This window comes from Salvelinus alpinus, chromosome 22 (genome assembly GCF_045679555.1).
Source record: "Salvelinus alpinus chromosome 22, SLU_Salpinus.1, whole genome shotgun sequence".
NCBI classification, from domain to species: domain Eukaryota; kingdom Metazoa; phylum Chordata; class Actinopteri; order Salmoniformes; family Salmonidae; genus Salvelinus; species Salvelinus alpinus.
In genome coordinates this window covers 15,092,271-15,380,628 of record NC_092107.1, presented here as the reverse complement: position 1 = coordinate 15,380,628, position 288,358 = coordinate 15,092,271, and the positions used below count along the sequence as shown (strand labels likewise).

Below are 288,358 nucleotides of genomic sequence, written 5' to 3'. Positions count from 1 at the left end.
TTTTTCTTTATTTTTACTATTGTCTACATTGTAGAATAATGGTGAAGACATAAACTATGAAATAACACATGGAATTATGTAGTAACCCAAAAAGTGTTAAATCATAATATATTTCTTCAAATAGCCACCCTTTGCCTTGATGACAGCTTTGCACACTCTTGGCATTCTCTCAACCAGCTTCATGAGGTAGTCACCTGAAATGCATTTCAATTAACAGGGGTGCCTTCTTAAAAGTTAATTTGTGGAATTGCTTTCCTTCTTAATGCGTTTGAGCCAAAATCAGCCATAATTCCCCTTGTGACAGGGGGATTGGAAGCTCTTTGTGTGCAACAGGGAGGGGCAATTGTGTGCAAGCTTCACCAAAAAAACATTGTAAAAAAATGTTGACACGCTATGCCCGACACGCTCTCTTTTCAACCACAAAACACCAGAAAATTGACAAAAAGAGTAGGACCAGCTCATCTGCTTTTACGCTATGATTAGACTATTATAGGTTTAATGTCCCGTTTGAAAAAGGAATAGTTTCAACGTATTAAAATAAGAGTTCAGTTCACATAACAGGGTTGACCTTAAAATGAGGGACAGTAAATGAATCACTAATCACATGAAATAAATAGTAATCTTCAGAAAGGACTTTGTCAAAGCAAAAACATGACTACCCACTGTGCACACACTTTGTTGAATGAACGTCGTTTCCATGTCATTTCAATGAAATTGTACTGAACCAACGTAGAATAGACGTTGAATTGATGTCTGTGCCCAATGGGTAATGTTTTACAATGATGGTGAAAACTTGAAGAAACGTTGGCGTTAAGTGGGCTAAAATCTTCCTTGATGTTGGAAAAACATGACGAGGAATATGTACAAATGCTGCTTTTTGGCACTTTAACAATTCTTTATTCATATAAAACATCTGACATTGAATTTCTACTTAAAATATCTACGGGAGGCAAAAATGTACTCTATTCTTTTGAACAACCAATGTGTCATATTAATGTTAGACGTAACAAGACCTCAAAGTAGCACAATTTCCACATAATTCCACAGTAGAGAAGTGCAAATTCCCAAGAGGCAATTTTGTTCAATTTTGACCACTTCTATTCTAAGCTGTGCACGTAGATCAAGTTCCAGCATAAATTAAACCAATAAACTAATATTTATGAAAAGCCATAGAGTAGAAAAAAAACTTCCTGGGATTTGTGTAGCTCGAGGCTACCACCCACATCCCAACACACACCGTGACCTATACACAAACCATGTGCTGTATGCAAACAGACACACACAAATGCACGCCGCATACACAATCTCAAACTCACTCATGCACAATTACCATCTGCATCATTAGCCCTATCAAGCCTGTTGCACATTGAAAATCTCCTCGAGCAAAATGCTGCTCAGTTCTCCCAGTTTGCGACAATAAAATCCCTGTTTCAACAGGAAGAGGAAGGAGAGATATGCTAAACTAATTAAAGCACTCACGTGGAACAGAAGACCGAGACCAGGGGGATAAAGAATAAAGCGTCTGTGCATACGAATAGTGGAGTGGGTGTGTGTACACCGTAGAGACACATGGAACTCCATGCTATGTACATTTGCTCACAGTTCAACTCACTTCATCTTCACCATACATAGTTCATCCACCTAGCTGGATCTGGAGTCATAGAGATCGCATTGGTCCAAGACGGCCAATAAAAGTTACCGTTGTTGCAGGGGCCTTTTTTTAGTCATGGGAGAAGTGAAACGTAATGTGAATGTAATTGACTTAATGGTATCATTACACAAAGAAATGTCAACGTGCCACTGCAATGCTAGTACTGATGCCTATCCTATCATATAGCCCATTGGCCTCCATCTTATCAATCAGATCAAAGGCCTGCTTTGCTCCACTGATTGTTAGCCATTTAATGATGGAGCCTGCAGCGATATAAGCTATATACAGTAGGATATCACAGGGTAATTCACTATTTCCACCACGGTCTTCATTAGCACATTTCCACGGCCCCAGGGAACGTGGCGTTTTACAGGCAGAGTACTGGGCAGGCCGGGGAAGCTCCCAGGCGTGAAACAGCCAGTGACTAAGATAACCAAGCTAGCTTTGATTGCTCAGGTTAATATCGAGAGATGGGGGAGGGTGTGTTTGGGTGATTATGATTATAGTTGGAGTCTAAGCTCATCAGAGTTACGTTAGAGGTTTGATAATAACATCTCTCTCATTTCCCTGGCCAGTGGTTACAGCTCTCCAATTCCCCTAGCTAACCCTAATCAACCCCCGGGGGGGCTATTCACACCATGCATGGGATTGTGGCAACCATGAGATTAGAGGTTCTTCCTCTCTAATTTCCAATTTTAGTCCAATGTCAGTCACATGTCACATCAAAAGGGGACTGGGATGTCTCTAGGCTTATATTTAGGTTTGGCTCTTAGGTTTTTAAAGCTGCAAAAACTTGATATCCATAGTGTGCCAGGCTGAGGCCCTCCCTATCTACACTGAGTGCACAAAACATTAGGAACACCTTTCTAATATTGACACCCTTTTGCCCTTAGAGTAGTCTCAATTTATCGGGGCATGGACCACAAGGCGTCAAAAGCGTTCCACAGGGATGCTGGCCCATGTTGACGCCAATGCTTCCCACAGTTGTGTCATGTTGGCTGGATGTCCTTTGGGTGTTAGACCATTCTTAGTACACATGGGAAACTGTTGAGCTTGAAAAACCCAGCAGCGTTGCAGTTCTTGACACACTGAAACCAGTGCGCCTGGCACCTACTACCATACCCCGTCCAATGGCACTTAAATATTTTGTCTTGCCCATTCAACCTCTGAATGGCACACATACACAATCCATGTCTCAATTGTCTCAAGGCTTAAAAATTATTCTTTAAGTTTCATCTACACTGATTGAAGTGGATTTAACATGTAACATCAATAAGGGATTGTAGTTGTCACCTGGATTCGCCTGGTCAGTCTGTCATGGAAAGAGTTCCTTATGTTTTGTACACTCAGTGTATTTGGACACACTCAGTGTCTAAGCATCTGAACAAGACTTAAAGGGAAACTATGAGAGGCCATGTGATTGTGGGCTGGGTTGAGACGGTATCTACCCGCTCCCCAACGCAGATTTCCCCATGCTGTATAGTTTCATGGGTATTTATCTTATATTAAATTATCTCCCTGCAATATGTATTTATCATTGTCATTTCTCTGAAGCCTAGGCATTCATTTACAGCCTAGTTTCACATTAAAGGAAAAATCCACTCAAAAAGTATTGATATTTTTATTTAATTAGGCCACTGTTGATACAGTCACAAAATGTTTTGCATGTCAGCAGTCAAGTTTTCAAGATATAGGATTTTCAAGAAGCAAAGTGTCACTTGCCACATCATCATAACGATACGTTTTGCTTCATAATGATACGTTTTGCGTTATATTATGTATTTTGCTTCATTGTGCAAAATGCATTATATCGACTCTGCCAAAAACATACAATAGACTAAAACAAATACAGTATTTCAGATTACTGTCTCACTTGTCATTACTGGTGAAACAGCCTCTTTATCAAGCATGAACAATTATACAATCAGAAAGAATACAATCAGAAATGTGTCCTTTGCCTCAATTAGTTTGTATATCTGTACCATTGCTGCCATCTAGTGGCTTTTTGAATATCCTTCACCTCCGCACATTTTCAAATTCTTCTCCTATTTCAAATTCCTTTGCACCAAATCAATGGTGTACATGCTACAGCTTCAGATTTTTTCAATACATTTTGGATATAGCCTGTCTGTCTCAGTCTGAACAAAGCTTGAACTGTTCTAATCATGAACTTTCATTGTTTACCTAAAACAACATTTGGTCTGCAAATAAATGTTTATCTTCTCATTAACGCTTCCTTTTCCACTCCTTATTTATTTTTATTTATTTATCTGTTATTTTACCAGGTAAGTTGACTGAGAACACATTCTCATTTACAGCGACGACCTGGGGAATAGTTACAGGGGAGAGGAGGTGGATGAATGAGCCAATTGTAAGCTGGGGATGATTAGGTAGCCATGATGGTTTGAGGGCCAGATTGGGAATTTAGCCAGGACGCCGGTGTTAACACCCGTACTCTTAACATAAAGTGCCATGGGATCTTTAATGACCTCAGAGAGTCAGGACACCCATTTAACATCCCATCCGAAAGACGGCACCCTACACAGGGCAGTGTCCCCAATCACTGCCCTGGGGCATTGGGATATTTTTTTAGACCAGAGGAACGAGTGCCTCCTACTGGCCCTCCAACACCACTTCCAGCAGCATCTGGTCTCCCATCCAGGGACTGACCAGGACCATATTACTTATTTCCTTATTTCTTTCAGGTAACAGAGCCAGTGAATATGCAGTACTGCCTATAGCCCTCCCCAGCTGCACAGGTGTTGGGTCCAGGAGGGACATGGAGGCATCCTTGGAATCATTGGGACAATGCTCCACCTTTTGGTGGTGGTGTTTGTGTATGTTTACACTCCAGTGCACCAAGCATCATGACAGAAAGAACTGCTGCCCTTAATTGCATAGATTGATTACTTATCCACACGCAAAGTCCACGCACAGGTAGCGGATACCTTGCTTCAATAGCTTATCACTGACATGTATCACGTCACATATTAATCAGGGGTTAAGCAATATAATATTTGTGATCACTGCAAGGCATGATAGTCTACATGTTGCAAATCATGAAGGTCCACAGAGATAGAAAACATATGATGGGGTGGCAGGTAGTATAGGGGTTAAGAGCATTGGGCCAGAAACCAAAAGGTTGCAGGTTTGAATCCCTGACCTGACTAGGTGAAAAATCTGTTGATGTGCCCTTGAGCAAAGCACTTAATGATTACATACTGTTTGACCCACTTTACATGCATATACTGTATTCTAGTCAAGGCTCATCCTATGTATGCCTAACTACTGATGTACACACTTTTTCTATTCATAGACTGTCCATAATGTCTATACACACCATCATATACATATTTATTTATATTCCAGACTGTGCCATTGCTTGTCCTGATATGTTTTAATTCCTTTCTTTTTATTTTTGGGATTTGTGTGTTTTGTATTGTTAGGTATTGCTACACTTTTGGAGGTAGAAACAGGAGCATTTCGCTGCACCTGCGATAACATCTGCAAAATATGTGTATGTGACCAATTACATTTTATTTTATTTTATCGTAATTGCTCCTGTAAATCGCTCTGGGTAAGAGAGTCTGCTAAATGACTAAAATGAATAAATCAATTGCTTATTGAATCTTATTGTAATTATTTGAGTGTGCTGTTGCAAATTGTATTATTGTCAAACGTCCTGCCTCGAGGATGCTGGTAGCCTAGATACAGGCAGACTCTTCTGTAGGCTGTAGTGGTCACCCCTCTATTGCACGGGTCCTACACATATCTGATTGGCTGTGCTGTTCTTATATTTTAGAACTCCTATCCAATTGGCTCAAAGTTTTTAAACCGAACTTTAAACCAGTTTATTTTCTATTTGAGAAGGAGATCATCTAGCCTATTAATTGCATTTGCAAAAACAGGCAAAACTAAGACATATGTGCTCTAATTTTATATGATTTTGTTTTGGCTCACCCATTGCATAAAATGTGTTGTATTTTTTAGTATCAACATTTTATTTTTGTTTAAAAAATTTCCTGGCAATTCCGTTGCTCTTGGATTATTTATAGGGTCGATGTGTAACGCAGAAGAGACCTCTAAAGATGTCAAGCAGGAGATATGCTAACTTATTCGTTCTTGGGGTGGCATTTATTTCATTTCTTACATTTTCGAAATTATCTGGGACACTAGTGAGGCGTTCAACACATAAAAGAGTGCACGAGACGCAGCGGAGAACTGCGGGCAGGTACCACCATACGACCGTTAATTATCAAGTTTATCACACTCAGTGGAGGATGCCAACGACTTCAAAACCCACATTAAAACAGAAACAGTTCCATTTGAATGGAAAGAAACACTGGAAATACGCAACTAATGTGACACTACAGTTAAACGGGTGAGTAGCCTAGTGATACATGTGTGATTTAAAAATGGTAGTACAGCCTACAACTCCGGACCACAACAGTCAAAAGCAGGTGGTTTACAATAGCTACATAATGTAGCCTATAATATACATAATTAGTCCATGTTTCCGTGTCCTTTGTCATTTGATAGCTTCATGAACATTTTGATTAAGACAGTAAACATTTGGGGGTTTATTATTTTGTCTAATAGCGTGTCAATTATTGTCCTATGGAAAATCATACTACAGAACAGATTTGCTTTGAAGTACATTCTTTTCCTGATGGGTAGCCTACTTAAAGCTATCTGTTTAAATTATCCATCAAAGTGGTAAACCACAATGTTTTGAATGTTTTTACATCCTAAAAATGTACACAGGTATGTATGCTTGCACTAGTCCCTCTTGGAATGTGTGAAATTATTCTATTTGACCAGAGTTATCAATGTATACGGTGACTTAACTGCACATTTGTTTCAAGTGCATGACAACAAGTGATAAATGGACCCAAAGTCAAATCACACCGGACTGGGAAATGGCACTTCATGCACAACAAACAGTTAATGGAGTTTGACACTTTCTGAACTTTGGCCAGATTAGAGACAACACATTTATCATCCGGTGAAGTATTCCCCTGACCTGCAGAGGAAATGTTGATCATTAAAGCTAGGGGAGGAATTTTGATTATCCCATTGCATTGGCACATTACAGTACTTCGGGTCATGAGCGTAGAACCGTGTACAAGCTCTCTAAGCAATGAATAGGGTGAAACATTACTTCCCTTTTTCCAGACCGCCTAATCTGGATTATTTGAATGCCTCAACTCATGTTTTCATTAAGTGAAAAAACATTTCACTAATTGAGGTAAATTAGTTGTGTGTACTAGTATCACCAACAGGCCATTTCTCTTTGTGGGCCACGACAGTCCCACTCTGCTCTACTTAGCCCCAATGCACAGAAGGAGCCTGAATGAATGTCCAAAATAAACACTCGTTGTTCCGCTCAGGGGGCTCTGGGGTGAGGGTGCAGGCTGGGCCCGAGGGGGTAAATGGGAGAACTTTCACAGTCACTGGAGGGTGGACGAGGGGAGTTTGCGTTCAGGTTAGTCACGCTAGCTGGCCACAGAGTGGCGGTTCAGCAGTTCAACCCAGGCTTAGGGGATTGAACGGAGCGACAGACCTTCCCCAGAAACTGGCATCGCTTCAAAGCCTCTTTGATGAGGATCTTTAGCAGCCCACGTCATGTTAAAGAGGGTCAAATATATTATTGATCTGCTCTAAGGGGGTGAAGTGAAGGGAAGTGGGAAGAAATTCCTGAACTCTGCTAGAACAAGAGCATGAATTGACTTGGCGGAGCTGCAGTGAGCCCATAGTGTGTGACTGTAACTAAGGCTCTCTTTGTGTGAGCCTTTTTTATTCACAGCCACAGAGCTCCTCTGAAACATTGCGGTATTATGAGGTGCTTGTACTGTACGGCAGGCTATAGGCACTAACACAGCACATGCCGCAATACAGAAGATCTCGGACTCTCTCGTGTTCAAGAACATTAGTCCCGCTCCAGAGCAGAGAGACCCTAGAACTAAGGAGTCATCATTCAGTCTGAGCCTTTTAGAATAACTCCTCGAAGATGAGAGGATAGAAAGCCCAAGTCTAAGAGTCAGGCACTTCAGAATCAGTGCTCAGTCACCAGAAGAAAACAGTCAAGATAGAAAGATGGATGGCCTGTGGCAGTGGACGGGAGCTGTGTGAGTATGCAGGCTCTTAATGGGGGTGGCTCCTCCACCCAGACGACAGGTCCCACTTAGTTCTGTAAACACAGGGCCTGGTGATTCTTCTACTGTATTAGAGCAGTGTCAGCACTGCATTAAGACCCGACTAGAGACAAAACAGGCAGTAATTTTCCATAATCACCACTGCTGACAACTCCCTATTTGGAATGAAAGCACCGCCCCTTGTCTCAGTGGTTTCTGTATTCAGGTGTCAGGAGGAGGCACTGACCACACTGAATGAACAACCCTCACCCCATCGCCTAGCTGACCCCTTCGTCATGTGACCCACACCCTATCTGTTGAGTGAGGCCATGTGCAAAAATTGACACATCCACTAGCTGGTATCTACATTTTAGTCATTGAGTAGATACTCTTATCCAGAGCGACTTACAGTAATGAGTGCATACATTTACATACTGTTCCCCCGTGGGAATCGAACCCACAACCCTGGCATTGCAAGCGCTATGCTCTACCACCTGAGCTGCACAGTAGGAGGACTAACACCCGTCTTCATAGTTGGAAAAACCCAGGTGGTGTACAGTTCAACACCGGCACTGAAGGGAACTGTCAGTCAGAGATGCTACGGCTATCACAGTCCTGTTTAGGTGTTTGGGTAGGAAGTTTGCACATATTTTGTTGAGATCAGATGTCGTTGGTCAATTAAAAAATCCTTCATGATGGTGTCCAAACTGAAAGATCAGCAATTTAGCGGTGATGTTTGAGTAATTCCGGCGCAACAATGGTCTGGTAAAGTCTGTTTTGGCAGTGACATCTGCTGAATTAGCCTCCAACTTGGCCCTGGGGTTAAAGGTTATTCCCAGTCTCCCAGACAGGCTCACCTTCCTCTGGGTCAGTTCACTGCTGGGTATGAATAGGGGCCCTACCTCTTCTCCTTTGCAGACCCCCAGTCAGCTGCTGTTGGAAGAGGCTCCTGGCCCACTATTTGCAAACACACAATAAAGCCAGGAAACTGTAACTAATTAGCAAATCCCACAAAGGCGGTCTAAGGGGAGCTCGGTGGCGCGGGTCGCGCTGAGCTGTCACTTTGAAGTGGGAGTCGTCACCCTTGCTTGTGTTGGCGTGCTAATTGCCTCTTCTCCCAGAAGCCCCCTGGATAAACAGGCGGGTGCCCCAGAAACGAGACGCTGCGGAGGACCCTTAATCCAGTTTTGTTTACCCAATCTGTGAAGGAGAGTGGCCAAGCGGCTGGCCCAGAGACAGACATATGGCCAGACCAGTGTGGGAACACAATATCTGTCATCCATTGTGCACGGGACGGACAGAGGCCCTTCTCACCCAGGGCAACCACACCATGGCCCCTCATTCATAGCTCCTGTTTTAAACACCCTGAATCGATTACGTCCAAAGGCAAGTGTAAAGACATGGAGGTGTTCATTGTTTCACACTGAAGCAACCGTACATTTCTGGGGGCTCAAGTAGTTTTTTTATGAATATCCAGGGAGTTGTGAAAATAGGACCGTGTTTAGATCCTTTTGTGATCAAATCAAGTGATTTATTTTGTATTCATGACCTTGAACTGTAATAAAGCAGTAGTGTCTGTGATTTTTGAGTATGTGGGGTTCCTGTCTTTAAGCATAATCTTAATTTATGACAGCCTAAACTATGTACTGTGATAACTGCTGCCAAGGGCGGACTTGCCATTGGCATTTCGGCAAATACCAGATGGGCTGGTCCATTTTTAGCCTAGTAGCTCTGTCTAACTTGGATTTTTTTTGCAAAATTATCATTATCTGGCTAATAATGGTGGCCTCAAGGAACAACATGGGCTGTTGTGGTGCCCTTGAGGGGGGAAAAGGTCCTGTTTGGGGGCCTTAAGGGAAAAATGATCAAGTGTTAGAAATGCCAGGGGACATTTTTGGTCCCAGTCCACCCCTGACTGCTGCAGTGATCTCATCCTGCTCAGATTCCTGTAGACTCAGCTATCTTTAACATGCTGTCTGTCTCCCATGCTCTCTGCAGGCCTAATGTATGTGGAAACAGGTGCTGCCACGGATGGACCGTTTCACCCAAGACTCAGAAATGCACCAAACGTAAGTTTTTCATCTTTCTCCAAACATAGCAGGACTATCCGCCCTTCCATTATGTGTAATGTTGTTCCACATTGTCGTGTAAATATGATATAAAGATCTTGTCATACCGTATCATGGAATATCATGAATAGCCAAGTCCATTTTATTTTGTATTTTTTACTTTAGTTTATTTCGTAAATATTTTCTTAACTCTATTTCTTGAACTGCATTGTTGGTTAAAGGCTTCTAAGTAAGCATTGCACGGTAAGGTTGTTGTATTGTACCTGTTGTATTCGGTGCATGTGACAAATAAAATTTGATGCATGAATCTGTTTTTTTTCTTGCAAGAAGCCGCCTTATACAGTAGGGATGGCTGTCCTTATACCACCATGACAACCAGAGGGGTCATGCCCATAGGGGGCACAGGGGCATGTGCCCCTGCAGATTTTTCCTGTTAAAAACATTATATATATATATAAATAACTCTGTAATACTACTAGCCACCTAGCAATTTTATGAAGTTGGCATTAGCTAGCCAAGATTGGGAACCTATCTCCCAACTTCATAACTAGCTACCAAGAAGCCATTTCAGGCTGTCAATCAAGTTAAAGTAGCTAGCTTGTCTATCACCATCTTAGCTTGCATGCCTGCTGGCAAGGTTGGTAGACTTTAGAAAAGCAAGCAATAACTAAATATACTGACTACCATTCATTATTTTACCCAGATTTTATCAGAGATGAAGAGAAGCATATTTTTGGGTTTCTTAAAAAAAAAAAAAAAAAAAAGAAAAGATAATGCAGGCCTAGCCCCCCTCCGGACCACCCCCCAGCCATCCTCATGTACTTTATGCCCCCTCAGATTTTTGGGCTTTATGACACCCGTGAAGACAGTCCCTATCATGGTACTTGTGAATAGTCTATTCCCAGTACTGTATATAGACGGCAAGCTGTTAATAGTTGGTTTAATAAGGAGCCAGAGAGCATCAATCATGCTCTATAGGACAATGGAATGTTCTCTCCACCCAGCTGGAAGTTGTAATGTCACATCCAACATCAGCAGAACCCAGTCCAACCTGTGTTTTCTCCCATTTCACTCAGTCAGACATCTGGAGCATGTATGATTTCATTGTATCATCATTTTCTGATTATGGTGGATGTGTGGATGGCAAATATGAATTCCGGTCAAGACCTACACAGTTTACAGATATATCTTAATTTGACCTTTTTAAACCTCAAATACACTACAATTTTCATTTCCCAACGGAAAATTCTCTGCAACAACAGATTGATCAAATTAAAATGGGACACCTGTAGGCTTGCAGGGTGTAGCAAAAAGTGTCCGGTATCGATGTGTTTCGATAGGTTATAAAAGTGAATATGTCATGTGTGTTGACAGTGTTGAGCACCTCTGGTCTTAGAGAGCCTGTCTTAGGCTGCATCGACACAGGCAGCCCAATTCTGATATTTGTTTTCCCTAATTGGTCTTTTGACCAATCAGATCAGCTCTGAAAAGATCTGATGTGATTGGTCAAAAGACCAATTAAGTGGGAAAAAATATCAGAAATTGGGCTGCCTGTGTAAACACAGCCATAGTGGTCTGTGATGGTGGCCAAACCTGGATTTGACCCTGGACCAGCAAGCCTTTAGCTAAACCCCTGACAGGCCTGGGCCAATATTCTTAAAGTGTCTCAGAGTAGGAGTGCTGATCTAGGATGTAGATACCCCCCTGTCCATTTAATCATGATCTAAAAGGCAGAACTGATTCTAGATCAGCAATGTAACTCTGAGACGGTTTATGAATACAGGCCCTACTTTGTCTACACACCATGCTGTACACTGAGAAGAGGTCAGGACCTTTGAAGAAAGGAAGAGCTCCTATTCATGTCCGTCTCCAACACATCTCTGTGGTGTTATCATTATACTTTACACCTCCATAAGCCTTGTTTACAGGGATTTGAACTCATTTACTTGATCCAACCACTTGACCCAGAGGATTTAAAGGGCCAGTGTCATGTCAAAACAACCTGGCTCAGCATTTCTGCATAGCTCTGCACTCTGTCAGGAAGCCCAAACTTACTGTGAATCTCACACAGTCACACACATTCATTCATGCACACACAAATAAACACCCATACTTCCTTTCCCCCTCTGAGGTTTAGTGATGCAAGATATAGCCACACTGAGAAGGAAACTCTGAATCTAGGCCTAAATCTGCTTCCACTTCAATCAGATCAAGCCTTAACCGCCGATAGCCGACACCCACATAGCTGATGTTTTGTCATTGTCGGAGGTGGAACTGCGTTGGAGCTGTCAAATCGGTGAGCAGCTGCTCTTCTGATCATCGTCATGAAACAACACCTGTCTAACTCGCGTTACAAGTTCAGAACGAGAAAGTGTAGGCCTAGTCTATATAGAAATATGAGTCTCAAATTGAAAATCATGAAACTAAATAATGAGGGTTTCTATCATCCTAATGGAGGTGTAGATACATCTCACATTCCAGTGTTCCATCTTGTAAACAAGACTGCATGGGATTTCTTTTAATGCGACTCAGTGCAGCCAATAGCAATGTCCGCATTAGGTATAACGCCAGGAGCCGCTTGTGCATTTGACAGCCCTTACGCAGTTCCACCTCTGGCACCGCCAAAACAACCGCTATGCGGATGTCGGCTAAAGCCGATCTGATTGAATATAGAGCCCTTAGTTTGAATTCAGTCCACTGTGCACTTGGAGTTTCACTTCTGTTTGAGCACATTGTGCTAGCCTTCATGCGAAAAAAATCCATGGAGAAAAAGTGGTTCCGTGCACAACTCCTGAAACAATGTCAGTAAGCGGTGCCCATCGCTGTTTATATTCATGGAGGCGGCCAGGAGATTTGTGGTAAGCTGCTGGGTTTGGGATACGTTGTTGTTGTCTGTGGCCAAATGGGCCATTACTGGAGCCCTCCAGGGGGTTCGACCCGGGCACAATGACGCCCAGCCAGGGATGATGGGAGAAATCAAGAGCTAGGGGCCAGGGGTGGGGGCCTGGAGGAGCACGGAGCCCATAAACTTTGCATCGTGTATGCATGAATGCCCCCTCCCTTTATCCAGGACCATGGCTCTCTCCCTCCTCTCCCCTTTTAATTTCTTCGTTTATTTCAGGGGAGTGAAATCTTGACATTCACCATTGGCTGTTTTCCTTGTTAAGTTACAATGCACATTAAGCTGTTTGTCCTACTGAGTTTTTACTGAGATTGTGCTGGTCAAACCAGTTATCCTCTTACGCTTGACTTTCTGCTCAGGTATCTTAGCCCTCTCAACCACAGTCCACTGTTCTGGTTTAATGAACATTCTCCTCCTCTCTCTCCTCTCACTTGAAGCAAGGTGCCTTCCACGCTGCCACAACGGAGCCGTGTGCAGGCAGCCCAACATCTGTGAATGCAGAACGGGCTTCTACGGGGCCCGCTGTGAGTTTGCAAGCGTGACGTACGGCCTCGTAGGCTTTCCCTGGGCCTTACTGCGCCCCACCAGCCCCATGGTCAGCACCACCACCACCTCAGCACCAAGCATCACCCTCCCACCTACCACCAGCCTCTCACCAACCATCACCCTCCCACCAACCACCGTCATCCCCACCACCACCACCCAAGTGCCCGCTGAGACCACAGCTGCATGGAGGACAGAGGGGACACCAGCCAGCACCACCAACCCAGAGACCAAGAAATATTACGCTGTGCGCTGGCAACCTCTTACGTGAGTTTCTGACTTCTCTTTACTGTGCACTGCCTTGATTTACTGCATCACCAGCTTGTGCCATTTAGTCCCTTCTCTACTCCTCCATTTCCTCTTCCTCTCAGTTTGCTGGCTTTGAAGTGCCAGTCTCCAGTCAGAGGCCTGGGTTAGCCCAGCATGTGGGCCACAGGTGCAGTGTGTCTGTGGCACTTAGTTTGGTCCACCTGATGCAGCGCAGGTGTTAGAATCAAGGCACCTTTCCAAATGATTGAGAGGGTTGGCTCAGTGCCAGCCCAGGGGTTTATATAGAGTACAGTTAAGCAATAAGTAATAATAATATAATTTACATTTACATTTAAGTCATTTAGCAGACGCTCTTATCCAGAGCGACTTACAAGTTGGTGCATTCACCTTATGATGTCCAGTGGAACAACCACTTTACAATAGTGCATCTAACTCTGAGGGGGGGGGGGGGGGGGGGGTTAGAAGGATTACTTTATCCTATCCTAGGTATTCCTTAAAGAGGTGGGGTTTCAGGTGTCTCCGGAAGGTGGTGATTGATTCCGCTGACCTGGCGTCGTGGGGGAGTTTGTTCCACCATTGGGGTGCCAGAGCAGCGAACAGTTTTGACTGGGCTGAGCGGGAACTGTACTTCCTCAGAGGTAGGGAGGCGAGCAGGCCAGAGGTGGATGAACGCAGTGCCCTTGTTTGGGTGTAGGGCCTGATCAGAGCCTGAAGGTACGGAGGTGCCGTTCCCCTCACAGCTCCGTAGGCAAGCACCATGGTCTTGTAGCGGATGCGAGCTTCAACTGGAAGCCAGTGGAGAGAGCGGAGGAGCGGGGTGACGTGAGAGAACTTGGGAAGGTTGAACACCAGACGGGCTGCGGCGTTCTGGATGAGTTGTAGGTGTTTAATCGCACAGGCAGGGAGCCCAGCCAACAGCGAGTTGCAGTAATCCAGACGGGAGATGACAAGTGCCTGGATTAGGACCTGCGCCGCTTCCTGTGTGAGGCAGGGTCGTACTCTGAGAATGTTGTAGAGCATGAACCTACAGGAACGGGTCACCGCCTTGATGTTGGATGTTGGTTTATAATAGCCTTACTGCTATTATAAACTGGTTACTAAAGTAATTAGAGCAGTAAAAATAAATGTTTTGTCATAGCCATGGTATACAGTCTCATATACCACGGCTGTCAGCCAATCAGCATTCAGGGCTGGAACCACCCAGTTTATAATATGAAATATAAGTTGACAAAAATATGAAGACTTTTTGTGCTGTAGACCAGATCATATTTTATTCATCATCAATATTTAATTTGGCAGCTAATTGAACCTTTAGTAAACAAATAAAAAGCCCACACTTAATCCAGTGGTGACAATATTTTGTAGCCTCAACTGATAGAGAGGTAACCCTTAAGTTTGCGGAATGTGAAAGCAGCCTTCTATTACAATTAACAGGTGGAGTTACCCATGATAGTCAGCAGGTGGAACTGTTCTCCAAATAAAATCTACTGTAAATCATAGTGGAACTAATACTGTACTGCAAATGGAGCGAGCAGCTGTGTGTGTGTGTGTGTGTGTGTGTGTGTGTGTGTGTGTGTGTGTGTGTGTGTGTGTGTGTGTGTGTGTGTGTGTGTGTGTGTGTGTGTGTGTGTGTGTGTGTGTGTGTGTGTGTGTGTGTTCTTGTTCATAGTAAAGAGATGTGGTTTCTACAAGTGGTCCTAGTATTTTTTTTCTCAAAACCGTTAATTATGCAGACAAAGGTCAAAATGAGTGATGGAAAGAGACCAAACAGCCCTTGAAGGCATGCAGGAGGATTGCCTGTGAAAGAAATACATCTTTATGCTCTGAAATGAAAAATAAAGCTTTTAGTCTCCATAAGTCTTTTGCCAAAATTAGAAAGTCATTGGTGGATGACTGCAGTTGGAAACTTTAATGTTCATCATTCATATAATAGTTCAGGGGTTCTTCAACTTTTTCAGCCTGGGACCCAAATGAAAAAAATCTGTGTTTTCCTGGGACCCATGCTCATGAAAACATGCCACCTTTTTTTTTTAGTGGCCCCCCTCTTGCCAGCATTTTGCAATGGGACGTAGAGGCAATATTGCAGTTTTAAAGCAAGTTCCATGAAATACTACAGATTTTTCCATGGGGCAGAAAGAAATCTTTGCAGATTTAAAGCTAATTTCCTGCAATTCAAATTGTACACATTTATGCCATGTTAATATGATATGAGTGAAAGTGACTAACAAAAATCTATGGCTAGACTAACTTAACATTCTAAACATTGTTAGCTGACAACGCTAATTGGAGTGACTGTCAGTGACTGACACAACCAAATGTCCGAAATTACACCTTGTGTATTCTACTATTCTAACTCTCAAAAGTAATTTACTCTGACATGTCACGACCCACTTTGGGTTCATGTGCCTCGTCAGAGTCGTCTTGTGGCGTTGTTGAAGTTGGTTAAAAAGACATCAATTCCCATGTTATTTTATGTATACCAATACTGCAATTTGAGTTATTTCATGTGTACACCATATTGCCTTGTGTAGTGATTCAATTACTGCACAAGTCAGGTTTTTATATATTTGAGGAGCATTGTCTAGCTGTGTACAGGCTACAGTACCAGTCAAACGTTTGGACACACCTACTCATTCCAGGGTTTATTTTTATTTTTACTATTTTCTACAATGTAGAATAATAGTGAAGACATCAAAACTATGAAATAACACATATGGAATCATGTAGTGTTAAACAAATCAAAATATATGTTATGTTTGAGATTCTTCAAAAGAAGCCACCCTTTGCCTTGATGACAGCTTTGCACACGCTTGGCATTCTCTCAACCAGCTGTTTTCCAACAGTCTTGAAGGAGTTCCCACATATCCTGAGCATTTGTTGGCTGCTTTTCCTTCACTCTGCGGTCCAACTCATCCCAAACCATCTCAATTCGGTTGAGGTCAGGGGATTGTGGAGGCCAGGTCATCTGATGTAGCACTCCATCATTCTCCTTCTTGGTCAAATAGCCCTTACACAACCTAGAGGTGTGTTTTGGGTCATTGTCCTGTTGAAAATAAATGATTGTCCCACTAAGCGCAAACCAGATCGCTTCTGTCTGTGTGGCGTATCGCTGCAGAATTCTGTGGTAGCCATGCTGGTTTAGTGTGCATTGAATTCAAAAAAAAAAATCACTGACAGTGTCACCAGAAAAGCACCATCCCACCACCTCCTCCATGCTTCACATTGGGAACCACACATGCGGAGATCATCCGTTCACCTACTCTGCATCTCACAAAGACACTGCGATTGGAACCAAAAATCTCAAATTTGGACTCAGACTAAGGACAGATTTCCACCAGTCTAATGTCCATTGATCGTGTTTCTTGGCCCAAGCAAGTCTCCTCTTATTATTGGTGTTTTTTAGTAGTGGTTTCTTTGCAGAAATTCAACCATGAAGGCCTGATTCACACAGCCTTCTCTGAACAGTTGATGTTGAGATGTGTCTGTTACTTGAACTCTGAAGCATTTATTTGGGCTGCAATCTGAGGTGCAGTTAACTCTAATGAACTTATCCTCTGCAGCAGAGGTAACTCTGGGTCTTCCTTTCCTGTGGTGGTCCTCATGAGAGCCAGTTTCATCATAGCGCTTGGTGGTTTTTGCGACGTTCTTGAAATGTCCCCGCATTGACTGACCTTCATGTCTTAAAGCAATGATGGACTGTCGTTTCTCTTTGCTTATGAGCTGTTCTTGCCATAATATGGACTTGATCTTTTACCACCCCTACCTTATCACAACACAACTGATTGCCTCAAACGCATTAAGAAGGAAAGAAATTCCACAAATTAACTTTTAACAAGGCACACCTGTTAATTGAAATGCATTCCAGGTGACTACGTCATGAAGCTGGTTGAGAGAATGCCAAGAGCGTGCAAAGTTGGCATCAAGTCAAAGGGTGGCTACTTTGAAGTATCTCAAATATAAAAAACATTTAGATTTGTTTCACACTTATTTTCTTACTACATGATTCCATATGTTATTTCATAGTTTTAATGTATTCACTATCATTATACAATGTAGAAAATAGTAAAAAATAAACTAAATCACTTGAATGAGTAGGTGTGTCCAAAATTTTGACTGGTACTGTATGTCTCCAATTAGGACTAATGAGGAAAACAGAGTTTCCCTTTACATCCCCCAGCATCCACTGCTACTCATTCACAAAAGCAGCAAAAACACTGTCTGCAAAATAGATATCCACTGGAGGCCTGAGGCCTCCAGCTCTGTGGGAATTTGGACCGAATCACCATAATCGTTTCTGATTATGTGTATAGTGAAATTGTATTGTTTCAGTGGCGACCTCAACATTGTTTTTTTTATACCAAGGCTGTTGACATTTACAACATAACAAATGTCTTCTTGATCACTACTTGATTTTGTGTCTTGTATTGTCGTGGCAAACCAACTTGCTGTTCCAGCCAAAGGTAGAGCATCACCACCCTATGTCACATGCATCACTACAAACAAAGCAACCTTTCAAAAGATTTAAGGGAGCTTTGTTTGATTTGAGCCTTGTGTTTGTGTCTGTGTACAATAAAATCATGTCTTCTTCAGATTAAAAAACACACAGTGGAGAAGTTAAACCCAGGAGTGATTTAAGGCATCTTGAAAAGGACGGAACGTCTTCTCTCGTCTTTGGCTCTGCTTCTCGTCTCATTCCTGAGTTCACATTTCACTAACCCAGCTTCCTCATCCATGTAAACAGTTTGATCTCTGCAGGCCTCAACGCCGCAGTATGTTGGATTTAAACTAAATCACACCTCTATGGTTGTGTCCCAAATGGCACCATATTCCACATGTAGTGCACTACTTTTGACGCCCCTTGGTAAAGAGTAGTGCACTACATAGGGGATAGGGTGACGTTTGGGACACAGCCCATGTGGGAGCGTTAATCCACTGCTTTGACTCAAACCACGGAATGGGAGCATGTTTGTTTACTGTGAACCAAAGCCAAAGCTGTCTGATGTACAGTATGTATGCATTACTATGGCCATTCTATAGGATTACATGCAATCTGCTAGACTGTGCTGCTGTAGGTCAGATTGATGGAATAGGTACAACCACTGACCATCCATCTCTGCTCTGTTTGCTGTCCAGTCTAAGTCAAGTGAAATGCCTCAGACCACCAGACCGGCTCCCTGTCATCACACACACACACACGTCTGAGTTTAGTCTGGTTCCGAGACAGTTAGACATAAGCTCTATTTGTTCTTAGGGTATGACCCTAGTGCCTCCTCATAGTTTGACTTCTCCTTATCTCTATTCTCTTGGCTTTTAATCATTCTGCCCAGCAACAACACCCAGGGATCAGGATATTGGATAGAATTTTTGCGACGTGTCCAAATAGTTTCATAATGTTTTTAGGTAAAACTAATTCCCTGCCCAAAGCTTTTAAACCTCTTTTGGTAGCAATTTGCTCCTGCTTGGTTTCAAGTTACTCTGAGTTGATTTAGGCAACCTTTTTGGAACACGCTAAAAGGGGTCCTACTCCAACTATACTCATTGTTTTGCATTCAACGATGCTAATACTAAACTGTAACTAAGTAAATATCTTGGGTCACTGATTCACTAGATCCATGGTACTCAACGGGTTTCCATAAGAAGGTAAATGTAGTATGTAATGTAGGTAAATAGTCCTAACACGCCCATGCAGTTCTGTACTAGTGGCTCGGCCACAGGTAGACTCTGTAAGATCACTCTGTCTGCAGGCACAGTGCATTCAGAATTCCACAGAATGACATAGGCATCTGAAACGAGGCAGAACCGCTGTCTGTCTGAAAAAAACAGTGCTGTAATCTGGGAACGGCATCGCGCGGACTGAAGTCTGCCCACACAGAGTGGGCTATGACACGACGGAGCGCTTACAACTAGGCAGAACGGAGCTGTGTGTGTGAAAGCAGTGCGGTAATCTAGGAGTGCCATCTTGCAGTGTTGACCTGGTTGCAGTGCACTGACTTCAGCCGGGGAAGGAAGAGGGTCGATCCTAGATAAACAGCATACACACAATAGACTATTGAAATGCCAGCACATTGCAGCCGGCAAAGTAGACTGACGTCCACCTCATGGACTAGTGACACACTAAATGTCAACATGCTTTTCACCCCGTTGTTGATTTATGTGTTGAGAGATTAGACTTAAAAAAAAATATTTCGACATAATTGAACCACATCCTGTTCTAGATGTAGAGCTCATTCCTAGAGGTTTTCCACAGTGGTGTGTTGTTAAGTAAACAGTGATCGCATTAAAACATAGGGATTTTGACAGTCCTTATTAATGACTATGGGAGGTTCATGTACAGTACTATCTTGGTATGGTGGAGCCTGTAACAGGGGTCTGTCACCCCAATGCTGATTTCTCAAGCTTGAATGAACTGGCCTCCCATTTGTTTGATTTTACATTCACCACACTCCTCACTAATGAAGAACACTGGCTTTATCCCTACTCCCACTATGCACCTCCGCTGAATCTGTTTGATGTTGGATGTTTGTTTCAAGTTCTGTTTCCCCCCCACACAAAAGTTATTGTCAGTCAAGTGCAGGTCAGGACTACATGTTCAGCTGGGGAATATCAAAATGATGCTATCACCAAAACATATCCAACTTCAAGGTTCAAGTGTCTCTCAACTACTGAGAGATTCATACATGGCTAACCAAACCAGCTCCGTGCTTGCGCCATCGTGCGCATGTTGATTTTGTTTACGTCTACCAGATGCGTTCATGACACGCAGTTTTAAATACCAAAACCAACTCTGAACCAACTATATTAATTTGAGCACAGGTCAAAACACACATGAAACATTCATGGACATTTAGCTAGCTTGCTGTTGCTAGCTAATTTGTTCTGGGAGATAAACATTGGGTTGTTATTTTACCTGAAATGCATATGGTCCTTTGTAGAATTCAAACCCATTTTTAGTCACACAAAATCATGTGTTCTCAACTCCGACAATTAATCTACAGATAAAAAGGGAAACATGGTTAGTTTTTAGGTATTTTTCTTTGATTCATCTTTCCTCATTTATTCTTCTTGTGTGAATTTGATATGGTGTTTGGTAACCAACTTTGAGGAGCATTACCGCCACCCACTGGACTGGAGTGTGGACCTCGTTCATCTTACAATCACCCACGTGCAGTTTGGATGAAATGATTGAATAACATGTATGTGTAAACTATTTCTTAGATGTTTTTCAATACATTTTAATATTTGTAGCTACTTTTTAAGTAAATACCTGCAGTCAACTTGTGCAATATGTTAGGAGATGAAGCAGATTGCATTCTTCATTTCACCTGTCACATTATTTTACATTGAGGCTTACCGTAGTTCCCCAGATCAGTTGAGATAGCTGTGTATTTGGTTTAACTTGCTAGTTAGCTAAGTAAGAGGCTAAATTAGTATGGAGACAGGGGATGATATAGTGTTAGCTTTCTGCCGTGTTTGAGAAGTCAAAGCTCTTTGTAGGAGTTATCTGTACAGCTGCCACTGCTATATTGATTTCCTTGAGGTTTTTTTTCTCTCCTTCTTGGCCCCTCATTCTGCTCCTCACCTATTCTCTGAGCAGAGCAGGCCGGTAGATCATTGTCCTAGCGACTCCAGACTCCACACAGACACATCTTGTACACATGCTGCTCCAGAGCCAGTGTTGTTCCTTCAAACAAGCATGCGTCAAAACTTTGTTCATTTGCACAATGCCTCTCTTTCACATTTGCTTATAAATGTCCAAACTCAACAACAAATGACATTTGGTAGCTACTACCTATATATGTATAACTTTATGAGCTGGATTTCCTGTCTTTGCAATTAGTTTATTTTCGTGTGTGCTCGTTAGCATATTTAGCTAGCAGCCTCTATGGAACTTCGCTATTACTTGTGCTAATTTTGTTAGCATTCTGGTAATAGACACATTTTGTGCTTTTAGTGCCCCCTTGTGTACTAAACCGCAAATACCGTAAATCCTGGGATGTGTGAAGGACGGTATGACGATATAAAAATCTAGATACAGCCCAACACTAGTAGAGAGTGAGACAAATATATCATTTTAGTAATGACTAATTTGATATAGTGCCTCTCTCAAATAACAACCATCCACGATTGCCCTACTTTTACACAGGCTTTCCATTACGTAAAACTATATTTCAAACATCCATCTCCTGCTTTAGTGCAGTAAAACACTATTTAAGGTGAATGTTTAAGGTGACTGTTTTTATGTTTGTGTTATATTCTACAGTACGTCAGACACATTGCTCTCATGGCTCACTTGAGACTCACTCATCCAGTGTGAAAAATATAAAGTCTGAGCAGACTTTTGGGGTGTGTTAGAAAAACAACTGCAGAGAAATACAAATAAAAACATCTAGGTTGCTGGCAATTCACGGTAATTGTAAGCACAAGGCGTACTAAAATGGTATTACTGTATGATTGAGTGGAAATAAGGTGGGTGAGGTTGTGTGTGTGTACTCTATTGAGAGTTCCGCAGGTACACTCGAATGCACTGTAAATACATGCTAGAAGGTTAACTTGGGCAATATCAAAAAAGTAATCCAGACCCTGCTTACAAAATTGGCTAAGCTCCTGCCCCTTTTTTCCCATGTTTTATCCATTTGCCATGGAAACCGTGAATTGCCAAACAACCCTGGGCCAAGAAGACGTTAGGGCTTGAGAAAGACATGGAGTCTGGCCGATAAGTCCCCGGCCTAGTCAGTGTGTCTGCCCCAACAAACTGATAAACTGATAACTGTTTATTAAAAAAACATGGATGAACATGTCATGGGTTTTCTTTCATTTCTTGGCAGATGCTGTAGGAGAGTTGGTGCTGATCAAATAAGTCTCTAATTGAATTAACTAGCTATAGTTGCTTGCATAATACACTACAATAGTGTATCTGATGTACCCCCATGTAAACAATACAGTGAGTAAATCTTTAGGCCAAGGAGTTTATCTAGCTGCCAATCTAGTGTTCTAAATTGCTGTCAGTAGTAACAGACGCACGGCAATGAGTTATACTATACACACTCTTAGTTACCGTACTTATTGACATTCTGTCTGTTGTCTCTCCTGCCCAGTCTGAAGGAGGCCCAGTCTGTTGACTGTCTGTAGTCGCCTCTGTCCAAACTGAAGGAGGCGCAGTCTGTTGACTGTGTGTTGTGTCTCCTGTTCAGTCTGCAGGAGGCCCAGTTACTGCTACTAAAGAAGTCATTGGCCCGTGGCGGCCGAGGCGACAAGATGACCACCATCCTGATGAAACACATCGAGACAGAGAGGAAGAAGCTCCAATCAGCCTCACAGTCAGACCTACAGGGCACTCAGACCACAAGTGTCAAGACCTTCCACACCCAGAAGGGCCAGTACACTGTCCACGTGAGCCCACCTGCAGGTGAGTACAGACAGGCCCTTCACTTAGACACCCAGCCTCTCTTACTTTGACCACACTATGTGCTGAAAACATAGGTTGTTGTGATGAGTAATATTATACTTGTCATGGCAGCAAATGATCAGATATCATATTGTGTTAGGTTGTGATTAACAGGGTGTTGATGTTGAATGCCTTGCTCCCAATGGACTGGTGGTGACAAAGTAATGCGTTTAGAATGGATATCGTGTGGGTACATCCATGAACATAGCATGGAATTTGCCACGAAAACTTTCCACATCAAAAATAAAACACGCTGACTTTATTTGAATGATTTAACCCATGTCCTAGTTGTTTACACTTTAGGAATAAGATAAGGTTATCGGTCAGACCGGTACGTACCCTCAAAACCCATTGTGACCAATTCCTGACATTGTTTTTCTTGGCCAACTGGCATAGGTACAGTAATGGCCCAGATGATGGACAATGTTTAACTAATGGGAACCCCCAAATCTCCTGCCAAAATGACCTCATGGCATGTGGGAACCAATCTAATCGAAAGGGTTAAACTGGCATATTTTTTACGAGGGTGGACATAATCTCCCACAATGAGATTCCAGTCCCTTTAGCTCAGATTTTAACTCCATAGTAGTGGAATCTAATAGGAGAAAATGACCTGTTTGCAACTGGCATTAGTTGGCCTGCCATAATATGGCGAACCATATTTTAGTTTATGTACTGCAAGTTCTCTGGTGTGGTATTCATTTTTATCTGCGACACATAGCTCTGACAACTTTACACTACTGATTTGTAGGGTAGTGTAATGTTTAGGCCTATCACTCAGCACTATTCAAGACATGATCTCACAGCTAAATAGCACATTAGTTGCACTTACCCAACACCACAAGCAAGAGCACTATATTTCTCTCAGCAACCTGGTTTGCCTAACAGTGTAAGGCCCATTCTAAGTATTGTACAGCTGTATCTACATACCACTGCTGTGCCCTACTTTCTTTTAATATCCAAATGGTGAAAGTCACTCGAACAGAGCATGTTGTCTCGCATGGAGAGAGAGTATGACTCTATAATGCTTGATTTTCCCCTCAAAAGCCAATTTAAATATCTGCTACAAAACGTTAATCCAAGTTTCCAAATCAGAGAAGTAAGGGTCAGTTTTTTAATTTTTTCTGATTTTTTTCCCAGAAGTGAGAAAGTGCTCAACATTTTCAAGGCAATCTGTCAACATTCCACAAGGGCTGATGGTCCTAGTTTTTTGTGTCCCCTAAGTACGCAAGCGCTTTGATGTTTTTTTTCCTGCAAATGTTTGTGTAAGAGGTCCTTCTCTAAATTCCTCCATCGGTTTAATCGTCCAGGGAGTCAGAGAGGGCTTCTCCTCTTTTGAGTGGCAAGCAGGAGCATTGTAGATGAACAGTTGCTGTGTATAAATAAAGTCTTTGTTAACACAAGATAAATACTTAATTTTCCCTCCCTTTGCAATCCCCTATGGGCTAAGATTAAACAGGGCCATTGGCCACTGACGTGATCATTATACTGTCATTTCTGTTTTCACACCTGTCAATCACACTTGGTAATCTCACTAAAGAAATGTAATTTTAAAACCAACAAAGAGTTAGCACACCCCGTTTAAGGGTCATAAACCAAAGTCTGCTATGTAATGTGGGGAGTTATTTCCAATCGTTCAATCTCTTCATAATGTTGATCTGCTGATTCGGAGAAGGCTGGAGAAAAACCCTGCAAACATAAAGGCCATCATGCAGACGCATACACACTCAACCTCCATGAAGATAAACAACACACACACACACATAGTTCCATTCTTGGTCCTTTACAGAGCCACTCGACTGATTCATAGTATTTTGGTAGCTGTTGCTTCCATGTGTGGAGGGGCAATCTGTTTTACATGGAGCAGAGCTTCCTGTTTGTAATTGGAATAATACTCCTATCTGGGGAACATGTGTGTGTGTGAGGAGGACTGGTCTGGACAACTGGCAGAGGGATTGAGTATACTGAGACAGAGACCCAGGCTGCACTAAATGTCCTGCACCTGCAGGACCTAAACATAAAGGACGTGCTTCCTCCAAGGTGAAACTTCACGTTCGGATTCATATCATTTACTGGTTAACTAACAGCAATTTACTATAGCTAATAATCCCCAACCTTGGAGCATTTTTAGGGCAGTATTTGAAAGGTTATAAGTGAATGCTAATTGGACTACAGTTTTTACATTGACTAATATCCCTAATAAAACACTTAAAAAGGAGGCAAAACAACCTGAACTGTGACCTCATTGACCCATACAAGAAAACATTGTGAACAACACCTGTCCTGAGCAGACACCAATACCTCCTCCTCCCCCAGCAAGACAGGAACCCACAGTCCAGACCCAGACGGCTCGTCCCAGCGGTAGCATGGTCATTTACTGTGTGTCCTAGCCTACGCCAAGGCCCTCCCCTCTCGCTCTCTTTCTGGCAGTATATCCCAACTCCCAGCCTCCCAGTCCTGGCTCATAATGACTCACCACTCTGGGCCGGGCCAGGTTGAGCTACAGGTGCGGGTCAGACCAGCGGTGCGATGCCAAAGGGCTGTTACACAAACAGGGGAGCAGGGTGACTGCCTCCACAGGTGGTTCAGACACTCCATATAAGTGATGACCACTGAGCAAAGTACCAGTATACCTGTAGTTCCTTTCAGAACCCAGGAGGAGCTGTTACAGAATCCAGTTCTCTCTAAGTTCTAGCTTGGTCTGTTCCTATGAACTATATTAGGTCATTCTCCCTAATTTGTTGATGACCCATAAGCTTCAAGTAAAACATAATTCTCTCAGCAAGTAACCTCACCTAGCCTTTGATGTGGTCTAGGGCCTTGGTGAAGTTGCCTAGCGTGTGCCTCACTCGCTCTCCTCCCATTCCTGTCTTCCAGGTTTTATACTGGTGAAACTGGAGATATTGCTGTCATGGGGCACCTGTGTTTGAGCCCAGTCCAACGCAGCTGTTTGTCTTCCAAACTGGACAAGGCATTTCTGCTCAGCTTTGCTTAGGGATTCTTTATTAGTGAATATAAAGAACAAGTCATGTTTGTAAATCTAACGACCATACAGTTTTAGCTCATAACGTTAGCATTACAATGAATCTCTTTGTAAATTGGTTTCTATATTTTCCATTCTTTACCATTCCTTTCCTAGCAAAATAATTGAGGTGTTTCCATCAACCTCCTTTTTTTCCGAATCGGGTTGGGATGTTTCTGGGGTTTATATGAATGACCATAAAAGGATTTTTTAACATTTGACTCCTATAGTTTTCTCATGTGATGTTTTAGTGAAAGTGATGTGATTTCACCCTAGTGGGCCTACAGGTCCAAGTGCTTACAGCGGTAAGACTGATGTGAGACAGTGCAACGTGGATGCAGCCCGTTTCTTTCCCCTGTTGCTCAGGAATGAGCTGGCTCGGTAAGGCAACAGGTTTAATGCACATTGTGTATGTCACAGAAGAGCCTGTGGGGCTTGTGAAATGACAGCTCTAAAAATGCGTAGAGAAAGGAAAATAACCCCCCCCCCCCCCTTCCCAGCTCCCTTATGAGCAGAACGAGAGAGAGAAAGATGACTTCACCACCACAGTTTACAGCGCCAGCGAGGACCTGAAACTCAAACCTTGCATCACCCACCCAACTCCCTCCTTGTGGTCTCTTCCTCAGATGACAGAACGGTCCATGTTATGAAACTAGAAGGGGGAGTGGGGAGTACAAGGAAAAGGGGGGGAAACAAAACAGATTACGATTACAGCATAGCGGCAGGGTACAGAGAGAGGGTCAGGGGCCGCAGTGAAGAGTTCCCAGTACAGTGGGATGGATTGGATCCCTTATAAACATTGTGTTTGGAGGCTCGCCCAGAGCATTCTCGCTATACTGCTTCCAATTAAGTGGACAGGCACTCTCTCTTAAGAAAGCTTTTTTTTGTTGTAGCACTCACACACACGGATGCTTCCCTCCTCAAAGTTCATAATTTCTTTGGTTGGTGTGTTTAGGGAAAAAAGAAGGGAAGCGTTGGGTCTGTTTTTCTTTTCCCCCCCCCTCTCTTCCTTCCCCTCCTCGTCCTGCGCCAGTTGCGAGAGAGTGTGAGAGAGAGAGAGAGAGAGAGAGAGAGTGTGATTGAAAGAAGCGTAAGAGTAAGCGTGGAATTCCCTGGTCTTCCCCTCACATCTCTTCCTGCCGTGCGTGGCAGCTCTTCTCGTGGATCTCTGTGGTGTCTCTTCTCCGTGGGATGCATCGTCAGTAAACGGACGGCACCATGCTCCAGCTCAGACCCAGACTCAGTCTCCTACCGCTGCTCTACCTCTGCTTCGTCTTCTTCCCCCTTCCAGCCAGCAACCAGACCGCCAGCCACCGAGGAGGAATGGCAGCAGGGGCAGGAAGGAGAGGAGCTGAGCGCATCAAGGTGCTCTTCACCCCGACCATCTGCAAGGTGCGCTGCACCCAGGGACGCTGCACCAACTTCTGCGAGCAGGGCAATGTGACCACCCTCTACAACAGTGAACAGGGGGGCCGGGCTGCGCTGGGACCGGGCTTCAGAGTCTGTAAGTTCTCTCACTTGTTATTTCTGTTTACCATCTCTCTCTGTAAGCATGTAGTATACTGTATTCTCTCCTAGCCATAAGTAGCCAGAGGACTCAACCCGGGCTTCATTTGCCCCACTGAGACCTCCCACTCTGGGGTCCAGACAGAGTGACATTACGGGTAAGCCACTGGGAATGATGAGCTGGAGGTGTGGTTGTAGCATCACTGTGATTTTAGGTCAGTGGTGGAGACAGGTTTGGGAGAATGGTAAGGGCTAGACCTTAAATGTGGACAGGTTGGAGGAATGAGAGAGTAGCCCCTTGGCTCTGCTGGCCTCCTTTACAGGTATTCACACCGTCTTGAGAGGCGACCATCCAGACGTGCACATATTTACCCAGGCTCAGAGCAACTGCGTTGGGACCATGCTTACATGAGATCCACTTCAAATAGTGTGTGCGTGTGCAAGTGTGTGTGAGAGAGAGAGACAGAAAGATTGTCTCCCTTCCAGCACCTTGAGGAATGTATGACCAAACATCAAGGTTCATGTACTCTTTGATGGATCCATTCTACATGCCAGGGAATCTCTATCTCCTATCAGACTGTGTGTGTGTGTAATGTGTGAGCTTATGACAGTGAATCATTTGTTCTTTGGATGTTCTTTCTGTCTGTTGCCATATTGATAGTGTTGCCATCTGTATGGGTGAGACCGACAGAGGGCTATCCGCTATCCGGTCTCAGACCATCCATGAAACATTATTATGTGTTTTCTTTCAAGATAATGGTCCATATTTCCATAGAAATGACACTGAACAAAAATATAAACTCAACGTGCAACAATTTCAAAGATTTGACTGAGTTACAGTTCATATATGGAAGTCAGTCAATTTAAATTCATTAGCTCCTAATCTATAGTTTTCACATGACTGGGAATACAGCTATGCATCTGTTGGTCACAGATACCTTCAAAGAAAAGTAGGGGCTTGGATCAGAAAACCAGTCATTATCTGGTGTGACCACCATTTGCCTCATGCCGAGCGACACATCTCTATTGCATAGAGTTGATCAGGCTGTTGATTGTGGCCTGTGGAATCCTTGTGACATGGGGCCGTGCATTGTCATGATGAATGGCACGACAATGGGCCTCAGGATCTTGTCACGGTATCTCTGTGCATTCAAATTTCCATCAGTAAAATGCAGTTGTGTTCATTGTCCGTAGCTTATGCCTGCCCATAGCTGTCCGGGTGGCTCGTCTCAGACGATCCCGCAGGTGAAGAAGCTGGATGTGGAGGTCCTGGGCTAGCGTGGCTACACCTGGTCTGAGGTTGGGACATACTGCCAAATTCTCTAAAATGACGTTGGAGGCGGATTATGGTAGAGAAATAAACATTCAATTATCTGGCAACAGCTCTGGTGGAAATTCCTGCAGTCAGCATTCCAATTGCATTCTCCATAAAAATTTGAGACATCTGTGGCCTTGTGTTGTGTGACAAAACTGCACATTTTAGAGTGGCCTTTTATTGTCCCCAGCACCCGTGTAATGATCATGCTGTTTAATCAGCTTCTTGATATGCCACACCTGTCAGGTGGATGGATTATCTTGGCAGAAGAAATGCTCACTAACAGGGATGTAAACTAATTTGTGCACCGAATTTGAGAGAAATTAGCATTTTTTGTGTATAGAAGAATTCTGAGATCTTATTTCAGCTCATGATACATGGGACCAACACTTTACATGTTGTGTTTATATTTTAGTTAATTCCATTTCTGACTTTCCCTTCAGGTCATTTTGACGGAAGTTATTCAAGTGTGGCTCTAGCGACCCACATTGAGACTCTAGGCATGCCAGAGAAGACATGAGGAGAAAAGTTTGAAATGTAGACCAGCTGGATTCAGCTGATTCTCTGTTTGTTATTCCTGAGTGTCAAGAAGATGCACAAGCCAAGTCTCCTACAGTATATCACTGGTCTCAGCATGCAGGTGCACAGAGGAGATATATCATGATGTCTTAAACCACATTTAGGGTTATATTCAATACAGGGTAGTAATAAAGTGGTATTTTTACCACCCTCCCCCTTCTCTATCTCTCTCGCTCTCTCTCTCCATCTTTCTTTATCCATCTCTCTCTCTCTCTTCATTTCTCTCTTTCTCTCTCTCTCTCTTCATTTCTCTCTCTCTCTCACCATCCCTCTCTCTCTTCATTTCTCTCTCTCTTCATTTCTCTCTCTCTCTTCATTTCTCTCTCTCTCTCTCTCTCTCTCTCTCTCTCTCTCTCTCTCTCTCTCTCTCTCTCTCTCTCTCTCTCTCTCTCTCTCACCATCCCTCTCTCTCTCTTCATTTCTCTCTCTCTTCATTTCTCTCTCTCTCTCTCTCTATTCATTTCTCTCTCTCTCTCTCTCTCTCTCTCTCTCTCTCTCTCTCTCTCTCTCTCTCTCTCTCTCTCTCTCTCTCTCTCACCATCCCTCTCTCTCTCTCTCCATCCCTCTCTCTCTCTCTCTTCATTTCTCTCCCTCTCCCTCTCTCTCTCACCATCTCTCTCACCCTTACACCTGTTGTTTCTTCACCCTTCCTCTTGATCTTGTTGCCCAGCTTGTTGTAATCTTGCGGTACTCGTTTCTATAATGCAGTCATTCGGAGTGCGACTTCTTTACACACTCGCTGCCTCCTAGACTGAGACATTAAGGCAGACCGACACAAGACTCCAAATCCGTCCAAGGATTAAGTGGAGATTAGCTCCATTTGTTCAGTAATAAAACTAAACGTCAGTGACCAGACCAACACTGCCTCGTGTCTGGCTAATCAGAGAGATTGTGTGTTTTTGTCTGTGTTTTGATACACCAGCCCAGAGTGATTGTACTTCCTCATAGTTTCTGAACAAGCCTTAGTTTTATGTTCTGAGCCAGAGTGCCTTGACCCTAGACCGGGGGATTTTTAGATGTTTGAGAGTTGAGATGAGAGGAGTTAGTTGCATAATGTTTGGAAATGATGGACGGACGCGACTAGGGCCGTTGCATATGAAGCTAATCACAGCCACGTGTTTCCTGTACTACCATCATGTCCATCAGCGCTGGCTTGTTACCATCATCACATCATTTATATCCAGGCTCCATAACAGCCTCTCTGGTTTATAGGGGGTGGTAAATGAATGCACAAGATGTGTTGCAATGTTTAAGACGACTGCCTTGAAGATGGCTCTTGAATTACCTAGATGATATAATGCGATAAAATGCTACACCCTAATTATTGCCACGAAGAACCATCTGTTTACTTGTGTAACAAATCAAATTGTATTGGTGTAGACTTTACTGTGAAATGCTTACTTGATATTTATTGGAAAGGATCATCACCTTGCACTTTCCTCACCCTGTGAAGTTAATAATAATGTATTTCATCTGTGGCCTAATAAACTGTTTAAAAGTGTGTGTGTGTGCGTGTGTGTGTGCGGGCGTGCGTGTGCGTGTGTGTGTGTGTACCGTCAATATGCATGTGTGTGAGCGTATGTAGTGTGTGGGTAGAATCTAGTGGGTGTGCATAGTGCCAGTGCAAGAGAGTCAGTGCAAAAAAATACAATAAATAATAAAGCGGGTCTGTAACGCTTGTCGTTGGAATGAGGTGAGGACCAAAGCGCAGCGTGGTAAGTGTCCATATTCAATTTAATAACTGGACACTAAGAATACAAAAATAACAACGTGAATGATACAAAACGAAAACGAAACAGTCCCGTATGGTGAAAACACAGACACAGGAAACAACCACCCACAAAACACAAAGGAAAACAGGCTACCTAAATATGGCTCCCAATCAGAGACAACGACTGACACCTGCCTCTGATTGGGAACCATACTAGGCCAAACACATAGAAATATAACCATAGAACAAAACATAGACAAACAACATAGAATGCCCACCCCAACTCACGCCCTGACCAAACTAAAATAAAGACATAACAAAGGAACTAAGGTCAGAACGTGACATTACCCCTCCCCCCAAAGGTGCGGACTCCGACCGCAAAACCTGAACTTATAGGGGAGGGTCTGGGTGGGCATTTACCGCGGTGGCGGCTCTGGAGCGGGACGAGGACCCCACTCCACCATAGTCTCGGCCCACTTCTGTGACACCTTAGGAGCGGCGACCCTCGTCACCGACCCTGGATTGAACACCCTAGTAAAGGGCACCACTGGACTGAAGGGCGGCTCCTGGCTGAAGGGCTGCCCAGGCGGCTCCTGACTGAAGAGCGGCTCAGGCGGCTCCTGACTGAAGGGCGGCTCAGGCGCCTCTGGACTGAAGGGCGGCTCAGGCGCCTCTGGACTGAAGGGCGGCTCAGGCGCCTCTGGACTGAAGGGCGGCTCAGGCGGCTCCTGACAGACGGGCGGCTAAGGCGGCTCCTGACAGACAGGCGGCTCCTGACAGACGGGCGGCTCAGGCGGCTCAGGACAGGCGGGCGGCTTAGGCGGGTCCGGACTGGAGGAACACACAGGAGACTTGGTTCTTAGAACAGGCACAGTACTCACCAGGCTGGAGAGATCTACTGGAGGCCTGGTCCTTGGAAGAGGAACAGGATAGATCGGTCCGTGGAGGCGGACTGGAGATCTCGAACTAAGGACCTGAACAACCCGTCCTGGCTGGATGTAGATTTTAGACCGGCACTTGCGGGATGCAGGCACAGGACGCACTGGGCTGTGCAGACCCACGGGAGACACAGTGCGTAAGGCTGGTGCCATATAACACGGACCGAGGAGACGCACTGGAGACCAGATGCGCTGAGCAGGCTTCATCGCACCTGGCTCGATGCCCACTCTAGCCCGGCCGATATGAGGAGCGGCAATGTAGCGCACCGGGCTATGCGTGCGCACTGGCGACATCGTGCGCTTCTCCGCATAACACGGTGCCTGCCCGGACCACCTCTCTCCACGGTAAGCACGGGGAGTTGGCTCAGGTCTCCTACTTGACTTAGCCACACTCCCCGTGTGCCCCCTCCCAAGAAATTTTTGGGGCTGCCTCTCGGGCTTCCAGCCGCGCTGCCATGCTGCCTCCTCATACCATCGGCTTTGGCTGCCTCCAGCTCTTCCCGGGGCCGGCGATATTCCCCAGCCTGTGTCCAGGGTCCTTCTCCGTCTAGAATCTCCTCCCATGTCCATGAGTCCGGAGATCGCTGCTGCCCGATACCACGCTGCTTGGTCCTTGGTTGGTGGGTGGTTCTGTAACGCTTGTCATTGGAATGAGGTGAGGACCAAAGCGCAGCGTGGTAAGTGTCCATATTCAATTTAATAACTGGACACTAAGAATACAAAAATAACAACATGAATGATACAAAACGAAAACGAAACAGTCCCGTATGGTACAGACACAGGAAACAACCACCCACAAAACACAAAGGAAAACAGGCTACCTAAATATGGCTCCCAATCAGAGACAATGACTGACACCTGCCTCTGATTGGGAACCATACTAGGCCAAACACATAGAAAAATAACCATAGAACAAAACATAGACAAACAACATAGAATGCCCACCCCAACTCACGCCCTGACCAAACTAAAATAAAGACATAACAAAGGAACTAAGGTCAGAACGTGACAGGGTCAGTAACCAGGTTAACCTCCAACCTTTTTATGTGAGTAAAGTACATGTCCGATTAAAAATGCCATGACAGGCCTGATGGAAACTTTTTTCGGTAAACTTTTCAAATGTCGACAAAACAAAATGCGCTAGATGGGATCTTTTTGTGTAGGTAAAATGTATTATGCGAGAAATGTTTGTAGAAATGCTTTTATGTGCATATACTGACATAATAACCATCATATCGAAGTAAACTCGGGAGTCACACGATGACATGTTGTGTGGTCCTCCCACTATGTCGGGAAAGCATGCAGTTTATTAGGCTACAGATTAAATCAATGTATTGTTAATTTAACAGTTTGGTGAAATTGCAAGGTGGTGATCCTTTCCAATCAATATCAAGGGTCTTATTCTGGTGACATGATAATAATGCTTGGCTGCCGTTTGACAAAAAAAATTATCTCGCTCTTTTGTTCGTAGTAATTTCAACATGTAGGTTATACGTGCACTCTAGCCAACAGTGCTCAGATAGCGCTGTTGGCTAGAGCACACGTGCCAATTCCAGAGTGGGCACACTCGCTATATAACGCAACATTCTTTGTGAGAAAACCATTCAGTAGAGTTGAAAATGCGATGGAAACCCATTTAACTTGTATTTTTATTTGGCACATGGGAATTTAACCGCAAAATTTATTTTTATGTGCACTACGTCATCACGTACAGCTTTTGATCTGCAAAAAGTACATTTGATGGGAACATCTCTGGTGGGAATATGTGCATATTGTTTTTATACAGATTTGAGAATATTAGCATTAAAATCTGTCGCCAATTGGATGAAAACCTAGCTAATGTAAATAGTCGGGTAGGCATTTGATTAACTGTTCAGCAGTCTTATGGCTTGGGGGTAGAAACTGTTCAGGGGTTTTTGGTCCCAGATTTGGTGTGCCGGTACCGCTTGCCATGCGGTAGCAGAGAGAACAGTCTATGACTTGTTTGGCTGGAGGCTTTGCCAATTTTTAGGACCTTCCTCTGACACCACCTGGTATAGAGGTCCTGGATGGCAGGGAGTTCGGCCCCGGTGATGTACTGGGCCGTACACACTACCCTCTGTAGCGCCTTGCGGTCAGATGCCGAGCAGTTGCCATACCAAGCGGTGATGCAGCCAGTCAAGATGCTCTCAATGGTGCCGCTGTAGTTCTTTTTGAGGATCTAAGGGCCGATGCTGTCACGAGAATTTTTATCCCAATGTTCTAACTGAACTATTTTATAGCTTTGACCAATTCCCAGAGGTTGTAAGGCTCTGGTTAATGAAGAATTAGACAAAGTCCCAGTCTGCAATAGATCAATACTTTATTCAGAGAGCGCTCTGACCCTCAAATGCAGAGCCAGTCTTTTTATACACATACACACACACAATTTCTTATCATAGGCTACTCCCTGCTTAGACAGGCAGTATTTATCTCACTACCCCCATGCATAGTTATCTCGTCTCACAGTTGCTCCCTGCTTGCATAGCTACAAAATACTACAATGCCCTAGTTATAATTCTAACCAAGCTACACACATCATCAGATTATATTCTTATGATTCTAACACATTTCACACAGTCATACAGTTTTAGGGTGGAATACTTTAGTCATTATCTTAAACATACAAATTCTTCTCTCAGATCCCAAACCTTTTCATCATCCTGAAGGGGAAGAGACATTGTCATGCCCTCTTCACGACTGTGTTGTTGTGTTTGGGTCATGATAGGTCCTTCGTGAACTTGAAGCTCTCGACCTGCTCTACTACAGCTGTGTCGATGTGACTGGGGGGCGCGTTCGGTCCCCCCCCCATTTGCTGTAGTCCACGATAAACTCCTTTATCTTGCTGATATTGAGGGAGAGGTTGTTGTCCTAGCACCACCCTGCCAGGCCCTTGACCTCCTCCCTATAGGCTGTCTCATCGTCGTTGGTGATCAGTCAGGCCTACCACCGTTGTGTCGTCGGCAAACTTAATGATAGTGTTGGGAGTCGTGTGTACTGTAGTCATGTTTCTCAATGTAGACCTATGTCTACAGTCAACTTTGAACATTTCATTAATTCATAATAACCCAGACTTGGTAAGCTTTAAAAATCTGCCAAGCCAGTTGTTTGTTTTCCTATGACCTGAGTAATGCCCCATACAGTACCTTGTATAAACAGGCTCAGGGAAAGTCCCCTCCCCTTTTGTCCGCTTAGCATACGTCTGGTTTATAGGCTTATTCCTAGACCAGGTCATTCAGATGATGTCAGCTCGAACTCAGACTTATGTACAAACAACCCCCCCCCCCCCCCCCCCAAATGCACACAGACCATGTCACTGGCCAGTCACATGTCCAGTGGGGTAGCATGAAACAGACAGACCAGTAACAATGGCTCATTATCCCCTAGCACCATGCATGTAACATTAGACACTACACAGTGCTCAACTGTGTACTAGTGTAAAATATACTTGTTTTGTCTTGCCATACTTACAGTATACAGTGCATTCGGAAGGTATTCAGACCCCTTGCCTTTTTCCACATTTTGTTACGTTACAGACTTATTCTAAAATGGATTAAATCGTTTTTCCCCCTCATCAATCTACACACAATACCCCATAATGACAAAGCAAAAACCGTTTTTTATAAATGTTTGCAAATGTATAAAAAGAAACCAACTGCAACATTACATTTACATAAGTATTCAGATCCTTTACTCAGTACTTTGTTGAAGCACCTTTGGCAGTGATTACAGCCTCGAGTCTTCTTGGGTATAACGCTACAAGCTTGGCACACCTGTATTTGGGGAGTTTCTCCATTCTTCTCTGCAGATCCTCTCAAGCTCTGTCAAGTTGGATGGGGAGCGTTGCAGCACGGCTATTTTCAGGTCTCTCCAGAGATGTTTGATCGGGTTCAAGTCTGGGCTCTGGGCCACTGAAGGACATTCAGAGACTTGTCCCGATGCCACTCCTGTGTTGTCTTGGCTGTGTACTCAGGGTCGTTGTCCTGTTCGAAGGTGAACCTTCGCCCCCAGTCTGAGGTCCTGAGTGCTCTTGAGCAGGTTTTCATCAAGGATCTCTCTGTACTTTGCTCCGTTCATCTTACCCTCGATCCTGACTGGTCTCCCAGTCCCTGTTGCTGAAAAACATCCCCACAGCATGATGCTGCCACCACTATGCTTCACAGTAGGGATGGTGCCAGGTTTCCTCCAGACGTGACACTTGGCCAAAGAGTTCAATCTTGGTAACATCAGACCAGAGAATCTGGTTTCTCATGGTCTGAGAGTCCTTGGCAAACTCCAAGTGGGCTGTCATGCATTTTACTGATGAGTGGCTTCCGTCTGGCCACTCTACCATAAAGGCCTGATTGGTGGAGTGCTACAGAGATGGTTGTCCTTCTGGAAGGTTCTCCCATCTCCACAGAGGAACTCTGGAGCTCTTTCAGAGTGATCATCAGGTTTTTGGTCACCTCCCTGACCAAGGCCCTTCTCCCCCGATTGCTCAGTTTGGCCGGGCGGCCAGCTCTAGGAAGAGTCTTAGTGGTTCCAAACTTCTTCCATTTAAGAATGATGGAGGCCACTGTGTTCTTGGGGACCTTCAATGCTGCAATTATTTGGTACCCTTCGCCAGATCTGGGGCTAATGCTGTCTCGGACCTCTACAGACAATTCCTTCGACCTCATGACTTGGTTTTTGCTCTGACATGGACTGTCAACTGTGGGATCTTATATAGACAGGTGTGTGCCTTTCCAAATCATGTCCAATCAATAGAATTTACCACAGGTGGACTCCAATCAAGTTGTAGAAACATCTCAAGGAAGATCAATGGAAACAGGAGGCACCTGAGCTAAATTTCGCGACTCATAGCGAAGGGTCTGAATACTTATGTAAATAAGGTATTTCTGTTCTTCTAAAAAACTGTTTTTGCTTTGTCATTATTGTGTGTAGATTGATGGTGGGAAAAAAGTAATTTAATCAATTTTACAATAAGGCTGTAATGTAACAAAATGTTGGAAAAGTCAAGGGGTCTGAATACTTTCCGAATACACTGTAGTGTCACTCTCTGGTCCTATTTTCTACGACCCAGTCGATGCCCTCTAGCATGGACTTGTGAAAAATGTCTGTCAGGCAGATGTGGTCAACAGAGCCCAAAATATCTCTGTAAATATCTCAGAGCATATTTGACCGTTCAAAGAGAGACCTAACTTTCCAACTATTCAAAGCGAGGAGGTGCTATGGCAAAGTTGATCTGGGATGGTTTGGATAACTGCCATTATGATTAGTTTTATTGCTGCAGTTGAACCTCATGACCTCATGCTGATTGCTAGTGTAACAGTGTTGCTTTCGTCTCTCTCCTCGCCCCTACCTGGGCTCGAACCAGGGACCCTCTGCACACATCAACAACTGCCTCCCACGAAGCATCATTACCCATCGCTCCACAAAAGCCGCAAAATCAGCTACTTCAAGGTCTCAGAGCGAGTGACTTCACTGATTGAAACATTATTAGCGCGCACCCCGCTAACTAGCTAGCCATTTCACAACGGTTACACTCACCCCCCTTTTGACCTCCTCCTTTTCCGCAGCAACCAGTGATCCGGGTCAACAGCATCAATGTAACAGTGTTGCTTCCGTCCCTCTCCTCGCCCCTACCTGAGCTCAAACCATGGACCCTCTGCACACATCAACACCCTCGAAGCATCGTTACCCATCGCTCCACAAAAGTCGCGGCCGTTGCAGAGCAAGGGGAACAACTACTTCAAGGTCTCGGAGCGAGTGACGTCACCGATTGAAACGCTATTAGCGTGCACCCCGCTAACTAGCTAGCCATTTCACACCGGTTACACTAGCTGCACTGAGGCAAACTAGATGAAACACTACAGTGAGTCTATTTGCAAGTAAGCATTTCATTGTACCGTGTACACTATGCTGTATCCTGTGCATATGATAAATCAGCTTTGATTTCATTTGATTCCAAATGCCAGCTGCTTTGTTTGAATCAAGTTGCATTGCTGGTATTAATAAAGCTTTCTTCTGTATTAATATCCTTCTCAGCCATATTGAGGAGTATTCAGGGTTGTCTTGCTAAAGGTACAGGCCGGGGGTGCATGAGGACATCATGGGTTAAGCATCTCTGTGCAAGCTGTGGAAACTATGGCCAGCTGAACCTTCCTTCTCCTGCATGCAAAGAGGGAGCCCAAATGGCATGTGTCTTTGATTTGCCTCAAAACATTTCCCTGTACACACACACACACACACACTTTTTGATTATTTCCAGGGAGGGCTAATGCTGTCAACCTTGAAGTACATACACACACACACGCCCAGAATGTTTGAGTGATGACACCCGTTTTTAAACCACCCTTTCGAGTGAAATCCTCTAAGGCCTAGCTGCAAAGCCTGGGGACACAGGAAGTGATGTCAGGGGGATCCACTGGTGTCCCTCCATCATTTAGACAGGTATTGTGCCACTAAATACCAATAAAGCAGCTTCTGGTGAAAACCAAAACTCTACATGGTGTGATGACCTGTTGTTCCATACTTGCATGAGAGATGTACTCCATTACCTGGATATGAGTGCAGTGAAAGACATGGGGAACTTCTCTGAGAAGAGAGGGCTAACGTTGTGTGTCTCATGGAGGGCCTGAGGAGAACTGGGCAGCTGCTCAGTGCCTCTCAACAGCTCAGCTGACATCACTGTTTTTCATGGGAGGCACCTGCACCCTTGCCTGGCTACCCATCCACATCGCTCGGGCCAAATGCCACGCCCACTAACGTTTCTTCTCCACGATGAATCTGGTTTGCTTCCTCCCCGACGACTTCTCGAATGCGAACACATTCAAACCGTTCTGATTGGTCCCAGAAACCGATGGGTTGGACCAGAGCTGGTCTACATGAATCAGCACAAACGACTTCTGGGATGGTAGGTTCAGACTCATGTATGGAGCGATTGATAGAGCAGCCAAATTAAATTCAGGATGAGTCGTCAGGCAACTTTCTCTCCCTCTCTCTGTCTTTCTGCTTCTCTCTTTTCCCATTCTGTCCCTCTCTCTGTCTCTCTCCCTCTTTTTCTCTCTCTATCTACCTAATTTCCCCTCTCCCTGTGTAAACTGGTGTGGATGGATCCGTTGCATCTGGAGAGACACACACGTCCGACTCGGAGCAAACAATTAGGTCACCTTCTCAGTTTGCACACTGTACATGACCTCATCACCACGGCTACGCCACAGCAGGGAGTACACACACTGATACACTGCATATGTTCCACACATGATTTCTCCACCGGAAACCTACTCCACACAGCGGAACGCTGCTGCTCTAACCCCGGGGGCCGGACACAGGCTCTCTGCGATAGGAACCTAGAAAACTCCGAAGCCACTGTACTGTAAATTCCTCTTGTAAAAGGCTTTTTCCTGACAAAACCACCAACCTTTTTCCTGTTCCTCACCGTGGCCTCTGGAACAATGGGCGAGAGCATGCCAGAAACTGAGAAAAGAGACCTGTACAGTAGTTACCCCGACGCTGACACGCTCACTGGAGCCCAGAGGACTTCGTATTCAGACGGAAAATCAATTCTGTGCCCCCCCTAGGGAAAGGAAGAACACTAAAAATGATGGATCAGTGTGTACTTTGGACAGCCTTCAGCTGCCGTCGTCTTTCCAAGTTCCGGGAAGGCTCGGGGAAAGGTGAAGGCCTATAATCAGTGTGACTGTCGGGACCTCGTACAGTCCAATAGTTGTGTTTTACAGTATCCTCTCCAAACCACTCTGATGAGAGGAAACAGGTTCAGCTGAACCCTCTTTCTTGATTGCAGGATCATTTGAGTGGTAAAATTACCACAGAACACAAACGCAAAGAGTGTTTAAGAGAGAGCAAGTTTATATTCTACCTAATTAAAATATGGATAGAAAGTCACACAAGCAAGTCCATCAGTACATCCATATTTTTCTTTCTTTCTTTCTTTCTCTCTCTCTCTCTCTCTCTCTCTCTCTCTCTCTCTCTCTCTCTCTCTCTCTCTCTCTCTCTCTCTCTCACCATCTCTCTCTCTCTCTCTCTCTCTCTCTCTCTCTCTCTCTCTCTCTCTCTCTCTCTCTCTCTCTCTCTCTCTCTCACCATCTCTCTCTCTCACCATCTCTCTCTTTCTCTCTCTCTCTCTCTCTCTCTCTCTCTCTCTCTCTCTCACCATCTCTCTCTCTCTCTCTTACCATCTCTCTCTCTCTCTCTCACCATCTCTCTCTCTCTCTCACCATCTCTCTCTCTCTCTCACCATCTCTCTCTCGCTCTCTCTCTCTCTCCATCTCTCTCTCTCTCTCTCTCTCTCTCTCTCTCTCTCTCTCTCTCTCTCTCTCTCTCTCTCTCTCTCTCTCTCTCTCTCTCTCTCTCTCTCTCTCTCTCTCTCTCTGCCTAGCTGCAGTGCTGTTGTAAAGTAATTTCCATGGACTTGGGCATGGGCCAGGGCCAAGCTTTCCAATGTTATTATTATTATGAGCATTAATACAACACAGCCATGTGATATGGAAAGCATGTGCTGGTGGGCATAATAAGCAGAGACATGGTTTTCGTCAGAGTGCTGCTTGTTTTCCATTCATTGTGGTAAAAAAGGGGGACACAATGTAAAGATTGTATTTGTGTGCTCTGTAACCAATCAGTGTTGTTTTGAATGGCATTGTTTACAGTGTGCCCAAACGGTCTATCAATTATCTCTGTCACAAGGACATGTGTTGGAGGTTTTCTCTTGTTGTCTTGGTTGGCTAGGTAGGCGTAAAATTGTTTGACTCTGCCCTTGGTTTTGTAGTCGGATTGTATCTGAATCGTGAGTTTGTGTTGTTACATTTGAACCGCAACAGGGAGGAACTCTTGGCCCTAATGGTACCTGAACCATAGAAATCACTACAGGACATAAAACGAGAGGGTTATAGTTTCTCGAAGCTCCAGAGTTCTATTTCAGTTGTTGATGTCTTGGACTCCGTGTTTCTCCCTCAATCTGGTCACAGTTAACAGAGCCATTCTGTTTGTCTCTCCCCCTCCCTCCCTCCCTCCCTCCTCTGTTTCTCCTCTAGTCCTGTGCCCCATGTTGTGTCAAAATGGAGGGGTCTGCATCCAGAAGGACCGCTGCCTCTGCCCGCCAACCTTCACCGGCAAGTTCTGCCACATCCCCGTGGCCACGCCCTCCACCAATGACATTGAGAAGCCTCCGCGCATCACCTCGGTGCTGGCCAGTCAGCAGCTGCTGACCCAGTCGGAGTACATTCTCCCCCTGCAGAGCCAGCAGCAGAGCCACAGTCAGCCCAGCGGTGGTAAGTGTGACAAGGCCAGCCTCATTTGTGGCAGCGGTGGGATCTGAATGGTGATGAATGAAACACAAGTTGCTCTTAAATTAATACATTAGACACAAATCTTTAAAGCAGAGACCAATGTCTCTAGTGAAGGATCCTCTCCTTGACAGTAAGACTGAGATTCATATCAAATAGAAGAAGGAAGAGCTCTTGAATGAGCACAACAACAGCTAATTCTCTGCATATTGAGGTGTGATTCTGACATGTTGATCAAATACATTTGACAATCATAGCTAACAGCATTTTTCCAAATTTTCAAATGAACCATCATTAATTGCCTAATAATGCATAAAAAAAGTATGCTTTCGTCTGACATTAGTCATCTGTGGTTTGGCTTTGAATGTGCAAAAATGGTCAACTAAGGTTCACACGTCACACAGTTACACACGTCTTTCCTGTAGATGAATTACATTCAAACTGCACCGTGTGTGCTGAGCTAAAGATGACAGTTATACATGACTGTTTTCCCTTGGCCAGGACTCAACACTTAAATTGTACCTCTCAGTGCCAATAGGTAATAAGCCTAGAAACACGGACAGGAATTCCTCTAGGTCTCTGAGACAATCACACATTTCCCATTGTTTTAACATCATTACAATGCGTATGAGAACACTCCGATTCGGCTACTTACGAATACTCTCACTGTCTTGCCAAATGTGAATTTTGGATGTTATGACAGCCAGATGTTTCTGACCAAATTGTATCAGTTGACATACACTCTCAGATGGTGAAGTATATTTGTACAACATGAAGAAAAGAAAAACACTGACGTTTCCCTGCATGGCGGTATTGAGGCCCTGGAAAATGTACGTCATCATATTCGCCAATCACTACTAACTACGCAGTCGGTGAAATCTGAAGCTTTAGCAGTTACCCTGCAGTTAGATGACACTTGTTTTAGGATGCAATATGGTTGGTAATCTTCTGCTGCCTTTAAAGATGTTATCATAAAAATGCAACTCTGAGCGCATGTGTATTTGTCCATGCTCTATAAAGCCCTACGACATCAGTGTGGCTTGTGATCGCTCCGAGGGGGGGGGGGGTTGGTGAAACACAACCAAAAGTTTATGACAGTGAAATCTAAACAATATGCTAAACTCATACTAACAAAAGAAATGTCGGGCTCAATTATGTTGACGCGCTGCTTCCAAAAGTCCACGCTCTGTTCCAGGGCTGGGAGAGTGTTTGGGAGTGGAGATCTGAGTGCTTACGCAACCTCACTGAGGAGACCTACGTTGATAGAGGGGTCTTAGACTTAGCTGGCCTGCCAATAGAGTACCACAGTATGAGTCATAATACCCATAAAGCCTAGCGGTCAAACAAGGAAACAGCAATCAATCAAACAGCAATCATTTTTCCACCATTCATTTTTCCCATAGGGGATTTTAGAAACACTTAAAATAAGGGCTCTGTTTCGTGTATGCTTACCCTGGTGTGACATTTTGATAACAGTGTAAATCTCTCTAGGACAAGGTGACTTTTATCAATATATTCGCCTGTATCTACTCCCCAAAAATGAAATGCTAATTAGCTGCTAATGTGACTATCATAAAGAACTACAAATGCCATGATTATATGGACGAGACTGCCGAATCGAGGCAAAGGTAAGAATCTCTGGATTAACTATCTAATGCTAGCTACATTTAGTAATGAATAAATTGGCAACATTTTTTTTAATTGAGAATTTTGTGAACTGTCTTGTGCAAGTTTTAAATTGACACAATATCTGTCAGCTAGAGGATCAGGTTTGAAGGTAAGACCCAGGTGCAGACAGTGTCGAAGTAACACAAGTTTATTAAATCGAACACGGGCAGGCAAAGGTACAGGACGGCAGGCAGGCTCAGGTCAGGCAGAGGTCGGTAATCCAGAGTAGTGGTGCAAACAAAAAGAAATGAACAAAACGAACTGGCAACAGATAAACAGAGAACACAGGTATAAATATACAGGGGATAATGGGGAAGATGGGTGAGACCTGGAGGGCGGTGGAGACAATCACAAAGACAGGTGAAACAGAACACAGCAGGGGCGTTGGTAAGGCCAAATGGCATGACCAAATACTCGTAGTGATCGCAGGCCATGTTGAAGGCGGTCTTCCACTTGTCCCCTTCCCGTATCCGCACCAGGTGGTAGGTGTTACGTAGATCCAGCTTGGAAAACACGGTGGCCCCCTGGAGCGGCTCGAATGCCGAGGAGATGAGGGGTAGCGGTTCTTCACCGTTATGTCATTGAGACCCCGGTAGTCGATGCATGGGCACAGGGTCTTGTCCTTTTTCTCCACAAAGAAGAACCCTGCGCCGGCAGGAGAAGAAGAAGGTCGGATGAATCCTACAGCTAGGGAGTCCCCAATGTAGGTTTCCATCGCCTTGGTCTCTGATCCCGACAGAGAGTACAGTCATCCCCGGGGTGGAGTCATGCTAGGGTGAAGGTCAATCCCGCAGTCATAAGGTCGGTGCGGCGGAAGCGAAGTGGCCCGGGCCTTGTTGAACACCTCCCGGAGGTCCTGATACTCCGCGGGAATGGCGGAGAGGTCCGTAACGACTTCCGAGCCCTCAGGAAGACATCCCGGGGCAGGTTGTGCTAACTTCAGGCAATGGGCGTGGCAGAACGGGCTCCAGCCCATGATGGCACCAGTAGACCAGTTAATGAGGGGATTGTGTCGCTGGAGCCAGGAGAATCCCAATACCACGGGAGTCTGAGGAGACTTAACGAGCAGGAACTGGATAGCCTCGCTGTGGTTCCCTGCCACACGTAAGTTGTATGGAGTGGTGTTGTGGGTGACCCGGGCTATAGAGCGCCTGTCCAGTGCTCTAACGTCCATGGGAATGGAGAGGGGCTGAGTGGGGATGCCCAGCTCGGAAGCCAGCGTAGAGTCCAAAAAGCTCTCATCGGCCCCAGAGTCGATGGGGACCCGGAGCGATCTCGACTGGTTCCCCCACAGCAAAATCGCATGAAAAGGGGTGCGAATAAGGGAAGAAGAAAAGTTCCCCATATGTCCCACCAGAGTACTCGCTCCTGCCAGTGAGCCTGGTTTTAGTGGACAGGTTGACTCAAATGATGACTCTTGGTTTTGAGCCTGTATAGCCGTTCAGCTGGAGACAACCCAGCTCTGCCTTGTTGCATAGGCTCGGGAAGAGGTGAATCGGCAGTCTTTGGCGACTCTCGGGGGAACTTGGGTAGCCTCGGGTTCTCTCGGCAACGGGGCCGTTGGGGACTTCCGAGATGCCTCGTAGGCGAGGTGGAATTCTTGGACGGGCGAGTGCAATCGAATCTCCTCTCCCTCCTTCGTTCCCGTAGTCGCCCATCAAGCCTGATGGTCAAGGCGATGAGGGAATCGCAATCCGTCTGTAGTTCCCAGGCTGCAAGCTCGTCCTTCAATTCTTCCGATACTCTGTGCAGGAACATGTCGAACAGCACTTCCGTGTTCCAGGCACTTTCCGCTGCCAACGTGCGGAAATCCACCGCATAATCTGCAACACCTCAGGATTCCTGCCGAAGCTGGAGTTCTTCCGGGCAGCCTCTCTCCCGGACAATGGGGCATCAAAAACCTTTTTGACCTCCACCACAAACTCCTCCAGACTGAAGCATATGGCCGGCTGTTGTTCCCATACTGCCGTAGCCCAGGCAAGAGCCCTCCCGGACATCAGCGTGATGAGGTTCGCTATCTTAGAGCGGTCCGAGGGGAAGGAGGAGCGCTGAAGCTCGATGATGAGTGCACACTGAGCGAGAAACGTCCGACAGGTGCCCGGCTCTCCATCGAAGCGTTCCGGGGGAGGTAAGCGAGGTTCCCGGGAAACCTGGGATGACCGGTGAGGCGGCGCTGCTGACAGCTGGGCTACTGAGGAGAGATGTGAGATTACCATCGTGGTAGGCTGTCTCTTCAACGCTTGGGCATGGCGTTCGGCAAAGGTCTGGACCCCTTCCACAAGGCCACAAAGCAACTCCTCATGCCTAGCAATGGTGGCTCCTTGTGAGGAGATGGCGTTGTGAAGCTGGTCCGAGTCTGCTGGGTCAGTCATGGCCAGTTCGTACTATCACGTTTGAAGGTAAGACCCAGGTGTAGACAGTGTCGAAGTAACAAAAGTTTATTAAATCGAACACGGGCAGGCAAAGGCACAGGACGGCAGGCAGGCTCAGGGTCAGGTCAGGCAAAGGTCGGTAATCCAGAGTAGTGGGGCAAAGGTACAGAATGACAGGCAGGCTCATGGTCAGGGCAGGCAGAAAGGTCAAAACCGGGAAAACTAGAAAACCAGGAACTATAGACAAGACAATAGCAAGGGGAAAACCGCTGGTAGGTTTGATGAACAAAACGAACTGGCAACAGACAAACAGAGAACACAGGTATAAATACACAGGGGATAATGGGGAAGATGGGCGACACCGGGAGGAAGGTGGAGACTATCACAAAGACAGGTGAAACAGATCAGGGTGTGACATAGAGATGATGTGCAGGAGCTTGCAGGGATATGTAATCTTTCCTGATGTCTACTTTGATGCTAATTAGCAGTTTCGAATCTGAGAGTAAATAGAGATGAATATATTGATAAAAATTGCCTTGTCTGTCTGAGAGAGATTTACACAGTTATCAAAACGTCACGCCAGGGTAAGCCTACACAAAACACAGCCCTTATGTTTCTAAAATTCCCCATGGAAAAACGATTGGAACCATTTCCCTGTTTGACCGCAAGGTTTTATGGGTATTGCGACACCTCCACTGTGGGGCTCTAATCTGTAGTGTTTATCATAAAACATCGTTGTCCATGCACATCTCACAAATCTACTTGTATCAGCAATATACTGTACCTCTTTCTAATGGCAAGTTTGCTACACTGATATTTTTCTAGCGCAGCCAGGACTCTTACACTCTATTTCCTTGGCAACTTGTGATGCAATTTAGCATCACAACCGCAGTTTGACATCCATCAATTGTACCACCCCTAAGGGGTATTCAGCCTGTGGTGAACATTTCCTCTCTTCACTTGAGGTGGAGTGTATTTAGGAGGGCTGATGCCTGCTCTGTTTTCATCTCCTTGTGACTAAACGGCAAACTTTTCATGCGTGTACCTTGTGAGGTCACCTTTATTTTTTATGCGTGCTAAACAAAGGACACCTCTGTTATGCTGTCAGAACAAGCTGTGAGGACGAGGTCGGCCATTACTGTAATACTGTGCTGTATGTCACGGCCAGACAGTGTGAAATAGTGAATTGGCAATTAAAAACATCTTGTCACAACTCAAGTGGGGTGTAGACCATCAGCGAGTAATTCCAAATGATCTCAGAGTTAGTCTATGAACAGTTATGGGAAATCCTGCAGGGGTAAGACAGTGGGATTGCTTGTTAACCACATAGAGCGAACACCTGAGACATGTTTGGTTCCAAAACACTGTCTCTGATATGGTGCCATTGTCTCCGCTTTTTATAATTGATGCAGCCGTGTTGTGGAGTTCAGCAAGTGAGCCTTGTAAAATCCATAGCACGATCATAGAACAAAAGACCCATTTGCACTCTCATTGTTTTGGGGCAAATGTAAAAAAAACTTTCCAAACTGCATCTGTAAATGAAACATTATGTTGGCTGCATATCTCCAGGGCCCCCGTGTAAACAGTTGCGTAAAGCCCTGAATAGTAAACCAGGTCCTATGGGTCTGATATTACGGATAGTTAGGAGGTAAAGAGTCCAAGGTCCTGGGTCTTGATTTTAATGAGCCTTGTTTTTCGCATTCTAATTTTTTCAACCTAGAACAAACTGTACACAACTGTTCCTTTAGTACAAACAGATCTGGGACATTCAGTCACCCAGAGTTAACTCATTATCTCCTTGCCTTTTTAGTCTGTAAATAAAGCCCAAGAAAAGGTTGAGATATGAGTCAGGGTCTGGCCTTCCGCTCAGTCTGGGCCTCTTGGCAGTGTAGTGGCTTCACCGTGGGGGAAACGTTGTGCCAACGTTTCCACTCCAGTCTTTAAACGATGAGAGGCTGCCATCATGACTCACAGTAATAGTATGTTTTAGGAGAACAACCACTCAATTTTCAGACATACAGGGGGGTGGATACCGCACACACACCCTCCTTTGATTCTTAAGATCTGCTATAGTAACAGGGCTTCACACTCGCTTCCTAACAAATGGACTGGCTAAAGACCGCCATTCAAAATGTAACTTTGAATTGAAACCACATCAAAGACTTTGTATCACGCACCAAAGGCACCTCACATACATGGCAGCTCCCATTCATATCCACTTCCTTAGTTAGCCGTCAGCACAAAAATGCAAAGTCAACCATTCAGCTGTTGGCAAATGTGAACCACCAGGACATAGTTCAAGTGAGAGGTCTGTCATAGGATGACCTCTGACCCCTGGAGGCACAACGGGTCAGGTCAGGCTCTGTGCAGAGACTGTATGGAGTCAGCAGTGTTTGCTAATGCTAACCCCCACTAGCTAACCCCTAAACCCCATTCCCGTCTCTCCCTCCCCCCAGCGTCTGGCTTATCCATGGTCAAGGTGCGGGTGCAGCACCCCCCAGAGGCAAGCGTGAAGATCCACCAGGTGCTGAAGGTGGGGTATGGGCCAGGCACAGTTAGGGAGCAGTCGGAGATGGTCACCTGGTCAGCAGGCCTCTCGGGGGCCAGGACCAGTGTTCTGCCAGGGGAGAGGGCCGAAGCCCCACCACCCAAACCCAGAGTCCAGGCCCAGACCCTCCACGGTGACTCCACCTACACAGAATCCTCCGGGTTCAAGTACTGCTTCAGGGAGGTCCGCAACGGCCAGGTGAGAACTCAAAATTACTTCTACTATTGATTCCTACAGATAACTGCCAAAATAAATGAAACACTTGAGTAAATTGAATCCAAGAATGGCGTAGCAGTCGGATGTGTCTTTGTCCTGTCTTGTCCCGTGTAAATAGTATTCGTATTTTTCGTATACATTTCGTATTTATTTTAATTTCACTTTCCATCTAGGAACTGAATATACATTCCTACATTCCGCCTCACCCAATGTGGTACGGACCTGCTATTTTTTATATACTTTTGAACCGTAACCCCAATCAGAAGCTAGCCAGATAACTAGCTACTAGCTAGTAGTCAGTTAGCCACTGCTGCGGTCTTCGCCCTTAACTCGGACACAGCCAGCTTCAATACCGGGCCGATACCTGCCAGTCTGCAAGCGCGATATCAACCCAGAGCATATAGGACTGCTTTTTCTCTACCACATCACCGGATTCCTGACGCAAGCTCTGGACAATTACACCGTATTATCACAGCTAGCTAGCTGCAACCGAGTGGCTACTACTGGCTAACACCTCTGTCCCGAAGCAAGCACCAGTTAGCCTTGAGCTAGCCTCGAGCTAGGCCCATCTGCCGGCTAGCTGCAGCGCGATATCAACCCAGAGCATATAGGACTGCTTTTTCTCTACCACATCACCGGATTCCTGACGCAAGCTCTGGACAATTACACCGTATCATCACAGCTAGCTAGCTGCAACCGAGTGGCTACTACTGGCTAACACCTCTGTCCCGAAGCAAGCACCAGTTAGCCTTGAGCTAGCCTCGAGCTAGGCCCATCTGCCGGCTAGCTGCAAGCGCGATATCAACCCAGAGCATATAGGACTGCTTTTTCTCTACCACATCACCGGATTCCTGACGCAAGCTCTGGACAATTACACCGTATCATCACAGCTAGCTAGCTGCAACCGAGTGGCTACTACTGGCTAACACCTCTGTCCCGAAGCAAGCACCAGTTAGCCTTGAGCTAGCCTCGAGCTAGGCCCATCTGCCGGCTAGCTGAAGAGCTAGTGCCACTGCCACGAAGCTAGCACCAGTTAGCAAACACTATTCTACAATTCACAACCTCTCTTTCGCCATCGCCATCTGGCTTGGATTCTCTGTCGACACAACCACGTCTGAGCAGACCCCCTCCGTCTGAGCAGACCACCCCCCGGGCTACTAACTTTACACGCCGCGTGCTAGCTTAGTGGAGGCCTCCTCTGCTCCATCTACGGCTGCCCCCTGGACACTATGATCACTTGGCTACATAGCTGATGCATGCTTGACTGTCCATTAATTCACGGTACTCCATTCTGTTTATTTGTGTCTTATCTGTCGGCTCTGTGCTTTAACTCAGGATCTGTGTGTAGTTAATCCGACCCTCTCTGCCTAGTCATCGCCATTTTTTACCTGTTGTTGCTGTGTCAGACTAGCACCCTGTTATTGCTGCTGTTATCTTACCTGTTGTTTTAGCTAGCTCTCCCAATCAAGACCTGCAATCACTTTATGCCTTATTGTATGTCTCTCTCAAATATCAATATGCCTTGCATACTGTTGTTCAGGCTAGTTTTCATTGTCATTGTTTTGGTTTGCAATGGACCCTGTAGTTCCACTCTCCGTACCTCTGATACCCCCTTTGTCCCACCCCCCACACATGCGGTGACCTCACCCATTGAGACCAGCATGTCCAGAGATACAACCTCTCTTATCATCACCCAGTGCCTGGGCTTGCCTCCGCTGTACCCGCGCCCCTCCATACCCCTGTCTGCACATTATGCCCAGACTCTATTCTACCACGCCCATAAATCTGCTCCTTTTATTCTTTGTCCCCAACGCTCTAGGCGACCAGTTTTGATAGCCTTTAGCCGCACCCTCATCCTACTACTCCTCTGTTCCTCGGGTGATGTGGAGGTAAACCCAGGCCCTGCATGTCCCCAGTCACCCTCATTTGTTGACTTCTGCGATCGAAAAAGCCTTGGCCTCATGCATGTCAACATCAGAAGCCTCCTCCCTAAGTTTGCCTTACTCACCGCTTTAGCACACTCTGCCAATCCTGATGTCCTTGCCGTGTCCGAATCCTGGCTTAGGAAGGCCACCAAAAATTCTGAGATTTCCATACCCAACTATAACACTTTCCGTCAAGATAGAACTGCCAAAGGGGGAGGAGTTGCAATCTACTGCAGAGATAGCCTGCAAAGTTCTGTCATACTTTCCAGGTCTATGCCCAAACAGTTCGAACTTCTAATTTTAAAAATTAATCTCTCCAGAAATAAGTCTCTCACTGTTGCCGCCTGCTACCGACCCCCCTCAGCTCCCAGCTGTGCCCTGGACACCATCTGTGAATTGATCGCTCCCCATCTAGCTTCAGAGTTTGTTCTGTTAGGTGACCTAAACTGGGATATGCTTAACACCCCGGCAGTCCTACAATCCAAGCTTGATGCCCTCAATCTCACACAAATCATCAAGGAACCCACCAGGTACAACCCTAAATCCGTAAACATGGGCACCCTAATAGACATTATCCTGACCAACCTGCCCTCCAAATACACCTCTGCTGTCTTCAATCAAGATCTCAGCGATCACTGCCTCATTGCCTGTATCCGCCACGGGTCTGCGGTCAAACGACCACCCCTCATCACTGTCAAACGCTCCCTAAAACACTTCTGCGAGCAGGCCTTTCTAATCGACCTGGCCCGGGTACCCTGGAAGGATATTGACCTCATCCCGTCAGTTGAGGATGCCTGGTCATTCTTTAAATGTTACTTCCTCACCATATTAGACAAGCATGCTCCGTTCAAAAAATGCAGAACCAAGAACAGATATAGCCCTTGGTTCACTCCAGACCTGACTGCCCTCGACCAGCACAAAAACATCCTGTGGCGAACTGCAATAGCATCGAAGAGCCCCCGCGATATGCAACTGTTCAGGGAAGTCAGGAACCAATACACGCAGTCAGTCAGGAAAGCAAAGGCCAGCTTTTTCAAGCAGAAATTCGCATCCTGTAGCTCTAACTCCAAAAAGTTCTGGGATACTGTAAAGTCCATGGAGAACAAGAGCACCTCCTCCCAGCTGCCCACTGCACTGAGGCTAGGTAACACGGTCACCACCGATAAATCCGTGATAATCGAAGACTTCAACAAGCATTTCTCAATGGCTGGCCATGCCTTCTTCCTGGCGACTCCAACCTTGGCCAACAGCCCCGCCCCCCCCGCTGCTACTCGCCCAAGCCTCCCCAGCTTCTCCTTTACCCAAATCCAGATAGCAGATGTTCTGAAAGAGCTGGAAAACCTGGACCCATACAAATCAGCTGGGCTTGACAATCTGGACCCCCTATTTCTGAAACTGTCCGCCGCCATTGTCGCACCCCCTATTACCAGCCTGTTCAACCTCTCCTTCGTATCATCTGAGATCCCCAAGGATTGGAAAGCTGCCGCGGTCATCCCCCTCTTCAAAGGGGGAGACACCCTGGACCCAAACTGTTACAGACCTATATCCATCCTGCCCTGCCTATCTAAGGTCTTCGAAAGCCAAGTCAACAAACAGATCACTGACCATCTCGAATCCCACCGTACCTTCTCCGCTGTGCAATCCGGTTTCCGAGCCGGTCACGGGTGCACCTCAGCCACGCTCAAGGTACTAAACGACATCATAACCGCCATCGATAAAAGACATTACTGTGCAGCCGTCTTCATCGACCTGGCCAAGGCTTTCGACTCTGTCAATCACCATATTCTTATCGGCAGACTCAGTAGCCTCGGTTTTTCTAATGACTGCCTTGCCTGGTTCACCAACTACTTTGCAGACAGAGTTCAGTGTGTCAAATCGGAGGGCATGTTGTCCGGTCCTCTGGCAGTCTCTATGGGGGTACCACAGGGTTCAATTCTCGGGCCGACTCTTTTCTCTGTATACATCAATGATGTTGCTCTTGCTGCGGGCGATTCCCTGATCCACCTCTACGCAGACGACACCATTCTATATACTTCCGGCCCTTCCTTGGACACTGTGCTATCTAACCTCCAAACGAGCTTCAATGCCATACAACACTCCTTCCGTGGCCTCCAACTGCTCTTAAACGCTAGTAAAACCAAATGCATGCTTTTCAACCGTTCGCTGCCTGCACCCGCACGCCCGACTAGCATCACCACCCTGGACGGTTCCGACCTAGAATATGTGGACATCTATAAGTACCTAGGTGTCTGGCTAGACTGCAAACTCTCCTTCCAGACTCATATCAAACATCTCCAATCCAAAATCAAATCAAGAATCGGCTTTCTATTCCGCAACAAAGCCTCCTTCACTCACGCCGCCAAACTTACCCTAGTAAAACTGACTATCCTGCCGATCCTCGACTTCGGCGATGTCATCTACAAAATAGCTTCCAACACTCTACTCAGCAAACTGGATGCAGTTTATCACAGTGCCATTCGTTTTGTTACTAAAGCACCTTATACGACCCACCACTGCGACCTGTATGCCCTAGTCGGCTGGCCCTCGCTACATGTTCGTCGTCAGACCCACTGGCTCCAGGTCATCTACAAGGCTATGCTAGGTAAAGTGCCGCCTTATCTCAGTTCACTGGTCACGATGGCTACACCCACCCGCAGCACGCGCTCCAGCAGGTGTATCTCACTGATCATCCCTAAAGCTAAAACCTCATTTGGACGCCTTTCCTTCCAGTTCTCTGCTGCCTGCGACTGGAACGAATTGCAAAAATCTCTGAAGTTGGAGACTTTTATCTCCCTCAACAACTTTAAAAATCTGCTATCCGAGCAGCTAACCGATCGCTGCAGCTGTACATAGTCCATCTGTAAACTACCCACCCAATTTACCTACCTCACCCCCCATACTGCTTTTATTTATTTACTTTTCTGCTCTTTTGCACACCAGTACCAATATCTCTTCTTGCACATGATTATCTGATGATTTATCACTCCAGTGTTAATCTGCTAAATTGTAATTATTCGATTTATTGCCTACCTCATGCCTTTTGCACACATTGTATATAGATTCTCTTTTTTTCTACCATGTTATTGACTTGTTTATTGTTTACTCCATGTGTAACTCTGTGTTGTCTGTTCACACTGCTATGCTTTATCTTGGCCAGGTCGCAGTTGCAAATGAGAACTTGTTCTCAACTAGCCTACCTGGTTAAATAAAGGTGAAATAAAAAATAAAAAATAAAAAATGAGGGATACAAAGTATATTGGAAGCAGGTGCTTCCACACAGGTGTGGAATTAACATCCCATCATGCTTAGGGTCATGTATAAAAATGCTGAGCAGACCCAGTTGCCCATTATTTTGGCTACCATGGCTAGAAGGTGCATTGAAGCTGTTCTGGTGCCTCGTGGTGGCCCAACACCCTATTAAGACACTTTATGTTGGTGTTTCCTTTATTTTGGCAGTTACCTGTATATATGTAATATGCATTAAATGATGTAGCTAAGTCTTAAGCAAGCCAATAGAAATAGGTGGCATTTCTCATTGTGGTTGTGCCAGTTTAAATCCAATGCTCTTCCTTCTCCTATACCCCTCAGTGCAGCTCACCTCTCCCAGGACTCAGGAGTCAGGACACCTGCTGCCGAGGGATTGGACTGGCCTGGGGCATCAACGAGTGTGTCCTATGTCCCCCTAACACAGGTAAAACCCCCCCTCTGGTAGTCACCGACCTGACTTCTACAGTGTGCCCTGTCCCAGTTCTCCTTTAAAGTGAAGCTTGGCCTTTTGTCCGTATCTCTCTTTTCTTTTTTTACAAGGTTTTTGAATTGAACCTTTATTTAACTAGGCAAGTACACTTGTCCTCTCCTTTCAGTCTTTCTATCACAAAACTGGTTAATCCTTTTTATCCCCCCACCTTCTGTCCCCTTTGTGTACCTATCCCTCCTCTCATCTCAAAACCAATCATTGTATACCAGAAACAAATGGGGAGGTCACTGCTGATTAGTAATCCCAGGTGCAACAATCAACAAATAGTAACACTTGTTGTACACTATGATCATATGCACTTTGTTTTTTGTTTATGTATACATGTGTAGATTAAGTAATGTATTGTAGATGACAGCTATGCCATGTTTGACTATGATTGTTTTTAGTGTCTCAAAACTTAATTTGAGTGGTCCATAATACATTTTTTGTATTATTGTGTGACACTTAAATACATTTTTTTAATGGTATGTCCCATGCTACAGTATAGTGGCTAGCCTAACAGCTTCTTCTTGTTAATCTCCTCTTCACTACCTTATTGACATTGACTTTGGTTTTTCGAAAGACAGGAGTGCTTCAGATTGGAGTGGAATTCCTTTTAGAAACCTTAAACCAGATGGCCTTGCTCTGTTGTCTGAAATTAAATAAGAACTTACGTATTACAGTATCAAATTATTAACTAGTTATAAACAGTACATACAGTTGTTGACATGTTTTACTCCAGACCTGACTAACCTGAATGGAATGTACTTTTCTCTTGGCCATATTTGTCATTAAGTTGGCTTTGCCCTCTCCCCTCCTAGACCATATCAACATCATGTCAAAAAGTAGTGAGCTAATGTTCTGTTTTCAACTTCTTTCATCACCACTATTCATTTGAACAGGAATCCAGACAGTCCTGAGAATGTTTTAGGTAACTCTCCTAAAGCCATCCCGGTAAAAGAAAAATGACTTGTTTTAGATAGCAATGCCCAGAAATCAACATGGTCTTGTTTGTATCTGTTCCTGTTAACTAACAGGGAATTCATACTATTCCACATTATTATTGCTGTTATCAGTAATGGACATATTATGTAACAGATTGACTCCACGCTTAGCCAGAGCCCGTAAGAAATACAGAACATTATGTCGCCTGCTCTGTAGGGTCACTGATAAATACAAACACGTGGAAGTAAATCACCAAACAAGGCGTTTTTTCTTTCTGTTCAACAACCGGGAAGATATGCATGGTTTTCCTCATTTTGATTTAGACTACGAATGAAACCTCCTCAATTGCAATTTCTCCCTCCGTGCAAACAATTCTCCAAACATTACCATAAATAAATGGTTAATACCGAACAATAGAGGCCTTGTCCAAAACTCTGGCCTGGGATCACAGTCGTTTGAAACACTAAGTACTTTCTCCTTTCCATTTCCTTTGAGGAATGTCCTTTGAATCTTTACTCTGCAACCTCAAGTTACTTCACAACTTCCCACTTGTCTCCCAAGACTGCAAAAGTCCTCCAAATAGAGCTTTGTTTGATGTGAGAGGAGAGACAGCTGGGAGGGAGATTGTTAGCAGACAGGTGACCAATATTGTGTGATTTAGGCTGCCAACAGTCCAGCAAACAATTGGGAGTAACATAGCTCGCTGGAGATGGGGTTGATAGCCAATGTTAGATAAGAGTGTATTTTCCACTCTAGACTGACGGTGAGTCATCATGCTCGTATGGTAAAAAAAAACTTTATTTGCTTTGCTTGATTTAGTTGACCCAGAGCACTCCGGTGTATCCCATGGCTCCTGTACGCTTGGCTCTCTCTCTGTGGCGCTACATGCTGCTCGTCTTCCATGGTGGGATCAGGAACTGTACAGTACACACAGATTGACCACTAAAAGTATCTGAAATCTCGTGCAGGCTCTGCAGGAGAAAGAAGGTCTAGAAAAGATTGACCCAGTGAATTGTACTGTAGACACAGCTATTGGCACTACATGACTAGGTATCCCCTTTCCCTTTACAACATTAGCGCTCACACAGGGTCTCCCAAGTATTGCTATTTAAACATCATTATGTGAATTGCCATTTCAGGAAACGGAGTCGATGGGAGCTGTCCGGCTGGATTTGAGAGGATCAACGGCACCCAGTGTGTTGGTGAGTACCATCAGTCCCTCTGAGTACACCTGAGTACACCTGACTATACCACTTACTGTAGAATGATGGTGGTCTTCTACAATCTTAGAAAAAAAGGGCTCCAAAAGGGTTTTTCTACTGTCCCCATACCTTTTTGTTTCCAGGTGGAACTCTTTTGGGTTCCATGTAGAACCCTCTGTGGAAAGGGTTCTAAATGGAACTCAAAAGGGTTCTACCTGGAAACAAAAAGGTTATAACTCGAACCAAAAAGGGTTCTTCAAAGGGTTTTCCTATGGGGACAGCCAAAGAACACTTTTTGGAACAGGAGAACTGACAGGAAAAGATGTGTGTTGAAATGTTATGAAATTATATTTGACAGTATTTATTTTTAAACAAATACCAGGTGAAATAGGGGTGGAAAAGAGAAGCATTGCAATGGTCTATCTTCATAATATGACCTCTCTCATTTTCATTTGATGTTTTGAGTGTAACAATGTATGATATCACTTCATCGAGTCAGCAGCTGTCTCCTTAGCTTGTCACACTGTATTCCATATAGGCTCAGCTCAAACACACACATAGAAAAGCTCTTTGAAGCAGCTCGTTATTCAACCCAGTCTTGTCACTTGGCCCAGAGATCTACTGTCGAACGCTGAAGAGTCTGAGGTGATAAGCTCTGAAACCACGAGCCATGCCTTGATTATCTGCCACTATGGAATGGCTGCTTCATCTGTCTCTGTAGAGCCTAATAAGATATGAGAGGGAACGGAGAAAACAGAGCACAAGTCTCCGCTGATGGTAACATGCAAATGCTATCATGCTGGCTATGAATCACTCAGGCTCGTCCAAACACATGGGATAGCGCTCAGATGGGGACATACTAATGTGGTTGTGCTCATTCATGGTGAATCTGCTATTGATCTGAGAGGTGCACATACCCAAGGGCAGGCCACAGTGACACCATGCCACTCATCCGTATGATGACATGCATGTAGTTTTAGTTGATAAATTACATATTGCAAAAACATCACCTGCGATTCTTCAGAATAGCATTGAGGCTCGTGGTATTATATTGTACATGCACATTAGTTAGCAGCTGATATAAATGGAGAGAAAAAAAACGACATTGATCTGTAAGTTAAATTCAAGAACTTAAAGGAGCATACTGTATTCACCTCACTAACATGCCTCAATGGATATAGTATATATATTACTGTTATTTGGCAGGAGAAACTTTTTCACTCCTGCATCTATATAGAAAGATTTAACATAGTAACTCAAATGGATTAGGTTCTGACAGATAATGATATAAACCATATTTGCAACGCTGCCTTTAAATGTCTATTTGTAGCAAGAAGGTCTACAGTGAATTGGTGATGAGTTCAGCTCACTCCAATAACCCAACAGATGCAGCGTATGTTAGGCCAGTTGGTTGTATAACCTGACTGCTGGAAAACCATTTCTCCAGGAAGAGCCAGATAGTGTGAGAAGTAATGACTACACCAGGCCCTGTTGCATCACTCACTCAATCTCCCTAACTCCCTGAGAGTTACAGTACATCTCGTGTCGTAAGCTGCTACGATATTGATGAGGACGGGGTTGGATAAACACTGATATGTTTATGTTATGGTTTTCGTTTACACTCACGTTGGATGTCGCCAGACTTTTTAGTTGAGTGTTTCCAAGATTATGAGTTCAGGTTGGGGCTAGTTTTTCCAAGGTCTCAGCTACAACTACAGTTTATAAAAATGTATTTGTTTCACATAGAATTAACTCTGAGCACAAATGTTTGTCATGTCTAACCATCCTCATTGGGTTTCAAGTCAGTCACTATTAATATCCCCAGAATATTAATGTCCTCTGTGACCAGGGTCTCCCCCTGCAGGTACAGTATATCAGTGGGGAGCCCTATTATCCCCCTGGCCTTCAGGAAGAGGGTTCATGACTATTTCCTGTTTGTGGATCCTATGGGTGGATGGGGTTAGGGAATAGGGATGTGACCGTAGTGTTTCCCTTCCTAGATGTTAATGAGTGTTTGCAGCCAGGCTTCTGTGAGAACGGCAACTGTGTGAACACTCGGGGGAGCTATAGTTGTGTCTGCAGGCAAGGATACATACTGGACGCCTCTCACGGGATCTGTATCTGTAAGTAGCCTACAGGGCACCCTGCTCAAAGGAGAGGAAGAGAATGCTGCGCTGCTATGCCGCGGTGTCTGGAATGAGCAGGAATAACGCATGGCCGAGGTGCTATGGAGCTGAACTGTACAAAACATTACACACAACCTCCCATATAAAAACAAGTTGAGTAAAGAGATAGAGGAAAATTGAATGTGTTTAGGATGTGTTGGATATTAGCAGTGTTTCCCCAAGGATTTTCCTCCAGCAGCGGTGGCAAAGGTGGGGGGTGGGGGGGTAGTGGGCATGGCCAATGGCGCAAACCGACCCCAAACATTTTGTTTTACAGGTATTTTCCTGTAATTCTACATATTTTGCCATTTGTGAAGTTTTTTTTTTTTTACAGTTTTAAAGCTAGTTTCTTGCAATTCTACATATTTTGTCATGGGGCTGAGAGAATAAATTGCAGTTTTAAAGCTAGTTTCCTGCAATTCTACACATTTTGTCATGGCTTATGCCGTGTTCTTATGCTATCTGAGTGACTCAAACATTAGAACAAAATCAATGGGATACAAAAAGCAAAATCAATCATTATATTTTTATTTATTTTTTGATTCTCTCTAACTGTCTAGTTTTTATTTTGGTGATTCTTAGTTCTCAAAGGTGGTCTTATTTTTAAAAAGATATAACTCCATTATCTTTTCTTCATACTTTATATCAGGTTTTCGTCATTTAACTTTACACTGAAAACGTTTTACCTACCAAAAAAAGTGTTCTATCTTTTGGAGTGGCGGCAACAGTTTAGCAGCTGCGGCTGGGGAAACACTGTGTAGGACAGGTAAACTACCTCATGTAATAAAAATGTCCATTATCTTTACTCATGCTCATCCCAAAAATGAGTTCAACTTTCACACACTTTTAGATTGAACATTATTCAGTAGTACTTTACATTAACTGTGCTGTATTATAAAACATACATTACACATCTATACGCACATCACAAACATCACATTACAGCGCCTGAAGTTCTGTGACACTCGGCCTGCTTATTCTAACTGGCATTTTACGATTGTCAGTGCTTCTGAAATGCTGGTTGGCCTGTGTGTTGCCTTTGGATCTGACGCAGTTTGCATCTGCTTGTCTGGGGCCACCCTCTCTATCCAGTCCGCCCCAGCTCTTGGCTCTAACTGTTGGAAGCTGTTTGTTTTGTGCATCGTTGACTCTGAGCGGTCATCTTTAAATAATGTGTTGCCAAAAAGTTCATGCGAATGCTTTCAGCTTTTCTGTTTTCTTGCTCTCTGAAGCGAGGGTTTAACAGCGATACATTTCTTGTTGGCCAATTTCTTGTTTTTTCTGACGTGTGGTACTTCTGCAACTCATTGTCTGTCTTCAGTTGAATATTTCTGTTTCTTAACCCGACTAAAGCAACAGAATGCCTACCAGAAGTGACACAAATTGTGATACAAAAAGCAAAGACGAAGAGTACACCAGCATTATATTTCAAGATAATGTGTGAATCAACAATCAGCATGTGTTGAGCCTGCATGTTGGGTTTGGTGTCTTCTTTTGCTTGAGGCCTTTTGGGACATGAAGCTGTTTCAGTATGGCTATAATACCGCTATTTTCTCTCCACCATTCTCCCATTGGCATGTCCTCATCCTATCTTCCTCTTGCAGCCCGTAAGGTGATCTCGGAGGATAAGGGCCAGTGCTATCGTATCCTAAACTCTGGCTCTGGCCGTGGTAGCTGCTCCGTGCCCATCCTCAGGAACATCACCAAGCAGATCTGCTGCTGCAGCCGTGTGGGCAAGGCCTGGGGCAAGAACTGTGAGAGGTGTCCCTACTTTGGATCAGGTGAGCATCCCTATTCTGATTCAAACCTCCACATCATACTGGTCCGGCATTGGATAATCATAATGCAGCTAGTGCCCAGTGTTAACATCTGCCTAAGTCACAGTATGTACACTGAACAAAAATATAAACGCAACATGTAAAGTGTTGGTCCCATGTTTCATGAGCTGAAATAAAAGATCCCAGAACATTTCCATACGCACAAAAAAGCTTATTTCTTTCAAATGTTGTGCACAAATTTGTTTAAATCCCTGTTAGTGAGCATTTCTCCTTTACCAAGATATTCCATCCACATGACAGGTGTTGCATATCAATCATATTCATTACACAGGTGCACCTTGTGCTGGGGGCAACTGGCATGCTGACTGTAGGAATGTGCACCAGAGCTGTTGACAGAGAATTGAATGTTAATCTCTCTACCATAAGCCGCCTCCAACGTCATTGTAGAGAATTTGGCAGTACGTTCAACCGGCCTCACAACCGCAGACCACGTGTATGGCGTTGTGTGGGCGAGCGGTTTGCTTATGTCATGGTTGTGAACAGAGTGCCCCATGGTGGCGGTGCAGGTATGGTTAGGCATAAGCTACGGACAATGAACACAATTTCATTTTATCGATGGCAATTTGAATATACAGAGATTTTTTATTTTATTTTTATTTCACCTTTATTTAACCAGGTAGGCTAGTTGAGAACAAGTTCTCATTTGCAACTGCGACCTGGCCAAGATAAAGCATAGCAGTGTGAACAGACAACACAGAGTTACACATGGAGTAAACAATAAACAAGTCAATAACATGGTAGAAAAAAAAGAGAATCTATATACAATGTGTGCAAAAGGCATGAGGTAGGCAATAAATCGAATAATTACAATTTAGCAGATTAACACTGTAGTGATAAATCATCAGATGATCATGTGCAAGAAGAGATACTGGTGTGCAAAAGAGCAGAAAAGTAAATAAATAAAAGCAGTATGGGGGGTGAGGTAGGTAAATTGGGTGGGTAGTTTACAGATGGACTATGTACAGCTGCAGCGATCGGTTAGCTGCTCGGATAGCAGATTTTTAAAGTTGTTGAGGGAGATAAAAGTCTCCAACTTCAGAGATTTTTGCAATTCGTTCCAGTCGCAGGCAGCAGGGAATCGCCCGCAGCAAGAGCAACATCATTGATGTATACAGAGAAAAGAGTCGGCCCGAGAATTGAACCCTGTGGTACCCCCATAGAGACTGCCAGAGGACCGGACAACATGCCCTCCGATTTGACACACTGAACTCTGTCTGCAAAGTAGTTGGTGAACCAGGCAAGGCAGTCATTAGAAAAACCGAGGCTACTGAGTCTGCCGATAAGAATATGGTGATTGACAGAGTCGAAAGCCTTGGCCAGGTCGATGAAGACGGCTGCACAGTAATGTCTTTTATCGATGGCGGTTATGATATCGTTTAGTACCTTGAGCGTGGCTGAGGTGCACCCGTGACCGGCTCGGAAACCGGATTGCACAGCGGAGAAGGTACGGTGGGATTCGAGATGGTCAGTGATCTGTTTGTTGACTTGGCTTTCGAAGACCTTAGATAGGCAGGGCAGGATGGATATAGGTCTGTAACAGTTTGGGTCCAGGGTGTCTCCCCCTTTGAAGAGGGGGATGACCGCGGCAGCTTTCCAATCCTTGGGGATCTCAGATGATACGAAGGAGAGGTTGAACAGGCTGGTAATAGGGGGTGCGACAATGGCGGCGGACAGTTTCAGAAATAGGGGGTCCAGATTGTCAAGCCCAGCTGATTTGTATGGGTCCAGGTTTTCCAGCTCTTTCAGAACATCTGCTATCTGGATATGGGTAAAGGAGAAGCTGGGGAGGCTTGGGCGAGTAGCAGCGGGGGGGGCGGGGCTGTTGGCCAAGGTTGGAGTCGCCAGGAGGAAGGCATGGCCAGCCATTGAGAAATGTTTGTTGAAGTTTTCGATTATCACGGACTTATCAGTGGTGACCGTGTTACCTAGCCTCAGTGCAGTGGGCAGCTGGGAGGAGGTGCTCTTGTTTTCCATGGACTTTACAGTATCCCAGAACTTTTTGGAGTTAGAGCTACAGGATGCAAATTTCTGCTTGAAAAAGCTGGCCTTTGCTTTCCTGACTGACTGCGTGTATTGGTTCCTGACTTCCCTGAACAGTTGCATATCGCGGGGGCTCTTCGATGCTATTGCAGTTCGCCACAGGATGTTTTTGTGCTGGTCGAGGGCAGTCAGGTCTGGAGTGAACCAAGGGCTATATCTGTTCTTGGTTCTGCATTTTTTGAACGGAGCATGCTTGTCTAATATGGTGAGGAAGTAACTTTTAAAGAATGACCAGGCATCCTCAACTGACGGGATGAGGTCAATATCCTTCCAGGGTACCCGGGCCAGGTCGATTAGAAAGGCCTGCTCGCAGAAGTGTTTTAGGGAGCGTTTGACAGTGATGAGGGGTGGTCGTTTGACCGCGGACCCGTGGCGGATACAGGCAATGAGGCAGTGATCGCTGAGATCTTGATTGAAGACAGCAGAGGTGTATTTGGAGGGCAGGTTGGTCAGGATAATGTCTATTAGGGTGCCCATGTTTACGGATTTAGGGTTGTACCTGGTGGGTTCCTTGATGATTTGTGTGAGATTGAGGGCATCAAGCTTGGATTGTAGGACTGCCGGGGTGTTAAGCATATCCCAGTTTAGGTCACCTAACAGAACAAACTCTGAAGCTAGATGGGGAGCGATCAATTCACAGATGGTGTCCAGGGCACAGCTGGGAGCTGAGGGGGGTCGGTAGCAGGCGGCAACAGTGAGAGACTTATTTCTGGAGAGATTAATTTTTAAAATTAGAAGTTCGAACTGTTTGGGCATAGACCTGGAAAGTATGACAGAACTTTGCAGGCTATCTCTGCAGTAGATTGCAACTCCTCCCCCTTTGGCAGTTCTATCTTGACGGAAAGTGTTATAGTTGGGTATGGAAATCCCAGAATTTTTGGTGGCCTTCCTAAGCCAGGATTCGGACACGGCAAGGACATCAGGGTTGGCAGAGTGTGCTAAAGCGGTGAGTAAGGCAAACTTAGGGAGGAGGCTTCTGATGTTGACATGCATGAGGCCAAGGCTTTTTCGATCACAGAAGTCAACAAATGAGGGTGACTGGGGACATGCAGGGCCTGGGTTTACCTCCACATCACCCGAGGAACAGAGGAGTAGTAGGATGAGGGTGCGGCTAAAGGCTATCAAAACTGGTCGCCTAGAGCGTTGGGGACAAAGAATAAAAGGAGCAGATTTATGGGCGTGGTAGAATAGATTCTGGGCATAATGTGCAGACAGGGGTATGGTGGGGCACGGGTACAGCGGAGGCAAGCCCAGGCACTGGGTGATGATAAGAGAGGTTGTATCTCTGGACATGCTGGTCTCAATGGGTGAGGTCACCGCATGTGTGGGGGGTGGGACAAAGGAGGTATCAGAGGTACGGAGAGTGGAACTACGGGGTCCATTGCAAACCAAAACAATGATAATGATAACTAGCCTGAACAACAGTATGCAAGGCATATTGATATTTGAGAGAGACATACAATAAGGCATAAAGTGATTGCAGGTCTTGATTGGGAGAGCTAGCTAAAACAACAGGTAAGATAACAGCAGCAATAACAGGGTGCTAGTCTAACACAGCAACAACAGGTAAAAATGGCGACGACTAGGCAGAGAGGGTCGGATTAACTACACACAGATCCTGAGTTAAAGCACAGAGCCGACAGATAAAACACAAATAAACAGAATGGAGTACCGTGAATTAATGGACAGTCAAGCAGGCATCAGCTATGTAGCCAAGTGATCATAGTGTCCAGGGGGCAGCCGTAGATGGAGCAGGGAGGCCTCCACTAAGCTAGCACGCAGCGTTTAAAGTTAGTAGCCCGGGGGGTGGTCTGCTCAGACGGAGGGGGTCTGCTCAGACGTGGTCGTGTCGACAGAGAATCCAAGCCGGATGGCGATGGCGAAAGAGAGGTTGTGAATTGTAGAATTGTGTTTGCTAACTGGTGCTAGCTTCGTGGCAGTGGCGCTAGCTGTGCTAGCTGCAAGCTAGCTGTGAGGATCAGAAGTAGTGGCTCAGGGATTACGGCAGGAATCCGGCGTTGTTGTCGAGAGACAGTCCGATGCTGGTAAATTGGTGAGTAATATCCAGGCTAATAACAGGGCTGGTGTCTGTGCAGAAGGTAAAAGCTGCTAGCAGCGGCAAAAAATTGCTAAATTAGCTTGTAGCTGATTTAGACCAGTTGTGATGGATTGGCAGGGCTCTGTGTCGGCAAAAAAAGGTCCAGGCCAATTGGCAAAATATGTATTGTAGCACAAGAATTAGCTGGAGGACCTCTTCGGCTAGCCGGGAGATTGGCCTAGCTCGAGGCTAGCTCAAGGCTAACTGTTGCTTGCTTCGGGACAGAGACGTTAGCCAGGAGTAGCCACTCAGATTGCAGCTAGCTATCTGATCCGGTGTAAAGGTCCAGAGCTTGCGGTAGTAATCTGGAGATTTGGTAGAGAAAAAGCAGTCCGATATTCTCTGGGTTGATATCGCGCTGTGCAGACTGGCATGTATTGACCAAGCTGAGGCTGGCTGGTGTCCGAGTTAACGGTAAAGACCACTAGCAGTGACTAACTGATAACTAGCTAGTAGTTAGTTAGCTGGCTAGCTTCTGATGGGGGTTCCGGTTCTAAAGTATAAAAATAGCAGATCCGTACCACATTGGGTGTTGGGGGTTGCAGGAGAGTATATTCAGTCCGTAGATGGAAAGTGAGATTAAAATATAAACGGAAAAAACGAGGAAAACGATTATTTACACGGGACACGACAAAACACACGTCCGACTGCTACGCCATCTTGGATGCGTGACCAAGGTGATCAGAAGGTGACCAAGAACCCGATGGTCATTCTGATAGTGCTCCAGAGTTCCTCTGTGGAGGAGATGTGAGAAAACAGGTTTTTATCACATGTACATAAGTATTCAGACGCTTTACTCAGTACTTTGTTGAAGGACCTTTGGCAGCGATTACAGCCTCTAGTCTTCTTGGGTATGACGCTACAAGCTTGGCACACCTGTATTTGGGGAGCTTCTCCTATTCTCTGCAGATCCTCTCAAGCTCTGTCAGGTTGGATGGGGAGCGTCACTGCACAGCTATTTTCAGGTCTCTCCAGAGATGTTCGAGTGGGTTCAAGTCCGAGCTTTGGCTGGGCAACTCAAGGACATTCAGACACTTGTCCCAAAGCCACTCCTGCGTTGTCGTGTGTAGATTTATAAGTGGAAAAAACGATTTAATAAATTTTACAATAACGCTGTAATGTAACAAAATGTGTAAAAAGTCAATGGGTCTGAATACTTTCCGAATGCACTGTATATGGGTATGAAACACACTAACCAATTGAATCCTGCTTGTGGCGTTCTCTGTTTGCTCCTGACAGTTGCTTTCAAGGAGATCTGCCCAGCAGGGCCTGGCTACCACTACTCTGCCTCTGCCATCAAGTTCAACCAGAGGGTGGTGGAGCAGCACGGGACTGGAGGTCCCCCTGTCATATCCCAGAGCACCCCACAGACCAGGCCACAACAACCAGCCCAAACTAGTCCCCAACAATCTTTAAGCTCAGGCTCTCTCCCTCCCCAAACCAGGCCTCAACAACCAGGTAGCACTACTCTGCTCACCACTCTGACGAGACCTCAGCAACCATCAAGCTCAGGCCCTTACAATCCGCAAATTGGATCCCAACAACCTTCAAGCAGTGGTGCACTGACTCCCCAAACTAGACCCCAACAGCCAGATGGTAGAGCTCTCACACCTCAGACCAGACCCCAGCAGCCATCGAGTGGAGGCTCCCTGTCCCCCCAGGGCAGACCACACATCCCAGCCATCTCTGTTACAGCAGGACCCACCCGGGTGGTGACAGGTGAGTAGAGAATAACTCATAGCAACCTTAAGGAGATTCCTCATCGTACAGTGAAGAGTTTCATTCCAAAACGCGATATAACCATTTTCAGAACTGTTTGTAAATTAACATGAATTAAAAACACATCTTATGTAGGGCTGTTATGGTGACCGTATTACCGCCACACCGACCGCAGTCAAATTCCCCCTTCCCCTGTTCCGAGACAGGTGCATGATAACGGTCGATTTAAAATCAAAAATAATTTCACAGATATATTATTTAGTATATGTAAAGACAAGATTAAATCAAGAATAGTCTGATGGGTGACAATATTAGCCTATCACTTGAGTGATAAGTGATATATATATATATATATATTGTGATATATTATCACTTGTAAATGATATACTATCATATATTACCGCACCTGTGTGCGGTAAGGCAAGAAAACGTACATGCCAAATCATGGTCACACACCTCATGTAGCCTAGCCCACAGGCCTATATGTTTTGATAAGGTTTGTATCGTAACTAAAGTGGACAAATAACTACTTAAAATGAAGCACATTAATCCGCTTTACAACCGGTGTAGAGCCTAACTGGCATACATAGGCTGCTCTTGAGTTTCAAGTTTGGGGAAGATAATTTTCACCATAAAAATAAAGCGTTACATGCGTAATTTGCGGTCACTTTTGAGAATGGTGTTTTCCCTTGAATTGATTGCATTTTGGAACATTGGAGCTTATAGCCTAGTGTCCTGTGCGCATTGCCGCTTATAATGTAAAGAAATAGCCTAATTGTTTATCAACATTTTAAGCTAAACGTTCTGATCTGTTGCATCAGCCTCATTGCTTTTAAAAGGTTTTTTGATGCGAGTTGTTGTATTAATTTGGGAATCTATCGCATCCCACAACTGCCCCAGACTATGTTTGGAATATTTATTTCTCACACAGAAGGACAAGTTGACCAATATAATAGATCAACTTTTTTATTATGGGGGATAGTAGATTGACATAGGCTAGTGCTTTTGCTTTTCGTTAGGCCTACTCATCTTGTTGGCTGACAAAGTAAATGTGGACAGTTCTTCAATATGTGCCTCGGGATTTGATAAGGACGTACGCAGTTGCGTCCCTGATGTGTCTGTCTTCACCTGTAGCCTACTTCGGAGCTGAGATAGATGCCTGTGAGAAGAACCCAATCACATGACTGGCATTGGCTAATAAGAATTGAGATATCTGAGAGAACCATGTGAGTGAGAGGTGCTTCGGAAACACGCAGCCAGGGGAAAGGAATTATAATTATTATATTCAGCCCAAGGGCAAAATGGCCCCTGGCCGCAAAAGACATGGATTTTTTAGTGTGCATTACGGCCACCCTAGGGGGATGCCGCCTGGAAATAGGAGGCATTATCAAGTGCTTGTCAAATTGTGAATGAGAGACTGATGTAGCGTGTGCAGCCTGTGCAAGAAACAAAGCAGAGCTCATGTCTTTCATGTGACTTTTTTCAAATCATCATTATTTGCATCATCCAGCCTTAGAATGTATTAAAAATCTAAACATATAGCCCACGGTTGTATCACAACTAAAGTTGCATAAATATCTCTAGATTAAGCATATACTGTAGGAGTACCTGTTTCTTTGTTAACCACTCAACACTGAATAGCGCATTTGCGCACTGCCTCAGAAATCGTTTGGAGAAAACATCCTTTCTATTTTATTCAGTTACAGTTGAAGTCAGAAGTTTACATACGCCTTACCCAAATAGATTTAACCTCAGTTTTTCACAATTCCTGACATTTCATCCTAGTAAAAATTCCCTGTCTTATGTCAGTTAGGATCATCACTTTATTTTAAGAATATGAAATGTCAGAATAATAGTAGAGAGAATGATTTATTTCAGCTTTTATTTCTTTCATCACATTCCCAGTGGGTCAGAAGTTTACATACACTCAATTAGTATTTGGTAGCATTGCCTTTAAATTGTTTAACTTGGGTCAAACGTTTCGGGTAGCCTTCCACAAGCTTCCCACAATAAGTTGGGTGAATTTTGGCCCATTCCTCCTGACAGAGCTGGTGTAACGGAGTCAGGTTTGTAGGCCTCCTTGCTCGCACACACTTTTTCAGTTCTGCCCACAAATGTTCTATAGGATTAAGGTCATGGCTTTGTGATGGCCACTTGTCACGAGAATTATGTTCTCAGTGTTCATAAACCCAATTGAATTGATTACTCAGCCTGAAACCCAGAATTTGTAGGAAACTGGTTGGAATGAATCAGATGGAGGCCCAGCTACAAAGTCATGAATGTTTATTTAGAGAGCTCTTTTTATCATTTCCTGTACATTGGTTTATATACCTCACATTTCGTCATAAATGTCCCTCAATATAGTTTACAAGTCTTCTCCTATGCATACATTGCTTATCACATCCTGCAACATGTTACACAATCTACTACAAGCCCAAGGTCTCTCCCCTCCCTGGGTGGGGAGACTTCCTTCCCTGTTATCAGTTTCACAGTGGTCACAAGTTGTTTGCCAAGTTTCTTGCCTGCTAACAGTCCCTCTTTCTTATGGACAAACATTCTTCATCAGACAGGATATAATTCTGTTAGTTATATTTCTATGTTAAATGTATACATCATTTAGTCATTATTCATAAAAATCCCATAACACCACTCCAATACCTTGACTTTGTTGTCCTTAAGCCATTTTGCCACAACTTTGGAAGTATGCTTAGAGTCATTGTCCATTTGGAAGACCCATTTGCGACCAAGCTTTAACTTCCTGACTGATGTCTTGAGATGTTGCTTCAATATATCCACATAATTTTCCTCCTCATGATGCCATCTATTTTGTGAAGTGCACCAGCCCCTCCTGCAGCAAAGCACCCCCACAACATGATGCTGACACCCCCGTGCTTCACGGTTGGGATGGTGTTCTTTGGCTTGCAAGCGTCCCCCTTTTTCCTCCAAACATATCGATGGTCATTATGGCCTAACAGTTCTATTTTTGTTCTATTTTTGTTTGTTTTCAGACCAGAGGACATTTCTCCAAAAAGTATGATATTTCTCCCCATGTGCAGTTGCAAACCGTAGTCTGGCTTTTTTACTAGGCGCTTTTTGTCTGCTAAATTAACTAGTGTAGCCGATCAGGGCCTAACATAAGGACAACTCAGAGTATGCTATTCTGTTCTTCTGAAATATACTACATCTTCTTCATATCATGTTTCTTTAGACCTGTCTAAAATAAATCATAGAGTTATTGTGATAGTGTAGGCTATATTAAATTGATTTTTCAAATGTAGATGTTCCAAAGGTCTGCATCAGTGGCTTGTGTGGAAGCCAGGAGATGCTAAATGTGTTTATGTTAATTAACAGTCAATAACCGTGAGATCGGAAGTTATTTGCTTGACAATAACCTGCTGACAAGATTTCATGACCGCCACAGCCCTAGTCTTATGAAAGAGATCTATTATTTTTTCATCTTACCATGACATGGTTAGTGAAAAGACATGATTCTGTTTGAAATATGTTGCAAGGTCATTTTCTTTTAGAGAGACAAATAATCATGTTTCGTGGCAAAACGCTATGTCCTTTCTTGCCCAGGGGTTCCGCTAGCGGAACACCCACAACATTCCGCTGAAAAGGCAGCGCGCGAAATTCAAAAATATTTTTTTGAAATATTTAACTTTCACACATTAACAAGTCCAATACAGCAAATGAAAGATAAACATCTTGTGAATCCAGCCAACGTGTCCGATTTTTAAAATGTTTTACAGCGAAAACACAACATATATTTATGTTAGCTCACCACCAAATCCAAAAAAGCACAGACATTTTTTCACAGCAAATATAGCTTTCCCAAAACCCACAAATAGAGATCAAATTAATCAATAACCTTTGAACATCTTCATCAGATGAGTCATATGACATCATGTTACACAATACATTTATGTTTTGTTCGATAATGTGCATATATATATATAAATCTCAGTTTACATTGGCGTGTTACGTGCAGTAATGTTTTGATTCCAAAACATCCGGTGATTTTGCAGAAATACTCATAATAAACATTGATAAAAGATGCAAGTGTTATTCACAAAATTAAAGATAAACTTATCCTCTATGCAACCGCTGTGTCAGATTTCAAAATAAACTTTACGGAAAAATAATAATCTGAGAACGGCGCTCAGAGCACAATCCAGCCAAAGAAATAGTCGCCATTTTGGCGTCAACAGAAGCTACAAAAACACTATAAATATGCACTTACCTTCGAATAACTTCATCAGAAGGCACTCCCAGGATTCCCAGTTCGACAATAAATGACTGAAAAGTTCCATAAAGCCCATCATTTAGCCACTTGTTGTTAGCATGTTCAGCCCACGAATCCATTTTCATGACGCACGAGCAATCCCTCCAGACAAAAACTCAAAACGCTCCGTTACAGGTCGTAGAAACAAGTCAAATGATGTATGCCATCCATATTTAGGATGTGTTTAACATTAATCATCAATAAGGATCCAACCGGAGAATTTCATTGTCTGAAGAAAGAGCATTGTCTCTCGCTCGCGCGCAAAATGAGACTGAGATTTCTGAAAACCACTCAGTAAAATAGCTCCTATGAGCCCCTCCTTTATAGTAGAATCATATAACCAAAATCTAAAGACGGTGACATCTAGTGGAAGCCCTAGGAAGTGTTTGCTTATCCATAACTATATGGGATATCATTTGGCACTGTTTTGAAAATCGAGTTCTCACTTCCTGTTTGGAAGTCTTCTCAGGTTTTTGTCTGCCAAATGAGTTATGTTATACTTACAGACATAATTCAAACAGTTTTAGAAACTTCAGAGTGTTTTCTATACAATAGTAATAATAATATGCATGTATTACCTTCTGGGGCAGAGTAGGAGGAAATTCCGTTTGGGTACGCAATTCGTTCAAAGTGGAAACACTGCCCCCTGTCCTTAACAGGTTTTAAATCCGCCCCAGACAGAACTCCAATAGAAAAGGTTTCCCGATTGGGTTTTAAACAGTTACATAATTAGGTATAGATACACAAATAAATACATATTAAAATAATCTATTTGTTTCAACTAAATTTTGCAAATATCATATAGCCGATGTATTGTATCCAGAGGGTGAACAGTGTACTGTAGTGTATGCAGTGTGTTTTCTTTTTGGACATTTAAGCAACTTTTGTAACAATTTTGGGGGGTTTTAAAGTTTTTTTCATTCATTAGGATAAATCTAGGCAAGCTTTATGAGTTTGATTATATAAACTTTAGGGAAGGATCCATAATCAAAAGGTCCGTGACACTCAAGAGCTAGCGTAACGCTCGGTAGCAACTAGCCAGCGCGCGAACAGCTGAGTGACAGCTGTCTATCACCGCATCTAGCTGACTAAGCCAGGGGTTAGCCTAAATGGATAAGATAAGTTTCTGATTACGTTCCTAGGTGTTGGAAAAATATTTAGCGAAACCTAATTTACGATTAAGCAGACAAATATCATGCAAATGACTCACTTTGCACCAGTGGCAAAAAAAAGCATATGGATTGTTTCAGCCATCTGTACAGTGGATATAACCAGATCAATATATTTAAAGAGTTGGACAAACTTTTTGAATTTTGAATTTTGTTCTAATTCTATACATTCAGTTACATATAAAAAAAATTATATTCCACATGTAGCCTAATGTTAACTGGAGCTAACATGGCTGCCATAGAATGTTGTAGTGACATGTAAATGTGTCATACTGCAGAAATCTCAATGGCCCAACTCTCTAAACACATGGTTCTGGATATAGCACGTTTTGGTATGAAACAATACGGATATTGCGTTTTGCAAAAAAATAAACATTCTAATGTACATCTAAAGTAAATGTTTTAAAAGTATGAGAACAGCCATAATTTATACACAGAAGAAAATGCAAATGTGAAAAATGAGCACTTATCACGTTTTGGAATCAAACCCTTCACATGCTCTTGTCATTTCCACATAGCAACATCAACTATTGAGACAGAATTGCAATGTTTAGTATTTTTATGTTTATGTCCAGAAGGCTGTGAGAAAGACAATTCACATCAAGCTGCATCTTCTCAACAAGCGAAAGCTCTAATGCATCTAGACATTCTCAGTAAATGTTTATGTCCTGTTTTGGTTTCTCCAGCTCGACCCCCCACTCAGACCCAACGGCCTCCAGTTGACCGACGGCCAGTATCTCCAGTGAGACCCGCCCAGCCCCTCCCATCTCCGGTCACGCCCCGCCCACCCATCCCCAGGCCAGGTACTGTAAACCATATACCACAGCCACAAAGTGTTTCATCTTGATACAGTAATGGCTCCAAGATTAGGTCAAATTCTGATAAACGCTGGTTCAACTTTCTGGCTTCTCACACTGCCAACTCCATGTCATTTCCTATTAGAACTTTTAACTATTGTACTCCACAACTGACTCAAGAACAAAGAAGCATATAGTTTGGAGTCTGTATTGTGGAGTGAGAAAAAGTTCAAAGTTCTCCATTGAAGTATGACAACTGGTCATCCTGTGTCTGTTCCGCTCTCATTTGATGTGACAGCACTTGAAAGCATGAGTTCACATTTCAAATGGACCAGAATAATGAGTGCTTAAGAATCCCAGGTAGGTGGAGTTGAATGTTCTGATGGCGTTGATTTTTACTGGCGGTTTTAGCCACCTTCAAATACATGTTTTATTTAACCTGTATTTAACTTAGACATCAGATGTGTTTCTGGCTCTGGCCTTTTCTGTCTCCACTAGAGTACTTAGTCAACCCTGTCCCTCACACACACACACACACACACACACACACACACACACACACACACACACACACACACACACACACACACACACACACACATTTACATTTACATTTAAGTCATTTAGCAGACGCTCTTATCCAGAGCGACTTACAAATTGGTGCATTCACCTTATGACATCCAGTGGAACAGCCACTTTACAATAGTGCATCTAAATCTTTTAAGGGGGGGGGGGGGGGGGGTGAGAAGGATTACTTTATCCTATCCTAGGTATTCCTTAAAGAGGTGGGGTTTCAGGTGTCTCCGGAAGGTGGTGATTGATTCCGCTGTCCTGGCGTCGTGAGGGAGTTTGTTCCACCATTGGGGGGCCAGAGCAGCGAACAGTTTTGACTGGGCTGAGCGGGAACTGTACTTCCTCAGTGGTAGGGAGGCGAGCACACGAACACACACATGAACACACACACCTCAACTTCAAAGCCTCAGTCGATAAAAGGCGTTTTACATTCTTTAATGCACTTCTTTGCAATACAAAGAGAGATTCAAAGAGGGAATAACTTCACACAGACCGAGCCAGGAGCTCTGGCTCAAGATATAAGCAGTAACCAGATGGGTACAATGCTCTGTTTGTGCCGCAAAACTTTGCCTAATGTGAGCCAACTGTTCACCACCGGACTGTTCGTTTATCACGTTGTCAGGTTTGAATCTCAAGGCGGGGCCGTCAACGAGCTGCTAACTTTTAGCTCGTGAGGGAGGTGTCAGGTTTGTGCTGTAACCTAGAATTGAACACTATTATGCCCACAGCCTTGAACCTTTTAAAGAACCCTTTTTGGTTCCAGGTAGAACCCTTTTGAGTTCCATTTTAGAACCCTTTCCACAGAGTTCTGCATGAAACCCAAAAGAGATCTATGTGGAACCAAAAAGGGTTCTCCTATGGTGACAGCCGAACAACCCTTTTGGAACCCTTTTTTCAAAGTGTGAAATGGGATGAGTGTATGCCAGAGCTTCCTTGTTCAGCTCTCCAATGTAAGCAGAGATCAGGCACCCAGATGAGATCAGATCCTCCTCACACCATTCTCCGTGGCTGTGTTATCCCTTCTCACGTCCTCAGACGACTGATATGGATGACATGACAACTAAGATCCCACTTTGGAATCGTTTTTTGAAACGGTGACAGACAAGCTAACTAAATGTGCATATCTGTCTACGTGTGCGTGCATGCGTGTGTACGTGCGTCTACGGCCATCTGATTGGGCGTCCAGTGCGGGGTGTGTGTGAGACCATGCCCCAGGTGTGTGGACAGGGCCGCTGTGTGGACCAGCCCGGAGGGAGACATACCTGCATCTGTAACGAGGGATACCAACACAACACTCAGCAGACTCATTGTCAAGGTGAATGTTGTTTTGTTAGGGCACTGTTGCTCGTTAAACTACGTAACTACTATTAGGAAGCATCAAACACACACATACACATACACATCCCAATGTTGGCTGTTCCTGATACTATACTGGCCCTCAGCTGTATTTATAGTGTGCGGTCGTTGAACATGATGATAGTCTTTATGGATGAGTCAGTTTCAGACTGGTTAGGTACCGCAAGCATCTCACTACAATCCCATCCCCTGAGAGGCAGCTTGATTACTGTAGGCTTGGTCATGCTCCTCTTGACCTCTTTAACCCCACTCATACCCCTTTCCTTTCAGACATAGACGAGTGCAGGACGTCTACCCCGCCCTGCGGCGGCGGCCGCTGCCAGAACACAGAAGGGGGCTACAGGTGCAGCTGCCCCTCTGGATACCAGCCGGGACCACGCGGCACCAGCTGTATAGGTACAGCCCTCCCCCCACTGTACACGCCACTCACACACACATAGTCGCTAGCCACAGCAGCTGTGCACTGGACGTTTATTCAGACAACAGCTACTCTGTCTCGTTGGGTATAGAGAAAGACCTTCTGGCGTTCCCCTGGAATGCTCTGTGTTCTACTTGGAAGTCAAGGATTAGGAAATCGTGTCTGGTACTCTGGCCACTGTTCTTTGAGAATCCCTCACGTTGTTTTTTTCTCATCTGTATCTCTAGATGTCAATGAGTGCATCCAGGCTCCCAGTCCCTGTTCTGTTGGGGAGTGTGAGAATACACCAGGCCGCTACAGATGTGTGTGTCCTGCTGGCTTCAGAGCCAACTTCCAACAGACACAGTGTCAAGGTAAGAGGGGACACGTACTCAACATAGTATTCCAACATCAGCAGTCAATAAGCACTATTGACATGATTGTGATTATTATAAGGAATATTATGTCGATTATGATAGCTGTGCAGAAGTCCTTGTGATCATTCTAGAAGAAACTAGATAACTGTTAACTGTCAAGTCTTTGAGTAAAGGACAAACTTTTTTTGTGGCACAGATATTGACGAGTGTCGTCAGGTTCCGAACCCCTGTAACAACGGCCGCTGTGAGAATAGCCCTGGTATTTTCAAGTGTGTCTGCCGCACTGGGTACAAGCTAGAGGGCAACACGTGTAAAGGTAAGGAAGCTATCTCTGCATCTAGTCAACATTGTTTCACTACCGAAGCGACTGTACTGTATATACTGCAATCTTCACTCACGAAAGATTGTGTGATGTTTGTGAAATTATACTATTGGTCAGTCGGATATATTAAACTTCCTGTCTATCATTCTCCCTTTCCCCAGATGTGGATGAGTGTGAGGACCCCTTGAAGTGTCCTGGTCAGGCCTGTGTCAACTCTCCAGGATCATACAAGTGTGTGTCTTGCCCACCAGGGTTTGGGCTGCTCAACGGACAATGCCGAGGTAACACTCCTTGTCCGGAAGCAGTTGTACACAAAACCAAATAATAACCTTTCTTCTGAAAATGTTGAGGTAATGACCAATGTTATAGGGAGTTTAAGTAGAATTCTCCACAGGCTGTTTGATAGAGAGCGCTAACGGTCTGTGTCGCCCCCCTGTTGTAGATGTTGACGAGTGCCGTCAGACCCCCAGCCTTTGCACCAATGGTCGTTGTGAGAACACTCCCGGGAGCTACAGGTGTGTTTGCCACACGGGATACAAACTACAAGGCAAGACCTGCGCAGGTACGAGCGATGACTGTATTTACCTACATTCCCTCTTTTGAACCTGTCAGCGAAAGGAACCTTCAATCTATGGAAAACAAATTCTGCCGGACTTTTAATGTTCTGGCTCTATTTCAGATGTGGATGAGTGTGAGGACCCTTTGAGGTGTCCTGGTCAGGCCTGTGTCAACTCTCAGGGTTCTTACAACTGTGTGTCTTGCAAGCCAGGCTTCAGCATGATCGATGGACAATGCTCAGGTAAAATGACATTGTCTCTGTGTGTGCTGAGGTATACCTGTGTGTCTGTGATTCTTTTTTAAATCCATCCATCCATTAATACATACATTTATAGTGTATTTCAAATTGGCATCTACCTTTCAGCAATCTCTTGTATCTCCTCTCCATTCCTACAGATATAGATGAGTGTCGTCAATTCCCCGGCCCATGCACCAACGGTCACTGCGAGAACACCCAGGGTAGCTACAGCTGTGCGTGTCTCACTGGCTACAGACTACACAGTGATACCTGTACAGACACGGATGAATGCGCAGACCCGTCCCAGTGCCCTGGCCAGGAGTGTGTCAACTCCCAGGGCTCATACAAGTGTGTGTCCTGCAAGCCAGGCTTTGGGCTGGTCAACAGACGCTGCGCAGGTAGGACACAACATGGTCTTTATCAACACCAGTACATTGGAGCGATTGCGGACAGTTCTTCTCCTTCTTTTCTTTGCAGATGTTGACGAGTGCCTCCAAAGCCCCACTCGCTGTGCTAACGGTCGTTGTGAGAATACGGCTGGAAGCTACAAGTGTGCGTGCCCATCTGGCTTCAGGCTACAGGGCAACACCTGCACAGGTAAGACTGCGCCCTGAACGTACACATTACTTTTACACATTACACGTTACCAGCCGATAAAGAGCAGTCAAATGTATGACTTTCTTTAGCACAGAATAGTGTAAAATACAGCCAGAAATGGTCTTTGTTCTGTCAACTTTATTATGGGATTGTAAAGAATATCCTCTGTTGGCTTCTTCAGATGTCAATGAGTGTGAGAACGCTCTGCAGTGTCCTGGTCAGGAGTGTATCAACTCTGAGGGCTCCTTCAAATGTGTGGCCTGTAGCCCAGGCTTTGATGCTGGAAATGGACAGTGTACAGGTGAACAACCTTCTCAACCACACACACACACAGAGACAAACACACACACACACCCATTTTGTATTCGATATTGATAATTGTATCAATACTGATATTGATACTTTCACACAGATATTGATGAGTGTCGCCAGACCTCCAACCTATGTACCAACGGCCTCTGTGAAAACACTCTCGGTAGCTACCGGTGCGCTTGTCGCCCCGGGTTCAAACTACAGGACAGCATCTGTATTGGTGAGGCTGCATATGTCGGACTTTTGCATCTCTTTACATGATGGTTCAAGGTCCATATCACTGTTTGATGTGTAACCTCCACTTGCTTCATTTTAGACGTTGATGAATGCGAAGACCCCTCACAGTGTCCTGGGCAACGGTGTGTGAATTCTGAAGGCTCCTACAAGTGTATCGCCTGCAAAGCTGGCCACAGTATGCAAGATGGGTTATGCGCAGGTAAGACTAGCTGTCTATTAGGCAGTGCATCAAGTCAATTCAAGGCATTCTGTCCATGTAGTCGACATGTTTTTCCAAGGCGTTTTGTTGCTCTCACACTTGCCTGCCGCATTTGTTTCTGGGAAGGAATGTCATGGCTCTTTTACGGCCAAGGAGAGGAGGGGATTTATGAACAACTGCACATTTCTGTCTAATGAGGAAACACATTTTTAAAGAGTTGAATTGTGTCAATGTTGCGGAATGTGACGCGAGACCGAAATTAGCACCCCAGCTCTTTTTCACACGCCTTCCACTTGAGATTGTATTCCGTTCATACTGCTTTACGGAATCAGACAATCACATCGCTAACACTGTTGGTGTTATTGGTGAGGCAGCTTGACTAAGACCGTCACCACGCTAAAGTTTGCTGAAGAATCAAGCTGTTACAACAGCTGTTTATATAAACTGCACAGGGCAGTGTGACCGGGCCGATTTTCATCATCTTACAGTAGGCGATGAGTGAGCAGAGGGGGTGGCCCTCTAGCCCCAGTTCCATACTGCAGTCAGGGCTCTCCTCTGCATTCCTCTCCTCTGCTCTCCTCACTTCACCTTTTCTGGCTTCTGTTACTTCTCTTACTCACTACCAAGCAGTTTTTTTCTGTGGGGCACACAAATAATCAACCCGAGTATCATTAAAGGACACTGTGCTCCATCCCACCTGGGTGCATTGCCTCTACCTCAACAAAAAACACAGAGACCCCATAAACAATTCATATGAATGTACCGTTTCTTTCCCAGTTCACTGTCAGTCAGCACTTTACCCATGCTGCGATATCCAGAGCACATGAAAATCATCCGAGGTATCCAACGGATGTCTGGCTGTTGAACTGGTGCTGATGTGAACCAACAGAGTTTGCAGCAGATGTTTAGACTTCAAAGGGGATAGCGTGTAAATCAGAGACACCTTAGAAATGGATGTAACACTTGGGAATGGATGGATGTCTCGTTGGAGTGGTTTCACTGTCAAAAAGTTATATCCACAAGGGACTGAACCCATTTGTGCTGTGTTGATTTAAGAGAAACACTTGGAAGCTGTTTAACCTATTTTAGGGGGAACAGAAAGACCCTATACATGAAGCAGAGGTACCAATGAGCATTCCCCTCTCCCTTCCTCAGATGTGGATGAATGCCAGAGCCCTGACACCTGTGGTGCAGCGAGGCTGTGTGTGAACACGGACGGCTCCTACCGCTGTGACTGTCAACCAGGCTACAGAACCACTGGCCTTGGACGCCAATGTAGAGGTCAGTATCGATGACGGTGATAATGATGGTGATGAATGCCACAATGTTGGTGATTTCTTTTGATGACGTGTATATACATATTGGTGTTCTTTTCTGTCATATTTTAACGTGGTTGTCTTGTCTTTTCACAGATGTCAACGAGTGTCTAGAGGGGGAGTACTGCTTCCCCAAGGGAGAGTGTGTGAACACAGAGGGCTCCTACCGCTGTGTGTGTTCCCAGGGTTACACCACCAGCAGCGACGGCAGCTCCTGCCTAGGTGAAGCCTCACGACCATCTCTCTCACACACACACACCTCATACACACACCCAAGTCCCACTGGCCTTTCTGTAGGCTACTCTTAAACCTGCAGAATGGAGAAGTCTCTACTCATTACATATATTTACTGTTTACTCTGCAGTTTAAACTGCACAGCCCATTAACTTGGACAACTCTAATCCCTTATACAAATAATCCCTTATAGGCTACTTTACACAGACTATATTACTCATAGCCTCTCACACAGTGAGATTGCTTTGCTTGGCGATAGGCACCGCGGGGTTGTCTGTGGTGATGTAATGGCGTGTTGTCATTGCGTGCCCAGATGTGGATGAGTGTGCCAGGTCAGGCCCGGGGGCGTGCCAGGATGGGCACTGTGTCAACACAGAGGGCTCCTACCAGTGCCAGTGCCAAGTGGGATTCACCACCAACCCAGAGAAGACAGCCTGTCTGGGTAACTCAACACCTCAACTACTCTGCACTGTTCATCATCCACCGTAGACAGACCATTGAAACCGTGTGTCCCTTTTATGTAACACGCACAGCTTTCGAGACTGCGCTATGGGGATGCTGACGTTTTTGTGTGTGTGCACGCGCTTCTGTGTGTGTGTGTGTAATCCCCACTCTCTCTCTCCCAGATGTAGATGAGTGCTCAGAGGGAGCAGTGTGTCGGTCACAACGTTGTGAGAACACCATTGGCTCCTACCGCTGTATCACCTCCTGTGAGCCGGGCTACCGGGTCACCCGCACAGGAGAGTGCGTCGGTCAGTTCCATCTCTTCATCAAACTCATCGACTTCATCCTTTACTAAATCTAGTTCACACATAAGAATCTACTTTTTATTATTCTCGTATTTATTAATCCACTTTGATTTATTTTTCAATGATCTGATTCTATGCTACAATCGAGATTGAATGCCGTTCTCACTATACTGTCATACAGTTTAGCCATGATAGTTTATGTAGGAATGTTTGGCAGATTGGACACAGATGTGGGATCCAGGCTGAGGGCGGGGCGTAAGGGTTTGGTCGTCATGGCAGCTGTGTTTGATTGATGTGTCAGGTTGGAGGCTTTCACCTCGCAGATGCTCAGTCTCAAGAATGCCATTCGCCTTTCCTTGCCAAGATATGCGTCTGTAACACGCAGACACACACAGACGTTGTGGAAAAGAGATAGGGATATATCTCACTGTACTGTCTTCACTGACTATTGCTTTATACCTTTAAATAATCTAATCAAGTTTATCCATCTAAATATAATGATGACAGTGACCATACTTGAGACCATACTTCAGAATCATTCAGGAGTGATGTCATCTCTCTCCACTTCTGTTTCTTCATCTCGCTCACAGATATCAATGAGTGTGCCAATGAGACCGTATGCGGGGAGCATGCGTTCTGCCAGAACCAAATTGGAACATACCAGTGCATGTGTGACCAGGGCTACACAGCCACCAGCGATGGGAAGGGATGTGTGGGTACGTCTCAACTCAGATGCACGAGTCTCTGATAAGTGTACAAACGCTACCATTCTGCTGTCCTGTCATTTGTCTTTGCTTGATTTAGCCTACATGGTTATAACTTTTCACCCCATATTTCTCTTTCTTTCTTTCTCTCTCGCGCTCACGCTCTCTCTCACTCTCTTTCTCCTCTCTCTATTCCTCTATCTCTTTATTTCTCTCTTTCTCTATCTCTCTGTCTCTCTCTTTCTCTCTATCTCTCTCTAGATGAAAACGAGTGTGAGACTATGCAGGGCGTGTGTGGCGCGGCGCGCTGTGAGAATGTGGATGGCTCCTTCATGTGTGAGTGTCCAGGAGAGGGGGAGGAGTTTGATACGCGCTCAGGACAGTGCCTCAGCACGCCCCGACCAGGTACTGTACAGTGTCCAACATTATTGTGCTTTTCGAGGATTATCTAGATAAGCTTGTTTTTCCCCGTATGAAAATAAACATTTCTATTCCCTTATGGGAATAACACTTTCCCTGCTTCAAATGTTCATTCCTACACCATTTTAATGCCATTTAACACCAGTTTGTGCATGGTGAGTTTGGTGAGACCTCTTCGACAGGTTCCCATTCAAACAGCTTGGTGTTGCTGCCCCCTGCTGTTCATCAGGGAACAACACTATGTTGTCTTGGTGGTCAGCAGCGCAGCCATAACCACACACGCCTCAACCCTCAAACATCACGTCCATAGGTCTTCCAGTGTTCCCTGGCGGCTCCTCCTCGTCTTCCTCCACCACCGGCCTCGGTCCCCAGCGTCGGCCCGATGCGTCCCAGCTGCCTCCTGCCCGGCCTGGCGAGTTGAGGGAGTGTTACTACAACACCGAGGAGCAGAGCTCGTGCAGCGTCCTGGCCCGTAACACCACTCAGCAGGAGTGCTGCTGCACCGTGGGCCAGGGCTGGGGCATGGGCTGCCAGTATGACCCCTGTCCTCAGCTAGGCACAGGTAGGGACCAGTGATCAACACTGATGTGAAGAGTATGTCTATGGTATGACTATATTGAGCATGTATCTAGCACAGGAGGTTGGTGGCACCGAAAAGGGGAGAAGGGGCTCGTGGTAATGGCTGGAGCGTAGTCGGTGGAATGGAATCAAATACATCAATCGCATGGTTCCCATGTGTTTGATGCCATTCCATTTGCTCCGTTTCGGCCATTATAATGAGCTGTTCTCCCGTCAGCAGCGTCCTGTGGTTTCCATGGGACATATGTATATGACTAAAGAGAGTATGTATGTCTATGGTAGACTCCTGGAGTCAGCTCCACCTATCAACCCACTCAGAAAAAGTTATCTCTGATGTCGTGAAGTGTTCCTCTCTGATATGTCCTGTTGTTGTTTCCTGTGGTCGCTGTTCAGCCGAGCACCAGGCGTTGTGCCCCAGCGGACGAGGATATGTGACTGGGCCAGGAGCGTTTAGCTACAAAGGTAACAGCTGTCTCACATACACACGCGGCAGGTAGCCTAGCGGTTAGAGCGTTGGGCCAGTAACCGAAAGGTTGCTAGTTCAAATCCCTGAGCTGACTAAATGAGCAAAGCACTTAACCCTAATTGTTCCAGGGTTGCTGTCGATAATGGCTGACCCCTGGCTGTGACCCCTCTCTCTGAGGGCAAAAAACACATTTTCATTTCACATTTGTACATCTGTGAAACAGGACAAATATAAGCACCCCTATTTGACCTTCTTTTGACACGCATGGTTTGTAGTCGTGCTTATTGCTTATACTGTACTGTACCTGTAATCCCGGCCTTTATCTGCTCTCACAGATGTGGATGAGTGTAAACTGTTCCACCCTGAGGTGTGTAAGAGCGGTGTATGTGTCAACAACATCCCTGGCTACTCCTGCTACTGCACCAGTGGCTACTACTACGACAACGTGTTTCTGGAGTGCATCGGTTAGTGGCTTATCTTTATCAGTGATATTGGGCCGTTTTGACCCAGTCTTCATAATTGTGGTTGAATTAGATGGATGTATATAATGGGTAGGTTCCTAAAATCTCATCTCTCTCTCTGTCTCTGTCCTCTCCTGGTAGATGTTGATGAGTGTGAGGCAGGGGAGGACAGCTGTCCAGGGGGAATCTGCGTCAACACATTAGGCTCACACTTCTGTACCTGCGTGCCTCCTCTTGTGTTGGACGACACTCAGCGCAGCTGTGTCAATTCCACTGGCCTCGCCGTGGGTAAGACTACACACACTGGGAGACGGGAGTGCCCAATCACTCACCTTATGAGTCCTCACTACTCATTTTTTACTTATTAGCTCAAACTGTGAGCTCTCTCTCTCACCGTCTGTTTTCAATCTCTCGCTCCTGCTATCTTTCCCTCGTTTTTCCCACCTCCCTTTCTCCATCTTTCTTCGCCTCTCTTTCCATCTCACCCTTCCCCTCCTCATTCCTGTCCTCTCCCTCCTGTCTCCAGATGAGAACCTGTCCTTCTGCTGGCAGTATGTCACACCAGACCTGGTGTGTCAGAGCCCCCTGCTGGGCGGACAGGTCACCTTCACTGAGTGCTGCTGTCTGTATGGAGAGGGCTGGGGACTGCAGTGTGCTCTGTGTCCTGCCAGAGACTCAGGTATTACTAGACTGACCGCACACTCACTGATAAGCTACTATGGCCACGCTGATTGTGGATGAGTATTTACATTGAACATTCCGCTGTGTTAGCATTTTGTCACGAGATACAAGCAAAATGTAGCTCTGTTGCGGAAGAGTTGTGTTTATGGTGTCATTTTTGGTCTACGCCTCTTTTCCTTCTCTCTCTCTGTCAGAGGACTATGAGGCTCGATGTAACGTCTTCCTGAGGCCCCCAGAGTTTCCTCCCCCCTTCCCTGACCGCTACGGTCCGGACCCAGGGCCAGGTAGAGGAGGAGGGGGGGGGTATCGCCTGCCATATAGACCGGACTCCTTCCCAGACCCCATCCCCCGCAGGCCTGAGTACCCCCGGCCTGACTATGACGACTACACACCACCAGGGGGGAGCAGGTCTGGCTTCAGAGGCAGAACGCCCAGCACCTTCAGGGTCCCAGAGAGCCCATACAGACGGCCCTCAGGATACATGTAACACACTGCCCTATTCACTACACTCACTCATTCACATATATCATCACAAGACGCAACATATGTTCTCGACAAACATGTTGGATTTCTCCCTCCCAGTCCTGAGCGGTACTATGACGAGGACGACTACGGCCCGCCTGACGCGCCTCCGAGATCTCCCTTCCGCACCCTCCCAGACCCTCGTTCTGAGCTTGCCTTTGGGGCGAGGCCCCCTCTTCCCATCCCCGAGGGCCTCCCTCTGAGTCTGGCCCCCCTCCCGGACAGTGACCCCTACAGTGAGGAGGAGGAGGTGCCAGAACCCTGGCATGTGGAACCCCCGTTCCCTGACAGACGGGGGCCAGGTGGTGGAGGCGGAGGCCCAAGGAGAGTCTATGAGAGTAAGCCCTCTCTTTCTGTGCATTACTGCATTTACTGCATTACTGGCCTTTTGTCAATGCTGCTGCATTACCCAAAATATTTCACATTTATTTTATTTTAACTTAGCCTAGGCCCTGTGGGAAAATGTGTGTTTGATTAGCTATCTGTTCTTACTTCTGACCATCTCCTCCTCTCCCCGCTCCAGGACGATATGAGCCGTATGCAGGCCTGGGCACAGAGGACTGTGGGATACTGCATGGCTGTGAGAACGGCAGGTGTATCCGTGTGGCGGAGGGATACACGTGTGACTGCTACGAGGGATACGAGCTGGACATGACCTCCATGGCCTGCATAGGTAGGTATCCATCCTGACACAATCCACAAGACAAACCTAATCGCAGTTGTCTATATGCAAAACTCCCTGCCTTTCACTAGTCCTTTGAACCTTATGCCTTTCAATCTACATACTGTATGCATCACATAGCAAGAGCCATTCTCTTATTCTCAGATTGACATTTATGTTACAGTAAAATCTGTAGATTTACCAGTGCAATAGAGAATCTAGACATTTCCAGGGAAATGTATACATTTACCGATTTACACATCTACCGGAACATACAGTACCAGTCAAAAGTTTGGACACCTACTCATTCAAGGGTTTTTCTTTATTTTTGACTATTTTCTACATTGTAGAATAATTGTGAAGACATCAAAACTATGACATAACTGTAGTATGTAGTAACCAAAAAAAGAGTTAAACAAATCAAAATGTATTTTATATTTGAGATTCTTCAAAGTAGCCACCTTTTGCCTTGATGACAGCTTTGCACACTCTTGGCATTCTCTCAACCAGCTTCATGAGGTAGTCACCTGGAATGCATTTCAATTAACAGGTGTGCCTTGTTAAAAGTGAATTTGGGGATTTTTTTCCCTTAATGCATTTGAGCCAATCAGTTGTGTTGTGACACTGGTTGGTATACAGAACATAGCCCTATTTGGTAAAAGACCAAGTCGATATTATGGCAAGAACAGTGCAAATAAGCAAAGAGAAACGACAGTCCATCATTACTTTAAGACATGAAGGTCAGTCAATCCGGAAAATGTCAAGAACTTTGAAAGTTTCTTCAAGTGCAGTCGCAAAAACCATCAAGCGCTATGAGGGAACTGGCTCTCGTGAGGACCGCCACAGGAAAGGAAGATCCAGAGTTACCTCTGCTGCAGAGGATAAGTTCATTAGAGTTAACTGCACCTCAGATTGCAGCCCTATTAAATGCTTCACAGAGTTCAAGTAACAGACACATCACATCAACTGTTCAGAGGAGACTGTGTGAATCGGGCCTTCATGGTCGAATTCCTTCAAATAAACCACTACTAAAGGACACCAATAAGAAGAAGGGACTTGCTTGGGCCAAGAAACACGAGCAATGGATATTAGACCGGTGGAAATCTATCCTTTGGTCTGATGAGTCCAAATTTGAGATTTTTGGTTCCAACAGCCGTGTCCTGGTGAGATGCAGAGTAAGTGAACGGATGATCTCTGCATATGTGGTTCCCACCATGAAGCATGGAGGAGGTGTTGTGATGGTGTGGGGGTGCTTTGCTGGTGACACTGCCTGTGATTTATTTAGAATTCAAGGCACACTTAACCAGATTGGCTACCACAGCATTCTGCAGCGTTACGCCATCCCATCTGGTTTACGCTTAGTGGGACAATCATTTTGTTTTTCAACAGGACAATGACCCAAAACACACCTCCAGGCTGTGGAAGGGCTATTTGACCAAAGAGAGTGATGGAGTGCTGCATCAGATGACCTGGCCTCCACAAAAATGGTATGGGATGTTGGACCGCAGAGTGAATGAAAAGCAGCCAACAAGTGCTCAGCATATGTGGGAACTCCAAGACTGTTGGAAAAGCATTCCTCGTGAAACTAGTTGAAGGAATGCCAAGAGTGTGCAATGCTGTGATCAAGGCAAAGGGTGGCTACTTTGAAGAATCTCAAATATAAAATACATTTTGATTTGTTTAACTCTTGTTTGGTTACTACATGATTCCACGTGTCATTTTATAGTTTTGATGTCTTCACTATTATTCTTTAATGTAGAAAATAGTCCAAAATAAAGAAAAACCCTTGAATGAGTAGGTGTGTCCAAACTTTTGACTGGTACTGTATATACATTTGGATGTTCACTGATTCACATGTATGTGTTTTCACTTGTTTCCTTGTTCTGCTTCTATGCCCAGACATCAATGAATGTGAGGATCCCGACAACGTGTGTGCGAGCGGCCGATGCATCAACACAGACGGCTCCTATCGCTGTGTGTGTCACCGAGGCTACGTCATGTCCCGTCGGCCCAACCACTGTGTGGCAGCATAGCACAGCTACTACTTTGAACATTGTCTTCCCCCACTCAACAGTCACATCTGCTACTGGGGAAGTGCCAGGGGCCCACTAAAATACCTGTCCAAAAAAGCTGAGAGGGTTGTTCTCGGAAGAAAACGTCAACATACTGACGTATCGTGTCTGAGAGAGATTTGAGTCCGTAGAACTCTGATATTAATACAGTTTGAGTCTTATACAGCACGCACAACTCATTATACATACACATGAGCTCAACTACCCACACACACACTTGAGACTGATATTTTAAAGCAGGTAAATAAGTATGTCCTTTAGCCAACCTTTCCTTTGAAGTTGAAATGCATAGTGGGGAAAAAGAGGTTAATGTACATTGTCCAGAATCCTAACTATACGAACACGTATTTAAAGGTAGTATTCGGCCCATTGAGATTGCTCACTTTGAGCTCGATCACGATCAACACACCGTGTTCTATGTCTAGACCTGAGGCAGACGGGAACCATTAAATGGGGCCAGTGTAGTCTCCAAGACAAAGATGACACGCTACTGCTACAGACGAGCAGAGCCTTTGTCTAAGACAGAATCTCTGTCTGTGGATGTTTTGTTAACGAACGCTCTCTTCAGCTGGACTGTACAAAAAGCACAGCAACATCACGACATCGCTGAACCAAATTTGTATTCCTCTAAAATGTCAGTGACTTGTATTCTCTCCATTTGTTGATTTTACAACCCCACTGATGTTTTACGATTGCTTCTTGTATTAATTTATGCTGTTCAAAGTTAAATGACTCTTTATGTAATAATAACTTTTATTATTTTATAGAAATGTATATGCGGAAGAGGAAGCTACACATCACTGACATGTTTGTACATTTATTTCTTTAGACTTTTTTCTTTTTTTTTTACATGAGAATCGAATGTACCTTAAAACTGATATAAGATTCACATTCACATCAATTGTATTCACAATTTGAAATGTTGTTTGTGTGATCAATACACAATCAGTGATAAAATACCATGTACATATTTACAATTGAGAAATAACTTTTTTTACCAAATGATATCTGTTTCAGTGAGTAGAACCATTTCTGTAAATGTTCCTTCCTGGTGTAGTTTACAAGCTGAAACAAACCCGAAAGCATTTCCACCTTTCAGCACCTAAAGATGTATAACACTATGCACTGTATTCGTGGACGACGTAGCCGTTGTGTACTTTTTAAACAATATTTTTTTGTTGTAATTTTTTGTATTTGTTTCTGGTTAATTGTTTTGTCAGTGATTTTTTTTTAAATCTTTATTGCTATGAAAACTATTTGAAAATATATTTGCACACTTTCCATTCCAAGTGACTTTTGGATCTCATTCTTTGTTACAGAATCACATTTATCGAATACACTTTTACTCTACAAGGTTGTTGTTATAAAGTAGTAACATATTGGAAGCTAGTTCAGTATACATTAGGAGTAAACCAGACGGCTCAAACTAAATTCTTCCGCTGCACTGTCGTTCGCTACATACTTAGTGTTGACGAGGGGCACAAGGGGCGTTGTACAAAACAAAGTCATCAGCGATTGGATCATCTCTAACCAATCAGTGTATCAAAGCCAATCACGAATGTCCAAACCACTACATTACCCATGTGTGTTCTAGCTTTGGCTCAACCTATTGGTTTCTGGACCAATCAGACGCCCCCGGATGTGTTTGCATTGGGTGAAGGGTTGCAGAGGTACTCAGATCCACACTCATTGCGGAGAAGAAACTAACGTCTGTGGGCGTGGTGTAGCGTTTGGCTGGAGAAAGGAGTGTGGGTAGCCAGGCAAATTTTGATTAGTATCATCACTGTCCCTATCTTACACGGTCATAACAGCAGTTTCCACCTCTCTCACACATGCTCTATGTGGCCAGGCCTCTAATCCATTTACCTGCTACTCTAACCCTAATTCCCAGTAGTGTTTATAAAGATCCCATGTCTAATCTCTTTTATTGGCCACTCCTTCTCCACCACACACTACAAAGCTGATTAAAGAGGTTCACTTCATACTTAATTATCTCTTGCGGATTGCAAGGGCTAGCCAAATATCAATTTTTTCTGTTGGACTGTACAATCTCTGTTTTCTCTCCTCATGAACTATCCTGAATCTGGGCCAAATGACTGGAAGACCGGTGTTAACACTTACCACTTGCTGGCGAATACGATAAGTGGCAGCTTCAGAGTAATTGTAATGCCTCATTATTACTGTGTTCACCAATAACCAGCAACAACTACATTTGCTGTTCTTTTGTTTATTGCAAATATAGCCCACTTGAGTGGGTCTACAATTACATTATACCAAACATTAGGAACACCTTCCTAATATTGAGCTGCACCCCCAATTCAGCCTCAATTCGTTGGGGCATGGACTCTACAAGGTGTCGAAAGCGTTCCACAGGGATGCTGGCACATGTTGATTCCAATGCCCACAGTTGTGTCAAGTTGGCTGGATGTCCTTTGGGAGGTGGACCATTCTTGATACACACGGGAAAACCCAACAGTGTTGCAGTTCTTGACACAAACCGGTATTTTATTGTCTTGCCCATTCACCCTCTAAACGGCACACACACATTTACATTACATTTAAGTCATTTAGCTGACGCTCTTATCCAGAGCGACTTACAAATTGGAAAGTTCATACATATTCATCATACATATTCATCCTGGTCCCCCCGTGGGGAATGAACCCACAACCCTGGCGTTGCAAGCGCCATGCTCTACCAACTGAGCCACACGGGACCGTGAGACACGGGATCCATGTCTCAATTGTCTCAAGGATTAAAAATCCTTATTGAACCTGTCTCCTCTCCTCCATCTACACAGATCTGAAGTGGATTTAACAAGTGACATCAATAAGGGATCATAGCTTTCACCTGGATTCACCTGGTCAGTCTATGTCCTGGAAAGAACATGTGTTCTTAATGTTTTGTATACTCAGTGTATAACACTCAGCCTTAAAACATGTAGTGACTGTGGAGTTTTTATAAAATGATCATTAAAGTGGTAAGATTACCTTAAAAACAGGCATTAGTATTATTATAGTTTTGTAAGCGGACTTTCAGCCTGTTACAATGTAATGATATGGGATCAGGACAAGGCACACGATGGGCTAATAGTAGGGTCCTGCTCCACTGGCTCCATCACATTGAGGGAGAGAGTTCAGTCCTGTCTGTACCATTGACCTGCACTGTAACAGAGCATGAAAACTGGACCCAGGCTGACCCGCGCCTCAGTACACACCCAGGGAGCTATAGAATCACTTGATTTCACCCATTAGCCCTGATGGTGCTGTTTGTGTTAACAAGGTCAACTGAGGCTCTCTCTCTCTGTGCGTGTGTGAGTGTCTGTGTGAGTGTGTGGGGGGGGGGGGGGGGGGGATATCTTGCTGATGTAGCTGTTGTTGGATTAGGGCTGAGGAGGAATGAGAAGTGTCAAGTAGTGTCAAGTAGTGTCAGACTAGACAGTAATCCTATCTCCCTGTACTGGGGGCCTACCCTGGTCAGAAACGGGTCAGTGTGCTGCTGTGCTGTGCTGTGCTGTAATACATTTCACAGCTGGGGGATGACAAGGGCAGGGAATGTGTTCCAATAGAGAAGAGGCATCGGGTCCACTGTGGGAACCTTTCATCCCAAATAATTTTCATATGGTAGAATACCATACCATACCACCGTATCAGGGAACTAGCCAAAATCATATTTGTTTGGAATATCCACAATTTAGAAGAAAAAAAGGAATCATAATGTATTGGTTATACAGAGCATTCGGGAAAGTATTCAGACCCCTTGACCTTTTCCACATTTTGTTACGTTACAGCCTTATTCTCAAATTAATTCAACAAAATGTTTTCCTCATCAATCTACACACAATACCCCATAATGACAAAGTGTAAACAGGTTTTTAGACATATTTGCAAATGTATTAAAAATAAAAAACAGAAATACCCTTTGCTATGAGACTCGAAATTGAGCTCAGGTGTGTGTCCATTGATCATCCTTGACAACTTTATTGGAGTCCATCTGTGGTAAATTCAATTGATTGGACATGATTTGGAAAGGCACACACCTGTCTATATAAGGTCCCACAGTTGACAGTGAAGTTCAGAGAAGAAAAACAAGTCAAAGGAATTGTCCGTAGAGCTCCGAGACAGGATTGTGTCGAGGCATAGATCTGTGGAAGGGTACCCAAAAAATTCTGCAGCATTGAAGGTCCCCAAGAACACAGTGACCGCCATCATTCTTAAATGGAAGAAGTTTGGAACCACCAAGACTCTTCCTAGAGCTGGCCGCCTGGCCAAACTGAGCAATCGAGTGAGAAAGGCCTTGGTCAGGGAGGTGACCAAGAAGTTGATGGTCACTCTGACAGAGCTCCAGAGTTCCTCTGTGGAGATGGGAGAACCTTCCAGATGGACAACCATCTCTGCAGCACTCCACCAATCAGGCCTTTATGGTAGCGTGGCCAGACAGAAGCCACTCCTCAGTCAAATGCACATGACAGCCCACTTGGAGTTTGCTAAAAGGCACCTAAAGGACTCTCAGACCATGGGAAACAAGATTCTCTGGTCTGATGGAACCAAGATTTAACTATTTGGCCTGAATGCCAAGCGTCACATCTGGAGGAAACCTGGCACCATCCCTACGGTGAAGTATGGTAATGCCAGCATCATGCTGTGGGGATGTTTTTCAGCGTCAGATACTGGGAGACTAGTCAGGATCGAGGGAAAGATGAACGGAGCAAAGTACAGAGAGATCCTTGATGAAAACCTTCTCCAGAGCACTCAGGACCTCAGACTGGGGCGAAGGTTTACCTTCCAACAGGACAACGATTCTAAGCACACAGCCAAGTGGCATGGGGACAAGTCTCTGAATGTCATTGAGTGGTCCAGCCAGAGCTCTGACTTGAACCCGATCTAACATCTCTGGAGAGACCTGAAAATAGCTGTGCAGCCCCATCCAACCTGACAGAGCTTGAGAGGATCTGCAGAAAAGAATGGGAGAAACTCCCCAAATACAGGTGTGCCAAGCTTGTAGCGTCATACCCAAGAAGACTCTAGGCTGTAATTGCTGCCAAAGGTGCTTCAACAAAATACTGAGTAAAGTGTCTGAATACTTATGTAAATGTGATATTTCTGTTTTTATTTTTAATACATTTGCATAAATTTCTAATAAACGTTTTTTGCTTTGTCATTATGGGTTATTGTGTGTAGATTGATGAGGGGGGACAAAACGATTTAATCCATTTTAGAACAAGGCTGTAACATAACGAAATGTGGAAAAGTCAAGGGGTCTGAATACTTTCCAATTGCACTGTATAATATGCCAAATGGATTGATTCATTTTTGTTGGATAATCTATTTTGAAACTTATTGGGATCCAGCTAATACCAGTAACTCAAGTGAAGCAGGTATCTAGAACAGCATTTATACCTGGTTCTAACTTCCGTCTTTTGTCCTGATCTTGTTCGCATTCTGATCGTGCCGATATTTTTGGACAGGTGTAGACATCAAAAGATTGTGATCAGATCATCCTGCCCACCTCCGGAGGTAGTCAGACACACATTGTGTGTGGATATCTTACAAGTGTAGACAGATATGGACAGAGAAACCACTTAAATCGTCATCATTCCGCCCTCTAAAATCATTGACAGGTGGCACCATTGAATGATTATATCAATATGTGTCTTACAAAAAATAAATACATATTATTTTTGAAAGAATAGCTGTGAAATAATTTGCATAAAAGAAGGGACCAGGAAATGTGGTCACAATGCAGACACAGTAGATGGATAACCGACACATTTGAATACCGTGTGTGTAGACACATTTCTGGAAATGTGCGCACAATCAGAATGCAGACAAGATCAGGACAAAGGACCCATGTCAGCGCCAGGTATAAACTTGGCTAAGGTGTCTGGTGGCTGGATTTGGATGTTCTCGCTCCTCACAGGGTTTTCACACATCAGGGTTGTCCAAAACTGCTGCTTCAGCACCCCTGCCAACACACTGGCACCGGATGGCTCCTAATCCTCACCCTCCAGCCACCCTAACCCTCCTAACTCATCACCACCTTCCCTTTCATCAGATGTAAGCCCTGTACTGTACACGTGTACCTGACCTACTGACCAGTTCCAAGTAAGAATCCCCTCTCTCTTTCCACTACCTCCCTCCCCTCCCTTTCTCTAGTCTAATTCTATCCATTGGTTTTCCGGTCTGTTCTAATTCCCCCTGCCTGCCTCTCACTTTCTCTCAAGCTCACCTTACTTGACTTTCAAAGATTAACCATGAAAACACACTTCAAAGAGAAAGGCCTATGTGAGACTGGACAATCTTAATTCAAATACTTCAGGAATAGTGATGCATTTTGGTTCAGGAACTAGAATAGTACTGTCCCCAATATGCAATTTATAGCTTTTAAAAGTGAGACATTGTTATGAGGAACAACAAATACCTGGAAGCAAAGGGGATGCCGTGTCCGTGAGTCTGTTCTGAGTGCTTTCTCTGTTTACACCAAACAGTATAAGAGAGAAATCCTGGTCCAACAATTACAGAGATGAGGGAGGGCAGAGTCTGTAAAAAAAGAATAGCAAAATGCATTTAATGACGGACATAGTGCATGGTGCTCCATCGTAAGCAATAGCGTTTCATGTTTTCACCTCGCTTTGATAACACTTTGTCAATAAGAGGTACCAGTGAAAATCCTCTTTAACAAATCTTGTTCATACTTTGACTAGTGTATCATGTATAAATGTTGCCTTCTGTGTAGTATGTAAATATGTAAATATGCATGTTGTATGCTCAACACAATGGAAGTGAGAAGAGAATGAAACCATCAACAAACGTTTAGTGCTTGTCAGGATTAGTCCTCCAGGCCCCGCCCCTTTGCAATGACACAAGTCTTCAGCTAAATAAACCTGCAACTATAACTGTGGCCCTTGTCTCAGTGTCCTCGCTCTGTCACTATTTCTCTACCTTTAGCTCCCAAACCAGAATACTAGAATACTACTACTGCCTTGACAACTATATTTCTCATTTCATCTCCTTTCTTCCTGGATATGGATCTAAAGGATTTTTGCCTGAGTGAAAATGTCCACTTCCTCAGCCAGCACAACCAGTAAGAATTACTGAGATTTATGTTTTTTTTTTACATTCATATTTGGTATGAAAGTAGTGAACAATTTAATGTGATCATAGATACATTTTATTGGTCGTTAATCTGATTGCCACCAATTGTGTGCTATTGATGTGTGTTTATTTCAATTTAAGCATGAGATAAGGCTTAATTTAGTTGGAGAAAAAAAGTTATTATTAATTGTCTGCAGAATAAATGCAAAAGTTGGTTTCCTCCATAGGGAACATGAATAGATGTGTTGGTCCTTGAGGTGGTCCACCCAACAGGCAGACTATATTGTGGTCAGCATGCCACACTGTTATCGTAGCAGTTCTATAAATAATAGGGTATTATTTCAGTGGGACTATACTGTTGGCATGATCATTTCAATTGTGCCATCAGCCTGTTGGACTCCTCAAACACCGACGACGCTCCTTCACTAGATGATACATGTATCAAGACGGATCCCTCCAGCCCTACCTTCGCCCTGGACAGAACCACAGCATTCAGTCCCAGCTCGGACAGCAGTGGATACAGTTTATTCTCACCGGGTCACTCGCTGGACCCGGAATCCCCGAGTTCGAGCAGCAGCGGCAGCGGTGTCAGCGCAGCACCGGACTGTAGCAGCGCATCTCAGTTTTGCTCAGACCGCAGTTTGGCGCTCTCTGCGCACGTTGATTCTATCCTCAAATGTGACTACTTATCGTCGCTGGGCTCTGCACCTAAAAGGCTGTGTCTAGTTTGTGGCGACTTTGCATCGGGATATCACTACGGAGTAGCGTCGTGTGAGGCATGCAAGGCTTTCTTCAAGAGGACAATTCAAGGTAAACAAAAGTGTATATGTTTTTTGCAAAAACCTGATAGAACATCAAATCAAGCAGTCTGTGATGGTGTGTGTTGCGTGCACTGTGTGCGAGCGTGCACGTGTGATACATTTAGGACAAGGCAAAGTTCTGGGCTAGATCTTAATTAATAATATAATCAATAATCTATTAGAGGGGGAAGCGCAATTGAGGCTGATTGCAGCATACACAGATTTCCAATAGTTCTGTCAGCCGCAGACTCAGCTATGGGATTGATTTTCGTGTGAAGACTCAATGTGCTTCATATTGGTTGATGGCCCCAGAAATGCTTTATTGTCCCCCAAGATGAAATCGGGGAGGGGACTGTGGATCTATCTCGGTCCGTTCTTACGTTCGTTACACGCGATAGCAGATTGGCCTATCTCAGACAGCACTGGGCCGATTTTGATGCGTCTTGCCTTTGAGATCCGGCATTTACAATGTTACACTGATTGGCTTGAGAGCTATAGCCTAGTAGTTAATATAAGGGGGGACGACAACGACATGTTTATTGTTGCCTTGTTTCTAAATGGGGAAAATTGCTTCTGTATATTCTTTGGTTTTGATTTCTTAATATAATCGTGAATATTGGATTTTTGCAGTCTGAAACTAGAGAGGATTATTCTCTGCTACAAATGTTCCAAAAGAACTGACGCATGATATTGATCTAGGGACGCTTGATGCGTTAACGAATGATTTTCAACATTATTTGACTATGCGCCTAATTTCAAGTATGCTTGAAGTTGAATGAAAATACTTGTTTTATTCTCATTTATCAAAAGTGGATTTTCATCGTTCTTTTAGCAACAGTGCCCATCTCAAAGTATGAAACTGCAGCTTAAAAATGTGTTATTGTACCTATAACACCACACAACACATTTTAGTTTCTTGTGAATGGCACTCTGAAGAGGTGCCAATCTCCTGTTAAAAGCTTGGAGCTGTAACTTGGATGCCCTAATCTCAGAGCCTCTTGTCCAGGGAACGGGAGTTTAGGGGTGAGCTCATTGATCGAGGGCCCTTGGCCCCTAGATCACCCCCAGATCCAGACCCGTTTGTCTGGGTATAGATGGGTGGGAGAAATTAATCAATACTCTATTAAATCCCCTTTTTGTCTTGTGTGAGCCCATTCGTTGTAACACTTGTTGTGGTCATTAGGCTCAGTGTGAAAAAGCCAATCAATATCTGTATTTTGTCTGAGCTTCTATTGATTGCTGTGTGAAAGCTCAGGGTGCCAGTGAACACAGAGGCAAATGACTTCTGTCATAGTGCCACAGACAGTGAAACTCAGTAAACCACCAGATGGCAAGGGTTAGCCATGGTGGCACACCCCCTAAAAACACACTTTGTTTTACAGCATGGCAATTTGACCTTTAGGCTTTCTGAAAAGTTAAGCATCAAGAATGCACTGTGAGAAAGATACTGTAAAATACAGCGTCACCATTTGGACTGCATTTTTGCGTCATTGGCTTTTCTGACTGGTAACCTCGAGTATAGAGGGCGGGGTGTAAACAGAGCTGTGCTTTCTGTGTTTCCAGGTAACATTGAGTACGGCTGCCCTTTGGTGAACAATTGTGAGATCACCAAGCGTCGTAGGAAGTCGTGCCAAGCGTGCCGCTTCCGGAAGTGCCTGCATGCCGGCATGATGAAGGAAGGTGAGACTTGGTGACCAACTCAACAACTCATCTCAGTGCCGTGGGCTCAATAAACAGACATGCTTATGTGTACAGGCTGCTTATGTGTACAGGCCTGTAGAACACATACAGCCTGACTTAGAGTTTTTAATTACTCAACCTCTATTTTCAATCCCCATTAGCTGTTGCCAATATTACATTTCATAACATTACATTTCATAACACCTTTCACAACACATTAAGTGTGTTCCCTTAGGTCACTACTCTTCTACCACATACACTACCGTTCAGAAGTTTGGGGTCACTTAGAAATGTATTTTCATCTCTTTAAAAAAATTGATTCTACTGCTCGCATCAGTTACCTGATGTGGAATAGAGTTCAATGGCGCCACGACTCTATGTAGTACTGTGCACCTCCCATAGTCTGTTCTTGACTTGGGGATTGGGGATCAATCAATGAGCAAAGATGATGATCACTGACAATCATGTTTGTGTCACCACAGGTGTTCGCATGGACCGAGTAAGAGGAGGACGTCAGAAGTACAAGAGAAGGGGGGACTCTGGCCTCTCTCTTTATATGAAGGCCCCAGACACACACCTCGTCAAGGCCAACGGTGAGTACCCTCTGTCGTGCAGCACTTACACACTCCAATAAGAGCCTTGTCAGTCACAAACGGGGAGTACACTAGAGTACATTACTAATATATCTGTTTGACCTCTTTCAGGAAACAAAGTGATCTCCCAGCTCCTCTTGACAGAGTCAGCCCCCCTGTGTGCCACGCCGGACAACTCAACCAATGATGACAACCTTAAAGCCCTGCTGACGCTTTGTGACCTCCTAAACAGGGAACTCCTGGTCATGATTGGCTGGGCAAAGCATATCCCAGGTACCCACTCCCATTGCTCTTGTAGGTCATGTTAAATAAGCGTGACTCCCTGCTTAAAAATTAAAAATACTATGCCATTTTACACTGGTACAAAGGAACAAAGTTGACTTTTTATACTGTGAGAACTTATGGAGTATTACATTTCCATATTTGCCCTTCCAGGCTTCTCTGCCCTTTCATTGGTGGACCAGATGGCCCTGCTGCAGAGTGGTTGGATGGAGACGCTGGTCCTGTCAGTGGTGTCTCAGTCTCTGGGCTATGGGGAGGAACTGGTGTTTGCTGGGAACTTGCATCTGGACCAGGCCCAGTGCAGAGCGGCCGGACTCTCTGACCTCTACACTGCCCTGAGACAGCTGACCACCAAGTACAGGCAGATGAACCTGAGCCGAGAGGAAGTGGTCACTCTCAAGGCCATGGCCCTCGCCAACTCAGGTACTAACTACATGGCCGCCACTGGCTATCTGTTATCAGTAGTTCAGTGTTGTCAGCTGTTTATTTATTGTTTTATTTAACCTTTATTTAACTAGGCAAGTCAGTTAATAACAAATTCTTATTTACAATGACGGCCTACCACGGCCAAACCCTCCCCTAACCCGTACGACGCTGGGCCAATTGTGCGCAGCCCTATGGGACTCCTGATCACGGCCGGGTCTGTAGTGACGCCTCTAGCACTGCAGTGTCTTAGACCGCTGCGCCACTCAGGATCCTGTAACTGTGACAGAGCAAACTCAAGAGACCTAGCTGTACCCTTGTACAATCCCTCTTAGAAAGCATTATAAGAATGACAGAACTACCAAAAAGAGATACTACCATCTAATCTGCCTGGCTATTGCTTACAATAAATAATTGTGTTAAATTCAGCTTTGCAATACACTGGCTTGGTACAAAATCGACTGCGCCGTCTTCAGGCAGCCCTACATACAGCCACTCCTTCAGGACTGTGGAGAGTCAGGGCTCTATTCAATCCGTATCGTGGAAGTTCAGCGTTGCAGCGTGATTGAAATGTAAAGGCCATGTTACCGCGTTAGCGGAGACTGTAGTTACGTAAACGCTGCAGATGTCGGCTCGATCGGAAATGACCTTTACATGTTCATCTTGCATTCTGTAACGCTTTAGCAATACAGATTGATTCAAGCCCCTAAGTGTGATCCACAGTGCCTTTCCCTCAGGATGTGTCTTTGAATACACTTTTGCTCCAGGGTCAGGTTCCCTAGCAGGGCAAGGCTGTTAAATGATGGTCAATACCTTGAAAAGCTACTAGCTGTCAGGGACGGAATGAGTGGCTAGACCCCTCATATTGTCAAACGTCCCTCACAGGTCTCGTATTTTAGTAATGGGATTCTCTCAGCATTACCCCTGTCACTATCAGCCCTCCACTTTTTTTTTTAACTACCATTAATAATTTGATATAATGACTAACATGTTGTATTTAGTTGATTGGATTCATAAATAAAGCGGTCATTATGTGAACGGTATTACCGATGCGATACTACATACTTGTGTGCTCCCAAAAATGTGTTGATGAATCATTTTTCAATCACCTCTGTACAAACTGCCAGTCTTCAGACCACCATGACAGAGAGTGGGGAGGTCTAGACGTCTGCCAAATCTGTTCTCCAACACCCACTTCTCTCACCCTTCCCTCCCCTCCCTTCCGGCTCCCGCTGTTATTCCCCAGGCCACAGCAAGTGGAAACTGATCAATATCCTAGCAGTGAGAAGGCTGCTTCTGCCCTGAGCCCTGATCAATAAATCCATCTGCCTCCCAGCGCCCTGCAAATTATCACAGGAATTCAGAAATCCATTAGGCGAGTCTGGCTGCGTTAGCCTGACACTCCGGGGCAGTCACACCGCCTGAGGTGGCTAGAAGGATCAGAGGAGGGAGCCTTTGTTTTTACATTTACAGTCCTTTCAGGAAAAATGAGGGTCGGCTGCATGCAACTTAACCTTGGTCCGTCCATTAGCCCTCAATGGCGAAACAAATGAGGTGGACAATGGGATCTGACACGCTGTCGTGCCGAAACAAGGGGAGGTTTATCACACAATTCCACCCACACCCAAACACCCACAGGCCTCCCTTGACCTTGTCTCTACCCACTCAGACACAGAGAACCTGGAGAGTGTGGAGGCAGTGCAGCGGTTCCAGGACGGACTCCATGAAGCCCTGCAGGAGTACGAGAGCGCCCAGAACCCAGCAGAGCTCCACCGGGCAGGCAAACTGCTCATGACCCTGCCCCTGCTCCGGCAGTCTGCCAACCGTGCCGTGGACACCTTCTGCCGGCTCCACCTGGAGGGCCACGTGCCCATGCACAAACTCTTCCTGGAGATGCTGGACGCCAAAATATGACTGTTCTACACCTAACCTCCAATTGGCCCCTCACAAACCCTAACCAGGTGCCCCATTGTTGTGGGGTCAGAAGTTCAGGGTTTGGTGGGTCACAGTTTTATGACAAGTCATGGTGTCATGGAACGAGCCTGATAACTGCGTACTGTAGAACAACATATACAAGTGATAGATCCTGTTTCTCATTAGGGTAAAAGCCAAGGGCTCTATTCAATCCGTATCGCGGAAGTTCAGCGTTACAGTGTCATTGAAATTCAAAGGCAATGTTCTTGCGTTAGCGGAGACTGCATTCACGGTAAACACTAGCTTATGTCGGCTCAATCAGAAATGACCTTTACATTGCTATCGCGCAATCTGGAACGCTTCAGCGATACAGTTTGAATAGAGTTCCAAGTCTAGTAGATTCAAATATTTTGGTACTTTTTCCAGAGGAGAGTATGTACAGTACATTGTTGTTTTTTTATATCGTGGGGATTTTCCAGCCATTATATTCAGTCAATATGAAAGGATGTCACTCATGATGAAAACATAATAGCACTTATTGACGATGCATTCTGTTAGCTAGATATCACATAGCCGAAGGCCTCTGCAAGCTGTTAGCCAGGCTGAACCAAACTATTAGTACTGCTATCATTACAAACAGAACATTATTTTGGACTTACCTGCCTTATAATGTACTAAGAAGGTGCATTGCCATGACATTTGTATTTTATTTATTTATTACATGATCGCTGTACAAAGACATGAACTGCTTTCCTACTAGTTTGTATGCGTTTGAATAAAATGCTTTTGGAATGAAATGCGTTTCGAGTGTGACAGACATTACATTTACATTTTACATTTAAGTCATTTAGCAGACGCTCTTATCCAGAGCGACTTACAAATTGGAGCGTGAACATTGTGTTTCATGTTGAACCACAAAGTAGGCTCACTGTAATTAGTTAATAGTTTTATTCGATTTATGAAGATCAGATTAGAAAAGTACAGTCATAAAAGCGAGAAACTCGAGGGTACTGTATATGAAATGCACTCACAGCATCCTTGGCTAACATTCTGCTACTGACAAAGCAATCCCACTGTTGCCAAAATAATAATTATTAGTTCATGGACAGACAGATGTACTTTGTACAGACAAACACAGAACATTCAATGTTACATGTCCACTTAAGATATTTGTTACATAGATATATATACAGTATATATATATATATGCATACATACATACAGGCTGATATATATATATATATACACACTGCTCAAAAAAATAAAGGGAACACTAAAATAACACATCCTAGATCTGAATGAATGAAATATTCTTATTAAATACTTTTTTCTTTACATAGTTGAATGTGCTGACAACAAAATCACACAAAAATTATCAATGGAAATCAAATTTATCAACCCATGGATGTCTGGATTTGGAGTCACACTCAAAATTAAAGTGGAAAAGCACACTACAGGCTGATCCAACTTTGATGTAATGTCCTTAAAACAAGTCAAAATGAGGATCACAGTTGGGATGGTGTTCTTGGGGTTGTACTCATCCTTCTTCTTCCTCCAAACACGGCGAGTGGAGTTTAGACCAAAAAGCTCTATTTTTGTCTCATCAGACTGGCTTGAGCAGGGGGACCTTGCGTGCGCTGCAGGATTTTAATCCATGACGGCGTAGTGTGTTACTAATGGTTTTCTTTGAGAATGTGGTCCCAGCTCTCTTCAGGTCATTGACCAGGTCCTGCCGTGTAGTTCTGGGCTGATCCCTCACCTTCCTCATGATCATTGATGCTCCATGAGGTGAGATCTTGCATGGAGCCCAAGACCGAGGGTGATTGACCGTCATCTTGAACTTCTTCCATTTTCTAATAATTGCGCCAACAGTTGTTGCCTTCTCACCAAGCTGCTTGCTTATTGTCCTGTAGCCCATCCCAGCCTTGTGCAGGTCTACAATTTTATCCCTGATGTCGTTACACAGCTCTCTGGTCTTGGCCATTGTGGAGAGGTTGGAGTCTGTTTGATTGAGTGTGTGGACAGGTGTCTTTTATACAGGTAACGAGTTCAAACAGGTGCAGTTAATACAGGTAATGAGTGGAGAACAGGAGGGCTTATTAAAGAAAAGCTAACAGGTCTGTGAGAGCCGGAATTCTTACTGGTTGGTAGGTGATCAAATACTTATGTCATGCAATAAAATGAAAATTAATTACTTAAAAATCATACAATGTGATTTTCTGGATTTTTTTTAGATTCCGTCTCTCACAGTTGAAGTGTACCTATGATCAAAATTACAGACCTCTACATGCTTTGTAAGTAGGAAAACCTGCAAAATTGGCAGTGTATCAAATACTTGTTCTCCCCACTGTATATACAGTTGAAGTCAGAAGTTTACATACACCTTAGCCAAATACATTTAAACTCAGTTTTTCACAATTCCTGACATTTAATCATCGTAAAAATCCCCTGTCTTAGGTCAGTTAGGATCACCACTTTATTTTAAGAATGTGAAATGTCAGAATAATAGTAGAGATTTATTTCAGCTTTTATTAATTTCATCACATTCCCAGTGGGTCAGAAGTTTACATACACTTAATTAGTATTTTGTAGCATTGCCTTTAAATTGTTTAACTTACGTCAAATGTTTCGGGTAGCCTTCCACAATCTTTCCACAAGAAGTTGGGTAAATTTTGGCCCATTCCCCTGACAGAGCTGGTGTAACTGAATCAGGTTTGTAGGCCTCCTTGCTCGCACACGCTTTTTCAGTTCTGCCCACAAATTTTCTATGGAATTGAGGTCAGGGCTTTGTGATGGCCACTCCAATACCTTGACTTTGTTGTCCTTAGGCCATTTTGCCACAACTTTGGAAGTATGCTTGGGGTCATTGTCCATTTGGAAGACCCATTTGCGACCAAGCTTTAACTTCCTGACTGATGTCTTGAGATGTTGCTTCAATATATCCACATAATTTTCCTCTCATGATGCCATCTATTTTGTGAAGTGCACCAGTCCCTCCTGCAGAAAAGCACCCCCACAACATGATGCTACCATCCCCTTGCTTCACGGTTGGGATGGTGTTCTTCGGCTTGCAAGCGTCCCCCTTTTTCCTCCAAACATAACGATGGTCATTATGGCCAAACAGTTCTATTTTTGTTTCATCAGACCAGAGGACATTTCTCCAAAAAATCCAATCTTTGTCCCCATGTGCAGTTGCAAACCGTAGTCTGGCTTTTTTATGGCGCTTTTGGAGCAGTGGCTTCTTCCTTGCTGAGCGGCCTTTCAGGTTATGTCGATATAGGACTCGTTTTACTGTGGATATAGATACTTTTGTACCTGTTTCCTCCAGCATCTTCACAAGGTCCTTTGTTTTTGTTCTGGGATTGATTTGCACTTTTTGCACCAAAGTACGTTCATCTCTAGAAGACAGAACGCGTCTCCTTCCTGAGTGGTATGATGGCTGCGTGGTCCCATGGTGTTTATACTTGCGTACTATTGTTTGTACAGATGAACGTGGTACCTTCAGGCATTTGGAAATTGCTCCCAAGGATGAACCAGACTTGTGGAGGTGTACAAATTTTTTTCTGACGTCTTGGCTGAGTTTTTTTGATTTTCCCATGATGTCAAGCAAAGAGGCACTGAGTTTGAAGGTAGGCCTTGAAATGCATCCAAAGGTACACCTTCAATTGACTCAAATTATGTCAATTACCCTATCAGAAGCTTCTAAAGCCATGACATCATTTTCTGGAATTTTCCAAACTGTTTAAAGGCACAGTCAACTTAGTGTATGTAAACTTCTGACCCACTGGAATTGTGATACAGTGAAATAATCTGTCTGTAAACAATTGTTGGAAAAATTACTTGTGTCATGCACAAAGTAGATGCACAAAGTTTTAATGACTCCAACCTAAGTGTATGTAAACTTCCGACTTCAACTGTATGTATATACACACACACACACAGTACTAGTCAAAAGTTGACACACCTACACACTCCAGGGTTTTTCTTTATTTTTACTATTTTGTACATTGTTGAATAATAGTGAAGACATCAAAACTATGAAATAACACATATGGAATCACGTAGAGTAACCAAAAAAAGTGTTAATCAAATCAAAATATATTTTATATTTGAGATTCTTCAAAGTAGCCACCATTTGCCTTGATGACAGCTTTGATCAGGCTTGGCATTTTCTCAACCAGCTTCATAAGGTTCTCACGTGGGATGCATTTCAATGAACAGGTATGCCTTGTTAAAAGTTCATTTGTGGAACTTCTTTCCTTCTTAAAGCGTGTGTTGGGTAATTGTCCTGTTGAAAAACAAATGATAGTGGGACCAACCAGCTGGGATGGCGTCTCACTGTAGAATGCTGTACTAGCCATGCCAGTTAAGTGTGCCTTGAATTCTATATAAATCACAGACAGCGTCACCAGCAATGTTCTTGAAATTTTCCGTATTGACTGGCCTTCATGTCAAAGTAATGATGGACTGTCATTTCTCTTTGCTTATTTGAGCTGTTCTTCACATAATATGGACTTGGTATTTAACCAAATAGGGCTATCGTCTGTATACCACCCATACCTTTTCACAACACATTAAGGAAAGAAATTAATCAAATTAACTTAACAAGGCACACCTGTTAATTGAAATGCATTCTAGATGAATACCTCGAAGCTGGTTGAGAAAATACCAGGCGTGATCAAAGCTGTCATCAAGGCAAAGGGTGGCTATTTTGAAGAATCTCACATATAAAAAAACACATCTTACTTTTTTGGTTACTACGTGATTCCAGGTGTTATTTCATAGTGTTAATGTCTTCACTATTATTCTACAAATGTAGAAAATAGTACAAATAAAGAAAAACCCTTGAATGAGTTGGTGTGTCCAAACTTGACTGTTACTGTATATATAGTCAGTCAGAAAATGGCATTTAAAACATAAGATATTGGGTTAAAAGCCTACCTTTGAGTTTCTTACAATTCCACAAAACATTCAAGGTGCTGCCAGTTTAACCAATGACACGAACATACACATAAATGGAAGAGTTTGATTAATAGTATGACTTTCTGCTTCATTTATGTGACACAACATGGAATTGCAGAGGAAAAACAAACGCTACCAAAGTGAAAGACAAAAAAAGAAAAAGAAAAGAGTGACAAGTATTAGACAAGACAGTAAACAGAGACAAATTTGAACACGCCTCTTCATCTGAGCTATTGGTACAACAGAAAATACTGCTGAACTACATTGTTGTCAGTGACATAGCATTTAACCCAGTTAACATTGCGACAGAAACCACTAAATACAAACAGGTTTATATTTTGTAAATATAGTAATCAAATGGTTCAGAAAAAGCACAGAGATAGACCTCTACCTACGTTTGGTAGAATCACTCCACAATCAAGTTGCTTGTCCTTGCAACAAAGTTTGGGTAAAATGGTAATAACCCATTAAAAAAAAAGATAAAACACAGGTAAGTGAGGCACTGGGTTGTGATCTGGAGGAAGACTTGAAAAATAATTATCCAAAATGGCAGTAAGTTAGTCAGACGTAACTAAACATATGAATGATAAAAAGTCTTATTCATCTATAGATTCGACATCGGTTTCTTCTTCAACAATCATCACTACTGCGTGTGCAGTAGGCTTGTTGATTCATTTAAGGTACAGAAAGCCAACCGTAGTGCAAAGCAGGAAGACTGAAAGAGAAATCTGTAGAGGATATCAGAAACGTTTAGAGGTGTAGGCCTATACGTCACTTCAGCACCTCAAGCCCATGATGGTGGATCCCAGCGTGGGGTAAAGACTATTACATGTATTTTTACAGTTCTCTTAAAAGAGCAACTTCACTTCTCAAAATCATTTTCATTATCTCCAGCACAAATCCAGGTTCAGCATATGAAAACTGCACATTTCTTAGTTTAGAAAAAAAAAAAAAAGTTAAAAGGTTTAAAATTGCATTTATTTAACCCTTATTTTACTAGGTAAGTTGGCTGATGATTCTCATTTACAGCAACGACCTGGGGAATAGTTACAGGGGGAGGAAGGGGGATGAATGAGCCAATTGGAAGCTGGGGATGATTAGGTGGCCATGATGGTTTTATTTATTTATTTAAACTAGGCAAGCCAGTTAAGAACAAATTTTTATTTACAATTACGGCCTATCGGGGAACAGTGCCTTGTTCAGGGGCAGAATGACAGATTTCTTTACCTTGTCAGCTCTGGGATTCGATCCAGCAACCTGGTACGAGGACCAGATTGGGAATTTAGCCAGGACACCGGTATTAAAACGTCCCTATTCTTACGAGAAGTTCCATGGGATCTTTAGTGACCAGAGAATCAGGCCACCCGTTCCATCTGAAAGTTCTACACGATGGCATCATCAGAACAGTGATTTTCAGACACTATGACATTCCGGGTGACGTGGGGAGCAAGAACACACCCTCCTTTGGGCTAAAAACTCATTGCAGGTTTGGAAAGTCACTATTCTTTTCTTTAATCATAAACTTGACGTCACAGAAGCATTTTTTTAGGACCTTTCTTATCTTTTTAACTACATAATAATAGAGAACGCGCGGTTTTCACATATGTAGACACTGGTTTGGTGCTGAAAATGATGGAAATTGCCCTTTAAATTCAAATAACCATGATAAATATGTAATTTTTTGTAAAGCTGAACGTTATTGGCATGCTGACAGCAGGAATGTCCACCAGAATTGTTGCCAGATCATTGAATGCTCATTTATCAACTATAAGCCACGTCCAACGTCATTTTAGAGATTTTGGCAGTACGTCCAAACTGGCCTCACAACCGCAGACGACGTGTAACCACGCCAGCCCAGGTCCTCCACATCTGGCTTCTTCATCTGTGGGATCGTCTGAGACCAGCCACCTGGACAGCTGACGAAACTGGGGTTTTGCACAACCAAATAATAGTTTCTGCCGAAATTGTATCGGAAACTGTCTCAGGGAAGCTCATCTGCGTGCTCATCCTAACCAGGGTGAAAACGACTTCAGTGGGCAAATGCTCACTTTTGATGGCCACACTGGAGAAGTGTGCTCTTAACGGATTAATCCTGGTTTCAACTGCACCGGGCAGATAGGGTGTAGGGCGTTGTGGGCTGGTGGGAGTAGCTATAGGAGGACGGACGCATTGTAATGGCTAGAATGGAAGAAATGGAACGGAGTCAAACATGTGGTTTCCATATATTTGATATATACACAGTTCCATTTATTCCATTCCAGCCATTACAATGAGCCCACCAGCCTCCACAGAGATACCGTGACGAGATCCTGAGGCCCATTGTCGTGCCATTCATCTGCCGCGCCATTCATCTGCCGCCATCACCTCGTGTTTCAGCATGATAATACACTGACCCATGTGGCGAGGAGCTGTACACAAAATGTCCCAGTTCTTCCATGGCTTGCATTCTCAGACATGTCACTCATTGAGCATGTTTCGGATACTCTGGATCGATTTTGTACAACAGCGTGTTCCAGTTCCTGCCAATAGCCAGCGACTTCGCACAGCCATTGAAGCGGAGTGGGACAACATTCCACAATCAACAGCCTGATCAACTCTATGCGAAGGATATGTGTCGTGCTGCATAAGGCAAATGGTGGTCACACCATATACTCCCTTGTTTTCTGACCACACTATAAAAATGTTTAAGGTATCTGTGACAAACAGATGCATATCTGTATTCCCAGCTATGTGAAATACATAGGCCCTAATCTAATGATTTCATTTCAATTGACTGATTTCCTTATATGAACTGTAACGCAGTAAAATCTTTGAAATTGTTGCATTTAGATTTTTGTTCAGTGTAATTTAATGAAATGGACTGCTCTACCAAACGCAACCGAACAACAGTATACATGGCTAGATCTGCAACGTGTATCATCAACACATTGACAGTTTGGATATGTTGTATAAGAATCTTGCCTACATCACAGCTGGCCCTTTTGAAAACAGACGAATGACATTTGATATGTGTCCCTGATGCTAAACAAGGAAATGTCCATAAATGTGACAATAGGTGCCGTCACTAAACCACACATGCTCAGAAACACCAAAAGTGTCCATTGTTAGTCCACTCACTCATACATCACCGAGCCAGTCAGAAGCTGGTCTCATTCATAGGGGGTTTAGGACTGGTGGGGGGAACAGGGGAGGAGCTCTCTGGAGTGGCTGCTGCAGCCTCAGGGGGCGGGACTTCTGTAGTAGGGGAGGTGTCAGCTCGACGAGGCGACACGGGGGTCTGGGAGCGGGTTGGACTGACGATTGTAGCAGGGGCAGGGCTGGGTGAGGTGGGCTGCGGCCGGCGCGGCGATGAAGATGGGGAGGCTGCAGGGGGGCTGGAGAAAGAAGCGGGGGTCCGTAGGCCCAGTCTAGCCTCCAACTCCGAGCATACAGCCAGGCTGCGCCGCGTGCCCCCCTCCGCCCCTCCTGCAGAGTCCGAGACCTTGGCAAGCTCCTGACAACGCTCAACAAAACTACCCCTGCGCAGAGACCCCATGCCACCATCCCGGTCTCTGTCCTGGGGGACGGTGCGGCTGGGCCGGGGGCTGCCACTGCTGCTGAGGGAGGCCTGGCTCAGACCCAGGTGGTGGGGCTGGATGCCCAACCCCGCCATGGAGAGAGCCATGTCCCGGGGCTTGGTGAGGGGCACCGGAGGGGCCTGGCGGGGCAGGCTACCAGAGAAGGGACCCGAGCTGCTCACACCTCCTCTGGTCCCACGCTCTCTGGAGCTCTCACTCAGCTGGGACTGCAAACTGCAGAGACAAGAAACAGAGAGAATATGATCATGGCCTAAAATGTACTTTTTGTTCCACCAGCCACTGTGGCAGGTAGATTTTCTTTTAAATTACCACTCAGATTTTTTTTTTTACCAGCCCAAAAACATTTGCCATAATTACATGCTCTGGAATTTTTCTAAAACAAAAAATGTATTACTAAGAAGTAATGTGGTATATTGCTTAATTTCATTTTTTCTTATAACCAAAATATCAGATGAGACAATGTTCAGCTGCCCCTTTAAGGGCGGAAGGTTACCGTGGTAACGAGGCTACTTGAGTTATGTCATGTGTCTGTAAGATTTGGGATGTGACTAGTAGTAGACACCGTCTACAGCGTCTCTTCACTATCAGTTGAAGCAGCAAATTCAAACAAACATTGAAAAACAACCGCGCTTGCGAACCTAACAATGTAAATAGCCAAGAAACACGAGGACAAAGTCTCACTTTTCTGACTTGAGTAAATTAGACCAACTTTTATGCCTGTGCCAGCGCCTCCAAAAAATGAATCAGGGGTTCACTTACATTGCACAAAGCTGTTCCTGTGTGAGGTGGGATTTGTATTCCTTTGTGCAATTAGAAACACTATACTTTGAAGGCACCTACTTCAGCATTTTTCACACATATTCTCATACTTTACTTTTGATTCTATTTTATTCACAAATACGAATGCAATGCTCACACTAGAGCCCTGCAAATTGACCACCCCCCAAACTAAAGCTACCTGCATTCGGTGGGTGTTAATTTTATGCCCTGAATATGTACACTTGCAAAAAGGATAGCATCAGTGGTTAATATACGCAGCTGTATGGGTGATGTAGCAGGTGCGTGATTACGTGGGAAGTCGGCAATGGTGGCTGGTGTACCTGGAGGTTGAGGCTCGGGGGGTGGAGGAGTGGGTGAAGGAGGCAGCGGGACTCATGTCAGGTGTACGGGTCAGAGCCAGGTCACACTGGTCTAACAGCTCCAGGAGCTCCTCTTCCGTAGGGCCGCCCAGCGCTGAGGGACAACCAGACAGAGACGGTCAGAGATCCAACTCAATGTCTAGGACACAGAAAACCAGTCGACACAAAAAGCCACGTGTAGAGCGGAGGGTGTCTTACCCCTGATGTCCACTTTCCCTGCAATCTCCATGGCGGTGGTCAGGTCCCACATCTGGATGCTACCGTTGGCGTGGCCACTGAAGAGGTAGCGGCGGGGACGTGAGCCGATGCGGCTGGACCCCTCGCACTCGTGCACCATGAAGGAGGTGATGGAGGTGCCGTCCACAGAGCGCACCTCACACACCCTCTTCCCATTGGACGAGAGACGCACGTAGAGTTTGTCTGTGTCAGGAACGACCCTCTGGATAAATACCTGCTGGTCGTCTCGCTCACCATAGGGACCTGTTAGAGAGGAACACGTACCCTTACAGTACGTACCCTTACAGTCCTTTCCCATTGCATCTCTAAAATGTTAACAAACCAGTGTCCACTTTTGACCCCTGACCTCTGTCTGCTTACCTATCTCAGTGCCGGCAGCACAGCCCCCGTGGCCGTCGATGTCCTCCAGGGAGAGGATCTTGAAGGAGGTGAGGGGGGTGGAGCCTGGCTGGGTGGAGATCATGCCCCTGAAGCGAGTCACCGTCCAGGTCCGCACGTGGTTGTTGTCTGCACACACTGACGACACAACAGGGTTAGCCCAAAGACATCTGCATGATAGGGCCCATCTTCTGCACTAAACTTGGTGGACCAACGTTTCTCTGTCAGCAACATCAATGTTTAACGTATCGCCATGTCAGCTGACATCCGAAAAGACAAAAATCAAATAACCCCAATGGGAAATGTAGCTAAATTAAATATTAGCATAACATCCAACAGCTTACAAGCGGAGACGGTAGAATAAACAGCAAAGTAACGATCATCCCTAAAACACGGAGGCTCCTGGCCAACCATTCTCACCTGATATGAGGTGCTTCTCAGAGAGCATGATCTTGGTGACGGGGCTGCGGTGGACTGAGAAGGTCTGGAAGAGCTGGGGCCCAGAGCCCACGGTCTCCGGGTGCTGCACTATGACCCGCACCGTGCCCGAGCTGGTCCCGTAGGCAATCTCGATCCAGTTGCCACTGTCGCCTGATGACACATTGGGGACTTTTATCCCATACACTATTTTAGCCACAACGCATGCTGTGTTATGTACCGTGCATATCAAGAAATGGAAGTGGATAGTCAGCCGGTAGACCCAAAAAGGTTAAGGTATTAGGATCGAAATTGGTTCAAGTTAGTATTCATGTTAGGGACGTGAGGTTAGGGTAAAGGTCAAGATTAGTTTAAAGGTTAAATTTAGGTAAAGAGTTAGCGAAACGCCACCGGGAACCATTCAAAATCTGCCAGCTGCCTATAAAATGACCATCGCTGACCATAAATGAAGTAACATGGCAAACAAGTTTTTCAGAAAATGATTGTTTTGCACCATGTATCTATTAAGTTTGTATTTCCAATAACCACGATTGACCAATTGATACTTGCTAATCCTTAAAAACATGCAGAAAAAAAGCTATTAATTTCAGTGAAGGTAAAAATGGAAACGGGCAGACATACTTGTTTTGGGCGTGAGGTAGACACTGAGAGCCGTGACGGCGTCCTCCGTGGGGTCGCGGTACAACTCTGTCACTAGGAGGTCATTGTCCTTCATCCTCAATGGAAACTTCTGAACATCTGTTGACAAGAACACATCCACGAGAGGTCTATATTTTGCTACTGTATTCATACACTGAATGATGTACTACAAAAACACCTTGTGACTGCATTCTTCGACACAGAAAAAACATTTCAATAGTTTTCCATTATTGCGTCATAGGTAGAAAAGATGACTTCCCTTACCTATATAATATATGGACCCATTGTTACAGCCTAGAATGAGGAAGGAGCCGGCAGTATCATAGCTATTAATGGGAGCCACGTCTTGATTCTGAGAAGGGAAAGACAAAGGAAAACATGAAATGGTGTACAACACATATAATATATGCCATTTAGCCAACACAACTTACAGTCCTGTGTGCATACATTTTACATATGGTGGCCCCGGGAATCGAACACACAATCCTGGCGTTGTAGCTGAGCCACACAGGACCACATATATTATTAATACACATAATATGCTCTTTTGACGTGACATTCTTACAGAACGTACGGACACAACTTTACCTGCCAATGTTTGGTCACTGCATTCCATACTCCCACTTTCCCTGTGTGGCTGGTGGCAATCAGCTGGTTCCCCACAAAGAAGAGAGCCTCCACGGGGACATTCAGACTGAACACACCTGGAGGGAAGCAGGTACAATGGAGACCTATTAGCACGGCCCTTACAATAAGCACCCACAACTACCCATGAAGTGGTCTCTTAAAATACTAAACGACAAGTCAACAAATAAACATTTTGAGCGATTAAAAACTATATCGCAGCTGTAATATTTGTTTTAACACTGTGCGTTCATTCGTTTGCAGACTGACCTATCTCGTTGCCGTTGCCGTCGGGACAGATAGTCCAGAGGATGATCTCTGTGCCCGAGGCCACGGCCACCATCTTGTCGTTGTCTCCCAGGGAGCCGCCCATCACCTTGGCGTTGAGCGCCACCCTGTCAATCACCCAGTCCAGACGGGGACTGGTGAACACCTGCTGCCAGCCTGTAGACTCCTTCACTCTGATGGAAGAGGACAGCACAGTTTAACACCCTCTACGGTCCTTACCAAAAAGACTGCTTCATATGACGCTGTGATATCGTACATGGAAGTCCTGTGTTCTTACCTGTAGCAAACAACAAACTGGGCATAAGCCACAGCGATCCAGTTGTGGTGGCCACAGATGATGCGGACCATGCCTGGGTCTGCAAGCTGAGCTGTGTAGGAAGGGAAAGATGAACAGGTGTGGGTGAAGGTGAACCCTCCGGTTGATAATATTCCCTTAACAAATAAATGGCTCCAGGTTAGAGCTTTTACTTTCAATCCATTGCAACCAGACAAAACATATTGATTGAAGCTAAATATAATAAATATATATATTGAAGCTAAATATAATGTAAAAATACTGTCCCGAAAGATCGTCAAGGTCTCGAGTCACGGGCGGTTCACTCTAACCCTAGCGGTCTCCTTACACAGACCTGCACCTTGAGAATATCTGCACCTTAGAGACTGTTTGCACTGACTCCCCACACATCCAACCCCTTATACATAAACAGTCCCGCACGGTCAGTTTTTTGGAGCCACACTCACCCCGCGCCAGCCATATCAATTCCGAGCACCACCCAATATCCAACAACAGGACAGATTTTTCTCTGCAACCCCACCCACATATAATTATTAAGAGGGCTGATCCGTGACCCGCCAAATAACATCAATTTAGTTCATTGTTTTTATGACTCCAGAGGCTACTAGGCCACTCCCCTTCCCTGCATGAATGAATTTGTCTGCATCTCTATTCAACATTAGAATAAAAGGAAACCATGCCATGAATTAAGAACGATAGGCCTATCTTCTTATTTACACAATGACAACCCAAATTGCTTTGAAAAAGAGCCTTCAAATTACCTAATGAAAGCCTATAGCCGACATAACAAAATGCCATTATATTAAATATTGTTTAGATAACCAAATAGTTTAATTGAAACTCAGATAAACAATTCCCAAAATCAAATTGGCTATAGGCTGCAAAAATAGCCTGTATTCATTTAGTAGGCTATTGGCTACTCAAACCTTTACCAGCCGCAGGCGTTTAAACTTTATATAGCCTGCATACGGTCAAAATGAACGAAAGCCTGAATTCATTTAGCCTAATACTGAATGTTAGGAGTAGATTCCTAGAGGAAGAAGTATTTTCTATCTACTAAACGTCTTGGTAAGTCACGGTATTTAAAAAAACTTTAAAGTACTTCTTTAGGAGAGTGGTCTGCTCGATTATTTGATTGACAGTTCTGGTCGCCTAGCGATGGACGTTAGTCCCGCTTCAAAAAAATCGGCATTCCTTTACAGACCAGTAAAATGCCCATTCAGTGGCTCTTCGAAACTATCTCCAGAGAAGGTTGTGTCGGCAAAGCCGTAGTGTACCCAGACATACAAACATGCCGTAGCCAATGCGCTTTCAAGGGTACAGTGGCAAGAAAAAGTATGTGAACCCTTTGGAAATACCTGGATTTCTGCATAAATTGGTCATAAAATTTGATCTGATCTTCATCTAGGTCACAACAAGACAAACAGTCTGCTTAAACTAATAACACACAAACAATTATACGTTTTCATGTCTTTATTGAACACCCCATGTAAACATTCACAGTGCAGGGTGGAAAAAGTATGTGAACCCTTGGATTCAATAACTGGTTGACCCTCCTTTGGCAGCAATAACCTCAACCAAACATTTTTTTGTAGTTGTGGATCAGACCTGCACAACTGTCAGGAGGAATTTTGGACCATTCCTCTTACAAAACTGTTTCAGCTCAGCAATACTCTTGGGATGTCTGGTGTGAACCGCTCGAGGTCATGCCACAGCATCTCAAATCGTGTTTAGGTCAGGACTCTGACTGGGCCACTCCAGAAGGCGTATTTTCTTCTGTTATAGCCATTCTGTTGTTGATTTACTTCTCTGTTTTGGGTTGTTGTCCTGTTGTATCACCCAACTTCTGTTGAGCTTCAATTGGCGGACAGATAGCCTACATTCTCCTGCAAAATGTCTTGATAAACTTTGAAATTCATTTTTCTGTCGATGATAGCAAGCTGTCCAGGCCCTGAGGCAGCTCCAAACCATGATGCTCCCGCCACCATACTTTACAGTTGGGTTGAGGGTTTTGATGTTGGTGTGCTGTGCCTTTTTTTCTCCACAGTGTTGTGTGTTCCTTCCAAACAACTCAACTGTAGTTTCATCTATCCACAGAATATTTAGCCAGTAGCGCTGTGGAACATCCAGGTATACTTCTGCAAACTTCAGACTTGCAGCAATGTTTGTTTTGGACATCAGTGGCTTCTTGTTCAGTGTTTTACGTTTCGTAGACTTGTCAACAGAGATGTTAGCGTGTTCCAGAGATTTCTGTAAGTCTTTAACTGACACTCTAGGATTCTTCTTAAACATCATTGAGCATTCTGTGCCTAGCTCTTGCAGTCATCTTTGCAGGATGACCACTCCGAGGGAAAGTAGCAACAGTGCTGAACTTTCTCAATTTATAGACATTTTGACTTACTGTGGACTGATGAACATCAAGGCTTTTAGAGATACTTTTCTAACCTTGTGCAAGTCAACAATTCTTAATCTTAGGTCTTCTGAGATCGCTTTTGTTCGAGGCATGGCTCACATAAGGCAAAGCTTCTTGTGAACAGCAAACTCAAATTTTGTGAGTGTTTTTTATAGGGCAAGGCAGCTCTAACCAACATCTCCAATCTCGTCTCAATGGTTGTACTCCGGGTTAGCTGACTCCTGACTCCAATTAGCTTCTGGAGAAGTCATTAGCCTAGAGGTTCACATACTTTTTCCAAACTACACTGTGAATGTTTAAATGATGTATTCAATATAGACAAGAAAAATACAATAATTTCTATGTTATTAGTTTAAGCACAGTATGTTTGTCTATTGTTGTGACTTAGATTAAGATCAGATCAAATTTGATGACCAATTTATGTAGAAATCCAGGTACTGTAATTCCAAACGGTTCACATACTTTTTTTGCCACTGTATATGACTGCGGGAGATGAAACTTCATTGACCAGTCCTAGTTGTCATGCAGAATAATGTTCCTATTACATATGCATTGTAAATTGACGTGGAATTTTGGGATTAAAAAAAAATCAACAGTAACGCCCCCCCCCCCCCCCCCCCCAAAAAAAGGTTGAAACATTTGTCACATCCCTAATGCATACTACCTCTTCTATTAGTTATTTTTTACTTGACTCTTTCATTGTTATTGCTGATGTTGATTGTACTGCACTATTGAGGAAACTACCACATAAGCATTTTGCTGCACCTTTTCAAATGACATTTTATTGGTCACATACACATATTTAACAGATAATATTGCAGGTGTAGAGAAATGCTTGTAAAATGTGTATGCGTATGTTAAATGTGTATGTGATTCTGAGGCCTTACCACCACTTATCCTCTCCTCAATCGTTGCTTTACCCAGTATGCCCGCGTTGCCCAGGTTGGGTGGCATGGTGTTGCTGCGTCTCACTGGAGCCCTCTCCATGGGCAAGGCACAGCCAGCCATATACTGAGGCCCCGCCACACTGTGGCGATTTCTCCGCTTCGCCGGGTACACTGGTGAACAAGAGGAGACGATCAGGAAACCAAACTTAACACACTTTGCCTGTCCTTGAAGTGAAGTCAAATCTACCTGGAGGTGGCAGATAGCCATTGAAGAGCACGTTTCCACAGGAGGATCGGTCCAGTTCGTCACAAAGCTGCAGCTTACGCACTGAGGAAGAGAAAAAAGTAACCAAGGTACAGACACTAATACATACAAATAAAGACAGCCTCTCATTCACAGCTGTATTTGACTAGCTACTGGCTACTTTCTTACCCAACGGAGTGATTCCATAGAACTCCGCTTCATGCATGAGCAGGTGCACATTTATAGACCTAAAAAGAAAGATTAAGAAATCTAATTTGGAAAACAACCTGCCATCAAGGCTGAATAGATTATTTATTTTTTTACTCATTAATTGTAAACAAATGTAAAGAAAGGAATCAGCACCTGGGAAACAACTCTTTGGTACGCAGGAAGTTCAGTATGGGAGTAAAGAGAGATGGGTCTCGATCTATGAAGATCTGTGGGAGATAAAGGTCAGCAGCACATTACAAATATGTTATAAGTAGGCCTAAGTGGTTGCCAATATCAAATAGGTTTATATACACATAGCCTAGGTTTTTCCATCGATTTCAGACAACTTACCGCTCCAGTTTCATCCTTCAAAGTTGAGATCCTCCCACTTAGAAGACTGGCAGAGACAACACATCTCACTAGTTAGACCGTACTGAGCTACAGCAAATGACCACATGCCATCACTATGGTCGGTAATTAATGAGTTGGAGTGAGTCATTATGAAGACACTTGTGAATTTAATAAAGGCATTGGTCTACAAAATAAAGAGTTACCTACCTTGAGAAAAAGGAGTCTGGGACCCATGTCAATGTCTGTCTGGAGGTGCTGAACCTGAAACAACATGATCACTCAAATGAGCATACACACCAACTCAAGTTTGATCAAGTTCAAAACCATTGAAAAGCTAGCAAGCTAGCTTTGCACCTTCCGGCTGCACTGTGAAGTCAGTAGTTGCTAACGTTACTGTCTGAGACATAAGGTTTAGCTAGAAAATCTCTAACTAACAGTAGTTAGTTTGCTAACTTAAGACAATGTTACTAACGTTATTTGATTACTAAAAATAGCTGGTATCTAGTTAGCTAGCCAGCCAGCAACTTTTACATAGTTAGTTAGCATCCACCCAACAACAATAGCTAGCAGGCGGTAGCTAACTATTCAAAGTAATGCCAGTCCTCACCTTTTTCCTCCAACGTTTAAATGGATAATGTCTCCGGTCCTTGCTATATTAGCCATATTGTAAGCTGTGTGAATGTTCATGCATTGCCCACAAAGGAAACGTTTGAATTAATCATCACAAAAAGTATTTAGCCAACGACAACGTTAGCCACATAATTATTCCTGCTACAACTTCCTGAAACAGAACCTTCTTCTTCTGTGGTGTCTGACAGTCAACAACCAAATGTTCATCGTCGCCGCGCCACAAGGCGTTCTGGAGTGTTGTAGGCTACAAGTTTTTACTGTAGGCTACAAGCAACGTCTGACATAATACATGTGATCTGGTCAGTAAACACACTAAATGACCAAAGGTATGTGGACACCTGCTCGTCGAACATCCCATTCCAAAAGTATGGATTAATATGGAGTTGCTATAACAGCCTCCACTCTCTGGGAAGGCTTTCCACTAGATGTTGGAACATTGCTGCAGGGACTTACTTCCATTCAGCCACAAGGCACTGATGTTGGGCGATTAGGCCTGGCTCGCAGTCGGCGTTCCAATTCATCCCAAAGGAGTTCAATGGGTTTGAGGTCAGGGCTCTGTGCAGGACAGTCAAGTTCTTCCACACCAATCTCGACAAACCATTTCTGTATGGACCTTGCTTTAGAATCATCTAGAATGTCATTGTATGCTGTAGCGTTAAGATTTCCCTTCACTGGAACTAAGGGGCCTTGTCAGAACCATGAAAAACAGCCACCGGACCATTATTCCTCCTCCAGCAAACTTTACAGTCGGCACTATGCATTGGGGCAGGTAGCGTTCTCCTGGCATCCACCAAATCCAGATTTGTTCGTCGGACTACCAGATGGTGGCGCGTAAAGCATCACTCCAGAGAACGCCTTTCCACTGCTCCAGAGTCCAATTGCGAAGAACTTTACATCACTCCAGCCGACGCTTGGCATTGCGCACATTGCGCACAGTGATCTTAGGCTTGTGTGCAGCTGCACAGCCATAGAAACTTGTTTCCTGAAGCTCCCGACGAACAGTTCTTGTGCTGACGTTGCTTCCAGCGGCAGTTTGGAACTTGGTCGTGAGTGTTGCAACCGAGGACAGACGATTTTTACACGCTACACACTTCAGCATGCGGCGGTCCCGTTCTCCTGTGGCCTACCACTTTGCGGCTAAGTCATTGTTGTTCCTAGATGTTTGCACTTCACAATAACAGCACTTACAGTTGGCAGGGGCAGCTCTAGCAGGGCAGCAATTTGACAACCTGCCTTGTTGGAAAGGTGGTATCCTATGACGGTGCCACGTTAAAAGTCACTGAGCTCTTAAGTAAGGCCATTCTACTGACAATGTTTGTCTATGGAGATTGCATGGCAGTGTGCTCATTTTATACACCTGTCAGCAACGGGTGTGGCTGAAATTGCCGAATCCACTAATTTGAAGGGGTGTCTACATATGTTTGTCTACTCAGGGTGTAGGTGACAATGACATAACAGACAGAAAGTAGAAACAGAAAGTTGGGGCTCCAAGTTGCTAGGTACATTGTTCAGCATGTCTGTAAACCATTATCACAATTAATCAAAGCATTATTCATTCAATACATGTACAACTGTGTGAACAGATAAGATGTTTGAAGGTCTGTAGTTGTTAGCTTCTATAATGTTATGAGAACTCGCTGCTATTTTGTCCCTAACTGTTGTAGCAGTGATACATTCGTGTATGGTTTTATGCATGAGCAGTGTTAATACTAAAACATGTTGTATCAAATACAGGAAATACTGGACATATTTTTTAATTATGCAAAGAAGAGTGAATGTAACTGGAATTAGTATTGGTCCAGCATGGCCTTTTGGCCTGCATATATTTGAAGAGCCAATTGACAAGACATTGGCATTGAACTTCACATGCAATCAAAATGAACAACACAGTGTTTTTTTCAATATCACAATTTGTATTTATCAATTCAAAGAAACGACTGTACACAGTCAATGATTTTAAGTTGGATCTGTTTTATACATTATTATTCATTCATTCACCTTTTCCATGTAAGCAAGTGTGTCACCCCATTATTGTACAGTGGTTGGCGGAATGAGACTTCAAAACATGCAGAGCAGTATCATAATAGGGACTATGTAATTCATGCAACTTCTTTGTCCTGATATTGTGATGTTTTCTGTTGATGTTGTACCAATGAACCATTTTCTCTATGAATATTTAAATTTGTTGAACACCCCCCCCCCCCAAAAAAATCTCCCTTTCACAGCAGAACAGAAAAAAACGTAATTCTTTCTTTACAGAAAATACTTTAAGCAATTACATTTTGTACAGGTCATCAAGCTGTTGAACTTTGCAAAACATCCATTCAGTAGTTCCCTAAAAACAGTGGTGCTCTAGGGTCAAAGGTCAGGAAATGAATGGTAGGTGTTGAGCATTGACTTGTCAACAAATAGCAGTGGAACATCTTGGATGAAAACGGCAATGTAATTATTATTCCCTGAAATGAAACGTATTCTAGAAAATATGGATTTGAGTTTATAATGGCGTTAGACTATTGATTTGTAACGGTTGAGGTGTGAATGCTTTCATGAAGGAAGCACTCCAGAACTTAACGCACATCACACACAACTGAAAAATCATGACTGCACGGCTAATACAGAGGCATTGTATCAATAATGGGATTCCTTTCCCAAGTCTCCCTATGACAACTTAATGCTTGTGTGTATATCAACTGTAGGTTATAAAATTGTGCTTTCTAGGTATTAACAACATTCCGCTGGTTTGTAATTTGAAAGTCTATAAACTCAAATTACCCTCTGTGAAACAGAAAAGATAACATGGATCGGGCCTTGGCCATGACAACAGACTTGCTGGCCCACATTTGGAAAATGACTACTGGTAATTTATACAGATAGCTACTGAATGAAACCTTAGCAGGACTAAATGGATGAAATATTGTATAGGCATGTTTGGTTTTAGGATGTGATAGATTTGTGAAACTTGTACTTCATGCACTGTAGCTGGAATACCAGCTGTTTGTAATGTGTAACAAGCAAGAGAAGCATGAAAAACTGCAATGTGAAATATCTCATATCATGGTTGAACATGATACTCTCATACTTTTCAGGCTAGTGTACTTAATGTTCATTCATGAAGATAATTCAAACCTCATTCTCCAGTAAGCAAATAAACACATTTCCCTCTCGGACCCTTAAGCTCCACTGCTCCTCAATAGCACTGCGCAATGGGGGAACGTTTAAGTGCAAAGGATAAGTTGCATAAATTCTCTATTCGCATTCCTGTCAACCTCCCTAAGCCACCATAATACTTTGACTGCATACAATCTGTTTAGAGTGAGACTATGGCATATAAATAGGATATCTGTGACATCTGTACACAGATAGAGTACAATGGTAAGCAGCATTTCCAAACAAAGATACCATTCAGAGACATCCAAATTAGTGTTAAATCAGAACTAACACAATTACGTACATCAATTTGAAACCAACTCGTTTTTATTGAGCATATTGTTTTTGGAATGAGACATCCTCCATATGAGCTGCCCAGGCAAGATAAGTCTACTCTAAACAATAGATAGTAGTGAATGCACAGTGATACTCCTGAATGCAAGAATTCAGCAAACTAGCACTTTATTGCTAGTATCCTCCAACTACACTATGATAATTGTACTGTATGCCACTCAGTAAAGTGTGTCATACGAATCTAAGAATTCACCATAGAATCTCACAGATGTCCACAGTGCCCTATCTGAGTGTGTCCTATGTCATATATTGTACTGTATTTCACATTCCATGTGATAGTTATGTTCATTCAAAAATAAGTTCTGCTGATCCTTGCCTTGTTGTGTCCAACATGCGTTATGGATTGCATTGATTTGGAATTCAACGCCTATATAGATGCATAAAATGTGTTTAAAAAACAAGGTAGAAAAAGCTACTCAGGAAAGATTTCATGATATTTGCACTGTACTATCTCGTTGTCGTCCCTCCTCACCTCTGTACAAATCTCTGATGTAAGGAACAGGCAAAGGATTTGTCCACTAGCTTCCATAATGTAAGACTTCCCGTTACCAGATATGGCTTTGCAGTGCTATGACAAACAGATCATTTTATTGTATGATGCGTGGAGAGGAACAAACGTGAACATCGTCGCTGATAGCTACATACTGTGAGAGGAACATATGATCGGACTGCTATGCAAAGCCTATCAACAAGAGATTTATCTCAAGCAAGTCATGCATGTGTTTCATTCATCCAGAAGCTAGGAAGCTTTTGTATACATCCATCTGACATCGACTTGCACTCCTGAGGCCTTGGAGTGACCAATCGGCACCGTGTCATTTCTGTGTGGCCCCTGATTCTTGCTGTGTCCTCATCAACTCCTGTGGTTAGTTGAGCTGTTAAGAAACCTGGCCTGTGGAATGGCAGTGCCTGGAAGACTGAGGGAGAACTGAGGACGCAGATGTGAACAAAAAAACCTGAGCTATGAAAACCCTGGGAGTGGTGAGAAGCTGAACAGACACACACATCCGCACACACATGCTCAGACACACACACAACTTAATTTATCTTTTTTGACTGTCTATAAAAAGCATTGTGATATTTTCTGAATGGACAAAAATAATGTTTACTGGGTATGTGGAGTGCAGTTACCACCATCTGATGGTCTTTGAGAAGGAAGGAGGTTTGAGGTCTTGCTAGATGGCTTCCAGTCCTGTCCCTCTGATGCTGGGTGGCTATGGCTGCTGGGTCCCTGGGGGCCTCTCGGGGGCCCCAGATGAAGGCATAGCTGAGTATGGCCATGGGGGCCAGCCTCCAGGTAAAGGTTCCAGCTCATCCATCCAAAAGCCAGAACAAGCTCTGTGAAGGCTGATGTTCTCTACCTCTTCTTTTTGTCCTCTGGCTCAATGTTGAATTGTACAAATTCAATTTGGATGAGTTTGATGACATTACAGTTTTGTACTGAAGAAAATCCAAAAAGTGAGAAAAGCGAGCCCAGAAAGGAATGAAGGCAAAGTGAATGAGCAGAAATACAAAAAGGAAACAACATAAAATAATTGTTCTCCAAAAAGAGGCCAGTTGTGAAAAACATTTAGGCATATTTCATTCTCTTTTGTTTGGGAGTATAAGATTGGATGTTCAATACATACAATACATAAATAGACAGACAAGAGTTACATACAGATACAGCTCGTCTCTTACAAAAAAATTAACTTAAAACGTTATGAGCTACTTTTTCATACCACCAGTGATAACAACCCTCTTGTTCCATGTGTCCATCTCTCTCACACTGCTGCCCTGACTAGGAGCATCTGCTTTCTGCAGTGCACCAATGTCACCACCAGAGGGCAGAGGTGGAACAAGCCGGCAATAAGTGTTAGTGCCCAGGTCTGACACCCTCAGAGCAACAGAGATAAAGAGAGAGAGCAACGAGGAGGGGCACACTGATATTCGTGCTTCAAATCCCTCACGTCAGGTCACCAGGGTGATTTTCCTGTATTTTTCGACACTAAACAGAACTGAAGCAGGTGGATGAGCTGAAATGGATGGGTCTTGACTGGGAGTCTTGTAAACCTCTCTCCCTTTCACCCACCCAGCGCACATCAAACTCATTTCTTCCTGCTGGACTTTTCTGAACGTTTGGTGTCCGATTTGGTCTCACCCTTATCCGACCTCTCAGAGCGCTCGGCCCTCTCCGGCCTTTCCCCCCGGTCTGACTTTTCTCCCCGCTCTGACTTGTTATCGGCCTTGCTGCCGTCGCGGCGCGTGCCCTCGTCCGTGGATGAGGTAGTAGGCTGGGGCTGACCCCATTTGGCAATCTCCTCATGCTCTGCGATGCTCTTGTTGATGTTGGTGGTCCAGGCCTTTAGATCATCCTGTGACTCGGAGAGAGAAAGGGAAATGAGAGAGAGCATGGAACAGGACGAATGATAAAGAACGAGAAAGGGAAGGAGAGAGGGCGAGAGACAGAAAGAAAGTTATTTGGCACATGGGCAAACATTGCAGAATCACATCGCTATTATATGACTGTATTTCCATGAAAGAGCAGTCAACTTTCGAACGCCTTTTACCTCATCCTTTGCATGGAACAGAAATTCACTTCCGTCTTTCGTTCTGAAACAGAAGGACAGAGAAGTTGAGGCTAACACACAAAATGGTAGTCAATACAACATGTCCTCGATTGAAGGCAGAGTACTAACTTAAGTGTAAAGACGTTTTTCTTCTTCTTGTATCCAAGGGTGACGTCGCAGTGGCAGTGGCCGAGGTTGAGCATGGGCTCGTTGTTGTAAGGTGTGGTGGTGTTCTTAGCGTCCTTATAGAAGCCTATCTCTCCTTTGTTCAGCACACAGTACAGGTTGACCCAGGATCTGCTGTAGTGGGGGGGAAAACGGGGCGCGTTCAGCCAAAACCAACCACAGGCTTAATGCCACCTAACCTCACTCACCTGGGGGCGTTCAAGATGACTGGCCGCAGTGGGCCGAGGGAGAACAAACTGCCGAACAAACAAATGAACCGCCGACCGTAGCGTGCATAGGTGCATACACGTGGCTTACCTTTGTGGAGAGGTAGGAAGAACAGCCAGCAGCAAGGAGCAACAGGAGAGAGAAAAAAACAGAGACTTTGGTTAAATGACAGTATTGGTATTCGTGAACTTTCATCTATCCTCTTAAGACGATTGAGTGTAACACATAAAAAGCTAGCCTTTACCTTGGCATGTACATAGCATTACATGTACATCAGAAACATTCATCCAATTGGTGAGTGAGCAGTGGGACTCATTTGTGGGATGAGTCTGTTGCGTTGCGTGTCAGCCATGGCCTCCAGGGGGCAGTGCAGCAGCGAGAGGCGGACGGTTCAGTCTCCGGGGCCAGAGACCCATGGTAGGCCACCAAGCATGACCGACTGAACGAAACGTCTCTCGGGAGGAAGCGGAGTGATGTGTGGCCACTGCAGGGACCTGTGCGGGTAGCCTGGCTATGGCTGCATATCGTACTGGCTATGGGCCAGGCCAGAACCAGCACCAGGTTCGACCTAAGGCTCAGCAACAACATCCATCAACCAGACTGCTCTCCGTCAGGGCCAGTGTTGGTTAGGCACCATGCATGTTGCAAGCAGTGGAATGGCTGGTGGCTATCTCTTGGTTGAACTCTCATTCTGATACACTTCTGATCAGAAGCTAAACAAAGATCTGAAGTTTCAATAAAATGCTAGAAGAGCATATGTTAAAGCAAATAGCTATTTTCAAATAGGATGCTAGAACATATGTCAACCCAGAATTCTATTGTCAATAGGTTACAAGAACATATGTCAACTCGGGTCGTAAGCTCCAATAGGAATGTCTGAACACAGTATGTCAGACCAGCGCTAAAGCTCCAATAGGATGCTGGAGTATACGTCGACCGAGACCTACGGCACCAATCAGATGCTGGAACATATGTTAATGCCAGTGACATGCACCAATTGAACATTTCGTAGGTCAGTTGTTTTGTTAGCTTAGCATGCTCATAAGATCATGCCTGGTTGTAATATCATCATACTCCCCCGTTAGGAACCTGGATGCCCACCTGTTAGAGCTCTTCCTCATGGTCTCGATGTCCAGCTTGCGGAAGAGGAAGCCCTCGTGGTGGGCTGTGTGGCTGGGCGGCTGGGGTACTGAGGGGCTCACACTCTGGGCCATCCCTGGCTCTGGCGCCGAGCGTGACCGCCGGGTGGTGGCCTCTCCTGCAGAGTGGTCCTTGGGCCTGGGTCTCCGCCGGGGCTTAGGGCGGTCCCGTGCTCGCGGCCGGTCTGGACGTCCGGAAGACTTCTCTGGCACGCCGTTCGGCACTTTAGAGACCTCCCCTCGGGCCTGAGGAGAGAAGAGAGAGGGCAGAGCTTAGACTGTAAATACAACGTGTAGCCGTGAAACACCCTCATTAATAGCATTTATGTATAGATAACTCTATCTGTGTAATAAAGGCGGCATAGCTGGTGAACAGAAGACTCACCGTTGCTGCCTCTCTCTCTTTTAGCTGCTCCACTATGTCAAACAAGGTCTGGCCGCCTGACCTTTTCTCCCTGTAATCAACCAAGATAAAAAGTGATACACCTTTGTGCAAACAGTGTCGTGGAAATTCGAACCAAAAGGAGAGAGACTGTAGATTCTTCAAACAACGTAATTATAAGATTTGCAAATCTGGAAAAGTTAGCAATCCCCTCAACAGTGCAGAGTTAAGAGCCCAACGAACAGAGTTGGCTCTCCGCTTTTATAGAAAGTACAACCTCTTTGTCTTCGTGGCAGTTCAGCAGGTGTGTGAGATCTTGGTGGGAACATAGTTTACAAACACGAGATAATGCCAGTTTTGTTACTATCTAGCTGCTGCTGCTCAAGCTAGCTTCTGTTCTCTTCATATCTCCACACAGCTGTGCCCTTGAAAGATACCAAAATAACAGGATGGACTCAAACTGTGGTCACTCTCATATGGCCCTTTGTCTTCGGTCGCGTGACCAAGTTACACAAAGACAAGAGTGGAAGAACACTATCTTCTTCTTAAATGAGAGAAATAGACAGTGGGAAAATAGAGGTTTAAGACGAATTCAGCGCATATGCATAACAGAGTTTGTAATTTTCCCACCATAACAGCACTTAACGACTCCAAGGCACAATGTAGTACTCACGTAGAACGTCTGTCTGACTGCTCCTTGGCTGTGTCGTGTTCACTGGACTCTTGTCTCTCCGTCCGGTGGCGGTCTTTCCTCCGGCCTTCGTGTCCGTGGCCCTCCTGCTCACTGGACGTCTGCCTCTCCAGCTTCCTCTCTTTGCGCTCGGCCCGTTCCCGCCACACCTCCTGGGGCAGCTCATCCCGCCGCGCCTGGATCATCAGCACCTCACTGGAGTGCTGGCGCTCCAGCCTGGCTTCCCTGTGACTGTCCCTACTGTCCCTACTGTCTCTGTCCCTGTCTCTCTGCTGGGGCTCCGACCGGCTGCTCCCCGCCCGGTGGTCTCTGCTGCTGGGCTCGCTATTCAGCCTCTCCCTGCCCATCCCTTCCCTCCCCATCTCCTGGAGCACCACCTCGGCCATCACCGGCATGACCGGCGCTGGCTCCATTAACACAATATCTCTCTCCCTCTCTCTCTGCTCCCTCTCTCTCGCCTCCTTCTCCCTCACCTCTTTCTCTCTCACCTTCTCCAGCCTACAGGCCACCAGCATGGGCGTCACCATGTCGTCCATGTGTTTGATCTTAGGCTGCCGGAGGTACTGTGAGGCTTTCACCTCCACTGCTGCGGCTGCACCAGTCACCAAGCTTGCAGCTATCCCTTTGGCCTCGACCGCGGGGGTGACCAATCCTACTGCCAACCCCCTGGCTTCCGAGGCGGCAGTCCCCAACCCTGTTGCCACCCCTCGGACCTCCATGGCGGTTGTGGTCCCTAAATTTGTTGCTACCCCTCTGGCCTCCATGGCGGTTGTTCCCAGGCCGGCTGCCACCCCCACTACACCTCCAACCACTCCCCCCATCCCGGGGATGGCCCAGGCCTCCAGGCTGCTGCGGTAGCCACTAGAGCCGTTCATGATGGGGGTGTAGTTGGCCACGGTGGATCCCAAGCGGCGGGCCACGGAGGAGGGCAAGGGTTCCTGGGAGGGCCTTTCAGCTCTGTGCTCGGCCTGCTCGTAAATGATCCGTCTCATCAGGGGGGAGCCCTGGCTCCGGGCAGGGGACGTCTCCTGGGGGTCCAGGAACACCTTTCGACCCAACAGGGGGGTGGGAGGGAGCTTACTCTGCTCTGCTTTCATCTTCTCCACCTGGAACCAAATCGAGGTTAACTAAACATCAGCACGTCATAGTAGAATCTCCTCCACAACAAAATTAAGCATACCGTAAACATGAAGCCAATTGACAAGTCACTTCAAACAAGCTGTGCTCTACAACCTCTTGTAAGCAACCAGAAGAAAGACGGCATCAGCTAAGGGGAGTGTTAGTTAGCTAGGGATAGTGACGGACCGTGGTGAGGCGTCGTAATGAGCTGAAGCGCTCCTCCCAGGTGGCGGCGGCCTTGCGGAAGGCCTCGTGGCGGCGGATGAGCTGCTCCACCTCGTCCACGCTGGCGCCCAGCTCCATGCTGTTGATGAAGGGCTCCTGGGCCGTGAGCCAGGCCTCAGCCACCACCGCTTCCTGCGCAAACTGGTGCACCTCCAGCACTGAGGCAGAGGAGAAAGAGGAACTCAGTGTCTGAGAACAATTGGAATCACATCCCTCACACTGTTGCTCAGTTGTAGCTTACTGTGGTTCCAAATGATGGAATGGCTTGGGATAATATCAAACAGAGACTTGAGGTGCCAGGTACTAGAGTAAGTTACATTCAAGTAAAGTCAGGGGGGACTCACTGTGCTGCAGGACCTCCCAGTGTTTGTCCCATTTCTCAGACAGCTCGTACTGCTTGGCCACCACCTTATCCAGCTTCTCCTTGATCTAAAAATACATTTCCATTGAGTTGAATCCAAACTAGTGACTGTAAATGTAATCTAAACTACAGTACCATCCTCTATGTTCTATGGCAGAACCCTGTCAACAGTGCTGTCACCTCCTCAGCAGCAGGGTTGCGCGCGGCCAGCAGCGTCTTGCCCATCTCGATGCACTGCAGCACACTCTTACTGCGCGCCTCCACCTCGCTCTTCAAGCTCTGGTGGTAGTTCATCAGTACCTCCACTGAGGACACATCCCTGAAAGGACCAGAGAGTCCAGAGCCCGTTATATCGCTGTGGGGAATGCTGACAGTGAGGAAGAAGAGCACAGGGTTACACACCCCGGAAGACAAGGGCCAGGTCAGCCCCATATACACCACCAGGCAGCCATTTTGAAAATAACACTGTTTATTGCTATATTAAAACATGCTTGCAGTGCATTGCTTGAAATGTGTTCATTATAACCGTTGCTCTCTGTGTGGTCTGTGCTCTCTCTGCATCTCTCTGTGTGGTCTGTGCTCTCTATGCATCTCTCTGTGTGGTCTGTGCTCTCTCTGCATCTCTCTGTGTGGTCTGTGCTCTCTCTGCATCTCTCTGTGCAGCTCTCCATATTTGGCCTTTTCGTAACGTAAATAAATTCCCTTATTTACTTAATGCCACAAAATCAAAACAGGCCTCTGAACTTGCAGATCAATCGCATCTGGTAGATGATAGATGAGACGGAGCAGTATGAGATACACCATACATACAAACTGTAAATATAGATAAGGCCATACACACTTAATTGAATGTTTAACGGATGCCCCCTTCACATTTAAAAAATACAATCTCCCAGGAAAGAGATACACAACTTCCTTCTGGATTATAGCTGAACTATCCGTCTTTCAGCCTATCCTAGGTCGCTAGGTGTTGAACTAACGTTGCTAGGCCTATAGTATTTTAACAAAAGAGTTCACTTTTTTCTCTTGCTCGCCTCACTTTCATAAAATGTGTATGGCCTAAACCATAAAAATACAATTGTAACCATGTCCACTCATATACCTTGGATTGTCCCCTGTGCCGATCTGAGAGATGATGCTGTCCATCCACATGATCTGGTCTCGCACCACCCCGAAGAACCGCAGCTTGTCTGTTGCCGTGGTGATCTGCACTCGGCACTCCTCACAGGACGTCAAGAGCTCCTTCCAGCAATGCATCACTTCCTGTTCCCGGCCGGCGATGGCCTCAGCCTTCTGCCCGGCGTAGATGGTCCGGAGCTGACCTGCACTCTCCTGGAGCTGCCTTACCTGGACACAGACAGACAGGGACGGGTGGTAAATAACATAGGAATAACTAAAAGTACTGTGGAAAAGTACTTCCTGAACAAGTATGAGAGAAACTTCACGTGAAGTGTTACCACATTGACCTCTTGTTTTGTTCTGTCTTCCTTTTTAGTCTCATGTGCTCATAAAATAAAGTGATAGTGGGGGGGGCTCACCTGAGTGACGAGCAGCTGGATGTCGTGCTCGAAGCTGTGCATGAGCCTCTGCAGGGTGCTGGTGTTGGCAGTGCCACCCTGGCGCGCCCGTACCTCTGGCAGCCTCCGCTGCTTATCATCGATTTGGGCCAAGATCTGCAACACAAGGCGATAACAGACAATCAGAGAAACATCAAAACACGACACAGACCTATATCCCGTAGCACTTCTTATGGTAGAAATGCTACCTCGCGGCAGTCGGTGAAGAACTTGTGGAGCTGGTGCGAGGCGGCCAGCATCTGTGCCCGGGTCTCCATGAGCTCCAGGAGGTCGGCCCAGGCCTCGTTCACGCCGTCCTTCCACTCGGCGATGGTGGCGGCCTCGGCGTGGCCGTAGTCGATCAGCTCGTCCACCATCTGGTTAACCGCTGTCACACGCTCCTGACCCAGACTGCCCGTCTCCGACGCAAACTCTGTGAACTTCTCCTGCAGGATCTGAAGGGAGGAGGAGGAGAGAGGAGAGGAATGAAGGGATGATCAATATCTATTTAGCCAAGCTAAGCACTGTTGCTAAAGCAGTAATAGGCTACTTATCAAAACTGCGTTGAAATACATACTACTTCCTTACTAAGCAATAATACAGTGTACTGTATGCCATTCTTTGAGCCATATTAACCCCCTTCCCAACAGGTTTTAGACAAACACTATATGCCATTTAGCAGACGCTTTTATCCAAAGCAACATACAGTCATGATCAAATACATTTACGTATGGGTGGTCCCAGGAATCAAACCCACTATCCTGGCGTTGTAAGTGCCATGCTGTACCAACTGAGCTACAGAGGACCACCAGCCCTCATATATTGTTGAAGCCTTTGTCCATTCAGGCTCTGAGAGGGGTCCCACTGACCGTGACGTGTTCAAAGTCCTGTCCCAGTTCTGGCGAGCTGGCCACCACCTCCCTCTCAGCGATCCACTGCTCCAGCTCGTCCACCTCATGGTTGAGCTGGTAGAGCCAGTACTGCTGCTCCAGACGAGACTTCCTCTCCTCCACCAGGTCCTTCAGAGACACGTACAGCCGGTCCATCTGACACTGACACTTACTGATCTGCTCACTGAGACACATACACACACACAGGCAGGTAGGCACGCAGACACACACACCAGAGACAGGGTTTGAGACACATAGTAAACACAGGGTGACATTGAGGGGGAATGTGTGGGAGCTGAGTGAAACACATTTTGACATGAAAAACCATGAGCTGGTTTTACGCGGTTGAGTTCGCAGGAGGAGTAAATGTGAGGAGAAGGCTTACAAAGCAAACTGAACAACATGAGACAAACATGGGCAAGCCATAAAAACATCCATACCCTACTAGTGCAGAGACGCCGGCGTCGGCTAACAGCTAAGAGCTAAGATGATAGAGCCGTTAGCGTTAGCTCTGACACCAGAGACAGAGTAGTATTACAGACCCAGTGCTGACCCTGCTGTCACCATGATTCACTCTGCTGCCATAACAGAGCAACAGGAGTCCATGACTGGCCAACTTTACTGGACTACCTTCTCTACAGGGGTTATGTCGTTCAAGCCATTTACTACCGGGTTCCTCCTCAGCACCCAGAAGGCAAAGACTGTAGAGGCCCTTGATCCTCTTCAATCAAGTCACAAACTGAGATCCTTGGTTCTCACTTTCGATCCCACGAAAGCCTTGGTAATAGTGTGGTGACAGGTTTGTGGGGCACCAACACTTACCTGTCTGGATGTCCCATCTCCAGTAGCTGTCTGCACTGCTGGGAGAGAAGGCCTATCGTCTCAGCGTAGTCCTCTATCGTCTGCTCCAGTACCAGGTGCTTCTTCAGTAGCTGCAGGGTGCTGGGCTCATCCTGAGGGGGAGGCCACAACACACTTACAGTCCATTCTCACAAACCTTGACATGCTAACGATTCAAGTGCGTGCAGTGTTCATCACAGGAGGTTGGTGGCACCTTAATTGGGGAGGACGGGCTCGTGGTAACGGCTGGAGCGGAATCAGTGGAATGTTATCAAACACGTGGTTTCCATGGTTTCCATGTGTTTGATGCCATTCCATTTACTCTGTTCCGGCCATTATTATGAGCCGTCCTCCCCTCAGCAGCCTCCACTTGTGTTCAAACACAGTTGCTGATATCTGGAGGGACACAATCACATTGCATTACACCTATGCAGATACAACCTTTTCCTCTTCTAAAAAGCCAATCATCTCTTACTGTAAAATGGTAACTGGGCAGATTAAGTACATCCGCGCTTGGTGATTGGCTCCTAGCCGCCTACCTTGCCCTTTTCCTCGTTCATCATGTGCAGCTCCTGTTCGCTGAGCCAGGCCTCCACCTCGGCCGTGTCAAAGTAGTACTGCTGGGCCTGGTACATGGCATCCAGCACTAGCTGTCTTCTCTCTGTCTCGGCCCACAGCAGACCCCACAGCCCGCTGAGCTGCTCCAGGCCCGCCCGCACACAGTCAGCCTCGGGGCTGCGGATGGAGGCGATGACATTAGCTCGTTCCAGGACGTCCTCCACCCTCGCCCGATGGCCCTGCAGCTCCCTCTGCAGAGTCTGAGGGGGGACAGAAAGACGATGTCCAGTCAGATATGATACAGTATGATAGACATGTACTGTAATGACGTGGTTAGCCTCAGCTAGCTGCCACTCACCTGGTTTTTCTTCATGAGGTGCTGCACAGCCTGTAGACTGGAGCCGTGCTCCTGAGACGTGGCGGCAGGCAGCCGCTCCTGCACCCACAGCTGCAAACACATCACAAGTGGAACTAGCAAAGGAGCACTTGCGAACACTGGTAACTTTTCGATGGTTATCACCAGCATGGTATTGCATCCGTTTAGTGTTACATACATCTTTTATCAAGATAACGTCTTTCACAAACAAAAAAGGGGGTTAGTGACCAACTTAAGCAACCCTTTTACCCTTGCCGATGACACTTGTAAGTCACATGTCTCTAAGTGTCTGTAAGTGTGCGTGGTGTGTGTGGGTATAACCGGAGGAGGATCACGACGGCCACTCACTATCTCGTCCTCCAGGTCCCGGCCCACTTGGTGAACCTCCTTGGAGGCCAGAAGGATACGCCGGCGCTCCTTGAGCGGCTCGATGAGGCGGACGATGCGCGTCTCCACGGCGGCCTGGCGCTCGCCGACCGTGTCCATGACCTGGCCCTGCTGGGGGATGGAGGCTGCCGCCACCTGCAGCTCCCCCACCTCCTTATACCACTCCTCCATCTGACACTCCATCGTCTGGAGAGAGGGAGCGAGGGAATGGACAGGGGGTGAGAGAGGAGATAGAATGGAAGCAAAGGGGGATGGAATTCGAGCGTTTGAGGAGGGGTGAGTGAAGGAAGGAGGGAGGGAGGGAGGACGAATAGGTTAGGAACTAAAAAGAGGGAGGAAGTCCATGGGACAGCGAGAGGCCTAGTGAGTATGGAGAGGATACATTGGTCCCTGTATCAATCACCTCTCACCAAAATATCCTGGCAACATCCAACTCAGGAGTCGGCCACCTAGGAAATCCATGGCTTTCCTAGGTGTACATGATAAGTTGCTCTATCTGTCAGTCTGTCATAACAATGTATGAGAAGTGTTTGGATGATAGCTGTTAGATCTACTGCAATTGACTACAAGGCAATTACTCCTCCAGAGTGGCCATATAGCTGTCAGGTAATTCAGAGGGGGATGGTGATTCTCACTAAGTCGGTGAAACTCATTTTGGGACAGAAACATCAGGTTAAGATCACCAGGGTGGTGGAGTAGTGTCACTGAGGCTAACTAATTTGAAAAGTGGGCCAGATGCAAAGAGCTGTTGTATGAGTGCCATGGTAAAGTGAATTAGAGTAGGAGGCAGAATGAGGCAGAATGAGGCCGATCAATCCCTTACGAATTCACATGATGATTTGACTTCTTAGGAATTGTGAGGAAAAGAGCCTTTGGGATGGCTGCCTCAATACCTCTATCTGGTTAAATGAATCCCCTGACATTCTCAGAGAACCATATCAGAGACTAGCATGAGAATAAGCACACTCTCTATTTGCTTATATACAAATGTTACCCCAACACATATGCATTGAATCCCCACTTTAGAGAAATAAAAGAAAACATGGGACTTGAACATTATTTCTAACTTTGACAGAAATGGTCCTTGAATTAATAGACAGGACAATTTCGCACAGTCGAGTGGAGATTTTCATACATTTCCATATGAAGCGAAAGGTTAGATTTTCAAAGATGAGACAGTGATTCTGCTCACACCATAGACCACAGAATGATCAGCAGGACAGGATGAGGTAGTGGATGGAAGGAAGCGGAAAGAAAGAAAAAAAGATCAAAACTAGAGTACGAAAGGGATAAAGAAAGAAATTAAGAGAGAAAGAAGGAAAGGACAGGTAGGTTAAAGAAAGGAAAGAAAAGATAGGAAAGGAAAGGAAAATAAATCAAAGGAAAGGAAATCAAAGGAAATTAAAGGAAATTAAAGGAAAGGAAAGGAAAGGAAAGGAAAGGAAAGGAAAGGAAAGGAGAAGATCAAAGTACCCATGAGAGAAATGAACTGAAGTGAAAAGGTTACTGTACCCCTGAATGGAGGTTGGGTGATGGAGCGTACTGTACACAAAGCACAATGGCAGGCTGAAAAGGAACTGTAAGCAGCCCTTAGCGGCAGCATGCTGTTGGAGAGGAGAATGAGAGATGCATGATGAAATTATAAGCTGTGAGATGGACCCAGTAGTAGTGACAGAACAGGGGTAGAGCATCCCGGAAAGGAAAAAACATGAACCTCCTCCTACTGTATCGGTTGTTGGCTAGCATCAACATTAGTGTTTATTAACATGTAGCATAGGCTACATTTTGTCTATAAGTAATTGTCCAGTGAAAATCTCATATTCATATCCATATTCTGTTAACTAATAACCAGATAATGTTGTTGACTCATCCTATACTCATATTCATATTCATATTCATATTCTGTTAACTAATAACCAGATAATGTTGTTGACTCATCCTATACTCATATTCATATTCATATTCATATTCTGTTAACTAATAACCAGATAATGTTGTTGACTCATCCTATACTCATATTCATATCCATATTCTGTTAACTAATAACCAGATAATGTTGTTGACTCATCCTATACTCATATTCATATTCATATTCATATTCATATTCTGTTAACTAATAACCAGATAATGTTGTTGACTCATCCTATACTCATATTCATATTCATATTCATATTCATATTCTGTTAACTAATAACCAGATAATGTTGTTGACTCATCCTATACTCATATTCATATTCATATTCATATTCTGTTAACTAATAACCAGATAATGTTGTTGACTCATCCTATACTCATATTCATATCCATATTCTGTTAACTAATAACCAGATAATGTTGTTGACTCATCCTATACTCATATTCATATCCATATTCTGTTAACTAATAACCAGATAATGTTGTTGACTCATCCTATACTCATATTCATATTCATATCCATATTCATATTCTGTTAACTAATAACCAGATAATGTTGTTGACTCATCCTATACTCATATTCATATTCATATCCATATTCATATTCTGTTAACTAATAACCAGATAATGTTGTTGACTCATCCTATACTCATATTTGTGGCCAAAGAATAAAATAACATTTTTAAAATATATATTTTTTTTTAACACCTCAAACTTGTATCTCAAACAGACCGTTTATAAAATGCTTGCTATTTCCTGAGGAGGATGAGCTGGCCAATCAGCGGTCTACTAGCATGAATATTCTTTAGGACCGGTATACGCCCACACCCTTCTGTTGTTGGGGTACACCCACACTATTCCAACACAGAAAAGCTGCTTTTTTAAATACACAATTATTTTACTCATATTGTAATTAATTATAGGTCAGATTTTATAGAAGTCTGGAAACACTGGACAGTTACTTTAACCCAGTATGTATTGTAGAGCCATGCTTTTGGTGAAATGGTCTGACTCTCCAATGACAGCACATTGGAGTGCAGGCCAAGCTTACTGGTGACGCGTTGAGTGCCAATTGCTCTTGTTAAACAAAAGCCTATGGCAGCCTGGCTCATTTAAGGCACGTAAATGAAGAGAAAACAGCAAGGCATTCAGAGAAAATGGATGATAAAGGATTAGTCATTCACACAGAACAACCCTAGGTTTTTATATATAGAGATACACTGCGATATTCAACAGCTTAAACCTAACTAAGATACCATAGCAACACCATACCCAACGATATTCCCAACTATTCTAAACTGGTCACAAAAAACTAAAACTGTAACAGTAGTTGGATCATATAATGAATAGGAAGAGACCTGGAGCTTCTTGAGCTGCTTGTTGACGCTGGTCAGGTCCTGACCCTGGTCCACGTAGCACAGTTGTCCCTCAAGCTGGTGCAGCCGATGGTCAAGGCTGGTGTAGCTCTGCACCAGCAGGTCGGCCCGGTTGGCTTCAAACAGCTGGCGGGCCTTGGCCTGGGTGGTGCTCTCCAGGTCCTGCCAACACTCCCGGATCTCCCCCAGCTTCCTCCGCACCACCGGGCTCAGCTCAGGCTTCTCCTGGATCAACTGCTGGCCCTCCTGGAGGATGGAGAGGGAGGGTGGTGGGGGGTGGAGAGGGCAGTGGATAGGAAGAAGACATTGAGAGAGAGAGAGATGTAGAATGGGGGGTTGAAGGTTAGAGTAAGGGAGAGGGAACATGAGGAGGGGAGCATGAGGAGGGGAGCAGAGAGATAAAGGGAGAGGGGGGAAATAAATTAGAGTGATTAGACATTGATGAGTGGAAATTATAATAACTTGAAAATAAAGTCATATTTATATCACTTATGGAACATGGGGTCATAAACAATCTACTGCCACAAATATTGGATTTTTTCCATTGAAATCATTCTGTAAATAGTTAATAGCCAGCAACAATTTGTGATTACCACGTTGGCAGTTTACCATATCGGAACATACATTTAAGCACTTTGTGACACGTGCTGATGTAAATTTGATTGATATGGAGTTGGCTATGGTTTCCCTATATCCTTAATCTGGCAGGTAAATAAAATGGATTCTAAGCAACCACATTAAATGACAAAGAAATTGCTCTATTTGTCTTCCATCGTTAGCTTGTAAGTATGAGCTGTGATTCAGTGGTACACCTTAAAGAGGCCTGAGTGCTACAGCCTGGGCTCCAGATCAGCTGCTCTTGACTCTGGCCCATCAGTGCACATCAAATTGGGTTAAAGGGCTGGCTCGGCCCTGGCAGCCCAGAAAACCACTTCAACTTTAGAGGTCAGGGCTCACAGATAAAATGCGCTTCTCTTATCATCATTTTACATCCTGATAGAATAATCTGGTACGAATCTCTCCTTTGTCTGTCTTCATCGGTTTGGTTTGGAGGATTTCAGGTTTGACTCATCTCTTGTTGATTTCATTCATTACACTCTCAGGTAATTTCAGAATAGATACAGACTCTTTCCAGTAAGCCCAACGTCATCGCATAACAACCGCAACCCCAGAGACTCAGCCAGCAAATGAGAGGAGAGCACACTGAGTTGCTGCCTGCCGTGACACACCATCAGACTCAGAGAGGGGAGAGGCAGGCAGACATACACTTGCTCCCTTTCTCTGCAGCACTCTGCCCCCCCCCCCACCCCCCCCACGCTCTCTCTCTCTTTCTCTCTCCCAACATGTGTGCTTTATTCCTTCCTCTATCTTCCCATCCCTCCACCTCTCTCCAGCTGTCCTGTGCGCCTGAGTGCACGCAAGTGTTCCCGAGCACTGGGGGTTGTAAACTACGCAATCATATTCGCCGCCAGGGAGACACATCAGCCAATGACGACCAAAGAGGAGATTTAACCTACCCATGATCAAACACCCCCTCCCCCCATTGTAATTCACTCTCTGTCACCGTTTCCCCAAGGCACCATAAAGAGCCTATAGGACCGGTCGGGGAAAAAAACAAATCTATTTGCATTTTAAGCCCCTTTAATGTAATTCACTGATTGGAGATAAGTGTGCATTTCATGCGGAATGATTGAAACGCTAGTTAGTTAATTCACTTTGTGCTCAGCTAAAAACATCAACGTCTCGTTCCTCTGAAACACATAACTGTTTCTGCTTAAGGCTCAGAACAAGAAAGCGTTGAAATATCTCTATTGCATATTCCAGTTGGGAGGACATTTGCTTTGCTACTGTGCTTAACGGCCGCACCATCAGTGGCGCTTCCTCTTCCCTCTGATCCCTCTCTGTCGGCCTTCTCATGATCTGCACAAAGGATGTCCTCATTTGGAGACCACACCACAGCAGCACTGTGAAGGGACACACTCCCAACAGTGCCAAAATAGTGCCGCATTCATATGTTGCTTTTTTGATCTCCAAATGAGTGGGGCAGCAAGGGTACTCTACCCAACTCGTAGATGTTGGCAGTATAATGTTCAAACCAAAGGACAGGGAAAAAGGAGAATTACCATAACGACCACAAAAATAACAGATGGCAACGAAAAAAAGAATCCTCACTATGAGATCACGTACGCAATACCAATCTGTTATTGAATGATAATGACATAATGTGTGGCCATTGCATTTGGCTGGTTGTGTCCATGGAAGCTATTGTGTCAATACTACTACATGTGTGAAGGCCTGGAGGCATAAATCTGCCTGGGAGGACCAGACAGTCACGTGATTCGGCTGGGGGGTGCAATGGCCAGCAGGCACCAAGAGGAGCCAACATGTATCAATGAGTGTTTTGAAGGAAATGTCAAGCTTTGTGAAGATTGTCCTACGTCTTTCGTCACTTGATCTAAAGCCATGCCTTATAATGAAGCCAGACAATTGTCTATGAAACTGATTCTGGGAAGCACATTTATTCATGGAATATTTATGTGTGGATAGTGATGTCCTTTTGATGGTTGATCACCTGGGGAAGTAAAGAAACATGTTAGAGATTGTGGTCGATCGCCGACAATTGGTTGAGCGTGCAAACCTGTCGTTGTGCGTCGCCCAGGCCTTTGGGCTCTATATTCGGCTGGCGTTAAGGGTGTCAAACACACGCTCTTTGGCAATATCGACTTGTAAAAGCCTGCACTCTTCTATTTTCCAACCCTAGCGGCCGAGTTGGTCATTTACCTGTCTAATATCAGCTTTCTTGCGCTGAGGTGGGAGGGGTGGAAATATTTGAGGCGTGAGCCTAAAAACGTGCGCCAATGTGCCAATTTCGAGCAGCGCTCCTGGTGATACTTAAGACTCACCAAAAGCTGGTCTTAGCAGTACCGCAATTGGTTTTGACATCGATTTTGCCAGCGGAGGCGCACAGTAGCGTAATCAGTAGCCTATAACCAATGTATTATGAATATATCAAGAGCAGCAAAACAGTCAGGCATCCTTCTGCCTAAGAGCCCTTAGGCCTACTGTACGTGTGCACATATTGCCTTATGCTCACGGAACGACAGATGCGATTCATGATATCATCACCGTCCACGGGTTAATGGTGAGAACGTCCATGGCTCAAATGCAATGCAATTTTGTCTGCTATTTCTGGAGATGTGTAAATATGATCTGTAAGATGGTTCCATGATGTTTATAAAACATGACATTTGCGAGCAGTAAAACGGTGTGTGGACATTCCACCTTTTCTCTTTATATTGGATCTTTATCCAGCTCCTGTCAAAGGTTTGGGTGTCCGTAAAACCCTCCATAGTCTAAGTTGCCTTGTCTGTATTATACAACCGCGGGGAGAAATTATAGTGACTGTAACTATATTTAGAGATAGCCTATTTAAAATAAGTTGTTTCGTTTAATTAGAATTTGATTAGAATTATACACTGTCTTTTTAGGCCTAGTGAATTTAATCTTACTTACTGACTACGTTTGGCATGTCCATGTCCAGACTGCAATTTACAGTAGTCCTAGCCCCTATATCAGCGCAAATGCCTATTAAAAACAAAACAATATGTTTTATGTGAGAAGTAGGCATTGGTCTGAAGCCGAAAAATCTATGAAATTCACATGAGCACCACGATGAGTATTTCACCCATGCTCTAACAAGGTTATCCAGCACACAGCGTTGACCTACTACAGAAGCTACAGTGCATTCAGAAAGTATTCACACCATTTGATCTAGTCCACATTTTGTTGTGTTACAGCCAGAATTCAAAACTAATTCATTTTATTAATTTGGGGGGTATTTCTTTGCAAATGTATTGAAAATGAAATACTGAAATATCTAAATTACAGTGCATTCGGAAAGTATTCAGACCCATTGACTTTTTCCACATTTTGTTACATCCTTATTCAAAAATGTATTAAATCGTTTTTTCCCCCTCATCAATCTACACACAATACCCGATAATGACAAACCAAATACAGGTTTTTATACATTTTTGCAAATGTATAAAAAAACAACAACTGAAATATCACATTTATATAACTATTCAGACCCTTTACTCAGTACTTTGTTGAAGCACCTTTGGCAGCGATTACAGCCTGAAGTCTTCTTGGGTATGACGCTACCAGCTTAACACACCTGTATTTGGGAAGTTTCTCCCATTATTCTCTGCAGATCCTCTTAAGCTTTGTCAGGTTGGATAGGGAGCGTCGCTGCACAGCTATTTTCAGGTCTCACCAGAGATGTTCTATCGGGTTCAAGTTTGGAATCTGGCTGGGCCACTGAAGGACATTCAGAGACTTGTCCCGAAACCATCCCTGCATTGTCTTGGCAGTGTGCTTAGGGTCATTGTCCTGTTGGAAGGTGAACCTTCGCCCCAGTCTGAGGTCTTGAGCGCTCCGGAGCAGATTTTCATCAAGGATCTCTCTGTACTTTCCTCCATTCATCTTTCCCTCGATTCTGACTAATCTCCCAGTCCCTGCCGCTGAAAAACATCCCCACAGCATGATGCTGCCACCACCATGCTTCACCGTAGGGATGGTGCCAGTTTTCATCCAGACCTGACGCTGAGCATTCCGGCCAAAGAGCTCAATCTTGGTTTAATCAGACCAGAGAATCTTGTTTCTCATGGTCTGAGTCCTTTAGGTGCCTTTTAGCAAACACCAAGTGGGCTGTCATGTGCATTTTACTGAGGAGTGGCTTCTGTCTGGCCACTCTACCATAAAGGCCAGATTGGTGAAGTGCTGCAGAGATGGTTGTCCTTCTGGACGGCTCTCCCATCTCCACAGAGGAACTCTGGAGCTCTGTCAGAGTGACAATCGGGTTCTTGGTCACCTCCCTGACCAAGGCCCTTCTCCCCCGATTTCTCAGTTTGGCCAAGCGGCCAGCTCTAGGAAGAGTCTTGGTGGTTCCAAACTTCTCCATTTAAGAATGATGGAAGCCACTACGTTCTTGGGGACCTTCAATGCTACAGAATTTTTAAAGTACCCCCAGATCTGTGCCTCAACACAATCCTTTCTCAGAGCTCCAAGGACAATTCCTTCGACCTCATGGCTTGGTTTTTGCTCTGACATGCACTGTCAACTGTGGGACCTTATATAGACAGGTGTGTGCCTTTCCAAATCATGTCCAATCAATTGAATTTACCACAAGTGGACTCCAATCAAGTTATAGAAACATCGCAAGGATGAGCAATGGAAACAGGATGCACCTGAGCTCAATTTCAAGTCTCATAGCAAAGGGTCTGAATACTTATGTAAATAAGGTATTTCTGTTTTTAATTTTTAATACATTGCAGAAAATTATAAAACACTTTTTTTGTTTTTACATTATGGGGTATTGTGTGTAGATTGATGAGGGGGAAATAAAAAATAAAAAATTAGAATAAGGATATAACGTAACAAAATCTGGAAAAAGGGAAGGGGTCTGAATACTTTACGAATGAACTGTACATATAGTAAGTATTCACACCACTGAGCCAATACATATTAGAATCACTTTTGGCAACAATTACAGATGTGAGTCTTTGTGGGTAAGTCTTTGCACACCTAGATTTCGCAATATTTGTCAATTATTCATTTTTAATATTCTTCAAGTTCTGTCAAGTTGGTTGTTAATCATTTCTAGACAGCAAGTCTTGTCATAGATTTCTATTCCGATTTAAGTCAAAACTGTAACTATAGGCCACTCAATGTAATCTTGGTAAGCAACTCCAGTGTATATTTGGCCTTGGGTTTTAGGTTATTGTCCTGTTAAAGGTGAATTTGTCTCCCAGTGTCTGATGGAAAACAGACTGAACAAGGTTTTCCTCTAGGATTTTACCTGTGCTTAGCTCTATTCTGTTTATTTTTATCCTAAAAAACTCCCTAGTCCTTGCCGATGACAAGAATAACCATAACACGATGTAGCCACCACCATACATGAAAATATGAAGAGTGGTACTTAGTGATGGGTTGTGTTGGATTTGTCTTAAACATAACACTTTGCATTCAGAACGTAAAGTTCATTCCTTTGCCACATTTTTGGCAGTTGTACTTTGGCAGTTGTACAGGATGCATGTTTTGGAATATTCCTTCCTCTTCGGCAACTGAGTTAACAAAGGGGTTGAACACTTATTGACCCAAGACATTTCAGCTTTTCATTTTTAATTCATGTTTAAAAATGTCTAAAAACATCATTCCACTTTGACATTATGGGGTATTGTGTCTAGAGCCAGTGACACAAAATTTATATTTAATCCATTTTAAATTCAGGCTGTAACACAACAAAATGTGGAAAAAGTCAAGGGGTGAGAATACTTTCTGAATGGACTGTATGTTGGTCTATTGTACTTCCAACAATGTGTACCTTCCTTTTCCTTCTCATCTAACCAGTGTTAGATAGCTAGCTACAGCTGCTAACCTTATACCAGCTAGATGCTACTGTTTCGCAGCAACCGAGTTGCACCCGGTTTTAGAACTCTGAGATTTGGCTGAAAAGATAGTCAGAAATGCTACAAAAAGGTAGCACATCATTGGTTTTATATTGGGCAGAAATGTGCACGTGAGAGCGGTAAATTGTGAATTGAATCAAAACTGTTAAACCTAAAAACGTATTCAGTCAAATGAATCTAAGTCTAATGGTCACCTTATGGACGATGTATTGGCGTACACATGATGGTTGGGAGATTTGAATTTAACCTTGAGATTCAACAATGTTTGCGGAACTATAATGTTTTACAATGTATTTCCATATTGAAGCACTGCAATTAGAATAATGTAGACTGCAAACATGTTAAAAAATATTTAGCAAATATGGGGCAGGGTATTTAACGGAATAGGCTATAACGGTCTAATATTCAAATTGGAGTTGATGACAACGCTCTGATTGGCCAGTGAAGGGCCAAGCTTCGACGAACCCACAACTTGATTATTCATTAAAACCCAACCCTTTCACGCCACCGCCAGCTACTGCGCCCATAATTCTGGTTGTGAAAATGGCACAAATATTTCTGACACCCCGAACCTATAACGCTACCGCCAGCGCTAAGATTTACCATTGCTTTAGGTTTGTCAAAATAGATCCCTCTATGTTCACGTATTTATCGATCATAAAGTAGAACTACAATGTGAGCATGTTTGACAAATTAAACGTTAAGGTTCATCTAAATGTAAATGATTACATTGATTTTTCTTGTTGATTGAAGAGGGTTCTGTTCATTTCCTGGTCTGAGAATTAATGGGCAAATGGGCGCGTTCCAGCGCATGGTTAAAGATACGGTTAATGCAGTAGTAGCTTATTCCGGGGGGACGTACATGTCTATATCCCAGATTGTGTTTCTGCTCTAAAGCATGGAATAGCACCTGTATTGAAGTGTGTGCTCGGAGAATACTTAGACGTTTGTTAACTGAACATGTTTGGTATTTCATGCCAACCGGTAATTGATCATGATGTCAATTAGGTTGCTCTCATTAGTTAAATGCATTATGGGTAGTGTTATTTAAACCCTGTAATTTCCTTGTTAGAGAGAGAGAGAAAGGGTAAAGCCGGCATACCTCTGGGTTTGCAGAAATCTGGGTTTTTGGTTTTGAGCTCTATTTGGATTTATGTTCCATGTGTTGCAACGTCCAGTTTATTCTTTTTGTTTGTGTTGTACAGTCGCTGGCTAAGTCTTGCAAATAAAAAGCCTCAATCTGGCAAGAAAAATCTGATCTGTATTACTGTCTCCTCACTGTGTCACGCCCTGGCCGTAGAGATCCTTTTTATGTCTCTATTTTGGTTGGTCAGGGCGTGAGTTTGGGTGGGCATTCTATGTCTGGTGTTCTATGTTGTCCTTGTTTTGTATTTCTACGTGTTTGGCCTGGTATGGTTCCCAATCAGATGCAGCTGTCTATCGTTGTCTCTGATTGAGAACCATACTTAGGTAGCCTGTTCCCACCTGTGTTTGTGGGTGGTTGTTTTCTGTTTTTTGTGTCATCACCTTACAGGACTGTTCGTTGGTCGTTTTTGTTGTTTCGTCAAGTGTTTCGTATTTTATTAAAGGTAATATGAACACTTACCACGCTGCACCTTGGTCTTGGTCCTCTTCTCCTTCTCCCGACGACGTTCGTTACACACTGTTAAAATCCTACCACTGGTTCAACTTCACAAGCCTACATAATAAACTTGGCTTTCCGTAATATTGTAGCACAGTATCCTGTATTAAGAAAAGCAAAATTGTAGCCAATATATTGTTTAGAATTGGTGCTACAGCGTTACAGCAATGTTCCACTAACCGTTATGAGGACACTGTGATAGCTGGGTATTAGCAATGTCCTGAAAGTGTTGGAACATGGAGCTGTATGACATAATTGTCTATCTGCCTCCCTCTACCTCCCTGCTATGTGCTGTAGTCGAGGAGGCTCTGACTGTTCTCCCTCTCTGCCTGCTCTCTTCTCACTCTCCATCTCGGCTCACACGCCCTTTATATTGCAGCGCCGGCAAAAACACATGGGTCAAACTCCACTCCCAAAGGGGTTAAGAAAAGAGGGTGAGTGTGTGTAGGATGCTAGTTGTGGGACGCCAGGGACCTAAACAGATGGAATTGCAATTATAAAATGCAGTGCTTATGTTGTTGTTATGGTATCCCTAATAATGTAGTGTCAGGGTAGCTACTGGTAATGATGACTGCTTTCCATCATACATAATCCCGAACACACACACGCATGCAGGCATGCTCAATGCACACACCACACACACACCGAAACAAAAGAGAGAGAGTCACTTTTGCAACTTGTCCCGGAGGTCCCTTGTAAAATAGTAAGGGGCCAATGAACTAACTGAGAAACGAGGGGAAAGGGAAGAGGAAATAAGAGCCCATTGGGCTTTGGGTAGCAATAGCTTTGAGAGAAACAGTGGCAGGCCCCATTTATAAAAAGTTATACACTGCAGGGACAAGCACTAGATCCCCCCCCCCCTTTAAGCATCTTCAATTCTGCACTTCCAAAATTAGGTTAGACACCCACAGACACCGGTTGTTCTCACATCCAGTCTTCTCACCTGCAGCTGATCCGTGTAATTAACACCTCTATTTATATGATATTTTCTCACATTTTAGTCATTTAGCAGATGCTCTTTCCGGGAACATTTTCATACTTTTTCGTACTTTATCTGTACAGTCATACATTTTCTGATACTCTTCACGGTAGCCCTTTAATATGTCACTTCCTGCTGGTTTCACTTCCTGGTTTCAGAGATATGGGATAGAAGCAAGACAAATGACCTTCATACATGAGGTACGCTGGGAGGGGACAGGCTGTTGCCTGGCAACCACTGCAAGCGCGGGCACATATCCGTCCACTTGGCAAAGTTGCACCTTCCAACAGCTGCCGGGCATGTGACGTCAGGGAGAAAATCCACCACGTAAAAATGTAAATCACCTGACAGTTACAGGGTAAGAGGGTCACCTGCATCAAAAGGCTGGGGCGTTCAGTAACACCAGAGATTCTAGCTGCTATAAAGGCCTATACTTTAGCTACTCAAAACCTTGGAGACAGTCCTAGACCCTTTTATACAGTCGGAAATTTACATACACTTAGGTTGGAGACATTAAAACTTGCTTTTCAACCACTCCACAAATTTCTTGTTAACAAACTATAGTTTTGGCAAGTCGGTTAGGACATCTACTTTGTGCATGACACAAGTCATTTTTCCAGCAATTGTTTACAGACAGATTATTTCACTTATAATTCACTGTATCACAATTCCAGTGGGTCAGAAGTTTACATACACTAAGTTGACTGTGCCTTTAAACAGCTTGGAAAATTCCAGAAAATGATGTCATGGCTTTAGAAGATTCTGATAGGCTAATTGACATCATTTGAGTCAATTGGAGGTGTACCTGTGGATGCATTTCAAGGCCTACCTTCAAACTCAGTGCCTCTTTGCTTGACATCATGGGAAAATCAAAAGAAATCAGCCAAGACCTCAGAAAAAAAATTGTAGACCTCCACAAGTCTGGTTCATCCTTGGGAGCAATTTCCAAACACCTGAAGGTACCACTTTCATCTGTACAAACAATAGTATGCAAGTATAAACACCATGGGACCACGCAACCATCATACCGCTCAGGAAGGAGACGCGTTCTATCTCCTAGAGATGAACGTGATTTGGTGCGAAAAGTGCAAATCAATCCCAGAACAACAGCTAAGGACCTTGTGAAGGTGCTGGAGGAAGTAGGTACAAAAGTATCTATATCCACTGTAAAATGAGTCCTATATCGACATAACCTGAAAGGCCGCTCAGCAAGGAAGAAGCCACTGCTCCAAAACCGCCATAAAAAAAAGTACTTTTGGAGAAATGTCCTCTGATCTGATGAAGCAAAAATATAACTGTTTGGCCATAATGACCATCGTTATGTTTGAAGGAAAAAGGGGGACGCTTGCAAGCCAAAGAACACCATCCCAACCGTGAAACACGGGGGTGGCAGCATCATGTTGTGGGGGTGCTTTGCTGTAGGAGGTACTGGTGCACTTCACAAAATAGACGGCATCATGAGGACGGAAAATTATGTGGATATATTGAAGCAACATCTCAAGACATCAGTCAGGAAGTTAAAGCTTGGTCGCAAATGGGTCTTCCAATTGGACAATGACTCCAAGCATACTTCCAAAGTTGTGGCAAAATGGCTTAAGGACAACAAAGTCAAGGTATTGGAGTGGCCATCACAAAGCCCTGACCTCATGGAAAATTTGTGGGCAGAACTGAAAAAGCGTGTGCGAGCAAGGAGACCTACAAACCTGACTCAGTTACACCAGTTCTGTCAGGAGGAATGGGCCAAAATTCACCCAACTTATTGTGGGAAGATTGTGGAAGGCTACCTAAAACGTTTGACCCAAGTTAAACAATTTAAAGCCAATGCTACCAAATACTAATTGAGTGTATGTAAACTTCTGACCCACTGGGAATGTGATGAAAGAAATAAAAGCTGAAATATATAATTCTCTCTACTATTATTCTTACATTTCACATTCTTATAATAAAGTGTTTATCGTAACTGACCTAAGACAGGGAATTTTTACTAGGATTAAATGTCAGGAATTGTGAAAAACGGAGTTTAAATGTATTTGGCTAAGGTGTATGTAAACCTCCGACTTCAACTGTATATAACCAATTTGCTTTGGGTAAATTGTTCGATAGAGAACACAGCTCTTGAGAATCCAGGAGGGGGGAAATAATGTTTCCCAGGACCACCCTAACTCAAACCAATATGGTTGTAACACTAGCGCCGACCCAACAGATTTATCACAGCTACAGCTTGCTAGGGCTGTCCCCTCAGGAAATCTTTGGGTAGTCTTATCTATACATTGGCTCTATGAAATAGTCTTGAACTCACATAAGACCACCAACTTGCCCTTTACAGAGGGCTACGTTCACCTACGGCGATCTCAGAGTGTTGCCGTTACTGAGGGAAATCTATTGTCAGGTCAGAGTGTACCAACACAAATGAGAAAATATATGAGACAGAATACCAGCGAAAACAGCCAGTATTACAAACAATTCTGATTTTATAGAAAAATGTAAGCTGTTTAAGTACAATAGAACGTTTTCATCCATGAAAAAAATTATAAATGCCAAATGTGAAACCTCTCCACTGTTATTCAATATTATGGTACAGCCTACATTATTAATATAAGCCATGCAGTGTAGGTTTAAATATTCAGAGCAAAGGCTACTCTTTCTAAAATACTCTGATCTTTCAAAGGCATATCCGATATTCATTTCTCAACCTGAGAACAAAACCATGGTCATTATCCTGAATCGTTGGTCTGAGTTTGAAATTGTCAAGCAAAGATAGTGTATATTCATGAACCACTATGGTTCTAAACATGAACGGATTCCGACCTAGATTCATCCATAATATAAATATTAGATTTTTAATTAGATTATTCAGATATCAGGCATTCCAACCCCCAGACTCGCTCACACACAGAGCAGGTCACCAGTTGGCATGGCTTCAAATGAGACACACACACACACACACACACAGTGCAGCTGTGTTACAGTGCATTTAGGGTGCCTGTCGCTCCGCGTTTCATTTGTTTTCCCACCAACGCTATGACAGAGCCCCGGGGGAGAAAACGGTGTTTCTGTTTGGGTACACAGCATCGCTGGGAGACGTGGCTAATCATACTGTACCTATAAATACTTTACTGTAAGAGGAGCTATATACAGATAACATGCTGCCAATTATTCTACTGAGATCATAGGCATGCCAATGGGTGTGCCTCCAAGCGACCGTTCCCTTGTACAGCAGCTGCAGTAAGCACCTTCCAATAACACTCCAGTATCTATCTATGCAGATGACCTGAATTTGAATCCAAAATGGATCGTACCACTTAGACTCAGCCTCGATGACGTCACTGCATTACAGTGGAGGCTGCTGAGGGGCTTATAATAATGGCTGGAATGGAGTCAATGGAATGACATCAAACACATCAAAGATGTGGTTTCCATGTGGTTGACACCATTCCATTGACTCCATTCCAGCCATTATTATGAGCCGTCCTCCCCTCAGCAGCCTCCACTGCTACATTACACTTCTGGATATACTTAGGCCTAATGGCAACCATGTTCCCAAATCCATTTGCACAGTGTACAAATGCACAGTGTACGAACGTTCGGTGAAAACGTTTGCTTTTCCACGTCATGTGCATCTAGTGCAGCCCTGTCCCGATTAGGGGGAATAGGATTGATATCACAGGGTATAATGAGCCACATCCGAGCCAGTGGTTGTACTTGTACTACTTGCCTAAAGCAATTATCCCACTGATGTTACAGTTTGTATCAATCTGATAGGGCAGGCAGGGCCCACAGATATGATGTGGTGATGTGACCAGTGGATATTTCAGGCAAAACTGTTCGTGCTCATAGGCACATCAGGGTATCTCTGGGTTCATCAGAGCTCTTAGAGACTATTCACTGACACGCTCAACCATCAACTCTCAGTGCCTGTGATTGTCCTTTAATTCAACGAATGGTAAACCAAATGGCAATTCTCGTCAAGTTTATGCTTGTTTGCTGTGTCGCACTCGAAACAGGCTTAGAAATAATAATTTGCAAAATAAATCATTTAAGAGCATATCAAATCATTACGAACCACAAATATTGCAGATAATATTGTTATTTGATTACATACAGTATAAACGCTGGTCTGATCACATTGTAACAAGGAACTTTGTATTTTTTCATTCTACAAACAAAACAAATGACATAGCAACAATGAGTTGACACTAACTTTCCCCCCATCCCCAACCAGCACACACCCAAAACTCTGACGACACCACCACCACCAACAGAGCAGCCAGCTCAGTCTCCCCTTCCCCATTCCTGTGCATCAGCCCATGGTAGATACCCACCCCCGCCTCTGTGTAGAGTCCCAGCGGTACTGTACTCACCCTCTCGATCTTCTCCAGCCACTCTTTGTTCTGGGCCAGCTCGGCCATGAAGGCCTGGTGCTTCAGCCACTTCTTGTGCAGCTTCTGCGTCTCATCGCGGGACGTGTCGCGAGCCATGAGCATCTTCTCTGCCACCCAGTCTCCAAGCTGAGGGACAAGGGAGCTGTCAGTACAGGATGATCATGCCACTCAATGCATTTGTACTGTCATCTAGGTGGACAATATAGGCTACTAACAGACGCATGCAGAGTAGCATAGATGCCCACATACATAGAGACACACACACACATGCAGGCACGTGTCTGTACACACACACACACACACACGCACACACACACACAATACCTGTACAAGCACACACAGAGATGTATTCAGGCTGACCAGTCATTTGAAAAACGAAAAGATCAATGTAAACAATGGGTCAAAAATAAACACACAGAGAAAGAATAGAAAAGCAATCATCCATACACATGAACACAGAGACACACACAAGGTCAAGCACATGCATGTTAAACACATACAGCAGACACATGTATGCAGACACGTGTGTTGTACCACACAAGCATACACACGGTAACAGGAATTCATACACACGGTAACAGGACATGTACACAGAACACGCAAAAGCACACCTCTACACAAGCACATAATCCATTGGCACATTTGGTACAAAAGTAAGCTGACCATTACATTCAAGGCCAAACATACAAAATAACTTATATCCCTGCCCATTCAACATCATCAGTACAAGCAATATAAAAAGAACAATATCTCTCTATCTCCTGCCTGCCTCCCACATATTTCCACCCCCATCTTCTGGACTAGGCTCTCCCGTCCTTGACTGCTACTCCCCTGACATCTAACGGGAAATCTGTTTAATTTACCGGCAGGCAGCGTTAACAGGAACGGCCCATAGGGTTGTGACGGGTGGCCGTACGTATCCACATCCTCGACCTGCCCGTCCAGGTAGGAATAAGGCACAAATCCTCCACAGTAAGAGAGGGAGATGCTGGAGGAATTAAAACAAACAAGCAGCAAGGCAAAGCTGCTCCTAAAAAAAAAACGGAGATAAGATGATGCAGAGGCTACACTAGCCTCTCTGCTGCTCCGTTGCCGTGTTGCCGTGGCGCGTTGCCGTGTTGCCGTGGCGCGTTGCCGTGGCTGGCATGTTCAATCCAGAGAAAGGGATAAGGATGAGGAGGAGGCGGACCAGTGACGAGAGCGAGAGAATGAGAAATGGAGAAATGAAAAATCTCCCCAAAACAATAAAATGGCAGGCTCCAGAAGCAGGTTTGCCCCTCCCCATGAACCCTCTCCTCTCCCCCTCATTCAGCCCCCACCTACAGCGAGCAGGCTGGTGGAGGACGGGCTGGGATTCGGAAGCATCAGCGATGGCCTGGAGGCTCAGTGGTTGTGGTTAGTGATGCTGTGAGGAGAGGGAGGGAGGGATGGGATATGGGAGGAGGGGGCTGGCGTTTGATAGTGTCAAGGAGGGAGGATGGTGGAGAGATTCTGCTCCTCTGGCTCCAAAGAAATCCAGACACGCTCATCGCTCTTCAGAGCACCTCACGACTCCTCTATCACATTCATATTGTCTTTCTTCTCCACCCCCAATCCCCAACCCTTTTCCTTTTGCCTGCCTGCCTCTCTCTCTCTCTCGTTTGGTTTGTCCCTCTGCTGCAGTCCTTGCCTATTCCAGCTGCACAGGGCTGTATTCCGGGCTGTAACAAGCCCCAGTTTCCCCAACCCTGCTGCTGCTGCAGTGGCTGAGCAGAGCGAGGTAATAGAAAGCTTGCACTGGATCGAGCCAGCGAGGGAGAGCCAGAGAGGGAGAGCCAGAGAGGGAGAGCCAGAGAGGGAGAGCCAGAGAGGGAGAGCCAGAGAGGGAGAGCCAGAGAGGGAGAGCCAGAGAGGGAGAGCCAGCGAGGGAGAGAGGAGGGGCGAAAGGAAGGGAGGGGGAGTGGATGAGCAGCATAGAGAGAGCGAGAAAGAGAGAGGGAGAGATACTACGCTGCTGTGAGGCGTCACCAGGGGGAATGCTCTGCACTTGAACATACATCACTGAGTGGGGGGGGGGGGGGTAAAGGGGATAAGGAGACAGAGAAAGACGGAGGTAGGGAGGGAGAGATGATATATTTGTGGTTTGATAGATTTACTGCTCTGCTTTCGTGTAAAGGGTCCATTGCATATTTCTCCTCAACCTCTCACCCCTGGATGCTGCCCTCCTGACCAGAGGAGCTCAGTGGGGATCACAGGCAGAAAGCACCCCTGGGACGCCAAGTGGGCCCATGTGCAGACTGGGAGGCAGCAGCTTATGGAAATATAGGAATGGCGCTCATCAAATGGACTCCAGTGGTACCACTGCTATTAGAGACGATGACCCTCTGCCTCCAGTCCACAGTCAGGTCAATGTGATGTCCCTACATGGGGGTCATCACCAGGGTGACCAGGCCTCCTCCTCCTCATGGCTCCATCTTACCATCTCACTCAAAGAACAGGACAGATAGAGCTAAACAGGGCCATCTCATATCTATAGGGAAACTATTCCCTTTAAAGTGTTTATTGCACTACGTTTTTGGGACGCTACCAATAGACAAGTGAACTAGCAAAGTCTAGAATTCTGCTAGAACTGTGGTTCAGAATGGAGCATGGTAAAAACCAGCCGCTGGATGTGCATCAACCCTTTGTTCCCAAGCCAGTACAGCTGTATAGAAAGCGTAAAAGTTAAGAACACACTACTGACTTGGTTCTGCACGTTCTTACAAACTGTCGCAGTGTGTGTCCCTCTCATACAGTAGCCCACACATGGGCAGGGAAGCCTTCTCACCCAGATACACTCCCTTTCCCCTGAACAAATGACGAAGGGAGGTGGTGGTGAATTATTCAATGCAGGGCGGGCAGAGAGAAAGTTGCAGAAACGGAATAAAGCTCTGGGTTAGGTAGGGTAGCTCTGGGGCACACTATAATACCCTTTCATTTAAAACATTTTATTAAAATAAGCAAGTCAGTTAAGAACAAATTCTTATTTACTACCCCGACCAAACCCTAACCCGGACGATGCTGGGCCAATTGTGCGCCACCCTATGGGACTCCGAATCACGGCCGCTTGCGATACAGCCCGGAATCGAACCAGGGTCTGTAGCGACGCTGCGCCACTCGGGAACCCCTGATACAGCTGATGCATCCAGGTTGGGCACTGGACACTGAATATGGCTGTCCTGACTCACAGACACACAGCACAGCTTAAACATGGCAGTCAAAGTCCTGTCACAGCAAAGCATCATCTTCCTTTGCAACCAAATGACAACCGTATGACAAGTATCCACCGACTATCAACTAGGTCAGCCTCTCTCAACGGGTTCGCCAGAAGTTGACTGTCCTGTCAGAAAGATCCAGCAACATCCAATCACGTCTAAACTTCAGATGAGTCAAGTTCGTCTGTCACTCACATCCCCAAGTTAAGCATCTAACACAGCAGCCGGCTGGCTCAAATCCTTCAACTTACATAGAAAAAAATATACATTTTTGTCACCCCTGATATAAAGATTGAGGAAGAACAGGAACCCACTCCAGGTCTTTCAGATTTCATTCAATTTCAGCGAAGCAGAGTTTCAGTATATCCCTGAAGGATCCCGCAATATGATATTCACCTGGAGGTTTAAGCCTGACCCCCTGTGGTCCCAGGCAGAGACATGTACAGTACAGTATAGCTCTGAACCCAAGCCCTTTTTTGAACCCATACTACCTCCCATTGGTGATTCCATTGATATGCCAGTGTTGGTTATGACACTATTTGTGTTTCGTCCTACCTCGTGGCAGTCCTGTAGTAACCTCTGGAGCCCCCACTGGCCGTTGAGCCTCTCCAGCCACTGTTGGGCCAATTCCCGGTTCTGGTTGCCTCTGTGGAGGAGAGAAACATAAAGCCATTCATTCACACACTGCTCAATTCATTCACACACTGCATCAATCACTCTACTGGTATCTGCAACTGTAACTCTATGATGTAGATGGCTTTGGTGCAGCACACCGAGCAACAATGAACAACAGTCCATTGTAAAGACATGAGTCGGCCAACGGTCTCATCTAAATATCTCCCTAACATGTGGTCGCCCCATGCTATTGTTGGGGTGGAGAGTTGAATACGGGGTAACTAGGCCCCTCCTTGCCTCACCCATCAGTATGAATGTCATGCTCTGCTGTTAAAGAAAGTATCAACGAGGGGAGTTTCTTTTCGGTCGCTTATGCTTTGTCTCCTCTGTGTACCATTGTGTTTGTGAAGCCCACCTGCTACTAAGACCACTTCGTTATCACTATAGTATAACTAACTCATATTTGAACAGTATTTTATATTTCAATATCCATAGTGCATTCATATAATGTACCAGTCAAAAGTTTGGACACACCCACTCATTCAAGGGTTTTTCTTTATTTTCACTATTTTCAACATTGTAGAATAATAGTGACGACATCAAAACTATGAAACTACGAATTATGTAGTAACCAACAAAAAGTGTTAAACTGTCACGCCCTGACCATAGAGAGCTTTTTATTCTCTATGTTGGTTAGGTCGGGGTGTGACTAGGGTGGATCATCTAGGTGATTTATATTTCTATGTTGGCCTGGTATGGTTCCCAATCAGAGGTAGCTGTTTTTCGTTGTCTCTGATTGGGGATCATATTTAGGCAGCCATTTCCCCTTTGTGCTTTGTGGGATCTCGACTATGTATAGTTGCCTGTGAGCACAATTGTAGCGTCACGTTTCGTTTTGTGATTTATTGTTTCACTACCTAATAAAGAGGATGGAACCATACCACGCTGCATCTTGGTCCACTCATTCTAACGTTCGTGACATAAACAAATCAAAATAAGTTTTCTAATTTAGAAATTCCCCAAATTAACTTTTAACAAGGCACACCTGTTAATTGAAAGGCATTTCAGGTGACTACCTCATGAAGCTGGTTGAGAGAAAAGCGTGCAAAGCTGTCATCAAGGCAAATGGTGGCTACTTTGAAGAATCTAAAATACAAAATATATTTTGATTTTTTAAACACTTTTCTGGTTGCTACACGATTCCATATGTGTTATTGCATAGTTTTGATATTTTCACTATTATTCAACAATGTAGAAAATAGTCAAAAATAAAGAAAAACCCTGGAAAGAGTAGGTGAGTCCAAACTTTCAACTGGTACTGTACAGTATTGTGCCTCTGCTAAGTGACAAGTGATACCTCTACCTTTACCTCATGCGTTTCAGACTTTACCACAGCACCCTCCCCTGTATAAATAAGGACAGGTGAATATTCAGTCATGCTGCTATATGAATCGGACTAAGCTCACATTTCATTTTCATGCCTCCGTGCTCTTCTATGTATAGTCAAAGATGTTTAAGAAAGATTGTACATGGCTTTGACATACAATAGCATTGTCAGACAAGAACAATCCTATGTCGCCACCCACCTGTTAGCGAGGGTGTCCACACGCTCCTTGATGCGGTCCGAGTAGATGTTGCTCTGGCTAATGAGGCTCTCTCCGGCCTCGATGACAGCCTTGATGCGATGCAGGTTGAGCTCCATGGTGGTGGTAAAGTCCTTGTGTTTCTTGATGGCAGCCTCCACCGTCTCCACAGTGGTGGGGAGCTCAACATGGGCCAAGGCTGACTCCTGGAGGGGGACAGGGAGAATGGACAGAGTCAGAACCCCACGTCAGTGAAGAGTTTATAAATGTACAAGAGAGTAGAGGGAATATAAGTAAAACTGAGAGAGAAAATGGGAATATTACTGTAGTAAGCTCTTATGTAGTATGTGGGGGAAAACCTTGCTCACAGACATGGGTATCATCTCATGGCATTTTATCAATAACTACATTAGCGTGTTTAGTACATGCAAAAGGTGCAGATTCTATTTTGCTGAATGACAAATAAACGGATCTCTAAGGACTATAATGAGGTCAGGTTTCAGTCATTATTGGCAAGGAACCTGACAATGTTTTCCTGATCAATGAATGGCATGAAAACAGCAACCCTCGCAGGCTCTATTTCATACTACAAAGCTCTGCCAAGATGTCTGAAAGCTGAATTGTTGTGTTCAACACAATGACATGTAAAGTAAAGCGATAGTGTAAGGACATTCCTACATGTATGGTACACAGGTTGAGATAAACATGGGTCGAAAGACCAAAAACAAGTCCACGGCACCCTGTTTGACAATTATTCAAAAAGAAATCCGTTGGCCTGTAGTTCTGTGCCTGTGGGGTCTAAAGGGAGAACTGGGTCTGTGGTAAAGGTCTGTTAGCAAACCAGAACAGACATGCTCTGACACACGGACAGAGAAGTCAGGGGAAATGCATGCCTTTTGACATTTCAACTGGAATCTTCTGCATGCAAAGACCCTGCAATGGAGTGCACTGTATAAAGTATGTATATATTCCAGCATGCAGAGCATAGCCTATAGATTATACTGTACATAGTCGCACACATGACACAATAAAGGTAGAAATACTGTGCATGAATATAAATGCAAAACAATGTACCAAAAATGTTAAATTTTGTACCTTTTAACATTATCAATTGTACTGTATAAACACCCACATACAGACACTCAAGCCTGTGAACCCTTAATAGGCACAGTGAAGACCAAATTGCCAAAGCTTTGCCTCCCTCACAATAGTGTGCAAGAAGATAGCTACTAGTTTTGCTGCAGGTCTTCAATGTTGCAGGTTTACGACTGGTCGTTGGTTGTGCTGTCATATCCAATAGCACATCTTGCTGGGATTTCCTGCTATAGAGCCACCTATAAATTCTACATCTAGGCTAGGGATCACAGGCATACTGTATACTGTGCTGTGTGTATAAATATCCCTCTGATCATTTCAACAATGCCCTTTCCCACAACCTTTTTGATTCCAGGTAGAACCCTTTTTGGTTCCAGTTAGAACTCTGTTGTGTTCCATGTAGAACCCTCTGTGTAAAGGGCTCTAAATGGAACTCAAAAGGGATCTACTTGGAACAAAAAATAATGATTCAAAGGGTTCTCCTATGGGGACAGCCGAAGAACCCATTTAGGTTCTAGATAGCACCTTGTTTTCTAAGATTGCATTCCTGGGGATTTCCCTGCCAGCAAAACATCTATAGAATGCTGGCCACTCACTGTAATAGCACTGACCCTCACTGTAATAGCACTGACCCCCACTGTAACAGCACTGATCCTCACTGTAATAGCACTGACCCCCACTGTAACAGCACTGATCCTCACTGTAATAGCACTGACCCTCACTGTAATAGCACTGATCCTCACTGTAATAGCACTGACCCTCACTGTAATAGCACTGATCCTCACTGTAATAGCACTGATCCGCACTGTAATAGCACTGATCCTCACTGTAATAGCACTGACCCCCACTGTAACAGCACTGATCCTCACTGTAATAGCACTGACCCTCACTGTAATAGCACTGATCCTCACTGTAATAGCACTGATCCGCACTGTAATAGCACTGACCCTCACTGTAACAGCACTGACCCTCCCTGTAATAGCACTGACCCTCACTGTAACAGCACTGATCCTCGCTGTAATAGCACTGACCCTCACTGTAATAGCACTGACCCTCACTGTAATAGCACTGACCCTCACTGTAATAGCACTGACCCTCACTGCAATAGCACTGATCCTCACTGTAATAGCACTGACCCTCACTGTAATAGCACTGACCCTCACTGTAATAGCACTGATCCTCCCTGTAATAGCACTGATCCTCCCTGTAATAGCACTGATCCTCACTGTAATACAGTGGCCCTCACTGTAATAGCACTGATCCTCACTGTAATAGCACTGACCCTCACTGTAATAGCACTGACCCTCACTGTAATAGCACTGACCCCCACTGTAACAGCACTGATCCTCACTGTAATAGCACTGACCCTCACTGTAATAGCACTGATCCTCACTGTAATAGCACTGATCCGCACTGTAATAGCACTGACCCTCACTGTAACAGCACTGACCATCCCTGTAATAGCACTGACCCTCACTGTAACAGCACTGATCCTCGCTGTAATAGCACTGATCCTCACTGTAATAGCACTGACCCTCACTGTAATAGCACTGATCCTCACTGTAATAGCACTGATCCTCACTGTAATAGCACTGATCCTCACTGCAATAACACTGCGCTTCCACAGCATCCATATCTAGTACAGTCAGAAGTCATATTGTACAGTCTTTAGCTATTCATGTTTAATAAGAACTACTGACTAATAACACAGATTAGCTAAAGATGATTTGGGATGAATTGACTCAGCACATAACACTCGGCACTTTTCTCAGCACATAACATACAGTATGTAGGCCTAACTACTAGATATTGCTGATATATATATTGGTGTTGGGATGTCCAACAAGAGGTTAACTGACCTGGTTGTTGAGGAAGGCCTCGGCCTGCTTGACGTCCCTCAGGAAGAGGTGGAAGATGTGCGCCTGCACCAGCACCTCCCTCCGGCTCTCCCACATCTCCAGCAGCTTGTTCCAGCCCACATCCAGCTTCTGGAGCCACTGCTGCAGCGCCGCATATGGCAGCGGAGCCTCCTCGGCCTCCAGCAGCTCGTTGACCGCCTGCAGCCGCTCGTAGTCCTCCTCGTACCTCCCGATCTCCTCCTTCAGTGCTGCGTGGCGGTTGATCAGCCTCTCGGCCTCCTCCAGCGCGTTGGGCAGCTCGTCGCTAGCTGCCGCCGTCTGCGTCTGCACTAGCCACGTCAGGAAGGAGTCCAGGTCCTGGATGAACTGCTGCAGCCGCCCCGCCACCATCAGAGAGTCCTCGCAGCCTTGCAGCGTGTGCTTCAGCTCCTCCCACTCCACACTAATGCCCTCGAAGTGCTCCAGGACCTCCATGGCCTTGGCCGGGTGCGAGATAGCCAGCTCCTCTGCCTCCTGCTGCAGGTGAAGCAGCTTGGGCTCCAGCACGGCCAGGGCCCCCTCCATGGTGGAGAGTCGGCGCTGCAGGGCCAGGACCCCGCCCAGGTCACTGCCCACGTACTGAGTGGCGTCGATGGCCTTGCGCTTCTCCTGGATCTGGGACTTGATCTCAGCACACTCCAGCAGGTAGTTCTGGAGACGGAGGACAGAGTCCAGGTGATCCTTTTTCTGCTCCACCATCTCCACGATGCGGTTCCATCTAGAGGGGACAGACAGGGGGCACAGGGGTGGGGAGGTCAGGCAGGGGCACATAAGTGGGGAGGGGGAGGGGAAAGACAAGGCCACAGGGGTGGGGAGGGGGACGTAACAGACAGGGGGCACAGGGGTGGGGAGGTCAGACAAGGCCACAGGGGTGGGGAGGGGGACGTAACAGACAGGGGCACAGTGGTGGGGAGTGGGCAGACAGGGGCCCAGGGGTGGGGGTGGGGGTGGGGGGTTAATAGGACGGGGCACAGTGGGGGGGAGAGGGGGGGACAGACAGGGGCGCAGGGGTGGGGAAGGGGCCTGGGTCAGTCTGCATCTGTTTGAAGCTTTTAATTCACATATAATTCAGTCAGTATACTAAAACATACACTAAGTATTAACTATTGTTACAATTGTCACAATTCATGTTTGAAAAATATATAGACTATTAAAATATATATTATTTTCATTTACCAACAGAGCCCAAGAGGATGGAATCAATAGTGCAATTGATCGAATGCATTAATAAGCGACATTGGTTTTGTTTGTTAGTTGTCATTTGCATCTCAAAGGGTTTTGTCTTTGTCTTGACACAGGCTGTGTCTAGCTTGTTTCCACTCCAAGTAATATGGTCCCCATGCAAAAGAACAGGCATGAATTATACTCATTCAGCAAAGCATATCCAACATGACGTCATGCCAAAACCCCCAAGCTAGAGGCTTCAAAGGGTAGCAATATTATATAGGACCATTGACCAGATATGATCGAAACATGAAGCAAACCTGAACAAGAGAGGACAAAGTCTACCGAAACTATGTCATAGAGATGTACAATATCCATGAATGCTATACTTAGTCATAACTAAAACCATAACAGTTTGAGACTGAGGGAGAATATAGTAAAGCCAAAGAGAACACATTTTGGGCATGTTGGTCTTGCACCCGGTGTGGTAGGCAGTCGACACAGATGGTCACCCTGAGATAGGCTCTGTATGCCAAGGTCAGGAGGAACTGGGCCACTGTAGCATTTCACCAAAACCATCCTCCACTACCCTGGCCCTGGCCTCAGATCTGTCTGCCTGTGTCACCAAGGTGTCACTAGGGTCTCTGGTCCCCTTCCAGTTCTATCAGCAGAGAGCATGTGATCATCATGGCTTCTGTTGCTCCCGATCTGTACCCCCCCCCCCCTCCCCCCCTTCCCTTATTTGGCAGGAAATTAGCTAACAATGAGGTAACTGGGACACTTTGAAAAAAAAAAAAAAATGCACTACGCACCATGTGCTGTACATGGATTGACAGATGTGTTTCTATGGCTGCGTTTACACCGGCATCCCAATTCTGATCTTTTTTTTTTTTTTTTTACTAATTGGTCTTTTGACCAATCAGTTCAGCTATTTTAAGAATTGGGCTGCCTGTATAAACACAGCATATGTAGTGTTTAGTTTTGTAATAAATTACCTGTGTTGATGAATCTCTATCCAACTAAACATAATTCCCATGTTATTTCGCAACGCAGATAAATCACGTTTTCATCACATATTGTCTTGTTGTGGAATAGACCTGGGGTGCATTCTTTGCTGCACACCATAGCAAACTGTAACAAAACATTCTTGTTGGTAAAGTTCAGTTTAGTCCTTCCCCGTTTTGACCTTTTTCTTCTGTTTGGTTCCTAGTGAAATACACCCCAGAGTTGGTCAGTCAGAGAACAGTGGGGTGGGTTACCTGCTGTTGAGGTGGTCCTGACAGCCTCTGACCTCTGTAGAGCTGGGGTGACCATTGTCCAGGAGCTGCTGCACTATCTGGTTAACGTCCAGGATCCTTCCCATCAGGCTGTTCATCTCCTGGTCCAGGCTCTCAAACCTAAAGAGTGTGAGATAAGAGGATGGAGAATGTGTGTTTTAAACGCAATAGAGCCATCAGCTAGATATGACTGATTATGACATTGCTATGACAGTGTTATGTCGCCCTTAGGAGGGTTCAAGCAACGGATTCCCGAAAAACACATGACTAACTTTAGAACTAAAAGCATGACTTAAATCTAACATTCTCCCTATGATCTCCACCCCAGACGGGAGCTGTACCTATGGGCTATGACCTCTACGTCCTCCAGCCTCTCTGGAACCTCCATCTTGTTGAGCCACTGCTCCTTCTCGTCGATCCACACCTCGCAGGCGTTGACCTCGCTGAACATGAGGTAGACGGCCAGCGCGTCGTGCAGCCACTGCTGCCTCAGGACGGCCACCTCGGCCACCTCGGCGTACAGCTGCTCCGCCTCGCCCATCCTCGACTGCACCTCGTCCAGCTCCCGGTAGTGCAGTGGCAGCGCCACCATGTGTTTGCGCAGAGTTACCACGTGCATCCGGTGCTTGTCCACGGCCTCGCACACACCCCGGTGCTTCTTGAGCAGTGACTGGGTGGAGTACTCATCGTGGCCAAAGTCCTCGCTGGAAACCAGGCGGTATGCGTCCTGCAGCCAGGCCAGCAGGTCGTCCGTCTCCGTGCTGAACTGGAAGAAATTGAGTGCCTCCTGCAGGTGGCCCAGTCTCTGCGCCGCCTGGTCCTCCAGCCTCTTCCACTCCCCTTTCACCTCCATGATGCGCTCCTGGATGCCCCCCGTGCCGAAACTCTTCTCCATCAGGATCTGCTTGCCCTTCTTCATGGTCTGTTGGAGGAGGGAGCGGTGGGCCAGCAGCTCCCCAGCCAGGGTCTTGTGTTTCTGAAGCAGCCGCAGCACGCTGCTCAGGTCCTTGCCGCAGGTCTGGGCAACCAGGATGGAGCTCTTCTCGCGGATCCAGGCCTCGGACTCCTCCACCTCCTGGAAGAAGGCCCAGAGGTGCTGAGACTCCTCCAGCTCCGAGCACCGCTTGGCCGCCAGCTGCTTGAGCTCCTCCAGGCAGGTGCTGACATGGTTGACCCGGTTGCAGATCACCTGGGGGTCACAGGGCTGGTAGCCTGGGAAGGAGAGAGAATAGGGGACAGGGGACAGCACTCAATATACATGTCTGTATTAGAGATGTATATGGCGGACTGTCTCTAAACACTCAATGAACTTTGCATGTAAACAAAACCCTATTACTGATATAAAACGAGCATAAAGTTTTCCAAAATAACGATGTAATATCCACAAAATGTAAATACTTTTGTATTGTAAATGGATCTTCAGAAAATATGTTGTGGAAACTCATGCTTGCCCTCTTGTGGGTCTCTCTGGAAGTGCCATGGCCAACTTCACCACTCAATGTACAGTAAACTATACTCCTACACACTCTTAATACAAAACATTTGTTTTTTTTAACTGTGCATTTTTCCAGGACCAAGGGATACATAACAGCACAGTCAGTATTTCTAATCCTATCAAATCCAAATATTTCATCCCTCAAAATCACCAAGTTGTTATCAAATTACATTCCACTTCTCACTAAAGCTGATCTGTGAACATAGCCATCTGATGTCTTACCTTCAATGGTGGTGAATTTGAGAGCGGCTGAGTTAAGGGCCTGCACCCTATCTGCCTGCGCTGTGATGTCAGCTTCCTGGAGGCTGTGTTTCTGCAGCAGGTCGTCCACCTCCAGCAGATGCTTGCCGAAGTCTTTGGACAGGAGCTGGACCTGTGGTGAGAGGGAGCTTGGTCACCTTCCTGACACTCCACTGACCAGCCTGCCTGTACTAAAACTTAAAAGTCAACGTCTCAAGGATTTCTCACTGTTTTTTCATGTACTGTATCTCCACATTATCATTTCATGTGCACACAAATGTCAACCCACAACCCATGCTGTTGAGTCGACACAACTTAGAGACAGTATAGTGTTCATGTAACGTAAAATGCATGACAAAATACTTGTCTCACCTGCATGTCCTCCATCCAGTCGATCATGTAGACCATGTCCTGGAAGGTCTTCTGCAGAGCCAGGTTCTTCTCCAACCGGGCCTTCCTCCCCACCACCAGCTCCTTCAGCAGGCTCCACTGGCCCAGGATGTTCTCCTTGCGGGCCGAGATGCGCCGGATGTCGTAGTAGCCCTCCGTCTCCATCTCCCCAGCCAGCTCCACCACCACCCCGATGCGCTCCTCGTACGACGAGATGTCTGCCTCAATGGCCTCGTGCTTCTTCATGGCGGCTTCCACCGCTGGCAGGTCGTAGCCAAAGTTATCCTGGTGGGACGGGACATTCAGTCAGGCAGAGGATCACTTAACTACAGGCAGGTGATTGTGGAAGGGTTTACTCAGTCAGGGCAATGCAGTCATATGAAAATAAATCTTAATATACCACTGTCCATTAAAAAGTAATTCATGTTATACAATACTTTGCCATTGGTTCTTAAAAGACATTCTAAAGACATTTCATTCTCAATCCACAGCTACATTATAAAACTATTGCTATAAGACTGTTAGGATATGGCCCCTGTCTGATATGTTAGAGACACTAGTCACTGTGGCCCTGTGGTCCCTACCTGAGACACGAGGCGCTGGTTCTCGTTGAGCCACGCCTGTCTCATGGTGGTCTTGTGGTCAAACCGCTGGGCCAGCAGCTCCAGCTTCTCCTGGCGAATCAGCTCCTGACGTAGGGCCACGCCTTTCTCATGCTCCGCCTTCTCCAGCCTCTCCCACGCCTAGCCAAATGAAAAACAGAGGAAAGTGTACCCATAAAGCAGCATAATGCAGTTTGCATAATGCAAACATAAAGAGGAGTAATTTGCACTGATTTGCTACATTAAAAAAAAACTGATACTGATAAAGAAGGATTTTATATTTGCCAAGACATGTCCAGCTATTGCATTATCTGTTCAGGCATTTGAGACACTCCTTATTCCCACTTATTCATTACCTTATTGATATCAGAGATGAGTTTCCCTTCATGAGGCACGTATGGTTTCTGGTTGTTAGCTCTGAGCTTGCTTTGGATAGTAAAGAGGAGCACTTCCAGGTTCCCCTTCTCCTGGAACCTAGCACAAGACAGAAAGTGTGTTTCACAAATATCCTGATACACAGTACTTTGCACAAGGTGGGATCCATTTGAAATGTAAAATCACAGGTGTCATATCCTAGATCCTGTACCTTAAAATAACCATCTGCTCAAAAACTGATAAAATACATGCATTGTTTCCTATTATTACGTTACTAGGATTGTGACAGTCATGGGATTTTGGATGGCGGTTATTGGTCAGCCAAATGACCGCGGTCACCGTTATAATCGTTTGAATAGCAAAAATGTTCTCCTTTCCTCCTGCCCTGACTGCATGTGCTGCTGCAGGGAGGGGCCGTTGCCTAGGCAACCAAAGACTTGTTTGCTACAACGCCTCGCTCGTTTCAGCAAGGAGCAACACAGTTACATCACGTTGTAAAGAGTCCACGTTACCGCGGAAACGGACACAACTGCACGAATGCCCGGCCGCCCCATCTTCGGTCAGCTGTTCGTTCCACACCAAAAAAACGGTTATGCCGGTTATTTTCTTCTCATGACGGTCTTCATCCATAATCGTCGGTTACACAATCATACAGTCATTGTGCCAGCCCTGTAAGTTACCCTACTCATCCATATATTCTCTGTGACACTGCCTGCAGGCTTGACCTTCACTGCAAAGGCATTCATTATTACATGTGGCCTAGCTCCACACACTGTATAATTGTAACCTAATTCTAAATAATAAGTGGTCATCACTGAGAAGACTTCAGAGTCATATGATGACCACCTCTGGCCATCGAGGGCTGCCAGGGCAACTAGGCTGGGTGAGAAGCCGGGTAAGGCCTCAGAGTTACTAGTCACCAGAGGAGATGTCTATCCTCTAGCCACAGAGAGAAAGGGTCTGGAGACACATTTGGGTGTCACATCACTTAGATCCAGTCCCTTTTGGTCAAATAGGTCATGAGTCACATGGCACGTCTAACTGGGTGCTTAGTTACGCCAGACATGCCAGCTTGGGGCCTCATGCTGGGCCTCATGCTAGTGCTACTGTGCCCACACCCATCAATGTGTAGGTTTTAGTTGAATACTGCAACAGTTATGGTATATTCCACACATCAAATGGGAATCAGACCAATCAAAAGCATTTGTCTGGGGGCATTCTCTGAGAAAATAACATCAAACTATAAGCTATAAGAACTATAAAAGGCTGCAACTATTGACTCAACCTAAATCCTGTCCTAAAACTAAAGCAACCAAAATGATTTAGTGATAATTTGTATAAAACAAAAGTTTTAAGTTTAAAAACCTCTGGTGTATGAATAGGACCACTATAGAATGAAAAAGAATTGATGCAATATAATTCATGCTTTTATGTTTCATTGCACAGTGTTGACTTACTTGATGGGCTTCTCGATGGTGCAGTAGGTGGTGAAGGCTTGAAGCTGTTGCTGGACACCCGTTAAGGAGTTGGCAAACTTCTGGTTGCTGATGATGCCTATGGTCTTCTCGATCCACTCCAGGAGCTCCGAGGCCAGAGCCTCATATCGATCAATCATCTTCTGGCCCTCGATGGCATTGTCCAACACCTGTATAACACGTCAACATTTAGCATTGATGGATATTACGTGGGAGTGATTTAATTCATAACTTTTGTTTATTAGCATTTGATAATGGATTGAATCGTTATCGGTTTGTTTTCACCTACACAACTATACTCATGTGTGCAAAACATAAAGTATGATATACACTAACGTTCAAAAGTTTGGGGTCACTTAGAAATATCCTTGTTTTTGAAAGAAAACCAACATTTTTTGTCCATTAAAATAACATCAAATTGATCAGAAATGTAGTGTAGACATTGTTAATGTTGTAAATGGCTATTGTAGCTTGAAACAGCTACAACAGAGGCACATTATCAGCAACCATCACTCCTGTGTTCCAATGGCACGTTGTGTTAGCTAATCCAAGTTTATCATTTTAAAGGGCTGTTGTGCTGATTAAAGAAGCAATAAAACTGGCCTTCTTTAGACTAGTTGAGTATCTGGAGCATCAGCATTTGTGGGTTTGATTACAGGCTCAAAATGCCTAGAAACAAATAACTTTCTTCTGAAACTCGTCAGTCTATTCTTGTTCTGAGAAATTAAGGCTATTCCATGCGAATAATTGCCAAGAAACGGAAGATCTCGTACAACGCTGTGTACTACTTCCTTCACAGAACAGAACAGCGCAAACTGGCTCTAACCAGAATAGAAAGAGGAGTGGGAGGCCCCGGTGCACAACTGAGCAAGAGGACAAGTATATTAGAGTGTCTTGTTTGAGGAAGTGTGTCAGCATCCTCCTACCTTTCCCACTCTCTTGCCCTCTACTCGAAGGGCTTTCATCTTGGAGAAGTAATGGTAGTAGGACACAACATAGGTTATTATCGACTTCTCGTCTGGGTTCTCCGTATTCACGTCTGCAGAGTCACACAGGAAGGACAACAATACACAAACACTTACAGCACACACATACAATATAACATAATCACACCTTGACATGAAATCATTTCAGTAGTGTAAAATATAAACTACGGTCACTGTCGCTGAAAGTCTGTGAAGGTTTGCAAGTCTGAGATACATGTAACCAAATGTCCATGAACTGTTGAGGAGGTTGTCTAGTCGCTATTCTCTGTGCGATCTTACCTTCAGGGTCCAGGAGTTTGGTGAGCCCCAGGTTCTGCTCAGCAATGTTGAAGGCTTGCTGGAGGTTGTGTGTGGCATTGGACCGGATCAGCTTATGGAATTCAATCAAATCAGGCCTGTAGTAATGCAACGTAGGTCATTTAGTTCACTTTCTATATGGTCACATAAATACATGTTTTAAAGCGTAAATACTTGATTGTTTAGCCAATGCTGACCTGTGTCGGTGAATGAGAGCGTTGAAGGCGAGACCATCTCTCCAGCAGGTGGTGAAGTTCTGGATGTGGACCTCAGAGTACCTGTGGGACAGTTGACACAGAACACACTCACTATTGGTCCAATACATATATGCTATCCAACTAAAGACATTGCATGTAACAACAGTAGTAAAACAACAGTCAACATCCTTTAAGACGTGTACGGAAAGTGGAAACTGTTCACAAAGTTTGACGTTCAATTTTGGCTTTTGGTTAAATGAAGACATTCACCCAGCAGTTTTCATCTGGCACCAGAGTAGCAGGGCATCCTTTGCCGACCGCGTCTCCCTGTTGTCGTCACACTCAATCTTAATCACCTGGATCTGTATGCACAGGGAGCGAGACCAGACGACAAACAACCTTGGTCAAGGAAACCAGCCTCAAAACTGTCCTCAGTTCAGTAAGATCACCAGATTACTATGAGGTTGAGAAGAAAACAGTTAGGAAACACGCCCATGTTGCTGATCAGTTTCAAACACACTGAACACAAAACCCGGTTCCATTCAACAGCCACACCAGGAGTGTATTCATTACACCGATTCTGTTGCAAACAGTTTGGGCTGTTTCAAAACGCTTTGCAACAGAAACCGTTTACTCTAAACGGAAAACGTTTTGCAACGAAAACAAGAGTTTCTAATGGACATATTCAAGTAGGTTCCTCCCTCCCCATTTCGTTACATTTGCTCTGTTTGGTTCTTAAATAGTAAACAGTTTCTGTTGCAAGACGTAATGAATACACCGCAATAGTCACACAACTGCATTGCATGTCTCGTCACTAACTTGCACACAGACATGTGCCTGTCATGTTGGGAGGAAGGCCACAGAATCATGACAAGATCAATGTGCGCCCACATCTATGACAGCCATTGGCCCAATCATGTCACGGTGACATGATACATATTAATGGGAGGGTTGACACCCTAGTATCTGCTAGACCACCCATGTCAACAAATCGCACCTCATCCACACACATACATGCTCACTCACACTGGAAAGCAACTGGAGGCTTATAGGACTCTACTGCATGTATACGCGGTTTAGTCTCCACCTACAGGGAACGGTTATCTGTGATTCAATTATGGTAGGATAACACTACTAATTACAAGGAGAAGTGGAGTCATTATCTAACTGAACAACTGTAGTTCAAATGAACTGCTTCCCAGAACCAAACTGACTTTTCACAAGAGCCAATGAGGACATTCCATCTCTAAAATGTACCTTATCTGCTCATACTTCAGATCAGGCAGATTTGAAATAGCCTTGATCGCAGTGCATATCATCCAACAGTAAACAAGATGCTTGAGAGATACAAACCGTCTGGCAGTGACAGAGAGGCATACATCACGCAGGTCACAATTAGGTAGCATGAACACAACGACACTGAGCGAAGCAACTAGAAAGGATAGTGAAGTTACTAATTGTAATTGAGGTGTCAAGTGTTTATTCGAGTCTTAAAATCGGCTCTTGGTGAACATTTACCTCCTGGAGGCCTCTATTCCTCCTTTCCTTTCCTCTCTTTCCCCCCTTTCTCTCGCTGTGTCTGCTGCCTGCTGCAGTGGCTAGGCCTTACCTGCTGACTGGGCAAAGTCACCTGAAACAGTCCAAGGGTAGGGGAGGGGTGGAAGAGAGGGAGAGAGAAAGGAATAGAGAGAAAGAAAGAGAGAGGAAAACAGAAAGGGAGGAGAGACGTAGTAAACTAAAAGAGGAGTGTGAGGAGAGAGGGATGAGACAACCACAGACGGTGGCAGAATCGGTGACAGAGAAGGAAGGAGGAGTGGCAGAGAGAGAAGAGGGGGAAGGTGAGGGAGGAGAATAGGTGCTGACTGCATCTTGCCCTGCCCGGAGCCCCACCCCTTGCTCCCAAAAGCACAATCAGTTTCCAATAACGCGCTCCTCCTCTTTCACTGCATGCAAAATTTAAGAGGCCATCGACTCACTGGCTCCACAGTCGGTGCAGTAGAATGGGATGCCGGCCAAAAGTGCCCCAGCTAACCTGTAATCACTGTTAGAAGGCAGAGCGATAAGCTATGCCATGCTAGCCTCTCCTCTCCTCCATAGGCACCACTAGCCTACGTCCCTGAATCATATTTACAGAGTGACGCTGATTTGAATAATGCAAGACATGCGTTTATGCTGAGACCACCACTGTCCTGAAGCGACAACAAAAGCCAAACGATTTTGTGCTACTTACATGCCTGTCACTTGTCTGTGGTATCGCGTCCTGTAAGGCCTTGTGCCCACTGTATGCGTATGTCTCTGAGGCGGATGTCAGACAGTATGTCCTTGTTTGAGATCCAACTACGATCGGGACCAGAGTGACATTGCTCGTAACGTCACACAGTGATGATGCGGCATGTTTCAAGGCTTCTCCATACAGTCTTTTGGCCCGTCTATAAATCAGTCTGATTTCTGCCCCTACTCTCCTAAATTAAGACAGTGCTGAAACCAGCATGCCTGTTGTGTCAAAATCATGACAATAATATACACAGAATGTTGGCCTACTTCTGTTTACCGCTGGGACACAAGAAGTGGATACCTTTATCCAACAGTGCTAAATCTGTCTTAGCTCAAAGACTGATGAAAAAGAGTGACAAAAAGTAGGATAAGACTTTGTTCTTGTGTTTGAAGGTGTATTACAACCAATCATCCACCAGGCTATTGCGCACAGCGCATATAAGCCTGGGCTATCAACGATTCAAAGTTGGCGTTAGTGCAGCGTTTCCCAAATTAGGGGTCGCACCTGATTTTAAAATGGGTTCGCGAGAGAAACTCCGATTTTTTTTTATTTTTATGTGCTTGGTTCATAGAACCGGGGTTACGTCAGTAACCTCCGATAGCTGCTAGATGCGGTTGTAGTAAACCAAGCGGTTTCTGTTTTCTTCGTACAAATGTGGCTCTATCGTTTGAACCGTTTAAGCCCACCAAGCCGCGCAGGACTCATTAGAACAGAGTGGACAAGACCAGGCACTAATTCAATGATGGTGTTCTTTTCTACACAGAAGATCATACGCAATTATTGCCTGATGATCTTCTGAACTTCCCAATACCTTTCTGAGGGTTTTCAGTCACTTCAAACCATACTTCCTTCAGAAATACTGTCAAAAGTACTGTCAGACTGATTTTTAATAGACTATCATAGCCCCAATTAAAAAAGCAAACATTGGCAGTTGATTACATCCCTTTTTTTACATATTTAAAAAAAAATAATGATTGAACCTTTATTTAACTAGGCAAGTCAGTTAAGAACAAATTCTTATTTACAATGACGGCCTACCCCGGCCAGATGACGCTGGGCCAATTGTGTGCCGCCATATGGGACTCCCAATCACGGCCGGATGTGATGCAGCCTGGATTCAATCCAGGGACTGCAGTGATGCCTCTTGCACTGAGATGCAGTGCCTTAGACCGTTGTGCCACTTGGTGCCCCCACCATGGGGTCGCACATTTTTTTAAATATCAAAATAGGGTCACGAGCCAAATCAAGTTTGGGGACCCCTGCCTTAGTAGGAGTGCCCATAGAATTCTATGGGAGTGACCTACTGAGTAAAGTACTTGTCATCATTTAATTTTAGCGAATCACACGACTGCGAGGCATGGGGAGGGTTAGGGGGAAGGTGTAGTGGGAGACTAAGCTAATGCCTATGCGCCGGGAGTTTCTCCCGGTCATTCTGTATTGGCTAAAGAAGGCCAACTTTAATCCATTGATCCACCAGACTCTTCCTGACTATTTGGGCGGATGTGTCTGGGGACGAAATTAGATGTATTAGAACTGCAGCAGATTGGCTATGATGACATGCACCAGTCAGAAACAAGAGTTTGTAGAAACAATGATGCACACCCACGTAAGCTTCATCATCCACATGCTGACTGAGTTCAAAAGTACCCCAGAGGGACAAAGACGGAATAGAGCTACACAGCACTAGAACATACCGTCCCCAACATGAGACACACACAGGCCTGCAGGAACTGGAAGCCAAAAATACCTAAGCTAGCAGCAGGTCTTAAGGACAATCCCAACAGGGGACAGGAACGTCCCCACAGGAGTTGGCTGCATGACAAAATACAACCACATACAACCACACAACAACCACAACAGAAGCCACAGAGACAGACAACACCATTCACCAGGACGGGTGGGCTAGGTCACTACCTGGAAGCGAAGGATGATGGTCCAGATGAGGCCAAGGGTGAGGCGGTGGTTGCCGTCGACGATGTCGTGAGAGCCAACGTTCTCCAGGTGGACCCTCTGCTCCTTGAGGAACTGCAGGGCCTTGTCCACGTTCTCCAGGCAGTGGATACGCATGCGACCCCGCGTGGGCCTCGGCTAGGGGAGGGAGGGATGGGGGAGGGAATGAGGGAGGGAGAGAAGGGTGAGAGGACAGCGAGGTAAGGAGTTAGAGGGAATGAGAGAGGGAACAAGAGTGGAATGGTGAGAGGAGTAATTGATTGGTCAAAGCAATCTGCAGGGGAAATATAGGCTTTGATCTCAATGCCTTTATATTAAAACAATACTATTCTCATTAAAAACACAATGGCGTGCAAATGCTGTTCCCATCCAATTGTCAAACCCCATTATGCTGACTACTATTCTCATACGATTACACGTGACATATAGCTGCAGTGCTGACAACATTCATGAAACATTTAGACATGAATGAATAATATTTGGTACAAAAATAACTACAATGCAGAACTCTTTGTTGAATAGTTTGCGCTTGTTCTCCTAGCATCTACTGACTGAAAGGTAGACTGAGGTTGGGAACCAGAGAATGGGTTGACCAACCAGCATCTCCCCAGACAGGACCTCCAGCAGCCTGGTGAGCATGTAGCCGTCCCGGAGGTCGTTGTAGAGGTCAGCGATTCGACAGGACACTCTTGCCAGGTGGGAGTTCACCCACTTAGTGAAGGTCTTCTTCTGGACAGCATCTCTCTCTTCTGCAGGAGAGATGAGATAAACACAGGGCTTACAGATGTAGGATCTTAATTTGAGCCAGTTTGCTACAGCAGGAAAATAAAATTGCAGCAAGCGGAAATGTGAATTATTATGTGGAATTTAATGGACATTTTTGTAGGAGTCTGACATTTTAAAGTTGAAATTACAAACTTTTTAAACCTGGAATACACTACAAGTTTGCATTTCCTGCTCTGCAGGAAAATTCTCAGAAACAAAAGAGTGATCAAATGAAGATCCTACATTTGTAGTTCATCAGGATAGAGCTCTGATCAGTGATGTAGTTACTAAACCTCACATCTGAGTTATTTCCCCAGTCACTACTGGTCCACTCAGAGTCCAAGTCCAAGTCTGAGTCACCGCTGGTCCAGTCCGAGTCCTGGACTCAAGTAATATAGCACTGGCTCTGATATATCAACCATACCCCCTTGTCAGTAGCCCCTGTATGATAGATCATGAATCAAGTCCTTCTACAACTTTGAACCTCCATCAGGTATACAGGGAGGTCTATAAAGCTTGTGTCTTTTGTGAGTGATGGAGTTGTGACTGAGGCAGGTGAAGGTGCTCTTGTTCCTCTAGTCCAGTATAGTCTCTCTATCCACCCACCTGCCAAGGCCTTGATGCGGGAACACTCAAACAGCTTGGAGCTGGTGACCTCGGTTTCCCAGTGTCCGGAGCTGCCGGCCAGACGGGTGTTGTTGTTGTTGAGCTGGCGTTGGGCCTCCGCGTTGTCCAGGTCTGTGGAGGCATTGGCCATTGCGCCTGTTTCCCTGAGCGACCCTACAGACACACAGTGGGAGAGTTAGGTAGAGTACAGTACATTTAGGATGTGGATCACATGCACCCTTTATCACCCCCATAGAAACAAATGATACTATACAAAGGTAAATACATCATCTCGAACACCATGCAGGAAATCTGAATCACAACAGCTGTGTTTAAGGGCAAAGCGCATGCATGTTTTGATAGAGCTCCAGTCCACACCAGAGAGTTAGTAATCCAGGGAGGGCTATGAACAGCCATAGATATCTACGATTTCTGAAGCACAAATCACGCATTGAATCAAACCCATTTGCTAATGTTAATGATAATTCCTCATTCACGACTCATCCGTTTACTTATCAAAAACATTTGTGATTCTTATGAATCATTTATCATTCATTGCTAATTTGCATAACATACATTAAATAGAGGGAGTTTGGCACAGTCTTCTTCTCTGATCATGTCTTATAAAAATAACTTTATTGAAACAACTGGCTCATATTGCGTCTCTTTCACATCAAGTGAGATGAGATCAGAGCAGTGCCGTCAGTACTCAGCACAATGCATCAACCAGAGAGCTGCTGCCCTTATCCCCCATCCCTCTGGCTCTTTGTCATGTTACACTCATGTCAGTATGAATATGGACATGTAAAAGTATAAATGTGCAGGGAATCTGTGAGGGGAAAAATTGACTTTCTTTGCAATGGGAGACTGAGCGAGGTTGAACTCTTTCCTGTTACAACACCAGCTATTGTCCTCGAGGCACTTCACAAAGCACAAAGCTTTAAAAGCAGTCAAGACATGAAAGGCAGGAGTAAACACTAAATACATGCTCAGCACTCTTAAAGGTTGAAATATTCTAGTCTGGCTGGAAATCACATTTTCAGAGGATTATGGAATTAAGATCATCATTCAATATGAAGCTGCGAGGGGTCTGTGTTACTGAAACTGTAAGTCTTGGGATCACGGCCGAGTGTGAATTATACAGTAACATTCGGGGGTCTCTATTTATTTCACAGGACTTCCTATGTTATGGGCCGAATATGACCTATAGCCGGGCACATTTTGGACTTCTAACCCCTTTTAAAACATTGTGTGTTTGAAAGGTCTGTGTGATTACAAGGTCTGTGTGATTAACGGGGGCTGAGCTAGACTGGTCTTTTATGTTAAAAAAAAAATCTGTAGAGTCAGAATAGTTTGAGCTATCTATGTAAAGCTATCTATGAAAAGTTGAGAATCTCACGAACATGGACATGTAACATGCTGTGCTCTATGGCGCTCACAAGCGACACAAAAGTCGTTAGAAGGTAAGGGGTTCTTCTACATAGCAATGGAAATCCCAGGACATGGTGTCTATAATACTGTAATAAGCTCACATAGTTGCTGTCACAAACTCCACACATTTGTCACTGACTAGTTGGATATTTATTTCCCAGTCAGCAAACCATTTCTGTATGTACAGAATTCATATAAATTCATTTTACCAGGTTTTTGCTTTGGCAGACCTTTTTTTATGACATTCAGTAAAACTCAGGAATGCAACTCTTTATTTCATATAGTTTTGTGTTCTATTTGTAGCCCTGGTTGTCCTGAAAATATTATGGTAAAACAATTCACAATTCATTGTGAGGCTGAACATAAGGGCTAGACATGCAGATAAATAAAACAGATAAATGAAACGCCAATGTCTCCTGGGATCTCAGGACTGATAGGGTTACGCTAAATATGGTAAACATGTACTAGCTTTTAAGGGGGCATGAACACAACCAGTAATGTTTAATCTGATTGTCAAACAAATCACTTCAGAAAGTAAGCTACCTGGGCATTTTCATCCACTGCAAAATAATTCCAGCATCCAAACAGCGTACTGTGTACTCACCATTTAATGAATGGAAAGAGACATCCGTTACAAAACACTTGCCGATTGTCATTATCAGGCCTACACTCTTCTAGCCTGAATTAAAGACCCCAATGCAGTCTTTTAATTGTATTTTTCAAACCTCACAATATTTTTCATCATTTATTTCCCTGAGCCTCCTTGGGCCACTGAAATGCTCAGTCTGACTGTGTGGGTGTGGGCATACAAATTTGAATGTATTTACATACTGCCCTGATTGGCTGATAGAATCATCTGGAGCCCACCCCTTACCCATTCAAAAACAACAACAAAAAGGGCACATGGTAATAAACCTGTCAGTTGGAGCTGGAGTTGGACCCTGAAAGTGACATACTTCCACAGGTGTGTTATGCTACTTTGTTAAGTCATGAAAACAAAAGGCATACATCACACACGTTAATTTGCCATATCATTGTTGTACTGTTTTCAATAGGTCACCAAAAGACGCAGAAGATGCAGAACCAGAACATCCTGTTTGCATGGTGGGCTCTGGTACAGTAATTGACATCACCTAACACCTCAATCTCTACACCAGAGAAGAATTCCCAGGCAACAAGCCAGGTGCTCCAGTAGCGCTCTGTCTGTGACCTTCTCGCTTCCTTCTTCCTGTCAGAGAGAAGCAGAGGTCCTTTGACACGCTATAGAAACCATTGCAGAAATGTCACGAACTGCCCTTTATTTAAGATGTATGGAAATGAAGAATTATTTTAGGGATCTCTTGCTAAATAATCCAAGTAAACATATTTCTCTTCCTGAAAATCACCCTCAAGCTTAAGTACACGATCAAATGAACACATCTTGACAATCGTCAAAGTGAAGCAGTTCGGTTTTGTTGTCAATAATTTCAACTCCAGGAATAGATACGAGAGTGACACCCTGACCCCAAGCTCTCTTCCTTGTGTGAGGAGTTAGTGGCCAATACCCTATCGGCCTTCTATTCATTGCAGAATGCCATGATTATCTACAGGGCAGACTATAGACCTCAGCGTCTCAGAGGCAGAACACCGTAAGTAATACTTAGTATACAGTTGAAGAATGTGTGCAAGTCCGCTAGTGGGCTGAACCTAGTTGATAATGTTGCAAGTTCGTTAGCGAGAGCTCAAGACAGACAGAGGGAGAGGGAACAACCATTCATTTTCATATTTACCACTGTAGCAGGACAAAACTGCATTTAAAAAACTGCTTTCCCACCTGTAATTCGCACACTGGCTGAGGGTCATGATCCATTGGAGTGTAATTATCGCTCTCTTTTCTCTCTCTTTTCTCCCTCTCTCTATATATATATATATATAGATATACTGTATATATATATATATATCTCGCAAGTGTTGTTGTACACAGCCATTCACAACCATCTAATACAGCAAGAAATAAAGGTTGAGTCAGAAAAAAATTGCAACAAATATTGGACAACTAAGCAGCCATATGAGACATACAAAAGAAAATGTCAAAAAAGCCTCACAGACATTTACATGTCACCAGAGGGACCTCCACTATCAGCTTCTATAGAAGTATGAGCCCAACATACAGACATTCTGAAAAATATGAACGCAACACACCAATCAGGAGAGTATTCTCAATTCCAGAAACGAGGTCATCAATAAATAAAAAATATAATATTTCAGGAAACAATTGGAAATGTACAGTAAATACATATCATACTGAGATCATACTGTGGTAGATAGGTAGCCTCGTGGTTAGAGCGTTGGACTAGTAACCGAAAGGTTGCAAGATTGAATCCCTGAGCTGACAAGGTCAAAATCTGTTGTTCTTCCCCTGAACAAGGCAGTTAACCCACTAATCCTAGGCTGTAGTTGAAAATAAGAATTTGTTCTTAACTGACTTGCCTAGTTAAATAAAGGTAACATTTAAAAAATACTGAGCTCATACTTACACATCTTTCTACATGATCTTAATGTGTATCAGATTGGGTCAAAGTATCGATGCAATGCTCAGTGAAATTCATATTTAGAGAAAGATACTGTAACAATCACACCACTGATGTGTGTGTGTGTGTGTGTGTGTGTGTGTGTGCTTGCGCGTGCGTGCGTGCACACCCACCTATGTGTGGGTGTGCGGGAGACGCAGAGGAGGGTGTGGTGAAGCATGAGTCTGATGTGTCACAGCTCAACGTGTTCCAGTTGGTTGTCTCATTCCCCAGCAGAATGTCCCCTGGATACCCAAAATGCCTCCTACAGCAGCTCCAAAGACTGCACCCGGAGGCGTCAGCAGTACATCTCCATCATGACCGCTCAAGAAGCTGGTGTGTCCTACAATCACATACTACCAGATACTACTAGCCTCTTGAGCCACGAAACGGGTGGTACTGTGTGTCACATACTTACTGAACAACATCACCTTTATACAGAAAGACCCCACATGTCACAAAAATGAACACACAACCCACTTCCTTTTCAAGGGACCGCACGCACATTATAATTCCAAGGTCATGTACAGTATAGTGAAGGATGTCACATTGACAGAAGGCCACCATACAGCCACAATGGTCGCCAATGCATTAAGGCTCCATCCAAACTGTCAACACTGTCATATATGTCAAACGTACTGGCCTGTGCTGTTGTCAGCTCTAGGTCGCCCCGGCAGGCCTTTCCTAGACCCACCACCTGGGGTCCCTCTAATAAGACAGTCTTTTAGCTTAAGGATCCCACTGACTGACGTGATGTGGTTCTTCCTGGTAAACAAACACAGCTGTCAGTGTCTCCGCGTACCAGAGGCCCCTCTCACATATCCAAGACGCTCTGCACTGAAACAACAACAATGTTGCTCTCCAGCAATAATCCAGCCCACATATGCTTCTGCTGCTACGGGGACAATTCACTGACAATTCACTGACGAATCTCATCTATCCGGGGTGCCTGACTGTTTCTACCGTAAACAACAGCAGCCTACATAGCCTACATCTAGCTGGGTAACAGCTAGCGTGGTGATCAGGCTAGCCCTCAACAGAGAATCCAATGACGATCAGACTTGTAACGATACTCTAAATCCTCCTCCTCCTCAGACGAGGAGAGGAGAGAGGGATCTGAAGACCAATGTGCAGCGAGGTATGATGACATGATTTATTTAAGACACGACAAAACAACGAAGACAGAAAACGAACTATACTTGAATAAACTACAAAACAAATAAACGATGAAAACAGACCTGGACACGAACTTACATATAACGTGAAGAACGCACGAACAGGTACACGACTACAAACAAACGCTACAGTCCCGTGTGGCACGAACATACATACAGACACAGGAGACAACCACCCACAACGAACACTGTGAAACAACCTACCTAAATATGACTCTCAATTAGAGGAACGCCAAACACCTGCCTCTAATTGAGAGCCATACCAGGCAACCCTTAAACCAACATAGAAACAGACAACATAGAATGCCCACCCAAACTCACGTCCTGACCAACTAACACATACAACAAACTAACAGAAATAGGTCAGGAACGTGACAAGACTAAAATGGAGCAAAAACAGATTCTGGCAAACAAGGGACGACACAGGGTCCCATACATGTCCATGACACCTCCACAAGAGACACGACAAGGCAACATGCCTAAGCCCTTTGATCCCTCTGGTGCTGGGAGAAGGTCAGAGACAGTCGACTGCACCTTTTGACAACACAACCACCATGGTGTAACCATTGAAGTTTAGTAAACACGGAGTCCTTACTGTTTCTTGCTACACCTTGTGCATAGTACAGGGCGGGAGAAGTCATGCTGTGGCCACAATTCAGACCACAAGAGTTTGAACATACATTCAGGATTCTCTTTATGGGTCAGTCTTGCCCTGATCATTTTCTGTGTCGCTGTGTTCTGCTGCTTCTGTTCTTTACAGACCGCCTCATCCCTTTATAGCTCAAATCAATTGTAGATACTGCAATACTCTATAGTGACATAGGCACAATTCAGATAGGCCATCTTTGTTTTCGCCAGTTTGTTTCTGGCTCTTGTTCAGCATTCTCCTCCAAAGCACTCAACATTATTATTGCTCTTTGGCTACACCGTGTCACCCGGCTACAACTATAAATCTCCAGCCGGCATGGAGTAAGACTCAGGCTGTATCCCCCCACCCATCCCCTTTTCCCACTGCCCCAAACATGCTTCTGGAAAGGAGGGCTCTGGTACAGTAATAAACAACACCTAACACCACCTCAATCTCCTCACCAGAGAATTCCCAGGCAACAAGCCAGGTGCTCCAGTAGCGCTCTGTCTGTGACCTTCTCACTTCCTACTTCCTGTCAGAGAGAAGCAGAGGTCCTTTGAGGAGCTATGAAAACCATTGCAGAAATGTCACGAACTGCCCTTTATTTAAGATGTTTGTAAATGCAGAATTATTTTATGGATCTCTTTCAGCTGCATTAAATCTGATTGGGTTTATTCTATCCTGAGTAGCCCCTCTTTGCAAAAATATGTCATTGGTCTTGATTACATTTGTGTCCCCTTTGCAAACATTGATACTGTAAAAGATACAGAACATTTAAAAACCTAAATGTATCATAGTAGTGCTGCTAAATATTGTGAACATATTTCTCTTCCTGAAAATCCGCCTCCAGTACACGATCAAATGAACACATCTTGACAATCATCAAAGTGAAGCAGTTCGGTTTTGTTGTCAATAATTTCAGCTCCAGGAATAGATACGAGAGTGACACCCTGACCCCAAGCTCTCTTCGCTGTGTGAGGAGTTAGTGGGCTAAAGAAACTAAGCCACTATGGGAAGGAGAGGATAGAAGAGGAGAAGAGAGGGAGAAGTTCCTGTGAGGATAGACAGATGCCACACCACATTACACACCACAGAATTGAGGACCTTTAATTCTGTCCCCCTCAGGCTGGGGACTGGTCTTACTGGTTCCCCCTGCTTTTTCATTCAGTTTGTCATCAATCTTTTACACAGATTTGTGTATCAGAGGACATTTTTTACTTTGACCTTTACTTTCCACATGATATTGCGGTCAATTGTCGTACATTTGAGAAAACGGGGAGTATTGGCTATATGGCTAGGTCATTTTCTGAAGGCACACTTCTGTAGTATCAGTAGAGACCCAGGTCTTTTATTGTGTTTAAATGTAAAGACAATAGGTCATCTACTGTGTTCAAGGGACAGAAGACCCAGAACACACAAAAAACAAACACCAGTTCCCGTAAGCCCTTTATCTGAAACAACTTCACTTTAGCTTATCAGATGTTATACTGCATCACATTTCCAGAAGTAGGCCAATTGGCTATATCAATGGCGTGTATCACTGTCTCACCACAGGGAAATGTAGCCTTCAGTAGTGTCCGTTTGGATGGCTAGCAGAGGCCCACTACAACAGTAGGCCTTGTTAAACGATTATTTTCAGTCATGCAACATTGGCCTATAAGACTGGATGTCAAAATATGCTAATGTTAAACCATAAATTCTCATTTGCATTCAGAATAAATTAGTTCTTGACATCCTTTTTGCCTTTGCACACAAACTTTGCTGAAGTGTCTGAATTTGACATTTTTGCGTACAATGGACATCCGGTAGTAGCGTGACGTCACAGCACGCCACTGTGTTGCAACTAATCGCTCTAGTCATGTCACAATTTAAACAGCTGTGTGTGACCAACTGTAACAACACTGACATCCGTAGAACAGGCTACGCCCAGCTCTACGGTCGACAAAAAAATATATATAGTTCAGTGAACAGAATTTAGGCATGATCCACACAAACGCTCTGCACATTAGATAAATATTTCTCATTTCAAAGCTGCATGATTAGGCTATCATTAATAATTGTGCCTGGTGGTGGTTATCCATGGTGATGATGAGGTGGGCTACTACAGTGTCGACGCAATTGTCTGTGCATGCCTATGTGTAAGAAGGCAGGGCAAACGAGAATATCAATGACAGATATTTTGTTATGGAATATGCGTGGAAAGGTAAAAATGTTGTCGGGCTGCTTAATAACTCCCTATTGTGCTATCGCTTTTAACCTTAAAATTATACATGCGACGTGCATCCCTACCACCACCGTCTCTTTGGTCCAATCCGCACGCAGGCTATGATCACCGTCCCCTGCACCATCCCATATCAAGTGCATGGTGCGTTTCTTTGGATTAACACTTTTTTTTAAGCAAGAAAGTGGCTACATTAAGATTACATAGTCTATGCTATAATTGTCATATGGCTAATCTGCTGCTGGATCAAATAGCTTTTACATTGTAACTACTTTTAATGTAGTTGCGGTCCAATAACGTAGTGTAGGCTCCATATGGCTATAGACTACTATATGTACATGTTATTTAGTGCTCTCTTGGGCTACTTCTTTCAAGAATAAGGCTTCATTGTGAGATTCAATGAATTCTCTAAAAGTGTCATGCAAATGTGATACACTTATGTGCGTTTAATGATCAGGAACATGCGCGGACCAATACTAAATAATTCAACATTGTATAAGGCCTATCCTAACCGGTCCACATTTGCTATTCAAAGCCCATGCACAAATAGTAGCCTAACTAGTATGTATGGCAAACTGCGATCTAAACAAAAGCATATGCCTAATATCCAGAAAAATAAAATGAAACAGCATAAAATACGGCCCTATAGAATCACTGCAGTAGCCTTAGCCAATGCAGGCCGGTGTTGCTGCATCTCCCACGAAAACAGGCACCTCGAATTGTTCATGCTCAATTACATTGGAAATGTTATTTTTATATACATATAGACATGCAGCATATGCTACAACGACCTTACCTTAACCCCAATTCCAGGTATGGGTTTGTTTTTCACCGATATAGACGTAAAATCAGTCGATGAGGTGCCTGTATCAATGAACCAGTGGGCAAATTATGAACAGAGCCTCGCGACGCCGTGTTTCTTCGCTGGCATAGTAGTCAAGTAGCCTATACAAATATATATACAACGGACTGTGGGATCAGTATAAAGATCTGGCTAATAAAGCCATTTAATGCGATAATACATGTAAATTCCCTGCTCTGGCTAGTGGGACCACGAGACTGCCATGAAAGGTGTCTTGCAACCAGGCAAAGATGCTTGATCAAATAATCCAAGCCGGTGGGCTCCGATATCCTGTCCACTTGATATCCTACGCGCTCGCACTCCCTCTCCCGCCACTCGTGATACTGCTAGAGAGATTTCGGCATTAGTGCGGCGAAGGAACTCACCTCCGTATAGCGAGAGAGAAAGAGAGAGAGAAGTATTATCTACTTCACTTGCTTTGGCAATGTTAACACATGTTTCCCATGTCAATAAAAATTGAAATTTTAATTGAATTGAGAGAGAGACAGAAAGGGGGGGGGGACTTTACCCGTTATAAATGGTGCCAGGGGTTTACAGATAGAAATAGAGATGCCCTATGATTATTTTCCTTAGAAATAGAGATGCATTATAATTATTTTCCTATCTCTATGAAATTGTTTGAATGTGTTAGATGCCCCCTTCCATTCCCCGTGGACATATTTCATTTGAGAACATGTAGTTTGCAACTGTTGGAAGGTAGTTTATGTCATACCGGGATTTTTTGTTGTTGTAATTGTTGAATTTAATTTTTTATTATTAGTTTATTTTTATTTAACCAATATTTAACTAGGCAAGTCAGTTAAGAACAAATCATTATTTACAATGCGCTGGGCCAATTGTGTGCCGCCCTATGGGACTCCCAATCACGGCCGGATGTGATACCACCTGGATTCGAACCAGGGACTGTAGTGACGCCTCTTGCACGAGATGCAGTGCCACTGCGCCACTCCGGAAGTGGAATTATTGGCAAGTAGGCATATTATTAAAAGTGAATTCACATAAACTCATTGTATTACTGGTATATAAACGGATAATAAACAGTTAACTACAGAGCGGGAAGTAGGAGGGCTAAGGGTGCTGCAGCACCCCATGAAAATCTGAATTAAAAAACAATATACATTTTTAAAAAGCACACCCACCTATGGATACATCTATGGATAACTAAATAAAAGATTTGTACCTGAAGTGACATTAAAATGAATCTACTTCAACCTACAGTAATTGTTCTCTCCTCATCTATTAATAACATGAATGTCACCTAACGAAGAGCCTTTCATACAGGGAGCATCTTATGGAATGCATCTATTAAGGAAAAGTGGGCCTATGTTATGTAACAGAGGTGGTTCTCTGAACCGTCTCTTCCCCCAGCAACTGTATCGCCATGAGTCTGACGAGGGAAGACTATGTGAACCATTCACAACCTTGCCAGAGACCTGAAGATGTGTGATAGTGAAAAGGACATCAGTGTGCTGCTAACAGTTTAGCTTTCTCCACTGTTCCTGTCCCCATATCAGACTCAAACTAGTGATTCTCTGCTTCCCAACACACATGAGCTAAACAAACGGTACCAATTGGATAGCTTCATCGGCGACATCTCATGCTAGATGTGGAGTGAGTTTACGGCATGTTCTTAACTCCGTTACAATAGCACCTCCCCAAACTAATTCCTGCAGGATTTAGGTTAGTGGGCTACCACATTCTTGTAGCTCACAATGTGGAACACAGGAGGCAGTTCGAATCCTTGTCAGTCACATTGGTGCCTTAACCGGATGGATGTCGCGAGGTGGGGTTGGTTGAAGTGCAATGAAGGTGATTTGGCAAGAGGTAACTAGGACTAGGCTTGCAATTTGATCTCCTTATCATGACACAAGGCGAGACCCAAATACAGACACAGGAGGCAGATGGTTGGAGTCTTACAATGTTTATTAATCCAAAAGGAGTAGGCAAGAGAATGGTCGTGGACAGGCAAAAGGTCAAATCCAGATCAGAGTCCAGGAGGTACAGAGTGGCAGACAAAGTCCAGAAACAGGCAAGGGTCAAAACCAGGAGGACTAGAAAAAGGAGAAATGCAAAAAGCAGGAGAATGGGAAAACCGCTTGTTGTCTTGGAAACATACAAGACAAACTGGCACAGAGAGACAGGAAACACAGGAATAAATACACTGGGGAAAATAAGCGACACCTGGAGGGGGTGGAGACAATCACAGGGACAGGTGAAACAGATCAGGGCATGACACTCTTGACATATTTTTGGGAAATGCCAACCTTTCAGAACTTTGGATCTCCAGACAGAGAACGAAAACAGAATACATGACTTGAAATTCTCTAAAAGGAATATATCTTGCCATGAAAATCAACCGTGCGCTATGGTTGATCTGGATAGATCAACTGACAATAACGTTTTGAAATTCACACAAAAAGCAGGACTCCTGCACAATGTAGCCCTGTTGTGACTGTGTGCGTTTTCCTTTAATTGATGGGGCTGGGAGGATCTTTTGCGGAAGTGAGCATTTTTTGTTTATCTAAAAGGGGCGTTCCCCAAAGTGTCAAAGAGGTTCATTCTGCATGTGTGCTTTCGGATATTGTTGCACACGATCAACGAAGCAAGAAATTGTAACATTCTTCTGTGACCAGTGATATTTTCTCAATCTGTTATTATGTCAGAATCGATCAAGAATGTTGCAATATTTGGGGCCACGGGAATGACCGGACTGGTGACCTTACCACTGGCTGTTGCAGCGGGTAGGCAACGTTTCTAAATGACATCATTTACAAATGATTGTAGGAGATGATTAATGATATGAGTGATATGATATGATTAGGTTAATGATATGTTATTTACACAATCCCTCATATAGCATTTGCTGTGTAGACTGGTCCAAAGGTGATCGGAGTGTTTTGCAATGTTTCTAAACTAGCAGACATCTGTCATTAACATATGCTATGCTAGTGTAATTGGAAGTATCAACGGTCAGCTGAGCTATTTGCGACAGCCTTCCTCTGGGAAAAAACAGGTCTTCTATATTGTGCTGTTATTTTATATTCTATTCCAATCTGAACTATGCTATTAATTACACAGTTTCAAATTAATATAAACATTTATATAAAATGCACACTCAATCACATGTGACAAACGTGCTAAAATAAGCAGATATAATTTGGCTTATTTGATTCCCAAGCGTTTTCGTTTCCTTGTTCTGAGATCACGAGACAAAGGTGTTGAGTCATGCAAGTCGTTATAGGGTTCTGCTGACACATGATTGTGATGAGTGCATAGCAGATACGTGATAAAGTCCGCTGTCTGCTTATCGCGCTTATCCAGAACACTGGATAACATCAATTCGATCCATGGCCGTGCTCTAGAATTGAGATCGATTCGTCAAAAATGAACCAGTTGCCTGCATTACATATTCCACTCATCTTCAGATTCCCATCAGACTCAAATTCTTCTGGATCAGTGGTAGATGATAAGATGAGTCAATAAATTCACAAATCTTCTTTGTTCATCATTGTCCACAGGTTACAATGTGACAGTGCTGGTGAGGGACCCTGCCAGGCTGCCTGCAGAACACAAAGCCTGCAGGGTGGTGGTGGGAGATGTCCTCAATAAGGAGGATGTGAAGAAGACCATAGAGGGTCAGGATGTTGTTATCATCGTTCTAGGCACCAGGAGTGACCTCAGTAAGTTTAGGCAATCTTTCATTAGTAAGTTATAGGAATGTTAAGTTAGTAAAAACATATGTGCAGTTGTGTGAATAAAACCAAGTTAGAACAGATATGTTATAGGGGTTGGGTTAAATGCAGAAGACACGTTTCAGTTGAAGGCATTCAGTTGTACAACTGACTAGGTATCCCCCTTTCCCTTTATACTGAAATCAATCTTGAAGTGAAAATCAAAATGTGTTCAGGAGTCTCATTAAAACATGTTTTCTCCTCTGAGGTAAAAATATGTTTTGTAATAATATTCAGGGTGAGTTGCAGTAACTAACTGCACTAGTGGTTGCTTAGGCCAGGATAATGGTCAGTATGTTCATGTTTAAGTTGTAATCCACAGGTCCCACAACAATGATGTCAGAAGGAACCAGAAACATCCTAGACGCCATGAAGGCTCGGGGGATCCGCAAAGTAGTTGGCTGCATGTCGGGTACAGAGGAATCTTGGACAGTCAGGGTTACAGAATCTTTCCAACTTCCAATAAACCACCATAAAGAAACCATATCCTTATATCGTCCCCCTCTCTGCTTCACAGCCTTCCTTCTATGGGACCGGTCTAAAGTGCCACCCAGGCTCCTGCCGGTCACGGAGGACCATGATAGGATGTACATGGTGTTGAAGGAGTCAGGGCTGGATTTTGTGGCTGTCATGCCCCCTCACATCGACGGTTAGTCATCGCCCTTCCTCATTTCCTGAATCAGTAGAAATGTAATACTGTACTACCATTACTGTAAGTGATTCCAGTAATGACATGATAGGCCTATCATCCTTCCTCACACTCTAACCCACTGGGCACAGATTCAACATCTATTCCACATTGGTTCAATGTAATTTTATTGAAATTATGTGGGAAAAATGTTGATTCAAAGTGTGTGCCCAGTGGGTATGTACTGGATGGATTAGTGTTATTCAACTGATATTAAAATAAAGTCGCACACTCAATATTTTTTTTTATTTTTATTTTTTAATAGTTTACAGTTTATTCGCCATTGGTCAGCACCTGTATATTAAATATGTTCTCTGGGGGTGCTCCAGCTCATGCTTTTAATTCAACTGATATTAAACATGATAAACATATTGAGTAAACATTTTCTGAATAATATAAATGCACTGCTATTCCCAACAGATAACTTCCCTTTGACTGAGAAGTACACAGTGACAGAGAACATGCTGAAAGGGCGCGTCATTTCCAAATATGACCTGGGACACTTTTTCGTCAAGTGCTTGTCCATCTCTGACTGGGACAGGAAGACCGTTGGGGTTTGCGGGGAGTACAGTTAACCCGAACAAGACAGAGCCCTCCTCCTTCCCTGTTTCCATGAAGCAGTTACCACAGCTGGCCTATCAGACACCGCAACTTAGATCTTATTTCTACAGGCCAATCTTTCTTGCTTGAAAGAAATGGCAGCTTTGGCTTTTGCTAATGTTTTGTAATTATTTTCATTATCTTGACAATGGATATTATAATGTAGGAAAAACATAATATGTTAATCATCTTTGTAGTTGTGTGTGGGTCTCAGACTTTGTGCAGACCTATATCGTTCAAAAAAATATATATATTTCCTAACAGCAATTTAATGTTGAATGTACAGTATGAGTGCAAAGTGAGTCAGCAAATAGGCCTATGTGCTATTGATAGCCTAGGACTACTTGTAGCCTGATCATGTGCTGTGCAAACAAATGTAGACTACAAATGTATATATTCCTAAGAATCATATCATATGTCATCATTTTATAGCTTGCTTTTGAAATAAAGGGTTGCCAGTCTTTGTGTCACTCTCTCTAGAAAACCATGTCAACAATGTTTATCAGAGGTATTTGCTGGCACTATGTTGCTATTGAGGGTGAACAGCTGAAATGGAGCTTGAACCAATAACTGTGGTTATAGGTGAACTAGCACCTGAGCTGTGCCATGAAGGTCTCAAAGTCTTCTTGGCAGAGGCAGTAGTACACTCACATACAGAGTCACTATTTCCGATATCTAGAAGTGTCGCGTACACAACCCCTTCTGTGAACACTTCAAATAAAAGCTTAGAGACTGCTGGGACTATCCCACCACTGTCAACACCATAGATGACATTTCCTTTATCTACTGCAATTCTGACTAGTTTGAATTTCTAATTTGGCGATTGAGACAAACATTTGAGAAGCGTTCTGCTTGAATATAGAGACAAACAGGTAGGCATGCAATGACTTGCGTAGCCTAATATCACAGTTTCATGGGTATGCAAAGCATTCAGTAACTTGTTGAGCAAAGTACCTCGTGACAGTCCATAGCTGGCTTTGTCAAAATAGGCCAGCCTACTGTAAACCCAAAGAAAGTTGCTTGCTTATCATAAACTCGTGTTTTTTTTTAAACTCGTAATACAGGACATATTTTAATTTAGTATTATTTGAGAAATGTTATCCGATTCACATGCATTAGTAATTTGCCTTAAATATGTATTTTTTGTTCTTATGTAGGCTACCCTAGTGATGTAATGCACTCATGTAACTCGCCGCTTGTCACTATTTCCAGCACGAAGGGAAAAGACTACAGTATGAAGATAAGCTAAAACTGTTCCTCCAATAGAAATCGTTGATCACACTTGGGGTGCGTTGGTAAATTAATTCTGGCTATCTACTCCGATTTCAGCGCATGCTTATCTGAATTCATCAGTTATTCTGCGCTCTGGCACACTCAGACAAGAGTGCACTGATAGCCAAAATCAATTTACGAAAGACCCAAAGATTGACAACGCTCTGAATTTAAGAACGACCTGAGCACACTGCAACACTGGAGGCAATTTAAGAACGCACCCTTGTAGATGAATGCATGACGACGTTGGCTAGCTAAACTCATGCGTAGAAATACGTTATCGGGTCTAACAGTCGTCTCGCGACAAATCACAGGCAAAAGTTGTTTTGACGAAAATTAAAACGTTTCAGTTTGTCACGAGGTTGGAGTAATAATATGTTCAACTACTTAAGATATTGGCTCGAATCTAGCGTGTGCTTTTAGATTTCGAGAAAATTAAGAACTAATGAAGAATTGTTCACTTCTCTCCTTGACTTGATTGTGGCGAGAGTCAAACCTCTCGCTTCGCCTTTTCCTCTGGTGAAACTTAAATCTCGGGCGGGAACAAGTTCACGTTTTAGTTTGCCGGTTGGCGAGCTAGGCAAACAAATATATTTGGAGCTAACAGCATTCTTTACATTTGTATATTGAAAAGATACCTGGAGCCAGAAGAACAGTTGCGCACGACAGGTTTGTTGTTTTGTCAAATTTCGACAAAGTAACGTTAGGAAGTGGAGAGAAAGCTATTAGCTAGCTAAGTTACCTAGCTAACCAACGTTAGCTACTGTACTAACGTTAGTTATCTAGGCATTTATTTACTAGCCAATTATCACCGGGACATAGCTATATTACTAGCTAAGTATTATCCCACAACTGCAGTCAACTCACCATGTAACGTGATGTGATCTTTAAAGATTCTTATCATGTTTTGTGTTCTCCCTCTAGCTAACAGTAACTTCGTTTGGTCGAGGAGGATGATGATATCCAAGGGACAGAAGCGCAAACTCCATGATGATGTCGTGGGGGGCATGCGTAGCGCCACTTGGGAGAGCCAGCGGCAATCAGTGCTGGTCATCTCCCTCGACAAGTACCACCGCGGGAAGGCACTGGTGGAGCCTAGTTTGCGCCGCTCCGTGTTGATAACCAACACCCTTCGGCAGATACACATAGAAAACAAGCCTCCATCTGGGTTAGTTAACCTGTCAGGACCTGTGCCACCCATGGTCCCATCTAACCCCTGCACCCACCGGGAGTCTGGTCTGGGTGTTGTAAACAGTGTCGAGGACATGGAGGAGGTCTGGATGTCCTCAGAGAGTGACTTCTCCCTGTCAGCTGCTGTCTCCTCCATCCTGAAAGAACTAGACTTGGCCGTTGATGGAGGGCCAGGGCCTCAGGCACCTCAGAGGACACCTTTCATGTCCATTGAGAACCTACCTGGAGACCTGGGGTTCAAACAGGCCCCCACATGGCACTGGAGTTCTGAGTGGCGCCCTGAGGGTTCTAGAACCTCAGAGGGGGTGGCATTTGGTAGTGTGGAGGAGGTCATGCATTCCAGCTACCTGCAGGATGTGAAACTGGATGAACTTTTCCATGACATTGACACATCTGTGTTTGACAGGGAGATGGGGGTCCGAGCACTCTCTGCTGCAGCCAGTGACGAGCTGCTTAAGTACTTACCCTCTCTGTCCTCCGTTCCGTCCACTTCGCCCTCTCCCTTCTCCCTCAACCAGAGCTTCAGGGACCTGAATGAGCTGGAGCACATCATGGAAATACTGGTAGAGTCTTGATCACCAGAACGTTGAGGAAATTATTACATTATAAAGAGAACAAGACGTTGAAATGTAGTGTTTACTCTGTCCAATTGATCACATGGATTAATGACTGAAATGCGCTGTTTTTATACAAAAGAAGAAAAGGCTGAATGAGAGACTAGCCTACGTTTTCTATTAGTGGTGTTTTAAATGTTAAATGTAATATCCCTTATGCCTAGCTATATCAAGAGATTATATTGTAAGATGTTCCTAATAGCAAAGCAGTTCAGATTGATTGATTAAGTAGTGGGTAGGATTGACTCAAACAGTTGGAATTTTGGAATACCATTACATGCCTCAGGCATCTACTGAAGGGAAGATGGATGACCGTTTTTAAATGTGGGGGGGAAAAACTAACCTGAGGGGAAATGTCTTCTGTGAAGAAATCCCTTTCATTGGTCTCACTCTAGTAAGTCACAGGTTAATGTTGAACACATTCTCACATCCTTCAATATCACAAAAGTACATCTGAACTACAATAATACTGCATTGTATTTGTCAGTATGTTCTTTAGTAGTAGTCTACTTTGCCTAAACAGTATGCATAATTAGGCTACATATTGAGCTGTGCCACTAGCTTACAGCTAGCTTCAGCCATTAGGAAATACAAATATTACCTTAACACGAGTTACTGGCTGTGAAATGTCATGGTGCTTACCAGTAGTTCAATATCCGGTTATAACAGCTGGAGTTAATATAGAGGAATTCCTAAATTTGGTTCTGTTGTGTGTGCAATGATGTCTAAGGGGAAAAATTGTGTTTGCTTACAGTAACTTGGTTGTTGTAATATTCCAAACGGATGTGGCAGTTTCATCATTAAGGATTTCATTATGAAAGAAAATGTCTAACCAGTGTCAGAAATGGTTCAAAGGATGAGTTATTTATAGAAACATCATAGTTAAATGTTCAGCTAAATATGTAATCTTTATGTTACACAATTGGTTTGTTTTATATTCTTGTTTATATAATGTATTTTTGGCTTAATGCCCTGAAAAAGGAAATTATGCTGACATTTTACAATAAAAGACATGTAAGTGCACTGTCTAATTTATGCCCGTTGACGTAGCATAAATTCTGAAATTAAATAATTAAATGGGTTTGTGCCAATCTTTTCGAACAGTTACACTTGTCTAAACTGTGCGACAGTAGAATCACACCTCTTCGGTGGGGATCCTGCTGCAGAACACTAGCAAGCAGCCAGAGAAAAATACTCAGTGTACGGTGTTGACCCCTAGTGGACATAAGTGTCAGAACAATGCAAGTGCAGCTGGATCATGTGCTGTTGAATTGTTAAAGTGCATGTGAAAAGTTTAATAAGTTTGTAGCAACTGATAATGTATTAACTAACTGCCAATAATGTAATCGCTGCTAATGTAATAACTTTTGTATTTATAATGTAATAAATATACTGAACGCATAACGTGATAGCGTTTTTGCGCGTAATGTAATCATTATTACATTATGCATTGATTGCAGACATTAAAACCAATAGATAGCGATAGCGCTGACGACATCTAAGTATTCCTACGGAAAACTCCTGATGGCTCATAAAGCCGAAAGAATTTGAATTTCAAGCGTGCCATATTGGTGAATGGGCCCAGAGAAAGAAGGAGACGGAATCTCATTGGGTAATGAATTGAACGTTTAACGCCTCACCCAGCAGACGCTACCAATCTCGTTCACGTTGTTATGCAGCGTCAAACGGTTGCTAAAATAATCATCACACAATCTCTTCTCAATGTCAGGGTATGAGTCGAGAAACGGCTATTTTCCTCGACAGTACTTAATGTCACGACTCCAAATCTATACAGTATTACATATAGCAAGTTAAATAGCTCATATCATGGAAACTATTAGTAATATTGTACATCTTGTTGACGAAATTCATGCTAATGTTTACTTTTTGAGCTAGCGCCCAATTGACTCCCATTCACCCATTGAAGGAGGAGCGCTTATTGTCCCATAATAATAGTCCAGCATGCACCTCGTGGCCCAGTGCCTTAGTATGGGCAACGTTTTCCATCTCCTCAAAGTATATCTGCCCTTGCGAATGTCAGACTCCACTCTGTGAGGCTCATCAATCTGCAGGTTGAACATGGTGAGACTAGACTCCTAAATTGATAGTGTAGTTTGTTTAAGCGATTTCACAGCTAAATAGCTACTTTACATGATGATATTGTCTTTGGTATTATTGTGTGTAGCCAGCCCATAGAGCAAGCATTTTCATTGTGAACTTTGTAGTCGACTTGAGCTGCAACAGATTTCCACAGCGATGTTCCATATTGCTACCAACCTTATTATAATGCCATAATGAAACATTTGTTCACAATTTTTAAAAATCACATATGTGTTATTTAACACTGTAAATTAAAGGAATTAGTGGTTTTGGGTGAACTTTTTCTTTAATGTATATGGTATATGGGTACAAGCTTCCTCATAGCCTGCCGGCCAGTGATTGGGCTGTGTTAGCACGTGGTCTTGTGTGACGGAAAATGTATACTGAACAAAAACAAACGCAACATGCAACAATTTCAAAGCTTTTACTAAGTTACAGTTTATATAAGGAAATCAGTCAATTTAAATCAATTCATTAGGCCCTAATCTATGGATTCCACATGACTGAGAATACAGATATGCATATGTTGGTCAGAGATACCCAGTGGTGGGAAAAGTACCCAATTGTCATACTTGAGTAAAAGTATAGATACCTTAATAGAAAGTTACTCAAGTGAAAATGAAAGTCAGACAGTAAAATATATCTCTAGTAAAAGTCTAAAAGTATTTGGTTTTAAACATACTTAAGTATCAAAAGTAAAAGTATAAATCATTTGAAATTCCTTATATTAAGCAAAGCAGAGCGCACCATTTTCTTGTTTTTAAAATGTATGGACATTATTTACAAAATATGCATTTGTGTTTAGTGAGTCCACCAGGCCAGAGGCAGTACGGATGACCATGTGTTTAACCATTTTCCTGTCCTGCTAAGCATTCAAAATGTAACGAGTACTTTTGGTTGTCAGGGAAAATGTATGGAGTAAAAAGTATAGTATTTTCTTTAGGAATGTAGTGAAGTAAAAGTAGTCAAAAATATATAAATAGTAAAGTACAGTTACCCAAACTTCACATTTTAGTGTCCTTTTATTGTCCCCATCACAAGGTGCACCTGTGTAATGATCATGCTGTTTAATCAGCCTCTTGTTATGCCACACCTGTCAGGTTGATGGATTATTTTGGCAAAGGAGACATGCTCACTAACATGTATGGCCGTTGCTGCTTTGTGTGATGTATTGTTGTCTCTACCTTTTTGCTGTTGTCTGTGCCCAACAATGTTCGTATTATGTTTGTGCTGTATCATGTTGTGCTGCTACCGTGTTGTCATGATGTGTTGCTACCATGCTGTGTTGTCATGTTTCTGCCATGCTGTTGTTGCCTTTGGTCTCTTTTTATGTAGTGTTGTGGTGTTTCTCTTGTCGTGATGTGTGTTTTGACCTACATTTTTAATTCCTGCCCCCGTCCCCGCAGGAGGCCTTTTTGCCTCTTGGTAGGCGGTCATTGTAAATAAGAATTTGTTCTTAACTGACTTGCCTAGTTAAATAAAGGTTAAATATTTTAAAAGCAAACAAATTTGTTCACAAAATTTGAGAGAAATACACTTTTTGTGCATATGGAACATTTCTGGGATCTTTTATTTCAGCTCATGAAACATGGGACCAACACGTTACATGTTACGTTTATATTTTTGTTCAGTGTAGTAGTCAGAATGGATCACTGTTTTATTAAATATCTCCATTTGTAGCGAACTTTAAAATAATTCACTGTGGGGATCGAAGTTGATATTTTTTTTGCCAAAAAGTACAAAAATGTGGTTTGGCCATTCTGGCAATCTTAATTTAATGTAGGCTTTTGGCACACTAGCAGTAACCGGCCAGCAGAGTTTGTGACACTGGTTGATTAGTAAAACATTTTCATCAATAGTGTAATAACTTAAACCAATCACTTATTTTATATTTTTTACCCATTTTTCTCCCCAATTTCGTGGTATCCAATTGGTACTTAGTCTTGTCTCATCGCTGCAACTATCGTACAGACTCGGGAGAGGCGAAGGTCGAGAGCCGTACATCCTCCCAAACACGACCTAACCAAGCCGCACTGCTTCTTGACACAATGCCCACTTAACCCGGAAGCCAGCCGCACAAATGTGTGGCTGGCGACAGTGTTAGCATGCACTGCGCCCGGCCCGCCACAGAAGTCGCTAGTGCGTGATGCTGGCCAAACCCTCCCCTAACCCGGACGACGCTGGGCCAATTGTGCGCCGCCCCATGGGTCTCCCGGTCGACTTCGACAGAGCCTGGACTCGAACCCAGAATCTCTAGTGGCACAGCTAGTGCGTTAGACTACTGCGCCACTCGGGATGCCCAAAATCACTTAAAAAAAATAAACCTGCTCCAGAGCGGTCAGCACCTCAGACTGGGGCAAAGGTTCACCTTCCAACAGGACAATGACCCTAAGCACACAGCCAAGACAACGCAGGAGTGGCTTCGGGACAAGTGGGAGTGGAGTGGCTTCGGGACAGCCTTATTTTAGAATAAGGCTGTAACGTAAGAAAATGTGGGAGTAGTCAAGGGGTCTGAAAACTTTCCGAATGCACTGTATGTAAAATAGAGCCATGAAGGCAACTTTGTATTAAAATGTTTCTTGTACTGGTTGAGCTGAAAGGTAAGACTTCCATATGTGAGGCTCATATGAGGACTGTAAAGCAGATCATTGAAAGTAGTGGGGGGAAAATACTGATTTTGGCCTTGGACCGATGGGTTAAGGGTGATTGAGAGGAGTGAGTGTCTAACATGAGTCTGGTCCCATCTCCATCTCTGTAAAGCCTGGTCAATCCTGGGATAAGGAGTGAAACTGCTGTTTAATATTTTTGCGATAATTACAATTTGTCTAATCGCAAAAATATTAAACAGCAGTTTCACTCCTTATCCCAGGATTGACCAGGCTTTACAGAGATGGAGATGGGACCAGACTCATGTTAGACACTCACTCCTCTCAATCACCCTTAACCCATCGGTCCAAGGCCAAAATCAGTATTTTCCCCCCACTACTTTCAATGATCTGCTTTACAGTCCTCATATGAGCCTCACATATGGAAGTCTTACCTTTCAGCTCAACCAGTACAAGAAACATTTTAATACAAAGTTGCCTTCATGGCTCTATTTTACATACAGTGCATTCGGAAAGTTTTCAGACCCCTTGACTACTCCCACATTTTCTTACGTTACAGCCTTATTCTAAAATAAGGCTGTCCCGAAGCCACTCCACTCCCACTTGTCCCGAAGCCACTCCTGCGTTGTCTTGGCTGTGTGCTTAGGGTCATTGTCCTGTTGGAAGGTGAACCTTTGCCCCAGTCTGAGGTGCTGACCGCTCTGGAGCAGGTTTTCATCAAGGATCTCTGTACTCTGCTCTGTGCCTCTTTCCCTCGTTCATGACTAGTCTCCCAGTCCCTGCCGCTGAAAAACATCCCCACAGCATGCTGCCACCACCATGCTTCACCGTAGGGATGGTACCAGGTTTCCTCCAGACATGACGCTTGGCATTCAGGCCAAAGAGCTCAATCAGATAAGAGCATCTTTTTTACTCATGGTCTGAGAGTCCTTTAGGTGCCTTTTGGCAAACTCCAAGCGGGCTGTCATGTGCCTTTTTCTGTGCAGTGGCTTTTATCTGGCCACTACCATGAAGGCCTGATTGGTGGAGTGCTGCAGAGATGGTTGTCCTTCTGGAAGGTTCTCCCATCGCCATCAAGGAAGTCTGGAGCTCTGTCAGAGTGACCATTGGGTTCTTGGTCACCTCCCTGACCAAGGCCCTTCTCACCCAATTGCTCAGTTTGGCCGGGCAGCCAGCACTAGGAAGAGTCTTGGTGGTTTCAAACTTCTTCCATTTTAGAATGATGGAGGCCACTGTGTTCTTGGGGACCTTCAATGCTGCAGACATTTTTTGGTACCCTTCCCCAGATCTGTACCGACACAAGCCTGTCTCAGAGCTCTACGGACAATTCCTTCAATCTCATGGCTTGGTTTTTGCTTTGACATGCACTGTCAACTGTGGGACCTTATATAGACAGGTGTGTGCCTTTCCAAATCATGTCCAATCAATTGAATTCACCACAGGTGGACTCCAATCAAGTTGTAGAAACATCAAGGGTGATCAATGGAAACAGGATGCACCTGGGCGAAATAAGGTATGTTTTTTTATTTGAATAAATTTGCACAAATTTCTAAACCTGTTTTCGCTTTGTCATTAAGGGGTATTGTGTGTAGATTCATGAGGAAAAGGGAAGGAGTCTGAATACTTTCCGAATGCCCTGTATGTTCAGGTCATGTGTAGATATTACAGATAACAGTCCCAAACTAATTAAAATGCCACGATCTTCCCATTTGTGTCTGCTGGGAAACATGAGTTTGGGCCCTCCAACATTAGTCCACAGGTTTAATGAACTGGACAATTACATTCCCTTAGTAATATCAAAAAAGGATTCAGGAATGTGGTGTGTTGTCCACTATTACTGAAGCATGACACTTGATATGCATGAACAAACAAGAGTGAATTTAGTTTAGTAATTGTGTTATTACATTGGTTAAAATTATTACATTCATAAAAAGTGACCCACTTCATTTTGTAATAATTATTACATTATGCACAAACTTTTAGCAATTTATTATCAGCATTTATAACAAATGCAGAAGTTATTACATTAGCAACCATTACATTATTGGCAGATATTACATTGTCAATGTACGTAGTAGCAAATGACAAACTTCATACATGCGATTCCTGAACAATCTGTCACACTGACACTTCCTAACATTGAACAAATGACAACTACACATCAGAACACAGATACTTGGTTTTTATTTTCAATCCTTTTGTTCCTTAAATTTGTTATCCTTCAGATGATATCCTTATCTTTTTTTTAAAACACATGACCATGTCACACCACATGCAAAAACAAAGCCGGGAAGGCCCACGCTAGTCCTGGGAATGTGCTCCATCATATGACTCAAGACAGTCTCAAGCAATGGCTTTTTCATAGTTACTAGGGAGGGGCAACAAACTCCTTCAAAAGATGGCCACTATAACGAGTTTGTTTAGTTTTGAAATATCAGATATTTCTGTATGACCTTCCTTGATCAACCCTGACCTAAAACCACAAAAGGGTACATGAAAATACATCCACAAGAAAATGTCAGTATATGATACTTAAATATTTTTTGGTCTGAAACAAAAAAAGTGATAAATAATCAGAATCAGTCCCGACCAGAAGTGTTCTCTGCAGGTTATGGAATAACAACCTCCTCCCACCTTGACGCACAACCCTCGCCAAGTGTCAACTGGGTACACTGGTGCATCTGTAGAGTTCTTGTTTCTCTTTGGTTTAGTTGAGCTGTCGTAGCAGGAAGGTCTGACCTGACCCATGAGTTGCCTCACAGTGGTAAAGATGGTCTTTGGTGCCTATATAGTGTCAGGTTTTAAACTCCTCCCTGTGTTGCTGTAAAACAGTGACTGTTGTTTAGCTGTTTGACCTGACTGATGTAAAGGAGAACGGGCCAGTGGAGTGAGTCCTTATCGGATGATGGTGTTATAGGAGGTCTGGGAGGCCGGATCCAGGGGCTTGGCCGAGGCCTCCGCCTCATGCTGGTCCTCATGGCCGGCCTCGATGATGGGCTCCCTGTCCTCCTCTATATCCTCGTCACAGTGGGGGAGCTGGAAGAAAGAAGTCAGGCCATGCAGGTCGGCCATCCGGTGGAAGGCACGCAGGACCAGGTACATCATCATCAGCCCTACAAACAGGTACACTGCAGAGGACAGAGAGTACAACATCAGCAAGTAGACGCTGTGGGAAGAAGCATTATACATGGACACAGTCACTTGTCTCACAAAGCGCAAACTCACCACACTGGTGTGCTCGAGGTGTATTCCTGCTGGACAAGAAGACCAGCTATTCAACAGGCTTCCTCACGATACAGTTATGCTTATATGCCATATCATGGTTCATTTGTTTCAACAGTTGTTTCAGTGCAGCTCAGTAAGCAGAGTAGACTTACACCTCCCTTGTGACTTAAATTCTGTCATGCCATGTTGTGGGTATATTTTTTGACAGGAAAAGTATATTCCGATATGAGCAAAACAACCTAATTTCCCAGTAGTTTAAACTTTAATGAGAATTACACCCAACATTTTTGCAATTGTCTGAGAATGGTGCTGAACCATATGACATTTTTTTTTTTTAAAGGGTAAAGTGTGATGAACAAGCTTTAAATAAAAGTAAAAATCCAGGTCATGTGACATGATCAACCAAAACAGGCCCTAAAACAAGGTATTTAGACAATGCCACAGAGTACAACAAATACCACTAGGCTCTAAACAGTGAGGTTATTTTGAGAGGATAAAAAGGGTAATTCCAGTAATTAAATTATACCATAACTCTGACAAATGTCATGTGACAATATGAAATCCCTCCAAGTACAAGTTTGGTAGATGGTGTGGTATCCTTGACTCCCTACTGCAACATGCCCTTGAGATGAGAGCAATTTCACCAGACATTACACTCTTCCCAAAACAAGAAGCCAAATTCAAATTCACCCATCCAGTATACCAACCAAATCACAGACATTGTGAGATACATGGAGGGGGCAGTGGAGCGACACTTTAGTTTCCTCCTGAAAACCACAAGGATGCCTCCTCAGACTTATACAAATGTACAGTACAAATATACTCAAAGCGATAAACCGTACTGCATATTTGCAGTATCAGAATTACATGTCTAGGGTCAATACAGGGATAAGGAATGCATCCATTTTCTTTCATCGGTTGAACCATGTTAAATCGGGAGACTCATGCAGTCTCTGCATTCTGACTAATATCTTCTGACATTTGGCCCACAAATGTTGTCTCAGGACATTGAGCACAATGAAGAGCAGAGGTGTCCTGTCATCTTCAAATTACGAGTATTGCAAACATATCTTACATGAGCACATTTAAAAACTCAAACAAAACAGCATTTACTAGTTCTTAAAATTGCTTCCTTGGACGTTATAGATCCTTCTGACCAGAGTGCACTACTTGAGAGGAGGAGGAGCACTCAGGAAGCGCCAGTTCTCACAACCGAGGTGTGAAAGTTCCTGCGGTTTCACAGAGACACAACACCATATTCCACCAGAGGGCCTAGCGATCTCAGTGCTGGACAAGATGTCACATTCTGGCTTCTCTAATGTGAGGTGGTGTTGGGGCCGAGCGTCACCCACTTCACTCAAGTGTCTGCACACGGTCAAAATTGTCAAGTCCACTTATTCCTATGCACATCCCTCTGTTTAAAACATTGATGCAAACTCCACCATATCGTGCAGTCACTGTTCATACTTATTTCCTGGTTTTCTATTCAAAAAAGGGGAAAAACAATTCTAACTCGAAATCATGAACACCAATATTTAAGTTGAATGGGTAATGACTATCACGGAATTTATATGACATTAGTCTGAGCTGTGTCATGAGCCATGTCAGGGTGCCTTGCTCTGTTATCAAACACACTCAGACTAGTAACACACAGACTAGTTCATGACTCACCCATCACAGAGATCTTATACAGCGACCTGAAATTCTGTCCGGGCTTCTCGCCAGGCACGTAGTCGCCCAGGCCGATGGTACACAGCGTGATGAAGCAGAAGTATATGGCGTCCAGGAAGGACCAGGTGTCCTCGATGTAGCTGAACACCACAGCAGGTACCACAAAGAAGCCCAGCACCACCACCAGCAGCAGGATGGCGAAGTGGACGGCAGTGGCGGCGAGAGGGTCCAGGCCGATCTTCTGGCGGAACATGCTGATGGGTCCGTAGGTCACCAGGTGCATGAGCCTCTGGACGCAGGCGGTGAGCACCAGCATGGTGAAGGGCACTCCCAGCAGGGCGTAGAAGATGGAGAAGGCTTTGCCCTTGTCCGACAGGGGCGTAGTGTGCCCATATCCTGGGGAGGGTGGAGAGAAAAAGAGTGAGACAGAGCGCAAGTTTATAGAGCTAAGAAATTATTAGGATCCCATACAAGCAAACACAGTACAATAGCAGAGAGGTAAGTGATCTCACTATCTAGAAAATTAAAGCTATGATGGGAACAAGTCGGTTATCATTGAACAAAATTAAAGTCAAAACAATCCACTGTAGCTAGGCCACTCAGGAACATTCAATGTTATCTTGGTAAGCAACTCCAGTGTATATTTTGACTTGTGTTTTAGATTATCGTCCTGCTGAAAGGTGACTGAACCAGGTTTTCCTCTAAGATTTTGCATGTGCTTAGCTATTCTGTTTCTTTTATAAAAAATTTAAAAACTCCCTCGTTCTTGCAGATGACAAGCATACCCATAACATGATGCAGCCACCACCATGTTTGAATGTATGAATAGGAGTATAAGTGATGTGTTGTGTTGGATTTGCCCAAAACATAACGCTTTGTATTCAGGGCAAAAAGTTCATTACTTTGCCACATCTTTTGCAGTATTACTTTAGTGCCTTACTGCAAACAGGATGCATGTTTTACAATATTTTTATTCTGTAAAGGCGTCCTTCTTTCACTCTTAATTAGGTTAGTATTGTAGAGTAACTACAATGTTGTTGACCTATCCTCAGTTATCTCCTATTACAGTCATTAAACTGTTATAAAAACACCATTGGCCTCATGGTGAAATCCCTGAGCGGTTTCCTTCCTCTCCGGCAACTGAGTTAGGTAGGGTGCCCTTATCTTTGTAGTGACTGGGTGTATTGATACACCATCCAAAGTGTGATTCATAACTTTTTTACCCATCTACCATTAGGTGTCCTTATTAGTTCTCCTGGCATCCGCCAAACCCAGATTTGTCCGTCAGACTGCCAGATTGTGAAGAGTTATTCATCACACACAGAGAATGCATTTCCACTGCTCCAAAATCCAATGGCGGCGAGCTTTACACCACTGCAGCCCAGGCTTGATATTGCGCATCATGATCTTAGGCTTGCGTGCGGGTGCTCGGCCATGGAAACCCATTACATGAAGCTCCCGACCAACAGTTCTTGTGGTGATGTTGCTTCCAGAGGCAGTTTGGAACTCAGCAGTGAGTGTTGCAACCAAGGACAGACAGTGCATTCGGAAAGTATTCAGACCCCTTTACTTTTTCCACATTTTTGTTACATTACAATAACCCTAATCACACAGCAAAGACAACGCAGGAGTGGCTTCGGGACAAGTTTCTGAATGTCCTGGAGTGGCACAGACCGAGCCCGGACTTGAACCCAATCTAACATATCTGGAAAGATCTGAATATAGCTTTGCAGCGACGCTCCCCATCCAACGTCGTGGACTTCAGGAAACCCCTATCCACATCGACAGCAGTGGAGAAGGTTTTAAGTTCCTCGGTGTACACATCACTGACAAACTGAAATGGTCCACGCACACAGACAGTGTGGTGAAGAATGCGCAACACTGCCTCTTCAACCTCAGGAGGCTGAAAAATGTTGGCTTGTCACTGAAAACCCTCACTAACTTTTACAGGTGCACAATTGAGAGCATCCTGTCGGGCTGTATCACCGCCTGGTACGGCAACTGCACCTCCCACAACCGCAGGGCTCTCCAGAGAGTGGTGCGGTCTGCACATCGCATCACTGGGGGCAAACTACCTGCCCTCCAGGACACCTACAACACCCGATGTCACAGGAAGGCCAAAAAGATCATCAAGGACAATAACCACCCAAGCCACTACCTGTTCACCCCGCTTCAATCCAGAAGGCGAGCTCAGTACAGGTGCATCAAAACTGGGACAGAGAGAGATTGAAAAACAGCTTCTATCTCAAGGTGCTAAATGACTTAAATGTAAATGTAAGGCCATCAGATTGTTAAACAGCCACCACTAACACAGAGGCGGCTGCCTACCTACAGACTTGATATCATTAGCCACTTTAATAAATGGAACACAAGTCACTTTAATAATGCCACTTTAAGAATGTTTACATATCTCACATTACTCATCTCATATGTATATCCTGTATCCTTCACTACCTATTCTTTGCTATCTATTGCATCTTAGCCGCCCTGTCACTGCTCATCCATATATTTTATACTTATTTATTCTCATCCCATTCCTTTACTAGATTGTGTGTATTAGGTTTTGTTGTGGAATTGTTAGATATTACCTGTTAGATACTGCTGCACTGTCGGATCTAGAAGGATAAGCATTGCTACACTCGCAATAACATCTGCTAACCATGTGTATGTGACCAATAAAATTTGATTTGATCTGACCTGACAGCGCTTGAGGGGGATCTGCAGAGAAGAATGGGAGAAACTCCCCAAATACAAGTGTGCCAAGCTTGTAGCGTCATGACTCTAGGCTGTAATTGCTGCCAAAGGTGCTTCAACAAAGTACTGAGTAAAGGGTCTGAATACTTATGTAAATGTGACATTTAATTTTATATACATTTGAAAAAAAATCGACACCTGTTTTTGCTCTGTCATTATGGGGTATTGTGTGTGGATTGATGACGGGGAAAAAAACAATTTAATCAATTTTATAATATGGTAGTAACGTAACCTAACAAAATGTGGAAAAAGTCAAGGGGTCTGAATACTTTCCGAATGCACTATATGTCAGACGGATGGAGAAATCAGACAGGATAAAGTACACAAAAATATATTCATGAATATGTTCATAGATGGGTCAGATTATAACCATAAAGGCTAGATAGGGTACACACACTTCAAGACTCATGGTGAGATTACATTTCATAGATTGACTTCTTACAAAGTGGCACAACAGTTTACAGATTCAACACATCAACTACTGTTTATTTAGGATGTTGAAAGTAAAATATTAAAGATGACACTGTGCAATTTAGCCAGACAGGTTTAGAATAATTCCTCATCTATTTTGATGGGCAAACAAAGTTAGCTGGTTGTCTTTGTAGGGAGGGAGTGAGACGATCAAATGACAGTGTCGCGAGTCAAGCACAATGTTCCATACAACTATTGTTTTCTTGCCTGACAGACAAACTACAGAGTTTGCCAAATGTTAGCTGGAGCAGTTTCCAAATGAATTGCATTGGTAGAAACAGGACAAAACAAGCAACTTGTTAGCTGGCTATGTATAGCTTTACCTTGCGAACGTGACAAACCATGACCTAAATCCAACAGATTAACACAAATTACTATAATCTCCATTTCGGTAGCTAGTTAGCTGTATGTATGGATAGCTAGTAAAAGTGACAGCTGAGGTTGACGCTTCACAAGCGAAGCCCAAATTTACAGCCACACAACGTTCCTTGCCTGACAGACTAGCTAGCTACCTATAGCAAGCAGCTTGGGCCATATGAAATACATCTGTAAAAACAAGACAAAATAACCAGATAGTTAGCTGACTATATACAGCTAAACACTGCAACTATGAGACAGAGAGTAATCATTCCAGCTCCTCTGATGATGATCACTTGATTGGAACAGGTGAGCACATGACAGGATTTGCTAATCTGAGCGCTATGCCTCAAATTTCTCAGCATCCAACATATCTGCTGTTTTCTCATTTCTTTCAACATCACGGGTCCGAATCCGTATCACCAACCAACATAGATACAGGCTCTTATACAGTGAAAAGTTGTGGACGCATTGGCACCGTCATTTTGAGTAATTAAGTGATTTTTTTTCTGTTAAAAGGTCAAAATGACAGCATAACCTGTTTCTGGTTGATGACAACAGCCACGCAAATAAGACAACAGGTTGTTAGGAAGTTAATTCTGCGATATGGATGCAGATATTGTTGGAAAAACAAGGCCGTTCGCAGCCGCTATAGTATATATTTTTTTTTTAAAGGCAGTTGACGACCGCTATGGGTTCTAAAGGGTTAACCAACTAACCGAGGATTTAAACTTAGCCTTGCATAATCCCCTAGACGCAGTCACACCGTTAAAAACAAACTAAATTGTCACAAGAAACTAGCTCCCTGGGATACAGAAAATACGAGCCGTAAACCAAGTTTCCAAAAATTGGAAAGGAAATGGCGCTCCACCAAATTGGAAGTCTTCCAACTAGCTAGGAAAGTATCGTGCAATATCGAAAATCCCTCACTGCTGCTCGATCACCCTATTTTTGATACTGTTGAAAAGCTAACTAAAAAGCAGCATTCCTTCCCCAAGTGAGGATTGCCTTCACTTCAGCAGTGATGAATTCATGAACTTCTTAGAGGAAAACATCCTGATCATTAGAAAACAAATTAGACTCCTCTTTGTATTTGCGTATTTCTCCAAAACTCAGTTATCCCGAGTCTGCACAGAACAGCCAGGACCTCGGATCAATTTAATCCTGTGTCATTTTGACACATTCACAAAAATAGTCATGGCCTCTAAACCTTATTCCAACTAAACTACTGAAAGAGCTACTTCCTGTGCTTGGCCCTCCTATGTTGAACATAATAAACGGCTCCCTAGCCTCCAGATGTATACCAAGCTCACTAAAAGTGGAAGTAATAATGCCTCCCCTGAAAAAGCCAAACCTTTAACCCCAAAAATATATATTTTTTTAAATAAAGAAATCTGACTATCAAATCTCTCATTCCTCTAAAAATGTTTTGAAAAATCTGTTGCTCAGCAACTAACTGCCTTCCTGAAGACATAATTACTACGAAACCATCCAGTCTGGTTTTAGACACCATTATAGTTCTGAAACTGCTCTCGTGAAGGTGGTAAATTACCTTCTAATGGCATCAGACCATTAGAAGGCTCTGCGTCTGTCCTTGTGCACCTAGACTTTTATGCCGCTTTCAACACCATCGATCACCACATTATTTTGGAAAGATTTGAAACCCTAATTGGTCTACATGGACAGGTTCTTGCCTGGTTTAGATCTTATCTGTTGGAATGACATAAGTTTGTCTCTGGATGGTTTGTCCACTGGCAAATCAATGGTAAGTTTGTGTTCCTCAGGGTTCCGTTCTATGACCACTACTGTTTTCACCACACACACACACACACACACACACACACACACACACACACACACACACACACACACACACACACACACACACACACACACACACACACAGAGTATATCAAGCATTAGGCACACCTTCCTAATATTGAGTTGCACCCCACCCTCCTTGCCCTCAGAACAGCCTCAATCTGTCAGGAATGGACTCTACAAGGTGTCAAAAGTGTTTCACAGGGATGCTGGCCCATGTTGACTCCAATGCTTCCCACAGTTGTGTCAAATTGGCTGGATATCCTTAGGGTGGTGGACCATTCCATTCTTGATACACAGGAAACATTTTTGCAGTTTTTAATGATATCTGAGTGAGTCTAATTTAGAAAATCAATGGGGGACCTCGCCAGGTAATTCAACCATGATAACAATATTAGATAGCTGGCCGCTAAACTAAGTTAGGAATCTAAAAAATGTTAGCTGACATGGGCTAATTGACTGACTATCAGTGATTGACATAAAAAGTGTAAAACTCCTGATTTCGAAATTGCACCATGTCAGTCTACTAATCTAGATTGCAACGGTAAATTGAGACCCTGACTTAGTCAGTGGAAATGGATCTGAGGGCTTTCAAAAGGCGGACCACCAGTTGCCCATCCCTGCTTTAACGACTTTGAAACACTGATACTGGGGCAGTTACCTGAAAAATCACATGGCCCATTGATGCTGGCATGTTTTGGTCACTGAATACAAAAAAATGCCCAGCTACAACTGTAATTTGTAACCAATCAGTGTTTCCTTGAGTACCTTGCAATATTAACAATTAAGTTGTTTAGAAATGTCTACATGGATTTGTCTTACACGGACCAGCCGAAACAAAACGAAAACGATGTAGGCCTAACAAAGACAAGTGACGTTAACGTTATAGGCTATTTACTTACCGACTGTCGTTACTAAAGTGTTGGCGAAGAACAAAGAGGAAGCCAAGTCCCAATTAGAACTCGCAGAAGAATTCGGAAGGATAGAAACCCCATACTTATTGGCTTGTAAAACTCTCTCCAAAAAGTTTTCAAGTGATGTTGCATTGACGCAACTTTGGTTGAGAAACTCTTCCTTCAGGACTTGTATGTCTCTTTTTAGTTTGTCCTCCACCGGCCGTTCGATGGTGGAGAAAACGAACGCTCCAAACAACAGATAAGCAACATAGAACAGTATAAAACCTGTAAGCAGTATCCAAGATTTGTACCACGAAGACATTTCTCTGCTTTCAATGTCATCCGCCAAACTGTGACTTTGTAGCCTACTTCCCTGCCTCCGTCCGCTCAAGTTGTACGTGTCGGCAGTCCTCCAACCCACTGTTACAATTTTGACAAGGATGTGTTCAAACGCCTAGAACTCTGCAAATAAACATGTTGAGAATACACTGCACCCTACTGTTCCTCATGATAACAGCATGTCCTTAGTCTTTTACGTTCTATTTCTATCTGCAATAATGTGAACGTTTCAATCACCTGAATTTAAGCCCCAGATAATAGTCCAAGAGCTGTTAGGAAACAGTTAGGTGAGCTACAACACATTTCCTTTTCTGCCCCCTTCATTACCCTTTTCTCTGTGGTGTTTACAAGACTGGATAAGGAAAATATAGGGAAAAGGCTCAAACAATCCCTAGGTGAAACTATAGACTAAATGATCCAGTCAGTCTCAGATCTGGATCTGCAGACTAAAGTGAAGAGCTATGGGGTGGGCCAAAAAGGAACTAGAGTATACTGCCTCACTCTCCTAGTTTCATATGTCCATAATGGCTTCATATAGTTGTTATTGCAGACAGAGATTGCTTCGCCTTGAGCTTTTACGTAAAACTAATACATGTGATTAGGGGAGCCATCGTATCACATGCTGCAGCTGAAGAAAATAGCAACACCAGGATATGTTTTTCTTCTTGCCAACCATGCACTGAACTATACCAGGGCAATGTGCACAGTGCGCATTAGGCAAACAAACTGTTGACTTTATTTGATAGCTTGACAAAAGGTCATCTAAGGCCACTTGCATATTTTCACTTAAACACAGTCAATGCCACAATATCTGGTGAAAATAGATCCTCTGACTCAGCAACTTCCTATTAACCAATTCAGCACTACTGACAGCCCCAGATTACCGCATTTGGGGCCCCGGGGCACCTACTTAAAAACAAAAACAGCTAACTTCCTGCATTTCAACACATTTTGCCATGGTGCAGAGAACAAAATAGCAGTTTTATAATGCTATTTTACATTTTATCATGAGGCTGAGAGGTAATTTTGCAGTTTTAAAGCTAATTTCCTGTTTTTCTACATTTTGTGCCATGGGAAAGAGAAGAATGTGCTGTTTTACAGCTTATCTCATGCTATTCTTCACATTTTGCCTTGAAGCTGAGAGAAAATTGTGCAGTTTTTAAAGCAAATTTCCTGGAGGTCATGGGGCCCAGGTCACCTGTCCTGCTGACTGATCGGTAATCCGGCCGTGGCCACAGACCAAAATCTTCTACATGACCTCCTTTTGGGCCCTTTACCTGTCATCATCATACATGGGAGACGTTACAAATTTGCCATTCTGGTAGGGGGCATTCTTGGCCACAAGGTTAGAGTGGGTAATGAACTGAGAATAGCATTGCTCTGTCAGTTTTCCTCATTAGCAGTCTTATGTAATGACTTGAAGGCTTTGCACAGTCTTGCCAGTGGTTACAGCTGATTGTGTGCTAATTCAAAGTATGTCACTTGTAAGTGTTGATTTGCCAGTGTGGTTGCCTTTTGACCCATGAAAATGTTTTGAAGCGCCGTAGGCCATTCTAATTGACTGACATGTGTAGCCTGTAGAGTATTATTTTCTCCCCTTTCTTTTGTTGTTTGCTGTTTTGGTTTATAGTGAGTATTGCATCAAACACCCAAATGAGATGACTGTTTAGGTACTTCAAAAACTATACAGTATATCATAACATTAGCAAAAGCTTTGAGGATGGAAAACAGCAATCAACGTATCATTTTATTACATGAATTAACAAGTTGACTATCTATTTTTATCAATTTGAACAACTCGGGAAATCTGTATTTTTCTTGAGGAATACATATTATGTACAAATGACAAACATTCACTACATTTTCTGTAGGCCTACTGAGTTGCCCTGGGTTACCCACAAACAACAATCAAGAGAGAAACAAATAGAATCTAAATATGACTTGACTGCTTTTTGTGATCTAAAACAAACGTGTACTGGTAAAATAACACATTTTCTCTTTGCCAGCACAAAACAACTGTATTCTGACAGCCAGAAACACCCCAATTTAAAGGTAATCATTTCAGAAAACATGGTCATTATTTACTATGGTAATAAGAAAAGGAGCTGTGATCCATGTGAGCTCCAATGTTTGCTAAACCTACAGTATATTCTGCTCCAGAGTTGTCACAGGCACGTTTGAGCCAGATCACGTGACGGGAGAGGATAGTGTGTGTTTGTTGTTTGTGTCCATGTCAGTGTGTGTGTGAGAAAGAGGGTGGGAGTGAACAAAGGGGGGGTAGGGGTATAGCCATCCACTTCTCCGGGCAAACACTAATTACTTTAACATTTCCTATAGTCCATAAGAATAAGATTTATAAGAATGTTAACATTTGCATGTATTTTAAAAATATCTGAGAGACAAAAATTACAATTAGTGCTTAATTTTATCAAATTTGTCACAGGTATGCATCGGTGATCTAACTCCAGCGAAGGTAAAGCAAAACAGGGCATTATTAAGGGTCACCATATAGTCAGGTGGTCCAGTCGGCCCAAGGAGAGCATCCTCTGAGTTCCCGAATCTTGTGAAATGTTTAGTTATTTCTCCCCATGGAGATGAAGACTGTGTCCCATTAGTGGTTTGGCATGGACAGGCATAGAAAAGGCTAAATGTGTTGTTGAAGGTCAGGGAAAGTGGACATTTTGGTTATTCCATGATGTTCTTGTTGACATACGATAAACGTCTCTTCCCACAGGCCTGTGCATGCTGACTGGAAGAGGAGAGGCCAAGAGAGGGACTGTAGTTGGCTGCTCGGTGCCCAGTCATATTTTCCTGCAGAGGTGAATAAATGATAACTCTTCTAAATTGACATAAACTTTACATCAATTTACATTAACTGTAGTCAGTTGTTATCTGAGTGCCAGTGCAGAGAACAGTCAAATGACTATGTCATACTATGATGCGTGACCCATTATGCATTCTATAATTACAGGCACTTCAGTTTGGTTTAACATGCTGTAGCATTTGTCATGGTGATAGAGCCTTATGTTAAAAAGCTATACTAACATAAGATAAGGCTGTATCATTTCAGCCTCATAATATGAAACAGAGTAGGCCTGTTATTACTTTTAACAGCCCATTACACTAGCACTACAGATGTAAATACTCACCGTGTTACACTGGCCCAAATGTAGCGACTGTAGAAGCCGTTCACGGGAAACAGCATTTGCCCTCTTATATTTCAAGCCAAACATTTTGTTCAAGTCATGGAACCCATCGAGTAAGCTACAAGACAAACACAGATACGTAAAGTCAATTAATGGCAGAAGTACGCACCACAGTTATGAATAACACCACAGCCTATTAAATAATTGTGAAACGGTGAATCTATCACTAAAGCAATACTGATTCAGTGCGTGAAATATTGCCTAATATGCAGCTTATCATGGGTTCAAACAGTAGGGTAATTGTTCGGTGGTGGTGACATTTCATGCAATCTCTAGCGCTATCTTGAGGGTCATAATTTCTTCCACTAGATGGCAATATATAACAACTATGTCAGAACGTTCCTTATCGTTCCAATTTCATGAATTATAAAACTGTCTAGATTATGCTTCTAACTGATTTAAAATCCGAGCTGAAAGGAAATTAAGTAGGATTTTCTGCTAATACAGGATCAAACTTCCAAATCAGTCCCTGAGCTGGATTTTAATAAAATATCATTATGGTTTCTTGACCCACTTACCCATGATCCTCTGCAGAGCTTTCATGATCCAAGACGCCTCTGAGGAGCTGGCTGAGTGTGGGAACAGCATCACGATCATACAGGGGAGTAGACAGTGACGGGAAGGCCTCCACAAACACTTTGTTCTGAAAGATGGAAATAATGAAAAATGGAGAACAAATGTGTATGTCTATCATTTCCAGTCAGTCCCATGGACCATGTCCTCCTGGAGATATAGGAATATGCAATAAATTGACTCCTTGTCTTTTGTAGTCACTTCTGAGGAAAGATGGAAAGATTTAAAGGCCTACCACATTTTGCGTGGCAGAGAATCTGCCCCTTGTCTCCTCCACAGCATTTGTGGGCCACCACTGTTCTCTTGTGTCTTGCCCTTCTCCCGCTGTATCCTTTGGGAAGGCTGTCCAGGCATCCTCTGATTGTTGGAATGAGCTGTCTGTCCAACCTGAGGTCCAATGGGTAGACTCATTGGTAATAGAATGGTTTTCAAGTGCAGCATGGAAACATTAAGAAGGCATCAGAAATGAATCATTAGACACTAGCTAGATTCTATTGGTTCTATATGATCTGTATTCCATGCACTGAGTCGACCTTAAAGTGCAGGGACCTGGTGTATGCTCCAAATAGACAGATATTTTGCATACTGTCCTCATTCAAATGGCCTGAATGGGCAACAAATAATGTTTGTTTTTTTGGTAGTTGACCTGTTTTTTTACCTTCTATAATCTGACAACTATTTTTGAAACTTTGATTTATACACTTGGTTAAAAGTCACTGCAAGTGCCATTGCTTTAACTGACATATTCATGACAACAACAATGATTAGACCTTTGTTATTACCATTAGACACTAATGATTGGGAGTTTTGTCTTTGCATGATGTTTGAGGTTACATGGGGATGGAACGTTGGGATGGATGGGCTGTCACCCTGCATGGTCTCTCCCAATCACGGAAGAGCTGCCTGCCTAGGTCTCTGTCTCTTTAAACATGGAACCCCATGTCCTGAGGCTAACACGCCTTACATCCCAAAGCAGACAGCACTAGCACTACCTTCACATGAGTTTGAGAGAGGAGGGCCCTCAAGAATCCAGGTCAGACCAGACTAACTGATTATTTATTTGATTTAACTCGACAAGTCAGTTAAGAACAAATTCTTATTTACAATGGCGGCCTACCCCAGCCAAACCCGGACGACGCTGGGCCAATTATGCGCCGCCCTATGTGTCTCCAAATCACGGCCGGTTGTGACACAGCCTGGAATCAAACCAGGGTCTGTAGTGACGCCTCTAGCACTGAGACGCAGTGCCTTAGACCGCTGCGCCACTCGGGCATTGGGAACAACGTGTCTACATGCCCTGGCTGCTGCATGGTGCAAACCACAACAAAGAGAGTTACCGCTACTGTTCACATCAGAGCTCTTGTCTTTGTGGTTTTCAAAAACCTTTTCATGTTTTGCTGTTACTGCTGCCTCTGTCACATTTGCATAATCTAACTGGAGGATGTGATAGTCATAAGAAGTTTCTGTTATGTGTGTGTAGTGTCTGGATGTCTTTAAAAAGAGCTCATGTCACATTTCTGAGGTGCCGTAGGCTGGGGACTTACCAACACTCTCACTTTTCCCAGAAGGCACTAGGGGTGATGCAGTGAAGCTGTCGTCCCAGGGCGGCTGCTCCTCTGCCTGCATGAAAAGCCCAAAGTCATCCTCCCCCTCTGGCCCCCCATCCAGGAACCCCCTGTTGGAGGCCACCTTGCTCTCGTCCGTGCCCCTCTTCCACTCCTGCTCCCCTGGGCTCCGTAGCAGAGGCACCAGAGCCCCACCTCCAGCGTCTGTCTGCCCCCCATTCGGAGAAGGGAGGCCTGTTGCCATGGCTCTTGAGAAGGCCGGATTAGGTGGCGAGTGTGTGACAGAGGTAGCAGGGCCAGCAAAAGCAGAGCCTTGTAAAAGGGAATTAAACTGCCTAGTCCCTGCCTTCCTCCACCCTACTACGGCCTCTTCAGTTAGGTTAGCCGGTAAATCTGAAAAATACCTCGCTTCCATCCTACATGTCTCCTCGGACTCATGTTCCTCTGTTGCCCAGTGAGGCCCTCGCTCAGTTCTCTGGGATATGATGTCTCCCCTTACTAGCGTGGCCTCATCATCTGTGCTCCTGACCTCAGGCAGTATCTCTCCATGCTCCCCACAGAGCTCCCTAATTTCTGGTACTGTTGACTGGATTCCCTCCTCCCCCTCTATCTCCTCTTCCTCACAGAGGCCATGTACAGATTCCTGTAAACCTTCTTTATCCACTGCCACAGGATCTTTTTCTTCTGGCTGACATTTCTCACAAAGCTTATTGTATTTATCTGATTTAGTTTCCTGATTTATCTGACCATAGCCAGTCTCATCGGTAGCAGTATAAATGCTGCCCTCTACTGGTCTGGGTGGTTGAGTGGAGCAGTCTTTGAGGCAGCTTCTCTCAGAGCAGCAGTGGCTCTCTGAGGTTTGAACATCGATCCACCTGTTGGGCAGCTCCCCCTCAGCTATCTCCCCGGTCCCCCTTAGCCTCTCTGAATCACACTCTGCGGACTTGATATGATCCACAAACCCAATCACAGCACCCACCATGCCATCAATGTCTTCCACATGTCTCATGATACCACTGGCCACATCGTTGCCTCCAGTATGGATGTCTTTATCCCATAGTTCGTCCTGGAAGTGCTCCTTGTTGAGAGAAGTTTCAGGATGCAGCCCCTCCTGTGTGTGTGCGCTGTCTGGCTTTCCCCGGTCCCCGACGTCACTGCTGCAGTTTTCTGGGTCAGCATTGTCTGGAGGCAGGCAGGAGTCACAGGGCTTTGACCGGGTGAGACCAGTGCCATCCTGCACTTTCCCCTCCTCCTTCTCCTTAATCCCCTCCACACCGCAGCTCGACTGATCCTGCTCACATACAGAGGCAGCTTCCCTCTGACCCCCACTACTCCCCTGCCCTCCTCTCCGCCCGTGACACTGGATGCAGGTCTTGGTCTGAGCGTGACTGCATTTGGGGCTTCTAGTACTCCCTCGGTCTTGTTTTCCACTCGGAGTGTCCTGACCAGCTTTGGGAAACTCCCCTTTGTCACTGCTTTCTTGGCTCCCTTCCAGGGTATGCTCGCCAGCATTCTCCCTGTTCCGGAGTGTTCTCCCCTGGATGGAAACCACAGGCTTGCAGGATGTTCTCCACCTCTGGGCTGACCTCGATTTGACCTGGTATGACCCCAAGGCCCCTTCCATATCCCGCACCCCCATTTTCCCCACCGTGGAGGAGTCCCTGACCCCTCCCACTTTATCCCTCAGCCAGCTGCCCACCAGCGTGGAGGGGGACTGAGGGACCAGACCTTGAGTGCAGGGCTTTGGGCTGCCTGTAGAGTAGAGGCACCTTCCACCCTCCGTCTTGAGGAACAGACAGCTTGTCTGAGTCTGACCACCTCCCTCAGAGGCCTTCAATGTGGCCACAGTCACCAGTGCCCCCAGGCCTGTCTGTCTGGGGTTGGAGGCATAGTTGGAGTCCAGCGGTAGCCCCAGACCATAACCCAGCCTGCCCCACTGTCCCACTGGGTAGACATCTGCAGGCCTGGGGCACGTTCCTTGGGACCTGGGGGGAGGTGCTGCCCTCCTGCGGTTCTTGGAGCACGCAGCCCAGGCCCGAAGGCCCTTTACTAAGGGCATGTCCCCAAGCTCCAAGTGTCTGGTGAAGGGAAGATTGCTTTTTTGGCACTTCTGCAGCACCTCCCTGGGGGAGCCAGACATCTCCAGGCATGGGTAGTTGTTGTTATTGTTCTGCTGGATCATTGTTGCAGCCGTCAGATGATTAAGATAGTATCAAAAAATAGTAGCTAATGTGCAATCTTCAAACTTCTATGTAGCTTAACAAGGAGGCTTCAACACATGAAGAATAGACACTCAAAGTAATGACGCGCTGTGTATTTCCGAGTAATATTCAGTGACAGTGCTGTCAACAGTGTTCTCCATCCAGATACGCAGCATCAGAGTATTTCTATCAACGGGTGTCAGGCATGTAAACCAATTCAGTCTACCTAAACAACCTAGAGGAGAAACAAACATTGATCAGATATATCATTGAAAACATGATACAATACCTCATTTCATTTTGGAAAGGATGTTACTGTACAAAGACTCTCATAATCAAATAAAGCTACAAATCAATATCTGCTAGAGCCCACAAGAGAGATTGAATGGCTGGCATTGTGTGAGAACCATGTATCGATCCTCTCGCACAATCTTAACTACCCACTTTGATTGGTGTTTTGGGGCTCAATCAAATGTTTATTTGTTCGTATTTTATGTGCTCATGTAAAATGTATAGTTATAGTGGACATTATCATGATATATTATTAAGTGGAGGTTCTTGACCAAACAAAAAATGTAATTCATATAGGCCATGGAAAATAGGGTATAGTAGGCTATATGGGCGATGCACGTATGATTAGCCCAGAAACAGTTGTAATAGACTATGCTGCGCAAACGGTCATTCCACATGCATAAATTGTTTCAAAGCCTACCAGTATGAATATTTAATAGGGAAGGTGCCTATTCAGACAATAAAATCATCATGAGGGTACCCAAAACAGTCACAATATTTTTCGATTTTAAAGGACGCTGTTAAATAGCAACCACAGTTCAATATTGTCATCATCGTCCTTGCTTGTTTCTCTTACCATTTCATACTCAGATTCTCCGAGCTAGACGTTGCCAGACATCTAATTGCGGTTGGATGTTGTCTGCTTGACGTTAACCTTCATTTCATAATTGTCGTATTTGACTCGCGTCTCTCTGTAGGATCATTTTATGCGTCTCCCACGAACACGACTCAATGAGCATCGACCGACGAGGGTTTATTTAGGCTACTATACATACATTTAAAGGTGGAAAAGGTCCCCTATACCTGCATCGAAGTCAAAAGGCTGTTTTAAAAATACAATCATATTTTTCTGTGAGTCTCTTTGCTCATCTTATTCGAGCCAGTCAGCAGACGCATCCTTACCGCAGTAGCCTACCGTGCGTGCACCCAGCAACCAGAATGTCGGCGGCAAGCTACTTGCATCCCACTCACACGTAGCCTACGCAGCATCGCATCATCACTGTAGCCCACTCTTGAGGTATGCCGCGTTCACGTTCTAGTCGGAACAAATGCAGTATCATGCATAACTACAACCAGTTAGAGCAAGTCGCAAACTCGGAAATGTTCGACCGTGTAGTTATTCACGTGCTGCGTTCAACCAGTTAGCAAGTCGAAATGTCCGAGTTTCCTTGTTACGACTAGCACTTGAACGCGGCATAAAATCGAGTAGACACAATAGCGACACGTGATGATGGTTACAATTCCAGCCTAGACTAGACTTGAATATAATTGTACATGAGCACATGATACTGCATTAGGATGTATGCCTATGCACTAATAACTAATGTAAGCCTTGGAAATAGTGTGATTGTGGAGCATGCATGTTATGGCACATAATATTCAGTGGTGTAAAGTACTTAAGTAAAAATACTTTCAACTATTACTTAAGTCGTTTTGGGGGGGGTATCTGTAGTTTAATATTTATATCTTTGACTACTTTTACTTCTACTTCACAACATTCCTAAAGAAAATAATGTACTTTTTACTCCATACATTTTCCCTGACACCCAAAAGTACTTGTTACATTTTGAATGCTTAGCAGGACAGAAAAAAATTCACACACTTATCAAGAGACCATCCCTGGTCTACCCTACTGCCTCTGATCTGGCGGACTCACAAAACACAAATGCTTCATTTGTAAATTATGTCTGAGTGTTTGAGTGTGCCCCTGGCTATCTGTAAATAAAATTAAAACAAGAAAAGTGTACTGTCTGGTTTGCTTAATATAAGCATTTTGAAATTATTTATACTTTTACTTTTGATACTAATGTATATTTTTGCAATTACATTTACTTTTGATACTTAAGTAAGTTTAAAACCAAATACTTAGACTTTTACTCAAGTAGTATTTTACTGGGTGACTTTTGCTTTTGCTTGAGTCATTTTCTACTAAGGTATCTTAACTTTTACTCAAGTATGACAATTGGGTACTTTTTCCACCACTGATGATATTCATTTAGGCCTAATATTACAACACAAAACAGGGATTTGAAAATTATGTTTTGGGATAAGTAGGCCACTGAATGTAAAAAACATTATGACAGACTAACCAGATGAATCCAGGTGAAAGCTATGATCCCTTATTGATGTCACTTGTTAAATCAACTTAAATCAGTGTAGCTGAAGGGCAGGAGACAGGTTAAAGAAGGATTTTTGAGACATGCATTGCGTATGTGTGCCGTTCAGAGGAGGAATGGGCAAGACAAAATATTTAAGTGCCTTTGATGTGGGGTATGGTAGTAGGTGCCAAGCGCACCGTTTTATGTCAAAAACTGCAGTGGTGCTGGGTTTTTCATGCTCAACAGTTTCCCATGTGTATCAAGAATGGTCTACCATCCAAAGGACATTCAGCCAACTTGACACAACTGTGGGAAACATTGGAGTCAACATGGGCCAGCATTCCTGTGGAACACTTTTAACACCTTAGACTCCATGCCCTGACGAATTGAGGCTGTTCTGAGGGCAAAAGTGGGGGTGCAACTCAATATTAGGAAGGTGTTCCTAATGTTTTGTACACTCAGTGTAAGCAGACAAGCCACATGTTGCCAGCAAAATAATCTAAAAATAATATGATATAACTCAATCTGCAGTGCCTTAGGAAAGGCGTAAACGTAACATATCATACTAATTTAAGTGTCCCGGATTTACGTTTACTATGTTACGTCTAGTCTATGAAACCAGGCTGGTGGAGAAAGACCATCTCATTTCAAGCAAGCACATTTCCATCCATGTTTACTCTCCTCGCTGACTCTCCTCAATTAACTTTGACCTTTTTCAAAAGGAGGCGAGAGGGGACAGAGGAGAGAGGATGCAGGACAAATCGAATTGATAAAAGGCCCATGACTATGTTGTGATAAGGCGAGGAAGTATGTTTGAAATGTCTGCTGTATTTGACAGGAGAGGGTGCTGTTCGCCTAGAAAGAGAATAATTTGGAAGACGATACAACTTTATTTATTTTTTAGGAATATTAGGTTTATTAATAATATGATCTCTTAACAACATTATTGATAATGCCACTTTGATAACACTTTGCTTGAAAACTGCTTCTTGTGAAGCCATAAGCACTGAAAACATAAGCACAAAGGTATTTGTAAAAAATCTCTCTATACGTATAAACACTGTTAAACTGTGTTATCTGGTCATGTACATGTTCTCTCCTTGTCATGCACCATTCTATATAGTTATTTCAAATTTTCTGCTCCAACAGGTGTTAAATCTGGTTAAGGAAAATTTTGTAAACTTGATTGACAGAGGATTGCTGGGACTCTTCCCATGCAGTAGAACACACACATTGAATTCCTACTTCCTAACTCACCAAAAAAGAAAAGGAAAATGGAGACATTGAGACATTGTTTTGTTCAAGAGGTTTTGCATTCATTTTGAAATATTTCAATCTGTTTCTTTAAACCATGGCTTAATATCAGATGATAGTTTCCTATTCTTTTGGGTTTTGTCTACTTATCTTGATTCTCATAGAGAGTGTTGAAATGGATTGCATTGTAGAAGCCTTTAATCTTACATTTCAATGTATGGTATAATTACAAAAAATCTTCATATATCAAAAAGAAAATACAAGCTGAAGTAAGTAAATGATAAAACCACAAATCTCACACAATCCTCAGTTACATTAACACAAATCACTACTATCCTTATTACTATTCCAATCATCGGTAATATGAAAATAATTACATGTTTCATTAAGTAAGCAGGCAACATGTCAATGTATTTACATACAAATTGCTTTTGGTAAATTGGTTTGTGTTCTCTGTCAGTCTAATTCTGCAATCATGCCAAAGTAAATGTCGGTATATCAAATGGGAAGGCATTGAAAATAGACATTTCCTTTGGGAAATTAAAATGTGTGGTATTTTTGCATAAAAAAGATATCAACAACAATACATAATGAATTGACATTCAGATTTAAACCACTCAAATTATCAAAGATGATGAAGACTAAAATAGAAAGAAAACATGGAGGAACATTTACAAAAACAGTCGTCACATCAGGACAGAGGGAAAATATATTACTCTCACATCTCTTCGGACTTCAGTAATTACAATGGGATAGCGATGTGTGGGTTTGACCAGTTCTGGACTCTGTTACCGTATTTTTTGTCGTCTTTGTCACCACAGTTACGGTTCCCTTCTTTGTTGTGGTAACATTCTCCTCAGACACCTCCTGCGTGGAGAACCCCGTGCTTGGCATCTGGAGCCGGAAGGTACCTGCAGTTTCATCTACACCCTGGCATTGGAGCGAGGATCTGCTGCCCTGGGGAGAACCTTCTGGTGTAATGAGGAGGATTCCTGTTGAGTTGGGTTTCAGGTTGAATTTGGGGGCCTTGAACCAGGTCGAATGCTTTCCTTCCAGCTCCTTCTTTCTGCTCTCAGCCTCTGCCTGCCCCCTAGACTTCCCTGGAACAAAGCCAATGGAGACCATGGGCGTTGGTGATTCTGAACTATCCTGATCTAGCATTTCTGTCCTGGCCGATGAGGACACCACATTGTCTTGAGTTTCCTCCTCTCCTTTTGATGTCTTCTTCTTAAATCCCGGGAAGGACATTTTGCCTGATTTCACTTTCTTCCTCTTTGTTTCTCCGTCAGTTCCTGAGGACTCATTGACAAGCTTAGCACTCATTTCAAGGTCCTCTTCTCCACTGCCTATTTTTGAATATGGCGAGGACAACTCTATCTTTGGAAGCTTGAGCTTCACAAACTTAGCTTTATCCTCCTTGGATCCATTCTGGAATGTTGAAACTTTCTCACCATTGATGCTGGAACTAGACCCCTCACCTTTTAGGGTTACATCAAATGAACCTGTTTTGCCTGGAGAGAAGGTGACTTTGGGAATTTTTTGCTTTGCTCCCTTTGACTTGTCAGCTCCATCCACGTCTCCTTCAATGCTCAAAGCAACACTATTTTCCTTGGATCCTGACTTTCCAAATGATGGCTTCATTTTGATCTTTGGCATTCTGATTTTAGCCTCTCCAGACTCTACACTTGCTTCACATATAGTGGACATAGTGGAGTGGTCTGTTTGGGGATTCACCAAAACAAATACAGCTTTTTTAACTTTGGGCATTTTAGGGCCTTCATACTCAACCTCTGGGTCCTTCAAATGTACTCTAGCTTCAGGTGAAAAAATAGCAGGTAAAGCCACCCCGAACTTGGGTATTTTGATTTTTTGTCTTGTACTTGTATCTGCCCCTTGGTCCTCAGCTTGAGATGCTCCAATATCAAAGTCTATATCTGGTAATTTGGGGACTTTGATTCCAAGATGAGGTAATGTGAATCCATTCTCTGTGCTGGCATCTGTGCCAGTGGGCTCGGCAGAGCCTTGTTTGCTCTTCAGCCCCACAGACGGTAGAGTAACCTTTGGCATTTGAAACTTGATACCATCTTTGTTTTCTTGTTGTCCGCTGTTGATTTGTGCTCCTCCTTGGCCAGTCATTGAAGGACCTGAGATCTCCACGTTAGGGAGTTTGAATTTTGGCAATTTAGCACGCATCTCTGGACCATGACATTCATCCTCTTGGCTGGCTCCTTTGGATACTGAGAAGCCCACATCTGGGAGGGAGATGTTTGGCAACGCAGAACCACCTGCCATCGCATCTGCCGCCACATCTGCACCTTTGCCAAGCTTTGTCTTCTTAATCATGAATCTACCACTGGCCCCTTCATTCTCTTTCCCTGTCTTCTTTGTGGCTGCATCTAATGCTTGATCTCCAGTGTTCTTCATTTTTGGCATTCCAATTTTGAATTTGGTGCCTTTGACTTTTGGCCCCTTACCTTTGGTACCAGAAGTTTTAAGGTCTAAGTCAGGCAACTCTATTATTTTTCTGTCCTTCTTTCCCTCAGCTTTATGGAAGCCTATATCCAGCTCCAGATCTCCTTTTGGGCACTCTATGTCTATTGTTGGCATTTTGATTTTCATCTTATGGTCTCCCTCAGAATGTGAACCAGTTGTGTCTGAATTTTTCCCATGAACCTCAGCTCCATGGTTGGGTTTTCCAACATTCATGTCCAAATCAAGGTTGGGAGTTGTAAACTTTGGTAAACCAATCAAAGGCATTTTTATCTTTCCTTCTGCCTCAGCGTTGGGCTGTTTGATTTCAGCATCAATGTCACCAGAATTTCCCTTTGCCATTGTAATATCTATATTTGGCAGTTTGATTTCTGGCATCTTATATCTTCCACCCTCACCATCCATTTCCAATTCAGGTGCATTAACATCTCCAGTTCTTCCTTTTGGAAGTGATATGTCTACCTTTGGCATTTTCATATGTGGCATCTTGAAATTTCCTCCTTTGACTTCCATTTCTGGTGCTCTAATTTCTCCAGACTTTCCTTTCGGAAGTGATATATCTACCTTTGGCATTTTGAACTTTCCTCCCTCTGCCTGAATTTCCATCTCTGGTGCTTCAATCTCTCCAGTTTCTCCTCTTGGAAGTGATATACCAATATTTGGTATTGTCATATGTGGCACCTTGAATTTTCCACCCTCTCCTTCAATGTCCATCTCTGGTCCTTCAATCTCTCCACTTTTTCCTTTGGGAAGTGATATACCAATATTTGGCATTTTCATATGTGGCGTCTTGAATTTTCCTCCTTCTCCCTCAATTTCCAAATTAGGTGCATTAACATCTCCAGTTTTTCCTTTTGGAAGTGATATATCAACATTTGGCATTTTCATATGTGGCATCTTTAATTTTCTGCCCCCTCCTTCAATTTCCATCTCTGGTTCTTCAGTTTCTCCACCTTTTCCTTTGGGAAGTGCTATATCAATGTTTGGCATTTTCATATGTGGCATCTTACATTTTCCTCCTCCTTCCATTTCCATTTCTGGTGTACTGATGTCTCCACTTTTTCCTTTGGGAAGTGATATACCAATATTTGGCATTTTCATATGTGGCATCTGGAATTTTCCTCCATCTCCCTCAATTTCCGATTCAGTTGCATTAACATCACCAGTTTTTCCTTTTGGAAGTGATATATGAATATTTGGCATTTTCATATGTGGCCTCTTGAATTGATCTCCTTCCATTTCCATTGCTGGTGCACTGATGTCTCCAGACTTTCCCTTCGTAATTGATAAGTCTACCTTTGGTATTTTCATATGTGGCATCTTCAATTTTCCTCCCTCTCCCTGAATTTCCATGTCTGGTCCTTCAATCTCTCCACTTTTTCCTTTGGGAAGTGATATGGCAATATTTGGCATTTTCATATGTGGCATATTGAATTTTCCTCCTCCTTCCATTTCCATTTCTGGTGTACTGATGTCTCCATACTTTCCCTTCGGAAGTGATAAGTCTACCTTTGGCATTTTCATATGTGGCATTTTGAATTTTCCGCCCCCTCCTTCAATTTCCATCTCTGGCCCTTCAATCCCTCCACTTTTTCCTTTGGTAAATGATATATCAACATTTGGAATTTCCATATGTGGCATCTTGAATTTTACACCTTCTCCTTCAATTTCCACTGTGGATACATCCATTGCTCTATGTTTCCCTGTTGGAAGTGATATGTCAACCTTTGGCATTTTAATGACAGGCATCTTGAATTTTCCACCCCTTCCCTCAATTTCAACCTTGGATGCATCAATGTCACCAGTTTTTTCTTTAGGAAGTGATAAATCTATATCAGGCATTTTGATGTTTGGCATCTTAAATTTGCCTCCTACCCCCTCAATTTTTGTTTCATGCTTGATTTTAGGCAGAGTTACATCAAGGTCAATTTTGGGTGCTGATACATCAATAGTTGGCATTTTAGGGATTTTCAGGTTTCCTTCATAACCTCTGATGTCAGCCTCAGACACATCCACCTCAGCCTTTGGGAGTAACACTTCTTGCTCAGATTTCTTGGCAGCTGGCAGGGATATCTCCACTGGTGGTATTTTTACCTTCCCTTTGACATCTAGTTCAGCACTGGGCCCACTCCTGTCAAAGTCTATCTCCTGTGAGCCAAACCCTGGCATGGAGAACTTTGGCATTTTGATTGTATCACCGGGTGCATGAAAGCCACCTTTCCCTTCCATTCCACTATCCATTGAGACATCTATCTCTCCCTCTGGTAGTTTACCTTTAGGAGATGACTTCTTAAACTTTGGGAATTTTAGTCTATATTTTCTATTTGTTTTGTCTGCTGGATGTTCTACACTGATCCCTGGCTTTGGAATGTCCACTTTCCCTTTTTTTGTCTTGATTTCCACATCAGGGCTGGCTATTGATACATCTTTCTTAGATATTCCAAACATTGGCATTTTTATTTTGGGCTTCTTTAGTTTACCTTCTATTTTTCCCTCTCCGCGTATTTCCGCTGATGCTGGTCTGCCCTCACTATCCGCTCGTGGGGGGCTGATATCAATATCATCCTCTGTGCCATATCCTTCTAGGTTTACATCTCCACTAGACTTTCCACCAAATTTAGGGAGAGAAAATCTTGGCATTTTAAGAGAGACATCTGGCATGTCAAAACTTGACCCAGAGGATGGCCTATCACCCTCTGCTTTTAGTAGCTCCATCTCTTCCCTATCATCTCCTTTAGCTTTTGACAGGCCAGAGTCTAAGTAAACCTTTGGTGCAGATATGTCTACTGTTGGCCGTTTAACAGTTGGTAACTTGACTCCACTCCTACCCTCTGCTTCGATTTTGGGCATTTTAAACTTCCCCCCTTTGACTTCAAGGCCTTCTTTGACATCACCCACTGGGTGCTTCATCTTTGGTAGTGACACATCAAAGGAGGTCATATGAAACTTTCCTCCATTTCCAGAATGTTCTTCAATGTCAGTTTCTCCCTCTGTTTTTCCTTTTGGAAGTGAAATATCAATCTTTGGCATTTCAAACTTCCCTCCTTTGACGTCCGGTCCTTCTAAACTGACATCTGGTTCTAGTGACTTCATTTTTGGAAGGGAAACGTCAAATGTAGGCATATGAAATCTTCCTTCTTTTCCAGAATGAACTTCAATGTCAATTTCCCCCTCCATCTTTCCTTTGGGAAGTGAAATATCAATCAATGGCATCTCAATGTTTCCACCTTTGACTTCACCTTCAGGCAACTTCATTTTTGGAAGGGAAATGTCAATTGAGGGCATGGGAAACTTGCCCCTTTTGCCACCATGCCCCTCAACCTCAATATCTCCTTCAGTTTTCCCTTTAGGAAGAGAAATGTCAATGTTAGGTATATGTATTTTGTTGCCTTTCCCTTCCGGTCCCTCTAGTTTGATGTCACCCTCTGGGAGCTTAATTTTTGGTAGCGATACATCAAACTTTGGCATATGAAACTTTCCTCCTTTTCCAGAATGTCCTTCCATGTCAATTTCTCCCTCTGCTTTTCCTTTTTGAAGTGAAATATCAATTGTTGGAATTTCAAACTTTCCACCTTTGGCTTCAGGGCCTTCAACTTTGACTTCACCTTCAGGCAACTTCATTTTTGGAAGAGAAATGTCAATTGAGGGCATATGGAACTTCCCCCCTTTGCCACCATGCCCGTCAACCTGAAGATCACATTCTGCCTTCCCCTTTGGAAGAGAATTGTCAATGGCAGGCATATGTATTTTACTACCTTTCACTTCTGGCCCCTCTAATTTCATGTCACCATCATTTGACTTCATTTTTGGCAAGGACATGTCGAATGTGGGCATGTGAAACTTTCCTTTTTTCCCCAAATGTCCTTCAATGTCTATTTCCCCTTCTGTTTTTCCTTTTGGAAGTGAAATATCAATCTTTGGCATTTCAAACTTTCCACCTTTCACATCAGGGCCTTCTAGGCTGACTTCTGCTTCTGGTGTCTTCATTTTTGGAAGTGATATATCCAATGCTGGCATTTGGAACTTGCCTCCTTTTCCAGAATGTCCTTGAGTGTCAATCTCACCCTTTTCCTTGGAAAGGGAAAAGTCAATTGTTGGCATATGAAACTTCCCTCCTTTGACGTCCGGTCCTTCTAAACTGACATCTGGTTCTAGTGACTTCATTTTTGGAAGTGAAACGTCAAATGTAGGCATATGAAATCTTCCTTCTTTTCCAGAATGTCCTTCAATGTCAATTTCCCCCTCCATTTTTCCTTTGGGAAGTGAAATATCAATCGATGGCATTTCAATCTTTCCCCCTCTGGCTCCGGGGCCTTCTACTTTGACTTCACCTTCAGGCAACTTCATTTTTGGAAGGGAAATGTCAATTGAGGGCATGTGAAATTTGCCCCCTTTGCTTGCATGTCCCTTAGCTTCTCCTTCCATTTTTCCTTTTGGAAGAGAAATGTTCATTGTTGGCATATTAATGTTCCCCCCTTTGACTTCAGGGCCTTCTAGGCTGACTTCCCCATCTGGTGTCTTCATTTTTGGAAGTGATATATCGAATGCTGGCATTTGGAACTTGCCTCCTTTCCCAGAATGTCCTTCAGTGTCAATTGCTCCCTTTCCCTTGGGAAGGGAAATGTCAATTGTTGGCATGTGACACTTTCCTCCTTTGACTTCTGGTCCTTCTAAACTGATATCTGCTTCTGGTGACTTCATTTTTGGAAGAGAAATGTCACATGTGGGCATATGAAATTTGCCTCCTGCTTCAGAATCTCCTTCAACATTGATGTCACCTTCCGATTTTCCTTTTGGTATTGAAATGCCAATTGTAGGCATTATAAACTTCCCTCCTTTGACTTCAGGTCCCTCTGTGTTGACCTTAACCTCTGGTGACTTCAATTTCGGGAAAGAAATGCCGAATTTGGGCATCTTAAACTTGCCCCCTTTACTGACATGGCCTTCAATGTTAACTTCTCCCGCTGTTTTGCCTTTTGGAAGGGAAACATCCATTTTTGGCATCTCAACCTTTCCACCTTTAATTTCAGGGCCTTCTACTACGGCTTTACCCTCTGGTAACTTCACTCTTGGAGCAGAAATATCAAGTGAAGGCATGTGAAACTTTCCGCCTTTAGATGCATCTCCTTCAACGCTCATGTCACCTTCTGTTTTTCCTGTTGGGAGTAAACAATCTATAGTGGGCATATCAGATCCTTCTATTTTCATGTCACCCTTTGGTAACTTTATTTTTGGAAGAGAGAACTTTCCTTCTTTTCCTACATTTGCATCAATGTTGACTTCACCCTCTGTTTTTCCTTTGGCAAGGGAAATATCAAGTGTGGGCATTTCAAACTTTCCCCCTTTCAATTCAGGTCCCTCTAAACTAGCATCACCCTTCATTTTAGGAGGAGAAATGTCATATGAGGGCATTTTGAACTTGCCTCCTTTTCCAGAATGTCCCTCAATGTTAATATTCCCCTCTGCTTTTCCTTTAGGGAGAGATATGTCAATAGAGGGCATTTTAATTTTGCCACCCTTCACTTCAGGTCGTTCTACATTCATTTCTCTCTCTGATGACTTCATTTTTTGTAGAGAAATGTCAAATGTGGGCATCTGAAATTGACCTCCTTTTCCTAAGTATCCTTCAATGTCCACCGCTCCCTCTGCTTTACCTTTTGGGCGTAAAAGGTCAACTTTTGGCATTTTGAACTCCCCTTTGACTTCAGGCCCCTCTATATTCATATGCTCCTCTGGAGACATGAATTTTGGAAGAGAAACATCAAAAGTTGGTGTTTTGAACTTGCCTCCTTTTCCAATGTGTCCTTCCACATCAACATTTGCTTCTGCTGGTATCATCTTTGGCAGTGAAATGTCAACAATTGGCAGGCAAAATTTTCCACCCTTTTCTGGACCTTCAATATCCATGTTAGATGATCCAATCTTTGGTAATGAGATGTCAGTTTTGGGCATGGATATATTTGGCCCTTTAAAAAAGGGTCCCTCTATCTCGTCTGGCACTGTACGCCGGGTGTCCAGCTGCAGATCTATGTTGGGTGCAGAGATGTCAATAGCTGGCATCTTAATGCCAGATAGGCCTGTTGACCCTTCAACTCCTTCAGCTAAACCTTTTGCTTTTATCTCACCATCAATTTCATCAGAGTGACAGGCTGAGGGGAGTCCTAATGAAAGCTCTACCTCTCGGTGCATCAATTTTGACCCCTCCTTGACTTTCACTTCTGGTTTCTGTAGGTCAACGTCCTTGTTTCCAGATGGCAAAATGAATTCCACTGAGGGTGGTGTGAATTTGACATCAGGAGGTTTCAGGTCCAGGGACCCTCCAGACAAGGCAGTGTCCGATTTAGTCTTTTTTGTTTTAGGGAACTGAATTCCGAACCTGTGGCCCTTTCCTTTGACTTTGACTTTAGCTCCAGGCACGTCTGGCAGGGAGACATCAGCCTGTCCCGCTGGTTCTGTTATGTCAACTTCTCCTGTAGCCACCTCAGCACCATTTGCTTTCATCCTGGGACACCTTATCATCCTCTTCTTCCTGCCAGTGGCGACCACTCCTCCATGCTGCTCAGTTCCCTCTGCCTTCCCATCCTTCCTCAGCTTGAACTTTGGGAAGGCAAACTCCACGTCAATGGGGTTGAGCTCCACCTTGGAAGGGGATCCCTCCATCTCTAACTCTGCTCCAGTGCTCCCTTTCTTGTTTTCCTTCAGCCTTTTCAATCCAAAACGTCCTCCCCTCTTTTTCTTCGCTTTGAAAGGTTTGATGCTCTTGACACTCTGCAACAGAGATGCAAGTATGAGTTAGGTGGACATGAAGCTGATGAATCTGGAATACCCAGTTGTATATCTCATTATCAAATTGGCAATTACAAATACTATCATAGCCGTACCATTTTCTGCATCTTGGTTTTGGGTCCTTTCAGTTCCAAGCTGGTGGCGCCAGGGTGCATGGTGACATCAGCGCCAGGGTGCATGGTGACATCAGCGCCGGCGATGGTCCTCTTCAGGAAAAAGGAGACTTTATAAGGCTCTGCACACTGCAAGATCTTCAGGGCATCTTCATACTTCACATTGTCAAAGTAGACTCTTGCACTGAGCAACTGATCTCCTGCAAGGACACCAATCAACCAGACAAAAGTGAATATGAGATAAAGAGAACTGAGGGAAATATTCAAGTCTTGTGGTTGTGGTTTGCTTTTGACAATCAAAGGGAGGATATGAAAGGGCATGGCATTTTTGAATGTTTCCATTTTATTTGCACAATATAATGTACAGTATGCACGTCAAAACAAGGTGATTGATCGATGACATTACTTACAATAAATTACACAATACACTTAATGGAAGTTACACAAGGAAGGGATGCTGATGGGGAGAAACAAGATGGTTTCAACATTTTCAGTTATTTCTAGTATGGAATTAATGATATGTTTTAATAGTTTACTGTTTGACATTCTCATTTCTATTTCTATCTATTAAACTAGTCCATAACTACTTTACCTCAGCTGTGTCGCATAGCTTTATATTCATGCAACTCTAATTTCCCCGTCCAGTTACCTTGCTGGAGGCTAAGATGCTTTGCTGCAGTGGAGTCTTTAAGGACGTCCTTAATGAAGATGCCTCGCTCCCCTCCACCTGTGACACTGTAGCCACTGGCTCCGGCCTCAGGCTCTGTCTCCATCACAACCTCCACCACCTCAGATGCAGTCTCCTCCTGTAAAGACACACCAGAGGAGAGGGTTTCCTCACAAGTCTCTTGTCTTCAAACGTGAACGGTAGAATGGCACGCGATTCTGAGTGTTTTCTAGGCATGTGTAAATATCTACAGGGATATCACCAAACAACGTGGTTACTGTTTCATGAGTATTAGTTGTTTCTTGGCTCTTTACCACTGCTCGGGCCTCTGTTGAAGAATCCATCTCCGGTTGGGCCAAATGAGACGTCTCTTTCAGGTGGCTTCTCTTCAGACTCAGCACCTGCTTCAGCTCTGCATGCAGTTTCTCTTTCTGAACCTAAAAGGAAGGAAGCATTGTATCTGTGTTGATGGCTCAGTTGATTGGACCGTGATAGTAATGATAATAGTTCCGTCATGGGTTCAAATCCAGCATGGGCCACACACACTATAGGTTATTGTGTGTTAACTGTAAGTCCTTTGGATAAAAGTATTTGGCAGGTAAATGACCTTGTAAGCATAGGGGATTGAACCCCAATGAGCTTGATGCGTGTGTGTGTGTGTGTGTGTGTGTGTGTGTGTGTGTGTGTGTGTGTGTGTGTGTGTGTGTGTGTGTGTGTGTGTGTGTGTGTGTGTGTGTGTGTGTGTGTGTGTGTGTGTGTGTGTGTGTGTGTGTGTGTGTGTGTGTGTGTGTGTGTGTGTTTGTGCTTGCACCAATGAAATTAGCCTATGAATACTTTGGGATATGGAGAGAAAATGCCTATTAGGGATTGACAGAATACCTTCATTATAGCCACACTCATAGAAACATAGTTTCTCTAATCACATGGGCTTGGACATACTCTATAAGCTTTGTGTTAGCTGCAGCCCTGACCCCAACCTCACTGACTGAAGTACAATGACACAGTCAAAACCTGCTGAGGTCATTCTCTCTCCCGGTCACTTCTCTCAACCTAAACAACCATTCATTTAGCCAAGCTCTGCAGAGATGCCACTGTTTTCATACGGTAGGTGGCAGGGCACAGTGGCAACAACAATTGACATCTTGTGTTAGCACACCAGGTGTTGGGGACTAGAGGACATGTCATAAACATTATTATAATGCATAATACTGTTGTCAATTCTGAAATGCTTCAACCTTGAAGTTCACCATTAAAGTTCACCATATCCTATCCTTCCCTGGCTTGAGTGTGTTAGGGTATCCAAACAGTCGCCACTCACCACTCTCTCTGGGCTCTCCTGGTCCTCTGGGGAGGCACTGTGGTGAGGGTTGGCGTGGGGGGCGGTGGGAGGCCTGTCCGAAGGGGGAGACCGCCTTTTGTCTTTCACCTGGCTCAGTAGAGGAGATACCAAGTTTAACAGGTCAGTAAATAGCACTGCAGTACACCACTTCATATATGGTATATAGCATCTCCTGAACAAGTGAAAGACAGATAGTGGCTACTCACGGCTGGTTCTCTGGCCTGGGTAAATACATGACTTTCTTCCAATTCTCTGTCAGAGTCTGCAGACAGAAGGAGATTGGGTCAATGTTGGCATGTTATGCACTGACAGAGGACAGATCAGAGATCTCAACCAGACTACATCACTTCATAGATATCATCAATGGCTTTACTTTGTCTGCTTTGACCCCACTTCTACATTGGCATGACATAATGTCATGGATGCATGGATACAACACATGGATACAAGATGATACGTTCTCTATTTGAAATGTTTTAGCTTGCGGCATGCTCATCGATTTCCAACCATTTGATTTAGTGACCGGCCTCTCAGACTGCGGTGCATTGCTATGGCACTCTTGGAATTATTTCCACGGTTTTGCATTTCCCTGCACCACCCACCCTAGCCCCTCAATACCCTTCTACTTATAGGTAGGAGGCACTTGACTTTTTTCCTACTATATGGTTTGGTCCCCAGCAATGTCATGCATGTCCTACCCTTTTGGGTTTCATGTGATGGCTTTTTGATCTGCTTTGGCGTGTGTGTTTATGCGTGTGTGTGTGTTTGTCAAGGGGGATCCAGTATTCAGTGTCAGCATATTTCTCATGCCTCTATGGGTGGTGTCAGAGTGTCGGGTGTCTCAGCCGGTCACGAGAACAAATTACAGACATTCAGAGTGCTCCTGTACAAGATGGCTAAACGGTGTGAAAGCAGCAACACCTGCCTTGGATAGTATGCTTCATGAATACTGGACATTTCAATAAATAAGGGTGTTACGCATCTGATCTTTTATGATCTATATAACGTTAATACCAGTATCAAGAAATAGCTAAATGACTCTAACTTCTTGACATAGCTAAATTAAACAAACCTTTGAGCTTGTGTCTATAATACCCAGGTTAAACATAGTTCAAATTATACCGTGACATTCGGGGGAAGTCTCTATTTTTTTCATGGGACCCCCTAGTCTCTGTGTGCACGAGCTTGAAATTTATTGATGGGCCTAATCATAAAGATGTCATTTAACGGTAAAAATGTATTACCTTTTAATGTGCCATGAACACATGAACACAACCAGTCATGATGTTTTCACCTGATTGTCAAAACAAATCACTTAAAAAGTAGGCTACCTGCGCATGTTTGTCCACTCTAAAATGATTTCAGCATCCAAACAGTGCACTGTGCACCCATTTGATATATGGAAAGAGACATCTGTTACAAAACACCAATAACTGTAATGCCATTAGGCGATTGTCATTAGGTCTACACTCTTGTAGCCTGAATTATTTGATGCGGTTTGCTGACAAAAAAAATTTGTAGAAAGAAAAGTCAGGGCTGAATACAAGACTGTCCCGGGATGACAAATGCAGCCACATTATTATAATTTTTTAAACCATGACACAGAAGTGGGGGTGTTTGTTTAATTTGGGATTAAGCTATTATTTGAATATTTACCACTGTAGCAGTATGCTACAAATTGCATTTTAAACAAATAGGAGAATGGCTAAATTAGCATTATTTAGAGATCCCCCCCCTAAAGTTTGACTTTTGTTGCATTTAGGGGGGCTCCCCCAATTAGATTTGATAATTAGGTAACAGACCTTGACTTGGGGGTCAGCTGTTTGCTTCTAGGATATGGGAAAGGACAGGACAGTTCACTAACATTCTCCCAACATCAAACAGCCTGCTCCAAGACTCAGCAGGGTGTCAGTCAGGACACTAGTTAAGAATGGGATAAGAATGGGATCTTGTGATGTGTGGCCTTGTTTTCGGCGGATTGTGCAACAACAACAACGCCAGAGGAATGAAAGCGATATGAACTATCTAATCTCCAATTGAGCAACATCTAATCGAATTATAATTGAAATATGTTTCTACTGTGGAGTGGTTATGAAGTCAGGTTTCTGCCATTGGTATTGTGCCCTTAGTATAGTACTCTGCATTGCTTTCATAAATATACCCTTTTAAATATACCTGCACAACTGAGTTCTTAGCATAGACCTACCCTTTTCCATCATAGTGTTTGATACTGGAATTGTCTCTCTGAAGAAGAATATTGCTCAAGGACTACAAGCAAATAGAACACGCAGATCTAGACGTCACAGGGAGATGCTTTCAGCAGTGGAGACCAGACTGTTTCACTCACAGAGTTCCAACAAATACACAGTGTGTGTGTGTACTATGTAGTAGAAAATGGGCCTAATATATTCACCTTATGAATATTTAAATATCCCCACATATAGTAAACATAGCTCTGATAGGAAGCGCTGTGTGTCTCGTTTGCTCTGTATATATTTTGCAGTAGTTGAGTCCTAGGGGCTTCCAGGTCAGTCACTTTGGACACTGATTTGGCTAGTCATCGAGACACAATGTCCAAATACTAATAGAATTCTGCAGAGGATAAATTGTGTTTGTTTTTCTCCATCATTTCGAAAAGTTACAGTAATTGGGTTAGCAACTAGGCAACTAAAAGAGAGTCCTCTAAAGTGGGAAGAAAATCTATTTCACTTGGACTGAAAACATTGGAGAGTCCTCTACAGTAACCATCACATTGACAGTCTACCACCAGTTACCCCATATGTACAGCCATAGTATGTAATATTAAGACACACACAGAGCAGCTACAGACCTGCTGTGTGGAGAAAGCTAACCCGATTGGTGCTAATTTAATGAATGTCATGAGACCCAGGATGAAGAGGAAGGACTCTTTGTGTACGCTATTAATCAATACTATTCCTGTAATAAGTTGACGTGCAAATATATCAACCAAATAGCATCACGATTTACAGAGAAAAAGTGGTTAGTGTGTGTACAACTCGGGGATAAAGTTATTCTAAAGCTATTGGATTTTGGAGAAACAGTTTATTCAAACAGTTCAATGCCGGGGCATGTTATGATTCATGAAGAGACCTCATTAAACTGCTACACATAGATTTAAGTGTTCCCAAATGCCCCCATCTGTTTTCGTCAGTTATTGATCTCTACTTTCCCATGAAGATGGACTACTTCCATTAGAGGGGACCTATGCCAACTTGAGTTGTGGTGGTGAAAAAAATACAAAAAAATCTATTCCCCCAAACTGTGTCCAAAACAAACCCACGTTAGACTCCACAACGTTAATTACTGGATGTTGTCAATTCCCTGTTTATCAGGCCAATGAAGGGGAAGCCCTACTCTGCATAGCTGGCATTCCCAGAAATGTTTGAGACTTTAAACCATACAGATTATTTAGTTTAATCTTTCCACAGAATATTTTGCCAGTAGCGCTGTGGAACATCCAGGTGCACTTTTGCAAACTTCAGACATGCAGCAATGTTTTTTTTGGACAGCAGTGGCTTCTTCAATGGTGCCCTCCCATGAACACCATTCTTGTTTAGTGTTTTACATATCATAGACTCATCAACAGAGATGTTAGCATGTGTTCCAGAGATTTCCGTAAGTCTTTAACTGACACTAGGATTCTTCTTAACCTCATTGAGCATTCTGCGCTGTGCTCTTAAAGTAATCTTTGCAGGACGGCCACTCCTAGGGAGAGTAGCAACAGTGCTGAACAACAGTGCTGAACAATTTATCTTACCGTGGACTGATGAACATCAAGGCTTTTAGAGATACTTTTGTAACCCTTTCCAGCTTTACGCAAGTCAACAATTCTTAATCTTGGGTCTTCTGAGATCTCTTTTGTTCGAGGCATTGTTCACATCAACACAATGCTTCTTGTGAATAGCAAACTCAAATTTTGTAAGTGTTTTTTATAGGGCAGGGCAGCTCTAACCAACATCTCCAATCTCGTCTCAATGATTGTACTTCAGGTTAGCTAACTTCTGACTCCAATTAGCTTTTGGAGAAGTCATTAGCCTAGGGGTTCAAATACTTTCCCCAACCTACAGTTCACTGTGAATGTTTAAATGATGTATTCAATATAGACAAGAAAAATACAATAATTTGTGTATTATTAGTTTAAGCAGACTGTGTTTGTCTGTTGTTGTGACTTAGACGAAGATCAGATCTAATTTGATGGCCAATTCATGCAGAAATCCAGCTCATTCCAAAGGGTTCACATACCTTTTCTTACCGCTGTACATATATCTCAGATACAATATCCTATTTAAAAACCGAACTTCATGAAACAGAAGACATCTATAATTTACCGTGGTATATTCTATTCTTCACTAGCAGTTGCCTTGGACTGTTAATAATTCAGCATGTGGACAAAATATGGTTTCAGTGTCTGTGTGACTTGTGAATACATACATACAAACATACATGTCTGGTCTAAACATGGATATTATCAGTCCTATGACTCTGGTGAGAGGTTTGGTATAGTAGTACCCAGCGTGGATTCCTAAAGCATCATGTGCTCCCTGAACATAAATCAGACATTAGAGTATTAGCAGAGTCTGTAGTCAGGTAATGCACAACCTGAATACACAAAACTAACATGTAACAGTGAACTGAAAATGGGATTGTCTTAGACAGAGATGTCTGTCTTTGAAGAGAACTATGGGAACTGAAGTTCAGACATAGAGAGGATCTTATTGTCCTTTGAAAGCTCAGATGGAAAAATCAGCCACACCCTTGAGCGGACAGGAAATATCTCTTTGTAAACAGGAAACTGGGATATTTTGTGAGATAACTACTCAACAAGGAGGGCAAGACACAAACAACGTTCCTTCTCCCATGATAATTAAGCAATAAGGCCCAAGGGGGTGTGGCATATGGCCAATATAACACGGCTAAGGGCTGTTTTTAGGCACGACGCAAAACTCTGAGGTGCATGTTTGCTATTGTAAACTAGTTACCAACGTAATTGGAGCAGTAAAAATAAACTGTTTCATCCTACCCCAATCAGCATTTAGGGCTCGAACCACCCAGTTTATAATGTCAAATATAGCACTGTTGGGTGATGAATAATGTATTCAAAGCACTGGCATGCATCTTAAATCCAGCTTTTATCTGTGTACTTTGATAGCAGTTTCCCTGTGTCAAACTGTGTTTCCTTGTGAGTTTCCCCAGCTTCCTCCAAATCGCCCAATCGCCTCTTGACCCTACTACTTCCTCATCTACGACCGACCCGCCCACTGCTCAAGAAACCTGTCGCTAGGAAACTGTCCTAATTAGTTTTCTTATACACATACTAACTCTGTCACACTCCCCTACAGCTCAAACAGGATAGGATTCCTATGATATTATACCACGGAATCCTACCATTTCCCAGTAAATAAAAACTCCCATAAATGTTCATATTTCCATTAAAATCCTTCTTATGATATATCTATAACCCTCTGGCTCGGCTGAATCCACAGCATTGTAGAGGGTCCCATACAGTCTCCCTATTTCAGACGTGATTTTGGGAGGGTTAGCTGCCTGCATTAGCCTCCGCTATGCAGTAGTATAAACATCTATCCATAGTATAACAGGTCCGTGCAGTGACGTTAACTCCAGAGCAGACTGTACCCCCCACCCCCATGGATGGTGCTGGTGTCCCATTAACACATTTGACCCCCCCCCCCCCTCAGAGGAATGGCAGGGGGATCACACACACAGACATTCAACACATGCCATCAAAGGGAGGAGAGGGCTTTGGGAACACGACCCCACCAAGCCGCACTGCTTCTTGACACAGTGCTCGCTCAACCCGTAAGCCAGCTGCACCAATGTGTCGGAGGAAATGCCGTACAGCTGGCGACCGGAGTCAGCGTGCACTGCGCTCGGCCCGCCACAAGGAGTCGCTAGAGCGCGATGGGACAAGAACATCCCAGCCGGCCAAACCCTCCCCTAACCCGGACGACGCTGGGCCAATTGTGCGCCACCTCATGGGTCTCCCGGTCGCGGCTGGCTGGGACACAGCCCAGGATCAAACCCGGGTCTGTAGTGACGTCTTTAGCACTACGATGCAGTGCCTTAGACCACTGCGCCACTTGGGAGGCCAGCTTATACTTTTACACAATACTTATATGTCTGTTATTGTCATTCCAACCTAACCTTAACCTTGGGTGGGTCTTGCCCTCAATAGCGGGTTTGCCATTCTACCCACCTTGCCATGGCATCCCAAGCTGTTGGGCTGGGGAGCAACACTCAGATCCTGTGACCGGCAAGTTGCAGCTGTTGCCCGTGTGTAAAAGTAAGACGAAGTGTTTGAAACAACCGCGCGCTGCTGCTACTTATCAGTAGTCTATGCACGCGGGAACAGCAGCAGGCAGCAGCAACCATGCTGAGCATATTGTGTGGTGACATAGCCCTATGTTATCAACAATACAAGTGGCATTTGTCCTTCTAAATGGCCTGTGCACTTATCCAACAAACAATAGCTATGTTCTCAATACCTAAGGGTGTGCAGTCTCCAGACTGCAGTCTATGCTGCACAACCCTTTGCACAGTTGGACAAACTTTTCTATAAAATAAGGGGGAAAGAACATTCTCAAACAACGATGCAGATAACTAGATGAAAAGATATGACATGAACAATACTTAAGTATATTACCACCAGTGATCTTGATTCCATTCTGCACTATGTACAAACATTTGAACAGCCATAACACAGAGGTTAAAAAAGTCTTGCCACTATCCTAACCTGAGATACATGCACCACAGGCACCTACCCACTGCAACAATCCCCCTCTTCCACATGAACTGTCCACAAACTCTCAGATCTAAGAAGTCATAAGGAGTCAGATGTCAGACAATTCCACTGTAGTGAGATTGAGACTCATCCTACCTGGTTGATACCACTGTCTCAGTGTGCTTCCTCCCTGGGTAGAGGGGAGAGATTCACCAGGCTGATGAGCTGAAATCACACACTGTTCTCTGTCAAACTCTCACTCACTCTCTCCTGATCACCCTGTTACCAGTCAGCCTGTCCCTTCACTGAAACCTCAGTGGGGAAATCTCTAGGTGGGACGTAACGAGAGCACTGATTGGACGAGGGCAAAGGGATGCCCCCATATTAGGAAGGTGAGGGGCAGGACTATCCAGATAGGAGGAGGAGGAAGGGGCCAAAAACTTTGACAGGACTCAGTCAGAGTTGCATGAGCTTTCTCCTGCTGCAGATTTGAGAAAAAGACAGGGGACTACTCTTCTTCAGCGACATGTAAATTGCCTGACTGGCTGGCTGCTGGTGACACTGTTTAAATTCCCTGAGGAGTCAAACAAAGTGGTGGAATAACAAAAGGAATTGTCTTCAGATCTGGGGTACCGGAGCTGATGTTGTGGGGCTATTTTTATCCCTAGAGCTCCAAATAAGAACAGGACTGAGGTCTTCATTTAGAGAAAGTGTGACTCTTCTGGGGAGAGCAGCTGTTGTTGTGAGCTTAACACTGAGTGTGCTGTGTGCATGGTCTGTTATAAACTGCCCTGCTTGCAGAGCTGAGATAGTCAAAGTGAGTGCTGTGGTGGTTAGTAACCACCACACCTGCATAGACATGGAGTAATAGCCTCCATTCTGCCAGCTGGACCCCCATGTGAGCCACACAGGTGGTCCCAGTGAGACCAGACCCTGGCCAGGGACCCAAGCCCACTGCTGAAGGCTGCCAGGGGGATCAGGCCATTTGCATTGTCCTAACGATGTCATTGTTGCATTATGCCGCGAACACAAAACCAGGATTTAGACAGGGGGGTGAGGAGCATTGGGGGGAGAGGTGAGGCGGGCAACTGGCTTGGCACGGGACAGATTGTCCCAGCGGCACAGCAATCCCTTCGTGTCAGCAGTTCACTGTGCCAGGGCCAGGGAAACCGGAGCTGGCTGGCTGTGGGGGGCTACAGGGGAAAAACAACCACACTGGGATCTGGGATGGGCTCTGCGGACAGCTGCAGCCCATAGTGTTGACTGACTCCAGAGGTTGGTCACATATGGCCACATGATCTGTCTGGTCCTTAACCGTGTGTGTGTGTGTGTGTGTGTGTGTGTGTGTGTGTGTGTGTGTGTGTGTGTGTGTGTGTGTGTGTGTGTGTGTGTGTGTGTGTGTGTGTGTGTGTGTGTGTGTGTGTGTGTGCGTGCGTGCGTGCGTGCGTGCGTGCGTGCGTGCGTGCGTGCGTGCGTGCGTGCGTGCGTGCGTGCGTGCGTGCGTGCGTGCGTGCGTGCGTGCGTGCGTGCGTACGTGCGTGTGTGTGTGTGTAGACCGAGCAGTCACAAGCCCAACATCTATAGATGATGGGAAGAAAAGCATTTCTTCAAGCTAGCTAATATTACTGCACTATGTGAGGACAGAAACCCAGACATTTGATATGGTAAAGTTAATATGAAATGTACAAACATGGCAACCAGAAAACATATATCTGCTAAGCGTCCCCTCCAACTATGGATCCCTGTCTCAGACCAGGACAAAATCCAAGCATTTATTAAGAAGACACAAGGAGGAAACAGATCTCAGTAGATAAGCCAGCACAGACGTCATATAACACCAGGAATGTCTGCCAGATAAGGTTATACTATCTTAACACAACTGTCAGCTAAACAATGCTCATATCCTCTTCTCATTTCACCATGACCAGGCTCTCCGTCTAGGTGTATTTATAGTCAAGAGACTGGGTGGGGAACCACCCTTTAACATAAATAACAAGAGCAAGAGATGGAATTTTCCTGTGATATGTTTCAGAAGGGAGGTCAACTGGAGTGGTAGGGGTTGCTAGTGCTACCACACAGCACGACATTGAAGCAAGTGGATGGTTAAAACTAAGAATTGATTTGAGTTGCATCTCTTCATTAAAAAAACTGTTCATGTGAAATAAAAGCCACTTTGGAACACACACTTCTTCCAATAAAAATAGATTGGATTAACCAATAGATTTGATTCAAGACAGAATAAGTCAATGTTGTTACTCATCAATATTGTGTCACCAGAGACTCATCTATTGAATGCAACTCAACAAAGCAATGTCTATCACAACGGGGCTAATGAATAGCAGATCCCTCATCACTCGTCCCCCATCCCTACTGACCTGCATTGGAAGACGGTGTCCAGGTGACTCTGAATATCCCACGTAGACACTCACACATGGTCCGAAGAGACGCAAACCCACAGAGCACACACACACAAACACACTTGACACACTGAGAAACTAACAAAAAAAGAGAGATGGGTGCAACTGGATGGACAGATAATTATCTGAAGGTTAGCACTCTGTCTGTCAGTAGGCTGGTGGAAGACCTGGCTGTTGCTGGGCTACTGTGTAGACAGAGGGTCCCAGGCTGGGAAAAAGAGAGCGAGAGGGATAGATAGAGAGGGAGGGATAGATGGATGGATGATGGATGATGGATTGATGGATGGATGGATGGATGGATGGATGGATGGATGGATGGATGGATGGATGGATGGATGGATGGATGAATGGATGGAGAGAGAGAGGCCGACAGGAGCGAGACGGGACAGAATGGGGCCGCATTAGCTCAAGTTGAGAGTCAGCAGTTTGGGTGTCCCCCTGGTAAAGCCCTACTCTTTTGTTCGGTGGCGGGATGGCTTTAGCCCCAGCCCAACACGGCCTTGTAAGCAGGCTTAGTGTTAACTGGCCAATGGACACCATGTCAGACAAAGCTCAAAATCAGCCACAATATAATCAAAAGAAAAACACATTCCCCCTGCCTATCCTGTGGTAAACAGGCCAACAGGTAGCCTAGTAAGATTATCATACTGTACAGTCAGTCACACACTAGTACCACTACTAACTATGAGCCATGAGGCTGGAGGGACAACTTGAGAACTTGGGGAAAGAGTTCAACAATCGTTTCAAGCTTGATTCCAAATAGTGTAATCACCTCAGAGGGACTGAGAGCTGAGTCCTTATCAATGCAGTGAAGTACTACTAGAGCATATTGTTGATCGTGTAAGGCGTCTGAAGCATGCCCAGTGGCGATTTTAGCATGTAAATCTTGGTGGGGCAAAAAAACAAGTGGGGTGCATGCCAGCAAAGCCACTACACAACACAACACAACACTGAATAATACATTAATTGGACTATAACAGTGACAAACGGTTCCCACAAACTGTTAGGGCCTACATAAAGCTGTCCCAACAGCAGAGTCCCAACAGTAGTTCCAAAACCTATCAGCGAAGCCTTGTCTGGCAGCGAAACAGTTCATTCAGCAACATTTACTGCCTTTTAAAAAAACAGCTGATATGGCTGACTTGCTTAAACAAATGTGGTTTCTACTGACAACTGAGATGTACAAACTATGGCCTAAGGGGACGACAAGCACATAAGAGGCAATCCGTAATTTTGATTAAGACATTAATGAGCGAGCTAGGACGGGCGTAGTTAATATAACTATTTGTTCAGCACTTTTGAAATGTACAGCAACAGAATTCAGAACATGGGCCGATCTTACAGTGTTCTCCCTGTACACCAAGTCAGAACCGTAGGATAAATAAAGGGGGCATATAAGCAGACAATGAAAGCTCTTACAATATTAGATTATGACATTTCTCAAAAACAGGTTATAGGCTATGTGTGCACCACCAAGTCAGAACAGTAAGCAAAATTAAGAGGTGAAAATAGTCCAAATTATTAGGGTGAGGCACAAGGGCTACTAACAGCTTACTACACAACATACACTTAGTATTACTTTCTTAGCTACAGTATACATATCTCCCTGGCATATTACATAATTTATGCAGCAGCATACAAGACATTTTTGGACTCACCTTGTTCTGCTGTGCTCACTTGAACAGGAAGGTGGCGCGGCGGTCCTTCTCAGACAAACTTTGTCATCAAAGTCTGACATTCTCTGGATTTATGGTGCTTTCAAGACAACTGGGAACTCAAAATAACAAAATGTTGAATCATGATGACGTCAGTGATCTTCAGGTCGTAGCTCTTGAAAGAAGCCCGAGTTCCGAATTTACAATTCTGAGTGGGATGAAAGTTTTTCCTGAGTTCCCAGTTGTCTTGAACTCACTAAAGTCAGATTTTGTAGTTCCGAGTTAACAGTTGTTTTGAGAGCGGCACAAATAATGCTATATGTTGAATGTTAATCATTTTAAACTAGGAAAAGACACCCTTATTCTTAGACTTGGGACCACACTGCCACTCCACCGAATAGCAGGCTAAGGATTGCGTTCCAATGCTTGCAATTATCCACACTGATTCCTCCCAAACCACTCATTGTAGAATTTGCAATTTCCAACTTTTTGTGGAATGTTTATGTCCAATGGCCGATGAGCACTGATACGTTTTATCTATAATTTTTCTTCATTATTTATCTTTATATGACAAGGATTAAAAAGGATTTGCCAGTAGATTGTCGACTTAATTCATGATGTTGACTGCTAGTTAAGATTTTGAAAGTATGATGTTGATATGATCAGTCCAATCAAAGCAACTGTAGATATAATGTGATTTGACGTAATTTTATCTGTGGCCAATAACCTTGATTCCTTCTTGGATGGGAACTTCTAATGTAACTCTATGGCAGAACCCAAGGGGCTAAAATGTTCTAGCTCTATCCTTAGACTTGGAGGTGACACAGCATCCCCATGAGTGACAGAACACTGAGCCAAGTCACGGTGCAACGCCACATATCTTCTGCTGGTTTGCCCCACCACTACAGAAAGCACTGAGCTAGAGTGAAACACTTGCATTTTGGAGCTGCCTTACTCAAGAAAACAAAAAAGAGACCATGTTTGTATGCGACTTTAACTTAATGATACTACATTTGAAGTCGGAAGTTTACAGACACTTAGGTTGGAGTCATTAAAACTTGTTTTTCAACCACTCCACACATTTCTTGTTAACAAACTATAGTTTTGGCAAGTTGGTTAGGACATCTACTTTGTGCATGACACAAGTCATTTTTCCAACAATTGTTTACAGACAAATTATTTCACTTATAATTCACTGTATCACAATTCCAGTGAGTCAGAAGTTCACATACACTAAGTTGACTGTGCCTTTAAACATCCACTGCTGCTGGGTTGTTGCCCTCCTACGGCCTCCTCCACGTCTCCTGATGTACTGGCCTGTCTCCTGGTAGCGCCTCCATGCTCTGGACACTACGCTGACAGACACAGCAAACCTTCTTGCCACAGCTCGCATTGATGTGCCGTCCTGGATGAGCTGCACTACCTGAGCCACTTGTGTGGGTTGTAGACTCCGTCTCATGCTACCACTAGAGTGAAAGCACCGCCAGCATTCAAAAGTGACCAAAACATCAGCCAGGAAGCATAGGAACTGAGAAGTGGTCTGTGGTCACCACCTGCAGAACCACTCCTTTATTGGGGGTGTCTTGCTAATTGCCTATAATTTCCACCTTTTGTCTATTCCATTTGCACAACAGCATGTGAAATTTATTGTCAATCAGTGTTGCTTCCTAAGTGGACAGTTTGATTTCACAGAAGTGTGATTGACTTGGAGTTACATTGTGTTGTTTAAGTGTTCCCTTTATTTTTTTGAGCAGTGTAGATGGCATCATGAGGTAGGAAGATTATGTGGATATATTGATGCAACATCTCAAGACATCAGTCAGGAAGTTAAAGCTTGGTCGCAAATGGGTCTTCCATCTGGACAATGACCACAAGCATACTTCCAAAGTTGTGGCAAAATGACTTAAGAACAACAAAGTCAAGGTATTGGAGTGGCCATCACAAAGCCTTGACCTCAATCCTATGGAAAATTTGTGGGCAGAACTGAAAAAGCGTGTGCGAGCAAGGAGGTCTACCAACCTGACTCAGTTACACCAGCTCTGTCAGGAGGAATGGGCCAAAATTCACCCAACTTATTGTGGCTACCCAAAACTTTTGACCCAAGTTAAACAATTTAAAGGCAATGCTGCCAAATACTAATTGAGTGTATGTAAACTTCTGTCCCACTGGGAATGTGATGAAAGAAATATAAGCTGAAATAAATAATTCTCTCTACTATTATTCTGACATTTCACGGTCCTGTGGCGGTCCTCATGAAAGCCAGTTTCATAGCGCTTGATGGTTTTTGCGACTGCACTTAAAGAAACTTTCAAACTTCTTGAAATGTTCCATATTGACTGACCATGTCTTAAAGTAATGATGTACTGTCGTTTCACTTTGCTTATTTGAGCTGTTCTTGACATATGGACTTGGTCTTTTACCAAATATGGCTATCTTCTGTATACCACCCCTACTGTACACAACAACTGATTGGCTCAAACACATTAAGGAAATCATTTCCACAAAATAACTTTTAACAAGGCACACATGTAATTGAAATGCATTCCAGGTGACTACCTCATGAAGCTGGTTGAGAGAATGTCAAGGCAAAGGGTGGCTACTTTGAAGAAATATATTTTGATTTGTTGAAAACTTTGGGTTACTACATGATTTCATAGCTTTGATGTCATCACTATTATTCTACAATGTAGAAAATAGTACAAAATAAAAACCCTTGAATGAGTAGGTGTTCTAAAACATATTATTTATTTAACATACAATAAAATCCCCAGTCCGCCAGTTGGAGAACCTTGGTTTAGACTGAGTCTGAGCTTTACATTTAAACACAAGCACATTCATCACACATGATTCCAATGATTCAATGACTAAGTTGGTGGAAACTTGATTCATCCATCCTTGCTGAGAGGACTAAAGATGCCCTGACAGAGAGAGAAAGAGCTCCAGGAAGGCAACCAAAGCAGCTCCCCATTCAAAGACACCAACTCAAGACATTAACAACCAGATGGAAACCCCTCGGTACTTTTATTTCTAATGAACTGAATAGTTCAATCATGTGAGCCATTTTCCACAGGAACTTATAAATTACACAATATACTCAGGACGCTAATCATCCAAACATAACATCCTGACATACCAATTGGAGACATTGTTGGGCAACTACAGTATATTAACATTTCTAATAATCATACCAACATTCTGCAATAAATGTTACACCCTAAAATGAACACATTTTAAGTAATACAAGGCTATTGAAGATATTTTTAAAAAAAAATAATAATAAAAAATCCACACTTGATTAGTTATAGACCAACACAACTTTCACCTGGTGGTATCAGAATTGAGTTTGAATCCACTCCGCTGCTTACCTGATTTGCTGTCACTTGGGAAGCATGAGAATATCCCCTGAATGTGATGAAATCTAAGTGTTGCTGCTGACCATTCATAACAGCCGACCCAATAACACTTGAAGTGGTTAAAAGGAGGTATCCTAATTGCATGATGTCATTCAAAAGCACGAGGAGACAAGGAACAGAAGTTCAGGGTCAAAACGGTACTTTATTTCCCACAAGTGTAGTATAAACTTGGCAGCAAATCCAAAGGTCACACATAGTCCTGATGGCACTAACCTTTTGGCACTTCCATAAACAATCTGTTTATAACAAATAATGTCAACATTGTCACTGCTATGAACAGGACGAATTGTTAATAGTGATCTTACTTTTATTGGCTGAGCTACTCATCTCAATAATAGATTTGTGCTGGACATCGTGTTAGAAAGGATTGGTCAATAGACCAGGGCTTTGATCCTCTGGTCCTCAGCAATGCCTTTTCAATCCCTCGCTTTGATGGTCCTTCCATCTGCCATCACTTGCTTGCAGATCCTCCAGCCACTGGTCCTACAGCTACACAATAACAGACATTAGAGTCAACAAGCAGAATACACAACTAAGGAAAACATGAAAAGGGGTAGGGAACATCAGCGAGCAGCAAACCATGACAATAGTTTGAATGAATAAAATCATCAATAATGAAAGAAACCATTGTGGCTACAAACCAAATCCTCTGGGACCAAATGCAGCCCACCATGTCTAAGTGTGTGGATTGGAAACTGTGTAAATGGAACTAATTGATGTAACTGGAAGAGAAATGTGGTTCCTGGGCTATAGGCTGGGATAGAGGGAAGCCAACTCGCAGTGGAACAGGAACCCTCCTCGAAGTCATCTGCTGCCCACGGTGGAGCCAGACACCACCGATGGAGACATCACAGACTGTGCCAGCATGGCAAAGGCATGCCCCTCGTCTACATCTGGCCCAGCCTAAAGAATCTGGAAAGGGAGAGGACTGGAGAGGATCATAGGGGTATAAATTAGAGACAGAGGGGGGTGAAAAACGACAGCCCAGTAACTACACTTTCCATAGAGAGGGACAAAAGGAGAGATCAGGCTTGGGTTCTGAATGCAATGTTAGATTACATGGCTAGATATCAATTAAGATAGAGATCTCATTCCAGGCCATTTGGAAAGAGTACACCCCAAACCCACCCCTTGCCCATACTCCCCTGGGTGAATAGAACCACCCAGATGGGTGGCCCACTCATTGGGTTGTAGTGGAATTCCAAAAGGCCCTGGGCCCGGCATGGGGAGCGCCAGGCAGGGAGTAGAGTGACGCCCACGACTACTGTATGCACCCTCGTCACCACACCTGTCCACTGGCACGACAGGATGGTAATTAAAGTGCATTTGTTCTTTTAGTAGGAACATTTCTATCAAAGGAAAACACCCTGGCTACTACACACAAACCAAGATCCTTCCTCCTTACTGGTATGTAAGGTCATCTTCGTGGTCTTTCTTTTCCATTAAGGAGTCCAGCAACACCAGCATCTGTGTGGGAAAGGCCATATGACATGTTCATCATTCAGACCAAATGGTTAGCCCTACAGAATCAATATCAAATTCAATGGGAAAGTTGGAATGGAGCGTTGTCTCCTTCTAAGGGGCAGGAAGCAGGCGAGTAGGGGGTAGTCTGGGTGATTAGGGGTGAGGAGGGTGGGCTGGCGGGCGGCTGTTCCAGGGTGGTGCTCAGAGCGGCGGCTCCACTGTAAACACAGGACATTCAGAGAGAGGCATCGTGTCCTGATAGAGGACTGCACCGCCAATAGACCACCATGGCTGTAGGCAGTAGGCACGTACCGCTCCCCCCTCCCTCTTCCCCACTGGGTGAAGGCACTGGCACAGGGAAATGAAAATAACCTCTGGTCTGGGCTTTGCATACTTCTCTACCTGACGACGTTGGCATTACAGAAATTGTTCTGAGATCTGATCGATGAGATTGACGCACATCTGTGTTCACTATGAAGTCCAGTGCAGACTACCTTATCATGGTCCAGTGCATACCTTATTCTGACTGATAGGCCTCTGAGATTAGGTTGGGGGGGGGGGGGGCTGTGCTACATTTACAGAGAGCCTTCCCTGACAATCCACAAAGCATTGATAATGGCTGTTATTCAGCCATGAGTGGTAATTAGCACATGCAAGAAAAGGTCTTGTCAAAATGTTATCTTAGAGCTAATGATGAGAATGCAAAGCAGTACTGCACACCATCTGACCTCACCACAGCTATGGAAACTGCATCAATGCTGCCTACCAGTGCTCAAACGCTGCTACTACAATGTGGCAATATACTCTAATCAGACTAAAACTAATGTTTAACATTCAAATGTATCTAAATCAATAAATACTGAACGGCCAATCAGGTAACTGATCAAACTAGCAAAGTAAAAAACATGCCGATTTTCTTTCTGGGCGTCTGAAATGCCCGGCACACAATAGCTGCCCATAATTGGCAATGATCTACTCTTGGTACTGGGAGCAGTCATCCAAGGCAGGAACCTGAATGATGAAATGGTTAAAGTTAATTAACCTAACTAAACTTGTAAATAAAGTATGACTTCTTTTGACCTTGAGAAGGTTTAACATAATGAAAGTGATAAATGCAGAGAGAAAAAAGACAACCTCATAGCTTTAATTCTGGGAGTATTTAGTATCTATTAAGATCCTCATTGGCTGCTCCACTGAGATATGAGGACGTATCTTGGTGTTTAAACTGGACCAGCAAGGAAAGCATTTCCAGAGATTTAAAGGGATTAGCCATGAATGATAAATAAGTAGTGACACTAACGGTGAGTTTACGCCAGGAAGCGGCATTGCGCGGTGAAACATCGAAGCCATTCACTTTCAATGGAAGGAAAGCAAGAGAAGCAGAGTGGGCGGGGGCTCATTGAGCGATGTGAGCATGGGCGAGGGAGCTGAACAGGGCAGAACTAAAAAGTTGGGGAAAGCTGAATTTTATTCAAATCCTCCGCGATAACGCAACGTGAGTGACCAATCGAAGCTCACCATAGCTTCCAACCCCTACTGGATTGGCTGACAATGGCTGTTGATATGTAGCACTGCCTAGCTGCTTGCTAGCTTGTTAGCATCCACATGAGGTCAAGGTTAGCATGGCTAGGAGACTGCCACCTTTATAGTGTAAAGGCCGGTAAGGGCTTGATTCAATCCGTATCGCTGAAGAAAGGGGTGCAACTTTGGTTTTAGAAGTGGGGGAGACATATTTATTTATATAAACTCAGCAAAAAAAAGATGTGTCCTCTCACTGTCAACTGCGTTTATTTTCAGCAAACTTAACATGTGTAAATGTTTGTATGAACATAACAAGATTCCACAACTGAGACAAACTGAACAAGTTCCACAGACATGTGACTTTCAGAAATAGAATAGTGTGTCCCTGAACAAAGGGGGGGGGGGGTCAAAATCAAAAGTAACAGTCAGTATCTGGTGTGGCCACCAGTTACATTAAGTACTGCAGTGCATCTCATGGATTGCACCAGATTTGCCAGTTCTTGCTGTGAGATGTTACCCCACTCTTCCACCAAGGCACCTGCACGTTCCCAGACATTTCTGGGAGGGGGGGGGGGGGTGGCCCTAGCCCTAGCCCTAGCCCTCCGATCCAACAGGTCCCAGACGTGCTCAATGGGATTGAGATCCGGGCTCTTCGCTAGCCATGGCAGAACACTGACATTCCTGTCTTGCAGGAAATTACGAACAGAACGAGCAGTATGGCTGGTGGCGTTGTCATGCTGGAGGGTCATGTCAGGATGAGCCTGCAGGAAGGGTACCACATGAGGGAGGAGGATGTCTTCCCTGTAACGCACAGCGTTGAGAATGCCTGCAATGACAACAAGCTCAGTCCGATGATGCTGTGACACCGCCTCAGACCATGACGGACCCTCCATCTCCAAATCGATCCCGCTCTAGAGTACAGGCCTCGGTGTAACGCTCATTCCTTCGACGATAAACGCAAATCCAATAATCACCCCTGGCGAGACAACCGCAACTCGTCAGTGAAAACTTTTTGCCAGTCCTGTCTGGTCCAGCAACGGTGGGTTTGTGCCCATAGGCAACGTTGTTGCCAGTGATATCTGGTGAGGACCTGCCTTACAACAGGCCTACAAGCCCTCAGTCCAGCGTCTCTCAGCCTATTGCGGACAGTCTGAGCACTGATGGAGGGATTGTGCGTTCCTGGTGTAACTCGGGCAGTTGTTGTTGCCATCCTGTACTTGTCCCGCAGGTGTGATGTTTGGATGTACCGATCCTGTGCAGGTGTTGTTACACGTGGTCTGCCACTGCGAGGACGATCAGCTGTCTGTTCTGTCTCCCTGTAGCGCTGTCTTAGGCGTCTCACAGTACGGACATTGCAATTTATTGCCCTGGCCACATCTGCAGTCCTCATGCCTCCTTGCAGCATGCCTAAGGCACGTTCACACAGATGAGCAGGGACCCTGGGCATCTTTCTTTTGGTGTTTTTCAGAGTCAGTAGAAAGGCCTCTTTAGTGTTCTAAGTTTTCATAACTGTGACCTTAATTGCCTACCGTCTGTAAGCTGTTAGTGTCTTAACGATCGTTCCACAGGTGTATGTTCATTAATTGTTTGTTTCATTGAACAAGCATGGGAAACAGTGTTTAAACCCTTTACAATGAAGATCTGTGAAGTTATTTGGATTTTTAGAAATTATATATATTTTTAAAAAGGGACGTTTCTTTTTTGCTGCGTTTATATCTTTTTTTATCCAGTCGGTTAAACACTCCAAACAGCGTCCGCATGGTCCTAAAGCACACCTTGTATCACATTCCAATTATAAAACTGGGGGGGTTGCAATTTCAGAAAAATGCGGACATGTCCCCCCGTCCCCAGTGAAAGTTGCACCCCTGGCTGAAGCTCCGGGTTCAAATTTAAAGGTGATTTCCGATTGAACCGACATATAGTATGTCTTTACCATGAATGCAGTCTCGGCAAACATTGCCATTACATTTCAATCGAGCTAGCAATAATGATACTTCTATGATAAGATTGAATGCAGCCCTTATCTATTTTCCTTTTGTTTGGGGTCCTAAATGGTTCAAAGTGTGACAAATATTACACTCTGGTGTTCTGGGTATTGTTTTATATTAATAATCACAAATAATCTTAATAATCTTTTTGTTCTGGGCAATGTTGGGGGAGCTACTCTGAAAATATAGTTAACCAAGCTACCAATTATTTCACTGTTAGAAGTTAAGATCAGTGATGGAAAAAGTACCCAATATCATAATTGAGTAAAAATAAAGATACCTTAATAGAAAATGTGTCACGATCGTCGAAATACCATTCGGACCAAGGCGCAACGTGATATGGTCCTCCCATTATTTCCTCCCAAGTCCAGGATATCTTCTCCTCCTTGATCTCCTCCCAAGCCCAGGATACCCAGGCAACTACACATAAACAAGATCACACAAAACACAGTGGGGAAATGGCTGCCTAAATATGATCCCCAATCAGAGACAACGATAAACAGCTGCCTCTGATTGAGAACCATACCAGGCCAACATAGAAATAAAACAACCTAGGTTACCCACCCTAGTCACACCCCGACCTAACCAACATAGAGAATAAAAAGGGTCTCTATGGTCGGCGTGACAAAATGACTCAAGTATAAGTGAAAGTCACCCAGTAAAATACTACTTGTGTAAAAGTCCAAAGGTATTTGGTTTTAAATATACTTAAGTATCAAAAGTGAATGTATTTGCTAAAATATACTTAAGTATTAAAAGTAAAAATAAAAGTGTAAATTATTTTTAGGTCCTTATATTAATTAAGCATAATTTTCTTTTTTTATATCTATACGAATACCCAAGGCACACTCCAACACTCAGAGATAATTTACAAACGAAGCATTTGTGTTTAGTGAGTCCGCCAGATCAGAGGTGGTAGGGATGACCAGGGATGCTCTCTTGATAAGTGTGTGAATTTGGACCATTTTCCTATCCTGCTAAGCATTCAAACTGTAATGAGTACTTTTGGGTCTTAGGGAAAATGTATGGTGTAAAAAGTACATACATTTCTTCAGGAATGTACTGAAGTAAAAGTAAAAGTTGTAAAAAATATAAATAGTAAAGTAAAGTACAGATGCCCCAAAACACTACTTAAGTAGTACTTTAAAGTATTTTTACTTCAGTACTTTACACCACTGGTTAAGATACACTAAAGCTACCCTACCCGTAAGAAAAATATTGTGTAGTTAACAAAAGTTACTTTGAAAAAGTTGTTCACTACATCCAAACTACTTTGTGAAATGTCATAGACTACATATTGCAAGTCAGATCAATTTGGCGTCATATGTTAACAGAATGTGAACTTTAGCATACACAAAAACTGTCAACACAAAAAAAACACAAACACAAAAACTGTCAACACAAACTGCCTACACAAAAAAGAGTGAATTAGGCAAGAAATTAAATGATTGCCTACTTCACCTAGATTTAATTTTGTTTCTACAAAAAAGTAGTGTGTAGTTCCAATAAACGACTGCGATAATTAACTACAAACTGTAGGGCAAAATGTATTGTGTTTGATATAGGCCTATATACCGTCATTTTTGCCCGGTCACAAACTAATTGGTGACATACATATGCCCCTCCTTCGTCTGATGATGTGGAAAGGGTTGGATAGGTGGAGGCCATGGACATCGGAATTATATTGTAGTCTCAAGGATTATGCATATAGACAAGCATAGGCTACTTACTGTATGTAGGCATTCGCTAGGCCTAGTCATTTTTTCTGGAATGAAAACAGTGAACAAATGTATTTATTTATTTAGCCTATGTATTATTGTAATAATAATAACAATAATAAAAAATGTAATAATAATACTGTATTCATACATTTTTAATCATGCATCATCATCATCATAAAGGCCTAATTTGTTGTCTTATCGGTATTAACCAACTAATGTAATCGATGATGATTGAGGATGATAATGATGATGATGATGATTTTCAAAAAATCGGTCATTTAACAAGTGAAGTTATTGTAACTTATGCAAATAGTTTAATGCTGATGAAACTTTCAAAATAGAATGCTTAGAATTGTCAGATCGCCCAGGTAACGTTCCATGGATGTAGAACTATTGACAAGATGTTTATAATTGAAATTAAAATCACTACATTTAATTAATTTCAGCATATCTTTAAAACATTTTTTTTTAAATATTTAATAATAAATAATAATAATTTTGAATTAAGAATTTTAAAAAATAAAATCACTACAAAGAGAAGGAAGCAAGCTGAGAATGAGAGATATCTATTCTGAAAATTAAGTCTAGCACACTTTGGATATAGTGGGAAAGGGCACCTTCGGAAAAGTGTCAAAATGTTGGAGTGATGGACAATTAGTTGCGGTAAAAATTATGAAAATTGATATTCACCGAAATAGAAAATTAATTAATTTCCCCGAATAATTTGAAGACAAGCCACATAGTTCAATTTCACGAGGCATGTCGTGACCGAACGAATTGTTACCTGTTTTTTTTACTATTGGAGAAGAACCTGTATCAGCTTCAGAAAGAGAATGGTTTCAAGCTGACCGCGGTTAGCAACATCCGTACCATCACGTGTCAGATGATAAAAGTACTAGCAATGCTGAAGGACCTCGCCATCATTAATGCTGATTTGAAACCTGAAAATATAATGGTCGTGGATCATTGTCGCCATCCCTTCAGCATAAAGTTGATTGATTTTGGTTCTGCAAGTATTTTCAGTGAAGTGCATTTTGTTAAGGAGCCATACATCCAATCCCGGTAAAACCTATGTTGCACCACAAGCTTTGTGATATCTTGTATTTATGAATGTGATCATTAAAACAAATTCAGGGTATCTGTGTGAACCCAAAATGACTACTTCCACAAACAAACATTTTGGGAAAGAAAAAAACTACTTACATTTTCTCTTACCCTGGTTTTGAAATAACTCACAGGTTCTATAGGTCTCCTGAAGTCCTCCTGGGCCTTCCATCCTGTGAGAAAGTGGACATGTGGTCTCTGGGTTGTGTGATGTCAGAGTTGTTCCTTGGATAGCCTCTGTATCCCGGCTATTCAGAGTTTGATCAAGTGAGGTACATCTGTGAGACGCAAGGACTACCGCAAGCCCATCTGCTCAACATGGCCAGCAAGGTTCACCATTTCTTCAAGCTCACCGCCAACAGTCGAGGAGAGAATAAATGGCAGCTCAAGCCCAACAAGAAGCGTCCCCCCCTCAGGCACAGAAGGCCGTACCCTGGGGAAGCAGCAGGGGTCGACGGATCGGAGGAAGTACATCCTCTCCTCCCTGGACCAGCTGGAGACCATGGAGTTAACAGAGCCCCACCCAGAACAGGGTCGTGCTCTGTGGACCGCCGGAACATGGTGCAGCTCCTCAAGCAGATGTTAACCTTGGACTCCCACCAGAGGACCCTACCCAATGAAGCCTTACACCATCCTTTCATCAGCATGCACCACTTACGCATGTACCCAGACTTCCACCGCTACTATGAGAAGTCCGCTCAGGCTATTCCTGAGGCCCTGATTCAGGATACAGCTCCAGAGCTGTAGGTCTCACCATCTGAATGCAGAGGGGGGCCAGTGGTTCCTGTACCCCAGGGAGAAGGGGGCCCACCAGTCATGTCCCCTAGGTCAAAATCCCCATGACCACAGGGAGAGCTACCCACCATCCTCAGAGGGCTTCCAAGGTAACAATGGGGTTCTCTCCCAGAAGACCCCAGTCCCCAGTGAGCCTCAGTCCCCCACAGCGCTGATTGAAGACCCGATGGAGAGCCTGTGCATTGTGGACGAGGCCACCATGAGGGTATGGGCGGAAGAGGACGTCCAGTGTGCCTTCCATCCGTCCAGCTCTGTGAAACCCTCAGGTCTCCAAGCCGACCTCCAGACAAGTGAAAGCGGTGCCTTCCAGGAGACTGAGCTAGACTGTACTCTCTGAGGCTTCACCAGCAGAGTGAACCCATGCTGTCCTATTTCAACAGGCTGTGTGAGCCAGCGCCTGAGGCAGTCAGTGGCTAGGTCCTCACGGTCGGATCCTACCCACCGGTTGCGCTACACCTCTGGGCCCCAAATGGACAAAGCAGGTGAGCCCAAAGGCTCCAGTCTCTTTTTTAGGGACTACCACCCAACAGGACCTTGCAGGACCCAGGGAGCAGGCAGTGGCAAATGAGGCAGCCTGTGATTATGGCCTGGAGGTTAGGGTGTGTCATTTTGGAGATACAAAATCATGTTCAGGAGAGATTAGGACCATAATACTGTATAAAATGCTGTGGGGATTACAATTCTGGAATGGTTGTCATTTTGGTATCCCACTTTCCCACAGGAGATCCAGTTTCTCCTCAATACACAAAACAGACACTGCCAATGCAAAGCAGGCCTGAATAGACAAGTAAACTCGCTTTTGAAAACAGTCCTCTGAGAATGTTGTCGTAATGAGTTTCATATTTATTGACTGCACAATAGATAAATAAATGTATAATTTGCAAGACTGCATGCATTATTCATGGTAATGAAATAAAATAGGAGGATAGACTTAGTTATTCTAAACACTTGTGCATACAACTGCTAAAAATGAAATGATAGAGAACTGTTTAAATTCAATTTATTAGGGACATTACCGCATAAAAAGGAAGTAGTGTGTACAAAACGCAATCAATATCGTACAGTACTAGCGCTTGCCAAATAATACACAGTGCAGTGCTTTTAAACACTTATTTTGACAGTTGCATTGACAACATTCTCCACTGCACTGCTCACATAAGACACGCTCCACAGTGCAAATTCCAGAAAAATACAATGTTTTCTGGACTTTATTGCACACATATGAAATCAGTTACTGCACAATTCTATGGCAAACCTACTAGTTTGAAAGCAAGAAGGATTCAGAATATTTGAATAAAAATAAAAAACTAGTCTAGGCTACATAGAAAAACAAGGCACAACACACCAATCATTCATGAAAAATAATAAAAAGGATCAAACCAGCATGCCTAGAAACATCAGTCCAAACATTCAACACATAATATAGCAATCTCCCTGATATTCACTGGGATGTATTCCCAAAGAGTTAAAGTTAATTAAAAACACACAGGCTTGTGTTTTGATCATTGAGGTGATAAGACACACTGACGCTGCAGAGGGCAGCATAGTTTTACCCATCTTCTGGTACAGTACATATCTACTGCTACTCATGCAATTATAAAAAAAAAAATATTCTGCAATTAAAGAAATCATCCCAGAAACTGCTGCTGATTAGAACTAGTGTACAGGGACAGAGAGAAGAAATGTGCATACTTGGCAACAAAAAAAAACGTCTTACTGTCAATTGGGCTTCGAATCCAGTTTCGACATGCTATATTGGCATCCCCATGCTGGCTTGGCGGACACAGGCCCTGTAATAGTCTAGAGCGGCGGTTCCCAACTCCAGTCCTCAAGTACCTCCAACAGTACACATTTTTATTGTAGCCCCAGACAAGCACACCTGATTCAACTTGTCAACTAATCATCAGCCCCTCAATGAGTTGAATCAGTCGGTTTTTTTGACAGGGGTACAACAAAAACGTGTGCTATTGGGAGTACTCGAGGAGTTGGGAACCACTGGTCTAGAGTGTAGTATTGTATTTAACACACCATTTTGAGGTCGGCGTGCTGGTGGATTGGGGTGCTGTAGGCGGAGTCCCAGTCCCTTTCGAACACGGCCTGTAGTTGTGCCTGGACCGTAGGCTCCACTGACTGGGCAGCCGTTTGGTTCACCACCAAAGCCGATCCAGCAGTGTTCACAAAATAGTCTCCAGACCAGTTAGAGGTACCTGGTGATCAATAGGAAACACAATAGAGTTGCATTTTGTAGTGCATGGGATCTGATATGTGCAGAAATTCTGAGAAGTTACCTCTGGTTTTAACATCAGAAATTGTTGATTGGGATAATACAGAAGCATGACTGGTGCATATGCTATCTAGGAGAGAGAATTACCTATGTAGGCAACCTTGTCTGTCACCATGTACTTGTTGTGGTTGACTCTGGCAAAGGGGATTTCTTTCTGCTTTGGATTGGCTGGCACAATAAAGAGTTTCTGTAAAACAGTGAAGAGTTTATTATCTAACAATTGCTCTTCTGGAGGAGCTTGACATACTAAGGATGATAAGTAAAGTGCATGAGTAGCGAGAGGTCCCACTCACCACCTGGACATCCAGCTTGGCCTTGGGTTCCTGCATTGAATCCAAGGCTTTCAGGAAGGGGATCATGACAGGCGAAGTGCTCGCCCAACAGCTGATGAGCAGGCGCACCTTCACCCGCTTCTCGTATGCCACACGTCTGATCTGAGTGTCAATTTCTGCCCAGTAACTGCAGTGGGTGCCACAGAGGGTTAGGCCTTGTGTGCTTTATTAATTATACACTGAATACATAAAAATCGCAAACTTTGGTGAGGTTAATACATTAAAATAGAAGGCTTACCGTTTGGGTTGTGAAAACTCCATGGTGGGCAGGTAGTTCATGACAGCGATGTAGACAAACTCCCGTGCGTCCTCCATCACACTGAGAATAGACTGCAGGTCTCTGGTCCTCCCGGCAGCACAGAAAGATGGTGGAGAGCTCTGAGGGTACAGCACAGTCAAATGAAGTATAGTAGTATGCTGAACATAGGACCAGAGAAAGGGAATATGGAGAATTCCATAACCAGACTTCACAAGCCGGTCCAATTTGTATTATATGATCCAATTATTGGTTTACTTTCTCTGAAAATGTGCACCTTCAGTCAATTCTTACCGACAGATACACGCTGGAGGCTGTGCCGTTGAGTGGCAGCTGCAGGGGCGTGTCCTTATTGTAAGGAGTGTTGAAACTGCTGGGCCAAGGAGACGGGATGGGTGTGTCTTTTTGCCCAAGGTACCAGTAGGCCTCGAAGATCTTCCCCAGGTCTGCAGCCAAGCAGCTGCAGTTGTACACCACAGCCCCCAGCTCCTTCACCTAAACAGGACAGCAACAGAGGACATGTTTCACAGATTAAACCAAAGCTACTTTCCCACCACTTGATGCGCTAATTTTAGACAATACCCTGACACTACAAACTTGTGACACATTTACACTTGAAAAGAACAAGGAAATATAATTACTTTTCAAATGGTTTAAGGAACTCATTTTGAACAATAGATTTTTTTTTTTTTTTACTAAAACAAACAGAAATTATGGGGGTGAGGCAGATTGTGAGGGCACAGAAGACTCACCTGGGTAAGCGACCTCCAGTCCATGTTGGCACTGCCAATATAAATGTGCTTGTTGTCTACCACCCAGAACTTTGTGTGAAGTACTCCAGTGGTCAAATTCCGCATGTTCACGGCTCTTACATCAGCACCTAAAAAAAATGAGCTACCATTATCACAACAAAAAGCAAACAGAATAATACTTCCTTACTGAAGGTAGCAGCTTGATTGGTGTCAATTTAACTTTTGCAAATTCAATGGAATTGAAAACATAAATGCAGTCAGAGAACCCCTTACCAGAACTTTTTAAGAGATTGATGTCTTCCTGAGGTTGGGACTCTGTTGGTGTATTTACAGCAATGCGGACAGAGAGCTTCCGAGACACCTGAACTAGTCTATTCAGGACATCCTCACCCTATTGACAAAACATAACTGTTTAGACTAAAATAACCCACATCTACCCACAGGTTAGATCTGACATCGCATTGGCTGCCAATCACAGAACACACTCACCTGATTCGCTGTTGGCTCGTGAGTGCCTGTATCTTTGTTGGTGAGCGTCCAATAGAAAGACGCAATGTCCACGCTACTGCGAGCCTCACTAATCAGGTTGAGCCAAGCCTGGTAGATGGATGGGTTGGTGACACTAGAGTTGAACTCTAACCCCTCTGGGATGCTCTCCAACAGAACGATTCTGGAATAGAGAAAGGAAGCGTCATTGTTTTACTACATCCTTGAACAGTTAATGATAGGACCTGTTCTGCAAAACATGACCATGGTGGTTAAACACGTAACCACAAATGAGTTAAAGCTGCAGAATAAGTATGAACGAGCAGAATGAGATGTTTACAGTGTCCCACTCACTTGCAGGGGTCGGTGCAGGTGTCAGTGAGAGGAAGTGGGAGCTTGAAGCCGGGCTTGTTTGGGGAGGAGTTAACCACGGGAAGCAGCAGGGTCTGGAGGAACAGGGCAGCCAATAGCAGAGTGGCCACCGCAGTGAGACCCAGCAGACACCTATAATACTACACACAGAGATGGCGGGATCAGGAGCACAGTCATGTAGAGGTGACCCTGACCAAAGAGGAATGAGATAACGGTTATGGAACAGAGGTTGTATATAATCCCCATGAGTCCTGTGAGAATCTGTCTGGGTAAAGGACTATTTTGCCTATGTAATTCAGTGGTTGTTGTTTTCAGTAGTCCATAGTAGACACATTCACAAAAAAATTGCATTTCAAAACAATGCCCGAGTAGATATTTAGCTTTGAATGTCCTGATCAGTCCTGATGTTCCCAATTGCCAGTTTGAATCAATTCCTACAACTCACAAGATTCCCCTCTTTCTAACTGGCTGGTGTGTGGTTTGAACTTGGTCCAACACATAGGTGTTAAAAGTGCTTCAACCTCAAATTTAAAGACAGGAGAGATTATTTCACAGAAAATAATAATGTTCCTCGAGTTGTCGGAGTTTAGAGTGAAGAAAAGTAGCTAACAGCCATGCTCTGTTACTATGGACACTCACAGACACACGCAGAGCCACGATGAGCAGAGCGCAGGTGACACACAGAGAGGAATAGCTAATGGATTTACTAATGGAGGAAGTTATTTGGGGTTTTGGGCAAAAGCAATCTGGCCTGGGTAGGGCCTGAATGTCGCTGGCATGAGTAGGGCTCAGGCAGGGCTCTAGAAAACATCGGTCACAGAAGATAACTTGAATTACGCGCCCAACGTCAGTTGAAAAGCGCAAGAGGTGGAGTTAGCCAGCGCTTGGCATAGAAGAGCAGGGTGGAAGTGCAAAGTCTCACATGCAACTTTTTGACAGATGGGGTGTTTTGATAGCTATGATGCAACCATATGCTAAATGATGATATTTCCAGACCGCATGCATGGTGGATTGACTAGAAATACACGTGAAAATTGATTTAGGGTATTCCCCTTTAACTCACATCCTTGGCCACTGACTAAAGTGTGTGCCTGACTGTAGGTTTCAATCATCTTTTTACACCATTTATTAGGTTACTTGGTAAATATCATTAACGTTTGATACCATCTGTCCTTTCCTGCAGGACTCTTCTCTCCTCGACTCCACATCACACATCTGCACCAGAAGAAGATATTAACGAGTTAGAAAACGTAGACAAAATTCTATCAAACTTACGACAACAGTACTGACAAAAACCTCACCTTCTCGTAGGGAATATCAGAAATCATTGTTACAGAGTATTGTCTCTTTGGACAAAGTTCTTCAGGATTCTGAACCGAAAATGCAGCTCAGAAAAGGCTCTAAACGAAACAGAAGAAAATGACATCAAATCATGTAAGACCAAGCTATATTTTCACATTTTAGTCATTTAGCAGACTCTCCTATCCAGAGCAACTTACAGGAGGAATTAGGGATAAGTGCCTTTCTGTTTGTCGTTGAAGTGACAGGAACCATGTTGAGCTGTATCTCTATGGTGCCTGATGAGTGACCTTACTAACTGTGCCACTATATCACAATGAATGGTGGAGTACAGTACTCTGTCAGTAATGTTATTCCAGCCACGACACACCATTGTCTCCACACTGCCTCTGCCCCTCTAATTCTATAGGAGCTTGTCAAGACCTATTCATAATAGGAAAGTTCTGGGTGTCATTAACAATATAGAAGAAGAATGACTCATGTCAAAGCTACAGGCCAGGAGTGTTTGCAGGCACGATAATGCACAGGCCTATATGGTGCACACCATACATATAATTTGACAAACAGTATGCGAGATCCTTCAGAGCACATTTTATGGCTCAACATTTAATTTGTAGAACACATTTCACATGTTCATGACTCCAATAGGATAATATGCGTTTTCTGGACAAAATGTTACAGAAAAGCAGAAGCTGAAACATCAGTTTCTGAGGAGAAGTTAAATTAGCTGTCTCAGGGCTGCAAGTCACGTCTCAACTGAGGGCAGGGCTCTAGCGACTATGAATACGCTATCAAGCTACATGAACTTAAAAGGCAGAACATTAACATAATCACGTTGACCATTTTGGTTCACACACAAAATAACAAGTGCTTTTAGTCTAACAAATGACATACGGTTAGTGCTAAATTCAACAGGGAGCCTCACACAAAACATGTCTGTTGTGGTTGGCCTTGTCTGTGTATCTCTTCGTAAGAATCTACATTTGCAGGGAAATACGAGGAAGAATGCTTATGGGGTGAGTCAGCGTTAGAGAAAATACTATTTCTTTCAAGTTTCACCCTTGAAATAGTTATTCAACTACACCCATGTCATTATCTTCAACTACCATGTCATTAGGGAAGATAAGATTACTTTTGGATCTTGCCCCATGGTAATTGGCCATAAGTCATGGACAAACACAGTTGTGTGTTGTTCCCACATCCACGGTATGGTGAAATAAAGACTGATAAAACATATAGTTTCAGATGTTATGTTTATGTTCCTCTTTCTCCCTTGCCAGTAAATTGGAGTGTCGTACCACGAATGAATTGCCTATGCACATTGAAAAGTGATCTGGGTGGAATACCCAGTGTAGCCCTGTGCCATTTGCCTGTTTTTATTTGCTGAACTTGCCAGTCATGTAGATATCATATTGCATGAGTATTGTACCCGTTGATAATGAATATACCTTCATCAAAAGCTTACAGCGATAACATTGTTTCGATGTTTGGAGCGTGCCTAGACGACCGAAGGCTATATAAGCGAGTAAAACAACAACAAAGGGCACTCATATCCATACCTGAAATCATGTGGCCAGTCCGTGTGAAATCTTCCATGGAGTAAATGATCTCTAATGTTATTTACCGGTTACATTAGCCTACTGTTTTTAACAGTTACATGTGGATAAACAAAATGCAATGCCAGAATGAGAAACCACCAGAGCAAACCAGTTCCAAATAGGCTACACTGTCTCGAGCTTGTGGTCATGTGACCAAGTCTAAACAACCAATGAAAATATAACCCAACGTCATATGTGAGGCATCGCACCTAACGTCTCAAACTTTATTTTTTATTTATTTAAATTTTTTATTATTATTTTTATTTATTTAAATGTATTATTTATTAACAACAAATCAATACAGAAAGTACATGAGGGAACACAAGTATATATAGATTTTATACAATGGACAATCGAGCTAGGGGGTACAATATCACATTACAATTACAAAAGGACCTTAAGGGACATACATACACTTACAATTCTAACAGCTTTTTTGTTAGTAGAGTATTTAACTGTCTTAAAATACAGTTACATTTCTTTTTGTAGGGTAAGAAAATTTGTTTTTTTTGTTTGTAAATTTACATTTGTGTATATGAAATTTGGCCAAAAGAATAATGAAATGAATTACATAAAAATGTTTCTGCTTATTTCTATCATATGTAAAAAATCCAAGCAGTACATCTCTAGTAGTACATCTCTAGTAGTACATCTCTAATAGTGTAAAATCTTCATAAATGTTTTTAAATTATAAATCTACTGATGTCTTGCCACAGTTTTCTTACCCTAACGTCTGAAACTAGATCCCCTACATACTGGTCTTGACAAGAACAAAACTGCCAGGGAGGTTATCTTCTGCACGGTTCCGCCAATCCAGTAAATGGGGTGGAGTGGTTAAAATGGACTGTCGCCTTGTTAACGCCAAAAGCGGATGTCGCGTCACAGGTTCTTTTTCCATTTCCCCTGAAAACCAGAACATCCCGTCGTCGGGGACTCCGCATGCTAGGCAGAGGCTACATCCATAGAGATACATAGAGGACTCATTTGTGCATTATAGTGTCTGTGACAGGATGGCCAGCGCCATTGAGGCAATCTCAATTTGGAAGTAGTACATTTTATCCTTCACGATTAGCTGATCCCTTCTGATGACCCAGTTGGACATGATACCAACAGGGTCACCAGGAGGGATCATCCAATGAAGTTGGAAGTCCCACCTAGTTGACTACATTAAAATGGTGGAAGACCTCAATGGCGCTGCACATGCGAGTATGGCATTTTGGCCACTGGAGGCTTCTATCATACTCTATGGCTACATCACACCAAAAGCTCCTCACTGCACTCGCGATGTACTTTGAAAACCGAACGAGGGCGCTGTAAGATCATAGCAAATCCTATTGGGTTTATTCTTGGCAGTGCCATAGAAACCTGTTGTTTACAGACAGACATTATTGGATTATCTGTCAAAAGAAGAGCGACAATAAGATTAGATAGTGAATTGTATCAGGTCTAATAATCTAAATATAGGCCTACTTATTCATCATGGCCATGTAGCCTATGCTTATGATACACCTATAACTTTTACTAAATCTATTTACACATGTTCAACATATGTTCTACTGCAATGTAGCCTAGACCTAACGGGGCTTTATGGCTAACCCTCTCTAAGGGAGGCAGTAGGTATATACAGTACCTATTATGATGGCCCATTTTATCTGATCATACTGATTATTGCAACAATCCACAACTACTGTGACTGATACCAAAAGCAGGTAATGCGTAGGCCGAATGGAGAAGTCCCTTTTTGTAGTGTGTACTCTCCAACAAAGGTGTTATGTCACAAACTCAATAGTGGCGACGCTAAAGACGCCAACTCTGTTCAGATTAATGTTGATCATAAACAATAGGCAAATATATGCTTATAATAGCAAAAAAATAACAATAATCTATACATCATCACACACATACACACACACACACACTGTTTATTTTATCATAAAGTGTTGCGTAATTTGCTGCGTCTTACAGTGCATTGAGGCAAGGTGCGGGAAAACGAAGCGGTAATAACGTCCCCAGGGAGGGGACAGCGGTTGAAGGGCGAGGCCCTCGGGAACTGTTGCTCATCCAGGATACGATCCGGTGAATAACTCTGAAACTGTCGCTCATCCAGGATACGATACGGTGTATAACTCCCCGCGTCATACCAAGTAACGATACTTTCTCTATGAATTATTCTGTAGGTATGGACATTGTCCATATACTCGATGGTGCTCTGACCAGTTCTAAATGGTGCGATGAAAAAGTACATATATATATATTTTTATAAATAAACATAAGTAAATAATGATCACTTGCATGTGAAGGAAGTGACGTTAGATAATGTAGACTATTGTTTCTTGTTTTGCTTGTCGTAGGCCGACTGCAAGGCAAACGTATTCATGGAAATGTTTTTAATAATTAGTTTAGAATAGATCTAAAATTTTATTAGTCCAAATGATGTTAAAAGTCATGCATTCAAATATTTAGGGTGTTTTTTTATGACAGCCCAGAGACCAGGCAACTGCCACCAAAAAATGTTTGCCTACTGTTTGGACGGTGTCTGCGGGTCCTTTCATGTGAACCCGGTGACCCCCCCCCCGGAACCCGGTGACCCCCATACCTATTCTGATATAACTTCACGTTCATGCCCTCGAGGGTTGACCTGACATTTGTTTAGCCAACGGCAAATCAGACACACTCCAGGCTATAAAGACTGACTAGGGCCTAGCCTAACCCAGATCGAACACCTGCTATTGTAAACAGAGTTTCACCTGCTTAGCCTACCATCTGATTCCTTCTTGATGCAGGAAGGTATTTCGTAGGCCTTTAGTACAGTTATTCAGGACCATGACAGAATAACACAATTTGCGCAAGTGAAGGTCTATTATGATCAGAGGGATATTTATTTTCAGAGAACACATTTTAGCCTACAAATCAGAACAATGACGTATCAAAATGAATCCTGAGGTGTATTGTTTCCAATCAATTTAATAATAATAATACTTTTTAATTTGTAAACTGCATTTCCGACGCTCAACGCGCATAAGGTAGAAAACAAAACACAGACAAAATTTGTCAACCATACATTGAAAAGCAAGCACAATGCATCATACCATTACCTACTAAGACAAAATACAGACTTTAATGGCTAATATGCCGAAATCACTCTGCCATTTCCTGGTTGCAAAAATTCGAATAGTTTCCCTAATTTCAGTTTATCTGACAAAACAAGCAATGAATAGTGTAGAGAATCATTGTACCATCTAAACCGTTGGGAAATATATTTTCAATAACCCTAAATATTTTATTTTCAGCTGTTTGAAGCTGGTGTACAAAACGGAAAGTAAGAAAAAACTAAACTTAAGAATGAAAAGCATAGAAAAAGCGCCTATAGAACAGCTTATGAGACTTACTTTCAATTAGAATGGCAGATCTGTAACAGATTTCTATGTGAATTTGGTTGGGTCACACCAAAAATTCATATTGCAGATTAAGATGTCAAACATTAAAAGCTAGCTTGAATAGGTAGGTCTTTAGTTGTCTTTAAAACAAGGAAGTTGAAGAGGCCTCCTTGACATGTGTAGGTAGCGCATTCCAGAGCTGAGCGGCCACATGCGAGAAGGCCCTGTCACCCATGCTGCACTGGTTTGTTGCTGGTGTGACCAGGCTGTTTGAGTCTGATAATCATTGTGTGCGTACTGGGGAATAGTTTGCTAGAAGTTGGCATATGTATTTAGGTGCATCACCCTTGAGGGCCTTAAAGGTGAGCAGCAGAATTTTACATTTAACCCTGTATTGAACAGGAAACCAATGAAGGTTGAATAAAACGGGTGATGTGGGTTTTTTGTGTAGTTTGTGAGAGGATCCTGGCAGCTGTGTTCTGAATCATCTGGAGTTGAGACAGGAGCCTGACTGTGATTCCTGTCAGCAGTGCAGCTTCTCAGCATCCGGAGTGGACAAGAACGACCTGATTTGAGCGATGTTATGCAGGTGGAAAAATGAAACTTTCTTGATGCTGCTGATGTGTGCTTCAAATGAGGGGCTTGAGTTTTGCTTACTTACTTCCAGAGGAAGTTAGAATGTGCTCATCTTGCTCCGTGCACCCTTAGAGCCAATAAGCACAAGCTCTGTTTTGTTGCTATTAAGTTTTAGGAAGTTCAACTGCATCCATCTCTTGATTGCATCTAGACAGTCTGTCAGTTTGGTTGTTACCGTTTCAGTGTCCCCTTTTGTCCTGACATATACACCACCGGTCAAAAGTTTTAGAACACCTACTTATTCAAGGATTTTTCTTTATTTTGACTATTTTCTACATTGTAGAATAATAGTGAAGACATCAAAACTATGAAATAACACATATGGAATCATGTAGTAACCAAAAAAGTGTTAAACAAATCAAAATATATTTTATATTTGAGATTCTTCAAATAGCCACCGTTTACCTTGATGACAGCTTTGCACACTCTTGGCACACTCTTGGCATTCTCTCAACCAGCGCCAGTGTATTTGTGTGTCGTCAGCATAAAAATGAAAGTGTAGTCCAAATCCTCTGATTAAAATATCAAATGGCAGCATGTACCGTATATAGAGAACAGAAGTGGCCCCAGAACAGAGCCCTGTGGGACCCCTTAATGTGACCCTAAATATGTTTGTGCTTTCCACAGTATGCCTACCTACTGTAACCACATGGTGCCAGAAAGTCTGAAAGAGGAGGGATGGAGATGGTGAATTTGCTGAAGCTTACTAGTTCCTCTCTGCAAGGGATGGTTATCCAGTTGATAAGGTTAGGTTCACTTGATGGATGCCTTCTCACAATGTGAAATGTCTGTAATCTACTTGAGGCTGAAGACTAAAACTCAATCATTAGGCTCATACAGTCTACCTTCCTCAAGAACAGTGTAGTAAAACTCCCCCCATAACGGATGCAATATCCTGACAGATGAAAGGACACTTTATTAAACTATCTTTACAGGCAAATAAACCCTTCTTTGGAAAGCTGCTTCAAACAAATCTCTGACCGACCACAGGAGAGAAAAAACCTGTCAAATGTTTGCCTTTTGGTGGTTCCATAGTGATAAATGTAACCTGGTTTATGTAGGTGGCCTCTGCAAAGTGTACACCTTCACAATAGGCTCTTTGCACATGCTAGCTCAATTAGCTTGCTGGTTCGTGGGACCAGTATGACTGTCCAGGCCAAATGAAAAGCATGAAAAGCATACCGAGTACACTCTTGAGTCAATGTTGACATTGTGTGATTAAAAGCCTAGGATTGGTGGCCGGGCAGCTATTGTTGCACCTATCAGTAGTGGAAAAGTCCTCACCTTTGCCTTTTTGGCTTGACTTTTTCTCTCTATCCAGAGTATTTTTTTATTTAAAAAATTATTTAACCTTTATTTAACCAGGTATGCCAGTGGAGAGCAAGTTCTCATTTACAACTGCGACCTGGCTAAGATAAAGCAAAGCAGTGCGACAAAAACAACAACACAGAGTTACACATGGGATAAACAAACGTACAGTCAAAAACACAATAAAAATATATATGTACAGTGTGTGCAAATGTAGTAAGGTTATGGAGGTAAGGCAATAAATAGGCCATAGTGGCAAAATAATTACAATTTAGCATTAACACTGGAGTGATAGATGTGAAGATGACGATGTGCAAGTAAAGATACTGGGGTGAAAAAGAGCAACAACAAAAAATAATAGTAGGAGGAGAATGACTTTTAATCTGTGGCCCTTGAGGTGTATATTCAAGGTCTCATTCATGTTTATTTCCAAACCGTTGGGTCAAATGTATTTCGAAAATTAGAGGGCAGGCGAACCCAGACATCAAAGACCAAGAATATCAGAGGTGATATCACCAGACAGAGTGATAATAAATTCATGTGAGAGGCACAGGTGAATGTGGCGGGTTGGTGAGGGGGCAGGGAGGGGGGGGGGGGGGGGGGGTGTTACCATGGAGACTTCCCTTATCGCAGACATTTTTTTTTATGACAGGGTGAGTCAGAACCCACTGACGCATTTCCCCTCAGTGGAGCTGTACTCAAGTCCTTTCCCAGTATGTGACCTGACCGAGGGAACCTATACCTTTTTGCCCTCTCTCTTGCCCCTCCCTCACCTTCTTCCCCTCTCTCCCTTTTCTTCTCACTCTCCCTCCCTACCTCTTTCTCTCAATTCAATTTCTATTCAATTTAAGGGCTTTGTTGGCATGGGAAACCCATGTTTACATTGCGAAAGCAAGTGAAGGAGATAATTAACAAAAGTGAAATAAACAATTTTTTTTTTTACTGTAAACATTACAATCACAAAAGTTCCAAAAGAATGAAGACATTTCAAATTTCATATTTTGCGCAAATACTTAAAGTACAAAAGGGAAACATAAATATGGGTTGTATTTACAATGGTGTTTGTTCTTCATTGGTTGCCCTTTTCTTGTGGCAACAGGTCACAAATTTTGCTCCTGTGATGGCACGCTATGGTATTTCACCCAATAGATATGGGAGTTAATCAAAATTTGGTTTGTTTTCGATTTCTTTGTGGGTCTGTATAATCTGGTAAAACATATAATCTGGTAAAACATTTGGCAGGAGGTTAGGAAGTGCCGCTCAGTTTCCACCTAATTTTGTGGGCAGTGTGCACATACAGTAGCCTGTCTTCTCTTGAGAGCCAGGTCTGCCTACGGCGGCTTTTCTCAATAGCAAGGCTATGGTTACTGGGTCTGTACATAGTCAAAGCTTTCCTTAAGTTTGGATCAGTCACAATGGTCAGGTATTCTGCCACTGTGTACTCTTTGTGTAGGACCAAATAGCATTCTAGTTTGCTCAGTTTTTTTGTTGATTCTTTCCAATGTGTCAAGTAATTATCTTTTTGTTTTCTCATGATTTGGTTGGGTCTAATTGTGTTGCTGTCCCACTTAATTAGGAAGCTAGCCGCACCAATGTGTTGGAGGAAACACCGTACATCTGGTGATCGTGTCAGCGTGCATTGTGCCCGGCCCGCCACAGTTGTCGCTAGAGCGAGAACATCCCTGCCGGCCAAACCCTCCCCTAACCCGGACGACACCTGGCCAATTGTACACCGCCTGATGGGTCTCCCGGTCCCGGCCGGCTGTGACAGAGCCTGGACACGAACCAGGATCTCTAGTGGCACAGCTAGCACTGCGATGCAGTGCCTTAGACCACTGCGCCACTCGGGAGGCACACAGAGTATTTTTTGCAGAATTCTGCATGCAGTCTCAATTTGGTGTTTATCCCATTTTGTGAATTCTTGGTTGGTGAGCGGACCCCAGACCTCACAACCATAAAGGGCAATGGGTTCTATAACTGATTCAAGTATTTTTAGCCAGATCCTAATTGGTATTTGTACTTTTTTTGGAACACCATTGTTTTTGTCTTACTGAGATTTACTGTCAGGGCCCAGGTCTGACAGAATCTGTGCAGAAGATCTAGGTGCTGCTGTAGGCCCTACTTGGTTGGGGACAGAAGCACCAGATCATCAGCAAACAGTAGACATTTGACTTCAGATTCTAGTAGGGTGAGGCCGAGTGCTGCAGACTGTTCTAGTGCCCTCGCCAATTCGTTGATATATATGTTGAAGAGGGTGGGGCTTAAGCTGCTTCCCTTTCTCACCCCACGGCCCTGTGGAAAGAAATGTGTGTGTTTTTTTGCCAATTTTAACCGCACACTTGTTGTTTGTGTACATTCATTTTATAATGTTGTATGTTTTTCCCCAACACCACTTTCCATCAATTTGCATAATCATGCCAAATTGAGTCAAAAGCTTTTTTGAAATCAACAAACCTTGAGAAGACTTTGCCTTTGTTTTGGTTTGTTTCTTTGTCAATTAGGGTGTGCAGGGTGAATACGTGGTCTGTCGTACGGTAATTTGGTAAAACGCCAATTTGACATTTGCTCAGTACATTGATTTCACTTAGGAAATGTACGAGTCTGCTGTTAATGATAATGCAGATGATTTCCCCAAGGTTGCTGTTGACGCAACCCCTCTCTCGCCCGCGGCCCTATCTCTCTCCCTCTTTCTGCCCCCATCTCTCTCTCTCTCTCTTTCGCTCTCGCTCTCTCTCTCTCACTTCTCGTGCTGTAATAATGAAACGTCATTATAAATAAGTCATATGTTTAACTTATTATGTTTTTATCTGTGCCAAACACCTGGCTCTGTTTTGAACTGCCTAGCCAGCCTGTGATGCAGCAGATCATGTCAGACTCACAGTGACCACCTGACCAGAGACTCGCTGTGGTACTCATACCTTTGGTGAGTGTTCCTGTTTTGGTTAATGAGTACAGACAGTGCCTGAAGTTGTAGTTGATGTCATTTAGGACACTTTGCTGGATGTATTCAAGTCAAACCTACCTGTAATCATTTGTCTCAATACATTTTTGATAACACATACAGTATTTTCTACAGGACAATGTAGGGGAGACTTCAGAAACAACTCACCCCGACTGACTCATTTGTTCTTTTTCATCAACCTGGTATATTTTCTTATTACCATTAGGATCTCTCTCTCTCTCTCTCTCTCTCTCTCTCTCTCTCTCTCTCTTTCTCCCACACACACACACACACACGGACACACACACACACACACACACACACACACACACACACACACACACACACACACACACACACACACACACACACACACACACACACACACACACACACACACACACACACACACACACACACACACACACACACACACACACACACACTATGGTAACGTGTGATGTTAAAAAGACCCCTCTGTTTTGGCCTCCTTTCAAACTCAACATTTGTATTTCTATGTATTATGGATCCCCATTAGCTGCTGCCAAGGCAAAATTAAGGCACAAAACAAGATATATACAATTAAAAACATCACATTACATTTCACAACAGATTTCGAAATACATTAAGTGTGTGCCCACAGGCCACTACTCCACTACCACATATCTACAACACAAAATACATATGTACGTGTGTGTATAGTGCACATGTTTTTATGTGTGTCTGTGTGTCTGTGCCTGTGGGTGTGTGTGTCTCTTCAGAATCGTTGCTGTTCCATAAGGTGTAGTTTTATCTCTTTTTTAAATCTGAGTTCACTGCTTGCATTTGTTACTTCATGTGAAATATAGTTCCATGTAGTCATGGCTCTATGTAGTACTGTGCGCCTCCCATAGTCTCTTCTGGACTTGGGGTCTGTGAAGAGACCTCTGGTGAGATGTCTTGTGGGGTATGCATGGGTGTCTGAGCTATGTGCTAGTAGTTTAAACAGACAGCTCGGTAAATTCAATATGTCAATACTTCTCACAAATACTGTACAAGTAGTGATGAAGCCAATCTCTCCTCTACTTTGAGCCAGGAGAGATTGATGTGCATATTATTAATGTTAGCGCTCCGTGTACATTTAGATTTCCTTCTGAAGGTGTGCACACATATTTTCTACAGGGCAATGTAAGGGAGACTTTAGAAACAACTCACCCTGACTCTCTCTCTCTCTCTCTCTCTCTCTCTCTCTCTCTCTCTCTCTCTCTCTCTCTCTCTCTCTCTCTCTCTCTCTCTCTCTCTCTCTCTCTCTCTCTCTCTCTCTCTCTCTCTCTCTCTACACACACACACACACACACACACACACACACACACACACACACACACACACACACACACACACACACACACACACACACACACACACACACACACACACACACACACATTGTGTGTGTGCTACCCGGATCTTGAGAAAGCCCTTTGCACGCTGTAAGGATTTGGAGCAGAAACGGTGCAGATCTAATCCTGGAGCTTGGTAGCCATTGTGAGTGTGAAACTGGGTGGCACGCCTATTCAAACACAAGCTCTGGGCCCACCTAGTCTTATGCTATGGCCATAACAATGACACTCTTGGATGAAAACTTGCACAACTGCACTGTAAATTATATTCAATATTATTTTCATCCTTTATTTTGGATATAGGTACCAGTTTTTCAGCAACCCAACACAAATGTTTTATAACTGTCAATTACCAGTTATAGTCAAAGTGACATCCAAAAGTCCAGAACAAAGTTAAATTCCTTAAATTCCTATGCTAGAGAATAGGGTAGAGCAATCTATCTCTCAGAGGACAGTAGTCTTTGGCCCTAGAGATATCCTGGTTGGCAGCCTGCACTGGAAAGGGTTAACTTTCTTTTGGCCCTCTCTTTTTTGGACCTGGTGACCTGGAGACGTGTATAAGGGAGAGGGGAACGAGAGCAGAACATAGAACAGTTTGTTCACCCGGGTGAAGGCTGGCAGATAATGGACTAAGGTATGGGGGTGTGGGGGTCAGAGAGGAGGATGGGAGGGATGGACGGGATGAGTAGAGTGACTGGGAGCTGGTGGGGTGAGAGAGGTAGGGGAGGAGAAAGGGGTGAGTGGGACGGGGCAGAGATCCCAGGTAACTCATTAGCCAGTCTGGTCGAACAAGGACGGTGAGCGGGAAGAGGTGGTTTATTTTTCTGGACAAAAGGTGTTTGCGTAAGCATCTTTATAGAAAATTACAAAGGATACCCCTTTGACTTACAAGGGTTTAGTGTGAAGTGCCTGTTTCTGTTGCATAAAGCTTTATAATAACACCTACGCTAGCAAAGCTTTTTGAGAGTTTTGGGATTCTGTGTTTTGCCAACCCGAGAATTGACAGTTGTTCACTTTTTGTTGTTGTGTAAATTCACAGTGATTATATTATATACTGTACTTTAAAAATTAGGAAATAACAGGAAGTAGACTGAATTGGACCAACTGGGTGAGAGTTCAGAGGTCACAGACCTCAGTAGTAATAGATACCTCACACACGCTGGCCCTTATAATACAATATATCTCAACAGTCAGGGATAATAACTATTAGCTTTAGATGGAATGAGGAATCACATGGTTGGATGATTAGGATATAAGCTATACCTTCCAATAGGTGGCTTCCAGTGTCACCAACACAAGCTCCTTTGCAGTTGGTCCCCTTCCTCTTCTCCCTGGCCATTTCTGCTGGGCTGGCCTTATCTGTCACTGTCCTTGGCCCCTACACCTGTTGCAGCAGGCCACAGCGCCACGGGCTACTCATTAACTAGGACTTTATTTTATCCACCACAGACTGACGGCCCCTGGGTCAGCGCCTGGTGCAAATGCCAGGACCGGGGGCGAAACTGAGACACAGGGAACATGGTGTAGAAATGAGCCGGTCCTGCCTGGAACCCCTTTCCAATGAAATACGACAAATAGGGTCATCTGAAGAGGGAGGATGGATGATACATAGGTTAGCAAGTAAAACATGAGAGGGAGGTCTAATTATTAGGTGGGAATTTTACATTTCAAACCAAGATTGACTGAGTAACTGTGAGCTGGAGTGCGCTGTCCTGTTAAAAGATCCCGTTAGGATATAGGCTATGGCTCCAGTGCATCTACTCTGAGGGGTTTGGATTGAACTCCTTTTGATGTTGGATTTGGTTGGATCGTCTGAAAGAACAGAAGGAAAGACAGGTGTTGCTGTTCATGATTGTTGAGTTCTATTTAAGTTGTTTCGTTTGTAGTTGTTCAAACATTACGATTTTACAGAGGGGTTCAACTTTTTTCTAATCTGACGTGTTCTCTGGTAACTGCTGGAGTTAAAGGCGGTCTTGACCAATCATTAATACAGGTGGTATGCGACGGCCTTATCAGTTGGCGCAGCAGCCAGTGTGGGGAATGAAAAAAATATAAAAGCCCTTATCAGTTCATGTTGGACAACAACACTGCAAGTCTGCTAGCAGCCAACCCCTGACATAGGAAACGGATTGAAATGTTTGACTCATCCTTTTTGATACACAACAAACCTTGTTGATTAGTATTTCGTTAAACCCTGCTAGCAGATTGCAGTTACTTCGATAGGCTACTTTAATGAATGATGTGATTTCAAGCTTCTGTTTAGAAGTGAAAATATTGCCAGTACTGTTAAATGTTAGGCTTTGAACTCTTTCATTGTTTTGGTAATGTGATTATAGTCCATAAGAAAATGGCAAGGTGCCTTGGTCTCAACTGTCAATGGAGAACGGGAGAAACACACATTTCCAAACGTTGGCCTGTCAATAATGTGCATGACAAATTGGGAGAAAAGCTTGCTGCCATTGTCTACGGAGAGCCGTGGAATCCCCATCCTTCACCCTCCACCATGTCACCTCCCAGTGTATCCTCGTCCAAACTCTCCCTCTTAGCTCTCTCGGCCAGGTTTTGAGGGAGTTTTCACCTTGTGTTCTTTTGGAAGTTTTCAGCTGTCAAAAGAACACATCCATCAGACAGGTGACTGACCTAGTGCTCAACAATCAACGGCAAACATTCCAGACCATCACTGCTTTACAGGCACCGTCAATAGTGATGGAGAGGAGAGGGCTTTCCAGCATACTGAAGAGGTAGTTGGAAAGGCCTATAAAGAAAATAGAGAATTTACAGAATGAATGGGTCTGCTGAAACATTTCTTCTCTCACACACTGTGAAGAGATTCATATACAGTAGCACAAAAGCTTTGCAGGAAGAGAAATGTGTGTGGGGAAAGAGAAAGGTGTTTCAGAGTGGTGGTCTAGCACCTTGTAACAACGGTTAATGTAATAACACTGGTCAGTGTAATAACACCGGTTAATGTAATAACTTTTCAAATGTAATCTTTTATTTTTTTTATTAAATAAAACCGGTTAATGTAATAACTTGCCGGTTAACGTATTAAAATGTTGAACGGTTAACTTTTTCCGCTAAATGTAATAAGTTATTACATTAACTGGTAGTTATTACATGAACCGGTAAGTAACAACTTTTTGTATTAATAATTTAATAACTTCAACCAATCATGTAATAACATACCAAAATCTATGTTTTTATGCCCTACTTCCCTCAATTTGATGCACACGCCACCACTGACTGCCAATTACAACACAAACAAACTCATACACATCATACAGGAAAACTCATACATAAAGACATAAAACATCTGTATTTAGGCCAGGATTCAAACCGATCTCCTTCTTTTCGGTTATGTAGCGTTTAAAGGCGCTGTTGTCGTGAAGATCGCGTTCAAAGCAAAAGCTGCAGATGTCGGCCGACTCATTTAAATATCAACCGCACTACAGTGCAGATCTTTCACAGTCCCAATTTTTGTTCAACTGGAACTTGTATTTTTGCAGTACCTAACCCCTGACACACCATACACACAACAGGAAGTGTATCATGATCCAGTGTGGAATCGCCGGAAAACACTAACATCTCGTTTTCAGGGATACAGTATTTTCAACCTAACTTCCGGTTCGCCTGAAAAATTATGGGACATCCGCTCAGGCGTCTTTCTACGCATGCTACGGTAGATTACATGATGAGTAACCTTGCTTGAGACCTTGTGGTAGACTGGGTTATAGAGACATTGCTTAGAATCCAGTCTTTGCCCAGATGGGTCTAGAAGTGTAACAGAGGTGGTTTGGTAGTTTGGGGAACCAAACTTGCATGTTAAGTAACCTTGTGTGAGACCTGAAGACTTGTGTTAGCTCCCCTGAAATAAAGAAGAACATTACACCTTGGAACCGTTTTGTGGTTGTGCCTTGCTCGAGGGCCAGAACAGCTTCAATGCACCTCCGCATAAATTATACAAGTGTCTGGAACTCTATTGAAGGGATGCGATACCATTCTTCCACCAGAAATTCCATAATTTGGTGTTTGGTTGATGGTGGTGGAAAACGCTGTTTCAGGCGCAGCTTCAGAATCTCCCATACGTGTTCAATTGGGTTGAGATCTGGTGACTGAGATGGCAATATGGTTTACATCGTTTGCGTGCTCATCAAACCATTCAGTGACCACTCTTGCCCTGTGGATGGGGGCGTTGTCATCTTGGAAGAGACCACTCCCATCAGGATAGAAATGCTTCACCATAGGTAGAAGGGGATCACTCAGAATGGCTGTGTATTTATTGGTGTTTACCTTGCCCTCTATGGGGTTGAGTGGACCTAAACCATGCCAAGAAAATTCACCCAATACCATAACAGAGCCACCAGATCCCTAATGTTCCCTTTATTTGGGCTGTCCCTGCAGGCCAAGCTAAGCTTAAGCATAGACAGGGAGCTTACACAAATCTTTAGGTCTCAGACAAGTTTAACCACACCTACATCACGTTTCAGGTGCTATTTCCTACTGCCTTTGTGACCATTAGTAAAGACACTTTGCCCCTAAACTGCTACAAGGGCAATGCTGACCCTGTTCTGATCCAAGCCTGTTCTGTGTTTGGTTTGTCATAGGGTTGGGTACGTTGACAACAAAAAGACATGTTTCCATTATACAATATACTTTTATTTTGAAATAAAATGTATGTATGTGTGTTATTTTGTCACATGCCTATGTGTTCCTGTTAGTGCGTATGAATGCGTGTGTTTGTAATACATGTTGAGTCTGTTTGTGGGGGCAGTGCAGGGAAAGCTACTCTGAAAAGATAGTTTACCAAGCTACCAATTACTTCACACTGGAAGTTAAGTTACACTAAAGCTACTGTTAAGACAAATATCGTTTATTTAACTAAAGTTACTTTGAAAAAGTAGTTCACTATATACAAACTACTTTGTGAAAATTTGTCAAATCTAAATCTGAAATTGCAAGAGTAGGTCACACTGTACTCAGATCTCAACAGAATGTGTCACACTGTACTCAGATCTCAACAGAATGTGTCACACTGTACTCAGATCTCAACAGAATGTGTCACTGTACTCAGATCTCAACAGAATGTGTCACACTGTACTCAGATCTCAACAGAATGTGTCACACTGTACTCAGATCTCAACAGAATGTGTCACACTGTACTCAGATCTCAACAGAATGTGTCACACTGTACTCAGATCTCAACAGAATGTGTCACTGTACTCAGATCTCAACTGAATGTGTCACACTGTACTCAGATCTCAACAGAATGTGTCACACTGTACTCAGATCTCAACAGAATGTGTCACTGTACTCAGATCTCAACAGAATGTGTCACACTATACTCAGATCTCAACAGAATGTGTCACACTGTACTCAGATCTCAACAGAATGTGTCACACTGTACTCAGATCTCAACAGAATGTGTCACACTGTACTCAGATCTCAACAGAATGTGTCACACTGTACTCAGATCTCAACAGAATGTGTCACTGTACTCAGATCTCAACTGAATGTGTCACACTGTACTCAGATCTCAACAGAATGTGTCACACTGTACTCAGATCTCAACAGAATGTGTCACTGTACTCAGATCTCAACAGAATGTGTCACACTGTACTCAGATCTCAACAGAATGTGTCACACTGTACTCAGATCTCAACAGAATGTGTCACACTGTACTCAGATCCACATAATTTTTGGTCCTCATGAAGCCATCTATTTTAGGAAGTGCACCAGACCCTCCTGCAGCAAAGCACCTCCACAACATGATGCTGCCACCCCCGTGCTTCACGGTTGGGATGGTGTTCTTCGGCTTGCAAGCCTCCCCCCTTTTCCTCCAAACATAACGATGGTCATTATGGCCAAACAGTTCTATTTTTGTTTCATCAGACCAGAGGACATTTCTCCAAAAAGTATGATCTTTGTCCCCATGTGCAGTTGCAAACCGTAGTCTAGTTTTTTATGGCGGTTTTGGAGCAGTGGCTTCTTCCTTGCTGAGCGGCCTTTCAGGTTATGTCGATATAGGACTCGTTTTACTGTGGATATAGATACTTTTGTACCTGTTTCCTCCAGCATCTTCACAAGGTCCTTTGCTGTTGTTCTGGGATTGATTTGCACTTTTCGCACCAAAGTACGTTCATCTCTAGGAGACAGAACGCGCATCTTTCCTGAGTGGTATGACGCCTGGGTTGTCCTTTGGTGTTTATACTTGCGTACTATTGTTAGTACAGATGAACGTGGTACCTTCAGGCGTTTGGAAATTGCTCCCAAGGATGAACCAGTCTTGTAGTGTTCTCCCCAAAGAATTCTGAGGTCTTGGCTGATTTCTTTTGATTTTCCCATGATGTCATGCAAAGACGCACTGCGCTTGAAGGCAGGCCTTGAAATACATCCACAGGTACACCTCCAATTGACTCAAATGATGTCAATTAGCCTATCAGAAGCTTCTAAAACGATGACATCATTTTCTGGAATTTTCCAAGCTGTTTAAAGGCACAGTCAATGTGTGTATGTAAACTTCTGACACACTGGAATTGTGATACAGTGAATTATAAATGAAATAATCTGTCTGTAAACAATTGTTGTAAAAATTACTTGTGTCATGCACAAAGTAGACGTCCTAACCGACTTGCCAAAACTATAGTTTGTTAACAAGAAATTTGTGGAGTTGTTGAAAAACAAGTTTTAATGACTCCAACCTAAGTGTCTGTAAACTTCCGACTTCAAATGTAGTTCACTACTCAGTATGTGTGTTTTGGCAACACCAAAAGGGGTAAACATAATGCATAACACCTTTATGAAGTTATTCATGAATGTTACAGGATCATTCATAATAACCCTCATACCACGTTAATACAACATCAATCATATGTAATCTTTGAAATATAAGTCCTGTTTTCATTACAGTATTACAAGTCATTTTATAGTAGAAATATCTGGAGGAATTTAACACATGTTAAAATGACACCAATTGCCCTACAACGAAATAACCACCGGATAACGTAATAACAGGCAGACAATGTTATTACGCTAATCGTTTAACATTTTATCACGTTATCAGATTGAATCCTGGCCTAAGTAAAGATGTGTTCTATTGCGACTTTTAATTTGGAAATCACATTCCACATTCATGAATGGTTTCATGAAGGTGTTATTATTACGATTGCCAATGTTACCCGGGTGTGTATGTGTGTGTGTATACATTTCAATGTGTTACTTTGGTGTGTGTGTGTGTCTATGACTTCACATGTGTGTGCATTTCAAAGTGTGCTTGTGAGTGTCTCTATGTATGAGTATTCCTGTATGATGTGCATGAGTTTGTTTGTGTTATAATTGGCTGTGGGTGGTGGCATGTGCATCAAATTGAGGGAATTATTACATAAAAACATTGATTTTGGTATGCTATTATACTGTATGATCGGTTGAAGTTATTACATTATTCATCCCAAAAATTATTACATACCGGTTAATGTATTAACCCAATTTTTGTAAACAAAGTAAATGTAAACAAACACTGTATAGCCTCAAAACATGGTTAAAACTATCATTTGAATATTATGGATGATCAGTCCTTGCATCTATAGCTCTGTCTATGAGGTTACATTTCTTTAGCCCCATCCCTGAGTTTTTTTTACCAAAAAAGGGGTGTGCAGTAAACTTTGTTATTGTTTCAACTGCTGATTGCCCCTTTAACCGGCAAGTTATTACATTATCAAATCAAATCATTTTATTTGTCAAATGCTTCATAAACAACAGATGTGGATTAGCAGTGAAATGATTACGTACAGGCCCTTCCCAACAACGCAGAGAGAGAGAAAATAGAGAAATACTAGAAAAGTAAAACACATAATAATACAAGTAATAATAGATACACAATGACTCACTGTTTAGCAGTCTTATGGCTTGTGGCTAGAAGCTGTTTAGGGTCCTGTTGGTTCCAGATTTGGTGCATCGGTGCTGCTTGCCGTTCGGTAGCATAGAGAACGGTCTATGAATTGGGTGGTTTGAGTCTTTGACAATGTACTGGACCATATACATTACCTTCTGTAGTGCCTTGCAGTCAGATGCCAACAGTTGCTATACCAAGCGGTGATGCAGGCAGTCAAGATGCTCTCAGTGGTGCAGCTATATAACTTTTTTAGGATCTGAGGGCCCATGACAAATGTTTTCAGCCTCCTGATGGGGAAGAGGTGTTGTCGTGCCCTCTTCACGACTGTGTTGGTGTGTTTGAACCATGATAGATCCTTAGTAGTGTGGACACCGAGGAACTTGAAGCTCTCGACTGGGTCCACTACAGCTTTGTCAATGTGAATGGGGCCATGCTCGGCTCTCCGTTTCCTGTAGTCCACGATCAGTTGCTTTGTCTTCCTGATGTTGAGGGAGAAGTTGTTGTCCTTGCACCACACTGCCAGGTCTCTGACCTCCTCCCTATAGGCTCTCTCATCGTCGTCGGTGATCAGGCCTACCAACGTTAGTGATGGTGTTGGAGTCGTGCACGGCAAATTAGGTAAAACAGATTTCAGTTTTTCTGCATTTAAATCACCGGCCACTAGGAGCGCCGCCTTTGGATGAGCATTTTCTTCTTTGCTTATAGCCCTACACAGCTTGTTGAGTGCGGTCTTATGTACGAAAACATTATGTACGAAATAAGTGAGTCAGTGAGAAAGAAAAAAAACTGACATACTAGCAGAATCAGTCATGAGTCCGCTATTATAACCAATTTTATTAGAGAAAAATCTGAAAGTTATTACAGTTATTAAATTAACTACTGTTATTACATTAACTGTTGTTACAGACCTTTTCCCAGTGTCAGGTCATAACCACTACATTGCAGTTTTTGATTAGGCCGAGGAAAATTAACTGTCCGTCGATCCGTAGTGAGCTGTAATGTCATTTACGGCACAATTAATCATTATGTCTGAATATGGAGCCATAGGTTTACATAATCTTTCCTTTCCTGCAGTCAAATGACCTAGTGGCCTCATGGGTGGAATGTCATTCATATTTTTCACAATTAATAATAACATTTTAAAAAGGCTGCAAATCCGGTGTTCCTATGTCAAACAGTTTTGTTATATTTCAGTCTTCTGGGATGTATATAAAGTGGAATATTGGAATGCAAACTCAAAATTGAATACATTTCAACTCTGTATCTGACTTGGTAGAGGTGTCCAATTTTTGGTTAAGCCCGTAGCATATCAAATCAAATCAAACCTGCTTCCACCCATAACCATGTGCTTGAAGTGTATGTATACTTTTGTTTCAATGTAGTTTAGTTTAAGACGACCAAGAAACACTCTGTGTGACGCTGATTTAGCCCACTGCAGTAAAAAGTGAATGGGTGTTTCATTTATGTTACAATACCTGCTTCTACCCTCTTCAGTTTCAGATCTCACATTATTGTTGACATTATTGGAGACCAAACACTGAAGGGATTGCTTTCCTGTTTATTCTAATTAAGACACCATGACAAGCGGTGGAAATCATACTGATAAACCCAAACAATTACACTTTCAACAGTGTGTGTGTGTGTGTACTCTCTGATTGGACCCGCTATCATTAAAGGTGATGGTAATCATAATGTCTTTATTGTTTGTGCTATTATTTGCTTGGCAAACATCTTGGTCTAGTATAACGTCCAACTCTCACTACCGTTTACTGTTTATAGATGACGTGGTTATATCACACATCACCTGTCGAAACAGTCTCACAAGCGTAAACCTGGTTCAAATACAACCAAGAGCACATTCTATATTTCCAGAGAGCAGTCAGACCCTCCTGAGTACTCCTCACAGTACTATTCCAATGCAATGCAGTATAGGAGGAAAAGTCTGAATGAATAACGTCTTCCCCTTTTTGGGTTCACACCGGTGGTGGAAAAATGACCCAATTGCCATACTTGAGTAAAAGTAAAGATACCTTAATAGAAAATGACTCAAATAAAAGTGAAAGTCACCCAGTAAAATACTACTTGAGTTAAAGTCCAAAATTATTTGATTTTAAATATACTTAAGTATCAAAAGTAAATGTAATTGATCAAATATACTTAAGTATCAAAAGTAAAAGTATAAATAATTTCAAAGTCCTTATATTAAGCAAACAGGACAGCATCATTTCATTTTTTTTACATTTTATTTACGGATAGCCATGGGCACGCTCCAACATTCAGACATAATTTACAAACGAAACATGTGTTTAGTGAGTCCACCAGATAAGAGGCTGTAGGGATGACCAGGGATGTTCTTTTGATAAGTGTGTGAATTAGACCATTTTATTGTCCTGCTATGCATTCAAAATGTAATGAGTACTTTTGGGTGTCAGGGAAAATGTATGGAGTAAAAAGTACATCATTTTCTTTCGGAATGTAGTGAAGTAAAAGTAAAAGTTGCCCAAAATATAAACAGTGAAGTAAATAATACAGATACCCCAAAAAACGACTTAAGTAGTACTTTCAAGTAATTTTAATTAAGTACTTTACACCACTGGTTCACGCTTATACTGTATATCGAAAACTTCCAAAATACATAACCTATACATCTGGGGTAACCAGTGCAATGTTGTGCATCTAAGGGTAGCTTATAATATAGATGAATAATATTACATTGTATTGTAATGCACCCTCTAAACTTGTTTAACAGACCCCTTGGCCAAATTCATTTAATCTGATGTTGCTAGCATTTTTTAAAGATTTGTTTTAAGAAAAACTAATTTGGGTGCGGGGGAGATCTGGCCGCGGACCCCCTGCAGTACCTCTGTTTGAGAACTCCTGCACTAGAAGATAATCACCCGATGCCCTCACGACCAAACAAGGGCTGGGCCGGAGCAGGTTCACACAGAGGCTTCTCGCTGATCCCATTAAAAGCAATTAGCAGTGTGTTGACTCAGTTGTAAAAGCCACAGTGGACCCTTCCCCAAGTGTCTCTCCCCCAGCTTCTCTCAGAATCAGGTGTACACAAACAGCCTTCTCTCAAACTCTAGGATGCACTGGTTGTCTCGGCAGGCGGGAAACTTCCATCATCAGGTGATAATATGAGCAGCACTGTTGAATTTACCCTACATTCTTAGAAAAAAGGGTTCCAAAAGGGTTCTTCGGCTGTCCCCATAGGAGAACCCTTTTTGGTTCTAAGTAGAACTCAAAAGAGTTCTTCAAAGGGTTATCCTATGGGGACAGCCGAAGAACCATTTTAGGTTCTAGGTTCTTTTTTTCTAAGAGTGTAGAAACTTTTAGGTTCAATCACAAAGTTGTCAAGTGTAACTGATGCTGTTAAATGGGAAAATCCATTGTGAATGGATACATCTAGAACTGGTTCAGGGAAGCATCTACAACCGATTTGGAGAACATCTTCTCACTGAACTGTACAAAAACAGCCCACACAGAATATAAAGACTGTGCCATTAATAGTATATTCATAAATTCCATATACTCCATATTATTAAATGTAATTATTCATACCCTTTGATAACCTTTTCATCTCCTAACCCTATGCATCCTAGCCCTGCTGCTGCCTAATCCCTGAACCAGGCATTGTGAGTGGGCTGAAACCCTCATCCCAGCCATCCATTCACAGATAGAGCTATCTGCCAGGTGAGTAAATGAGCAAATAGTGGACACAATACCAGTCAACCCGATCATCCACTCTCCTCTTACTCTGAGCAGCCAGGCATTGTTTTGGCCCCGGCTCTGGATGTGAGTGATCTACCTGAGCTTGTCCCCCTGCTGCCCCCCACTCCCTGCCCCCTTATCCCTTACCCAGGTGGTTAAATTATCTGCAGAGTCTCCCACTGGCTATCTGGAACTATGGACCCGCCCCCTCACAGAGGCGATAACACAAGGGAGGGCTAGGCTCACACAGACCAGAGGCTAATTCCTCTCTTAGCAGCCAGCCGATTATAAACTATTATAGAGCCGTTTTATGTCATCTAGAAAATGTGTCTGAGAACAACCGGCTTCACGTGCTGTGTTGAGGGAGTGAGAGGAAGCTTCTCCTTATGGCAGATGGGTATTTTGAGGGCCAGCTGTTGGCTTGTTTTACATGCACAGCCTCAATAAGAGTCATAAAGACCTTATCTAGGGCCAAGAGAAAATGTGCGCTCATTGAAATATTGAATTAAAGTGCTTCAATGTGAATCATACGCCAATATTGTATGAACTGTAATTTAGTGAATATATTGTACGTTTGTGCATTGTTTACTGTAGAGTTACATAAAATGTTGAGGTACTGTACATCCCAAAATGGCAAAATTACATCATAGATACAAACCTCCAGCTGACATTATATTGCTGAATAAATGTGTACTATTCTATTACCAGATGTTTTTTAAATTTTTAATTTAACCTCTATTTAACTAGGCAAGTCAGTTAAGGACAAATTGTTATTAACAATGACGGCCTACCCCGGCCAAACCTGGACGACACTGGGCCAATTGTGCGCCGCCCAATGGGACTCCCAATCACGGCCGGATGTGATACAGCCTGGATTTGAACCAGGGACTGTAGTAATGCCTCTTGAACTGAGATGCAGTCTTGGACCGCTGCGCCACTCGGTAGCCCAAGTTATCTAGCTATATCCATTCAATAATCTATCAACTTGTGCCTAAAAATCTCTGTTATTGTGGAACTGATCCGTTAACCTGCTGCACTGCTGTTTCTTTAAGTTTATACCTTGGGATCTGTTCTGACACTGTCTCAGGCTGTCTCCCCTCTCTCTCCCCAACCAGTGGTCGCCCCATCCCCAGCCCCATGGCCCTGCTGCCCATATTGAGCAAACAGGACGAACAAACAGCGGGGAGTGCCTCAGATAGGTCCCCCTGCCTCCGCCCAGCGCCCAGGACGTGAGCAAACACTCCAGCCTGCAGAACAAAGGGGGATGAATAATCGGAGGGAAATGTCAACGTTTCATCATGGCTGCCCTGGCCCGGTGAGTTATCCATTAACCACAGACTGAGTGCTCTATCGCAGGGACACCTGAATGTACCTACAACAATGGAGAGAGAGAGAGAAGGAGAGAGAGAGAGAGAAAGAGGGAGGGAGGGAGGGAAGGAGGAAATGGAGAGAGACAGAAAGAGTGAGAGAGCAATAAAGAGTGAGGGAGAGATTGAGGTAGAGGTGAAGAGGAAAGTGTGTAATGGAAGTAGTTGAAGAAGAAGTGAGAGACAACATGAGGTGAGAGAGAGAGGGAAAAACAAGATTCTCATTACATCACATTACTAATCACCATGCACCTGTTGGGGGAGTAGTAGGACTGAATCAAAACTATTAATCCAAAGCCAAGTTACATAACAGTAAGTCATGCTTACCAACAATGTTACCGAGTGCTTATTCAATTCTAAATGGATATTGGACTATTTTGTGGCAAAACCAAGTAATGACTTTGAATCTGATGCTTGTATATATAATGATATATCAAAGAACTTGCATATTAATTTGCTTTCATCCCAATGTTCAGATCACAGCCCTGTAAAGGCAGACTGTGGAGGTGCTCTGTAATAAGGCCTATAACTATATCTACACCCCTATGAGTTACCGTATCAATGTCCACAGTACATCTCACCTGCCCCCCGTGCCCATACAAAGGAATATACGATGCAATTAAAGGAATGTAATTATAGTTTCATTTCATATGTATAGTGTACAAAGAGCTTAGTGTTGGTGTCTCTCTACCCGGGTTCGAGTAGGGAAACACACCAGGTTATTTATTCCAGAGGGAGGTGGTCAAGACGGTGGGGGGGGGGGGGGGGACTCTGCAAATAAGATGTCTAATTCATGGAGCGGATGTTTTCAAGGAAACTGTCTAAGGACGTCGCTGCACCATCTGTACCTTCCAGTGGCTGTTTCTGTGCCCGTCTCCTTCCCAGGTTCCTTAAGTATAACTGTGGTGAGACGTGTTATTTCTCCTCTTTAAATGGACCAGAAAGCGTGGCCTTAAACTGGACACATAATTCTCCCATTGATAGACTTGTGAAGCCTCTGTCCAAAGGCCATCCAGCTGGTGTATGTAATTTGCGAGAGAAGTAAAATTCACTACCCTCCATTTATTACCTTCAAATAAAGGGTGATTTCCTTCCTGACAATCCAAAAAAACTATTTAAGGTAGAAATGTTACATTGGGCCAATTGAGGTGTTTGCGCTGGGTAAAGTCTGAGAACTTGTCTGACCTGTGGAAGTTCAACCATAACCTTTAAATTGCCACTCTATGCCACTCTATGCTTTCCTATTTATTCTTCTATTTATGTCGAATGTGGGGAAGGTTTTTTTCAGCGCGGACCAGAGGAAAAAAAACAGTAAAAATAACAGTAAATTCATCTGTGTTATTTATTTGGTTTGGAGCACTGAACCTTTAGCAGTGAAAAATCACCCACTGTATCACTAATTCTGTCTCCTCCGGCTGCCTGTGGAATTAAAAGACCCCTGAAAGAAACGCTGAACAGAACCAGCCTGTGTGCCCTACCCTGCCGGACATGAAGGATTTCGGCAGCCATGTGCAAAACCAACATTTTTGCCCCTGACTACTGCCCTCTTCTGATGGAGTGGCCTGAATCTGATGTGGCCACAAATTTTTTAATTTGATTTTATTTAACCTTTATTTAACCAAGCAAGCCAGTTAAGAACAAATTCTTATTTACAATGACGGCCTACCCCGGCCAAACCCTTACCCGGACGATGCTGAGCCAATTGTGCCCTGTGGGGCGGCGCATATTACATTCAGAAAAATACTTTCCTCTTCACCTATTACCAGAAGATCATTCTCAGGGAGTATAAAACCTGCTGAATCTTTATAAAAATCCTGAGAAAATCCTGATTTTTTATTTTTATTTTTGGTCTTACACGTGGATACCACCAACGCCAGATTCAAGAAGGACAAGTGCAAAATTGAACCACAGGTCATAATACATTTGTTACACATTTGTTACATCAGCCAGCCGCAAACAGCAAGGAAAATGGCCCCCATATTGATAGAGTAAAGCCAAAGAGACAGAGGAGAACAACAGTATCACCTGATTCGTGCATGTAACATCAAAGAATCATCTGGGGATTCATTTTGACAGTATGATTATGCTACACCATAGGCACACCTTCATAAGGAGATATAATGGTGAGTTTGAAAAAAGGCCTGCACACAGAGAGGTCTTTTTAACAGCACACATTACTGTGGTAGAAAGACAGAGAGAGAGAGGGAGAGAGAGAGAATGAGAGAGAGAATGAGAGAGAGAGAGAGAGAGAGAGAGAGAGAGAGAGAGAGAGAGAGAGAGAGAGAGAGAGAGAGAGAGAGAGAGAGAGAGAGAGAGAGAGAGAGAGAGAGAGAGAGAGAGAGAGAGAGAGAAAAGCCAGTGGGTTGTGTGAGGGATAAGTGACGGTGAGTCATGAATGAGTACACATTGTTAGCGCAGTGAAAATCCTCGCAGGTTCCTGGAAGAAAAAAAGTATTACGTGACACCAGGATGCAAGACAGCTCCTGAGAACAGGATCACCCACCCCTCCCTGCAGCCTGCAGCCAGGCATCCAGCTAGCTGCCCCAGGCCATCTACCTCCTCTACGGTCGACAGAGGGATTCTCATTCGCCTAAAGACTGGACTGCTAGGACTGCTTTTTGTTTTTGACATTTGTTTTCAATGTCAAACTCTTTGACTCAATGTTTTGATCAGATGTTTGGTATTTCATTTGTAACGTTGAGACTGACAGCTACTCAAAAGATAGTAGCGCAAAGATCAGACTGGACGTAACTCGACGTGACATAGTAAACGTAAATCCAAAACCCTCACATTTGTATGATACGTTAGGTTTGGCGTGGTTGCATAAGACAGAAGGCTGTTTAAAGCAAAAACAAAAGGAGGGTGGTTGGTTGGGGTGGATGGGTGGGTATGGGTTGTATGAAGTGAATTTCTAGCAACCCAAAATGTTTTGCGCTGTGGTTTATTCCTGAGTGAATCCAGCATTGCTTATCGTTGACGTGATAGGTCTGTGTCCTACCTATGTGAAGATATGGGAAGCAATAATCACTTTCATTACCTACAGTATGTCTTTCATTCAGGATGTGAAGTGGTGATGTATGTTTTGATGATCAATGATGTTTACTGTTTCCAGTCTGAATTTGGCACGGCGAGGTCGTCCTCAGATATACTGAATACCTACACTCATCTCAAATCCCTCTGAATCTGAGCGTCTTTGTTGATCTAATCTTTATTTGGCGTTTACCGCAACTCTTTGAATAAGGCACACAGCTCATTTACGGGAAACACACAGGGCACCATCACACCCGGCCCCCTCATGCTTCCAAACCTTTTCCAAATTGGTTTGCACGAAGCAAGCCATTTAGAGACGTCTTTTTTTCAAATCCTACTCCACGACAACCCCAGTAGCTAAAAAATGGTCAGCGGTGAAAAATAAGTTGTTCTAAATATAAACCTGTAAAAAGGTAGCTTTGTAAACCAAGGTGGCTTGAGAGAGTGAAAGTGAGAGTTAGAGAACTTCTCCCTGCGGCCTAACTGCTAGGATGGAGCCAGGGGCCGAATTTTTTGCCCACTATGAAAGGATTGATTGTCCCGGGTCCCACGGAGCCAGGAAAGTTCCCCCAGCAGCGGTTAGGATCCTATCTGCCAGGAACGCAGAGCGAGAGAGAGGACGCAGAGAGAGAACCAGCACTAGTTATGTCAGATACCTTTCAAGAAAAATACCTTTTGAGGTGTTTATAAATGCCTGCTGCAAAGTGAGCAGCACGCACCATGTGTTCGGACCATCTAAATAAAAAAGAGCTCTCAATCTGTTTGTTTTGACAGAGAGGAGTGAGAGAGGGTGGGGTGGGGGGGGGTGGGGGGGGGGGGTTAGAAGGAGAGAAAAGAAGGAGGGAAGAGATAGATATTTCGGGGTTGGACATTCCACTTCTTTGAAAAGAACATTCCATTGAGTGTCTGTTGAGATGGACAACATGGCAGACATCTTTTCAGGCACTTCGTAGCTGTCACAATGCAAATATCAGAGCCTAAAGGGAATGTGGAGGGTGGACTGGGAGCCAAGGTGTCTCAATATGATGAGAGCCTGGGACCCTTCTCTTCCACTAACTCAGAAGGCCCTGTAAGGGTTATAACACTGTACCAGCCCATGTCCCTATTAGATCAAGCCAGTTCAGGGAGAATTGGCCAATGTTCAGTATATTTCATATAGAAATGTAAATCTTATTTGATAGAAATTCAATTTTAAGAAAAAACAGAACACAGTATAGAGAATCATGGCAGTTCCAGAAAGGAATGGTACTGAATGTTGTGTCCCAGCTACAGATTCAGGACTCAGCAGTACTCCTGGAAATTGTGGGGTGTGGAACAGGTGTTCTAAGCAAATCTCACTGACACTTGATGTTGTTGATGTGAGAATGGACCCGTTCTACCAGTGCCGTGGAGAAAACCTTGAGTTTGTCCATGGTGCATGAGACGTTCTGGGCTTTCGTGAAGTCCTGTTTGCGAGAGAGCCGTCGACTCAGGAGCCCGTGGACATACAGTAGGTCTCATTCATCCCTTTAAGGCCCAGCTCCCTCCCCTGCTTTTTTTGTCCCCCATCCTCCTCTTCCTCCCCCCCACCCAACCGCTGCCGTTTATGGTGCCCGACAGCCCGAAAACAGACTGGAGGGAGAGGTGTGCGGGACGGAACAGGGGATGCATGGTGGATACATCCGGGACAAACACATGGTTTTCAAACCAGTAGTGGTACCCAACGTAAACTGCTGCTCTACTGTTAAAGCTGTATTCTGCCATGTCAAAGGGGACACCGTATGTGTTGGTGGGATGACGTTGTGTACGATAGTAAGGTAAATGTGAGTCAACATGTATGTGAGATTGAGAGAAAGAGATGAGAGAGAGAGAGAAAGAGAGAGAGAGAGAGAGAGAGAGGGGGAGAGAGAGAGAGCAAGAGAGAGAAAGAGAAAGAGAGAAACAAACTCAGAAGGAGTAGGAGTGTGTCTACATAGGTCCAATGAGAGTGAGTGTCAATGATGGTGTATTCTCGGTACATACAGTGGCAACAAAAAGTATGTGAACCGTTTGGAAATACCTGGATTTCTGCATAAATTGGTCATAAAGTTTGATCTGATCTTCATCTAGGTCACAACAATAGGCAAACACAGTCTGCTTAAACTAATAACACACAAACAGTTTTACGTTTTCAAGTCTTTATTGAACACACCTTGTAAACATTCACAGTGCAGGGTGGGAAAAGTATGTGAACTCTTGGATTTAATAACTGATTGACCGTCCTTTGACAGCAATAACCTCAACCAAACGTTTTCTGTAGTTGCGGATCAGAGCTGCACAACGGTCAGGAGGAATTTTGGACTGTTTCAGTTCATCAATATTCTTGGGATGTCTGGTGTGAACTGCTCTCTTGAGGTCATGCCACAGCATCTCAATCGGGTTGAGGTCAGGACTCTGACTGGGCCACTCCAGAAGGCGTATTTTTTTCTGTTGAAGCCATTCTGTTATTGATTTACTTCTGTGTTTTGGGTCGTTGTCCTGTTGCATCACCTCACTTCTGTTGAGCTTCAATTGGTGGACAGGCCCTGAGGCAGCAAAGAAGCCCCAAACCATGATGCTCCCTCCACCATACTTTACAGTTGGGATGAGGTATTGATGTTGGTGTGCTGTGCCTTTCTTTTCTCCACACATAGTGTTGTGTGTTCCTTCCAAACAACTCAACTGTAGTTTCATCTGTCCACAGGATATTTTGCCAGTAGCGCTGTGGAACATCCAGGTGCACTTTTGCAAACTTCAGATGTGTAGCAATGTTTTTTTTGGACAGCAGTGGCTTCCTCCGTGGTGTCCTCCCATGAACACCATTTTTGTTTAGTGTTTTTCGTAGACTCATCAACAGAGATGTTAGCGTGTTCCAGAGATTTCTGTAAGTCTTTAGATGACACTAGGATTCTTCTTATCCTTATTGAGCATTCTGCGCTGTGCTCTTGCAGTCATCTTTGCAGGACGGCCACTCTTAGGGAGAGTAGCAACAGTGCTGAACTTTCTCCATTTATAGACAATTTGTCTTACCGTGGACTGGTGAACATCAAGGCTTTTAGAGATACTTTTGTAACACTTTTCAGCTTTATGCAAGTCAACATTTCTTAATCTTAGGTCTTCTGAGATCTCTTTTGTTCGAGGCATGGTACATATCAGGCAATACTTCTTGTGAGTAGCAAACTCAAATTTTGTGAGTGTTTTTTATAGGGCAGGGCAGCTCTAACCAACAACTCCAATCTTGTCTCATTGATTGGACTCCAGGTTAGCTGACTCCTGACTCCAATTAGCTTTTGGAGAAGTCATTAGCCTAGGGGTTCACATACTTTTTCCAACCTACACTGTGAATGATGTATTCAATATAAACAAGACAAATACAATAATTTGTGTGTTATTAGTTTAAGCACACTATGTTTGTCTATTGTTGTGACTTGAAGATGAAGATGAAGATCAGATCAAATTTGATGACCAATTTATGCAGAAATGCAGGTAATTCCAAAGGGTTCACATACTTTTTCTTGCTACTGTATGTGTATGAATTTGCGACACTCTGAGTGTGTGTCTGAGAGAGTGTGATAGGCATGCCGGATTTGTCCTGTGCTCCTCCGGTGAATGATGTGATTGTTGCTGGCAGCCCTCTCTCCCATTTCTCTCACGCCTTCATGTTATTTTTAGCCCCTCACACCGGTAACCCGAGAGGCAGGCGGGACGTCGGTAATCTGGCCCAGCTGGGTTCCTGTCGTTGCTAATTGGTGCAAACGAGGGGGACCTGTGATTGCGGGGCCATGAAAACAAAACCCCCCAGTAACAGGCTCGTGACAGGGGGCGGGGACCCAGGCTTCAGGGGCTGCTTCCACCAAACTGTGACCTGTCACTCAGCCAGAACCCAGCGGTGGGGGGCGAACAGGGACTCCAACCAAGGACCAACCAGATACTCCACAGGCTCTTATAGATGTCAAGACACAAGGAGAGGCTTTTTGTGGACTGACTCATTTTAAAGTTATCATTCTGCCTTTAGCTCTTGACATGTCTAACATCACTATACATTCATAACTGTCCCCTCAAGTGAGATTTTTAAGATCATGTAATAACCGAGGGTGGTAGATGAAGTGTCAGTACTTTTAGCTAGACTTTTGCCAGGTAAGTGACGATAATGCTAATGATGGTCATAATGATCATGATCGTGATGAGTAAATACAGCTTGTGTTATTGATGACAGGTTGATTCTGGAGAAATGCCATTTCCAGAGTAATATAGTCACCACACCAACTAATAGAGCTCCGGTATTATCCATTTGTACAGCTGAATAGACACTGAGGTCATTCACTTTAAGTGTCTGGCTCAAGTTCTCACACCCGTGTGAAAACCTCTAACCCTCTGGTCAAAAGTCCAGGTCTGTTATAATAGCCCTACTACTCCTTTACTACATCTGTCAGTGGGTCAGGGAAACTAGTGTGTATCAGATATGGGACAAGACAGAGAAAAGCTTATCTGATTGGACTGAGTAATGAGGTCACATGCTGTAACGGCAAAGGGGCGGGGCAGATATCACTCACACACCTGTGATGGAAACGGCTCATAAGTACTGATAATAACTGCTTGGAGGCATTGCGTAGGTTGGGTGTGTCATAAGTCCAGAAGTCCTTGTTTGGTTTCTGAAGTGTTGTTACCTACATCTGTTATCTACCAGTGATCTCTAGCAACATGCTTGAAGAACAGGAAGAGGAACTCTAGGTTTCCTCATCTAGTTCATCAGATCATTAAACTTGGCCTAAAGCCTGTGAGATCCAAGCTAGATCCTATCTTGTCTACAGTTGAGCACATTCAGATTCCCAGAATGCATCAGTGTCAGTGCATGAGCAGATACCCTGATGTGGTCTATCATATATTCAAATCCACCCGTCCATCCTTTTTGTAAGGATGATTAAAAAAAACTTTCAAAACGACCATGTATTGTGCAATGTGTAGGGGCCATGTGTTGTGGCTGCTCAGGTCCTTACTCTCCAGGACCTCCAGAGACAGAAGCTTAAGTGTGGTGGTGGAGGTGGTGGAGGTGTTGGAGGCGGTGGTGGTGGCTTCACCCAGCGGCGGCTGGGTGGGTGATGAACGCCTCTGGAATGTCCTCCGCCATCTGGGGTCCATGTGGACGAGGGGGCAGGCCCTGGACCTGGACCTGGCCCGGCGGGAGCAGAGGAAGAGCGTGTCAGCCCCGGCTAGACCTTAAGACAACACAGCCAGGTCTGACAGCCACTGTCCACTGCCTCGTAAATCACCGGCTACACTATCACACACTGTCTCTCTCTCCCTGCAGCGAGACACTGTTTGGACTCGGAGAGTGGAGTGTTTTTGGAAAGGAAGAAACAAGCATTCCTCCCTCTGTCTGAATGTCCTGTTCAAAATGTGTCAGCTCGTCTGTCGCAGTGTTAGTACCAAGAGGCAAATGAGGGTTAATGGACGTTTTGAGCGACAAAAGCTGTATCAGACGTACAGAGGGCAACTATTACAGGCCATACCAACAGTATGTGTTAGTTGGACATCAGCCAAGACATAAGAGCAGACATAAGCTCCTACGTGCCGAGTTAAAGCCAGAGGTGTGACTGTGGCACTGGGCTGGCCATGGAACTTTTCTCTCTGCATTGTTGACTCAACACTCAGACCCTGATCAATCCAATAGTTTTCGTTCTTTCTTTCTCACAGGGAAATGTAATCAGTCCCCTTCTCTGTCTCGTTGTCTCCCAGTCCTGCTTTATCAGGAGCCACTTTAACAACACCCACAACCCAAAGAGCAAAGTCCAGCGTATTATCTCTGCCTCTGCCTCTGTCTCTTCCATGTGCACTCACTGACTGGCCTCCTCCGCACAGCACAACATACAACAGGCTGGAGAGAGCTAGAGCAGGATATGAAGTCTAGAATAAAATGTTTATATATGTGTCCCGTTACTACACTCTCAGAAAAAAAGGTTCTATCTAGAACCTAAAAGGGTTCTTCGGCTGTCCCCATAGGTGAACCCTTTGAATAACCCTTTTTTCCAGGTAGAGCCCTTTTGGGTTCCATGTAGAACCCGTTCCACGGAGGGTTCTACATGGAACCCAAAAGAGTTCTACCTGGAACCAAAAAGGGTGCTCCTATGGGGACAGCCAGAGAACCCTTTTGGAACCCTTTTTTCTAAGAGTGTATAAACACAACACCTAATGTACACTATCTACATGAAATATATAACAAGGCATGTTTTT

The 288,358-nt window shown here is 43.8% G+C and overlaps 10 protein-coding genes and 1 long non-coding RNA gene across 23 annotated transcripts in view; 4 read left to right on the top strand and 7 right to left on the bottom strand.

The window, feature by feature from the left end:
- Window positions 1-20,609, bottom strand: part of LOC139549110 (uncharacterized) — a 35,173-nt gene extending 14,564 nt beyond the window's left edge. The window contains exon 1 of the long non-coding RNA XR_011669828.1: window positions 20,477-20,609. This is a non-coding gene — a long non-coding RNA (uncharacterized lncRNA). The remainder of the gene's footprint in view (window positions 1-20,476) is intronic.
- LOC139549109 (latent-transforming growth factor beta-binding protein 4-like) lies at window positions 5,516-87,430 on the top strand. The gene is made up of 40 exons (XM_071359245.1): window positions 5,516-6,032; window positions 9,784-9,854; window positions 13,194-13,566; window positions 22,761-22,975; window positions 27,328-27,540; window positions 41,136-41,372; window positions 47,884-48,173; window positions 53,705-53,807; window positions 55,937-55,999; window positions 58,000-58,122; window positions 59,769-59,945; window positions 65,380-65,859; window positions 72,000-72,116; window positions 73,870-73,998; window positions 74,310-74,435; window positions 74,685-74,810; window positions 75,010-75,129; window positions 75,297-75,416; window positions 75,578-75,697; window positions 75,815-75,934; window positions 76,090-76,329; window positions 76,409-76,528; window positions 76,710-76,829; window positions 76,941-77,060; window positions 77,157-77,276; window positions 78,432-78,557; window positions 78,689-78,814; window positions 79,140-79,268; window positions 79,453-79,578; window positions 80,166-80,291; window positions 80,541-80,684; window positions 81,010-81,261; window positions 81,672-81,740; window positions 82,080-82,208; window positions 82,347-82,493; window positions 82,732-82,884; window positions 83,081-83,369; window positions 83,469-83,746; window positions 83,932-84,081; window positions 85,969-87,430. Exons 1-40 carry the CDS (start codon window positions 5,740-5,742, stop codon window positions 86,100-86,102), a joined length of 6,714 nt encoding a protein of 2,237 aa, XP_071215346.1. The 5' UTR covers window positions 5,516-5,739; the 3' UTR covers window positions 86,103-87,430.
- A 5,625-nt stretch (window positions 87,431-93,055) lies between these two features.
- LOC139549108 (estrogen-related receptor gamma-like) lies at window positions 93,056-99,725 on the top strand. Its single transcript, XM_071359244.1, has 7 exons — window positions 93,056-93,222; window positions 93,622-94,043; window positions 95,597-95,713; window positions 96,196-96,306; window positions 96,418-96,579; window positions 96,742-97,011; window positions 98,681-99,725. Exons 1-7 carry the CDS (start codon window positions 93,164-93,166, stop codon window positions 98,923-98,925), a joined length of 1,386 nt encoding a protein of 461 aa, XP_071215345.1. The 5' UTR covers window positions 93,056-93,163; the 3' UTR covers window positions 98,926-99,725.
- Window positions 99,726-103,963: 4,238 nt separating this feature from the next.
- LOC139549107 (SH3KBP1-binding protein 1-like) lies at window positions 103,964-117,132 on the bottom strand. 4 transcript variants are annotated; one of them, XM_071359240.1, is made up of 17 exons: window positions 116,692-117,132; window positions 115,816-115,869; window positions 115,609-115,654; window positions 115,411-115,484; window positions 115,237-115,295; window positions 115,051-115,131; window positions 114,804-114,974; window positions 111,486-111,576; window positions 111,191-111,381; window positions 110,885-111,000; window positions 110,561-110,648; window positions 110,279-110,395; window positions 109,640-109,828; window positions 109,202-109,357; window positions 108,803-109,084; window positions 108,566-108,698; window positions 103,964-107,678 (listed from the first exon to the last, which is right to left on the bottom strand). In XM_071359240.1, exons 1-17 carry the CDS (start codon window positions 116,865-116,867, stop codon window positions 107,024-107,026), a joined length of 2,679 nt encoding a protein of 892 aa, XP_071215341.1. In that variant the 5' UTR covers window positions 116,868-117,132; the 3' UTR covers window positions 103,964-107,023. The 4 variants fall into 4 exon arrangements, with proteins under 4 accessions (XP_071215341.1, XP_071215342.1, XP_071215343.1 ...); XM_071359241.1 differs by having other exon boundaries at window positions 109,640-109,810; window positions 116,692-117,130; XM_071359242.1 differs by lacking the exon at window positions 116,692-117,132 and adding an exon at window positions 116,216-116,421.
- A 1,057-nt stretch (window positions 117,133-118,189) lies between these two features.
- Window positions 118,190-179,671, bottom strand: LOC139549105 (spectrin beta chain, non-erythrocytic 4-like). 8 transcript variants are annotated; one of them, XM_071359231.1, is made up of 37 exons: window positions 179,287-179,669; window positions 170,487-170,660; window positions 169,713-169,864; window positions 169,080-169,253; window positions 165,161-165,252; window positions 164,891-164,971; window positions 164,676-164,791; window positions 164,337-164,449; window positions 163,393-163,580; window positions 161,917-162,034; window positions 161,543-161,701; window positions 160,941-161,243; window positions 160,551-160,701; window positions 159,175-160,045; window positions 158,816-158,953; window positions 156,354-157,110; window positions 153,403-153,605; window positions 151,757-151,847; window positions 147,948-148,094; window positions 134,478-134,741; window positions 131,167-131,391; window positions 130,801-130,890; window positions 130,424-130,702; window positions 129,867-129,997; window positions 129,024-129,228; window positions 128,364-128,609; window positions 128,137-128,271; window positions 127,701-127,945; window positions 126,779-126,965; window positions 126,582-126,666; window positions 126,199-126,395; window positions 124,876-125,999; window positions 124,206-124,275; window positions 123,783-124,066; window positions 122,418-122,588; window positions 122,289-122,331; window positions 118,190-122,099 (listed from the first exon to the last, which is right to left on the bottom strand). In XM_071359231.1, exons 2-37 carry the CDS (start codon window positions 170,635-170,637, stop codon window positions 121,827-121,829), a joined length of 8,259 nt encoding a protein of 2,752 aa, XP_071215332.1. In that variant the 5' UTR covers window positions 170,638-170,660; window positions 179,287-179,669; the 3' UTR covers window positions 118,190-121,826. The 8 variants fall into 8 exon arrangements, with proteins under 8 accessions (XP_071215332.1, XP_071215336.1, XP_071215340.1 ...); XM_071359235.1 differs by having other exon boundaries at window positions 126,779-126,917; XM_071359239.1 differs by having other exon boundaries at window positions 122,418-122,585; window positions 126,779-126,917.
- Window positions 179,672-181,629: 1,958 nt separating this feature from the next.
- LOC139549104 (flavin reductase (NADPH)-like) lies at window positions 181,630-184,832 on the top strand. Its single transcript, XM_071359230.1, has 5 exons — window positions 181,630-182,093; window positions 182,871-183,032; window positions 183,406-183,495; window positions 183,601-183,732; window positions 184,192-184,832. Exons 1-5 carry the CDS (start codon window positions 182,009-182,011, stop codon window positions 184,344-184,346), a joined length of 624 nt encoding a protein of 207 aa, XP_071215331.1. The 5' UTR covers window positions 181,630-182,008; the 3' UTR covers window positions 184,347-184,832.
- Window positions 184,833-185,808: 976 nt separating this feature from the next.
- On the top strand, window positions 185,809-188,857 carry LOC139549103 (SERTA domain-containing protein 3-like). The gene is made up of 2 exons (XM_071359229.1): window positions 185,809-186,312; window positions 186,568-188,857. Exon 2 carries the CDS (start codon window positions 186,597-186,599, stop codon window positions 187,407-187,409), a length of 813 nt encoding a protein of 270 aa, XP_071215330.1. The 5' UTR covers window positions 185,809-186,312; window positions 186,568-186,596; the 3' UTR covers window positions 187,410-188,857.
- Window positions 188,858-194,128: 5,271 nt separating this feature from the next.
- Window positions 194,129-204,273, bottom strand: LOC139549102 (potassium channel subfamily K member 6-like). Its single transcript, XM_071359228.1, has 3 exons — window positions 203,356-204,273; window positions 197,051-197,446; window positions 194,129-195,282 (listed from the first exon to the last, which is right to left on the bottom strand). The coding sequence occupies exons 1-3, from the start codon at window positions 203,669-203,671 to the stop codon at window positions 195,050-195,052; spliced, it is 945 nt and encodes a 314-aa protein (XP_071215329.1). The 5' UTR covers window positions 203,672-204,273; the 3' UTR covers window positions 194,129-195,049.
- A 1,149-nt stretch (window positions 204,274-205,422) lies between these two features.
- On the bottom strand, window positions 205,423-212,667 carry LOC139549101 (uncharacterized). 2 transcript variants are annotated; one of them, XM_071359226.1, is made up of 6 exons: window positions 212,102-212,667; window positions 209,012-211,468; window positions 207,703-207,854; window positions 207,413-207,537; window positions 206,838-206,952; window positions 205,423-206,499 (listed from the first exon to the last, which is right to left on the bottom strand). In XM_071359226.1, the coding sequence occupies exons 2-6, from the start codon at window positions 211,212-211,214 to the stop codon at window positions 206,374-206,376; spliced, it is 2,721 nt and encodes a 906-aa protein (XP_071215327.1). In that variant the 5' UTR covers window positions 211,215-211,468; window positions 212,102-212,667; the 3' UTR covers window positions 205,423-206,373. The 2 variants fall into 2 exon arrangements, with proteins under 2 accessions (XP_071215327.1, XP_071215328.1); XM_071359227.1 differs by having other exon boundaries at window positions 212,428-212,667.
- Window positions 212,668-214,511: 1,844 nt separating this feature from the next.
- Window positions 214,512-235,544, bottom strand: LOC139549100 (neuroblast differentiation-associated protein AHNAK-like). Of its 2 annotated transcripts, none has more exons than XM_071359223.1 (7): window positions 235,408-235,544; window positions 226,479-226,534; window positions 226,252-226,359; window positions 225,248-225,370; window positions 224,916-225,072; window positions 224,249-224,466; window positions 214,512-224,135 (listed from the first exon to the last, which is right to left on the bottom strand). In XM_071359223.1, exons 1-7 carry the CDS (start codon window positions 235,463-235,465, stop codon window positions 215,613-215,615), a joined length of 9,243 nt encoding a protein of 3,080 aa, XP_071215324.1. In that variant the 5' UTR covers window positions 235,466-235,544; the 3' UTR covers window positions 214,512-215,612. The 2 variants fall into 2 exon arrangements, with proteins under 2 accessions (XP_071215324.1, XP_071215326.1); XM_071359225.1 differs by lacking the exon at window positions 235,408-235,544 and adding an exon at window positions 233,189-233,325.
- A 14,549-nt stretch (window positions 235,545-250,093) lies between these two features.
- Window positions 250,094-256,640, bottom strand: LOC139549099 (5'-3' exonuclease PLD3-like). Its single transcript, XM_071359222.1, has 12 exons — window positions 256,451-256,640; window positions 254,894-254,992; window positions 254,757-254,807; window positions 253,575-253,732; window positions 253,224-253,404; window positions 253,008-253,125; window positions 252,735-252,862; window positions 252,277-252,477; window positions 251,965-252,104; window positions 251,688-251,853; window positions 251,482-251,581; window positions 250,094-251,317 (listed from the first exon to the last, which is right to left on the bottom strand). Exons 2-12 carry the CDS (start codon window positions 254,918-254,920, stop codon window positions 251,130-251,132), a joined length of 1,458 nt encoding a protein of 485 aa, XP_071215323.1. The 5' UTR covers window positions 254,921-254,992; window positions 256,451-256,640; the 3' UTR covers window positions 250,094-251,129.
- Between the last annotated feature and the right edge of the window lie 31,718 nt (window positions 256,641-288,358).

Coding starts and splice junctions, on each gene's coding strand:
- LOC139549109 (XM_071359245.1), top strand. CDS start 5,740: ATGTCAAGCAGGAGATATGCTAACTTATTCGTTCTTGGGGTGGCATTT. Junction 72,117..73,869: donor CCCACCCATCCCCAGGCCAG/GTACTGTAAACC, acceptor TTGGGCGTCCAG/TGCGGGGTGTGTGTGAGACC. Junction 84,082..85,968: donor GACCTCCATGGCCTGCATAG/GTAGGTATCCAT, acceptor TTCTATGCCCAG/ACATCAATGAATGTGAGGAT.
- LOC139549108 (XM_071359244.1), top strand. CDS start 93,164: ATGGATCTAAAGGATTTTTGCCTGAGTGAAAATGTCCACTTCCTCAGC. Junction 93,223..93,621: donor TTCCTCAGCCAGCACAACCA/GTAAGAATTACT, acceptor TTGTGCCATCAG/CCTGTTGGACTCCTCAAACA. Junction 94,044..95,596: donor CTTCAAGAGGACAATTCAAG/GTAAACAAAAGT, acceptor CTGTGTTTCCAG/GTAACATTGAGTACGGCTGC.
- LOC139549107 (XM_071359240.1), bottom strand. CDS start 116,867: ATGATTCTAAAGCAAGGTCCATACAGAAATGGTTTGTCGAGATTGGTG. Junction 115,870..116,691: donor TGCCTTGTGGCTGAATGGAA/GTAAGTCCCTGC, acceptor ATGTTGTTTCAG/GTTCAGCACCTCCAGACAGA. Junction 115,132..115,236: donor CTATGGAATCACTCCGTTGG/GTAAGAAAGTAG, acceptor TCTCTTCCTCAG/TGCGTAAGCTGCAGCTTTGT.
- LOC139549105 (XM_071359231.1), bottom strand. CDS start 170,637: ATGGCCAATGCCTCCACAGACCTGGACAACGCGGAGGCCCAACGCCAG. Junction 131,392..134,477: donor AGCAGCTCAAGAAGCTCCAG/GTCTCTTCCTAT, acceptor CCCTCTCTCCAG/ACGATGGAGTGTCAGATGGA. Junction 122,589..123,782: donor ATGAGGAAGAGCTCTAACAG/GTGGGCATCCAG, acceptor CCCCCACTACAG/CAGATCCTGGGTCAACCTGT.
- LOC139549104 (XM_071359230.1), top strand. CDS start 182,009: ATGTCAGAATCGATCAAGAATGTTGCAATATTTGGGGCCACGGGAATG. Junction 182,094..182,870: donor ACCACTGGCTGTTGCAGCGG/GTAGGCAACGTT, acceptor CATTGTCCACAG/GTTACAATGTGACAGTGCTG. Junction 183,033..183,405: donor AGGCACCAGGAGTGACCTCA/GTAAGTTTAGGC, acceptor TGTAATCCACAG/GTCCCACAACAATGATGTCA.
- LOC139549103 (XM_071359229.1), top strand. CDS start 186,597: ATGATGATATCCAAGGGACAGAAGCGCAAACTCCATGATGATGTCGTG.
- LOC139549102 (XM_071359228.1), bottom strand. CDS start 203,671: ATGTCTTCGTGGTACAAATCTTGGATACTGCTTACAGGTTTTATACTG. Junction 197,447..203,355: donor CACTTTAGTAACGACAGTCG/GTAAGTAAATAG, acceptor CACCCTCCCCAG/GATATGGGCACACTACGCCC. Junction 195,283..197,050: donor GTATAAGATCTCTGTGATGG/GTGAGTCATGAA, acceptor TGTCCTCTGCAG/TGTACCTGTTTGTAGGGCTG.
- LOC139549101 (XM_071359226.1), bottom strand. CDS start 211,214: ATGATCCAGCAGAACAATAACAACAACTACCCATGCCTGGAGATGTCT. Junction 207,855..209,011: donor TGGGAAAAGTGAGAGTGTTG/GTAAGTCCCCAG, acceptor ATTGGACCTCAG/GTTGGACAGACAGCTCATTC. Junction 206,953..207,412: donor AGCTCTGCAGAGGATCATGG/GTAAGTGGGTCA, acceptor TTTGTCTTGTAG/CTTACTCGATGGGTTCCATG.
- LOC139549100 (XM_071359223.1), bottom strand. CDS start 235,465: ATGTGTGAGTGTCTACGTGGGATATTCAGAGTCACCTGGACACCGTCT. Junction 226,360..226,478: donor CCCAGGCCAGAGAACCAGCC/GTGAGTAGCCAC, acceptor CTACTGAGCCAG/GTGAAAGACAAAAGGCGGTC. Junction 225,371..226,251: donor AGGAGAGCCCAGAGAGAGTG/GTGAGTGGCGAC, acceptor CCTTCCTTTTAG/GTTCAGAAAGAGAAACTGCA.
- LOC139549099 (XM_071359222.1), bottom strand. CDS start 254,920: ATGATTTCTGATATTCCCTACGAGAAG. Junction 254,808..254,893: donor CTGATATTCCCTACGAGAAG/GTGAGGTTTTTG, acceptor CTTCTGGTGCAG/ATGTGTGATGTGGAGTCGAG. Junction 251,854..251,964: donor GAGTTTTCACAACCCAAACG/GTAAGCCTTCTA, acceptor CACCCACTGCAG/TTACTGGGCAGAAATTGACA.